The sequence below is a fragment of the Peromyscus eremicus genome, chromosome X, assembly GCF_949786415.1.
Source record: "Peromyscus eremicus chromosome X, PerEre_H2_v1, whole genome shotgun sequence".
Lineage (NCBI taxonomy): Eukaryota > Metazoa > Chordata > Mammalia > Rodentia > Cricetidae > Peromyscus > Peromyscus eremicus.
Genome location: NC_081439.1, coordinates 1,558,901 through 1,847,258, shown reverse-complemented (window position 1 = coordinate 1,847,258; position 288,358 = coordinate 1,558,901). Strand labels below are relative to the sequence as shown.

The following is a 288,358-nucleotide window of genomic DNA, read 5'->3' as shown; positions in this document are numbered from 1 at the left end:
GTTCAATATGCCTAGAATTCTAAAGGCTGAGATAATGGAAATGTGCACCTTATTACCCATGTCATCCCAGCCACTGTAATCAGATATTTAGAAAAACTGTTAGAGACCACTTTCCAAAAATATCCCTCAAGGTTTCCACTTAGCCTCTGAAGGGCTTTGTGGAACAGGTGGCTCCACACTCCAGACAAGCCATTCTCCTAACCTGATCCTGTTTTAACCATACAACCCCTGTATTATAAATAGCGTCTCTTTCTATTTGGTGACATTGGAAATCTTCTCACGAACAGTATGGCAACATGAAATCTAATACTGTGTGATAATTAAAAATAAAGTTTAAAATGATATGGAAAGACAAGATGAGAGGAGAGAAAGCTCAGTGGCAGTCTCTGTCACTTCAGTCAGTGAAGAGCACTTTCCTCTTTGTCAGAAAGCTAAGAAATAGGGAAGAAACTGTTACTGTCAGATAGAAAATCAAAGACAAGAGAAAGAAGTAACTGCCTATGATTGTGTAATCAGGAAGGGACAGGGCCAAATTTGAAAGGCAGAAACCGTTCATTATAAGTCAGTACTGCTTATCTGGATGGAACTTAATAAAGATGAGGCCCAAAACAGTAAAAGAAAACTGAACACGTGAGACTTTGGCTACTACCTAGCACGCCCAAGGAAAAACAGATGAATTAGATGGATCAAGAGCCACTGGCTCTTCCTTTTCTCTTCCATCCACCTGCCATTTGTCCTTGTTAACTCAGTCATCTCCTACCTTTCTATTCAGCCTTCACAAAGTTCATTCACTTTTATCTCAAACACTCATTCCATTCCATACGCTAGTTAAGAGAATTTCAGAAGGTAATGCATTTCCACAAGGGAACTATGTAAATTACAATGTGCCATCTAGATGTGAGGTATTAATACTTTAATGCTAATTTGGACTCACGTCCTGTTCTATCATCCTGCCTAGAATGGAACAGAGTAGATGCAATATGCTTAGGAACAGAATAGATGCACTATGCTTGGGAAAAAATCCTTAAATTGTTGCAAAATGTGTCTGGAATAACATTTGTTATTATAACCACTTAATTGCAGAGTTTAGTTATATTGAATATATTCATATTATTGTGCAACCATCACCATCATCCATCTCTAGAACTTTTTGATCATGGAAAAAAAAAACAGAAATTCTGCACCCATTAAACTGACTTCCTATTCTCCTGCCCTATAATCTCTGTCAACCACAATTCTATACTTTTCTCTATGAATTCAACTACTCTAGGCACCTCTTATGGGTGTTGTGCCCTGGGTGCGAGACCCCCAAAGAGACCACCAGAGATATGAACTCACTGAAATGCAAAAGCAAGGTTTATTGAAGCAGTTCAAGCCATGGCAGGGACCTCGGTCGAGCACCCCGACACAGTGGAGGTTAGAGGAGGTGCCCGCCCCTCTGCAAGCTTAGTTTTTAAAGGCAAAAACCACAAGGTTACATCATTTAGGGGTGCTAGTACGGGTACAATTCTGATTGGCTCAAGTTTCAGCGGCTTTTCAGAATTTATGTGTTATCTTACTTTGTAGTTTTAACCAAACTTTGTTTGTCAAACTTTATAGACTATCTCTAGCATTGGGACATTCTATGGTTAATCAATTGCTACCAGATAGTCCTTCAAACATCCTGACTTTGTCCTGGGACCTATGTCAGCAGCTCTGGGAATTTTGAAACCCAGGCCTGTTTCAAGCTGGAGTGAGGGGCTTGCTTGAAATGGGGGTGCTTTGGTTCTTTACTGGGTAAGATCATACAGTGTTGATCTTTTCATGATCAGCCTATTTAATTCCAGATAGTGTCCTTATCATGCATCCATGTTGTAGCAAATATAAGAATTTCCTCCCCCTTTAAGGCAACTAAAGTGCCATTATATGGATATAACACATATTATACATATGAACAAATGTTCACTTATCCTTAGACTTTTAAAAATCAGTGCCACCAGCAGCCCATCCAATAAGCAATGGTCTCCACCCTTTCTGTTCTGCTTCTTATTCTGTACTGTTATCTGGGTATCACAAGAAAACCTTTACCTCTGCCCTTTGACCTATGCTCTCCTTCTTGCCTTAGGCATGGCTTCACTCTTCTATCCTATCTTAGCCTTCCACACGTCCCTGTTCCCTATCAATCACCACAACTCGGGAGCCCTTTGTTTTAGACATTGGGCTCTCATTCTAGGTTTCTGGAGGAACCTGTCATCATTTTTATTTATACTGGGAACTGAACCATATTCTCTACCAACCCTCCAGATACTGGTTCCTAAGCCCACAGGCCCAATTTACAGCCTTAAGTCTGAATTCCCTTGGTATGGCTCCCTGCTGCCACCTGCTGGCAACAGACACCAATGAAACTGTTTCCTACTCAAAAGAAATTCTTCCCATTCTAATGCCACTGACCTCAGTGGCATATTATCCATTATGGAATATGACATTCAACTACATAATTAAATTTTTCCTTACAATATTTTAACCACCCTGTTTTTAAAATAAATAACTTTTAGAAAACTTTGTGTGAATCATAGAGATTCTCAATCACACTTCTGAAACATTAAGAAAAAAATCTACTCTCTGTACTTGAACACTACAATTTGCAAAATAAGTATATATATATATATGTATGTATATACATATATATATCTTCTCATTTGCTTTCTGATATCAGTTATGTTACAGTCAAGATGAATTGAATAATTTTACTAGTTTGCTTGCTTTTGCAGTGATAAAGACCTTGACCAATGGAGAGAATAGTGTTTTATTGGCTTACAGGTCCCAATCACAGTCCATCCTCAGGGGAAACCAAGGCAGAATCTCAAGCAAGGTAGGCACCTGGAAGAAGGAACTGAAGCAGAAACCATGGAGAAGTACTACTTACTAACATGCTTCCCATGGCTTTCTCAACCTGCCTTCTTATACCACCTACAATCACACATCCATGGGTGACACAGTGGGATGATCTCTGTGAGTCTGAGGCCAACTTGATCTACATAGCAAATTCCAGGCCATCCAGGACTACATAGTGAATGAAATTTTATTTTTTTAAAAAAATAAATTTGAGGGCTTATAGATATTATGGCTTGAATTTGGAATGTCCCCTATAAACCATTTATTAAATGCATGATCAACAATCTGTGATGCTCTTGGGACATAGTAGAACCTTTAAGGAATGTGGCTTTCTCAGAGGAAGTTAAGTCATTGTGGGTGTGCCTATGAAAAAGAGTGTAGCCCATTCTTGTGCCCCTCTTTTGCTTGCCAGTTACCATTTACCATGCACTCCCATCAGCATTTACTGTATACCACAGGCCTAAAGCAACAGGCCAAAGTGACCATGGACTAAACAAACCCTTTCTCCTTTTCAATCCACTTATTCCATGTATTTGTCACAACATCAGCAAACTAGCAAAATGAATTAAATGAATTTGTGAATTGACAAAATTAAAAATCAAATCAAAACAACAGCAAAAACAGAAGCAACAAGCCTGGGTATTGGGAAGTAAAGGAATAAACTCTGGTATTGGTAATTCATCTTTATATATTATTACATGTTTCCTTTATCTTTCCCTTGGGGTTATCCTTTGTCTTTCCACTTCACTTTAAATATATTCTTTCCATCTCATGTCCCTGACAGACATCCATCTGAGGTCAGTGGCATTAGAAATACTTTTTTTTTGAGTTGGTTATATTGGTCTATTTTCTCATGATTATGACAAAGTACACGACAGAAGCAACTTAATAGAAGAATTTACTTTTGACTCACAATTTAAGGAGGGATACATCATGGTGAGGTGAGACAGTAGGAGCATGAGACAGCTTGTCAGAGAAATAGGAATGCTAGTACTAAGCTTGCTGTCTCTTTTTTTTTCTCTCTTTTAATTTAGTTTTCCGTCCTAGCTCATTTGGGTTATTTCCCCCACATTCAACATGGGTCTTTCCCCTCAGTTAAACCTCTATGGAAACATCCCTAAAGAAACATAAAGAGATGTGTCTCCTAGGTGATCCAAATTCAGTCAATTTGGCAATGAAGACCAACCATCACAAATGTAAAAGTTGAGAGAGATGAATGTGAAAGTTGGTGATATAATTCAGATAATGTTCTAGGAGTTCAGCCTTAGTAAAGACAGTGAGTAGCTTTCCTATAGTTAGGGGGGTAAGGGATGTGAGAAATCCAGGAGAAGTCTGATTATAGCCAGTGATTTCAGAATTCATTTTGCTAGGAAGGGTCTATAGAGCAGTTTGTAGTAAAAGGCATTCTTCTAGGGACCTGTGTAAGAGCTTTGTGTGCCTGATGATTTATATAAAACCTAGCAAATGTTGATCTCCATTCAAAAACAAGGGCCAACTGATGGAAAGTATAAGGTGCTTTGATTCCTTCATTGGTTACCACATTATGTCACAATTACTGAGTGGCACAGCACTTTCCTAGCACATATGAGGTCCTGGGTTCCATCCCAACACCACAAAAATGTCAGCATACATTTGATACTTTCAGGTGGAAAGACCAGGCAAATCAACCCATGTAATGTCAGGTGAATATCTTTGTTGTTCTTTTTTTTTTCTTTTGAAAGGGGGTCTCTGTATCTGTATGTAGTCCTGGCTGTCCTGAATCTCACTATGTAGACCAGGCTGGCCTTGAACTCAGAGTTTTTTCTGACTCTGCCTCCAGAGTGCTAGGGTTAAAGGCATGTGCCATCATGCCAGGCCATATTTATTTTTCTTAAAGAACTCTGGTGATGAAATTGCTAAATAATTCTCATTAATATATGTCAATACTCTTAGAAGAGAAACAAATGCCAGTAGACTGAGTCAGTGTAAAGCATCTCCAAAAATTCCATCAGATCTTAATAAAATAAACCAATTCTTAATGAAATTCAATATCACAAAGCATTTTAATCCTTAATCATTACCTTAGTAGTAATTTTTAAATTATATTTATCAATGTATTTATTTATTTATTTATTTATTTACTTACTTACTTACTTACTGTGTATGTGTACATGTGTGTGCCTATGTCACCATGCACATGTGGAGGTTGGAGAACAACTTACAAGAATTGGTCCTCACCTTCTTCCAGATGGGTCCTGGGAATAAAACTTGTCAGTCTTGGTAGCAGGCACCTTTATTCACTCATCCATCTCATGGGTACCTTACTAGTGGTTTTGAGTACTTATTAGATACTCTGCTGTACCACACATTGTTTCTTTTAATCCTCACAACAATCCCATGAAGTCTGTAGCACATCAACATATCCTTGCTTTACATAGGAGGAAAGTAAAGCTCAGAAATATTAATTTACCTGTGGTCACAGGTTCTTGGGACTCACCTCAGCAACCTGATTCATACAACAAAATGAAATTTCTACATGTTCACCCCACTTTTCAGTAAGTACTGTAACTATATGATGACACTTTTGGCCACCCACCTAGTATCAATTCTTTCTTCTTTTCTACATTTATGCATATATGTAGTGTGTGTGTGTGTGTGCACTCCCATCCTTGTGTGGGCAGTAGAGGATAACATGTGGGAGTTGGTTCTCTCCTTTTATCACGTGGGGTCCAGGGCTCTAACTCGGGTTAGCAGGCATTTTTACCTGCTGAGGTAACCACCACCCTTTGTCCTGTTTTCTGAAGAGCTGCCCCAGCCAGCGGGGTGTCAACGGGGGCGACCCACCTGTGGGAGAGAATGAAAGGGATGGGAGACACGAAAGGAAGACAGCAAGACAGGGTTCTGATCAAGCTGCAAATTTTATTCTCCTCAGCAAGGCTTATATCCTTCACCTCTCTGTCTTGTTCTCATTATTCTGTCTTTCTTTCACACACACACACACACACACACACACACACACACACACACACACATTGTCAAAATGAGATTGCACCTTACACCAACTATCCCTAGTGTTGCTAAATTCCTTCACTTAGGGAGATGTAAATAATGTCTAGCCTCTCCTCCAAATGTCACAATGACAAACCAAACCAAGGTATGATACCACCACCAAAGTTCACTCTAGGGAACCAGTGAATTTATTGGGATTACTTGCAGAGCAATGGGTGAGGGGGTTGGGAAAGGAGCATGGGTGTCCTTAAAGCAGCCACACTGGAAGGTCTGAGTCCAGCATGGATGATGATTCATCCATGCCTTGTATATGGATTCCCTTCCCTTCCCCTCATTTTTCTCCATCTATATCCTCTAGTTCTTCCCAGATCTCCCATATGATATACAATTAGGGAAGAATTGTATATAACTGCAGGGAGGGGTGAGTGGTTACTCAGGTGAGGGTCCCACGTTTCTCCCGAGCCCCTCCTTCCAAGAGGGAACATTAACAATCAACAAGCCCAGCTGTGATTATCTTTGGTGAGCAGGCCCAGCCAAACTCCTGAATATGGTGGCAGTTTGGCTCAGAGAATAGTCCTACACAACACCAAGAAAACAAAACAACTATACCTAATTGCATTCATTCCTGCTGCAAATTTTATAGCACTTGCAAATAAAGAAAAATGCAACCTGGGACAAGACCAAAGTCATGTGTGGGTTTCTTCTCCTTACCTATGACAATTCCAATCCTGCCTTGGCTCAGGATAATGTGTTTCTGAGGTACACTAGCTGTATAAAGCCTTAACTGTCTATTCGAAATATTTTATCTTTTTCTTTGGTACTATCCATTTGTACCAATATGCTGTATTAAAAATTCCTCTCAAGTAGTAATCCAAAGAATGATCTGGGCAGTCCACCAAACAGCTGAGGTTGGAGGGAATATATCACTGATATTGTTTAACACCACTAATGCAGGATGGAGTAAAAATCAGGCTGATTTAGTCAGTGTTACATTTTTATGGCTTTTTGGATGCAAGGTCTTGCTATGCAGCCCAAGCTATTCTCAACCTTAAAGTAATCTCCTGAGTTCTGGATTTATAGATGTGCAACACCAAGCACTGCTCATCATCCACTTAAAATTTTTATTATTATTAGTGTATGCGTAGGCATTTGTGTGCCATGGTGCACATGTAGAGATTACAGGACAACTTTCAAGAGTCAGTTCTCTTTTTTCACTGTGGAATTCTAAAGATTGAGTTCAAATCAACTGTAGATGAATTTCTAAATGGTCTTATTAAATAAAAAACATGGAGCCAAATATAGGGGTGAAAGCCTTAGATCAGGGAAATAGGGAAAGCCACCAGCCAACCTTACCTCACCAACTCTGCAGCTTTCAAATGCACGTTACTTCAGGTCTACCCATGCCTTTATTGCCTTGCTGTTCTGCCCTCTCATTGGCTATCTTAGCCCAGCTACCTCACTTCCTCTTCCTACATAGCTCTGTGTAGCATGAATCTTAAAAGGTCTTGTTAATAAAAACAAACCTGGAGACAGGTAGTGGGGTGAATTCTGAAAGATCAGAAAAGCAGAACAAGCTACAGCCAACCTCACCTAGACAACTCCTCATCAGATCCTGTTTCCTCAAACTGGAAAGCCTCTGAGTCCTCATCCGAGTGGATCTCAGCTGAGCTGCTGCTAAAAGCCTAAAAGCTTAACAAACTTAGTTCCTGGTCCTCATGCCTTATATACCTTTCTGCTTCCTGCCATTACTTCCTGAGATTAAAGGTGTGTGTCGCCATGCCTGGCAGTTTCCAGTGTGTCCTTGAACTCACAGAGATCTGGATGGATCTCTGCCTCTCAAGAGATAGGAGTAAAGGCATGTGCTACCACTGCCTACCCTCTATGTTTAATATAGTGGCTGTTTTGTTCTCTGATCCCAGATAAGTTTATTAGGATGCACAATATATTGGGGGACACAATATCACCACAGCTCTGTCACTTTCTGTCTGTCTGTACAGACCTCCAGGCCTCTATGGTTGGTACTGGGATTAAAGGTGTGTGCCACCACGCCTGGCTCTGTTCTCTAGTGTGGCCTTGAACACACAGAGATCCTGCCTGCTAAGGTAAGGGATTAAGGGCATGTGCTACCTGACTTCTTGTTTACTTAAAATGGCTGGCCTTCCCCCTCCCATCTCCAGGCAAACTTTATTTATTAACATACAAATAAAATATCACCACAATCAACAGGCTTGTAAAGCAAGTGCTTTTACCCAATGAGCCATCTCCCCAGACATGCCATGGCTTTGAATGCTCTAGAAAATGAACACTCTTGTTGCTTGTAGCTAGGGTGAGTCATTCTCATTGTCCCTTTCCATGATTGGAACCCACCAACTCCACCTTTCCCCCAGAGGCTTAACAATTGTACATCACTGTGTCTTTCTGGGCTTTCTCTTCTTATATATTGGTCTGCCTATTCACGTGCAAACTCCATTCATAAAGCTTTATGGTTTAATGTTTTATTCTGACTCCCTATCTTTGCTTTTGTATCGAGGTTGTTCTCATATGCATTTTGGGATCTGTTTGTTTAGTTGTGGCTTCTGGCTTCAATTATAATTTTATTCACCTTTAAATTTGAAGGTTTCAAGCTCTTTTTGAATAGGATGTCAGGTAGCCCAGACTTGCTTCAAACCTGCATGATCTTCCTACTTCTACCTCCCTCCCAAGTGCTGAGATTATAAGCATGAAGCACCAAATACATCCTAAACATCCATGAACACCACCTCCATACTAAAGCTTTTAATTCTTTAGTATTACAAAATCTTTTATCTATCAAGGTTGTAGGAAATTTCTCATTCTATATTAGAATTTTGTCTTTTTAAAAAGATTTGATTTCATTTTTAAGTATGTGTATATGTATGTCTGTGTGTGGGTATGTACATATGAGTGACAATGCTTGTGGAAGCCAGAAGAGGGAGTTGGATCACATGGAGCTGGAGTTACAGGCCATTGCGGGTTGTGAGCATCCCAGTATGGGTGCTGGGAACCAAACGTCAGTCCTGCAAGAACAGTAAGTGCTCTTAACTGCTGATCCATTGTTGGAGTACCCCACACTTAAGGTTGCAGTCCACCATGTCCAGACAGATCTTTAAGGTCCAGACAGTAAAAGACTCCCTTTCCAGCAGGGCTCCCTCCCTAGCTGGATAGTGTCTGTAAGGCTCAGAAGCCTGACCTTATCTGGAAGCTGTCCATAAGCCTGGATGGATGCCTGACCTATCTCAAGCATGACCTTTGGACACATATTCCTGCAGATGCTCTCGCCCTCAGGCCCATAGGATAATTAGGTTTTGTGCTCCTAGCTGCACAGTAGGACCATGCTGCCAAACACAAATTAGGTGATGCCCTAGCTGCTGTTCCCATGCTATATATTTCCCTCACTCTGGAATAAAGATGAGCTGTTAACTCTGAAGCAGATTCCGGAAATCTGTCCTACTCACAGTCTTCTGAACCCTGTTTGCTGCTTCTGCTCCCTCTCTACTTTTGGATCTGTGACCAATGATCCCAGAGGAAGAAGGAGACTCACAAGCTATCTCTCCAGCCTCTTGATTTTAACATTATTTTAAATTATGGTTTGACTGGATGAGTGCTATGGTTTGAACAATGGCATCCTTTCCAAAATTAATTTTCAAAACTTAATCCCCAAAGAAGCAGTATTAAGAGGGCATGGTTAAGTCAACAAAGCCCTGCCCTAGGTGAGACCAGCATTGTGATAGAAGGCCCCCAGGTTGAGGAAAGGATCTTGCCCTTCTACCTTCTGCCATATGAGGACACAGCAATAAGACTATATCTTCAAAGAAGACAGCAGCCTTACCAGATAAGCGCTGATGCCTGTGACTTGATCTTGGAATTCAGTCTCGAGAATTCTACAAAAAAATTTTCTATTCTTTATGAATTACTCAGTCTCTTGTATTTTGTCTTAAAAATACTACAAATGGACAGTGACAGTAATAAACTCAGGTGGCACAAAATTCAAAAGGAACAAAAAGGATTACAATGAGAAGCCTCTTTCCTATCCCAGCCCCCAGACACCCAAGTCTCCTTCCATTATGAGCAACTTACATTGCTAGCTTTGGCCAGAGATAGTTATGCATATAGTACATACATGGATTCTTTCCTTTCCCTCCACCCCCCCCCCCTTTTTTTGAGACATGGTGTCCTGGCTAGTATTATGTCAACTTGACACAAGCTAAAGTCATCTGAGAGTAAGGAACCTCAATTTAAAAAATGCCTCCATAGCCGGGCGGTGGTGGTACACGCCTTTAATCCCAGCACTCGGGAGGCAGAGCCAGGCGGATCTCTGTGAGTTCGAGGCCAGCCTGGGCTACCAAGTGAGTTCCAGGAAAGGCACAAAGCTACACAGAGAAACCCTGTCTCGAAAAACCAAAAAAAAAAAAAAAAATGCCTCCATAAGATTGGGTTCTAGGTGAAAGGACCAAGCAGACACCATAACAGGCTGCTCAGTCTTCTCTCAGAGATCAGGCCTCAATTTCAGTTTCCTGAGACTTAAGCAAGCAGTTTCTGGGAGGGCTATGACATAGTACTTGTAGTAGCTTCCTTTCTGCACGTACTCTGACTGCTCAAGGTTCAGCCAGTTGTTTACTGTGTGGGACCCTTCACCAACTTAGAGCTACGTGCATGGGTCATTGTGAATGTGCTCTGGGCCACTGAGTCAGCCCCCACAGTCAGTACGTGCAAGGCCAGCCAGCCCCCATGGCAGCTCAAGAACAAAGCCTGGGACTTGTCCAGGCCTGCCCCCAAAATGATAACTGTAACCCTCAACCAGTAAATTCAAAGGTTACATACTCTCACCCAATCATATGACACCAAGGCTTGTACCACTCTGTTTGCAGTTTTTTTCTTTAAAAACCCCTCACCCTGAGAATTCAGGGTCGTCCTCCTTCACCTGACTAGCCAGTGTGTTGGACGCAGACCAAGCCTGGACTTGTAATAAACCCCTGTGTGTTTTGCATCAGATATTGGCTCTGTGGTGGTCTTGCTTGGGGGGTCTCAATGCACGGCCACAACATAGGCAAGCCTGTAGGACACTTTTTTTCTTAATTAGTGATCACTGTGGGAGGGCCCAGGCCATTGTGGGTGGTGCCATCCCTGGGCTGACGGTCCTGGGTTCTATAAGAAAGCAGGCTGAGCAAGCCATAGAGAACAAGCCAGTAAGCAGCACCCCCCCCCCATGGCCTCTGTATCAGCTCCTGCTTCCAGGTTCCTGCTCTGCTTGAGTTCTTGTCCTGACTTCCTTTGATGAACAGTTCTGTGGAAGTGTAAGCCAAATAAATCCTTTCCTCCTCAAGTTGTTTGGTTATGGTGTTTAATCACAGTCATAGAAACATTAACTAAGACACAGGGTCTCACTATATCCCTGGCTTTACTGGAACTGACTGGGTAGATCAGGCTGGCCTTGAAGTAATAGAAATCCACCTGTATCTGCCTCTTGAGTGCTGGGATCAAAGGCATTCACCACCACACCTGGCTCCCTTTCCCCTTACATGCTGTTCTGCACAACACATTACACCAAACAATACAAATGGTTAGTGAAAAACTTGCACCCAACATTCAGCTTCATATTTAATTGAAAAAAATGTCCTGAAGAGAACCATGTGGTTCATTTGGATCAGTTAAAGGTACATTAGTATTGCATGTTCTATAAATCAATATATATGAATTCTAAATATTGCAAGTATGTGCAAAGTACATTAATACTCAGTTGGGATTGGAGATAGAAACCAAAGGGATCTGAAGCAAGTCAAAAGTCATTGAATTTGTAACCTGGCAAGATGGCTTAGTGGGTAAAAGTGCTTGCCATAGTTTGATGACCTGAGTTTGGTCCCTGGTTCTCATGGTGGAAGGAACTCTGAAAAGTTGTCCCCTGACCTGCACACATGGGCCAGGGCACTTGCACACCTGTACTCGTATATGCACAATTAAAAACTAAAATGTAATAACTTTTAAAAAGTCATTGATTTGTAAACTTGAAATAGTTGTCATGCATTGTGTATTGGTGGCCTTATAGAGAGCCTGCCCCAAGGTCACCTTCAGGGTAATTCGAGAAAATCCACGAATGCAGCAAGAGCTTAGGAAAAATTCATATATATATCTGAGGGCTAGACTTTTTCTTTTTTTTTTTTAATTTTTTTTTAATTTTTATTTTGCAATACAATTCAGTTCTACATATCAGCCACAGATTCCCTTGTTCTCCCCCCTCCCCTCCCTCCCCTTCCCCCCAGCCCGCCCCCCATTCCAATCTCCTCCAGGGCAAAGCCTTCCCCACAGACTGAGATCAACCTGGTGGACTCAGTCCAGGTAGGTCCAGTCCCCTCCTCCCATGCCGAGCCAAGGGACCCTGCATAGGCCCCAGGTTTCAAACAGCCGACTCATGCAGTGAGCACAGGACCCGGTGCCACTGCCTGGATGCCTCCCAAACAGATCAGGCCAATCAACTGTCTCACCCACTCAGAGGGCCTGATCCAGTTGGTGACCCCTCAGCCATTGGTTCATATTTCATGTGTTTCCGTTTGTTTGGCTATTTGTCTCTGTGCTTTATCCGACCTTGGTCTCAACAATTCTCGCTCATATAAACCCTCCTCATTCTCGTTAATTGGACTCCCAGAGATCCACCTGGGGCCTAGTCATGGATCTCTGCATCCAGATCCCTCAGTAGTTGGATGAGGTTTCTAGCACAACAATTAGGGTGTTTGGCCATCCCATCACCAGAGTAGGTCAGTTCGGACTGTCTCTCGACCATTGCCAGCAGTCTGTTGTGGGGGTATATTTGTGGATTTCTGTGGGCCTCTCTAGCACTTTGTTTCTTCCTATTCTCATGTGGTCTTCATTTACCATGGTCTCCTATTCCTTGTTCTCCCTCTCTGTTGTTGATCCAGCTGGGATCTCCCACTCACCCAAGCTCTCTTTCCCTCGACCCTCGCCCTTCACTACCCCCACTCATGTCCAGGCTGTTCATGTAGATCTCATTCCATTTCTCTGTCATTGGGCGATCCCTGTGTCTTTCTTGGGGTCCTGTTTTCCAGGTAGCCTGCCTGGTGATGTGAGTAGCAGTCCAGTCATCCTTGTTCCACATCTAGTATCCTGTTATGAGTGAGTACATACCATGTTTGTCTTTCTGAGTCTGGGATACCTCACTCAGGATGATTTTTTCTAGATCCATCCATTTGTCTGCAAACCTCATGATGTCATTGTTTTTCTCTGCTGAGTAGTATTCCATTGTGTATATGTACCACATTTTGTTTATCCATTCTTCAGTTGAAGGGCATCTAGGTTGTTTCCATGTTCTGGCTATTACAAACAATGCTGATATGAACATAGCTGAACAAGTGCTCTTGTGGTGTGATTGAGCATTCCTTGGGTATATGCCCAAGAGTGGTATAGCTGGATCTTGGGGGAGATGGATTCCCAATTTTCTAAGAAATCGCCATATTGATTTCCAAAGTGGTTGTACAAGCTTGCATTCCCACCAGCAGTGGAGGAGAGTTCCTCTAGCTCCACATCCTCTCCAGCATAAGGTGTCTTCAGTGTTTTTGATCTTAGCCATTCTGACAGGCGTAAGGTGGTATCTCAGAGTTGTTTTGATTTGCATTTCCCTGATGATTAGGGATGTTGAGCAATTCCTTAAATGTCTTTCAGCCATTTGAGTTTCCTCTGTTGAGAATTCTCTGTTTAGTTCTATAGCCCATTTCTTAATTGGACTGTTGGGCATTTTGATGTCTAATTTCTTGAGTTCCTTATATATTCTGGATATCAGTCCTCTGTCAGATGTGGGATTGGTGAAGATCTTTTCCCATTCTGTAGGCTGTCACTTTGCTTTGTTGACCGTATCCTTTGCCCTACAAAAGCTTCTCAGTTTCAAGAGGTCCCATTGATTGATTGTTTCTCTCAGTGTCTGTGCTACTGGTGTTCTATTTAGAAAGTGGTCTCCTATGCCAATGCGTTCAAGACTACTTCCTACTTTCTCTTCTAGCAGGTTCAGAGTAGCTGGATTTATGTTGAGGTCCTTGATCCACTTCGACTTAAGTTTTGTGCACGGTGATAGATATGGATCTATTTGCAGCCTTCTACATGTTGATATCCAGTTTTGCCAGCACCATTTGTTGAAGATGCTTTCTTTTTTCCATTGTGCACTTTTGGCTTCTTTGTCAAAAATTATATGTTCATAGGTGTGTGGATTAATGTCAGGGTCTTCAATTCGATTCCATTGGTCCACATGTCGGTTTTTATACCAGTACCAAGCTGTTTTTATTACTGTAGCTCTATAGTAGAGCTTGAAGTCAGGGATCGTGATGCCTCCAGAGGTTGTTTTATTGTACAGGATTCTTTTGGCTATCCTGGGTTTTTTGTTTTTCCATATGAAGTTGAGTATTATTCTTTCCAGGTCTGTGAAGAATTGTGTTGGTATTTTGATGAGGATTGCATTGAATCTGTAGATTGCTTTTGGTAAGATTGCCATTTTTACTATGTTAGTTCTGCCTATCCATGAGCATGGGAGATCTTTCCATTTTCTGACATCTTCTTCAATTTCTTTTTTCAGGGACTTAAAGTTCTTGTCATATAGGTCCTTCACTTGCTTGGTTAGTATTACCCCAAGGTATTTTATGTCATTTGTGACTATAGTAAAGGGTGATGTATCTCTGATTTCCTTCTCCGCTCTTTTGTCCATTGTATATAGGAGGGCTACTGATTTTTTGGAGTTGATCTTGTATCCTGCTATGTTGCTGAAGGTGTTTATAAGCTGTATCAGTTCCTTGGTGGAATCTTTGGGGTTGCTCAAGTATACTATCATGTCATCTGCAAATAGGGAAAGCTTGACTTCTTCCTTTCCAATTTGTATCCCCTTAATCTCCTTATGTTGTCTTATTGCTCTGGCTAGAACTTCAAGTACTATATTGAATAAGTATGGGGAGAGCGGACAGCCTTGCCTCGTTCCTGATTTTAGTGGAATTGCTTTGAGTTTCTCTCCATTTAATTTGATGTTGGCTGTTGGCTTGCTGTAAATTGCCTTTATTATGTTTAGGTATGTTCCCTGTATTCCTGATCGCTCCAAGACCTTTATCATGAAGGGGTGTTGGATTTTGTCAAATGCCTTTTCAGCATCTAGTGAGATGATCATGTGGTTTTTTTCTTTGAGTTTGTTTATATGGTGTATCACATTGACAGACTTTCGTATGTTGAACCATCCTTGCATCCCTGGAATGAATCCTACTTGATCATGGTGGATAATTGTTTTGATGTGGTCTTGGAGTCTGTTTGCCAGTATTTTATTGAGTATTTTTGCATCAATGTTCATGAGGGAGATCGGTCTGTAGTTCTCTTTCTTTGTTGTATCCCTGTTTGGTTTGGGAATCAGGGTAATTGTAGCCTCATAGAAGGAGTTTGGTAATGTTCCTTCTGTTTCTATTGTATGGAACAATTTAGAGAGTATTGGTATTAACTCTTCTTTGAAGATCTGGTAGAATTCTGCACTGAAACCATCTGGTCCTGGGCTTTTTTTGGTTGGGAGACTTTTAATGACTGTTTCTATTTCGTTAGGGGTTATTGGACTATTTAAATAGTTTATCTGGTCTTGATTTAATTTAGGTATGTGGTACCTATCCAGAAAATTATCCATTTCTTTTAGGTTTTCCAGTTTTGTGGAATAGAGGTTTTTGAAGTATGACCTGATGATTCTCTGGATTTCCTCAATGTCTGTTGTTATGTCCCCCTTTTCATTTCTGATTTTGTTGATTTGGATGCTCTCTCTGTGTCTTTTGGTTAGTTTGGATAAGGGCTTGTCTATCTTGTTGATTTTCTCAAAGAACCAACTCTTTGTTTCATTAATTTTTTGTATTGTTCTCTTTGTTTCTATTTTATTGATTTCAGCTCTCACTTTGATAATTTCCTGGCATCTATTTTTCCTGGGAGACTTTGCTTCTTCCTGTTCTAGAACTTTCAGGTGTGCTGTTAAGTCACTAGTGTGAGATTTCTCCAGCTTATTTATGTGGGCGTTTAGTGCTATGAATTTCCCTCTTAGTACTGCTTTCATAGTGTCCCATAGGTTTGGATATGTGGTGTCTTCATTTTCCTTGATCTCTAGGAAGTCTTTAATTTCTTTCTTTATTTCTTCCTTAACCCATTGGTGATTCAGGTGGGTATTGTTCAGTTTCCATGAGATTGTAGGTTTTCTGTAGTTTTTGTTGTTGTTGAAATCCAACTTTAGACCATGGTGGTCTGATAGAACACAGGAGGTTATTCCAATTGTTTTGTATCTGTTTAGATTTGTTTTGTGACCAAGTATGTGGTCGATTTTAGAGAAGGTTCCATGGGGTGCTGAGAAGAAGGTATATTCTTTTTTGTTAGGATGGAATGTTCTGTAGATGTCGATTAAGTCCATTTGAGTCATGACATCAATTAAGTCCTTTATTTCTCTGTTAAGTTTCGATTTGGGGGATCTGTCCAGTGGTGAAAGTGGGGTGTTGAGGTCTCCCACTATTAATGTGTGGGGTTTTATATGTGATTTAAGCTTTAGTAATGTTTCTTTTACATATGTGGGTGCCCTTGTGTTTGGGGCATAAATGTTCAGAATTGAGACTTCATCTTGGTGGATCTTTCCTGTGATGAGTATGTAATGCCCTTCTTGATCTCTTTTGATTGATTTTAGTTTGAAGTCTATTTTGCTGGATATCAGGATGGCTACACCCGCTTGTTTCTTAAGACCGTTTGATTGGAAAGTCTTTTCCCAGCCTTTTATTTGAATTTGAGATGTGTTTCTTGTATGCAGCAGAAAGATGGGTCCTGCTTTCGTATCCATTCTGTAAGCCTATGTCTTTTTATAGGTGAATTAAGTCCATTGATATTGAGGGATATTAATGTCCAGTGATTGTTCGTTCCTGTTATTTTTTGGTGGTGATGTGTGTGTACTTTTCTTCGTTGGGGTCTACTGCTGTGGCTTTATCTATTGCCTGTGTTTTCGAGGTTGTATCTGACTTCCTTAGGTTGGAATTTTCCTTCTAGTGCTTTCTGTAGGGCTGGGTTTGTGGATAAATATTGTTTAAATCTGGCTTTGTCATGGAATGTCTTGTTCACTCCATCTATGATGATTGAAAGTTTTGCTGGGTATATTAGTCTAGGCTGACATCCATGGTCTCTTAATGTCTGCATTACATCTGTCCAGGACCTTCTGGCTTTCAAAGTCTCCATTGAGAAATCGGGTGTTATTCTGATAGGTTTGCCTTTATATGTCACTTGGCCTTTTTCCTTTGCTGCTCTTAATATTCTTTCTTTATTCTGTACGTTTAATTGTTTAATTATTATGTGGCGAGGGGACTTTTTTTGGGGGTCTAGTCTGTTTGGTGTTCTATAGGCTTCCTGTATCTTCATAGGCATTTCCTTCTTTAAGTTGGGAAAGTTTTCTTCTATGATCTTGTTGAATATATTTTCTGTGCCCTTGAGTTGGTATTCTTCTCCTTCTTCTACCCCTATTATTCGTAGGTTTGGTCTTTTCATGGTGTCCCAAATTTCTTGGACATTTTGGTTCATGACTTTGTTGACTTTAGTGTTTTCTTTGACTGATGAATCTATTTCTTCTATTGTATCTTCAACGCTAGAGATCCTCTCTTCCATCTCTTGCATTCTGTTGATTATACTTGCATCTGAAGTTCCCAATCGTTTTCTCAGATTTTCTATTTCCAGCATTCCCTCTGTTTGTGTCTTCTTCATTTTTTCTATTTCCCTTTTCAGATCTTGGACTGTTTCCTTCATTTGTTTCATTGATTTTTCTTGATTTTCTTTCACTACTTTATTGTTTTCTTCCAGGACTTTATTGATTTCTTCTAATTTGTTTGCCCTTTCCTCTAGTTGTTTACAGCGTTCTTCACATTTTTTTGTCTTTTCCTCTACACGAGCCTCTAGCTTCTTCATGATGACATTCATAAGGCTATTTTCTTCTGCTTCTTCCAATTTCTGATGTTCAGGTCTAGGTGTTGGAGGAGGGCTAGGGCCTGGTGATGGTGTATTGCTATTCATTTTGTTGTATGTGTTTCTGCCTTGACGTCTGCCCATCTCCTTGTGGTTCGTTCTTGGCCTTATCCACAGACTTGGTTCAGACAGAGCTGACAGATTCAGGAAGTCTCTCTCTCTTGTCCAGATGGGAGCTCTCTTGTCCAAATTGGAAGTCCGGGGCAGGATGGGAGCTCTTGTTCAGAAGGGAAGTCCGGGGGAGGATGGGTGCTCTCTCTCTCTCTCTCTCTCTCTCTCTCTCTCTCTCTCTCTCTCTCTCTCTCTCTCTCTGTCTCCTCCAGGTGGGAAATCCAGGGCCAGATGGGAGCTCGGGGCCGGCCTCTAAGTCTCAGGAAGAGGCTTGGGGCTCAGGCGGATGGGCGTGGGGGCAGGGCGTGGAGACTGCAGGGTCTGCCAGGGGTCTTGGGGAAGGGATCCTTCCCGGTGGGGATAGAAGGGAACCTGCCCGGGGACCAGAACCTGGGGCCAAGTTGGGCAGGTCTTCCCCAGAGTGGCTGGTGCCCAGGGATGGGGTCCGGGGCAAGCTAGGGCACTCACCTGTGCTTCAGAAGGGAAGTCCGGGGCAAGATGGGAGCTGGGGGCAGGCCTCTAAGTCTCAGGAAGAGGCTTGGGGCTCAGGCGGATGGGCGTGGGGGCAGGGCGTGGAGACTGCAGGGTCTGCCAGGGGTCTTGGAGAAGGGGATCCTTCCCGGTGGGGCTAGAAGGGAACCTGCCCGGGAACCAGAACCTGGGGCCAAGTTGGGCAGGTCTTCCCCAGAGTGGCTGGTGCCCAGGGATGGGGTCCTGGGCAAGCTAGGGCACTCACCTGTGCTTCAGAAGGGAAGTCCTGGGCAAGATGGGAGCTGGGGGGCCGGCCTCTAAGTCTCAGGAAGAGGCTTGGGGCTCAGGCGGATGGGCGTGGGGGCAGGGCGTGGAGACTGCAGGGTCTGCCAAGGGTCTTGGAGAAGGGGATCCTTCCCGGTGGGCTAGAAGGGAACCTGCCGGGGAACCAGAGCCTGGGGCCAAGTTTGGCAGGTCTTCCCCAGAGTGGCTGGTGCCCAGGGATGGGGTCCGGGGCCTAGACTTTTTCTATCTGAGGGGTAAATAATAAGGGAACACACACACTTTCTGAGGATAACTTTCTATTTTACTTCAATGTAAGAAATCCTCTCTCTTAAAATCTCTCTCTGAAAATATCTGTCTCCACACAGTTACATACAGCTACATTTTACACACACACTTACACAGCCCCCTCTTCTCTCTAAAAATTTCTCTTTCTCTCCTGCCTAGCTATTTATGTTCTCTCCTCAGTTCCTTCTGCACACACACACACTCACACTCTAAAACACACACACTCACTCACTGCCTGGTTCTTTCCACAGTTCCTTCACACAGCTCTTTTTTCATGGCAGCAGCTCTTTCACTCAGCTCTACACAGCCATCTCTCTCCACACTGGCTGCTGCTGCCCCACAGCCAAACTCTGGACAAATATAAGTTATATTTTCAGAGCCTCACCCATTCTCAAAACACAAGCTAAGTCACATAGCTTCTCTTAGTAATGTCACATTGACCCATGCACGTAGCTCTAAGTTGGTGAGAGGTTCCAGACAGTAATCAATTGGCAGTCAGAGTACGTGGACCTTGAGCAGTCATAGTACGTGCAGAAAAAGAACTGTTTCAAGGAGCTATGTCTCAATGTAAACAGCCTGGCCTTGATTTAGCAATAAACAACACCTGGGAATTAGTCTTTGTGTATTTTCTGTAGGAGAAACTTAGTCTGTTTTGAATTTCTTCTGAAGTCCAAAATCAGCTCTCTGTGTAAAAGGCTGTTTTTGTGACTGAGAATTCTATGTCAGTCTGAGTAACATAAAATATCCTAGTATTATTTCTATACATCAAAATTATACAGCCTAAACAGAAATCATCTTCCAGAATATCCACAGCTAGATGTGTGCCCAATTAAGTGTAAAACACACCACTGAAGGGCTGTAAAAAGAACCCCACAGCTGTTCTTATTAGGAAGGCATAGCAGTGCCACCCGAGAAAGTTATGGACAGAAAATAACCAGTCATTTATAGTCAATAACCCCATGGCTTTGCCAAGTGGGGCCCCTCAACAGGGAATCATGCTTCTGGTGGGTCAACCTGTTAAACACTAATTGTCACTACTGTACATTCCCATGGCCCCCTGCAATTGTGCCTAAATTATACTTAAATAAAACTGCTTTTCAGAAATCTAGTGTTATTACAATCGATGCTCTAACAAATTACTTTTACACATGTGTCCAATCTTCACCTGTTTCCTGAGTATTTATAGCATTCAGTATTTGATTATTTCTTTTTTTTAAGAGGATGACAGTGATATAAAATACAAAAGGATACTCATTTGCTGATTTAGTTCCTTTTTTGTCTCTCTAATCCATCACAATCCCTACCATAGGGAAAGGACAGAAATTTAGTCTATCTCATGCACCACCAAAACAGGGTAGGCAGTAAAAAAAATTGGTTGAAGAAAAGTATAGAACAAAATGTAATTTTCAGGCTCCCCTTCTAGGTATTCAGATTCAGTATGTCTCTGATAGGTTCTAGAAATTTGTATATATTTTAAGATTTTTTTTTAAATCAGAGCAAGTGCCACATGTGTACAGGTGCCTGAGGGGTCCAAGAATGACCATTGGGTCCCTGAAATTGGAGTTACAGGCATCTGATATGGGTGCATATCCTCTGGAAGAACACTATATACTCTTAACCACTGAGCCATCTCTCTGACCCAGAAATCTGTGCTTTTAATAAGATCACCAACCAGTTTCAGAACAATAATCCAATTTAGGCCATCCAACCTCTCATTTAGGTAATGCCATCCCACTTCCTCCTTCCTATATGCCATATTCCTTCTTTTCAGGTTGGTTTTTTGAGTCTTTCTATATAGCCTAAACTGGCTTCCAAGTTACTAGTCCCTTCTCTCAGCTTCCAAAGTGCTAACAGGTGTGTGCAGCCACACATGGTTGCTTATGTGTCTTTTTCAATGATTTTTTTCAGTGCTCTAGTCAAGAAACATAGCCTGTTTCTCTCCTTTTAATCATGCTCAGTTTTGTAATTTGCTTTGACCAGTAGAATGATGGAAATAATGTGTCATTTCCATGGATTCTTGAGCCTTCCATTCATAGGCAGCCATTGTTGGATTATCTGGACCACAGCTTGTAAATCATTTTAATAAATCCCTTTCTATGCATACAGGGAGATTCATTCTATAAGTTCTGTTACTTGGGTTTCATGCCTGTGTCTTAAGAGGCCTGGCAACTTCCTTTTCTAATTTTAGAAATTATGCATAAGAAAATTATGATAATCAGCTAAAAACCTCCACCAACTAACTGCATAGCTGTATGACCAAGGTCATCTAAGCCCCTTTACCACTGTGGGGTTACCTCAATTGACACCACACAAAGAGGAGTCTAAGGGGACATGTATTAGTCAAGGTTCTCTAGAGTACAGAACTTCTAGAATTAATATATTTACCTCTTACAGGCTGTGGTCCAGCTAATCCAACTATGGCTGCCTATGAAGAAAAGGTCCAAGAATCCAGTAGTTGTTTAGTCTGTGAAGCTGGATGTTTCAGCTGATCTTCAATATATGCTGGAATCCTGAAGAAGTAGGCTCTAATGCCAGTGAAGGAATGGACTTGTTATTGAGGCTACAGCAAGCAGGCAAAAAGCAAAAGCTTCCTTCTTCCATGTCCTTTTATAGGCTTCCAACAGAAGATGTGACCTAGATTAGAGGTGGCTCTTTCTGCCTCAAAAGATCTAGATTAACAGTGTGTCTTCCACCTCAAAGATCTAAATTAGAAGTGGATCTTCCCATTTCAAGTTAAGCAAAAATCCCTCACAGATGTGCCCCTCCATTTTTGAGTTTTAGTTAATTCCAGATGTAGTCAAGTTGACAACCAAGAATAGCCATTACAGGGCCATACTAAAGCTTCCCCAAATTCCAAACCGAGTAATTAAATAGGGCTTAACTATGTCCCTAACTTTGTAGTGGATTATTACAAGGTTATGAATAACTAAAACATATGACATTACATTGCTTTGATAAGGTTGTTAAAGGTTTGACAGTCCCATGATGATCTAACTCTTGATCATCTCTGTAACACCCCTTTCTGCTAAACTCTGAAGCTCAGAAAACTTTACCTAAATTCCTAGGTTTCAGGTACTGTTGCAGTGCTCCTGACTTTGTAGTAAGATCTGGGTTTGTGTCAATTTATGGACTGGGATAACTTATCCAAATTCTCCTGGTTTTAGTTTTTTATATGTGATATAGGAATGATACTAGTACCTACTCATAAGGCTGATTTGTGACTGTGCTGAGATCAAGTGTAAACACCACACAGTAAATGTTAATAATGATAAAATGTAGGGGGATATTGTTCAGTGGTACTGTACATTGAGAGGTCCTGAGTTTGATCTCAGCACCACAAAAAATGAGAATAATTATGATCTTGTCTTCTAATTGCTTGTATGTTTTCCATATAGACTGCAAACTCTATAAGGATGACACACTTTGTTCATACTTGTATCTCCATGGTCTAGCATACTAGGTGCATATAACTGATGAATATGTGAATGAATGAAGTACTAAAACATATGTGAGTTGGTGTTGACTTCTTCCTTAAGTATGGTTCTAGGTATCTGTTAGCTCCATTTATTTCAACAATGAGGTAAAGTTGTCTCAGGATCCTGATTAGATCATGGGATCATAGCTTAAATATGATTCCTTGATTATGATTTGTTATTTTGACTATTTTCTTCTAACACAGATGCTATACTTAGGATCTTAGTTAATTCTACCTCTGAAAGTGACACATAAATCTCTACAAGGACTGAATTTTTAATTTATCTGTCTATAACAAATTCTGTTATGGGAGAAACCATCACAGTGGGGATTTTGTTTGTTTGTTTGTTTGTTTGTTTGTTTGTTGTTGCAGAGGAAAGGCAATTTTTTATGTACTATAGCCAAGCTTCTGCAAGACTCTGCTTTTGTTTTTGAGGCATGAACAACTGCTAGTAGTCAAGGAGATAATATCATTACTGGAATCTAGGAGCTGAAAACATCCAGATGTGTCACATTATTAATTAATCTGTAACACTATTTTTCCATCTTATCTTCAAACACAGTCCCTTGCCACCCTGGTTATTAACAAGTAGCATAATTTATCCCTTAGAGGCCCTCAGAGTGACATAATGCAGAACTACAAAACAAAGTAGGAAAGAACCACATATTTTACAACACCAGAGCCTGCTAAGAAAGTTAATCAGGCATTTGATGACAATGAATAATAATTTACAGTTGAACACAGAAACTGGGATGAAAATTATTGAGTTTTTTGTTTTGTTTTACCTTGTTTGGTTGTTTCTTACAAAGCATACCTTCACTATTGCACACTATATTCATTGTTCCTGCTTCCTCTCCTTCTGGTTTCTCTCAAACACACTCCAGTCAGGGTATTGTCCATACTTTTGTGTCAGAACCCTTCTCACTTAAGTCCTTAACAACCTCCATACAAACAAATCCCAGGTTACTTAAGTCTGTATAAAAGATTATTCCTTTGGCCTCTCTATTCTTCTTCTATCTCACCAATTTCTCATTAGTTTGGTTTTTAACATTTTATCTCCAAAAGTAGCAACACAAATACTATAGAGTGGCTTAGTGTAGCCAACTGTACACTAAGATAGATATTCACATGAACATACTATATAATCAAACCTGACATTGCAGATATTATTGGAATTTCACCAATTTTTACATGTGCTTATTCCAAGAAAATAATGCACAGTATATGTTCATGCAACTAGTTTTACAATCAAGACACAGAACTGTGTCATGACCACAAAGAGATTTTCTGTGCCATCCTCTTATATTTGTGCTAGTTAGCTTTCTCTCATTGTGAAAAATATCTGAGAGAAACAAAATTCCTCAAAAGTTAGAAGGTTGGGGCATAGCCAGTGATAGAGAGTTTATCTAGTATTAGTGAGACCCTGTGTTTAATTGTTAGCACTTCAGGAAATACAAAAAGAATAAAGATTTAGTTTGATTCAAGATTTTATTCAAAGGTTGATGGATCCTTTGCTTGCTTTTAGCTTGAAGAAAGGCAGAATTTCTTGACAGCAAGCAGGAACGTGTGGCAGAATCTGCTTACTTCAATGGTAGTGATGAACCATCCTGGCCCCAGCTGGGCAGTGGTGGTGCATACCTTTAATCCTAGCACTCAGGAGGCAGATGCAGGCAGATCTCTGAGTTCAAGGCCAGCCTGGACTACAGAGCAAGTTCCAGGACAGTGGGGCTACACAGAGAAACCTTGTCTCAAAAATAAATTTAAAAAAAAGATTAGACACCATCTTGTTACAACTTCAAAGTAAGTTTCTGTTTGCTGCAAAACTTAGATTTCTGTTTCTTGGAATTTGACCTGACTCTATCTTGAACCTTCCCAGAATTTGACCTGGTCCAGCACCCTCCACCTTCATAAGATAACATATTCTGCTAAATAATTTTGAGATGCTCTGCCAAGTTCCTACATAACCAAAATTCCCTTGGAAATTCCCCAACCCTTGGAAACCCCCTAGTTTTGCAGTTTTGTGGCTATAAAGACCCCACTTCTCCTATGTTCAGGCAGTCCTCCCAAATCCCAAATTTAGGAAGAAGCATTTGCTGGACCAACTATATTGTGCACATATAATAAAGCTTGTTATAAATTAGACTAATTTGGGTAGTGGTCTTTACTCTTGTTCAGTGGGATTAATAGTAGCTAGGAAGCAGAGACAAGACAGGACTGGAGTCCACATATATAATCTTTAAGGACCTACTTCCAACAAACCACTGCCTCCACCCAGGCCTTTCCTTCCACAGTTCCACCATATCCCAATAATCTATTCAAAAATTGAATCTATCATTGTATTAATCTACTAATGAAGGCATAGTGTTATGAATTGTTATCTTTAATTAGTAACTTGACACAATCTAGAATCACCTGGGAAGAGAATGCTAGTGAAAGATTATCTACATGAAGTTGGCCTGTTAGCATGTCTGTGGAGGATTATCTTGATTACATTACTTCAGGTGTGAAGACCAGCCTACATGTAGGTGGCACCATCCCTAGGCAGGAGATCCTTAACTGTGTAAGAGTGAAGAAAACAAGCTCAGGACAAGTATGCATATATTAATTCCTTCTTCTCTGCTTCTTGACTACACGGCAATGTGACCAACTGTCTCTAGCTTCTGTCACTGTGACTTCCCTGAAACAATGGTGTTTTCATCAATTGCTTCTCCACCTTGATTTTTTTTTTTGAGAAAGTGTCTCATTATATAGCCCTCACTGTCCTGAAACTTGCTATATAGACCAGGCTGGCCTCAAACTTGCTATACAGACCAGGCTGACTTCAAACTAATAAAAATTTGTCTGGCTCTAGCTCCCAAGTGCTGGGATTAAGGGAAAACAACATCACAGCTGGCTCCACCTTGACTTTTGAGACAGGGTCTTTCACTGAACTGACAGCTTGAAGCTTCAGTTACATTGGTTAACCAAAAAGCCCCCAGGATATACTTCCCACCTCCCCAGCTCTGGAATTACTAGTGTGTGTCAACCTGCTCAGCTTTTTATCTGAGTGCTAGGAATCTGAAGTCAGGTCCTTGTGCTTTTGTGGCAAGCACTTCATTGACTAAACCATCTCCCCAGCCCCAAGGTCTACTTTTATGGTTTGTGCAACTTCTTGAATTTTTAGGCTTCTGCATTTTCGGTTGTTGTTATAGTTTCCCCAAACTGTTAATTATTTTAAAATGTATGTTTTTCTCTCTTGCTCATTTTGGATACTTTGTTGATCTATCTTTAGTTTACTGGCTCTTTCCTTTGTCTCCATTCTGCCATTGCACACATCAAGTGAACTTTTCATTTTAACTGTTGTATTTTGCAGTTCTGAACTTTCTGTGTGGTTCACAACTGTATCTTTTTTCTTTGATGAGACTTTCTATTTTTTCAGCAGTTTAAAGACTGTTCATGACTGCTTGTTGGATCAGTTATATCCCAATTACTTTTAAATCATTGTGAAACAGTTCCAAGGCTGTGTCATCTTGCTGTTGTGTACTGTTGACTGTATTCATTTGCACAAGCTTAAAATTTCATAGTTCATGGTAGAGTTAGTAATTTTTATGTTCTAGACAATTTACATATTACAATTTAAAGATTCTGGTTCCTATTTGAGTCTTCTAGGATAGAAGACAATCTGTTTAGGTTAAGGCAACATAATCTTACTCCACATTTCTGGGCTGTGGTCCAAATGCACATTTACTTTTCAGTCTCTGCAGCACTGTTTGGATCTGCTTAGATATATGATGCCCTGAAATTACTGTCAAATCTGAGTAGTTCCCAAGTATTTCTCTGTTGTTTCTGTTCAGTTTCACATTTGAACTGCTAAGAAAAAGGTAAGCACAGAATTTTATGGGCAGATTTTAAAAATTACTTTCTTTAGTTCCCTTCTCTTGGTAATTGTCCTGCCACTTCCTAGTGGAGAGGTAGAAGGATATGGCATTCTTGATGATACACATCTGAAGCAGGGCAAGTAGACTCAAACTATTTCTCCTCTGTTGACCTGCCCTTTACTTGGTCCTTTAGCAATGAGAAGTGAGTGAGCTTTTATGAAGACATTATTTTTTGTGTGCCTATGGACATTTCTGAATTTGAGGTCCCTCTGCTGCCCAGGCCATGATATTAGGAAGATACACAAAACACAAAACTAACTACTATGGTGCTGCTCTTTTATTTTTGAGTTTTGTTTGTTTGAGACAGTCTTACTCTATAGTCCAAACTGTACTAGAACTCACTGTGTAGCACAGGCTAGCCTTGAATTCATGGCAATTCTCCTGTCTCACCTTCCTAAATGCTAGAATGATGTGCATGGGCCACAATGTCTGGCTACCAGAGTACTTAAGTCCCAAAGTTCTCTTCAGTACATCTCTGAGTCGTCTAATGACCACAAAACACTTCTATCAACTTTGTGCAGATTACTTAATACAAATTAATGAGAGGAGTATCGTGGAACAGGTTAGCTCTATCCTGTCTTAGAACTTGAGGTCCATTATCAGATTTTGTTGCTGATTCATCCTATCTCCATGGTTATTTCTACATATTTCTTTTCTTCTCTAGGTATCATACCCTCTAGTCAATCTCTTCAAATACTGTGACTTTAATAACTGTCATAAGTAGCTTTTAAATAAATATCATCAACCATGGCCATTCCTTTGAACCCCAGATAGTCAACATCTTCAGTTACCTAATGTATGCACCAAACTAAACACTTCCAGATGTACGTTCGATTGTTCCTCCCTCATACTTTCCTGTCTCTGTAAATAGAAATCATGCTCAAATTACTATGTTTTTCTTTGTTATTCATTCTTCTCTCATAATATTGCATCCTGACTGCAGTTTTCCCTCCTTCCTCTCCTCCCAGTCCCTTCTCCTACTTCCATTCTTTCCCCAGCTGCATCCACTCCTCCTCCATTTCTCTTCAGAAAAGAGCAGGCCTATCAACCAAATATGGCATATCAAGTTACAATAAGACTTCTTCCCTCATATTAATGCTGGATGAGGCAATCCCATAGGAGGAAAGGGCACCCAAAGCAGGCAACAGAGTAAGAAATAGCCCCTGTCCCCACTGTTAGGAGTCCCACAAGAAGACCACATTACACATCTGTAACATATAAGCACAGGGGCTATATCAGTTGCTTTCAGACTCCTTGGCTGTCACTTCAGTCTCTGTGAGCCCCTATGAGCCTGTTAGCTGATTCTGTGGGTTTTTTTTAACCCTTCCCCCCTTTTGCTCTTACAATCCTTCCTGCTCTTCCCCAGGATTCCTCAAGTTCTGACTGTGGGTCTCTGCATCTATTTCCATCAGTTACTGGATGAAGCCTCTCTGATGATGATTATGCTAGGCTCCTGTCTACAAGTATGGCAGAATATCATTAGGAGTCATTTCATTTCCTTTTTTTTAATAAAATGATTCCACAAATAATTTTATTTTTTTATTTTTCAAGACAGGGTTTCTCTGTGTTACAATCCTCACAGTCCTGGAACTTGCTCTGTAGACCAGGCTGGCCTCAAACTCACAGAGATCCTCCTGCCTCTGCCTCCTGAGTGCTGGGATTAAAGGTGTGCATCACTACTACCCAGCTCCCCAAATCATTCTTGATTCCTCTTTTATGCCTTTCCTATTTGGACCCATCAGTACTTCACATGGACTCTGCCTTTAACAAAACTTACATTTCTCCACCTGTCTTCCTGGTCTAACCCAGTACCAACTCTGACTTGGATCACTGAAATAGCATTCTTACTGCTTGCCTTGTTCTCACTCTTGCCTTCCCTCTGTTCTCCATTTCCAAGTGAGCCTTTTAACATGTCAACCAGACCATATCATACCTTTTTTTTCCAGAAATTTCTTCAGTCCAACTCATAGTCCTGTTTGTGCCCCTGCCTAGTCTGACACTACCAATCTTTTTCTCAGAAAGATAGAAAGAGAGAAAAAATAGACTCTACCTTTTGGTGGGAAGAACAGCAAACATATGCAGGGAGTGAAGGAATTGGTTGATGGTATCTCTGACTTCCTTTGTGGATTATATTTATTTGTGCTTATCACTACTTGTCATTCACATTTTTTACATTTATTCATTTAATGTCTGTGTGTCTTTCTCTCTCTCTCTCTCTCTCTCTCTCTCTCTCTCTCTCTCTCTCTCTCTCTCTCTGTGTGTGTGTGTGTGTGTGTGTGTGTGTGTGTGTGTGTGTGTGTGTGTGTGTTGGGGGCATGCATGTACCATGGTGCATATGTGGAGATCAGATCTGTTCTGTCAGTTCTGTCCTTCCACCATGTGGATCCCAGGGATCAAATTCAAGTTTAGCACCAAGAACCCTTGCCTTCTGAACCATCTCACCAGCCCACCATTGATATATATTTTTTAAACTACCAAGATAAGATCTTCCAGATGACCTGGATTTGAGTCCGAGCATCCACGTGGCAGCCTTGGTTCCAGGGAAATCCCATGCTCTCTTCTGTCTTCTGCCAGCATCGGACACAGATGTGATGCAAAAACATATATGCAAGTAAAACGTTCATATACATAAGATAAAACTTAAAAATGAAATTAAAAAAAGCTAAGATCCATGAGATTTTTCTATATAGTTTATACTATATATCCTGTGCCTAGAACAGTTCCTAGCACATGTTAAGCACATGATTGCTTTATTAATCAAGTCTGTTCATGATATAAATTTTGATGATTCCTTACTCAAAAAAAATCTGAATTACTGTCCCTACAATTGTTAAACTATGCTAACAAGGGGTCCAATATTTTACTATATATTTTAATTTCAAACTCATATCACAAAGAGAACTTTACATATTTTTATCGGTAGCAGAAACAAAGAGCAGAGGTCTAGTCTTTAGAAGTCTGTGGAACTGGAAAGAAACCTCACAAAAGATTCTTTGAAGTATGGGAGCTGGAGTGGGGGAACTTCTGAGAAATGATGTTATAATGTTCATAGGACATAATGAAAGTCCAAGAGAATAATTGGAATTTTTTAGATTTGAGTTTTTCTTAATTTCAAGTTACATCTATAATATATACCTATTTTGGCTTGGAGAATATAAATACTAATGCTTGTTGAATTCTCACTACCCATTACCAGTCAATACTTAAAACATAATTCCTTATACTTTTCTTTTTGCCTTTGTAAATCACACAATGATTTATTTTCATAGCAAATATTCCATTCATATTCTATTTTTCTGATACATATGATAAGCATGTTCACACATTTTAAAACTTTCAACATAATTTTAAATGTCTGCATAAGATTCCATCATTGGCTGTTCTATAAATTCCCACTGATGTCACATTAATGAATATTTAAAATATGTCTGTTTTAAACTATTTAAAATATCACCAAAAAAAAGTCTTTGTTTATAAGTTTTTATCCTTGTTCTCAACATTTCCTTAAGTCAGCTTCTGGTAAGTAAAATTACAAAAAGTCCTTCTCAGAGAAATTAGGTAAGAGAAAGAAGGCATCCAAGCTAAAAAGGAAGAAACGAAATTGTTTGTTTTCTGATGAAACGATCAAATATATACAAAACTCTAAAAACTTCACAAAAGATGTTAAATTCAGAAAACTTGAAGGGTACAAACCCAGCAGCACAAAATATCCAGTAATAGTTCTACCCATGAGAAAATTATTTCATCAATTGAATTTACAATAGCCACACATACACACAGAGAGAAAATTTACTTCCATAATAAATTTAAGGGCTGGAGAAATAGCCCACTGGCTGGAAGCAATTGCTGCTCTCCCAAAGGATCAGAGTTTAGTTCTCAGCACTGACATTAGGTGACTCACAACTGCCTATAATTCTACCAGTGGATCCAATACCTTCTTTTGGCTTCCAAAGGTACCCGTATGTGAGGGGCATAAGCACACCCACACATGTACATATACATAAATAAAAATAAAAATAAATCATTTTGAAAGAATAAGTGTAATCAAGGGGTTAAAATATGTATACTAAATACTATATGTAATTATCCAAAATACAATATCCAAATAGAAATATATTCCTTATACATGAATGGGAAGAATTACATTGTTAAAATGCCCATATCATGGTTTTTTTTTTTTTTGGTTTTTTGAGACACTATTTCTCTTGGATAGCCCTGGCTGTCCTGGAACTTGCTCTGTAGACCAGTTGGGCCTCAAACTCAGAGATCCACCTGCCTCTGCCTCCTGAGTGCTGGGATTAAAGGTGTGTGCCACCACTGCCTAGCTCAAATGTTTAGCTCAAATTATGAAAAGTGATCTACAGTTCAGTGAAACTCTTATTAAAATTCTAATGTCAATTATATATGTAATTTTGAGATAAGGTCTCACTATGTAGCCCTAGTCTGGCTAGGAACTCACTGTTAAAAAGCGGGGTGACGCCGGGCGGTAGTGGCGCACGCCTTTAATCCCAGTACTTGGGAGGCAGAGCCAGGAGGATCTCTGTGAGTTCGAGGCCAGCCTGGTCTACAAAGTGAGTTCCAGGAAAGGCACAAAGCTACACAGAGAAATCCTGCCTCAAAAAACCAAAAAAAAAAAAAAAAAAAAGCGGGGTGACACTATTGGAAGCCCATGAACTGTGGACTGGTGGCTTTGGAGCCCCCATGGGACTGGACTAGGCCCTCTGGATACGGAAGATGGTTGTTTGGCTCAAACTGTTTGGGGGGCACCAAGGCAGGGGGATCCAGATCTGTCCCTAGTCTATGGGCAGGCTTCTGGAATCCGGTGCCTGTGGTGTGACGCCTTGCACAGCCTTGGTGCAGTGGGAAGGGCCTTGGACCTGCCTAGGCTCAGTGTGCTAGGCTCTGCTGACTCCCCATGGGAGACCTCGATTTGGGGCATGTGGGGTTGCAGGGTGGCTTGGGAAAGAGGGCTGGGGGGTGGGAGGAGGGAGGAGGGAGGAGGGCGGGGTTTGTGGATAGTATGTGGAGTGAGTAGAAAATTTCTTAATAAAGAAAAATGAAAATAAAAGAATAATAAAGATTACAAGATGTCACTTCTTTTGATATTTAACCTACCAAAATTAGGTAAATTATTTCAATTTTCCTATTCTAAAAAGATAGTAGAAAAACAAAGTAAGCAAGAAGCAAGTGTGAAAATAAGAATTTATTTGGCTACAATAAAATAAAGTGGAGAACAAAGAACAGGGATGACAGAAAAAAAAATAATCATCAAAGCAGAGAGAGAAGACTGGGGGAGAACATAATAGGTTGTTATTTCCTGCATGTGATCTTTCAATACACTGAGTTATTTCCCTGAATTTTAATTCCAGAATACTTGATTAAACTATACATTTCTTAAAAAAAAAAAAAAAGCAGGGTGACCTTGCATTCCAATAATTCAGAGGTCTGCCTGCCTCTGCTTCCTGGATGCAGGACTAAAGGTGCTCCCATGTCAATTTTAAAGAAATGGAAAGAATTTCCAAAATGTATATGAATCCAGAAGCAATCTCAAGTAGCTAAAGCAATCTTGAGGACATATGCATGGAGTCACACTAACATTACCATATCATATTCATGGGCCTGGTGAAACAGCTTCTCCCTCCAAGGTAGGACTTTTCTTGAAGAGATGGCACATGTAGATTAGCATGCTAATGTGCCACATGAAACACTTTTTGGTTACAGATGGAGTGAAATGGGATTTTAAAGTTGAAACACAATACTTATTACGTGTGTTTTTGTTCAGTTCTGTTTCTTCAGAGCTACATGCTTATGTGAAAATATTTCTTGTTCTCTAGGAAACTCTCTAAGCCACAAAGTCCATCTGAAAAGGTCCCATGGCCTCCTTGATAAATGTGTAAAAGTATTCATGCAGGAAGATTTTGCATACTTATCACAAGCCTTACCAAAACTAAAGCCCCATTCCATATGAGTGAAAAGAAACCCTCACATGTATCTCTGAGTGCTTTATATTGCCCTAACAAAGGGACTCAGAATGGGGGAGGGGGTTAGACAACATAAATGCATTGTCTCACAGAGCTGGAAGTCCAAGATCAAGTTCCTGAGGCCAAAAGGGCAAAATTTGGTGTCTCTCTCCTTAGCTTGCAGGTGGTTGTATTTTTCATGTCTCTTCACATCTTCTTTCTATGGGTATACCTGTGTCCAAACCTCCCTTTTTTTTATAAAGACATTAATTCTATTGGACTAATTCTAGTAACCTCATTTTGTCTTATTTATCCCTATAAAGACTGCCTCCAAACAATGCCACATTCTTAGGTACAGAGGGTTAAAACCACAAAGTATGAGTTCTGGTGGAACTACTACACAACCTAGCATTTGTCACACCTGTTCTGTCACCCAGAGCCATTGCTTGATTGGTTAACTTAGTGTTCAGTATAGTTAGACTAGGAGATTAGAATGTATCTCAAGAAACACATTTTCTGTTACTCTGAAAACCAAAGAGTCAACATGGCCTTAAGCTCCAGATTCTTAGCTTGATTGGCAGAAGACCTGGCTGCCATCTCCAGCACAGAAGACAAAAACAAAACCAAACAAGATCCTTCAGGCTCTTGAGGGATACCCTAATGTCAAACCTCAAGTTCTATTTGTGATTCAGCTGTAGATTACTGATGATCACATCAATCACATTATTCCAGAGTATGTTAATGATTCAGTACTAGAGAGATGGCTCAGCTGTTGGGCGCACTTACTATTCTTGCAGAGGACCAGAGTTTGGTTCCCAGCTCCCATGTCAGGTAACTCCAGTACCAGAGACTCAGACACCCTCTTCTGGCCTCTGAGGGTATCTGCACACACATGCACATACACACACAAATAAAAATAAAGTAAATCGTTTTTAAAAGAACAATTACATAAAATATGGAGTTGAGTAAGACAATTGCATGCCTTGTTATCCACCACTCCTTGTTGAAGACTAAATCCAAGATCTTGGGAATGCTAGGCAATTGACCTGCCACTGATCTACATTCCTTGATTTTTATTTTTTATTCATTGTTATTTGTTTATCACTGGATGTAGTGTGTGTGTGTGTGTGTGTGTGTGTGTGTGTGTGTGTGTGTGTGTACATTTGGAGGTAAGAGTATAACTTTCAGGAGTCACTTCTCACCTTCTACTTTGTTAATGCAGTGTAGTTTCTGCTGCTGCACTGTATACTCCAAGATGGCTAACCTCCAAACTCTCAGGTGATTCTCTTGTCTCCACCTCCCATTCCACCATACAGGTTACAGATGTGAGATATTGTACCTGGCTTTTTGGCATTTGGCTCTCTCCTTATACTATGAGAGTCCTGGGGATCAAACTCCAATTGTCAGCCTTGGTGACAAGTGTCCTTACCAGCTGAGCTATCTCACTGGTCCTTCATCTGTTTTTTGTTTGGTTGGGTTTTTTTTGATGTGGGTTCTAGATATCAAATTTGAGTCTTTGGACTTATGCAACTAGTACTTTTACCTTATGAGCTATCTCCCCAGCCCTGCCCCCCTTGGCTTTTTTGAGTTCAGGTCTCAATATGTAGCCCAGGCTGGCCGTGAATTTGTGACCTTCAGCTTCTGCCTCTTAAATGTTGGCATTATAGGTGTGTGCCATGATTCTTGCCTTGCATGACTTTTGAATGTTGTTCTGGAGCACCATCCAATAAGCCCAACTAAGGTTCAGCCGACTCTGAACCAGGAATGTAATTTGTTTGATACATCCAATACATTTGGTACAGTTTTCTTATCAACTAGAAAGCCAATGGGTTATCTATAAAATTAAATGCTGTTGTCAAAATCAAAGTATGATAAGAAAATTTGAAACTGGGTTTATTTCTGCTAGCAAAGAACAATATGACAAATATGATAAGAACTCAGACTATCTTAACAGGAAGCATAAGTGTTAACTTTGTAAACATTTGGAGAAAAGGAAAGCTTGCAGTCATACTAATTTAAATTTGAAATACTGGGCCTGCACATAAGTTTCATAGTACTAACTTACCTTTCTTAGTGGCCGGTTCAAAGTATTGATTAAATACATGCCACTGGTCATCAGAATGTTTGTACAGTTGTCTTTGCTGATTGTTAACGAGTCTATAATGTATGCATTGAGATTTTGTTTGAGCATATCTGACTCTAGTAGTTAATCTTTGGCTGGTTTTCATCAGCCTACACCTATTTGCTTCTCTGTTCCTCTTGAGGTTTTCGTGAGATGTGGCAGATCTGAGGCATGCTGGGCAAAGTCTTTGTTATTTGTCCTGCCCATGTACTATTCCAGCATGGAACCATTCAGAAGTCAAATGGTATGTAAAAAGAATACATAGCATATGTAAATTTAGATCCTGACTCCTCAAGAAATAACATCCCTGATACCTTTGGACAGGCTACTTTACAGATTTTTTAAATTTTATTTTATGTGTATGAGTGTTTTGCCTGAACATATTATGTATATTGTGTGCATGCCTAGCACCTAAGGAGGCCAGTAGAGGATTTCTGATCCCCTGTAATTGGACTTAAGGATGATTTGTGAGCGTCCATGTAGGTGCTAGGAACTGAAACTAGGTCCTCTACAAGAACCTATGCTCTTAATAACTAAGCCATCTCTCCAGCCCCAATTTTTTTAAGACAGGATCTTACTATGTAGCCCTAGCTGCATAACCTGGAACTTGCTTTGTAGATCAGGCTAGTCTCAGACTCACAGAAATCTATCTGCTTCTGCCTTCCAAGTGCTGGGATTAAAGGTGTGCATCACCATGCCTGGCTAGACAGGCAGTTTTATAGTACAGCTAATGAAATTTAAACTTTAGAGTCTTTCATTTGCATGAATCTTGCATATACTCTTGGAAAGGCCCTGGCTACTTTATGTTAATAATTTTGTACTAATTTTCTTTAAAAGGCATGATACATATTACAGAAACTTCAGAATCTATAAATCTTGAATTTCTTCCTGTCTTTGAGTGAGTTATTGTTGATTTGATGTCATTCTCAGCATCACAAGAATCAAGGAATGCCTGATAGAAGTGCTTGAGACACTTCCCTTCCTGACTCATATGTGTATCCTTGTCTGAGAATGTGCTGTGCAGCTGGGTTTTGTGGTGGGGAGGAGGGGAAGTGAAAGTTGTACCAAATCTAACAGAAAAACTCTGAGGGAAGATTTTTGTCTAGGAGCCCTGGCATTTATTTACTTTGTTGGAAACCAAAGGAGAGGTAAGGAGAGTAAACAATTTTTTTTTTTTTTTAGTTTTATAAGCACCAGCGGTTACTGGGTCTGCTTAACTATTGGCTATGTATGTGATGTTAACATTTTTCTTTTGTAAGGTTTTGGAATTGTTATTAGATATAACTTTTTAAAGACAGTCTGAACTCACTATGTAGTCCAGGTTAACTAGACCTGAGACTCCTGCCTCAGTCTTCTAAGTGATGGGATTATGGGTATGTGCTACATTTGACTATTTTAACTTTGCTAAAACTTTTGTATTGTGACATCAGTTATTTTATTCAATTATTATCCCCACCATGCACTATTTTGAAATTATGTTGAAATTGTATAACTGTTTATGGGTGACAATCATGTGAATTGGTATCTTCTAGGTGTCAGACGAAAACTTATTTTAGTATACATGGTGTGATGGCTACTATTAGTTGTCAAATTGACTATATCTGGAATGAACTACAGTCCAGAAATGGAGGGCACACATTTGAAAGATTTTCTGCTTGGTTTGAAGTAAGTGAATCCACTTCTAGTCCTGACTTTTAAGGCGAGAAGACACACCTTTAATCTGGGCCACACCATCTACTGGAAGCCTATATGAGGACATGGAAGAAAGAAGGTTTTACTCTTTGTCTGCTTCCCCTTGCCTTACTAGCACACCCATCCCTTCACTGGCATTGGAACCTACTCCTCCCAATACATACAGAAGACCAGCTGAGATACTGTGCCTTGTGAGACAGAGCAACTACTAGATTCCTGGACTTTCTATTTACAGCTAGCCATTGTTGGATTAGCTGGAGTACAGCTTCTAAGTCATTCCAATAAATTCCATATATATATATATATATATATATATATATATATATATATATATATGAAGGGGGACAGGGAGATTCATTCCATAAATTCTGTGATTCTAGAGAACCCTGACTAATACATGTAGAAAGAGGAAACTAAATCATTTATAGCTTGAATGAAATGGGAAGCAGATCTCTCCTTTTTTATATAAAGTACATTCTTCCTAAGGATAAAAACAGATTTTTGCACTCTGGTGGACACCCCCTGCTCAACCATAGGTCATGTTTGCCAGAAGACCAGGCAGCCTGACAGCAGACCTTCTCTGCTTTCTCTATTCCCCTAGCAGATCCAATCCCTCAGGCTCATCCCTAGGGCAGCAACAGAACACCAGCTGGAACCTCCCTTCTCCCCTCTCCATACCTCCTGCAGATCCCACAGACCATTCCTTCCTGGCCTCCCTGCCCTGACTCACTGTATCCCAGCCTCCAACACCAGCAAGCATTCCCTGTGAACACACCAATTGAGCAGGGCAAGAAAACAGGCAACACACTCTGAAAATCCAGAGAGGAAACAGAAACCAAGGAACAAAACACTCACCCAGCAAATAAAGACCCAGAAATCAGCACCTAGAACTATAGTCACCCCAAACCCAGATGCCTAGATGCCAACATAAGAACACAATCAACAACAGCCAGGGCAGTATGTATCCACTAGACTCCAGCTATCCTACCACAGCAGGACCTGAATATTCCAACACAGCTCAAGCACAAGAAAAAGACCTTAAAACCAACTATATGAGGATTATAGAGATCCTCAAAGAGGAAATGAATAAATCCCTTAAGGAAATCAAAGAAAAAGCAAACCAAAAATTGGAGGAGATGAATAAATACTGTAAATAAAGCAAGGAAAACATAAACAATTGGAGGAAATAAATAAACCCCTTAAAGAAAGCCTACAAAATACAAACAAACAGTTGAAGGAAACGAATAAAACTATTCAAGAACTGAAATGGAAGTAGAAGCAATAAGGAAAATGCAAACTGAAGGAATTCTGGAAATGGGAAATTTAGAAATTCAAACAGAAACTACAGAGGCAGCTTCACCAACAGAATACAAGAGATGGAAGAGAGAATCTCAGGCATTGAAGATATGATAAAGGAAATTGATATGTTGGTCAAAGAAAACGTTAAATTTGAAAAATTCCTGACACAAAACATCCAGGAAATCTGGACCACTACAAAAAGACAAAACCTAAGAATAATAGGAATATTATAGAGGAAGCATACAGAACACCAAATAGATTGTACCAGATAAGAAAGTCCCTTCAATACATAATAATCAAAATACTAACCATACAGAACAAAAGAAGAATAGTAAAAGCTGCAAAGGAAAAAGGTCAAGTAACATATAAAGGCAGACCTGTTAGAATCACAACTGGCTGCTCAATGGATACAAACCCTTATCCAAATTAACTAAAAGATGGAGAGAAAATATCCAAATTAACAAAAATCAGAAACAAAAAGGGGGACATAACAACAGACACTGAGGAAATCCAGAGAATTAAAAGGACATGAAAACCTGTACACTATCAAATTGGAAAATGTAAAAGAAATGGATAATTTTTGCAATAGGTACCACTTACTAAAGTTAAATCACAATCAGATAAGCAATTTAAATAGATCTATAACTGCTAGTAAAATAGAAGCAGTCATTAAAATTCTCCCAACACACCCCCACACGCGCAAAAAGCCCAGGAACAGGTAGTGTTGGTGCATAAGTCTATCAGACTTTCAAAGAAAAGCTAGTGCCAATACTACTCAAATAATTACACAAAATAGAAACATAGGGAAAACTTCCAAATTCATTTTATGAGGCCACAGTTACCCTGGTACCCAAACCACATAAACACTCAACCAAAAAAGAGAATTACAAACCAATTTCCCTTATGAACATTACATGAAAATATTCAACAAAATACTTGCAAACTGACTCCAAGAACACATCAAAAGTATCATCCACCATGATCAAGTAGGCTTCATCCCAGATATTCAGGGATAATTTCAATGCATGAAAACAAGTCAATGTAATCCACTACATAAACAAACTGAAAGAAGAAAATCATATGAACATCTCATTAGATGCTGAAAAAGCCTTTGACAAAATCAACACCCCTTTATGATAAAAAGTCTTGGAGATATTAGGGATAAAAGTGGCATACCTAAACATAATAAAGACAGTTTACAGCAAACCTATAGCCAACAGCAAATTACATGGAGAGAAATTCAAAGCAATTCCACTAAAATCAGGAACAAGACAAGGTTGTCTACTTTTTTTTGGCATAAAACAGACACTTTGATCAATGGAAGTGAAGACTGAGACATAAATCCACACACCTATGGATGCCTGATTTCTGATAAAGAAGCCAGAAATACACACTGGAAAAAGAAAGCATCTTCAACAAATGGTGCTGGTCAAACTGGATATCTGCATAAAGAAGCATGCAAATGGATTCATATTAATCATCCTGCACAAAACTCAAGTCCAAGTGGATCAAAGACCTCAACATTAAACCAGACACACTGAACCTTATACAAAAAGGCAGGGAATAGCCATAAACACATTTGAATAGGAGATGACTTTCTGAACAGAACACTGATATCACAGTCACTAAGATCAACAATTAGTAAATGGGACCTCATGAAACTGAAAATCTTCTGTAAGGCAAAGTGTCCATCAATTGGATAAAACAGTAGGCTATAGAATAGGAAAAGATTTTTACCAACATCACATCCATCAGACAGATAATATTCAAAATAAAAAATAACTCAAGAAACTAGATATCAAAAAAACAAATAATCCAATTTAAAAATTGGATACAGATATAAGGAGACTTTTCAATAGAGGAATATCAAAGGACTGAGAAACACTTAAAAGAAATGTTCAACACAGGGCTGGAGAGATGGCTCAGTGGTTAAGAGCACTGGTCTTCCAAAGGTCCTAAGTTCAGTTCCCAGCAACCACATGGTGGCTCACAACCATCTCTAGTGGAATCTAATGCCCTCTTCTGGCATAAATTGTACATGCAGATAGAGCACTTATATACATAAAATAAATAAATCTTTAAAAAGAAGAAATGTTCAACATCCTTAGCCATCAGGAAAATGTAAATAAAAATTACTTCGAGATTCCATTTTACCTGTCAGAATAGCTAAGATCAACAATACAAGTGACATCTCATGCTGGCGAGGATGTGGAGCATTGCTGGTGGGACTGCAAACTTGTACAACCACTTTGGAAATCAATCTGGCAGTTCCTCATAAAATTGAGTATGGTGATATTTTATTTGTACTGAAATGTGACTTGTATGTTAATAAATAAAGTTGCCCGGGGGTCAGAGCTATTAGCAAGCCATAGCAGAAGCTGGGCGGTGGTGGTGCACTCCTTTAATCCCAGCACTTGGTAGGCAGAGCTAGGTAGATCTCTGCGTGTTCAAGGATACAGCCAGCATTGGAGACACAGGCCTTTAATCTCAATACCAACCATAGAAGACCTGGAGGTCTGTACAGACAGGCAGTGACTAGGAGGTCATGTGGTTGGGTTTACAACCAATGAGAAGGCAGAACGGAAACTCTATAAAAAAAAAAAACCACAGACACAGGAAGTAGCTCTCTTTCAGAGAGGTAGGACCACCACGACAGTGAAGAGTAAGGTTTTTAGCTCTTAGCTATTGCTCTGACCTCTTGGCTTTTATCTCTGTATTGGCTCTGTGTTTCTTATTTAATAAGATGGTTGGTTACTTCTACAATTGAGAATCAATATACTTTCAAGACCCAGCTATACTACTCTTGGGCATATACCCAAAAGATACTCCATCCTACCATAAGGATATTTACTGAAGTATGTTCATAGCAGCTTTCTACATAATAGCCAGAAAGTGGAAACAATCTAGATGTCCCTCAACTGAAGAATGAACAAAGAAAATATGGTATGCATTTATACAATGTGGCTTTGCTCGGCTGTTAAAAATGACATCATCAGGCAAATGGATAGAACTAGAAGAAAATCATCTTGAGTGAGGTAATCCAGACCCAGAAGGACAAATGTGGTATGTGTTCACTTATAAGTAGTTATTAGCCATTAAGCAAATGATAACCAAGCTACAGTCCATAGACCTGGAGTGGTTAGGCAAAGAGGAGTGTTGGGGGAGGGACACATAGATCTCCCTGGGAAGGGGAAATTGAATACATTTTGGGTGGACTGGGGGCCATTGGGGATAGGAGTGTAAGAGATCAGACGGAGAGTGGGATAGAAGGAGAGAGCATGGGGAGAGATTGCTGGAATTTGGGAGGGGGGCTAGAGGGGGTGGAAATGTAGTACAGTGGAAAGTTCCTGGAATCTATGAGGGTGATCCTAGTGAGGACTCCTAATAATGGAAGATATGAAGTCTGAACTGCCCTCTCTTGTAGCCAGGAGAGGCTTCCAGGGGCAGGATTGGATTGCATTCAGTTGAGTTGTTGTTGGCCAAGGGAGGTCCCCAAACAACCCAGTCTTGATGCTAGGAGAGAGGGTTGCTCTCCCAAAACTGACAGCAGGGCCCCATTGCCATGGACAACATCCACACAGCTCATTGAATGTGGAGAGGTAGAACTGGGGCCTCCAGGGAGTCTTCAACCCTAAGTTCTAGTTCTTTGTGTGGGAAAGTACTCTGCAGGCTACTGAAAGAGAAACATGGACACCAACCCAGCTACAAAACTGTCCACCTACAGTCTATCCTGCCTATAAAATATGCTAGGGCAATGGTGGCACAGAACTTGTGGGAGTGGCTAACTAATGTATGATTTAACTTGAGGCCTATGCCTGATTAAAAAAAAATCAATGAAATGATTCCTAATGATGTTTTGCTATACTCATAGATCTGTGCCTTGTCCAGTCATCATCAGAATGGCTTCCTCCAGCAGCATATGGGAGCAGATGCTGAGACCCACAGCCAGACATTATGAGGAAATAGAGTCTGTCTATATTGGAGGTCTCCATCAAGTCCCTCCCCTTGGAGTCTCAGGGAATCCCGCTGAAGAGGAGACAGAAAGACTGTAGGATTTAGAGGGGATGGAGGGCACTAGGAGAACATGGCCCATAGAATCAACTAAGCAGGGCTCATATGGACTCATAGAGACTGGAGTGGCAAGCACAGAGCCTTCATGGGTCTGCACCAGGTCCTCTGCATATATGTTATGGTTATTAGCTTCGTATTTTTGTGGGACTCCTGACTGTGGAAGTGGGTGTGTCTTTGACTGTTTTGCCTGCTCTTGGGACTCTTTTCCTCATGTTGGATTGCCTTGTCCAGTTTCATTGTAAGGGCTTTTGCCTTGTCTTATTGTATTTTATTTTGTTGTGTTTGGTTGTTGTCTCCTAGAGGCCTGATCTGAGGGCAGTGGATCTGAACGGTGAGGGGTAGTGGGGGAAAGGAGCTGAGAGGAGTGAAGGGAGGCAAAACTTTGGTCAGGATGTATTATATGAGATAAGAATCTATTTTCAATTAAAAAACAGATTTTCTAACACATTCTGATTTGCTTTATGGTTTTATTTTTGTCCTTTTCTTGAAAAGCATTAAAATGAATATTTGGAAAGTGGGAATTCCACTAGATTATGTTTTTAGCCCAGAAACTAACTTTGCTGAGGGGAAGGGGAATCAGGTCTCTCTCTTATGTAGCTCAGACTGTCCTGGAGCTTACTACATAGACCAGGCTGGCCTTGAATTCACAGAGATCCACCTGTCTCTGCCTCCCAAGTGCTGGAATTAAAGGTATGTGCCACTATGCCTGGCCAGAAACTAGTGTGTGTATGTGTGTGTGTGTGTGTGTGTGTGTGTGTGTGTGTGTGCGCGCGCGCGTGTGCACGCACATACATGGGGGGTGTCTTTGTGTGTGCATGTGGAGGTCAGAGGCCAACCTTGAGTGTCATTCCTCAGGAGCCATTTACCTTGTGTTTTTAGACAATGTCTTTCACCAGGACCTGGGGATCCCTGATTAGGCTAGGTTGGCTGTCCAGCAAGCCCCAGAGATGTTCACTTCTTTGGCACCAGGATTGCACATGTGCACCACTACTTCCAGATTTTTAAAATTATCATCTGATTGTGTTTTTTCCCTTTATTCATAAGATTGTAAAGAGACAATGTCATAAAATTCCAGCTGAAAAGGTCTCATCTCTATGAGTCCCATTATTTGAAGCAAGTTCCAAAGTGGAGTGTCAATATATGCTCTGGCAGAAAGGTTTCTGCTTTTCTAAGCCACTGACTCTGTGTCCTGAAACTTGCATCCAGTAATTATACCCATGATGCTGCTGCCAAGTAGTGAGTCTCAAAAAAGAGTAGACACAGAGGCAGCTTCCTGATGATTCTTTATTCCACTAAGGGGGGGCACAACACTGGTCGTTTAACAGCATCTCCATTATTCTAATTCTCTTCTTGGCTCCCTGGCTTAATAAGGCACTCACAAAAGTTTCCAAAATACAGTTGAGAAATCCAGCCCCTGTGATTGAAATTCTGTCCCTCTGAATGAACTCTGTCAAATTTGGATTTTGCACTTTCCCAAAAGACAGACTCTTCCCTCATGGATGTATACTGTGTCCATGTGAGGCAGTGACTTCTTATAGCCATGTTCCTTTCCTGAGGACTGAGACATGGTTTCTCTTCTGGTTGGATATCAGGTAACTTAAAATACTCGCCTTTCTTAAAATTTCTGGAACCAAATTCTGACAGATATCAATCATCTTTCTATAGATGAATCCTGTTAATTCATCTTTCTTTTCTGCCACAAATTTTTACAGAGATGGCATTTTTATCCATGGGGTTGGGATACTTTTGGGGGAAACAAATGACCACATGCTTGAAGGGGTACTAGAACACCTGGTGAATGTCCATGGTGACCCCCATGTCATGCACCTGCCTCCAGGTGCCTCACTGAGCTCCAGCCCTACATCCGTATTTTTATGGAAATTCTGGGGAGCAAACTCAAGGTCCTCATGTTTGTTTGGCAAGCACTTTACCAACTGAGCTATCTCTCCAGCCCCTGGAACTACTTCAGTGTAAAAAGTTGCTATAATTATGTGGTGGTTTGAATAAGAATGATCCCTATACAGTCATACATTTGAATGTTTGGTTCCCAGTTGGTGGACTGTTTACGAAGGATTAGGAGGTATGGCCTTGTTGGAGGAAGTGTGTCACTGGGGTTGGATTTTGAGCTTTCAAAAGCCCATGCCAAGTCCAGTTTCTCTCCCTCCTTCTCCCTCTTCTCTCCCTCCCTCTCTCTCTCTCTCTCTCTCTCTCTCTCTCTCTCTCTCTCTCTCTCTCTCTCTCTCTCTCTCTCTGTCTCCCTCCCTCCTCCTCTCTCTGCCTGCTGCATAGGATCAAGATGTAAGCTTTCAATTACTGCTCCAGAGCCATGCCTGCCTTCCTGCTACTACACTCCCCACCATGATGATCATAGACTAAACTTCTGAAACTGTAAGCAGGCCCCTAATTAGATGCTTTCTTTTATAAATTGCTTTGGTCATGGTGTCTCTTTGTAGCAATAGAACAGTTGAATACAGGCTATACTCACACAGTGAAAAATCTGGTTGGATAGTCAGACCATTGATAGAAAAGTATTTTTCACTTGGTCTAAATAATGACTCCCACCAACAACAGTAGATGAGGCATCCTATGTAAGAAAAGTTGGAAAATATAGTTTGGTCACAGGTGAGATGGCTCAACAGGTAAGAGCACTTGCCATACAACCTTGATGACTTCAGTCCAATTCCTGGGGCCCACCTGGTGGAGGATAAAGAAAACTGACCACTGAAAGTTGTCTTCTTAATTCCATACATGTGCCATGGCACACATATGCTTGTTCCTCCCCACAATAAATAATAATAATAAATAAAATAATTTAGAATTTTTTAAACTTTCTTCTTATTTATTATTTGTGTCTTTCATATCATGCATCTCAATCCTATTCATTTCCCTGTCCCTTCATATCAACCCTCTGCCCTTGCAGCTCCCCCCAAAAAATAAAGTTTAAGATTAAAAAAAAGGGGGAAAATCTCATCATGGAAGCTGTAGTGTGACACAGTGAGTCACGTAGTAAACCCTTTGTCCATATATCTTTACTTGCAAGTGTTCATTGCAAAGAGTCATTGTACTGGTTCGAGGCCTCTGGTTTCTGTAGCTAGAGTTTTCCTGCCTGGCCCACAGTCAGGACAAATCTCTCTCACCTGCCAGTCCCACAGCTGCTCAGACCCAACCAAGCAAATACAGAGATTTATATTAGTTACAAACTGTATGGCCGTGGCAGGCTTCTTGCTAACTGTTCTTACAGCTTAAATTAATCCATTTCCATTAATCTATACCTTGCCACGTGGCTCATGGCTTACCGGCATCTTCACATGCTGTTTGTCATCGTGGCGGCTGGCAGTGTCTCTCTGACTCAGCCTTCCACTTCCCAGCTTTATTCTCCTCCTTGTCCCGCCCATACTTCCTGCCTAGCCAACGGCCAATCAGTGTTTTATTGACCAATCAGCAACACATTTGCCATACAGAACATCCTACAGCAGGTTTCTGCTACACTATCCATGCTGGGACCTCACTGGGACTCCTCTTGGATATCGTGTTGTTGCCCTGTGTCATGGAAATCCTGCAGCTTTGGGTCTGCAGGACTGGCCCCTTCACATGCTCCAGCAGATCACAGATGGGGTGGACGTTGGGGTGGGCGAACTAATAACCCTGGTTCTGGGTCTGGGTAGTTGCAGGGTTGATCAGTCCACCAGTTATCCCCCATCCTCACCACCAGGGTGAGCTCTCCAGCATTGCACCCCTTGCAGCAATGAGCAGGGGGTGAGGTCAGTTCTCCTGCTTTCATGTCCTCAGGGTCAACTCCACTGGGTTGCCCAGGTGAGGTGCAGGGGCCACTCTCTCGAGTGTTGCAGTTTGGTAAGGGGCAGAGACAGCTCTCCCGCTCTTATGATTTCAAGGCCAGCTCTCTCACCCGCCACAGGCTGCAGGGGTATGGGAGTGGTGGGGAGGGCATCTCTTACCCAGCCCACACCACCACATGGCAGATGAGGGATGGTGCCAGATCTTCCACGCTCACGTTCTCTGGCCGGTTCACCCACACCCCCTGTGGATAGGGTCAGCTCTGCTGTGCTGCCCAGGAGAGATGCAGGGCCCACTTTCCTGAGTCCTGCAGCTGGTAAGGGTGAGGGTCAGCTCCCTTGCCCACCACAGGTAGCAGGGGAAAGGAGGGGAGGTCATCTTTCCATAGCCCTCTCCACCACATGGCAGATGAGGGGGTGTGGCTAGCTATCCCACTCTCACACTCTCAGGTCCAGCTCACCCGTGCCTCTGCCAACAGGGTCAGCTCCACTATGCCTCCCAGGAGAGGAGCAGGGCCTGCTTTCCTGAGTTCTGCAGCTGATAAGGGGTGGATCGGCTCCCTGGTCTGTCACAGGTGAAATGGGAGAGGGATAAGCAGGAACATCTCTCCCCCCGCCCATGCTGCCACATGACAGACAAGTAGTGGGGACAGCTCTCCTGCGCTCACAACTTCGGGGCTGGCTCATCCACACCTCTGCCAACAGGGTCAGCTCTGCTGTACTGCCCAGACAAATTGCAGGGCCCGTTCTCCCCAGTGTTGCAGCTGGTAAAGAGCAAGTTCAGCTCCCTTGTCAGCTGGAGATGGTAGGGCAAGGGAAAAGAGCATCTTTCTCTGGATCCCACCACCACACCACAGATGAGGAAGACAGTACCACCTATGCCCCTCTCACATCCTTAGGGCTGGCTCACTTGCACCCCTGTCTACAGGGTCAGCTCTATTGTGCTGTCCCAGTGAGGCACAGAGCTTGTCCTCCAGAGTGCTGCAGCTGGTGAGGAGTTGGGTCAGATCCCCCATCTGTTGCAAGGGGTGAGGGGAGGAGGGCATTTTTCCCTCACTCATGCCACCACATGGCATATGAGAGGGGCTCTCCTGTGGAGGCCCACAAAAGTTCCTAGTGAGATCTGAGCTTACTTTATCCAGCAGAGCTGCATTGCTTGACCACGTTTGTGGTTACCAGGTGATTGGAAAGGGTCTGCACTTGGCTGAGCTAGGGGGAGGTCTTTTGCTCCACCCCTTGGCATTCCTATAAATAGCCCTTTAGAAGAGCCAGAAGGGGCTGGTGAATTAGGATCCAGGCCCTCCTGAGGCTATCCTGTGTTTCTATCTGTTTCTCTCTCCTCTATCTTTCTATCTAAATCTATCTCTCACTCCTCAAGAGTACACTGAGGTAAAATGTGGGAGTCAGTCTGCCAGCTGATCTCCCACACTTTCCCATTCTCATGCCCTCAGGGCTAGTTTGCCCATGCCCCTACAAACAGGGTCAGCTCTATTGTGCTGCCCAGGTGAGGTGTAGGACCCTCTCTGCTGAGTCCTTCAGTGAGGGACAGGACCAGTTCTCCCTAGTGCTGCAGTCAGTGAGGGGTGGGGCCAACTCTGTACAGCCCTATCTTCACTGCCTTTGGTAGTATCAGGAGCCACGAACATATATCAACAGCGACCATGGGCTGCATCAGAGCCTGAACTCAGACATGGGCCCCAGCAACATCCCAGGCCCAAACATCACCATGGCCCTGGGTGGCACCCATCTCAGCTCACTCCTCATATCTTTCTCCTCTTCAGATATGCCTCTGTCCACAGGACATGAACCATTCTCTCTATCTCTGTGTCTCTGTGTCTGTCTCTCTCTGTCTCTCTCTGTCTCTCTCTCTCTCTCTCTCTCTCTCTCTCTCTCCCCCTCCCTCCCTCCCCATACCATATCATACATTTGCTTACCATAGTAGTGCCTGTCTGCCTGGTGCCATAAGGTACTGAGTAGGTCCGAGTTTTCTCCTCAGAGTCCAGGGCAGACGTTCCAGGCCTGCCCTGCATGTAGGTCTCTTTGTCTCACTTAGTCCATCATGCTTCCTCATGACCAAGATCATAATAGTGCCCGACCGTCTGGTTCCTCTGGTGCAGGGCTGGCTTCTGGTTGGTGCTGAGGTGTCACTGGAGTCCTCTTGCAAGCCTGGGCTAGAAAGCTTGGGTTGCAATCCGTTGACTTCCACCCACCCCAGCAGCATGACATGGCATAGAGGTGTTGCTCTAATTTAGAATTTTAAAAATAAAATACAGTTTCTTTTCTTTCTTTTTTTGTTTTTATTTTTCGAGACAGGGTTTCTCTGTGTAGTTCTGGCTGTTCTGGAACTCACTCTGTAGACCAAGCTGGCCTTGAACTCACATAGATCCATCTGCCTGTATCTTCCCTGCCTCCCAAGTGCTGGGATTCAAGGTCACCACCACCTGGTGAAAAAAATATAGTCTTTATAACATAATTACTTCTCCTCTTCCTCCTCCTCCTTCTTTTCTCCTTCTTTTTTCTTCTCCTCCCTCTCTATCTCTATCTCTATCTCTATCTCTATCTCAGTCTCTCTCTCTCTCTCTCTCTCTCTCTGTGTGTGTGTGTGTGTGAGTGAGAGAGAGAGAGAGAGAGAGAGAGAGAGAGAGAGAGAGAGAGAGAGAGAGCAGAGAGGTCACTAATCCTACCTTTATTTATTAGCTTTTTAGTCCTTGGTTTTCTTGGGTGGGTGGAGGGCCATGTGGAAAGGAGGAGATAGTGCCTCAAGTAGCCCAGGCTGGTCTTGAACTTCCCCCTGCTTCTACCTCTCAAGTGCTGGAAACATATTACCACACTCAGCTACAACTTGTATAATTTCAATTTAATTTTAGTTTAATATGATTTGGGGTTAGACTGACAATGGGCTGAGAGTTAATAGAGAGGAGCCTTAACTTTCAGTTTTATTTTAGGGTCTCTGAAAAAATTACAGATTGATTTGGGTTTTGTTTCAGGTTTGAGTTTCTCATGAGCACATATTTCAAAGCAATGAGTTTTAGAAATTATTTCTCTAAAATAGTTTTATTTAGTAGTATCTTCATGTAGAACATTGTCCCTGAGGGACAGAGCTCCCATAGGCACCGGAAGGCTGAGGCACATGCATCTCTATTTATTTATTTTAAAATAATGTATTTATTTGTATTTTATGTGCATTGGTGTTTTGCCTGCATATATGTCTGTGTGAGGGTGTTGGATCCTCTGGAACTGAAGTTACAGACAGTTGTGAGTGGACATGTGAGTGTTGGGGATTGAACCCAGGTCCTCTGGAAGAGCAGCCGGTGTTCTTAACCACTGAGCCACCTCTCCAGACCCTGCACCTCTATTTCTTTATCTCTGACGAATTAGAGAGGAACAATATAAAGACAGGAAAAGGCTCCAGACAACACAGATTCTGGGTTTTTCTAGTACCCGCTCAATTACTGTCATCATGGTCACAGATTCATCTCTGGATCTTGGCTTCTTATTCTGCACTATGCAGTGATCAAAGTTTTGTTATTCTATGAATATAAACCAGCGGCAAGGCTCTAATCCAAAACTATCCTCACATAGAACTTTAAACTGACACTAAAGAAAAAAGGTGTAATGAACAATCTTTACTGACCAAGATCTGGAACTTAAATTTCCAGTCATTTACAATTCTTAAGCACTGTATGCTTCTTCCTGATTGCGCAAAAAGGACAGGAAATGAAATGGGGAACAATCTTAATGCCCAAATTAAGTCAGAGGCTCATTTAGAATCCACATTAAATGTGATAGGTGTGATAAAATAAAAAGATAAACAAATTTGAAATAACTGATCTGCATTAGAAGTCCTATCATGATGATGAAATACTATACCTCAGAGAAATCAACTTACCTATTATGAAAGCAATACATTTGTATTGTACTAAAAGTCCACTCAAATACAGCAAACATTAATAATTGTGTATATCCTATATCCAGGCAAACTTTGTACCATTTGCTTTGAACAGATCTGATTGTTTATATGGCAGGGTTTATATTCTCTAATAGGCTATGTACTGCTTGAGTTCCAAAAATCCCTTTGTGGTAACTCCACATGTCTCCACCACCGCCACGATTGGGTCACTTTCTTTGGAAAGATATAGGGGAAAGGTTACATGTGCTTCTGTCATTAGATGCATGCAATCACTTGCTAAACATTTTATTGAGCATGTAGGCTGAGAGAGTCAAAGATACATGCCCCTTTATGATATCATTTTGCTCTCAAATTCACTGTTCTAGTAAGGAAACAATACTCGGTTATTTTACTAGATAAATATCCAGTTTTGGAGAGATAAGTAGAAGTTTTTAGAAAACTCTCAAGGGGTTGGAGAGATGGCTCAGTGGTTAGAAGCACTTGCTCCTCTTGCAGAGGTTCGGTCCTCAGCATTCACTTGGTGGCTTACAATTATCAATAACCAGATTTGAGCCTTCTCTTAACCCACAGACACCAAGGATGCACGACTTGACCAGAAGCTTGTGAGGCCTATTGAGAAGTGTGCTGAAGGGAGGAGTGAAGGACACAAATTTAAGTCTTACAAATTCAGGGCTTCTTACGAAGAATTCTTTTTCTCTCGAGATTTAGGTCATAAAACAAGCCTACTATTCCACATGGCATCCCCTCCAGAGCTTAGAATTTAGAAACTTTGGAAACTTGAGCACCACGTTAGGGGGAAGGGACACAGGAGAGCCCGACCCGACATCAGCCAGCTAGCACAGCCTAGTTCCCGGAGGGGCGGAGCTGGGGGCGGGGCAGGATCAACCTAGGGGCTGGGCCTCTGAGAGTGCACCACCGCCGCTAGCTCGGTCACTGACGTAGGCGCCAGGCTTGGATTGGTGAGTGAGTACGTCGGTCTGAGCTCATAGGTGCAGAGCAGCTTGCGGGACTTTGATTGGCTCAGTGACTGCTGACCGCTTATTGGCTTGCGATAGGTTGTCACGGCGACCGAGGGGTGGAAAAAAGGAGAAGGGTGTTGGGCCTGGCGGGAGTGCTGAGGGTTGTGGGCGGCTGGACTGCTCTCCTGGGCGGTGTCCGGGGAGCTGCTGGCCGAGTCTCCCTGGGTTTGCGCCACCCTCTGGGAGGTGTCCGAGTGCGTGGGGTTCACTAGCAAGATCCTTTGGCCGACGCCATGGGCTGCTGCTTCTCTAAGAGACGGAAGAGTGAGAAGGAGTCGAGGGCTGAGGGAGAGGAGGAGCAGCCCAAGCTGTACAGCTGGGACCAGCGGGAGAAGGTGATGTTTTGCGGGCTCCCCTACAGTTCTCCCCGACTGCCCCTCGGGGGGTCGCGAAGGAGCTGACTGTGAGAACGAGACAGCGAGGCGGGCGGCCCACAACTGCCTTTCTTTCGCGCGCTCGGGGAACTAAAGTCCGGTCGCAGGACTTTGGGGGCGGACTGTGAAGGGCTCAAAGGAGTTGGTGGTCTGCCTAGCCAGACCCCCAGAGCCTCTCCCTTGGCTCTGCACCCTGACTCCCCATCCCAGGATGAACTCCGGGGAGGGAAAGAGCCGGGAGGGTGCTGGATCTCCAATCAGCTCATTTCACCAACAGGGGCCAAAGGGGTTTGGTCGAATTACACACACCAGACTGATTCTCATCTTTTCCTCAGCTTGTGTTCCTGAGCTGTTTCTCTTTTGTCTGCCCCTCCTGACAAATCGTTTTTGGTGCCTCTTGGTGTTTCTCAGTTACTAAATGGACTGTTTCATGTCCACCTTTGCTCTCCCTTCTCTTCCGTTTACCAGAAAGGAATAATGAAAATTGAGGCAGTCTTGGAATGTATTGTGTAAGGTGAAAGTACCCAACATAAACCAGGAAGTAGTTTATTATTGTTGCTTTATATGAATGAAAACGTCCTTATTTTTATCTCATATATAACTAGAACCCAAAACGGTTTGAAAAAGTCCCCTAATCTTACACAAAACACACTTTTAGGCATACATTTCACAATGGTTCGTTCCTCTTTCTACATAGTTCTTCATTTCTGCCCTTGTATAGTTGCTTAGTAAAACACTTTGATAGATAGACATCTATTATTTTGGTTTCCCAAATAAAATGTGAGATCTTTTTAAAATGGGTGTTGGTTAACTATTGCTTAATGCAACACCTTTGACAAAAAAAAAAACAAACTTTATAGTAGGTCTGTTATTAACGTTTTGGTATAATGAATCATCCTGAAGCATTTCAAATCCCCAGCAGAATGTAGGTATTCATATAAACTATATTTTCAAAGTGTTGGCTTTTAAAAAATGGAAGATTTTGGTGGAACTCTCAGGCTCAGCTTGCCTTTGACTCTGAAACCCTTTTTGGGCCATGTGGCCTTTTGTTCCTCTTCTCTTATAGCAGCATTTTGTCATATAGGAAAGTGGTCTATTTTCTGTTTTATAAGAAGATTGTACCTATCAAAATTATTTGGTGGGTCGATTTTGAAATACTCATTTTTGACAGCCTTGGGATTTCTAACAGTGCTGTTTAAATTTTTATCCCCAGTGCTGGGGATTGAACTATGCTAGGCAAGCATTCTACCACTGAGTGGCATCCCTAGCTAAACAATGAATGCTCTTTAAGCTTGAACTTCCTGCTCCAGAGGGTTGTTTTTTTAGCTTTTTGTTTCAAGGTCACAGGCTAAAACTAAAAGTGTGCTTTACATTTTTGTGGTAGTCTTGGTTGACTATGGCTCACTTTTTCACAATAATTGTCTTACAGCTAACTTCTACTAACAAAGTTCTGGTTAGTTGGGATCTTCTGATCTTGTTGCTGTATTATGTTATGATATTTTTGCGACAGGATCTTTTTTATTATATTTTGAGACAAGGTCTCATGTAATTCCAATAGCCTTGAATGACTGTCTGACACTCCTGCCTCCATATTCTGATTGCTGGAATTGCAAGCATGCATCACCAATTCTGGTTAGAGACAATAATTTGTTATGTACCTCTGGCTAGCCTGTTACACATTATGTAGCCCAGGCTGACCTTGAACTTCTGGCAATCCACCTGCCTCAGTCTACTGAGTACTGAAATTATGGGCTTGTGTTAGCACCCCCTGGTAGCTGGGATTTTTCGTGTGGATATGTTTTGTGATTTTTTTTTTCTTGTGCTCTTTGTCTAAGTAAAAGTACTGAAAAAAATAGCATAGTGGATACTAACATCTAAGTTCCCCCTCCCCCACTACATGATCATGCATTAAACTTTCTGAAGTAAATGAACATTTAAATTTTTTATTTTTATTTTTTACATATTTTTATCCAATACAAAGTGGTCAGCCCTGAAACCATATACACACAAACAGTAAAAACAGACTCAGCAGGTTGTATTTGTATATTTGCACATGCTTACACATATACATACACATTATATATAAACAATACTAAAGGAACCCTTTTTTGAGAACATTACTAGGTTTTGTAGTTATAGAGATGTAAGAGATGTTACTGGATATGTAAAATAAGCTTATGCTTCTGGGTATGTATATTATAAGTTAAAATCTCTTTTGTGATGCTAGGACTAGAACACAGAATGCTAGTAAGGCACTCTACCACTGCTCTGTGCCTCCAGCCCTCCAGTGTCCTTTTTCTGAGCCTGGTCTTACTAGCTCTTGAAACTTAGTTTTTTACTAGAAGGAACTGAACATAAATACACAGCCTACAGAAATAACTGAGATGCATTATGTTTTCATAATGTTGTGGAGTATAAGCCTATGTGGTTTAAAGTTAGATCAAACTATTAATCAACCTGTAAGACTTTTTTTAAAATGAGTTGCCTGTAATTTCCTTACCATTGAAAAGTGATGTTTAAAATTTTGTTAGGTTGTATAATAAGAGTTGACAGGCATCCCATGGGTTTTGTGTTTTGTGTTGGGTAATTGGGTCAGCCTTGAGGGATTGAAGCAAGGAGAAATTGTCTCAATTAGAAAGAATGTTTGGAGACTAAGTAGTGTCATGGCAACTTACATACTGCAGTCAACAGTGGAAGAAATTCATTTTCCACTGCTGCTGACTTTGAAACAGGAAAAAAGGCTTACTACATAGTTACTACACTGACATGATGAGAAATATTTTTGAATTGTAAGGTCTCTGTTTAAATCATTTGGAAAGAAATGCTTTTCTCCTTATTATTTGTATGCTGCATTCAATAGCTAAGCAAATTATTCGATGTATATGTATTCAAACACTGAGGAAGAGCCGAAATTATTATTCTTGCCCTCCAAGAGTTTACTGTCTCTTTAAAGTGAAAACAGGAAATACTGAAGCAAAAATGAGGTGAGGATGAATGGCACAGAAAAGTAGTTTTCAATTTCCAGTTATTCATGCTAAAACTCCTAAATAATAGAAATAAGAACTAGTTCTCTTGGCCAGACACGGTGGTACACACCAATAATTCTAGCAACTCAGGAAGATCGGTGCTTGTGAGTTCTGGGTTTCAGGCTGCCCTGTGTAAGTGTGGTCATTGTGAGACTGAGATCTTGACTCCTTAGAAAGACAAAAATGGTTCTCTAAATGATGACCTAAGTATGAAAATTGTGATTTCAGTATGAAGAACGCAGTTGTATTTGTCTCATCAGAAATAGTACTTATTAAAGCCAAAGCCTTAGACCAGAAATTCAAGTGTCTGCTGTGCAACTTTGGGTAAAGCAGCCAATTTGTGCATTTCAGGTTTCTTAGCTATAAAGTTGGCTAGTGCTAAAGAGTTCTGCACAATTTAGCAAGGTGAGAGTCTATCCTGAAGAAGAGATATTAATTTTTTAAGAAGAGACATTAGACAGTAATGATAATCTCCAGAGATATCCTTTGAGCACAACTTAAAAGAGATCAGAATTTTCATCAATAGAAGGGGTGACTTTGTGGGGAACCAATGTCTATGTTAGAACTGTCAGAGGCTGGATGGGTGACCTACTAAAAAGAAGTATGTGAAGTGGGTAGGAAGCTAGATGCTATTTTCATCATCTTCTAAGTATATGAGGTAATTTAGTTGTCCATTGATGTGAACTAAACCATTCCAAACTTAATACCTTCAAACACTGGCAAATACTGATTTTGTTTATGACTCTGCCCTTTGTGTAGGGCTAAGCAGGGTCAACTCTATATGGCATCAACTGTGGCAACTTGAGTAGGGACTGAAGGATCGCCTTCAGGATGCCTTAACCCCAAAGCTGGCTGTCAGGTTGATAATAGCCATTCAGTTGGGAGCTCAACTGAGACTGAAGGCCAAGCACTCTCCATGTGTAGTCTGGGCTTCTTCACAAGGCCAACAGCTCCAAGGATCAGTGACTCCTGTGAGACTAGTAGATGCTACATCGCTTTCCCCAAAATCACTGTTTCTGATTTCAATTTTTCATTACATATATAAGATTTTTTATTTGACAATTATGTGTATATGTGAGTATCTGAGTGTGGGTTTGTACACATGAGTGTGGTGCCTGTATAGAGCAGAATCAGATCCTCTGGAGCTGAACTTTCATTCAGTGATGAACCACCTGACATATGTGCTGGGAACTCAGGACCTCTGCATGTACTCTTAATGACTGAGCTATCTCACCAGCCCTTCATTACATATATTTTAAGATCTAAGAGAAAACATTTAATGTACATATTAAAACTTAAATAATTATCTGTTAAGAGCTGTTTTTAACAAGACCTCTTTTTTTGTAAACTGGATTTCCATTAAATTGAACAAATTCCATTACTATATCTCAGAATATCATTACTGAAGTTAACTATGGAAATGAAATTTAATGAAAATTTTGCTTGCTGCTCTGTAAAAGAATAAAATGTTCACTGTTGTTTTCTGTTAGGAAAATTATACTTAACATCTGTTGGTACTAATATCAGATTAACTCCAGCTTCTGCTACATCGTAAGTTTGAGGCCAGCATGGGCTATAGGTAATAAATATAAATATAAACTATGCTCACTTCATCAAGGCTCTTGTGTTAAAATACTTTAGATTACAACCTATGAATGCTTATAATTTTAGATATTTTAAGAACTAGTAACTTTTACAAAATTATTATGGTTCTGAACTTCAGATTAATTTTTGTTTTGAAGAACTTTTAGAAATTTCTGAGAAAATATAGTAACACAAATCCTAAGTTACGCCTTTGAATATTGGTTGACAATCCAAATAATTTTATACTGTAAAGTTACCTATAGAATCTTTAGCTACAGGATTAATTTCTCATGAGCTAGTAAAAAATGGAATGTCTAGGGGAAAACTAAGAATAGTAAATTACATTGAACTCATCAGCATCGGGAGCTGTTATAGAATGAGTATTAATCAAAAATTATGGAAGGCTTAAGTCCCCTTATATTTGGAGTTAGGGCCACTAAAGAAATAAATAAGGTTACATAAGTTCATAAGGGTGGAATTTTGATCCTGCAGGATTAGTGATCTTATAAGAAGATACATCAGAAGGGAAGCACAGTCATGTCCCCTGACTCCACATAGAGGAAAGTGCTGGTGAACATACAGAGATTAAAAGGCTTTTTTATTTGGAGTCAACTATGCTAGGCTGCCATAACAAATTACCATATTCTGGATGGCTTCAACAAGGCTATTTCTTGGAGTTCTAGAGCCCGAGACATCCAAGATCAAGATGCTGGCAGGTTTGTTGTCTAGTGAGGGCTCTCTTCTTGGCTTTAGATAGCTCTCTTTTTGCTGTGTCCTTTTATTGACTTTTCCTCTATATACTCTCCAGCTCCAGCATTCTCCTTTTCCCACATCTTATAAGATCAGTAATCCTATTATGAAGGCCTCTAATTACTTCTTAAAGGCCCCACCTCCAAATACCATGATATTGAAGGCTAGAGCTTCCATGTTTAAATTTGGGGAGACAGGCTGGAGGTACAGCTCAGTGATCCCCAGAGTTCAATCCCCAGTAGCATTAAAAATGGAGGAGACATGAACATAAGTCCACAGCACACTCAAGCCTTCTAAGAAAATAGCTCAGTAATTTAGCAATAGATTTTATGTTGGTATTTGCAACTAGAAATCTTAACTCCTAGTAATGACTTATATAGGGGTGTGTGTGTATGTGGGTGTGGGTGTCAATTTGTTTAACCTTGGTGTGGGCCCACACATAACTTGGTGTGCTTGTGAAGATCAGAGGACAACCTTGAGTGTCGGTGCTGGCCTTCCACCTCATTTGAGACAGTGTCTTTTGTTGTTTGATGCTGCATAGGCCAGGCTGGTTGGTCTGTGAACTCCCAGGGATCCTCCTGTCTCTTGTTTTGAGATTACACATGTGTGTTGCCATGTATGGCTTTATGTGAATTCTGGGGATCTGAACTCATATCTGCACTAGCTTCCCAAGTGCTGAGATTATAGGTGTGTGCCAACACACCCAGCTTCATTTTTAAGAAGAAATTTAAATGCATTTATTTTATGTATATACGTGTTTTGCTTGCATGTATGTCTGTGTACTACGTGCATTCCTAGTGCCCAAGGAAGGTGTTGGATCCCTTGGAACTGGAGTTATAGACAGCTGTGAGTTGCCATGTGGGAGCTAGGAATCAGACCTAGGTCCTCTGCAGGAGCAACAAGCTCTTAACTACTAAGCCATCATTCCAATCCCCCAATTTCATTAATACATTTTTCACTGTATGCTTATGGACAAGGTGATTTTACTCTTATTAGATGTATAATTTGAGCTTATTTGTTGTGGGTTCAGGTCTTCTGTATTTATAGTTTTATCTATTTTGGTACATATACATGTGTATGTATGTGCTGGTGCATGTGTGTGGGTGCACATACACATGTATGTGCCTATGGAAGCCAAAGAACATCCTTGGGTGTCATTCCTCAGGCATCATCCACACACACACCCTCTTTTGAGACATTCAAATGCTCTAGAATTCTCCAGTTATGTTAGGTAGTGGGCCAGTCTGCCTGTCACTGACTGCAGTGCTGGGGTGATAAGCTTACACCACCACACCCAACTTTTTACATAACTGCTGGGGGTTGAGCTCAGGTCCCTGTGCTAGAATTATCCTTTTTCCCCCTCTGAGGCCCTTTTGCATTCTGGTACATGGATTGTTTTGTTTTTCCTGTTTGAGGTAGGATCTTGCTATTTAATATAGTCTGGACCTGGATATTCTCCTGCAACAGCCTATTTATTTCATGCCCATATGTATGTGTATGGCTTTACCAACTAAGCCATCCCTCCAATCCTGCATTTCTAGATTTTAATTTGGGGATTTTTTTACCTATAAGTAATTGAGAGTAGTAGTATTATAAAATATTCCTTAGATTTTATTTTATATTTTAGTTTACTTCATTTGGAAGTGCTAGGGATACAACCAAGGGCCTTGTGGATGTTAGGTAAGTGCTGTACAACTGAGCCTCTTCTCTTTAGATATGTTTGTCTTCCGTTCGTTTATTTGTTTGGTTGGTTGGTTTGGGTAGGGTCTCATTGTATAGCCCAAGCTGGCCTCAAATTGACAACCTTCCTGCTTCACACATCTGCTGATTCTATTTCCTCAACATTTCTCAAATTTATCCCATCCCTCTCTTCCCTTCTAACTACTTCAGCCCTTTCTGGCTAAGTTTCTCAGATTCACACTCCGTATTTCCATATTCTTATTAATCTTTCTGAAATGTATATTTACCATGTTTAAATTGTTCTATGGCTTCTGTTGTCTGTAGCTTCCAAACTTTATACCAGGACCCCTGCCTAATCCTCTAGTTTCATCTACTACTACTCTAGTATCTCTAGTAATACCAGGCCCCCTTCCATTTTCTTCCTGGTAACTGAAGAATTTTACCTTGTTCAATATGTTACCTTTGTCTGGTATGGTCTTTCTTTCCCAATCTTTCCAGTAAACTCCATCTTATTCGTTCTCTCTCTGTACAGTAAGTCTTGTGTTGTCCCCTATGTGTCTCTCCTCTGTATTTCTAAATTATTCTCAGCACCTCTCATTACATGGTCAGGTTGTTTAAATGGTCTATTTAGGTATATGTCACTTCCCTTTTAGTGCCTAAAATAGTGTCTGGTTCATTTTGGGTATTCAAATGTTGGTTGAGTGACTGAAGATCCAGAAAGGTAAAGTGACATTTTCAAGATTATGTTGTTCATAGGTGACAAAATTGAGACTAGAAAATAGGTATATCTTATTGCCTCATGCTATAGATCATTGTTCATCCTAGGACATTATGTAAAATTGGATAAATATAATATTGTGTTTGATGGAATAAGTCACTTTAAGCTAGTTTAGCAACAATTAACATGCCTACATGTTACTTTGTAAATAAACAATATATGTACTGTATTTATCAGAACATGCTTCTAGTATATAGTTTTGCATGAAATATTTATATGCATAAGCAGTTAAAATAGTTTCAATAGATTAAAAGGTAACATATTTTCAACTGTTGTTTTAAACTGTCAGACTGGCCTTTTATTAACACACTCCCTCCTTTTCTCCCTTTCTCCCTTTCTCCCTTTCTCTCTCTCTCTCTCTCTCTCTCTCTCTCTCTCTCTCTCTCTCTCTCTCTCTCTCTCGTGTGTGTGTGTGTGTGTGTGTGTGTGTGTGTGTGTATGTGTGTGTGTGTGTCTGTCTGTCTGTCTGTGTCTTTTGTGTGTGTGTATCTGTGTGTTGGAAATATGTGCTGCAGATTAGACTCAGAACCTCAGGCATGCTGAGCACACTATCACTGAGTTATATTTCTAGCCTTTGACTATATTTTGGTAGCACATTTTAAAAAATAATGTGACATATTTTAGGCATACTACTTAAAAGATTGTGTGAGGACAGGTCCCAGTCCCACTGCCTGGGGGCCTCCCAAACAGTTCAAGCTAATCAACTGTCTCACTTATCCAGAGGGCCTGATCCAGTTGGGGCCTCCTCAGCTATTGGTTCATAGTTCATGTGTTTCCACTAGTTTAGTGCATGAGCTGGCTTTTTGGAACCTGAGGCCTATGCAGGGACTCTTTGCTCAGCCTGGGAGGAGGGGACTGGACCTGCCTGGACCGAATCTACCAGGTTGAGCTGAATCCCCAGGGGAGTCCTTGCCCTGGAGGAGATGGGAATGGGGGGTGGGTTGGGGAGAGGGGGCGGGAGGAGGGAGGACAGGGGAATCCGTGGCTGATATGTAAAATTAAATTATAAAATAAAGAAAAAAAAGATTGTGTGAGGCATAGTTTATAATATCTAATAGGAGGGCAAAATTTGAAAAGTTACACTGGATGAATAGCTTAGTCAATGTCTGATTAAAATTTGTAGATATAGCCGGCCTCGGTGGCACACACTGCTGTGGTATGTTCTGTATGGCAAATGTGTTGCTAATTAGTCAATAAATAAAACACTGATTGGCCATTGGCTAGGCAGGAAGTGTAGGCGGGACAAGGAGGAGAATAAAGCTGGGAAGTGGAAGGCTGAGTCAGAGAGACACTGCCAGCCGCCATGATGAGAAACAGCATGTGAAGATGCCGGTAAGCCACAAGCCATGTGGCAAGGTATAGATTAATGGAAATGGATTAATTTAAGCTGTAAGAACAGTTAGCAAGAAGCCTGCCATGGCCATACAGTTTGTAACCAATATAAGTCTCTGTGTTTACTTGGTTAGGTCTGAGTGGTTGTGGGACTGACAGGTGATAGAGATTTGTCCTGAGGTGGGCCAGGCAGGAAAACTCTAGCTACAACACACCTTTAATCCCAGCACTTGAGAGGCAGAGCCAGGTGGATCTCTGTGAGTTCAAGGCCAGCCTGATCTACAGAGCAAGATCCAGGGCAGGCACCAAAACTACACAGAGAAACCCTGTCTCGAAAAACAAATAAATAAATAAATATAAATAAATAAATAAATAAATAAATAAATAAATTAAATTTGTAGATTTAAGTGCCAACATATCAAGGTTTTGTGTCCTTATATTCTTCCATTGTTTGTAGTGCATGAAAATTTCAGTTAGGGTTTAGAAACTTACACTCAAATATTATTTTGTAGTAGGGTAAAAAAATATTCAATTTAAGATGTTTTTTAAGAAATTGAAGTTTTAAAAATTGAAGCATCAGGAAAAGCAAATCACCAGAAAACTGAAATAGTATATATCTTTATTTATTTTTTTAATTAAGAGAGTTTCTATTCATTTTACATACCAACCACAGATTCCCCTGTCCTCCCGTATCTTTATTTTTTAATGTTTAATTTTCAGTTACAGGGCTGCACCCAAGGCCTTGTACATTCTAAACACATGTTTTAATACTGAGCTACATTCCAGCCTGAAATAGTATGTTCTGATTAGTATAGATGCAGAGGACATAAGCTTTACTTTCCTAGCAATGTTTTTGCAACAGACTCTTGCTCTGTAGCCCTGGCTGGACTTGAGTTCCTAGTAATCTTCCTACCTCAGCTTCCCAAGTGCTGAGATTGCAGATGTGTACCCCCATGCCTGACTTACATAGCTACTCTGTTAGAATAATTGTTTTAAATATATATTCTTTACCCTTGCACTCCATACTAATTTTGTGGTTATACAGATTCCAAATAAACTGAAAGACTGTTGATAGTAGCAATGATGATACATCACCTGGGTTAACTCACAGGAAGACCCAAATCATAGTGTCACACAGGCTTCCTTTTAGCTTTGCATGCCCAGGCATGAAATTTGATAGCAGGCCTGGCGTGATTCCGTCCTGCGTGTCTGTTCTGAGGAGCAGTAGGCAGTTTCCTCCGTCTGACTTCTCTCACGCTGAAATGTGCACCTCCACCTCATGGAAGACTCGATGGACATGGACATGAGCCCTCTCAGGCCTCAGAACTACCTTTTTGGTTGTGAACTAAAAGCTGACAAGGATTATCACTTTAAGGTGGATAATGATGAGAATGAGCACCAGTTATCACTAAGAACAGTTAGTTTAGGGGCAGGGGCAAAAGACAAATTACACATCATAGAGGCAGAAGCAATGAACTATGAAGGCAGTCCAATTAAAGTAACACTGGCAACTTTGAAAATGTGTGTACAACCAACAGTTTCTCTTGGGGGCTTTGAAGTTACACCACCTGTGGTCTTAAGGTTGAAGTGTGGTTCAGGGCCTGTGCACATTAGTGGACAGCACCTAGTAGCTGTAGAGGAAGATGCAGAGTTAGAAGATGTAGATGAGGAGGATGTAAAACTCTTAAGTATGTCTGGAAAACGATCTGCTCCTGGAGGTGGTAACAAGGTTCCGCAAAAAAAAAGTAAAACTTGACGAGGATGATGAGGATGACAACGAAGATGATGAGGATGATGAAGATGATGATGATGATGATGATTATGATGATGAGGAAGCTGAAGAAAAAGTTCCAGTGAAGTAATCTGCACGAGATACCCCAGCCAAAAATGCACAAAAATCAAACCAAAATGGAAAAGACTTAAAACCATCAACACCAAGATCAAAGGGTCAAGAGTCTTTCTAAAAACAGGAAAAAACTCCTAAAACACCAAAAGGACCTAGTTCTGTAGAAGACATTAAGGCAAAAATGCAAGCAAGTGTAGAAAAAGGTGGTTCTCTTCCCAAAGTGGAAGCCAAGTTCGTTAATTATGTGAAGAATTGCTTCCCGATGACTGACCAGGAGGCTATTCAAGATCTCTGGCAGTGGAGAAAGTCTCTTTAAGAAAATGGTTTAAACAGTTTGAAATAATTCCGTCTTACTTGATTTCTGTAACAGTTGATATATCTGGCTGTCCTTTTTATAATGCAAAGTGAGAACTTTCCCTACTGTGTTTGATAAATGTTGTCCAGGTTCCATTGCCAAGAATGTGTTGTCTAAAATGCCTGTTTAGTTTTCAAGGATGGAACTCCACCCTTTACTTGGTTTTAAGTATGTATGGAATGTTATGATAGGACATAGTAATAGTGGTGGTCAGATGTGGAAATGGTAGGGAGACAAATATACATGTGAAATAAACTCAGTGTTTTAATAAAGTAAAAAAAAAAGAAATTTGATAGCAGAAAGAGTGGCTCCATTTCTTGAGAGGTAGATCTATATTAACCAAGGTTATAAACTTTATATTATTTAAAATTGGTAAATTCACCCCTCTTGTAATTGCAGTGTTGTTATCACACTTAGAAAATGAAAAAAAAAAGAAGTCCTTGAGGTTATAGGCTTTGTGTATGTGCGTGAATATCCCCAGTTGCCAAAAACCCATATTTACAATTGAAATGGTTGGAACAAGATCCAAGTACTTGGTGACTGTGTCCTTGAACTTTGGGTTCCTTCCCCCTTTCCTCCCTCCTTTTTTATTTACTGGGAAAAAAAAGATGTGTCCTATTCATTTTCTAATTTACTGCAAAGTCAATGAAATTGGGAACCTAAGCTTTAGCATTAACAACGGTATCTGGCATCCCATAGGCACTTATTTGGTTTTGGTGAATACTGTTAACAATACTCAAGGTCTTGTGCTTTGTCCCTGCAGGTTGATCCAAAAGATTACATGTTCAGTGGACTGAAGGATGAAACAGTAGGTCGATTACCTGGAAAAGTGGCAGGACAACAATTTGTCATTCAAGACTGTGAGAACTGTAACATCTATATTTTTGATCACTCAGCTACCATTACCATTGATGACTGCACCAACTGCATACTTTTTTTGGGACCAGTGAAAGGCAGCGTGTTTTTCCGAAATTGTAGGGATTGCAAGTGTACATTAGCTTGCCAACAATTTCGTGTGAGGGACTGTAGAAAGTTGGAAGTCTTTCTGTGCTGTGCCACTCAACCTATTATTGAATCTTCCACAAATATCAAGTTTGGCTGTTTTCAGTGGTACTACCCTGAATTAGCAGCCCAATTCAAAGATGCAGGGCTCAGTATCTTCAATAACATATGGAGTCACGTTCATGATTTTACACCTGTATCAGGAGAGCTCAACTGGAGCCTTCTTCCAGAAAATGCTGTGGTTCAAGACTATGTTCCTATTCCAGCTACTGAAGAATTCAAAGCTGTACGAATTTCCACAGAAGCCAATAGAAGCATTGTTCCTATATCCAAGGGTCAGAGACAGAAGAGCAGTGATGAGTCATGCCTAGTGGTATTATTTGCTGATGATTATACAACTGCAAATGCCAGGAAACTAATTGATGAGGTAAGGAGAAAAAGAAGAGAAATAGACAGATAGGACTATGCTGCTTTGGAGAATTTCTAGGTTTTATTGTTATTATTTACAAATTATTAGAAATACTGGCAACCCTCAAGCTATAGTCCCCCAACTCCTTAAAAGCAGATCCCTTGGGCCTCAAACTCCTTTCTCAAGACAACTTTTTAATCTAATTCAATTTAGTAAGCATTCATTAGCACCAATTATGTGCAAGTTATGCTGTTATCATATTTCATTCATTATGTGATACGTGTTTGTTTTCCACATCTTTGCTGAAATACCTTGTAATTAGTTGCAACTTAGAAATAATAGAATGTAGGTGATGCTGGAAATTAAGGCATACAGATACAATCCTTTGCCTCAAAGAATTTCCATTCTTCATCATAAACAATTTCCACACATGCTCACAATAGTACTGCATATTGAAACATGGCCTTTTCTAAAGATTTACTGAGAAAATTTCTTTGGAGTTTTAATTGGCTAGAGGTTGGAAATGACATTTAAGAATACAACTTTTAGACCCTGCTTTGACACTGTCATCCACATTGGGCTCCTTATTTTTTATTGCCCCATCACCATTGGTAGGAGGCTGGGATATACAAATAATATGAATAAGATGGGAATTGGAATGGCAAAATCTCCAAGACTTTTGAGTGGTGGCTTTCAGTGAGTTCATTAAGTAGAGAAGAGTAAATGCATAGCAGCTTCCCCTCAAAGCATTTGAGGAGGGAGAGGTTAAGGCTCCAGAAGCAGTAGTTCCTTTGTTGGTAGGTGCACCAGTAGGAAGATGTATTGAACAGAATTTATCCAGTAGGAATCTGTTTGAACTTTAAATTCAAGCTTCCAGGTAGATACGTAAGTTTCTTTCTAAACGGATTGTTTTAAAGTGAAGCATACCAAAAGGAGTGATGGTGTTGACAAGAAGTAAAAAGGAATACCTCCCTGTAGGTATACCTCTGTAATGCGAAGAACCCATGTCTGACATCTACAAAGTATATTTTGAGGTACAGCTTTTAAAACTATAGAAGCTGAAGTATAATTTTGATATTTTATTTTTTTCTTTTCTCTTTTTTTTTAAAAAAATTTAGGGTCTCTCTGTGTAGCCCTGACTGACCTAAAACTTACTATGTAGAGCAGGACTGTGTCTTGAACTTCCAGCAATCCTCCTGCCTCTGCATCCCAGTGGCTTAAGCCATTGTGTCTGGCTTAAGATGTTGATGTTTTCTTTTCTTATGCCAGTATGATAAGAAGCATGCTGTAAGTTTTGTGAGATGTAGAAAAATATGCTTGTAGCCTTTGCACTATCTAGTCACACGTTAATTCAACATCTGAGAAGTAAATATCTTCATTATGTTGTATGGCAAATTTCTTTTGTATGGTGAATTTTTACTACATATAATTTTCAGAACATTAATCATTCAAGTTAACTCCATTTTGGTAGATAATCAGGAGTCAACACACAGATATTTTAACATGTTTAAAGAAAAAAAGCCATCAGCACAGTCTTCGTGAGTCATCAATGTTCTGAACTCTTTGACTTTTGGTATCTGATGTGTGAAATGGCCTTCGCAAGATTATGACTTAGAAGAGTGATATTCTTTAAATGTCCTTCTGGAATGCAAAATAAAAATCCTACACTACTAATAGTAGCTTAATCTTACATAATGTTAGATATATGTCAGGCACTGTTAAAAAGGATTTACATGAATTAAAGGTTGTTCAAAACAACCCTGTGAACCACAGACAGGGTAAGTAACTTGGCAAAGGTCACTTAGCTAGCTGGTAAACAGCAAAGCTGTGATTCATCCATGCAGGCTGATAGTCTTCCTGTGTATTAACCCTTAAACATAAAGCTGTTTTGCTGTCCCAGTGCTGAAAGAAAGCTGATGGATGCTTGGTGTAGCAATGTGACCCAAAGCTTGTTGAGTCAAGGGACTTCTAAACTAAAGATGCTTTGGTTAGTATTGTCTAGTTCTGAAAGCACAAAATGAAGGAATAAATGATTTAAAATGAAGTTGTTTAGAGGTCACCAGTGTTCCTGTAATGCCTCACTTATGCTCTGTAAGTAAGCCCAATAAACTAATTGGTTCACACAAAAAGAAAAAAAGGAAGAGAGTGCAAAAGAAAGAAATTGAAAATGAAAATTACATATTGAGAGTATCAAAGCATGCTGAATAATAAAATACCAACACATTTTTAATTGTGAAACTTTATTGTTTTTTAAAAAAATGACACTAAAGATTTAAAATAGAGGAAAGTTCCTTCCACCTTCCCACCTAAAAAGTTTGTAAGTATGGGCCACAAAGCATTTTCTTCACTTAAGATGATAACTTTGGAATAGGTTAAAGATGATTCCCACAGGTAGTGCACTTCACAGCAGCCACAGTCCCATAGTTAAGTTAGTCAACTTCCCTCTCCAGAGAATTCATAGGTAATGCCTATGTTTAATTGGAAAGGGTAAAATGCACATGGGTCCCAGAGTTTTCCATTTGATGTGAATTTGATTTTTCTTTTTCTGTTGATTTTCTGAAAAGTTCCATGGGTGTTATTTTCTTTTGCTTTTTTCCTCACAAGGAGTGTGTAAAATTTCTTTGTATACAGCATAATATTGGCAAGTGACCAGTGGTATTTGAATTCATTGGTTCATATGTGATTGAGTTTTCAGTGAGTTTACTCCATGCATCCTCAAAACCATTAATGAATACAAAAGGCATAAGGAACCCAACTAACACACTGAGGGTCTTCATCACATCATGACTCAATCCATCATGCTAGGAAAAGGAACAGACATAAATGTTATGTTGAGAGATTATATATTTTTTTAAATAATACTTGAGTTAGCAAAGAAACTAGTTAGTTCTAAAAAAAATAAAAGTTAAGTTTTTCTCACAGCACAACCATGTTAGGACAGCTTAGACTTGCTTGCTTTTATATGAATCACATATATTTCTGGGATAAATTAAGAGTAAACAAGGCTTGAATTAAGTATATTTTATAATTGAAATTGGTTAGTCACCACAATTTAAAAGTCCATAAATATGATTTTCATGTAAAAGAGTCTCTAAACATCTTCAGTGAAAATATTAAGGTAGATACAGCTTCATAGTTCATGTTTTGTTTTAGATAATGGTATTTTCAATTAATCTCTTTTTTTTTGAGAAAATGTCTTATGCAGCTTGTGTTGGCCTTGAGCTGGGTATGTAGCCAAAGATGGTCTTGAATTTTTGATCCTCCTGCCTTAACCTCTTGAGCACTAGGATTATAGCATGAACCAATATGCTTGGCCATTTAAACATAATTTTTTTAGTTTATATCTGTCTATAAAATTAGAAACACTGGTGAGATTGATTCTGATATTTTAAGTCTTTACAGTTACCGTCCAGCAATAATGTCCATAGGGTTTCTCGTAATTTTTAATGTATCTTCTTGTCTGAGGGAGCACTGAGTGAGAATTCTGAAATAGGATTTGAGTTTCATTCAATTTGATGATATGATATTCAATAATATAACCATAGCATGAAATATTATGAGCTGTTACCACTGATTTTATAGAATAAATTGTAAAAATGTCTGCAATCAAGTAAATACAAATTTATAAAGATATGTAGGCAACTGATTTTTTTTTAAAAAAAGAATTCTCCATTTTGTTGTTTTTTTTTTTTCAGACATGGTTTCTCTGTGTAGGTCTGGCTTTCCTGGAACTCGCTCTGTATACCAGGCTGGCCTTGAACTCAGAGATCTTCTTACCTGTGCCTCCTGAGTGCTGGGATCAAACAACAGCCACCACCACCACCACCACCACCTAGCCTGAAAAAGAATTCTTTAATCCACTATCACATTAACTTGAATTAAAATCAAAGCTCTGTTGACTAATAGTTATATGACCTTGGGAAAGTTCTTAACCATGTCATATCTTAGTTGTCTCATGTCTACAAGGAAGTACTCATCTCATGAAAGATTAAATGTATATATATATGTGTGTATATATATTAAATTTATATATATATATACACACACAATACATAACATTCAGAAAACTTCATGTACATAGTAAATGCTCTCATACATGTGGTCTATCATTCTTGCACTATACTATACAAATTGCTGTGATGGCTTTTAAAATTAAAATTAGGAGTATTTTTTCATTTTATTTTAACATCTTTATTATATTTAACAAATTAAGTTAATTGTAATGAACTATGGTATTTTTCATTGAACATTTACTGTATCATCAAATTAAGCTTCTGTTTAGTAGTTGTAAAGAAACAACAGCAGAGTGTGAATTACTCAGAACTAAAACAAAAATCAGAATGCTGTGTTGCATTATATACAGAAAAATGCTCAAGTGACAAAACCTTGTTTTCATCCCAGGGGTTCATTTTAAAATCTGAATGAAATTTTATTCTCCACAGATGGTTGGGAAAGGGTTTTGCCTGGTGCAGACAAAGGAAGTGTCAATGAAAGCCGAAGATGCCCAAAGGGTTTTCCGAGAAAAGGCATCTGACTTTTTTCTTCTTCTGAACAAAGGTATTTTCTGGATGACTGGACTACTTTTGTGCATATTTTCTTGATTAACTCTCTTAGTATTTCTCTTCTTCTATGTTGCTTTCTCTTCCTCTTTTGTTTTGTTTTTTTTTCCAATACCCAAGAAGCCCTATATAACTCACTTTTTCCCGGTTTGTGTTCTTAGTATTTTAACAGTCACATTTCTATATTATTTTCGTTTTCATTTTATTACTATTTTACTTTGTACTGTTGCAAAGTACATGATAAAGATGTGCTTTAGCTGTACTGAAAAAAAGTAAGAAATATAAAGTCACTATTTTCTGTTTTAATATAATTAACTTCTCATGAAAAATTATAATTTTCCCTAGTAAGTAAATACCACCAATAAGTTTCAGATATTGAAGAAATGTGCACAAGAGAGGAGCTAGAATCTGTGTATCCTGCTGAAGGGCTGTTGCTTGCCTGTATTTTCTTATAGGCATACTGATTCTGGAGGTCAAAGTACTGTCCATCTGTTGGGAGGAGGGACATTGTTTGCTCAAGGCTCTAAGTCAGTATGAATAGCAATATGGAATGCTAATTAGGTATACCCTACAGACAGGGTACATCTGTATGTGTGTTCTTTATGTATAAATAAATTATAATAAACTCTAACTGTTAGGATAATTTTAATCAGTGATGCTTTGTGTAATTGGGCTGTTAAGTGTTAGCACAATATTTCATATCCTTTTTTTAGTTATTGTAGTAGTGGAAGGACTTAATCCAGTGCTTGAGTCTACCTCAGAATATATTTTGACATAGGAACATTCAAATGAAATCTTGAAAATGAACCTTGAAACTCTCATCAACTTTTAGGAATAGAATTGAGCAGAAAGTCTAATAGATATCCTAAAGTGTGAGGGTTAGTGTTGAAGTCAGCAATCTGAATCAAGGATTTATATATTTGTATAATATTAGTAAAGAAATCTGATAGAATTGCTTCAACCTAAACAGTATCTGTCTTTAAATAATACAACGTTTCACATGGAAGTAGTAAAATGTTTTGTTGCTAGAAAAAGTAGAACTAAAACCAGTGAGCAGATGCTATGGGAATTTCAGGAAATAAATGTCATACAAACAAGTCTTAAAAAACAGAGGTGCCAGGGCTGGAGAGATGGCTCAGTGGTTAAGAGCATTGACTGCTCTTCCAGAGGACTCGGGTTCGATTCCTGGCACCCACATGGCAGCTCACAGCTGTCTGTAATTCCAGTTCCAGGGGACCCGACACCCATGGCAATACACCAATGCACATAAAATAAAAATAAATAAATTTTTAAAGATGCCTACAGGAAGTACTCAAAGACTGAAGCAGTCATGTCAGGTCAAAAGAATCAGCTTGAAGGAGTTTGCGTTGGCAAAATTTGGGGACAGTTTGACCATTAAAAAGAATAATGGGGGTTGGTGTAAGGGTGCCTAGCATGTTTGAGGACCTGGATTCCATTTCTAGCATCAAAATAAATAAATAAACAAACCCCACAAAGAATAATACAGGTAACTTAACAATTGTTATGCACCTGTGGGAAAGGAAAGGCCTGAGCAATGTAGTGCACACCTGTAATCCCGGTACTTGGGAGGTAGAGGCAAGAGGAATTCGTGAGTTCAAGGTCATCCTTAGCTATATGATGAGTTCAGGACCAGCTTGAGCTGCTTGGAACCATTTCACAAAAGAGGGATGGGGCAGTGGTGTCCTATACATTTAATCCCAGCACTAGAAAGGCAGAAGCAGGTGGATCTCTGTGAGTTCGAGGCCAGCCTGGTCTACAGAGCGAGATCCAGGACAGCCAAGAGTATATAGTAAAATCCTGTCTCAAAAACAAAAACAAAACAAACAAGCAAAACACCAAAGAGTGGCGGTGAGCATTATGATTATAGGCTGCCTCTCTTGCCTTCTGCTTTCCTGCCTCTTTGTCTTTCTTTTCTTTTTTAAATCTGGAAAAAGGGAATCTTTTCAGTCTGTATGATAACTGAACTAAGATAAGAAAGAAAGTTACAGCCGGGCAGTAGTGGCACACGCCTTTAATCTCAGCACTCGGGAGGCAGAGCCGGGTGGATCTCTGTGAGTTCGAGGCCAGCCTGGTCTACAGCGTGAGATCCAGGACAGGCACCAAAACTACACAGAGAAACCCTGTCTGGAATAAAAAGTAAGAAAGAAAGTTACATGACACCACAAGGAAACAATGAACCAAGTCCAAAATACAAGATATTCTATAAAGATAACTAGCTACCTTTCTTCAGATAAGGGAACTCTTTTAGATTAAAATAATCTGAAGAGATGTAACAATGCAATGAGAGAACCTTGGTTGAAATGGGTTTGATGTGAAGTGGGCTAAAAAGGTAGTTTTTAAACTAGGAGTTGTTTAATTTCCTTAGGTATGGAAATAGTATTGTGGTTAGGTAGGATATGTGTGCTAAGTATCATGGTATCAGCAAAACAAAAATAAAGCATGTGTGTGCACACGATGTATAGTATATAGGGGCCAGCAAGATGACTCAATGAGTAAAAGCACTTGCCACCAAGCCTCATGACCTTGATTTCAGCCTCAGGGTCCCACATGAAAGAAGGAGAGAACTTACTCCCACAAGTTGTCCTCTGACCTCCATAAGTGTTCCATGGCATGAGCGCCCACACACATCCACATCTCCAAAAAGAAGTAAATATACAAACAATTGTTAAAAAAAAAAAAAACCTATGTGGCTAAATTTTGACTCTTGGTGACTATAGTTAAAGGTAAGATGGATATTTATGTTCTTCTTTAGTATTTCTATAATGTGTGAGGTTTTTTTTTTTAATTAAAAATTGGAGGGATTGGAGCAATGGCTCAAGGCTTAAGAGCACTCACTGGCTGCTCCTCCAGAGCACCCAGGTTCTAGTCTCAGTGGTGGCTGACAACTGTCTGTAATTCCAGTTCCTATGGATCTGATGCCCTCTTCTGGCCTCCAAAGGCACTGCATGCACACTGTCCACAGACATACATGCAGGCAAAACACTCATACACATAAAATAATTAAAAATAAAATAGAAACTTTAAATTTTTATCTTATTCTCAAAACCCCCCAAAATGGAGAAAATATTGCAATCTGCCCAATAGTGAATATATTAGGTCATGTGGAATAGCAAGCAGACTTGGTCCTAATATTCTAACAGGGTGGACTGGACCCTCTTCTGAGGTGACCAGTAGTTATTGTCAGGCAAGTCATTGTCTTGAGTGGGACTGGTCTGTGCATTACAGAATGTTGAATAGCATTTATGGCTCCTGCTCTCTTGATACACATTTCTTCAGTTGTAGCAACAACAACAAAAAATGTTTTTAGACATTGCCTGATGTCTTTTAAGGGGGCAGAATAAGTTCTTAGTTGAAAACCATTTTTTTTAAAGCATAGGCTTGATCTTGAAAATTCACTTTTATTGTAATTCATAGCTGAATCTAAACTAGTCTTTAATCACAATTTAGTTTGTTTAGTTAACTCTTTTTAGTTAATAAATATTATTGTTTGACTATTAATAAGAGAATCTGTGGTTTTCCATTCTAGGACTTCCAAATCTGAATAATCCTCAAAACTATGTGGGATGTGTTTAAAAATGTAAATTTCCAACTACTATCTTAGAAGCCTTTATGATATGTCCTTGGAATCAACATTTTGGTAGATTCTCAAATGGTCGTGAGCACTAATTAGACTTGTTTTCTTTTGTTTTAGAGGTTAATTTTCTTCAACAAAAACAGTAGATGAGATATGAACACTAGTAGAGGGCAGTCAGACAAAATGGTGATTTGTAGGCCACTCCAGGTTTGATGGTTTAGTCTGAATTTTCATGCTTTTTATTTTTAATACATTTTTAGAATAATTTTAAATTTACAGAAAATTTGCAAAGACAGTACCAAGAGTTTCTGTATACCCTTTACCTGCTTCTCCAAATGTTACCAGCCAAGGCACATTTGTCAAAACCAAGAAATTTACATTGGTAAAATGTTAACTAATACAGTCTGTTCTCATTTCACCAGATGTTTTTCAACAAGTTTCAGTTCCAGAATTCAATTCTAGATCCCACATTGGCTTTAGTTGCTATGTTTCCTGAATCTCCCCAACTCTATGACAGTTTTCAACCTTTTGTTTTTCATAGCCTGAAACTTTGAAACACTTTTGGTTGGTGTGAAGAATATTGTTCTGTTGGGGATTGTCTGCTGTTTTCTCAGGTTAGGAAGGGTTGTAGGTTTTGTAGAAGAAGGGAAGTTCCCTTCTCTTTACATCACAGCCTAGGCTCAGCATGAGATGGTATCTGCTATACTTTTTTATCTTGCATTGCAGTGAGGGCACATTTGTGCTACAGGACAAATGTAAAAGTCAGAGGATACTTACGGGAGCTGATTCTCTTCTTCTACCATGTGGGTACCAGGGATCAAATGCAGGTTGCCAGGCTTTTACTCTCTTTTTCCCATCAGTCTAGAGATTTATGTTTTGTTTGGTAGTTTTTAAAAATTTTTTCAGCTTAATTGATACATAATTGCCAGACATTATATTTTAAAGTATATAATCTAATGACTTGACCTATCCATATATTATAAATGGTTACCACAAACAGTTACCTCATATAATTATCTTTAAATTTTTTTTAAAAATATATTATTATTATATGTATGTATGTGGGTGCATTTTCCAAGGCACAACTATAGAGGTTAGAGGACAACTCTGTTAAGTCACTTCCCTTTTTCTACCTTTACTGAGTTCTGGGGATTGAACTCAGGTTTCCAGGCTTGTGCAGCCTGTGTGTGGTTGTGGTTGTGCTGTGTATTCTAGATAGTAGATAGCTCAAGCTATATATGCATCCCCAACTTGCTAATCATGTAACAACACTAGTTTATATGATGTAACCAGCATCTTGCAGTTTCTCCAGTCTCTAGCCTGGATGACCCAGAACTCACAGAGAGCTGCCTGCCTCTGCCCTCCAAGTGCTAGGATTAAAGACATACGCCACCAAGAGTAGTCCATAGCATATTTTTTGTCCACCCATCTGTCAACAAGACCCTTAAATTTGATGCCATTTCTTGGTTATAGTGAATAATGCCTCAATAGTGCTGGAATTTTTTTTTCTGGGTAGCGATTTGATTTCTTTCGAATATATACCCAGAAGTGGGATTGCTGGATTATATGGTAGTTCTATTTTTTATTTTTTTGAAGAAGTATTTTCATAATGGCTATAACAATTTAAATTCCCACTAGTGGTGCACAAAGGTTTTTCTTGCTCCACATCCTCAGCAATGCATTTCTCTTTGTGATACTAGCCCACCTAACATGTATGTGAAGTTGATATCTAATCATGGGTTTGATTTGCATTTTATTGATGATTAGTGACATTCAGAACCTTTTCATGTGATGTTTCTAATTTTATTGATAGTTTCAAAGAAGTGTTTTGCATTTCAATTTTCTTTTCAATTCCATTAGGTTTCTGTTGTCACATTTATTATTTCCTTACTTTCACTAACATTACATATGATTTGTTCTTTCTCTAGCTTCTTAAAGTTTGAGCATAAGTTACAGATTTTAGTATGATTTTTTTTCGATTGACTTTGCTTAGCATTTTATTTTTCTGAATAGTTGACAAACATAGTTTTTTTTAAAAATTTTATTTTGCAATACAATTCAGTTCTACATATCAGCCACAGATTCCCTTGTTCTCCCCCCTCCCGCCCCCCTCCCCTTCCCCCCAGCCTGCCCCCCATTCCCATCTCCTCCAGGGCAAAGCCTTCCCCACAGACTGAGATCAACTTGGTAGACTCAGTCCAGGTAGGTCCAGTCCCCTTCTCCCAGGCCGAGCCAAGGGACCCTGCATAGGCCCCAGGTTTCAAACAGCCGACTCATGCAATGAGCACAGGACCCGGTCCCACTGCCTGGATGCCTCCCAAACAGATCAGGCCAATCAACTGCCTCACCCACTCAGAGGGCCTGATCCAGTTGGTGACCCCTCAGCCATTGGTTCATATTTCATGTGTTTCCGTTCGTTTGGCTATTTGTCTCTGTGCTTTATCCAACCTTGGTCTCAACAATTCTCGCTCATATAAACCCGATTTTTAACATTGAAAATTTACAGCTAGCAGCATGCCTGAGTGAAGCATATGAACACACATGTTCTTATGAAGCACAGCACAACCTTCTTCACATAGGTACAATGGACACCAAGTTTGGAGGCTATGTCAACACCAAAATGAGTAGGGATCTCAGAAATATGGAAAATAAGGCACAATTCAGACAGCAGAAAGGATGTTTGCTTATGTATGAGGAATAAAATAAGAAGGCTGAAGCTCACTCAGCTAGGAACATGAACAGCAAGCATGTCTGAGAACAGCTACAAAAGGAGAGCAAGTATTGATGGGGAGGGGACTTTACACACTTAAGAGACTTAGAGGTAGTTACAGAAGAATTTCGGCAAGTAGGCAAATGAGGATCTACTGTATATGTATTTAATACTGATTTTTTTCCTATAAGTGTGACTTTAGCTGTATCCTGAAACTTTCAACACATTATATTTTCATATTCATTCAATTCAAGATTTGACAAAATACAGCCCACAGCCTGCATTAGAAAATGAAGTTTTATGGGAGTATGGCCATATTCATTCTTTTATCTATTCTGCTGCTTTTGTGCTACAACCAAAGAGTGTTTTTGTGGCAGGCAATGTATAGTCCAAAAGGCCTAAAATTTTTTTTCTGGTCCTTTATAGAGAAAATAATTTGACATTTAATTTAGTGAGAAGTATTTTTAAAACTAGTATAGTGGTACGTTCCTGAGACACAAGGATCATGAGTATCGGGCAGCATAGGCTATATGTGAGTTCAAGATCAACTTGGATTACCTATTAGAATACTGTCTCAAAAAAATGAAAAAGAAAAACAAAAAATTGGGGAATGGAGAGATGGCTCAGTCATTAGGATCACTTGAACCCAAGTTCAATTCCCAGTACTCATGTTGGGTGGCTCAGGAATACCTATAACTCAAACTGTAGGGCATCCTCTGCTGGCTTCCATGGGCACTTACACTCAAGTGCATATACCCTGAAAAAGACAAACATACTGTTTTCTACAGTTAGTTAAACTTGTTTTATGACACAGGCTACAGTCTGTTTTGTTTATATTTCATGCTCATGTGAGGATAATGTAAAATCAGTTGCTTGATAGAATAGTATATAAATATCTACTATGTCAACTTAGTTGATAATAATATGCAAGTCATCTCTCTCCTTAATTTTATGCCTACTTATTTGATACCTTAATGAGAGAAATGTTGAACTCTATAGGTGTCACTGAGGATTTGTGTATTTCTCTTTTCTAATCTATGAGGCTTCACGTTGTGTACTTTGGAGGTCTAGTAATTGCATATGTATTAGGATTCTTACATCTTCTTTGGAAAATCTTTGATTATATAATAGCACCTCCTATCTCTGATTATCTTCCTTTTCTAAAATCAATTTTATCTAAAATTACTCTGTTTTTTAGTTTGATTAGTATTTCATTCTATATCTTTTTCTTATCAAATCTGTATAATTAAGGTAAAAATTTTTGATAGCATATAGTTGGTTTCTGCTTTTCAGTCCAGTCTAATAGTCTTTCCTTTAACTGCTGTGTTTAGAGCATTCATATTGAAGAAGATTATTGATAAATTTGGATCAAAGTCTATCATCTTGCTAGCTTTTTTCTGTTACATTTTTGTTACCTCTTTTTCCATGTAATTGAACATCTTTATAATTCCATTTAACCTTCTATTGACTTGTTAATTTTACATGTTTTTATAAAATTTAGTTTCATAGAAGTAAATTAAAATTTAGGTAATTTACATCTACTTTCTAATATTCTCCAACTTCACTCATAGTATAAAAACCTGCTAACATATTTTCAGATCTCCCTTCCCATATTGTGTCCCTTATCATTTCTTTTACTATTATGTTTATTATGATGCATTGTTATAATGGATTATTAATGTTATTGCTTTGAATTGTCACATATTTTTAGAGCAATATAAAATAAGAAAAATAGAGATCATATTTAACTGGCTGTTTTAGAACAGAGGAATGCCATGGTCCTTTTAAAATGCAATTATTATTACTCTGGTTGTTATAGGGTGCAAGCAGAGAGACCAGATAGGCTGTTGCTCTAATCTAATTGATGCAGGATAGTGGTTTGTTCATGACAGCTGAGATGCCTAGATTTAAAGCTATTGTGCAGTATTTGAATATGAAGTTTACACTGAAACACTAAAACATGATCAGTATCCTTCTTGACCTCATAATTCACTTAGAAGTAATCACAGTAATTTCAGTAAGCATCATTAGACACATAGGGCTAATTAAGGAATACACTGTCATTTGCTGCAGGCCGCAGGAATATATCATAAGAACTCAGCTGGTTATGGCAAAGTCACTTATGGCAAAGTCACTACCTGGAGGGATCAGGGAATTCCTCCAGATGAAGCCAAATTCCAAGGAGCTTTTGGTGTTATTTGGCTTATTATATATATGCTGTATTCTGTTATGAAAATCATGTGTGCCTTCATAGTTTTCCCAATTGACTTTTCCCTAAGAAGGGCTAACAGTGTGGACCGATCACTCTCTGGACATACACATTCCAGGTATTTGGAGAACAGCCTCAGGAAAGGCTTTCTCTGGAATCAGATATCTCCCCTGGCCACTTTCAAGGACTACAGGAAACACCGCCCAGGTGGGCGCCCAACTTCCGAGGATAACAGTGATAACAGCCCACATGCGAGTCTCCTGACTTAAGGTAAATTCCACAAGGAGACACCGCCCAGGGGGGCGCCCAACTTCCGAGGACTAACAGTGATAACAGCCCACATGCAAGTCTCCTGACTTAAGGTAAATTCCACAAGGAGACACCGCCTAGGTGAAAGTCTCCTGACTTAAGGTAAATTCCACAAGGAGACACTGCCTTGGTGAGGTGGACGTTAAGTAAATAGCTTTACACAATTTAGCTCGGACCCTCTCTTTTTATACCAGGACTTCCAGGGCACGGGACAGAGAAGAGAAAAGAGAATGGAAGAACTAGATGGGTAAGAACTTAAGAGGAACAAACTGAGATGGGGAAGAACTAGATTGAAGGGATAGAAGAGAGAACTAGAGGAACGAGATGGAAGATGAGGAAGAGCCAGATGAGAAAGTCCTAGCTGGGTAAGAACAAGCTGAAAAGGACCTAGATGAGGCAGAATTAAGACGAGAGAATTAAGATAGAACTTAAGAGTGAGCAGTAGATAAACAGAGAGAAATCAGGCAAGAAAGGAGCTAGGCACAAGAACAGAACTGAAGCTGTGTATAAAGGATGTTATGCCAGAGGAATTAAAGCAAGTGGACTATAGAGCTAAGTGTGCTGAGATTCTATTTCCCGAAAATAGTCCTTGCCATTAGTAGTTCTCTCTCCTGAGCCCCTGGGATGTATAATATTAAGGCTGGTCCCGCTAATATTATACAAGAGTCATTATCATATTTTCTTAAATTTAGGGTTATCCTAGTGTAAAATGATGCATTTACGTACCTGTCTTATTGGTATATCTGTCTTAGAAAATTATTAAGCCACTTATTGGAAGTTCACCATATTCTAGTAAAGAATATCAACCAATATACCTGCTTATTTAGTTCTTTCTGAATTCTAGATTATATTTTCTTTGTAGAAAATAGGAACTGTCAATAATAAATACCTAATTTAAAAAGGAAGAGAGACTAGGGACACATCTCAGGGGTAGAGTGCTTGCCTTACAATCCCAGGGCTCTGGATTCAATCTCCAATACCATAATTAAGGAAGAATAAAATTGTCTTCTGTAACTTTCTAAACATACTACCTCTATTCAAAAATAGAATTTGGGGCTTAAGAGATGGCTCTGTGGTTAACAACACTTGTTGCTCTTGCAAAGGACTGAAGGTTGGTTCCCAGCACCCACATATGGCTCACAATCATCCATAACTCCAGTTCCAGAGGATCCGGCACCCTCACCTCACATCCGTACATACAAGGAAAACACTCATTAAAATAAAATAAGTAAATCTTTAAAAAATAAAATTTAATGAACCCATGTGTTCCAACCCCTATTTCCATCAACTTTTGTCAGACTTTTAAAACATCTTGCTAGCTATAGTGACTCACTCGTGCTTATAATCTCTGCATTTGGAAGGTGAGAAAAAAGAAGGTTGCCACAAAGTTCAGGACAGCCTGGATTCCATAGTAAGTTCCAGGCTAGCCAGGGTTATAGAGTTAACACTGTCTCAAAACAACAACAAAAAACCTTTAGCCTCTCTTTTCACTGAAATATTCTTAATACAATTTTATTTTGTCTTGACATTTCATTCCCAAATATTTGTTTATCTCAAATAAAGCAAAATTTAAAGCATGCTTTCTTGAGTAACCATACTGCATTGTAACACCTAACGGTTAACAGTAGTTCCTTAAAGATCTTTAATACTCAGATTTAAATTATCTTCATTGTCATATTCTTTATGTCATTTTGCAGTTAATTTAATTCAGGTCTAAAAGTGGGCCCACTTGTAATTTGTTGTTTTATATCTTGTATCTCATAATTAAAAAAAACAGGATTTTTTTCTTATTTATTTTTGTTTCATGCCTCTGTCTTATTAATGAAGTTTGGTCAGTTGTCCTTTAGTGTTCATGGGATTAACTTGTTCCACTATGTTTCTTGTAGAAGTTAAATCAAAACCCTGTTTACATTTAGGCTTATTTTCTGGGGAGGGAGCAAGAATACTTCATAGGTGACACTGTCTCTTGTTGCTTTAAATGTAAATATCCATGATGTTTGATTAGAATTTTCAGTCATGCTAAGATTCATGCTAAGAATCATCAGCAGGTTCAGGTGGTAATGACGTTTTCAATGTGAGTCCCCTGTAGGATGCCAAAACCATAGGAGTTTTTCCTGAACCAATTATTTTAATAAGAGTTACAAAATGATCACTTTCTGGTTATATCACCACCTCTATATTTATTAGTAAATGTTATGAGAACACCTTGTACACAGCACTGTTTAGTTGACTTGAAATATGTTTCACATCAGAAAAGCAGAATAAAGAGGAAAAATAAGCATCAATTTTCAGAATAATGAATTGGCACCCTAGCAACCCCCAGTAGTGTCTAGTGAGTTTTGTTCCTTTTTTGTCTAAATACCATTGCAAACTCAAGGATTTTTATATATTCAGTGTGTTCTAATAAGCTGTAATTATTTCTTCTGATTTCACCATGTCTCATGTTTAACCATTGGTAACCCCTTCAGGCTGTCTTTTGTGTCCTTTTAATATACTCCATTGGCCTTGGATAATTTCAGTGCTTTTTGGCTCAACAAGATATTTCGGCTGCATATGAGATGGTGCACATTGGTAATCCCAGTATTCAGGAAGCTGTGGCAGAAGGATTGTGAGTTGTTAGCCAGCCTGGACTATATGACAAGACACTGGCCTCAAATTCACTATGTAGCTGAGACTGGCCTCAAACTCCTGATCTTCCTGCTTCTACCTCCTGAGTGATAAGATTATAGACATGTGCTAACTACACCTCTCAGATCTTTTGTTTTAATAGGGAAATTTTTACATACAAAAAGTAGACAGAAGTGCTGGACAGTGGTGGCACACACCTTTAAACCCAGCACTCAGGAGGCAGAGGCAGGTGGATTTCTGTGAGTTCGAGGCCAGCCTGGTCTACAAATCGAGTTCCAGGACAGCAAGAGTTGTTAGAAAAACTGTCATGGGAAAAACAAAAGTAGACAGAAGAGCCTGGTATGGTGGTACATGCTTATAATCCCAGTACTTGCAAGTTAGAGGCAGAGGCAGGTGGATCTCTGTTAGTTTGATGCCAGCCTGGTCTATATACCAAGTTCAGGCCAGCCAGTGCTAATTAAGTAGTGGGACTCTTGTTTCAAAAAAGAAAAAAATCAAAAAAGGTAGATTGATAATGTAACAAAGCCCTGTAACTACCACCTTGCTTTCACAGTTAGCAAATGTGTTCATAAGTTTTCCATTGCTATAAAAAAATAATAACTGAAATAATCAACTTAGTAGAAAGGAAAAGTTTTATTTTGACTTGCAGCTCTTGGAGCTTTCAGTCTATGACTGATTGGCCTTGTTCTTGGGGGCTTTCAGTGGCGCAGTACACTGTGATGGGAACACATGTCAGGAAGAAGCCCATTCACTCTGTGCCTGAAACAAAAGGAAGAAGAGATGAGGCCCCACAGTGTTTTGTGGGTATGTCCCCAAAGACATAAAATCTCCCACTATGCACCATCTCTTAAAGTTTCTAATACCTTCAAATAGTGCTTTGGGCTGGGAACTAAGCTTTTAACACATGGGCTAAAATCCAAACACAATTACACAAAAACACAATTACAAAAAAAATTACACGGGCTCATAGCCAATATAAGACTTAGTTAATTTTTTTCTTTTATAATATTTCTGAATGTTTCGGTTTCTTACAATATTGTTTTAACATAATGGTTTTGTAATAAACAGCATCTTTTACTACCAGAGTAAGATTAATGAAGTTTTAAGATCTGCTTCTATATGTTTGTACTTAGGCTATATACCACTGAGGGTATACAGACAAAACATTGCCTTCTAAGGTTGCTTAGAATAAGTCTTTTTATGGTCATATCACTAACTTGATAGACTCATTTATTTTAGTTTGCTTGTAAGTTTTAGAACTGCTCTTTTCTCCACATTTACTTTTAGCTTTGAGATACTGACATGCTTTCCAATGTCAAGTTATATAAAAGGGTACATTGAGAGAATTTTTACCTGCACCCATGCCATAACACTTGACTCCCTCCCCCGCCCCACTTTCCTTCAATAGGTAAACATTTTGTGGGGGGCTTATGATATTTCCCCTTTTACATCACAATCAAGCTTTTTGAACAGGTCTCTGGGTTGGAGTAGGTTCTCTAACATAAGAACTTTTTCCTAGAAGGCTACCTTTAGAATTATTCCTCCTTGCAAAGTTTCATTTGATACCCTCTTCTTATCACTCACATTTTCCACAGAGCCTTTTTGCCAAGAGTAAGAAAATGTAAGCTGTTACCTTTTCTTTTACTCAGTACCTATCATAATCTACAGATACTCTGGTGCTGTGAACTCATAGTTAGCTTGCTCTCTAAGTCTGGGTGATTGTACAGTTGACTACTATATTGCTTGCCTTTCCTGTATGTTTCTGTATTCAATTGCAACCCTCCAGTTATTTAGGTGCCAAATATAATACAATCTTTCTCATTCTTGTGCTTTGTCCAGGACACAGAACTACATTATACTTAGCATTTCATATTTGTTCACTTTAGTATTTCATACTTAGTGCTCTATTATTCTATATTGTTTTATGTTTGTTTAATCAGTTTATATCTATTTTCAAGGCCCATTTGTAAATTCCTGGAGGTCAAAACTTCTCCATCACCATAGGAAATAAACTGCTGATCTGTTAGGAATATAGTGATAGCTGAATAAACATTAATTGAAGTGCACATTTTCATGGCCTTGGCCATGCTTATCAACAAATCTGTGTTATAGTCCAGGTTTACCAAAGATTAAATCATGAATCTTTAACCCAAAATGTAAGTCATAGGGGGTTTTAAAAACATTCAAATTAATGGATGGGAAAAGAGGTGCAAATCTTTCTATTCAGAGGATTAAAAATAAAAATTTGATCTTTGCTTTTAAAATGTAGCTTTAAGGGGCTGGAGAGATGGCTCAGTGGTTAAGAGCACTGACTGTTCTTCCAGAGGACCCAGATTCAATTCTCAGCATCCACATGGAAGCTTACAACTGTCTGTAAATTCCATTTCCAGGGTACCTGACATCCTCATACAGATATACATGGAGGCAAAGCACCAATGTACATAAATAAAAATTTAAAAACAAACAAACAAAAAAAGAAAGAAATGTAGCTTTAAGACACACTCAAGGAAAATTCTTTCAAAGAGGTATTGCTTTGGTGCCTGGCCTCAATTCCCTTTTGGTTTATTTCCATAGTTGGTGGGCTAGAACTTGGATGGTAAGTAGGGGAGCTGGAAGAAAGGCAGGATGCCTGTTAAGACTTGTGTATGTTGACTTGGATTGTTTTTCTCTCATTTGGTATTTTGCCCACTAGTCTTTGTACTGCTAAATGAGTGAAGATTCTTTGGTTTTGTATGTTTGTTTTGTTTTAAAAAGAAGAATAAAAACCAAAGAAACCAGACAATTTCCAACAGTTGAAAATGTGACAGTAAGGGGGTTGGAGAGATGGCTTAGCAGTTAAGAATGTTTGCTGCTCTTGCAAAGGACTGGAATTCACGTACCAGCACCCAAATCTGGCAGCTCAGAAACAACTGTCTGTAACTCCAGCTACAGGGAATCCATTGACCTCTTCTGTACTCCACAAGGCACTCCACATGGTCATACCCACACACATACATAATTTTTAAAAATGTGACACTAGTCCTATAATAGAATTAGAACTGCTCATCATAGGATGAGACTTAGTGTTTATTTGTTTTATTGATAGGGATAGTGGAAAAAAGCTGAAATGATGTGCCCTTCTATCTACCTCCTTCTTCTTTCCCACCTGATGAAGATACTGGAAATTTCTCAGGGAAGAATAAAAAAATGAGTGCTGGGTGTAGTGCATACCTGTAATCCTAGTACTCAGGAGGTAAAGACAGAAAGATGGAGAAAGGTTCAAGGGCAGTCAGGTCTACATAGTGCCTTCCAGGCCACCCAGGTGTACATAGTGAGACTATGTCAAAAATCTAAAACAAAAGAAATGCAAGAATTAGTTTTACAATATATTTGTATTCATGCTAAGAAAACATTTCTTGGGGTTCCTTTTAGGTCCAGTGATTGCCTTGGAATTTAATGGAGATGGTGCTGTAGAAGGATGTCACCTTATTGTAAATGAGATATTCAATGGGACAAAGGTATAGATCTTACTGACTATATCTCAATCTAAGTTTCTGTTTTATCTCCTTTCCCTTACAACCAAATAGTACTTGTATCTATAGTATATTCTTTAACCCATAGGCTCAGAATCATCTGTAACTCCAGCTCCAGAGGTCCAACAGCTTCTTCTGACCTCTGAGAAAACCAGGCATGTGGGTGGTACACATACATACCTGCAGGCAAAACATTCATACACATAAAGAAATAAATCTAAAAGATTCTTAAAAATAAAACCCTGGGGGGCTGGAGACATAACTCAGTGGTTAAAAGCACTGACTGCTCTTCCAGAGGACCCAGGTTTGATTCCCAGCACCCACATGGCAGCTCACAACTCTGTAACTCCAGTTCCAGGGGATCCAACACTCATCACACATACATGCAGTCAAAAATGCATGCACATAAAATTAAAATAAAGTTAAAAAATAAAACCCTAGAACCCTTGTGACTTTGTTCTGTAAAGATGTGGCCTGTGGTATTTAAGGGCTACGGAACTAATTTTTTGTTCATTTTGTATTTTAAATAGATGTTTGTATCAGAAAAGAAGGAGACAGCATCTGGAGATGTTGACAGCTTCTATAACTTTGCTGAGATACAGATGGGGATTTGAAGCAGATTGTGGTATTAAGTCCTTTCCAACCTTTATATAGAGAGTTTGATAATATACTTATGTATATCACTCTAAAGCCATTAGTAATTTTTACTAATGCTAAAATTGTTTAAGGCTTTTTTTTAAGTAACTCTTTGAATACCATATCATTTACTTGAGCATCTAAAATAGTTCATTTAAATTTAGTAGTTTTAATCATCTTATAAATTATTTAACCTCCTTCAATAAGTTTTCAGTTTTATTTCTTTTCATATAATAGAAAACAGAAGTAGCCGGGTGGTGGTGGCACACGCCTTAAACCCCAGCACTCAGGAGGCAGAGGCAGGCGGATCTTTGTGAGTTCAAGGCCAGCCTGGTCTATAGAGCTAGTTCCAGAACAGTCAGTGCTACACAGAGAAACCTTGTCTCAAAAAATTTAAAAAAAAGAAAGAAAACAGAAGTGGTTATCAGTTCACAATTTTAATATTAATTAAAATTTGTTTCAAATCTCTGATAATTTAAACTTTCCAACTTTCCTTAGTGCTGCTCTATGGTATTCATTTGATTGTGTATTTTGTTACTTATTTTCTCTTTTAATTCAGAGGAATTTGTTATTAGGTGATAATTAAATAAACCTATGCACTTTTTTCAAAAATGCATATCCAGTTAAATAATCATTTCCTTCTTGCATTATATGACTAATGAGATTTTGTACATGAAGTTGACATACTATTTTGTAAATTGAAAATTTTTAAAGAAATGGGAATTTGAAAGCTGAGTGTGATAGTGTCATCTGTAGTCCCAGGCTACTTGAGTTGTGAAAGTAGAAGAATCTCTTGAACTCAGGAGTTCAAGACCAGCCTTGACAACATAGTGAGACCCTATTTCAAAAGAAAGAAAAAACTAAGATACTCAATAATCAGCATTGCAAATACTTCTGACTGATGCTGGCATTGCTGTTTTAAGAACTAACTACTTCATAAATAGTATGGCTGTTTTTTTAAATACAATTGCTAGATGATTCTTCTGTTTCCTAGTAAGAAAAAGTATACGCAACATATAACTATAGAACACCAATCACTAGCAAATTTGACAGAGGTGATTACTGTCTGATAGCTCTTGTGACTATTAAGAGACCTAGAGCAAAACCTGTGACTTTTAGGTAAGGAATACTTTTGGGTAAGGTCTGATAATAAGCTAAGCAGGTTATTCAAAATCTCCATCATTTTTTTTACTTGTGTAAAGTAATGTTCAAGTATGATAAAAGTTTTGGTTACCTGAAATCATTATTTCTCAAATCTATCTGTTCATAGTAATTTTCCAGGAGGTATGAGAATTGTTCAGAAATACACATTGGTGGATCCAGTCTTCAGATGCACAGATTCAGTTCTCAAGGGAAACTGCTTTAGGGTGTGTTGTCATCTAAACTAATCACTTCTGAAGGTGTTGATAGGTTGGTCTTATCACATTTAGCAGCAAATAGAAACAGCTTTCTTAGGCCCATTTAAAGAAATCTGAAACTCTATTTTTATAAAACTGAGACTGAAAATGACCACTTGTAAAAATTCCTTTTATGGTTGTTACTAAAAGTGTATTTTCATGTTTAAAATGCTTTAAGTCAACTTATAACTACCGTGTTGAATTGTTAATATGTAGAAATAATACTTTGTTATTTTAAATGAATAATATCAAGCACCTACACTGTGCCTAGCTTTGTGCTGACTGTCTTCATTTGAACATTTCTTTTATAAAAGCAACATCTACAAAGTCAATGTGATCTCATAAGGTGCAAATAAAAACTGCTGGAAGGTATAATAGAATTTCTATCATATTTTACAAATAATCTTTGCAAATTGTGGTCAGAGGCATTAATGTTTCCCTGAGCTAAGCTAAATTAAATACATTTGTTTCTGTCTTGATTATTAAATGTCATGATTCACATTTAAAATAATCTCAATACTTGTTTTTTAGAACTAAAATGCAATGTTATACAAAGCTATACATTGAGTTTTTTTATCTTATCTGTAGCATTGTTCAAAAACTCAGGAATATAATGTAAATGAGACATTAATTTAAGATTTTTTCCCACCAAATTTAGCCTGTTAACCAAAGCCTAATATTGTCTACTCAGATAAGAACTTTTACTGATGTTGGATATTTATTGACATTAATAATTGCCAGTTGGCTATTGAATATTTGAAAGATTTTTAAAATAATTAGTTCTATGTTAGTTGTTTCTGCAATTCTAAACTTTGGTAGTAATCATGATATACTAACTACATTTCATTTCTGAGTAGTTTTTAATTCATGAAAAATAAATAGCAATGAAAATGATTTTTATTGTCATATTTGTTTAAACATCTTAGTTTATTTCTCTTGCATTAGTAGTACTGCTATTTTTCTTTTGGATCTGTATATTTATGTGTAGCTTTTATATGTAAATTTATCTAGTGTTTATAAAATGTGCTTTGCAATAAATGTTAAAAATTTTAAAATGGGTTAACACTTTTTGATGAGTACTTCTATATTTATTCATACATGTACCAAAATTTGATACAATTTTTATTTTGCTTTTGGGTGTTTCATTACACAATTTTTAATTTTAAAAACAAAATAAAGTGGTCTAATCTATGTCTCCTCCTAATGAGAAATGAACTATATGCTGAGTGAGTGTATATGTGTTTGATGTATATATGTGCATGTGTATATACACAAGGTACTCTGAAGAAGTGAAAAGAAACATTTTAATATAAGGAATTTCTAGCATAATGTTTTCTCTGCTAAAATAAGTCACATTTTATTATGACTGAATATTTGCTAAGATTAGGCATCTTTCTCTTCCATATTTTAAAAAAAAGCTGGGTGTAGCATATACAGTTGTAATCCCAGCATTTGGGAATTCAAGGCTAGTATAGGTTATGCATTGAGTACCAGGCCAGCCTGGGCTATATACATAGTGAGCGCCTGTCTCAAAAAATAAAGAATTGTGATAAACTTTCTTTCAGGTTTATAAAAGTAGATGGTATTTTTATTGTCAAATCTATCAACCTTTGTACTCCTTTCCTAGCTCATTAAACAAATACTGAAAGTGCAAATTAGTTTTAAAAAATATAACATTATGTTTATTTCTACTTATAAAGGTTCTACAAGCACAATAAGAACATTTGGAGCATTGGGAACAAGCAGAAATGACAACACAATAATAAAATTACTTCCTGTTGGATACTTCTTGATGTCTAAACATTGTTTTTCTCATAAAAGATATATTTAAGTTTTCTATATAAAAAGGGAAAGTGATTTTGATGCATATGAAAATTTAAGATGCTCATTCTATACTGTTAGTTCTCCAAGCTCTAGAATCAAGATGCCTTCAAAACCCATTGAAGGGCTGGAGAGATGGCTCAGAGATTAAGAGCATTGACTGCTTTTGCAGAGGTCCTGAGTTCAGTTCCCAGCAACCATATGGTGACCCACAACCATTTATAATGAGATCTGATTTCCTGTCCTTGACATATATATGCAGACAGAGCACTATATACATAAGTGAATAAATCTTTTTTTAAAAAAATTCTAGAAAACATTTTATCTTTAAAAAGCATCTCCTTTGCAGTAGATGGCAGTTAACACAGAGACCCTCAACTAGTTAACATGCAGAATAACAGACTGTGGAGTGCTCAGTCCTTAATGGGACATTTGCATCACAGCCCTCCCTCCAAAGCTCGGGCATCTTCTTGGAAGAGGAGTTGGAAAGATCCAGAGGTGGTGGATAACATCAAGGGAACTATTTTCTGAATACAAACAGGCAGGCAGTTGCACACATGAACTTATAGTGATGTGACACCATGCACAAGTCTTGTGCAACCTCCAGCCAGACAAAAGATCACAACACAGAGGGGGGGAAGGTGGGCACAAAAATCCCACCACTAGCTAAGAAGCTATTGGCATTTGATAGCTGCTGAGAGAGAGAATCAGGTTTCTTTAATGATGTGACCTCTGGTAGGTTGACCATAGGCTGTGACAAGCCACACTCCCAAAACCATCTAGCAACACAAACTGGACTTGATGGGAGAAAAAAAAATCTCAAAATTGCATGAGAAGGAATTGGAGGATAGGGAGGGCAGTTATGGAAGGAGTTGGGCAAAAAGGGTAAACATGTTCAAAATGTGTCACATGAAATTCCCAAAGAATGAATGTTTGAAAAATAGATGCAGGAGGTATGATGTAGATGTATCAATTGGGATTGGGTTCCCTGCAATCTTTTGATTTCTGTGTTGTGTCCATAAATACTGTTCTACTTCAAGAACAGCACAGGATCCTTAAAACAGTTTTTTTTAAAGTATAACACTGAAAAAGCCAGTCTTTGTGTGAATGATAGTCATGTATAATAGTTTCAATCTGAAGTATCTCTCAAAGGTCCATGTGTTAGGCTCAGTAGATAAAGGGGCTTGCTGTACAAGACTAGCAACCTGTGTTTAAACTCACATAAAGGTAGAAGAAGTAAAGAATCAATTACACATAGTTGTCCTCTAACCTCCACACATGTGCCATGACATGTATGCCCTCTGACAATAATAAAAATTTTAGAAGGTCCATGTTTGGGACATCTGTATTATATTTCCCCTCCAAGGCTTAGGGAACATTAAGGAAGAGGGGCAGGGAGGACTACTATGAAGTAGTGTCTTCTGAACATAACAGAGCCTTTACACTCCTAAACTCAGCAACTGTAGTTGCCTGCCCAGCATTTGCAACACTGTGATTGCCTGCCTGATACTTGCACAAGATCAAGCCAGTCAACATTCCAACATGGATAAAGGTAGGGCTTATGAGACTCTGCCCCTAACTGTTGAAAGGGGGATGTGGTGGGGGACCTGGGAAGAATTGGGGGTGGTGGATATGATCTAAATACATTGTACTAATATATGAAATTACAAAGAATATACTTGTTTTTGGTTTTTTGACACAGGGTTTCTCCATGTAACAGCCTGGCTGTCTTGGAGCTTGCTTTGTAGACCAGTCTGGCCTTGAACTCACAGAGATCCACCTGCCTCTGCCTGCCAAGTGCTGGAATTAAAGGCGTGCAACACCACTGCCCAGCTATACACAATTTTTAAAAGTCCATGTGTTTGGTCACCAGCCTGTGGTGCTGCCAGGAGGTGATGGAACTTTTAGGAAATAGGGTCTAGTGAAGGTCATTGCTGATATGCCCTTCAAAGGGATATTTGGACTACCACCCCTTCCCCTTCTCTTTATGCTTCCCAGGCACCATTAGGTAAACAGCTCTACTGTATTTCCAATTCCATGCCATGATGCCTTGCCACAGGCCTGAAAACAGTTGATCATTTGGCCATGGACTGAAACCTTTGAAAACATGGACTGAAATAAAGTTTCCTCCTTAAAAGTTGGTTTTCCTCAGGTATTTGGAACATCAGCATAAATCTTAATAGTTGAAAACCTTTTTGATAAGTGAAGTATTTCCTTCACTGCTGACTTGTTTTTCTTTCTTGGTATATACAGAATGTAGGGGAGGAATAGAGATAAGCCATTATAAGTCATCCCTTTGCTTATAACACTGTGGCCCTTAGTGGTAAGATGTTCAGAAACTGATTTTTTTCCTTTTTGTTTTTTTAGTGATTTCTCACTTTCTTGGTGGTGGTTCATTTTCACCTATAAATAGCGAACATAATTGGTAGAGCCTTCAGAATTCTCATCCTGACTCTGATCCTCCTGTCACCTGCCTTCACTGCTCCAGTTTAATCTGGTCCACTTGTAATTAGACTAATGAAAAATAACTTCAATTGTGGGACAACTAATTAACTGATGTTTGTTGTGTCCATTGAAAGTGAAAGGTAACTTATAAATGTTAAGTATCATTGTGATGAACAAAGTGGATATGATGCTTTTTAAAACAGTTTAGTGGTATGGGCCATATACCTCACCACAACTAGGCAGTTGAGTAGGGAAAAAAAAGTATAAGTGGCAGTTAGGACTTAAGTGCCGTTCTCTTACAGCATGTTTCACTTTCAATTGTAAAATGTAGTTTGCTTTGTTAGGCTCATTAATGAAATCTTTTATACTATTTTTCTTTAACTTATTAACAGATAGTAAATGATTTACAACTAGTTTTAAGTTTGGGGATGGAGCCCAGGACTTTGCATTTGCTAGGCAAGTACTTTGCCACTGAGATACGTGCCATCCTTATTTCTCATTAGTATTAGTTTTTAGGGCTGTGAAGAGTCTAATGTTCTCAATTTTTTTATTTTACAGATGAGAAAGAAAACTGAAGGTCAGAAAGTTTGGATGACCTATCCAGCTCATACCATAGTCACTGAACTGCAGTGTAGGCCTCCTTGCTGTCCCCTTGTGGTTACTAGGGGAACAACACTTCAACCTCCCATATGAAGCCCTTTCCAACAATCACAGAGAGAAAGACCCCGTCCCTGCTTGATGCTCACATGATGCTCCATAGAGATTTCCAAGAACCCGTTTCTATGCCTGTCTGGCTACTCGTATTTCTAGTCTAGCATCTGCATCACCTAGGAACTGGATAGAATAAGCCCCATTCTAGACCTGTTGACTAAACAACTATGAATATATTATTCAGGTAATTCAGGTGTTTATGTGCATTTATACTAATGTATGAAAAGCCCATTCTGTATTATTTGACCCCAAACTCTAGAATCAAAGCTCAGACGTCATTATGTACATAGGGAGTAGATTAGTGTCCAATAATGTGATCTGTGTTTAATAAATGTTTTTGATTAGATTATCCACCATCTATTATACAATTTTAGCTTCTTATGTAATTAATTCCTCTCTTCATGCACGTTCCTTGGTTTGGGAATTAAAAACAAACACTTTTCAACATTAAACTTGTTTTTTGTTTCTTTTGTGTTAAAGTAATAACTACCATCTCTGTCCACAGAGGCTCCTGGGAAGCTTTAAGAATATCAGTGATGTTCACTAGAAACAAGATCACAGACATTTCTGACTTAAATTTTTATCTGATGTGTTTCTATGTTGAAGCTTAGGTGATTTGTTGATGCTAGGCTGAATTAAGATAAAGAACAGTCAGCTACTTGCTTTGGACATAAGGGAGAAGTTGATTACTTGGTCCCTTTAGACCTGTCACCCTCTATCTTTTGACATCTTTCTACTTCAGATGTTCAGATATGAGCTTAGATATCCGTAAAACATGTGTGATTGTCCAGGAAAGCTCAGCGTTTCCAGATTTGGGGCCTTATTTTTTTTCTAGAGTGAAGGCTTAGCTGTAAGTCTAAACATAAGAAAACTAAAACCCCAAATTCATAATTTACTTTTATTTATTTTAGTTTTTCTTCCCATTACTCAGTATAAATACATTCAAGTCTCTATCTGACTCTTGGATTTTGTTACTTTAAAAGGTGATTACATTTAGTCTGTGGTAGCAACCAGGATCCACAAAGCATATGATTACCCTCTTCCCGTTAGTATTTTAAATACAGCATAATACAGAAATAAAGAAAAGAAACGACAACCATGTGCGTAAATGCAGTGGTTAGATCTGGAGTCAGACACCTCTGACTTGAGCCAGGGCTCAGCTGTTCAAAAGGGAAAAAAATGCTTACTCCATCCTTTACACATCTTTGTCAGGGGCATAGTAAATCTTTTGGTGTTCACATGTATTTGTAGAGCAAATAAATGATCAAAGGTTAGAGCAGTGCTGTCTAGATAGGGCAGTATTTGAATCCAATATGGTATTGCTCACACTGCATCTGGTAGACAGCACTACATATAGGTGCTGTTCTGATTATTTTTATGTTAACATTAAATACAAGGAAAAAATAAGCCTCAGGACATGTAGTACATGCTCAGAATGTTACCCTCTAAAACTCTTTTTTCCATGAGTACAGTTCAAACTGTGAGGAAAAAAATACAACATGAGATTTACTCTCAACACATTTCAAATGTGCCATACTGTACATGCACTTTTTATAAGTAAATTGTTTATAAGAAAATATATGAAGAGGTACCTCCTACTTTAACTGAAGGAGCATAAATCATTTAAGTTTAGTTGGGTTTGGGTTTTTAAATGCATTTAAGGTACAGGAGCTACTTAGATATTGGGCTCAGTGTTAAGCACCTTACAAATGAAATCTCCACAAATAAGAGAGATTCTACATCTACATGTTTTTATAGTTGAGGAAACTGAGGTTAGTTAACTTACCTGTGACAAAAAATGATCAGCCAACTCTGGACCAAGTTCACTGAGAGAACAGTTTAACTCCAAAGCCGCTGCCTCCTCCTCCTCCTCTTCCTCCTCCTCCTCCTCCTCCTCTTCTTTAAGATTTATTATGTACAATGTTCTGTCTGCATGTATCCCTGCTTGCCAGAAGAGGGCACCAGATCTTGTTGTTGGGACTTGAACTCAGAACTTCTGGAAGTTGAGTTAAGAGCCCGTGCTCTTAACTTCTAAGTCATTTCTCCAGCCCCTCAAAGCCTCTACTTTCAAACATTATATTGTACTCATCAATATCAGTAACATCACCTTTTTATTGAGCACTTGCATGATAGCTAGGCACTGTGTTAGTGTTTTGCATATCTTGTCACTTAATCTTTACATCCACTGTGTAAAGTCTGTATGATTGATTCCATTTTGCCAGATGAAATTAAAACTTAGGTCAAATACCCTCTGATCAGTCTCACATACTTGAAATTGGGTAATGGGGATCTATTAGGATGTAAGGTCAAAGCCCATATTCTTTTTTTGTTTGTTTTGTTTTTGTTTTTTTGAGACAGAGTTTCTCTGTGTAGCTTTGCGCCTTTCCTGGAACTCACTCTGTAGCCCAGGGTGGCCTCGAACTCACAGAGATCCGCCTGGCTCTGCCTCCTGAGTGCTGGGATTAAAGGCATGTGCCACCACCACCCGGCTCAAAGCCCATATTCTATGTTTGGCTCTTCTTACACAGATGTAACAAGGTCTTACCTATGAGTGCTAGAGGGAAAAAATGGAAAAAGTGTTGTCTTGAAGCTGACAGTCTCTGATTCTAGGCATAGCTACTTCAAAGGGAGGCCTGAGCAAAAGGGTACACCCAGACAGATGAAAATGACCACATAACTTTAATTCTTTGGAAGTTCCACTGTATTTAGCCTACTGCCAAAGAACCTTCCCAGCCCAGTGTAACATCCCCTTTAGGCAGAGAGCTTGGGGAGAAGAGAAGACAAATCCTGAGCTACTTTTCCTCTAAAGACTGGAATTACCCGAGGAAATAAATATGTGTGCTGAGGTATAAACCAATGTATGTCTCTTTGCCACTATTCTAGAGGGAGGCAAGTGCCAAAATAACTTGAGAGTATTTTTCAAAGTATATGTGACCCTCTACTTAGAAAGCCTATATATGTTGAGTGTGCAAAACATTAAAAGTGAAAGAGTGGATCAAAGAAAGGGTGATCCCACTTCAAAACAACAACAAAAACCAAAGATCTCCTTTTACTGAGAAGAAATCTTGCTGTTAGGTTACAAAACCAAGACCTGAAATAGTGTGCCCATTGTGTACACCTTTGTTTAAAAAAAAAAAAAACCAGGGTGATGGTAAGTTTGTGTATGTGTGTTTTACATAAAGAACCACTGCTAAGTTACCCATGTTCCTGTAAATAATCCTTATTAAAGTCACACACACACACACACACACACACACACACACACACACACTCACAAAAGCAGATGGGGATTAGTTTGGAAGAGGAAAGATCAACAGAAGTAGGATGGGCACAATAGAAGGTAATGGTGAATCTGATCAAAATGCCTTGTATTCATGTATGGAAAAGTCATGATGAAACCCATTCTTGTAAGAACCACTGAAAGAGGAAAGGAAATTATATACAGGAAGGAAGTAGATGAAGGTGATGGGGGCCAGAAGAATGACTTTGACAAAAATGGAACCTTCAAACAGCAAAATAATGAGAATGGAACTTCATACCTCTTAAAGTTCTGATCTTTAAACTTTGTAAATGGATTATCTACTTCAAAACAAAAGTTGAATGTTAAAAACAAAAAATGTTGGAAAACAAAAGATAAAAAGAAACAGCAAGTAGAACTGCTTCTTCAAAAACCAGTTAGGCAAGGTTTTTGTTTTTCATTTTTGAAATGGAACTCAGGGAAGGCAAGGATTAGTGCTCAGAGACAGCTGGAAAGAGGTGACCTTCGGCTCCATACCAAAGACTGACCCTGGGGCCCAGAGAGGAAGATTGTTGCTTAGTGACCAAATGGAGCAATGGCGTTGAAGAAGAACTTCTAACTTGACTAATGGATAAGAAGTAAGCAGCTAACACAACTTTTATTGTTGCTCCTCTACACCTCTTAAGAATGACTGCTACCACCGTCCATGCCACTTAACTTCACAAGGGTGCTTTTAGTCTTGTCACAGTCCTTAGGTGTTTCTTTACTCACACCCTCCCTGTTCATGTTTCCCTTATTCTTTTTTAAAAATTTTAAATCATTTAAAAAATGTATGTGTATGGGTGTTTTGCCCGCATGTATGTACATGCACTTTCATGCCTGGTGCCTGCAGAGGTCATAAGAGGGCGCTGGATCCCCTGAACCGGAGTTACGAGTAAGCCACCATTATGGACATTAGAAACTGAATCCAGGTCTGGAAGAGCAACAAATGCTCTTAACCACTGAGTCATTTCACCAGGCCCCTCTCCCTTATTATTTAAAATGTCTCCCTAGACTGATTCCTTACATGGATAACTGTTCTTTTTGCCCAGTACTTTGATAGAGTCCAATTTTCCAATTTTAGGACTTAGTCTCTTTGTCTAGATCCTCTAGCTTTCCTTTACCCTTCTCCAACTCATTTGTCAATCATGTCCAGGTGTGCAGCGCTTGTCTACTTTTGATACTTTTGAGCAAGAGGATGGATGACTGAGTTCAAGGTTACTGTGGACTATATAATGAGACCCTTCCTCAAAACAAACAAACAAATGAAGAGCAAAAGAGTCTAAAGTCCTCTACTCTCATCTCTATGTTTTTTTTTTTCTAGGTGGAATTCAATATGTAGATCAGGCTGGCCTCCAACTCACAGAGATTAACCTACTGAAGTTAAAGGTGTACACCACCATGCCTGGTTAATCTAGATTTTATTTTGAGACATTAACTTAATACCAAATTTTTAACAAGCACTCATTATAATTTCTGAACTGGGAAATGAGCACTATTTGTATCTAACCAGCTATGTAAAACTCAATTTTCTGCCAGGCGGCGGTGGTGCAGGCCTTTAATCCCAGCACTTGGGAGGCAGAGGCAAGCGGATTTTTGTGAGTTCGAGGCCAGCCTGGTCTACAGAGTGAGATCCAGGACAGGCACCAAAACTACACAGAGAAACCCTGTCTCAAAAAGCCAAAAAAAAAAAACCCTCAATTTTCTTTTTGATAAAAGATGTTAGAAATACAAACAAGTAGGGAGACAATTATTAAGTATCATATTTCCTCATACAGCACCAAAAGTGCCATATTAGGAACTCTCTGGGAGCTGGAAGGACAGGAAGAGATAAAAATGTTGGGAAAGTAAGGGTAGTATTTCATCTGTGGTCACATATTTGTCCTAAGTCAATGTAAGATCTAGCAAAGGAAAAAATTCCTGAGGCTGGAGATTAAATCTGGAGATTCTGGTTCAGATTGCAAAGGAAGCTTTGAAAACGGGCAAAGTCAGTATATCCAGAAAGCCATGCTGGAGTTGACTTCATGATAGAATTCAATTCCTTTAAAATTTATTCAGTTTGTTTTAGTCAGATTTGGTATGTCATAGTTCTAGACAAGAAACATTCTAGCAACATTGTCAAATCATATCCAAGTAGTTAATGGGACATGATATTGATGGGAGGTTGAGGTGTGTGAAGGATGGCTGTGGCTCTTATGTTCTTTCCTTGAAGTACATGAACCTTTCTCATAGCTACAAGGACCCTACCAAGCATGGCTGGCTGTTATCTGAGTCCATTTTCTCAGTCGCAACTTTCTGCCCAATATGTGCATTTAAATAATAACGAAGTAATAGTCCTCCTGGTCTCACACATAATAAACTGAAAGTACCACTTCCATCCTTCTAGACAGTCTTGCCATCCTAGCATCTCTTTCCAGTGGTAGCATGCAGTTTTCTCAGTTCTACTGCTCACATTTTAGGATTATGTCAGAGTGGTTTTGCACCTTGTTAAGTAGCTCTTAACTAGGCTGTTTGGGCAATGTTTCTTTTGGTCATGTTCTTTCTCCTTTCTGTGCTCAACCTCAAAATCCTGATGGGTGCTACTGACCCTGCAATGATTTCATCAGCCTCCTAACTAGAGTCCTTACTTGAGAGCTTGTCTCCTTGCTTCCTTTTGTTGCCTCCCTACACTGAGAATAAAAGTACAGTAGAGAAAAGCATAGGTCTGGGGTTTGTAATCTGTACTCTTGGATCAGCTTGGGACACATTCTACTTTGGAACTCTTAAATAATTCCTCTCCCCAGCTAGTAACACTATTTTAAAGACCAGAACCATGAAAAATGGAACAGCAACCTTGGGGATGCAACTCAGAGGTAGGCTGCATGCTTAGCAATCCAATGATTCTCAATTCAATCTTCAGCAGAGAAAAGAGGGTAGAGGAAGAAAAAAGAAAACTGAACAGCAATTATATTCCATGTACCCCCTCCCAAAGAGGAAAGTGACTTTTCCACAGTTACTATCACAGGCCATGATGCTGACAGATAATTGCTTCAAGAAATCAATCCTCTGCCTTCCCATTAGGCTTCCTGACTATTGAATCAGAGGCAATCAATGAAAACTCATTTTTGCTTATGTTCCTTTCTGTATCTAGAATCCCTTTTCCCACTCCCATCTCAGGTATTCAAATTCTGTCCAGAATTCAGTACAGGCCCAAGCTCTCTTTGCTTCAGGAAACCACTGACGACTGATTTTTTTTTCCACACAAGTCACGTCAGAGTTGAACCCCCACACACAAAAAAGTAGAGTAGAGAACTCTCAGATCTGAGAATGACGCACTTCCTGCTACATACCACTGTGAAAATCTCTGTCACCTAAACAATATCTTTAATTTCCTCATCTGCAAAATGAGAATTCTGACCAGTTTGACAGTTATTTGGGGGCATTCTAAAGAATAAGGTAAAAATACTAGACTTTAGTCTTAGTTTTCCTCTCTAAACATATTTTTCTTTTACCTTGTTTTTCCAAAATGACACAAAGCTCTCTGTGGACCTATACTAATACCTCTGTCCACATCCCCTCCAGGCTCAGATAGCCTGAAACTGCCTGAAACCAGATGAATGCAAATATGGTATTGTTTGAGGAGACTCTTGGACACGTACACCACTGACTCAGCAACTAATTGACTACCTCCCACAAGCTACCAGTGTGGAAGTGGACTAGGACATGGGGAAAACTAGTAAACAGGATTCCAAGGGGTAGGGGAAATAGTAACACTCTAGGGTTACACAGCTCAAAACTTTAAGGTAGGCAACACAGAATCTCCACAGTATCTTTAAAGTCCTAACCTTTCCATCTCTCTGCTCTGCTATCTTAAATGTGGCTTTGCGGCCGGGCGGTGGTGGCGCACGCCTTTAATCCCAGCACTTGGGAGGCAGAGGCAGGTGGATCTTTGTGAGTTCGAGGCCAGCCTGGTTTACAGAGCGAGATCCAGGAAAGGTGCAAAGCTACACAGAGAACCCTGTCTCGAAAAACAAAAAACAAAAAACAAAAAAAATGTGGCTTTGCTTTCTGCAGGTAGAGTGGCTTTCATACCTCTAAATCCTGTGACTGAATTCTAAGCAGAATGACTGGAGAAGGTGAGTGGGAAAAAAAAAACAGTGAATGCTGTCCTCTTTCATCAAGAAAACATTAACTTTGTCAGAAGCCTCTCAATAGACTTGTATCTTATTTGATAGAGCTGGTTTATATACAGCTAGCCTAGCTTCAAGGGAGCCAAGGAGATAATTACACTAGGTACGTTGTTGTCTTGAAAAACTGAGATTCTAACAAAAAAGATGAAAAGAATGGATACTGGATAAGCAACTATCACTATTTGTCACATTAATCTGACAAACTGTTTAGAACACATCAGACAGCTGGATGTCAAGCACCAAGGCCCCAGGTTGGAAAGCACCGGCCCCTCACCTGTGCATTCTCTTTGCTTTGTTTGCTCTCTGACATCCACACCAGGTAAACAAACACTTCAGGAGGATCCTTGACCCTACACCTGGCTACCTCCACCAGACACAGGAGGCCCTGGGTGAAACATTAAGTAAGAAATACCAAGAATTCATTACGTTTTGTGCAGTTACAGATAAGTTCTTCCCAAATTAGGTCAATAGAATAAAATGCAAAATTAGAAAAAGTTGTTACTTGAAAATACTTTTTAAAACCATTCCCATGGTGCTTGGGGGTTAGAGACATTGCTTTGTGTGTTTTTTAAAGAAAGCAAAAAGTTAAGGATACAATAGCAAATCCCTGGGGGCAAAGCCTCCCTTTACATCAAAACTACTTGTAATTCTCTTTAAAAGTTGGTTTGGTTTCCTCTCTTGAACCTTTTGAAGTGTATAGTTTATCTTTTTTCTATTGTACTAGAGAATGTTTTAAATAAATGAAAAAAATAATGGCTATCCTTATGGCATGCTTACACATGCAGAGCAGGAGTTTTACCTATAATTACCCCCACTACCCCTCTTGTTTCCCATCCCCTTCCTCCCTTCCACACAGCTCCCTTTTGCTAGAAAACTTAAATCATACATTTTATAGATAATTATACTATCTTTTCTAATCTCTGGTTCCCTTTTATTTTTTACTGGCTTTTTTTCTTTCCCTTTTTGTTATTTCTCTTTCCTCTACCAATTTTGTTTATATGTTTTGCTGCATTTAATGCATATTTGTCATTCATATTAAGTAACTTCTGAAAAGGGTCAGCTTTGTGTAATATATGGATTTGAAAACCCTGTTAAAAGGAGGAAGGAAAAGATTTAAGACCATTTCTGAAATTAACCCAGAAGTTCCTTCAGGGAAAGAGTAGAATGAAAACACTTGGATACTATGTCCCAGGAAAGTAAAAAAATCTCCAAGAATTTTCTGGAGAACATAAGGAGGAAAAATAGTGCTGTTGTGATGTTTTTAAGCACAGTTGGTTTTGGTTGTTGTTGTTATCACATCCAGCACACAGGATTTATGGATGAACTTGGAGAATTCACACACAGAAGGAGACCTAGAGCAGTTTTCATGGGCTTCTTTCCCACAAGGCGTTGGTGCTTCTATCTTCAGAAAGCTGATTACAGAGCCTTGTGAGAACTCACTTAGATGATAGTTCCCAAGAGGAAGAAGTCTTTCCTAAGTCAGACAGCACAGTTTACTTCAAATATGGACAAGGATGGTTCGTCTCTAAAGTTGACCATTCTCTGGAATCCTTTTTGAAACATTTGATTTATAAAAATAGTCTAAAGAAAGAACATAAAAGTTTGGGGGAAATTAATTTTTAAGATGCATATAGATCTGGATTTGCAAAACAAAAGTAAAGTGGATGATTGTATCAGTCAAAATTCTGCTAGAGAAAGAGACTCATTTATATACACACACATGCACCGAGAGACAGTGTGGGTCTGGGAGACATTATGGAGGCTGGCTAGGCAACTCTGATGAAATTTTCTATCTTTAGGGCAGACCATCAGAAAACACTGGCTGAAGGCAAAGCTATTGGGTACATGGTGATGCTGTCATTCGTAGCCAGAATTCTTTGGAAGCCCAATTCCGCTAAGGGCTCCAACTTACTGAATTAATATCTAGGATAATCCTCCTTAAAAATCCCTTACTGAACCAGGCAGTGGGGGAGCAGGCCTTTAATCCCAGCAGAAGCAGAGGCAGGTGGATCTCTGGTCTACAGAGCAAGTCCCAGGATAGCCAGGGCAACACAAACCCAGTCTCAAAAACAAACAAATAAACAAACAAAAAACCCCTTACTGGTTATAGATTTGAATCATGTCTATAAAACACTTTCACAGGATCCTATCACTTGGGCCTATGGCCTAACTAAGGCTAACTAAGGCCTAACGTGTGCTAAGATATAAATTAACCACTGCAATGAAATTTAGTGCTTCTTTTTAAATCTCATTAGTGATTCCTTTTTTGTGAAAATAAATCATAAGCCCAGAGAGTTGATATTGCCAGTGGGGCTTTAATACATCATTGGTAGTTCACTAGTCACCTGACAAGAGGAAACTATAGTAACTAAAACTATCTACTGGGGGTATGGTATTGCTATGTTCCATTAAACTGCTCTCTGTTAACTGGTACAAAAAGTTGTTCTTCAGTTGAAGTGAATACCTAAAAAGGAAGGATTTCAAGGAATAACTGTGTATTTCTTTCATAAATTATTTTCTCCTGCCACACATGTTAAAAGAGTATTGGGCTGGCTTAGTTGGTTCTTTCCACTCTTCTTCCTTGAGATAGAGATTGAGTACTGTAAAATATGCAAATCTACATGCTAGTTGAAAGCACTTTTATTTTGAAGAGTACCTATTGTCCACACTAATGATGTTTTTCTCTGGGCTCATTTATTTATCTGTAAAATGTAAATAATTATTACTATCATGAGGGCTTGGGCAGGATTAGATGAGGAGATTTAAGTCAAATACACAGTAGATACTGTACAAATAACATTTTGGTCATTTTTCATGAATACAGCTTTCATATAAAGTCTTGTGTGTTAAAAGATCTCTCCAGTTGAGTATAGCACCCTGGAGAAAGAGGCAGGAAGGTCATTTGGGCAACATAGGGAGACCCTGTCCCAAAAACTAATGGTTGGGACTGTAGTCAGTTGTTCAGCACATTTCTAGTACATGTAGTACACACACACCACCACCACCACCACCACCACCACCACCAGCAATAGCAGCAGCAGCAGCAGCAGCAGCAAAGAACCAAGTGAGATTTCTAGTGTTCATTAATTTATCACATTGACTATAAAACCCTCATTGCAGCCAGACTCAGAAAGACAATTTTTTTTTTATCATAAGCAGAATTTAGGTGCGTGTGTGTGTGTGTGTGTGTGTGTGTGTGTGTGTGTGTGTATGTGTGTGTGTGTGTGTGTGTGTGTGTGTGTGTGTGTATAAGAAAGAGAGCGGGAGATGAAAGTAGAAGAGGGACTATTGGGGGAAGGAGAAAGTATAAAGTGTAAGAGAGGGAAGTGGAGAACAAGAGAGGGTAATAGAAAAAATAAAGTCAAAGTATTGCATATTTTCTCTCATGCATAATCAAGAGAGCAGGCAAGAAAGAGAAGAAAGGGAGGAAAAATAGAGGTGGGAAGGAGGGAGGGAAAGTGAGTCTGTATGTGTCTGTGTGTAACATATAAAAGCAGAAGTGGGACTATATAAGAGGAGAGAAGGGGCCAGTTTAGGAGATGGACAGGGGCAGGTAGTGCAGACATGAAATGAGTAAGATACAGTGATGTGTGTGTGTGTGTGTGTGTGTGTGTGTGTGTGTGTGTGTGTGTATGAAAATGTCATAATGAAACTCATTACTTTGAATGCTAAATAAAAATTTGAAAAACCATTTTCTTAGGTTTATTTATTAACTGTGTGTACACCTGCCATGATGCACATGCTGAGGTTAGAGGACAACTTTCAAGAGTTGGTTCTCTCCTTCCACCATGTTAGTTCTGGTGATTGAACTCGGGTCATCAGTCTTGGTGGCAGGTGCTTGTAAGCACTGAGCCATCTCCCCAGCCTCCTAAATTTTTTAAATAAAAATGAAATAAAACAAAATGATACTACCACCACTAGCAAAAGCTTCTTACTGCTGGTTCTTTTCTATTTACTTCTGGGCATATTATGTTAGTTTATTTATCAGTGACAAAATAGGTCACTTAAGGGATGAAATAATGACTTTGTCTCCTAGTTTTAGAGGTTTCAGTCTGTAGCCCCTGGCTCTGTTAACTCTGGACACATGGAGTAGTACATCACAGCAATGAGAGCTTATGATCTGGGCAAATCACCTCATAGTACGAAGAAGGCAAAGAGATACAAGATAAATGCCCCTAGTAACCAACTTCCTTGAGCTAAGTCCCACCTCCTGAAATTTCTAGCACCTCCTAAAACAGTGCCACCAAATGAAGACCAAGCTTTCAAAACATGAGCCCATGGGGGCATTTCATTTTGAAACCATAACACATAAAGGCCATTTTTACACATTATCATTTCAACCTTGAGTGAAGATAAAATTGCTTCTTTAATTGAAGTGTCAACTATTTTCCTATTTTTATCTAAAAATGTTCTTGCAAGTCATGGTAGTAATGTTCTGGACAAGTGTAAGGTGTCACCAGGCTTCACAAGTGTGAAATAATATTTTACTGAGCAGAAAGGAAGCATAACTTAAAGGCTTTTTAAAATCAGACTCATGTGGCTTGTCACACACAGAGATTGTTTTGCTTTATTAATTGTTAACTATAGATAGAGGTTCATTTTCCCTGGAGAAAAACAAGAGCTAAATCTACAAACCTCTTCACTCCCCACTCCCCATTGGTAACTATCATTATCACTTTGGCCAGTGTCCTTTCAGACCACTGGTCTATGAGTTTACACAGTGCAGTGCACAGGCAGAGGAACCCATGTGGAAAGCAGGTATTTACTTGTCTAAGGAAAATGCTGCCTGCTACTGATTCTTATCAGGTCAAATTGTGGTGTGATGGTCAAGAAAAATAATAGTAGACAAAGGACAGGAGATTTTGCCAAGAGGGATCATTTAATTCTCTAGACTTCTTTGGTCTTTTCATTTTGAGTCCCCTGAGCTCATTTATGGCATGAAACACCACCATAGAGTGTATGAAACAGCCTAAGCAGTTTCAAGATCTTGCATTCTGTTTCATCAACTAGTCACTAGTTACTAGTGGTTCAAGAAGTATACATAAACAATCCCTTGTGCATGTGAAAGTATCTCCACCAAGAAAAATAATTCTCTCTTTAAAGTGCAAACTGAAGTCATTACCCTTAATGTCAAATTCTGTCTTCCAACTGAAACAGAAAAATCTCTTCATTTTCTCATTTAAAATATGAGATTGAGCTAGGTAGCACCCATTTATATAAATCCCAGCAGTCAAGAGGCTAAGATAGGAGGATTGCTGTGAGTTTGAGGTCAGTGTAGGTTACATACTGAATTTCAGGATATTCTAGGCTACAGTGTGAGAGTCTTTCAATAAAACAACAAAAAAGAGAGCTGGGGATATAGCTCAGTAGCAGAAAATTTGCCTAGTGTGTTCAATCCCTAATACTACAAAGCTTGCTTTATGTTTCAAACAAGATAGTAGATAATTCTCCTTGCTGTTCCCCTCTACGCACAACTAAAATTTCTGAAGAACTATGCAAAGGTTCATCAGAAAGGTCTCTGCAGTGTAGGAAGCAGAAAGCCAACTTGACAGGGACCTTAGGGTTCTAGGGATGGCATTTGGGTGAGCTCCTTGACTTTTCCTTTTACCTTCCACATAGGTCAGAATAGGTACTAAAGAGGCCTGTAACCAAGAACCTGAGTTAGAGCAAAGCAAACCAAAGAAAAACCTGCTCTTTGTGGCTTCAAAGCACTGGAGAAGGAGAAAAATCTAGCCCAGTGAAGAAAAACCTTAATTGACAACACCAGCAGTGTCCTGGTGTCAGCGGGGCCTACGTGTGGTCTAGAGGTTGTCAACTTGCTTTAGTGGCCCTAGACAGCTGGAGGAAAAGCACTCCTCCCTTAAGAGAACACCAGCTGAGATTAAGCAGGAGTCCCAAAGGCACCAGGGAGCTTGGGGAAGTACTTTCCTCCCTGCTGCTGGCTAGCAGCAACAGCCAAGAGCCAGCAGGAGCTCCAATCCTCCAAACACACCAGGCAGCTGGCAGAGGCGTGCTCTGCCCAGCTGGCAGCTTTGGTGGATACCCACCAAGTAGCAAAGACCTCCGCCCCCACTCCACCACAGCCGCAGGGAAACCAGAGTTAGCATCTTATGTCTGCATCCACGTAGTGGTAGTGGACAGCCCTAGCAGACACTCTCCAACCCCCAAACCCACAGGCACTTCAGGAGACCAAGTGAGGATCAGATCCCTTAACCCCTACCACAAGGCAGGCTGCTGGGGAGGCACTTTCCTGTTTATCGCCAGTGGCATCAGCAGAGAGCTCATGCGGAGTCAGGACATCTGCTGCTTCCCTCCCACCATCGGGCACCAGCGGAGGATGCAGACAGGTGCTCCCCCTCCCCGCTGCTGTTTCCATGCCAGTGGAAACTGAGTGAGAAGTCTGGACTTTCACCCTGTCTGCCAGCAGCAGCTGGTGCCCCACACCCTCCCAATTAGAGTAAAGGAAAGCTCTCAGAGAGCAGGGTACTGGAGAAAGAGATTCTTTAAATCTGTAGGGGAAGTGCCTGAAAGGCACCTGCCTGGTCCAAATGTGATACGTGCCTACATCACCACACCTGCAGGTCTGGAACTGAACTAGCAGTGTGGTATACTGTGATTCAGGTTTTCAAGGTGGTTTCTGATTAACATACAGAGCAGACCAGAATGGCACAGGCAGAGCCCTAAAAATTAAATTGTCATTGGAACTGCAGCCCACAAATTTAGGCCAGGAAACGACAAAAATACACACACCAAGACACAGCATAATGAACCTCTTAAAACCGAGAAAGACAAAGTGTCAGGGGGAACCTCTTGAAAGCAGCTAGAGAGAAAACCATTCATTACCTATAAAGGAACACTGATTTAAATGATAGCAGATTTCTCACCTAAAACTAGAAAGGCCAGAAGGAAGTGGTACATTTTTCAAACGACAAAAGAAAAGAACTGTCAACTCTTAATTCCATGTTCAGGGAAAATATCCTTCAGGAATGAAAGGGAAATAAAGACATTCTCAGATGGCAGAGAAAATTTATAAAAGTTTCACTAGCAGATGTACCATTAATGAATGGCTAAAGGAAGCTCTCCAAACCAAAAGGAAATGATACCGGAAAGAGTCTTGGAACTTTAGAAAGGAAGGAAAACAATGACATACATAACACTCAGAATAAATCTAATATACTACCCTTTTCCTTGTATGTTTTTCTATACAAAAATCAAGCAAAAAATATACAACCTGACAGTAGGGTCAATCTAAAAGACATAAATAAGAAAATTCTATTTCAAAAGCAGAATGATAAAAAGAGCTAGCAAAAACAAGGTTTTCTAGCCAAGTGTGGTGGCTCACACCTGTAATCGCAGCACTGAAAAGCCAGAGGCAGGAGGAGTGCTACAAGTTTGAGGTCAGCTATAACTACAAAGTGAGACTAGCCTCAAAGAATACAAAAATACATTAGAACTGGTAAAATATTGAGAATGATAGCCCATGATACATTACACATATATTTTAATATCTAGAACAAACATTAAGAAAACTATGCAAAATAAAATTCTAAAAATTATTTGGGCAACCCACAGTAAGGCAAGAAAAGGAAAAGAGGAATGAGAAACAGAAGAAAAAATTCTAAAGCAGCTAATAAAATGCTAAATATCAATAATAGTGGTCAAGTTAAGTTTTCTAAATAAAGAAATTAAAAGAAATGTACAAAATAAGTTTTAAAAATTGGTATATGCTATCTACAAGAAACCTACTTCAAATATAATAACATAAGTAGAAAAACTAAAAAGGATGTGAAATTATACAAAGGTTAATTCTTAAAAGCAAGAGCAGATATATACTAATATAAGATAAAGGAGAATTCAGAGGAAATAAGATTACCATGGATGAAGAGGCGTATCATATAAGGATAAATGAATCAATTCCCCCAAATGGCACAGAAATCCTAAATATAAGTATACCAATAAATAGCTTTAAAGACATGAAGCAAAGTCTGATTGAACTAAGAAACACACAAATCCATAATTATAGCTGGAGATTTCAATAGCCTCTTCTCAGAAATAGAACTATTATACAGGAAATCAGCAAGACTATGAATCAATCGCACCAGGAAGCCCTAGGTGTTAATTTATAGAGCACTATGCCCAACAATAGCATAGTTCAATTTCTTTGAAAATATTCATGAAACATTTACCAATACAGCCCATCTTCTGGGTCATAAAACAAGCATCATTGAATATAAAAGAATTATAGAACATGTTCTCTGACATAATGAAATCAAATTAGAAATCAATAGAGTAGTCAAAAAAGAAAAATTTCAAACACTTGGAAGCTAGACAATACATATATAGGTCAAAAAATCTAAGGGGAAAAATTTTTAAATACAACAAACTGAATGAAAACAAGAATGCAGTATGTTTGTGGAATGTAGCTATGTCAGCATGAGAATTTACAGCAGTAAATTTTCACATTAGAAAAAAAGAAGAACTGGGCAGTGGTGGTACACACCTTTAATCCCAGTACTCTGGAGGTAGAGGCAGGATCTCTGTGAGTTTGAGGCCAGCCTGTCTACAGAGTGAGTTCCAGGACAGCCACAGCAGTACACAGAGAAATCCTGTCTCAAGAAACTTAAAAAAAAAAAAAAAAAAAAAAAAAAAAAAAAAAAAAAAAAAAAAAAAAAAAAAGAAAGAAAGAAAAAAAGAAGAGGTCTCAAATAAATCAGGTAAAATCAAACATGTAAAAGACAAACATGGTATGTACTCACTCATAACAGGATACTAGATGTGGAACAAGGATGACTGGACTGCTACTCACATCACCAGGCAGGCTACCTGGAAAACAGGACCCCAAGAAAGACACAGGGATCGCCCAACGACAGAGAAATGGAATGAGATCTACATGAACAGCCTGGACAGGAGTGGGGGTAGTGAAGGGCGAGGGTCGAGGGAAAGAGAGCTTGGGTGAGTGGGAGATCCCAGCTGGATCAAAAACAGAGAGGGAGAACAAGGAATAGGAGACCATGGTAAATGAAGACCACATGAGAATAGGAAGAAACAAAGTGCTAGAGAGGCCCACAGAAATCCACAAAGATACCCCCACAACAGACTGCTGGCAATGGTCGAGCGACAATCCGAACTGACCTACTCTGGTGATGGGATGGCCAAACACCCTAATTGTCGTGCTAGAAACCTCATCCAACTACTGATGGACCTGGAGGCAGAGATCCATGACTAGGCCCCAGGTGGATCTCTGGGAGTCCAATTAGCGAGAATGAGGAGGGTTTATATGAGAGAGAATTGTTGAGACCAAGGTCGGATAAAGCACAGAGACAAATAGCCAAACAAACGGAAACACATGAAATATGAACCAATGGCTGAGGGGTCACCAACTGGATCAGGCCCTCTGAGTGGGTGAGACAGTTGATTGGCCTGATCTGTTTGGGAGGCATCCAGGCAGTGGGACCGGGTCCTGTGCTCATTGCATGAGTTGGCTGTTTGAAACCTGGGGCCTATGCAGGGTCCCTTGGCTCAGCATGGGAGGAGGGGACTGGACCTACCTGGACTGAGTCCACCAGGTTGATCTCAGTCTGTGGGGAAGGCTTTGCCCTGGAGGAGATTGGAATGGGGGGCGGGCTGGGGGGAAGGTGAGGGGGGCGGGAGGGGGGAGAACAAGGGAATCTGTGGCTGATATGTAGAACTGAATTGTATTGCAAAATAAAAATTAAAAAAAAAAAAAAAAAAAAAAGAAAAAAAAAAGAAAGAAAAAAAGAAGAGGTCTCAAATAAATCAGGTAAAATCCTACTTTAAGAGACTATAAGAGCTAGCAAGTTAGCTCAGTGCGTAAAAGTGCTTGCTGCTAACCCTGAGGACCTGAGTTCAATCCCTTAGACCTACATGGTGGAAAAAGAGCTAACTCTGGCAAGCTGTGCTATGACCTCCACATGTAAGCTGTGGCACATTCATGTATTTTCATGTACACGTGTGCGCGTATACACACACACACACACACACACACACACACACAATAAATAAATAAATAAATAAATAAATAAATAAATATTAAAAAATTACGACCATTAAGCAAAAAGAGCCCATGAATTTGAAAGAGAGCAATGGAGTGGGGAACATAGGAAGGTTTTGAAGGAAAAAAGGAAAGGAGAAATGATGTAATTATAATCTCAAAAAAATTAAAAATACTGACCAAGATAAAAAGAGAGAGAAGATAGTCACTAACTTCACAAATTAGACAAGGGATCTTACTATAGCTCTAGTAATGCTGTAAAGGAAATAAAGGAACGTTATGCATATAAATGTGACAACTCAGATGAAATAGAAATCTCAACTGATATGAGTATTTACTGCCTATCTAGCCCAATAGCTATTTAAAAATGTATTTGAAATATATGTTTTGTTTAGTTTGTTTTTTTAAGACAGGGTTTTGCTGTGGGATGGTCTTTCTGTATGCTATGAATATGTGTTGCTATGATATAAAGAAGCTGCTCTGGCCTATGGCAAATCAGGTTATAGCCTGGCAGGAAATCCAAGAGAGAGACCGGAGGCGGGGGAAGACACCAGCCTGCTGCCCAAGGACAACGTGCCAGCAGACTGGTAACACCACAGCCACATGGCAACATATAGATTAATAGAAATGGGTTAATTTAAGATGAAACAGCTAGCTAGCAAGAATTCTTAGCCATAGGCTATACAGTCAATAATTAATATAAGCCTCTGATTATTTTATAAGCAGCTTTGGGATTGTGAGTGAGAGAGATTTGTCCTGACCACCGGCCGGGTGGGGCACAGAAAATCTTTCAACTACAGGGTTTCTCTGTGTAACAGTCCTAGCTGTCCTAGAACTTTCTTTGTAGACCAGGATGGCCTCGAACTCAGAGCCTGTTTCTGCCTGATTGCTGGGATTAAAGGCATTTACCAACACTGTCCAGCCTATTTGAAATGTTAAAGGTCTCTAAAAAGGAAACCTGCAAGGTTTTACTGGATAAATGCTATCAAACATTTAAAGAATACAACCTATTCTAGAATAACAAAGAATAAGGAACACATTTGTGTCAAGGGTTTTCCAAGTCATTCCTATGCTTGATGATTCAGCACAAAGACTCACGTAATGCTGCAAAGAGTCATGCTCCAGGCTATGATTCTTTACAGCAAAAGAATGTGGAACAAAACTAGCAAAGGGTGAAGTCCAAAGGAAACTAGGTATAAGCTCCCAGTAGAGACCCAAGGGGTGTACTAATTCCTGCAGGAACAAGTTGTGACATGTGTGAAATGTTGCCTGCAAGGGAAGCTTGTTAGAAACTCAGTTCCTGAGGCAATATTGGGGGTTGTTCACGTAGGCACTTCCTGCCTAGCACTTAGTTAAAATTCTACATTCCTATAGAAAAGCAGATAGGTGTTCACCATAAAGCATATTGTTTAGACAAACAGCTTAGGTCAGTGAGTGTGTTATTTAGTCTGGAAATGGTAGGAACCCTACCCTAAACCAAGTTCCAAATGCCAGGAAAGGATTCACCTTGCAACTGAGCCTTGCAAAGACAGCAGTCAGGCTTGCTGTTGTCTTTCTGCAGCAGCCTGGAAATCAGGAGAGTTGAATGTTTGTCCTGGGATACACATTTGTGCAAACAGATTATGCACTGTAAGCCACAAATATCAGTTCTGGAAATGGTAAGGACATTCCTAAAACCAAAGTTTCTAGATTCCCACTAAAGCTCTGTTACTATTTTTTCCCCAAAACTTCCTCTCATTTACGAGACCAGCAGTTTCCTAATACCAAAACTAGATAATGATACCCTTCCCCCTCCAAGATAAAGCCTAATCTGACAAGAACTTGAGCACAAAAATCTGCAGCAAAATATTAGTAATACAGAATCTAGAATCCAGAAAGGTATACAAATAATCTTACTATAGCCAGGAGGGTTTTTTTCTAACTATATAAGATTGGTTCAACCAAAAGCTTAAACAGTAACAACCCAAACCTACTAGGGACTCGGGAGATGACTCAGCAGATAAAATTGTTTGCTACCAAGCCTGAGGACCTGAGTTTGATCCCTGGGTCCCAAATGATGGATGTAAAAAACTGACTCCTGCAAGTTGTCCTCTGACCTCCATACATATTCCTACCCCTAAAATAAATAAGTGTAATTTAAAAAATATTTGTGTCTCTCTGTGTGTGTGTCTGTGTGTGTGCACCCACACATGTATAATGTGTATGCTGGGTACCCCCAGAAGCCAGAAGAGGCTGGTAGATCCTCTGGAGCAGAAGTTACAGGTGTTTGTGAGCCACTGGACATGGGTGCTGGGATTTGACCTCCAGTCTTCTAGAAGCAAACACTTTTAAGTACTGACCCACAACTCCACCCCTGTAAGATTATCTCTAAAAACATCTACTAGAGGGGTTGGAGAGATGGCTCAATGATTAAGAGCATTGGTTACTTTTTCAGAGGAAACCAGGTTCTATTCCCATGGCAGCTCACAACCATCCATAACTCCAGGCCTAGGCAATCCATCTCTTTTTTCTGCGCTCACAGGTACCAGGCATGCATGTGGTACAGACAGACAGACAGACAGTCAAAACATCCATACACATAAAATAAATTGAATAATTAATTTGTGTGGGTTTTTTGTGTGTTTTTTGTTGTTGTTGTTGGTTTTGTTGTTGTTGTTGTTGTTGTTGTTTTGTTTTTTGAGACAGGGTTTCTCTGTGTAACAGGCCTGGTTGACTTGGAACTCACTTTGTAGACCAGGCTGGCCTCAAACTCACAGAGATCTGCCTGCCTCTGCCTCCTAAGTACTGGGATTAAAGGCTTGTACCACCACCACCTGGCTGGGTTTTTTGTTTTTTTGTTTGTTTGTTTGGTTGGTTGGTTGTTTTTTGTTTTTTTAGGCAGGGTCTATGTAGCTCTGATTGTCCTAGAACTCTCTATGTAGACCTGCCTCACAGGGATCTGCCTGCTTCTGCCCCTGAGTTTTGGGCTTATAGGCATTCACCACTACACCCAGTTTTGAATTTAAAAAAAATAGTAGGGCTGGGAAGATGGCTCTGTGGAGAAAGCAGTTACTGTGTAAGCATGAGAACCATAGTTCAGATTCCTGGGACCCATGTCAAGAGCTGGGCAGGCACAGTGGCCCACCTGTGATTCTGTCTGAGAAGACATCCCACATTGTGATGCCCTCTCCAGAGCAAACTGACTACTTAGACTAGCCAAAATTGGCAAGCTCTGGGTTAAGTCAGAGTCCCTGCCTTGGTAAATAAAGTAGAGAACAATCAAATAAGATACTCAATATCAATCTCTGGTCTCCACACATGTATACATGTGCATGTTCACTTCCCATGTATACACCCACACACATGTAAAAAGGCATACACACATGTACACCACATACACATATGCAAAATATTTTTTAAAAACTATCAGACAAAGTGTCAGGAATATACCTTACTCATGGGTAGGAAGATCACAGGTTAGAGGTCACCCTGGGCTACACAGTGAGACTCTGTCTCAAAACAAACAAACAAACAAACAAACAAAACCACAAACCAATAAAAAGCCCAAATAACAAAACCCTAACATTCAATCAATGTAATCTACCATATCCATCAAGCTAATGAAGAAAAATGATATGATCATATATTTACCAAAATTCAGCATTAATTTATGGTAAAAAAAAACTTTTCAGCAAATTATGAATAGATGGTATGTTCGGAACTTGATAAAGAACATCTCCCAAAACTTTGGTAGTAACACATTTACTGGTGAAAGATGTAATGTTTCTCCCTAAGATCTATCCCAACAAAGGTTGTCTACTCTTATCACTTTCATTCAACATATTTCAAATGCTGCCTTCAGTGAAATCAGGCTAGAAAATGAATAAAAATCATATGATTGGAAAGGAGTTAAAACCATCTCCACTCCTAAACAACACAAGTTTCTTTCTTTCTTTTAAATTATATTTATTCATTTCCAGCCATCAGGCTTGGTAGCAAGTGCCTTTATTCACCGAGCCATCTTACAAACCCAATAACATAATTTGTTACATAGAAATTTCCAAAGTACCTGCCAAAAGATTCATAAAACCAATAATTGGGTTCAGTATGTCACAAGATATTAAGATCAACACACAAACATCAATTGCATTTCTCTGCTATACTGACAGTGAACAATTAATGTGTGCCTGGAATTTAAAACACATTACCAGTTACAACCATGACAAAGGAAATGAAGTACTTAGGTACACACTTAACATACTGTACATAGGATCTATATGCTATAAAATTCCACAATGCCAATAAAGAAGTCAAAGAAGATTACAACTAAATGGAGAGATGGAAATTATCATGTTAAAGGATTAGAAGAGAATGTTGGGAAGCTGTCAGTTCTTCCCAAACTGATATATAGGTTTGATGCAATTCCTCTAACAATTACATCAAGGTTTTATAAATACAAATAAATCCATTACAAAATTTACATGAAAAGACAAATTACCAGCCAATTGTGGTGGCACACACCTTTAATCCCTGTACTCGGGAGGCAGAGGCAGGCAGATCTCAGTGAGTTCAAGGCTGGCCTGGTCTACAAAGTGAGTTCCAGGACAGTCAGAGATACATAGTAAGACTTTGTCTTAAAACCCACAAACAAACAAACAAACAAACAAAAAACAACAAAGACAAAATAACTTGGATAGCCAGAACAATTTGGAAGAATAAAGTGAGAGGGATTGCTCTATCCACTTGTTTTATACCTATCACAATTAAGACTAGTAGTCACAGGAGAGACACATAGATTAATAGAATACAAAAGAGCCAAGAAATGGCCCCATACAGATGGCCCAATTGATTTTGACAGAGGTATAAAAGCAATTTAATGAAGCAAGGACAGTCATTAGAATCTCTATCTTAGGTCCAAGTTTATAACAAAAATTAATTCAAAGTGAAACACTGACTTAAAACATAAAACTATAACACTTTCTAGAGGAAACATGAAAGAAGGCAAATGGGACCAGGTGAAGATTTTTTTTTTTTTGGTTTTTTTCAAGACAGGGTTTCTCTGTGTAGTTTTGCGCCTTTCCTGGAACTCGCTTTGGAGACCAGGCTGGCCTCGAACTCACAGAGATCCGCCTGGCTCTGCCTCCCAAGTGCTGGGACTAAAGGCGTGCGCCACCACCACCCGGCTAGGTGAAGATTTTTTAGACCTGACACCAAAAGCACTATGTATAAGTGCAAAACTCGATAAACTGGCTCTCTCTGGAAATAGTTTGCGAAATCTCATGTTAAACAAATGAAAAGATCAGCTGAAGAACGGGAAAACTATTTTCTGATCATATCCATATCTGACAGAGGACTTGTATTCAGAATATATAAATAACTCTCCAAATTTAATAGTAAGAAATAATCCAATTAGAAAATATCCAAAAGACATAAGCAGACACATCACCAAAGAGATGGCAACTAGAGACATGAAGGAAGTTCAGCATCATTGGCCACTAGGGAAAGTCAATTTAAAATGAGCTATCACCACAGAATGGCTAAAACAGAAATAGTGACTATTTCTAACAAATACTAAGAGTAAAGAAACTGATCTTTTATGTATGGCACTTAGGAAAACAAAATGGTACAGCTAGTCTGAAAAAAATGTTTCTTATAACACTAAGCACACACTTAGCATCTGACCATCCATGGCATAAGAAAATGAAACTGTTTTCACAAAAACCTCTATAAGACTGTTTACAGCACTTTTATTCTTTTTAAAAAATTTTATTACACCTATTTGTGTGTGTGTCCTATGTGTGGAGGTCAGAGGACAGTTTTCAAGACTCAGGGTTTTCTTTTCAACTTTTCGATACCAGGGATCAAAATAAGGTCATCAGACTTAGTGGCTAGTGCTTTTACCTACTGAGCCATCTCCATGGCCCAGCAGTTTTTTCTTAACAGGCAAAGTTGGAAACAGTCCAAATGTCCTTCAATGGATGAACTGTTAAACTGTGGTATATCCACACTGTAGATTATCACTCAGCAATAAAAACAGTGATAGATGTTAAAGAAATTATTCTGAGTGAAAAAACCGACATGTTTCAAAATGTATGATTCCATTTATATAATATGCTTGAAATGACAAAATTATAGGGATGGTGTGGTGAACATGTTAGGAGTTGCCAGGAATTATTTTAGGAAAAGGAGGCGACTGATGATGAAGGATTCCAGGGGGAATCTTTGAGATAGTTGTGTTGGTCACAGAAATCTACACAGGTGATAAAATTGTGTAGAACTTACATATTCACATTCAGAAATGGATGCTTGTTAAGTTGATGAAATCTGAATGAGCTTTATGGATTGGACTAGTGTCACTATCTTGCTTTTGATACAGTTATGTAAGATTACTATTGGGAGAAAACTGAGAGGTACTTACAGGGGTTCATGAGACCCCTCTAATATTTTTACATCTTCCTGTGGAGTTTTATTTTAAAATAAATCAAATATAACAGTAAATGTGAAGGACTATGAATATTTTACCACGCATAGATTTACATATAATGAAGTAGAAAGTATGAAAAATAGACAAAATACAAGAGTCCACATTAATGTTATCCTAGAAATATAAGTGAAAATGATTACATGAGTTTATTATAATTGTGAATGATGTATTTTCAATTCTAGAAAGGTAAATAAAAAGTTGCTTGCAAACTTCTGTATTTGTCAGAATTCAAAGGGCCAGAACCATTAGTAATTTATATTCACTTATTTTATATATTAATAATATACATCATTTCCCACTTATTCATTCAAAGCTACTATCTTCTATAATTGTGATATTGGCTAAACAAAATAAAAGCTGCAAGGCAGGCGATTAGGAACCAGAGGCATAGACCAAAGCAAGTATCCATGGGTGAAGTTTTTAAACTCTCCATCCAATCCTCTCTCAGGAAAAACTCAGCCCGTGTTTAAAGGCTTTTCCAAATAATGCTGACGGGCCACCTACACTATCCAAGAAAATGACCCCTACTTTTAAGTCAATCAGCCTTTATATTACCAAAATACCTCCACAGCAACACCTGTATGAAGGTTTGAATAACTGGGAGCTGTAAGCTAACTGAATAGATATCAGAATACAGAAAAAGAAGCCCCACACCATAAAGCATGTTTGCTTACAACTGGATAAATGTGTTGTCAATTGTCTCCTTGCCTTTATTATTTTTCCATACTTCAAGGAGAAATGACAGAAATCAATGGTGGTCACCGAGTTTATATACAAATTGCACTTGTAGAACTTTAGAGTTGGATTAGGGGCTTGAAAAGCTCGGTCTGGATTGTGATAGAGCAGGAGCCAGTGCACCTCGCCCTTTCTAGCTCCTAGCGAGGCTGGGACGCCTCAGGGCAGCAGCGCGCGCAGCAGGAGGGGAGGAGAACCCACCTGAAGCATTGCGCCGCGCGTGCGGGAGCCCGAAGTGGGCGGAGCCTCGAAGCCGGTGGCGTTGGCGACGGCGCCCAGCCCGCCAGAAGAGCGCGCGGCGAGCAGACGGCGGGGAGTCGGTCGGGTAGGGCGAGCGCAGCCGGCGGGTTGGGGGGGGGGGGGGGGTGGGGGGGGGAGTGGCGGTGGTGAGGAAGGAAAGGGAAGAGGCGGAGCGTGGGAGCGCACAGTGTCAGGAATACAATAGTGCTCCGCGCCTCCTCGGCCGCCGCCGCCCAGCAGCCTGCCCAGGGCTGAGGCCTGACAGGCCAGGCGGCCAGGGCGGAGGGCGGGAGCAGAGCGCTAGGGGGCGGCCCCCGTGGCTCCTCGGGAGGCCCGGGGCGGGAGGGCGGGGCGAGGAGGAGATTAGGGGGCAGGTGCGAGGGAGGGAAGAGAAGAAAGCGGGCGGCTAGGGGGCGGTTACCTCCCTAGCTGGACTCGCCCGGCACGTTGAGGGGGCCCCAGTGTGCGGCAGGAAAGGAGCGGAGCCTGAAGCAGCGCCGAAGGTAGGCGCTCTCGAGGGTAGCTGCAGTAGCAGCAGCGAGGTTGTGGGCGTAGTGCGGCTTTGGCGGCGGGAGTGGCGGCCTCGAGGAGTGGGACGAGGGCGGCGTGGAGCTAGGGGTCCCGGCCTCGCCGCGCTCAGGGGAGCTCCAGCACCACGAAGCGGTTGCCTCCGGTGTCCCCCGAGAGCTTTGGAGCCGGGAGTGTGTGTGGGCTGAGGTAAAGTGCCCAGTCGCCCCTCTGCTGGTGGCGCGCTGTGCCTGGTGGCCCGAGCTGGGGGCGGGTGGGGGGGGAGCGGACACGGACACGCGAGCTCGGCTGCAGCCTTCGGGAAACCTCAGGAGGCATTGAGCGCCATAACTGTGGCGGCCGTTCCCTTCACAGTCCCCCCCCCCCCCGGCGCCCCTTCCCGTGCCTGTTCCGTGCTATCAGGGACTCGTGGGGGCCAGACCTCTGGGCTAGAGGGCATGCTCTTTCTACAGCCTGTAGCTGGCTGGTCCTAGCAGCGAGAGGGCGCACCCTGGCTGTTTGAGCCTTGCGGAGCGGGAAGACACCGAGTGTCTGGAGAGGGGAAGACCGGCAGTGTAGGGAGCAACCAGGCACCCCGAGAGGCGAAATGCCAACCTAGCGGGAGCGCGGGCGCTCTGCCGGCCAGTGAACTTTCCTTTCTCCAGTCATTGTTAGGTCGCTGCGAGTGTTCGCAGCCGCCAAGCGCCCTGCGGTCCTGGGGGTGGGAAAATCGCCAGGGCTTTGCCAATTACGGGGAGATTTTTCTGCCACCGGGCATGGCACAGTTGTTAACTTTTCTCCAGCTCTCTAGTTCGTTTTATTACCTCCTCTGAGGGGGCCACATTTATTTGTTTAATCCTCCAATCTTTTTCTCCTGCATTTCGGAGCCGAACCTTGGCTTTGGTGGAGTCTGGCTTTAAATTACACAGGGCAACCTGTGTTCATTATTTGTCAGGAAGAAAGTGGGGTGGGATGTCGAGTGTCCTTAATGGTGATATGTGAAGACATGCTTAAGAGTTTATCTCTGTGCAGCCCTAGGACATAGGTCGCTTGTAGGGATTTGGCAAGAAACTTGTTTGGCTGCTCCATTGGCGTTCTGAGTTGCAAGGAAATCCACGTTCTGAGATGTGTGCAAGGGTCGACCCCCCCCCCCCCACCTTGTGAGATACACTCATCTCTGAAGCTGAGGAGGAGACCCCCACCCTCTATCCTCCTCAGTTTCATTGTATAAGAAATCAAAACCGTGGTGACAGTGTCATAGAGGGAAAGGCGACCTCATTCCCTGCATTGAGTCAAATAAAGATAACTGCTACTCTCCCAACTCTGAAAAATAATGAAGAAAAAAAAAAAGGTGAAAACTGGTTGCACAACATCGTTGCCTAGTTCATGATAACCAGAATCCACTTTTCCAGACTACTTCTTAAATACCTTGCCTGCAGCCACTTCTTGTCAGCCTGGGGGTTGGAGAATGGGGGTGGGGAGAAGAGCAGAGTCCACTTGAAACAAAGCATTGTGTTTTATTTAGTTTAGTATTTCTGGAACATCTGTAATGGTGGGAACATAGAGCCTGGCCTTTGTACCCTTTGAATAGTGTAGTTCTTACACATTATATGCTGACTCTGGATAAATAAAAATAGATTTTTTTCTTTTTTGTTTAACCTTAAGAGTATCCTACTTCGATAATTATCATTTTCTTTTTTATTTAAGGTGAGTTCTGAGTTTAAATGCTTGAATTATTAGAGGATAAACTCTCACTTCAAGGATTACAGAAGTTCGAAGGTGCTATTCATATTAAGTTGGGGAGTGCCCAGTTCATATTAAGTTCTCAACATCAGGTACCATCATTGCCACCTTTCTTTCATTTGTGCTCTTTTGTATACTTCTGTCACTAGAGAAGAGCTCTTATTCCAATACTGTTGCCTTGAAAGATTTTTTTAGCTGGTTAGTTTGGAATAATACAGGTTACAGTGTTCTAATTCCAGAACCCACACTTTATTTCCAATTTTCTGAATCAGACCATGGCATTGTGGTGTGACTCTTGATCTCAGGCAGTTCAAAGTGAAGGAGCCAGGAATGACTTGGAAACAACTTTCAGGGCACTTGTGAACTACTTTCCGACTTGTAGAGGAGGGCCCCAGGACTATCACAGCTGATGATTCCCAGGCACTTATCACCGAGACATATGAGTTAGTGAAAGCTAAAGTACAAGAATGTTCGGAAACTTACAGGTTTAATATGGTCATCTACTTTAATAATGCTTGTCTTTCCCCCCTCTTGTGTTCTACCAACCATAACAAATGTTTGTCCTCTAAGCTATACAAAGCTGTCTCTTGTTTATTTACTTTGAGGTCTAGCTGAAACTAATCACATATTTTGGGGGTGGTGAGGAAATCAGGAGACATCAGGTGTTTGTGGAGACGGGACATTAGAGAGCTCTTAGAAGCTTTGATCAGGGATGCGAAGAGGGAGGCTAAAATGAAGTTGAATATTATAATGGAACATAATGTACCTACCTCTTCATGGAGCTTACAAAAAATAGGAACTGAAGAAGATAGAATTGATATGCTGACTTATATTAAGATAATCTCTCATCAAGGGATAATTTACTATGATCTTTGCTTGCCTCACTTTTCTAGATGAGAGGTGGGTACTGGGTGATACTCATCTGGCACTATCCTAGCCATAATTTTTGGTGTTGAAAATTGAACCTAGCAAGCATTCTACCACTGAGCTACCTACCACTTACTCTGATACCCTTATAAAGTGGGGACATTTGGCTCATCCATAAATTTGTATTGTTCTAGTTACTGTGGCTGAGAAAGATAAAGCATTCTCAGCTTTATAAAGGTTTCCAGGGTGGGGAGAATCTAGGATGGATGATTAGATGTGATGATTGAGTAAGAGGGTGCTAGCAGATGATCATTATAGACCAAGTAACTACTGCTTTAAGTTTTCTGTTTTTGTAACTCCCCCATGGTTATTTTTGTGTCCTCTCTGTAGGTCTTTCCGTAGACAACCGAAGCAAGGCTCCTACAATCAAAAGTGCCTCAGTGCTGAGTCTTCGGGAAAAACTTACCTGATCCAATCTGCCAGACTTGGAAAAGGAAAGGTAAAAACTCAAAGTGCTGTTTTTCTGAACATGAGGGCATGTCCTTGGAGGTACTAGGGGAGGGGGGTGTCTGATATGCCCTGAAGAAAAAGGATCTGGCAAGGGCTTGAAGTTATACTGGGACTTTGGCCAGTAGGAGGCATCTATGATATCATGAGTACCCTTCAAGCTACAAATTTGTCTGCTCCAACTCAGAAGCCATGACTATGCCCCACTACCAGTAAAGGTCAATTTCTTCTGATACCTGCTGATAGGAAAAAAAAAAAAAAGCTAAGCCGGTGTGGGTTTTTTGTTGTTGTTATATTGAGACAGGGTTTACTGTGTAGCCCAGACTGGCCTTTTAACTCATGATCCTCCTGCCTCAGCCTCCTGAGCTCTGGGATTACAAGGTGTGGGCTACTATGTTTGGCTAGAATGTTGTTTTTGGACTAGCTAACAAGAGAATGTGATATCAGCTTGGCCTATACACCAAACCCTCGGTGTTGAAATCTCCTGGGAAACTTGCTGGTTTCTTTTTAGCTTTTGAAAATTTAATTTTGATAAAATATATAATTTTTTGAAATGTTGCAAGATTGGTACAAAAACTCACTATATTTCCTTTATCCAAGGTCACTAGTTATCAGCAGTTTGCTTTCATTTGCTCTTTCTGTTTCTTTTTACCAAATCATTTGTGCATAACCATTGGGAGAGTGGTACTTGTCAAGGCCATCCTGTCATGAAGAGTGTCTCCGATGCAACCACTGATATAGCAGAACATTGGTGGTGGGGCAGGGCCCAGAGGTAAAGTCTCCCTGTAGCTACCAGGCATATGTTTGTAAATCAAGTGGAATCTCTGATGCCAGATAGAGAAATCATGACCAATCGTAAAAGTATTTAAGACACCCTCTCCCTTTCACTGTTCTTGTTGTGTATTTTCCTATGTCAAATTTTAATACTATGAAAATCCTCAACTTTATGGCCATTAGTATAGTTTCCATTTAATTCATTCAGCAAACATACTGAGTGCTTTCTATTTGCTAGGGGTATAAAAAGAGAAAGATAATCATCCCCTTAAGAGCTTAATGTCCAGTGGAAAGAATTTGAGGAATCTTTTCAACAGTTAGGAGGAGGAATGTTCTGCTGATGGGAACAGAGGCCTGGTTAAGGATCTGAAGAGTAGATATCTGGGAGTCACTTAACTGGATATAACTGTATATATCCATCTTTAAGGCCTTTTGCTCTTAGGTGACAAAATTCATGAGTTAGGGAATCCTTTGATGTTATACATCCACCACAGGGAGTGGACTCAGTCATACTTGGACTCATATTCTGGCTCTTCCTCTTGATCTTGGCTAGTTTACTTCTCTGTGCCTTGGTTTCTTCATGTGCCAAATCATATCTCTAAGGATGGTAGTGAGAGTTTAGTTGAAGTAATATTTGCTCTGTAAACATTTATTTCATCTCCCCTTACCAAAAAAAAAAAAAAGCTGTATGTTGGGAGTAACATATAAAATGTTAAGTATTGAGGTAGGAGCCAAGGGGCTATTTCTGGTTTTTTTTCAACAGATAAATTTCTGATTGATAGTTCTAGGAAAGACAATGGTGATTACCTTATGGAATAATAAAAATAATAGCAACTGATTTGGTAACAGTTTCCTTTATGTTTAGCACTGGATAGCTCTCTGAGCAGAGGATATCTCTCAGAGGTATGAATCTTAAAATGGTGATGCAGAGCCATTGCACAAGGTCACGTGGCAAGGAAGAGATAGAATTAATTCTTCTGTGATTGAAACTAGTGGAGTATGTTTGGAGCCTCGAGAATGAATAATAATAAATAAGGTAAAAGGTAGAGAGAAGAGATTGCCAGGCAGAGGAAAAAGCAGTTGTTGTGACAGTACTGAGGTGGGAGAATGGAATAAAGGATTCATAGAGGTTTTGCTGAATCTGGGAAAAAAAGGTAGGCAGAAGATTGACAGGCTTTATGGAACCTCATTAAGGAGCTTGTGCTTTATTTCAAAGAGAGGCAGAGGCTACTTGAAAGTATTTTATTAAGCTTCCTAAACCACGCACATGGGTGTGTGTATGTGTGTGTACTTCAGAAAAGTATCCAGTGGCACCTAAAAAAGCGTTAAGTCACTTCTTCAACGTTCCACCTTTATTCCAGTAGAGATGATGTTTCTATATAAAACCTACACCAAAATGTTGGTAGATGACTTTTACTGTCTTTTGTAAATATTGGTAAGAAGAGTTGCCATGATGCTAAAAGAAGGTACTGCTTAAGAATATTGGTTTAATTAGGTTCATATCTCTTGCATTTTAGGCTTCATTAAGGGAAATCAGTTAGCTTTCATTAAGCCCTGTGAAATAGATAAACAATTAGAATTGAGAGGAAAAGTAATTTCTGGAATTCTGGATTTAGCATTACAAATGAAACTATGGAGTATAAGGCTTTGGTTTAAATATATCATAATTAAGATACTTCTGTGACTAAATGAAAATTTGTAAATTTTTTATTTTGTGTGTATGCCATCTGTGATGGCACATTTGTGAGACTCTGGAAAGACAAACATTTTTTTCTGTAATATTTTTTCATATTTTCATTCAAGTAGTGGAAATTTTTATATTTGAAAACGTTTTTATGTACAGCATAAACCTCACAAGACAAAAGCTGTGCTCTTGTCCCCTTGCCATACATATTTGGGTCACAAACATACTCTTAAGTAGCCTGTGCTAGTTAGATTTTAGGGGTAAGAGAAAGTGCTTAGTTAGTGGCTTGATGATTTAGAGTGGCTTTGCATAGACAGCTGTTGTTTGATAGACTAGTTGTTTAGGTAGGAGGCCCTAAGCTTGGATGGCTCATCACTATGTGGTCTCTTCTAGGTGGCTAGTCTGGACTTATTAACATAGTAATCTCAGGGTCTCCAAAGAGAGAAGCAAGTAAAAGCAAGCACCAGCCAGTACATAAGTACTTTTTTTTCAATTGTCTGTTCCTGTCAAATTTGCTATTGTTCCATTGCTAAATCACAAGAATGTTTTCATGACCAAGTCCAGAGACATTGTGGGAGACCATTCAAAGAGTGGATATAAGGAGCTGTGAACAAATTGGGAACCCTTCCAGCAATAATGTGTAAATGGTAGGGAATGGAAAGCCAGAGGGAGGCAGTGTGGTTTTGGAAGTAGATATTCTCACAAATGGTTCAACTATTCTTTGATCTTATACAGCTATTATCAAAGGAGCTCCTGTGTCTCCTCAAAACCCATTCATGTTTTATCACAAAATCCTTGTATACATACATACATATATATGTATATATGTGTGTGTGTGTGTGTGTATATATATATATACATACATATATATATATGTTTTGTAGTTAAGCAAAAAGACTTGGGAATCTACCTCCATTCAATGAGAGGAGCATTGGCAATTTTACCTGTAGCCCCTCCCCTTTTTCAAATATAATTTTTACCTAAGAGAAGAAACACTTATTTGGGCATTGTAATAAGAACAAAGGATTCTTTGTAACTATGTTTTATTTATTCAAATTTTTAAAAATATTCCTGTGGTTGCAGTGAAGAATCCAGTATCATACTGTGAAGTGAGTGGCCAAGATCCACCAGTTTGGTACATCAGGCTTCGACCTTTGTTCTGGAAGATCTCAAAGGTAACAGTCTTTGCATAACATAGATTTTTTTTTCAACAGCTTGAAGGCTGAAATTTATTATATAAAAATGTAATGATTCTTGGAAACGTGGGAAACTGAGTAAAATGTTCATTTTGTGCATCATAGGGGTGTGTGAAAATTGAGTGATGATATAATCTTAGATTTTCTTATTTCCTCCTAGGATAAAAATTTATAATTCCTGATATTTAAGTCAGTAACTTGAAAAGAGCCATCCATATTTATAAACATAGCATTAGCACTTTATCCAAGAATTTATTCAACAAATACAAGTTAATTGGAATATTGCCTATAGTAGAAGATTGATGATATATTGAGTATCAGTCAGGGCTTAGTTATACAAGAGTATTACACTATGTATTGTATAATCTATAATGTATACAGTGAGAAAAATCAGGAACCAGTAGAGCAAGTGTTACCATTTATGTAAAACAGTGAGTTGAGGGCAAGAATATATATATTTTTGCTTATATAGACACAAAATATTTCTGGAGGGCTGTTCAAGCACTGACAGTTTGGTGGCATGCATGATGTGGACTAGTGGTTGAGAGCAAGACTTCATTGCATAAGTTCTAATGTATACATTTTTAATTTTAAGATTGTTGTTTATTTTCCTATTTCAAAAATTATATGTGTTTTTAAAAAGAGAACTGATACATAGTGATGGGAATTATGGACTCCTCCTCAACTTGACTTGATCAGATCTATTCATATATATATATATATATACACCTATATGTTAGATAGAGAGATGGATATTCAGGTAAGTTTTTCCTCTTAGAAATGCTTCTTGATATACTTCTGACTTTTTCTTGAAGTATTGGGGATTGAGCCTATCAAGGACTTTTCTTGTACAACATGCATACTATATCACTGCACTATACCTCCAGCTTTGAATTACATGTGTGTAGACTAGAGGACAACTGATGTGGTAAATATTAGCTTATAGGTCTTTGTTTGAGCATAAGTTTTCAGTTCCTTTTGGATAAGTGCATGGAAATGGAATTGCTGATCTTTCTCGGACAGAAGTGGACCAACTGTCCTCCAAAGTGGTTCTGCCAGTTTGTATTCCAATAAGCCATGAAAGTGAAGTATGTGTTGAAGTTCATTTTCCCACATATGGGATGTTTTATTGCACCATTTTTTGAAAAGTCTATCTTTTATTTAATAAATTGCCTTTGCATCTGTGCATCTGTTTCTGAGCTTCTCTGTTCCATGAATCTGTGTGTCTTAACCATTTTTTCCATTAATTATACTCTTTGCAGTGCTGAAATGAGGATAGATCTCATGCCTAAAGCATGCTAGGCAAATGCTCTACCACTGAGCCTCATCCTCAGCCATGATATACTGGTTGCTACACTTTCCTCAGTACTATAGTTTTATAGTGAGTCTTGAAATAAGTAATATTAGTACTCTGACATTTTTCTTTTTCAGAATTGTAGTGAAAAGGGAACACTTAACTTGTTCTCATCTCTCATCAAGAATAATACTAGCTGTAGAATTTTGGGTTTGTTTTATAGTATATGTCCTTTTGTGTAGAAAGCAGTTTACCTAGCAGGTTTGAGGCTGTTGTCTTAGAAGGCTTGCTTGCAAAATTGGCCTTTGACTGATAGATGGAAAATTGACTTCTTAAACATTTAAAAAAATAAAATGTTGCCGGGCTGTGGTGGCGCACGCCTTTAATCCCAGCACTCGGGAGGCAGAGGCAGGCGGATCTTTGTGAGTTCAAGGCCAGCCTGGTCTACAAAGTGAGTTCCAGGAAAGGCGCAAAGCTACACAGAGAAACGCTGTCTCAAAAAAACCAAAAAAAAAAAAATAAATAAAAAAAAAAAAAATGTCATACCCTACCTTCATTTATTTCCTCTCCAGTGCTTCTTATTTCTTTTGTTAATCCTAGTTTCCCAACTCCCTTAGATATTTTTCTTTAGCTAGTCAGCATTCCAGCATGGAGGGGATGGGGGGCTCATAAGCTTCCACTTCTAGTTGAGGAGCTATTGAGAATGATAGCTGCTAGGAGGAGAATCAGTTTTCTTTATGAGTATAGTTCCTAATAGATTATCCATGCTTTAGTGGATGGCCCTACACCAATGCATATATGGACAGCACAAATTGAACTTTAAGTTGAGTTAGTTTTTAAAAAGCATATGAAGTTGGGAGAGAGGTGAAGGTAGATCTTGCAGGAGTTAGAGGGAAGAGTAGGTGGTGAATATGATCAAAATACATTGTATGCATGTCTGAAATTCTCAAAGAATTAATAAAAATTGTTACATTAAAATAAAACATAATTTTAATGAAGAAAAGAATTTCCTTTAACATTTTTAGGATAGGTTAGATGGCAGTAAATTCTGTTTTTGTCTAAGAAAGTTTTCATATTCCAATCACTTTTGAAGGACATTTTGTGTGATATAGAAAAATGGTTGGAAGAGATTTTTCCTCTCCTTCAATATATTATTCCACTACTGCATATCATCTAGTTAAGTCTGATATAATTATTATCCTTGTGCATATCTAATGTCTGCCTCTCTTTACCTCTGGCTTTTTTAAAGGTTTTCTTTTTGCCTTTGATTTTAAGCAATTTAAATATGCTATGCCTAGATATGGCTTTATATTTTTTCATATTTCTCGTTTAATATTCTCCAAAGTCCTTTTATCTGTAGTTTATGTCTATAATTTCTCAGCCATTATTTTTTCAAATAATTTTACCTATTTTGCTTTTTTTGTTTGTCTAGGATTCCAGTCCCAGGTTTGTTACACTGAATGGCTCACAGTTCTTGAATGTTGTGTGCTTTTTTCTTTTTTTAATAGTTATTTTTGCCTGCATATATGTCTGCACCACATGTGTGCAGTGCCTGTGAAGGCCAGAAGAAGGTGTCGGGTCCCCTGGAACTGGAATTACAGATGGTTGTGAGCCAGCATGTGGGTTCTCAGAATCCAATCCAGGTCCTCTGCAAGAGCAGCAAATGCTTTGAACCACTGAACCATAACTCTAGCCCCTACATGCTGGTTCATTTTTTCCCTCTTTTGTCCACTTCTGTTTTAATTTTTAGTGGCCTTTGAACCACGGAGCCATAGCTCCAGCCAGCCCCTGTGTGCTGGTTCTTTTTTTTCTCCTTTTTCCCCTTTTGTTTTAATTTTTAGTGGCCCGATCAATAAACATGATCTTCAAACTCATTGATACTTTTGTTGGCTGCATCAAGTCTACTGTTGAGCCCACTGGGTTGCTGTTTTTGTTTTTTTTTAACTTTTTTCTTTTTAGTGTTTCTATTTGCTTTTTTCACCGACTTCTATTTCTTTGCTGAAATTATCCGTCTGGACTTGCATATTATCTACTTTATCCATTAGAGGTTTTTTTCTTAACATGAATCATAATTCTTTTAAATTTGATTTTTGATAGTCTCAACATCTGTACTACTGTGTTTGGACCCAGTAACTGCTTTGTAACTTGGGGTATTTTCTTACCTTTTGATACACCTCATGAACATCCTGAAAGCTGCACATGGGCAAGAGATTCTGATAAATTTTTAGTTGTTAGAAAGCTCTGGTTTCTTTTCCTAGGCCTTTAAGTGAGGAGTTGGCCTGGTCAATGTTTTTGTTGGCCTGAGCGTGTGAAGGTGGGAGGCAGGGTAAGGGCACCAGAGATTTCCTATTCTTCTAGTGATAGCATTTTTTGGTGTTTATTTTATATGGATGAGTGCTTTGCCTGCAAGTATGTATGTGTACTATCTTGTGTGCCTGGTGCTCATAGAGGTTGAATTCCCTCAAACTGGAGTTGCATATGGTTGTGAGCCACCATTGTGGGTCCTGGAAAACTGAACTTGGGTCCTTTGTAAGAGCAGCAAGTGCTCTTTACTGCTGAGTCATCTTTCTAGCTCCCATGATAACTTCATTTTTACTATTCTTAGTTTTGGGTTGTCCGTTGTGATGCTTTATAAATGTAGGGTTTTTTTTTTTTATAGCTTTTCCAATTGTATTGCACTGTTACCAGGTAGGTAGTATGTCAGGTGTGGTTGGTTGAGGAGGAGGTGTTCTGATTATCTGATTGGTCAGGTACTAGAACCTGGGTCTTGAGTGTGTCCTAGCAAGGTTTCCTGTTCATTCTTCTTGTGTAGGGCTTCTTTCTCTTCCCTCCTACCCCTTACCACACCCCATTTGGTATACTAATATCCTCCTCCCTGAGGATTTATCCCTTTATTCTGTACTAAAGATGAGAGAAGGTGATCTTGGTGAGTTTCACAGTGGACTGTTGTAGTCATCCAGCCAAGTAGCACTATGGGAGCTTTCTCTTAGATTTTTCTTGGTCTTCACCATGAGAGCCTGGTGGGATTCTTGTAGGAAAAGCTTTTTTAAAGGGTAGAAACTAATCTATGGAACACAGAAGCTTCACACTATGGCTAATCATAGAATTTCTGGTTCAAAATTTCTACAGGCTTATGTGCCCAAACCAGTGTCTCTCTGCAGGTCCCTGGTCTTTTTGGATATGAGGGTAGTAGTTTGTCCTGCAACTTCACTTCCCTGCCAGATCGCCCTTCAGTTTGGCAAGCATTTTTGTCTTAAAAGTAGGATGATGGCCTCTGAAAGCTTTACATATCTGAGCTGAAATGTGATCCCTGAAGTAAGTTGCCTAATACAAGACATCACATATCTAGAAAGCCAATACATATCTCTTTCTTTATATCTCTTTTACCTAATCCATTGAATTTTATGATTAGGGAGCATGGAGTAATTCATTGTTGCTTGGATTCTGCCTATTTTAGGCTTTAAAAACCTCTGTACTACTAACAGTATGCTATCTGTCTGCTTTCTTTCAAAATTCTATGCATGCCTTGTAATTAATGAGAATATCTTTAACAATTTAGTAATTTTTTAGTCGTTCCACATGGAAGGTTAGGTGAATTACTTTTGAGTTTGGTGATTATGAGTAGAGCTGCTGTAAAAATTCACAAGCAAGTATTTGTGTGCATGTAAGTTTGTATTTTATTTATGGGAATGAGATTGTTAGAATTATACTATAATTCACAACAACTAGTTAACTAGAATTTGAATGATGAAATAGAATGGCAGAAACCCATGTTTGGATCCTGCTTTTTTCACTGTTAGCTGTACAACCTTGAATGAATTTAATTTCTCTGTGTCTCTTAGTTGTAAAACGAATAATATCTAGGATTATTGTGTGAAATAAATAGCATATTAAGGATAAAAGACTGAACAATATTAGTACACTGAGTACATTATTATGCTTAATAGAATTGTTTCTTATCAGAAACATTTGATTAGTTGAAGCAAGCATAACTAATCTGTGGTATTCTTGGTAGTTATATCTTTAAAATGTGTAAAAAAATTAAAAACTTCCATAGTAAATATGGATGTATGGGAGGTCTGTGTATCAGCCAGAGGTTGAATCAAATGGCAAGTTTTGGTGGTTTGATTTATATTCTCAACATGGAAGAATCATTGAGTGTATTGCCATATTTTATACAAGAAGCTATGAAAATAGCTCAGAATTAACTAACACTCATTAAATCATGCTGTCTATACAGGAAATCTTAGGTAAAGCATTCATCGAGTGTATAAACTTGAGTACCTCCCCAGAAAATAAGCCATTTAGAAATTATTAAACTTTATAACTTTTTCTTTTTGTTTTTTTGTTTTTTTTTTGGTTTTTCGAGACAGGGTTTCTCTGTGTAGCTTTGCGCCTCTCCTGGAACTCACTTGGTAGCCCAGGCTGGCCTTGAACTCACAGAGATCCGCCTGGCTCTGCCTCCCAAGTGCTGGGATTAAAGGCGTGCGCCACCACCGCCCGGCTATAACTTTTTGTTAATATAAACCGAAAGCCTTAAGTGTGCTAAACATGTTTTCTACCGCTGAGCTATATCCACAAATTCTTTAATTTTTCAAAATACTGTTGGCACTGACAAAGCCTGTCTTCTTGGAGTCCTCACAACATGATTGAAACATCTACGATTTCTCAAGTGTTACATTAAAAAACATATTTACAGGAAATCTCTTCAATTTTGAAGGACATATTGAAAAAAATTTAAAAATTTTGCATGCCCACTCAAATATCTCCCTATAATATTGTATCATTAGAATATGCAACAGAAATCACTATCCCCTCTCCCCATGGCTTCTGTGTAGTATGGCCTGACTCAGTCTGAATAGCACCAAGGACAAAGCAGATGTCTCTCTCCTGGAGAATTTTCTCCACCTGTTAATTCACCAAGCAATGGCTATAATTCAGTATATGGAACAAGGAACATAAATATTTGTTTTTTCTTGTCTGTTCAGTTTTGTAAGAACTTCAACTACAAATACTTCTTTCCTGCTTCAGATTTCAGAACTAGGTGAAATAAGTCTCAAATAGTCCTTCATAGATGTCACCTCTGAACTGTTTTTTTTGCTGTCTCTTCTCTGCATTACCAGTAATCCAACTCTCATTTTCATATTCACATACCCTGAACCTTTCCTTACAGCTGAAATACCCTTCTTTTGTTGCCCTGCCAATCTTATCTTCCAAATACTATGTCAGCAAAAGACCTCCCATTAAACACACTGCCTGAGATTCATTCCACTCTCCTGGGTACCATCCTTTAATCGATGTTCAGACTTCCGTTAAATTTTATTTTTTCTATTCACTACAGCATGTAAATGTCATACTTCCTTATCCTTAACTAATTTATATATGTATTACTTGCAGGCATACAACTAAATTGCTATTTGAAGATTATGAGACACTAAAGTTTTCTACATATTATTTTTCAAAAATATGGAGGAAAATTCCTGTTTCCTATTTCATTAATAACCAAACTGAATGTATGCATGTGCATCATGTGCATGTAGTACCCACAGGGGCCAGAAGAGGGTATTGAATCCCCTGGAACTGAAGTTATAGGTAGTTGTGAAGTGCTCCTGTGGATGCTGGGAACTGAATCCAGGTCCTCTGCAAGAGCCATCTCTCCAGCACTTGTCTTTTGTGTGTGGGCATGGTTGAGACAGGGTCTCACTATGTAACTCTGGCTTTCCTGGAGCTCGTTATGTAGACCAACCTCACCTGCTTCTGTCTCCTAAGTGTTAGGATTAGTGCTGGAATTCTTGTCCATTGTGTAATTGGTTATTTGGGTATCTTTTAAATATAGATAGATTTAGTAAACATCTGTATCCTACTTGTTTCACATGAAACTTATCTCTTATGTGGATATGATAGCACATGCCTATAATACCAGCATTCAGGAGACTGAATGTGAGTTTGAAGCCAGCTTAGTCTCTTTATAGTGAAGACTGTCTCACTCATAAGAGGACAAGGGAGAGAAGGACTCAGTGATACTCACTACCTGTGTGTTGCATAGTAAGAATCTCTTAGAGGAGTTAACCTCTTATAATGAGAGGTAGATGCTTGCATGTTTGTGTATATATCCATGTCATAAGTCTAAATTCAGCTAGCACTGGGATAACTAACTTAAATCTTCAATTTTTTTATACTACTAAATAAATGAACCTGTAAAAACTGTTCTTCTGTTCTTTAGCCCCTTTAGGTAAGCATCTGCTTTTTAGGAAAACTCTCTAAGCCCCTTTCTTGACATGATTTCAATGCCATGCTCCCAGGTCCAACTTCTCTACCTATTTTATCTAAGTTTGTATTTATTAGCATCTAAGCACAAGTTATTCTTCTGTAGTGCCTTTGTCTAGAATGCTTCCTATTCCTGTGGGTTTGTTCCATCCTGGATGTACCTCCAGATCTCATCTTTTTCACCTCAGTGGTTCTTCCCACCTCTGAAGCTGTGACTAAATGTGTTTAATACTCATGACTAACATGAGACAGTATGATAGAATACTTAATGGATGCATGCACTGCCTTTTCATCTGTGTAGCACACCCTTTTGCAGTGTGACTTTGCAATAGCTCCTGTCAAAACATGGAATCTGTTTACCTACTCTTTCATTGTGGCATATCTTTGACTTGCTTTGTCTGATACACTATAGTATAAGCCAATTGTAGGGAACTTAACCTGGGTTTGAAGAAGTCTTGTAACTTCTTTCTTGTTCCCTGGAAATCTTGATGCAATAATGTGAAGCTCCAGTTAGCTTGCTGGAGGAAGAAATAAGATAAGGAGAAAACCCAGTTAATAGGCAGCAAGGTAAGAAGGAGGCCATCTTAGACCATTCAGTCCCAACCAGTTTGCTACTGTAACTGCATGAGAGGCCCTAGAAAAGATTAGCAAAACCATCTAGCTGATTGTAGCCCAAATTGCTAACCTATGGGATTGTGAGCAAATAAAATGAGTCTTATTTTGGCCACTAAAATTTTATATGATTGTTACAATAAATAACTGAAAGGGCACGGTTTGTAGTACTGTATCCCTTAAAAGTCTTAAAGGGCATGCCTATGGAAGGTTTTCAGTAAAAGATTGTTGTGAATCACTGTCTTAGTTTCACTTCAAGCTTCTCAGTCCTTGTGATTCTCCCTGGCTCTCACAATAATCTAAAGTTTGGCCTTGACATATTCTTCCAGAATAACACCTGTACTTTGCTCCACTGGGTTAGTGTCTATATATTTGCCCCCTATCATAGATAGCCCCACGACAATTTATTCTTTACATCAGCTTCATGTTGCATCCTTTCTACTTACCCTTGTTTACTAATCCTTTTAAGTCAATCCTTTGAATACCTCAGTGCTATAATGCTGTTTCCAGCCTTCCCAAACCTCTGTCATCACCCTGAATGCTCAATATCTGAATCACATGTGTTCAAAGTTACTACAGTCCTTAGAGATTGTCTAGAATAATCTTTCCAGTTATGAAGTAGGAAAGCAAAGCTCAGGTAAGAAATCATCATTGGTAATTGCTTATTCAATATCATATGATAGTAGTATCAAGACTAGAATTCACATCTCACATAAATTATTACTTAGTGGATTATCTGTTTCTTTCCATTATCTGGTTCATGTATATGAAACAAATTGTATTGGAAGTTTGGTGAGCAAAATAACTGTTAACTTCTGCTTTTTCCCACTCCCCTTATTGCAACTCAAAGACAAATCATTAGCTATTAGATGCATCAATTGTTAAAGAATAGTTGTTGATTAATTGACATTTTAAAGTCAACTATGCTCAGAACTGTTCTGTATCTTGTTTGTAGTGATTATAACTCTGCATTTGTCAAAACTCAAACTGTACATTAAAAAGGATATATTATAGTGTATATAATTTTTAATTAAGTTATAGTTCAAAGGAATTGTGCAAACATCCATTTATTTGACTAAATGTGGCAAAATGTATAAGTAACATGTTATTACATGAAATTAAATTTGGCCCTTTAAAAATAAACTTGCACATACAGTAGGTGTTCAGTAATGTCAGTTTCCTTTTTTCTTGTACTAGTTTCCTTCTTCTTTGCACACAAATGTTTTGTGATTATTCTCCTTTAGATATGTACCAGGTGACTTTTAAGATCTTAATGATTATCTTAGGGTAAATGTTCATGTGTACTTGCACATATACAAGAAAAGTACACATACATATCCATAAAAATGTCTAAGTATGCTATGGAACAGTAAATATACATAAGCATAACCCCATTATTCTAAAAGGTATTCCCCTAGGACCAGAATTTTATTTTCAGAAGCTTAGACTCAGGTATAAAATAAACCATTCTTCCTTTATTAACAGAAATTATTTAAAGCAAAACAAAATGATAAGTGGATGGCTTAATTTTCCTAAGGATATTTTCATACAATTATAATATAGGGGAGTAGACTTCTAAAAATTGTATTTATTTATTTGTGCATATGCACATGTGGAAGTCAGAGGACAAGTTGTGGGAAGTGATATTCTTCTTCCACTATGTTGGTCCTGTGAATTGAAGTCAGACTTGGAGATAAGTAAGTGCCTTTACCTGCTAAGCCATCTTGCTGGTATGGGAGTAAATTTTCGATTGGTTAATTGCTGTAGTTTCCCCTCCCTCCTCTCCTCCCAGTGTCTGTCTCCCCCTCCCCCTTCCTCCTGTTCCCACCCTCCAATCCAGTATTCCTCTGTTCTGTTCAGGGAAGGGCAGGTTTCCCATGGATATCAACAAAACATGGCATATCAAATTGCAGTAAAACTAAGCACCTCCCCATGTATTCAGGCTGGGCAAGGTGACCCAGTATGAGGAGTAAGATCCCAAAAGCCAGCAAAAGAGTGAAAAATAGCCCCTGCTCCCACTGTTAGGAGTCCCATAAGCGGAACAAGCTACACAACTGTAACATATAAGCAGAAGGCCTAGGTCAGTCCCATGCAGGCTCCCTGGTTGTTGGTTCAGTCTCCGTAAGCCCCTATGATCCCAGGTTACTTGATTCTGTGGGTTTTCTTGTGATGTCCTTGACCCCTCTGGCTCCTACAATCATTACTCCTCCCCTTCTGCAGGATTCCTGAACTCTTGCCTAATATTTACCTTTGGGTCTGCATCTGTTTCCATCTGTTGCTGGATGAAACCTCTCCGATGACAATTGGGCTAGGCATCAATATATGAGTATAGCAGAATATCGTTAGACATCATTACATTGACTTTTTTTTTCCTCTCCAGTCATGTTTGGTTCTATTCTAGGTCTCTGGGCTATCCAGCTCTGGGTCCTGGAGCTCCAGGCAGTGTCAGGGATGGGCTTAGTCTCTTGGCATGGGTTTTAGACTAGACTAGTCATTGTTTGGCCAGGGAGTAGATTTTTTTAAGTCATGTTAACTTACAGATTTTAGTCTGGTAGAGAAACAGAAGATACTGTTTGGTAGAAGCAATCCCAGAGGCTTCAGGTTAACTTTCTTTAGGTTATAACCATTTTATATCTATTTTAGCAGTCTTATTCTAGCATTCTTATTTTCAGTGCCTGTATATACCAAGACTCAAATATTCTTTTAATTTTTGTATCCTGTCAATTCTCTTACTAAGCTAAATGAGTATTTGATCTGTGTTTGGTATTTGCATGTGACTTGTGTTTTTAACCTTGAAGGTTATATTTTTATATCCAGATATCCTTCAGCATTGCCTGTAGATCATTCTCCATCTCACACAAAGTCTCTTTACTGTTTGGAATGGGGATGTTTGTTTTGAGACAGGGGCTCCCTGTATAGGTCAGGATTTCAGGGTCTGCACCAATTTGCCCATCTGAGTTGCTAATTTGATTATATACTAGCTCCTTTAAATACTTTTTGATTATGCTTGTACCTAATGAGGATTTCACAGAAAGAAGATTGGATACCCTTTCAGCAGTACTCAATAACACTACAGAAAGACTTTCTGTAACTACTCTCATAAAAAAGGAAAGAGATGTTTCTTTCTATCAATTTCCTGTTTCTGTAATTGGAGAAAATGCATTAAGAATCCTTTGTTTTAGGAGATCCAGAGAAGAAAGACCCACATGGGACCATTCTTTCCTGTCAAGCAATATTTCTGTAATTTATTTTTGCTAGTAATGGTCATAAAATAACTATAAAGTAATGATAAAAATTGTTAAACTATCTGCTATCTTAAAAATCTGATAGCTTTGGCAAAATAAACTGCAGCTTATGATAAAACCTCTTTTTTCCTAACAGGCTTATTTTAACATTTTCCTTTTCACAGTACTTGGGATATAATCAAATCAATAAATCCACAAATGTCCAGTGTTCTTGGGTACTGTGCTTGGCCCTGTGTTCCCCACTTCTCCCAATTTATAATGCAAGCAGGCTTCCCTAGTACTCAGTGTCACTAATTTGCAGCTATAGGAATGCAAGAAAAGATCAGAGCCTGAACTGAAAGTTGAAGTCTGCCCTGTTAGTACCTGACTTAAAAAATAGAATCAAGAAAAGGAGTGGAGTCTTTCATATTAATTAAAACCTTTATCTACTAGACTGTTCGATATTTTTGAGAAAGTCTCACTGTGCATCCCTGGCTGACATCTAACTCAGTCTCTTCCTGTCTCAGTCTCCCAAATGCTGGGAACACAAGTATTCACCACCATCTCAAACTTAAGACTACTAAATGTTAAAGAATTGAAGCATCAGGAGAAAAAAATAGCAGGTTAAAGTATGTTTCTCTATCTCAACTATTTATAAATATTCTAAATTAGATTAACAGATGTACTAGCTAGTTTTATGTAAACTTGACACAAGCTAAAGTCATTTTGCTTTTTTTTTTTTGAGACAGGGTTTCTCTGTGTAGCTTTGTGCCTTTCCTGGAACTCACTCTGTAGCCCAGGCTGGCCTTGAACTCACAGAGATCCCGCCTGGCTCTACCTCCTGAGTGCTAGGATTAAAGGCATGCGCCGACACCACCACCACCACCACCTGGCTAAAGTCATTTCGGAAAAGAGGACCTCAGTTAAGAACATGTTCCCACTAGACTGGCCTGTGGGTAAGCTTGTGGTACATAGTCTTGATTTATGATTGATGTAGGAGGGCAGTGCTCACTGTGGGTTGTGCCACCCCTGGGTCCTGGGTTCTATAAAATAGCAAGCTGAACAAGCCCTGAGGAAGAAGCCAGTAAGCAGTACAACTCAGACAAAGGTCTCTCCAGTGACCTTTGTATTAGTTCCTGCCGCCAGGTTTCTGCCTGGTTTGAATTCCTGCCTTGCCTTCTCTTGTTTGAATTCCCTTGGCTTCCCTCCCCAAGCTGCTTTATGTCATGAGATTTTTAATCACAGCAATACAAACCCAAACTAAGACATTATTGAAAAAAGAATAAAATAAATATCTTAAAGTAAAAATTTAAACTCAATTGCAGGCTATCCATTCTGGTGCCCTCTTGGCCGTGTCTTCAATAAACTGTTCTCCTAAAAGAATCAAATTCATACAAAAAGAACAAAGTATGAATTTTACTACTACTACTACTACTACTACTACTACTACTACTACTACTACTACTATTTTATGTGTAAGGGTGTTTTGCTTGCATGTATGTCTGTGCACCACATGTATGCAGTACCTGCAGAGGCGTGGAGAGTATCATCCCCCTAGAACTGGAGTTAAGAATGGTTGTGAAGTGTCCTATGTGGGTGCTGAAAATCAAACCTGGGTCCTTTAACTGCTGAGCCATCTCTCCAGCTCCAAACTACTAACATTCGATATGGCATAGTCATCCATTTTAAAAGTATGAACCAAAGTTCTAAAACATCAGAGTGAAGGAGGACATAGATGATTGACAATATGAGACAGGAGTAGAAGAAAAACTCAGCCTGTTTTCTTCCCTGGTGATTATTTAAAACATTTTTTAACAAAAAAAAAAAAACATTTAAAACCTAATTTTTTTGTCTTTTTTTGTTTTTGTTTTGTTTATTTGGGTATTTCAAGACAGGGCTTCTCTGTGTAGCCCCTGGCTGTCCTGGAACTCTCTGTAGACCAGGCTGGCCTCAAACTCACAGAGATCTGCCTGCCACTGCCTCCCAAGTTCTGGGAGTATGTTATCAACACCTGGCAAAACTACTGTTTTATATTGTGATTTTGAAAAAACAACAACAACAACAACAACAAACTAATCAATTGGGCCAACTTCTGCCTCAAGTTCCCTCAGTCATTGGATGGGGTTTCTAGCATGACAATTAGGGTGTTGGCCATCCTATCACCAGAGTAGGTCAGTTCGGGCTGTCTCTCAACCATTGCCAGCAGTGGGGGATATTGGTCTATAATTTCCTTCCTTTTTTTTTTTTCCGTTTGGATTTTCAAGACAGAGTTTCTCTGTGTAACAGTCCTGGCTATCCTGGAACTCACTTTGTAGACCAGGCTGTCCTCGAACTCAAAGATCCACCTGCCTCTGCCTCCCAAGTGCTGGGATGAAATGCATACACCACCACCACCAGACTATAGTTTTCTTTTTGTACTGTATTTGTCTGGGTTTGGTATCGGGACTTTATAATGTAAACTAGGAAAGATAACCTCATCTTGCAGAATTGGCTTTAATTCTTTAGTATTTGTTGGAATTGGCCAATGAAAACATCTGTGCCTAGGAATCCCTTTTTTAAAAGGGGTTTAAATACAATTTCCATATATAGCTATATTTTTTTCAATATATATACATTTCCACATATATATTCCATATATATGTATCAGAATATTCTTCAGGTTGTATGTTTCGTCTTAATGAATTTTGGTAATTTGTGGTTTTCAAGGAATTGACCTGTTTCATTTAATTTGCTAATTTTATATACATAAAATTATTCATGACATCCAAGTATCTATTAGATCAAAAGTGATCATTACCTCTTTCATTCTTAATTTTGCTAATTTAAATATTCCCTCTTAGTCACTTCAGAGATTATCAATTTTGTTGGTTATTTCAAACAACCTGTCTAGTTTCATTGATTTTTTTCTCCTTGATTATTTTTCAGTTGTACTGACTTTTTTTTAATCTCAATGATTTCCTTAATCTATATATTTTGGGTTTATTTGCTCTTCTTTTTCTAGTTTCCTGAGGTTTAAGGATACATTATTGAATTGAAATGTTTTCTTCCTGAAAGTATTTGGTACTATAAATTTCCCTCTAAAACTTTTTCAGCTACAACCCATATATTTGTATCATATATTCATTTTTCTTCAATTCAAGTTATTTCATAAGCTTTCACTCTACTACCAAGCCATAATGCCAGCCCCTCAAACTATTTTTTGGGAAGTTTCTCTTCCTTTAATTGGTTATTTAAATATATGCTATTTAGGGGCTGAGAATGTAGTTTAGTAGTAGAGTACTTGCCTAGCATTAAGTCCCCAATAAAAATTAGTTAATAAACAAATAAATACTCTAAAAGTATTCTGAAATTTTCTCTTTGTGGTCAATTTCCATTTTAATTCCTTTATGGGAATTAAACAGGGAACATATTCTTTACAATTTTAGTTTTATTTATGAAAAGGTTTGAATTATGGTCTGTCTTGTTGGAAGAATATTTTGTTTTGGGGTGGAGTTTTCCACACATGTCAGCTAACTATACTTGCTTGAGAGAGTTTTTAGTTCTTTTAAATTCTTGATGATTTTCTGTCTACTAGTTCTTTATATTAGTAAAAAAAAGGAATATGGAAGCATACCAATATATTTGAATTTTTCTCATTTTAGATCTGGCAGTTTTTCTTTCACTTACTTTGAAACCTTGTTGTTAAGTGTTTACAAAATCAGAATTTGTCTGTGTTAACCCTTTTAGCATTATGTCATGTCCTTTTACCCCTTATTTTTATAATGTTCCTGCCTCTAAATTATGTTTCCTTTTCCACTGCTGAGGTTCAAAGCCAGAGCCTTGCACATACTAGACAAACACTCTACCACTGAATTACCCTTAGCTCCAGAATCCTTTCTATTGATCAGTATTTGCATAATATATTCTTGTCACTCTTTTACTTTATAACCACTTATTATATTTGAAATGATTTTATTATAGATAACATGTTGTTGGGTTACATTTTTAAAATTTAGACTGGCAATTTGTCTTATTTAATTGGTTTGCTTGTTAAACCTTTAGATCAGTATTTTTACAGCATTATACTTAATGGAATTATTGATAAGATTTTTTGGTTTGCTTTGTTTTTTTTTTTGTTTTTTTGTTTTTTTTTGGTTTTTTTTTGGTTTTTCAAGACAGGGTTTCTCTGTGTAGCTTTGCGCCTTTCCTAGAACTCTCTTTGGAGACCAGGCTGACCTCGAACTCTGCCTGCCTCTGCCTCCCGAGTGCTGGGATTAAAGGTGTGCGCCACTACCGCCCGGCTGTTTGTTTGGTTTTGTTGTTGCTTTTTGAGACAAGATCTCATGTAGCCCAGACTGGCTTCAAACTCACTATGTAGCTGAGGCTGGTCTTGACACCTGTTGGGGGTTTTTTTTGTTTTGTTTTTTTGTTTTTTTGGGTTTTTTTTGTTTTGTTTTGTTTTGTTTTTTGTTTTTTTTTTGTTGTTTTTTTTTTTTTGCCTGCATCTCCCAAATACAAAGGTTGAAGATACTAGCTACAGTATGTTTTAGGTCTACCATTTCATTTTTGTGTGTGTGTCTTGTGTCTTTCAGGGGATTTAGGGTTCTTATCATATTGCTCAGGTTGGCTTTTTATAATCACTACATAGTCCAGGATAGTCTTGAGCTTGCTGTAGTCCTCCTACCTCATCTACCTGAGTGCTGGGGTGATTACTGATACAAGACACCATGCCTAGCTTTATTTAATTCTTTTAATTTTTTGCTAACTCAGTGTGTATTTGTTAGTTGGTGCTGAGACTTGAACCTAGGGCCTCATGCATGCTAAGCCTGTACTGTTTCACTAAGCCACACCTCTAGCCTTACCTCTGTTTTTATTTCCTCTTTTTTTTTAAATTTCTAATTCCTGTCTTCTTTTAGGCTATGTGGACATTTTAGTACTATGTTTTAATTCATCAACTATGTTTTTTAAGTTTATCACAAATATTTTTGTAGTTTCTCTAGAAATTATAATGTATTTAGGTTTGTATGGTCTACTTAGGACAATACTTTGCTATGTATAGAGGAATGCATACACCTAACTCAGGAGCTCCCTTTACCCTATCCTTTTTATGTTAAAGTTGTCATATAAATTGCATCTATACCTATTGAAATGCATTTATACCTTGACAGTCTCTTCCTGCATTGTCACTTTTGCTCTAAGCCATCAAACATTTATTTGTGTATGGGAGTATGGGTGTAGCGGTCAGAGGACAATTTAAAGGAGTTGGTTCTCTCCTTCTACTGTGTAGGTTCCAAGGATTGAACTCAGGTCATCAAGCCTGGTGACAAGTACCTTTACCCACTGGGCAATCTCTCCAGCACCTACACGTGGCATTTTATTCGAACACAGCCATATCTGCTTGTTTACATATTGTCTATGGTTTGATTTGCAATACTGTGGTAAACTTGTATAGTTAAAACTGACTGAATGGCCTATGAGTCTAAACTTAGTTACTGTCTAGCCCTTCATGGTTTAGAGTAATATCCAGTGAACTATAGTATCAATGATATGAACTGTGACTTTGAGCAGAGAGAAAAATTAATGCCAATATCTCAGAAATTAAGCTCAAGGCTTCTTAAGGTAACTGACCAGCTTAAAAAAGGTTAAGGAGACAGAGGACAGAAATGTATGTATCATAAGACAGATATCAGTACACACAATATACAACACATACATTCCACTTAAGTACAAAAAGGTTAATATACTTAATAGGATTCTCACCTATCAGTTATATCTAGGAGCAGCCTATCTCACCAGGAATGAACATTCTTAAGGAACCAAAGAATCTCCTGGTAAAGAAGGGAGATTAATATACTTCTTAATATAGTAGTATTATATATAATACTTAATATACTGGGCTTAATTTTTATATTATTTATCTGCAACATTCATTTGAGATGTTGGCATAAGTTTTTGTTTTTCTCTGACCAGACATTCTTCTGTTTACCCTACCTAGGCAAAAGTGGTTGACTTACCTACCCATTATTGCTGCTACTTAGAAGTTGATTTTCTTTTTTCTCAAACCATCATCAACTTTATTTAATATCCTATTCTAAGGATTATTATTCTCCTGTTCCTAGTTTCTTGAGGTGGGAACTTTGATTATTGATTTGAGATTTCCTCTTTTCTGATGTAAGTAATAGTACTTAAAATTCCCCTCTCAGCACTGCTTTAGCTCAGTTCCACTGATTTTGATAATTTCATATTCATTCGCTTAAATGGGTTTTTAATTTTTTTATCTTGAGGAGATGGAGACATGGATTAGTGGTTAAGAGCACCTGTTCTTGCAGAGGCCCCAGGTTTGGTTCCCAGCACCCACATGGTGCTTCACAACCATCCATAACTGCAGTCCAAGAGGATCTGAGCCCCAGTTCTAACCTCTAAAGGCACAGTCATCAATATATCTCCCCCCCCCCCCCCCCGGTCCTGGGATTAAAGGCATGTGCCACCACACCTGGCTGAATTTTCTTTTTTTAAGATAGGATCTCACTCTAACTCTATCCCTGGCTGGCTTGCAACTCACTTTGTCCAATCAGCAATTTCTGGAAAATATAGCTTGTATACTTAAGAAGCATATTTATTTTTGAATGAATTGTGTATTGGAAGAAAATATGTTAGCTGGTAGTTTTTATGTCAGCTTGACACAGATTAGAGTCATTTTGGAAGAGGAAACCTCAATTGAGAAAATGCTCCCACCAGATTACCTGTAAAGCGAGCCTGTGGTGCATTTTCTTGATTGATGATTAACATGGGAGAGCCTAGCTAACTGTGGAGAGTACTACCTCTGAGCTGATGGCCCTGGGTTCTATAAGAAAGCAAACTGAGCAAGCCATTAAGAGCAAGCTAGCAAGCAGCACTCCTTCATGGCCTCTCCATCAGTTCTTGCCTTCACTTCCCTTGTTGATGGACGTGGAAGCAAAATAAACTCTTTCCTCCCCACCCCGCAAAAAAAAAAAAAAAAAAAAGCATATTTATTTTGCTTGTCCTCAAAGGAATGTTTTTTTTGTTTGTTTGTTTTTCGAGACAGGGTTTCTCTGTGTAGCTTTGCGCCTTTCCTAGAACTCACTTGGTAGCCCAGGCTGGCCTCAAACTCACAGAGATCCGCCTGGCTCTGCCTCCCAAGTGCTGGGATTAAAGGCATGCGCCACCACCGCCCGGCAAAGGAATGTTTTGTAGATGCTAGTGTTGCTTACATTTTCTGTGGTCTTACTGATTTTCTTTCAAGTTCTATTATCAACAGTATTATCTTCAGTTTTTGGTCTTTAGTTTTTGTAGTCTAGTTATAATGTGTCTCAGTTTGAATTTATTTGTGTTTATACTGTTTGGTATTCTCTCTGCTTTTCAGCAGATTTTAGCTAATTTTTTTTATAATTTTTTTCGGTATTACATTTTGTTTCTTTGTAGTGTATCTGAACACAAATGTTAGATCCTTTATTATACCACATATTCCTGATGTTTGTTCTTTATTCCATTTTCCCTGTTATTTAGATTGAATGATTTCTTTATCTTTAAGTCCACTTTGTCTTCCATTCTGTGATACAGTTAATTTTTATTTTGGTTATTTCATTTTCCTTTCCTGAAGTTTCAATTTGTTTATATTTTTGTAGAATTTTTTAACTCATGTATTTTATTTTAGCTTTCATTTTGTTTGAGACGGGGTCTCATATATCCAGACTGATTTGAACTCCTAATTCTCCAGCCCCCACCTTCCAATTATTGGGATTGTAGGCCTATGCCACTATACTCAGCTTATTTTGGCATTCTTTTGAATGGGTCCACATTTAATGTTGCTTATTTGAGAATTTTTTATAACAGCTGATTTCAGGTTATTAGAATATTTCAACTCTTGGGCCACCTGAAACTCTCATAATCAGTGTTATTCCCCTTTCTTCTACTTACTTCCTTCTAGTTGAAATTTTATTGTCTTTTCCCATGTATAGGTTGGCATTTTTATGGTTCTTTTTTAATAACAATTTTAGATTTTTTACCCTGGAAAATTTGCATATTGTGTTATATGAATTTGGATCTTATTGCAGTGCAGTGAATGTGTCTTAGGGTTTCAACTGCTGAGAAGAGACACCATGACCATGACAACTATTTTTTAAATAAATTTATTTATTTATTTATTTATTTATTTATTTATTTATCTTCCATCCCAGCTGCAGTTTCTCCTCCCTCCTCTCCTCCCAGTCCCTACCACCCACCTTCCTCTGTTCTCTTCCTCAATCCACTCCTCTTCTGCTTCTGTTTAGGAAAGGGCAGGTCTCATGAGCATCAACAAAACATGGCAACTCTTATAAAGGAAAAACATTTAATTGGGGTGGCTTACAGTTTGAGAGGTTTAGTCCATTATCATGGGGTAGCATGGTTGTGTGTAGGCAGATATGGTGCTAGAGAAGGAGCTGAGAGTCCTACATCTTGACCCACAGGCAACAGGAAGTGGTCTGAAACACTGGGAGTGGCTTGAGCATATATGAGACTTCACAGCCCACAGTGGCACAATTCCTCCAACAAGGCGATACCCACTCCAACAAAACCACACTTCCTAATAGTGCCACTCCCTAAGAGCTCATGGGGGCCAATTACATTGAAACTACCACAGAAGGTTATAGAAACATTTGTTTTAGCATTGGTTAACCTAGTAACTTGTGGTTCAAACTACAAGTTCCAGTTTGCTTTCTTTGGTAGCAGTTCCAGTATCAGTTCATCATCTGTCCTATGTATACACCCCATTAGGGTAAGAGCTACCCTTCAGCAGGTGCAGGTGATGGACTACAAAGTGAATTCCAGGTCAGCTTGGGCCACAAGCTAAGAACCTATCTCAAAAGCTAAACAAAATATAATTTGACTCTTTGGAGCCATTGATGGTTCTACCACATGGAACGAAAGTTTCCTCTCCTTTGGAGTTTTAACTTCTATAGTGTCCCTAAGTCGATCACTATCATTGTTGCCATAGCCCCCACCATGGGATTTTCCAGGCATGAGAGGGGAGGAAAAAGAGAGAAAAACCCAGGGGATTTCCCTCCATTTTCTCTGAGTGTTATAAGTTCCCTTTTAAAACAAAACAAAACTTAAACCAGAACACATGCTGTACCACAGCACTCACTTTAGATTTTTGCTGTGTTAAGTTCAGGCCAGAGGATACTAGAGGAGTAAAAGTGATTTAAGTGAGGTGGGGCATAGCTCAGTGGTAGAGTTTTGTACAAAGCCCTGGGTTCTATTTCTGGCATCCTACCAAAAAAAAAAAAAGGCAGTGAAGGTATTGTGAGTTCAGTTGTACTTTACATTCTGATGTTCTTTCCTGATCCTCTATTGTTATACTTTTAAGAGTTCTAGGCTAGGTATAATCCCAGCATTCAAAAGACAATAGGAGGATTGCCACAGTGTGAGGCTTGTCTGGGCTACACACCAAATGCTGAGCCAACCTGGATGCCTTAGGGTTTCTATTGCTGTGAAGAGATACCATGATCACGGCAACTCTCATAAAGGACAACATTTAATTGGGGTAGCTTATAGTTTCAGAGGTTTAGTCCATTATCGTCTTGGTGGGACATGGCAGCATGCAGGCAGACATGGTGCTAGAGAGGTAGCTGAGAGTTCTACATCTTGATCCACAGGCAACAAGAAGTGAACTGTCCCACACTGGACATAGCTTAAGCATAGGAGACCTCAAAGTCCACCCCCACAATGACACATTTTCTCCAACAAGGCCACACCTACTCTAACAAAGCCACACTTCCTAATAGCACCATTTTCTATGAGCTTATGGGGGCCAATTAGATTCTAACCACCACACTACCTTTTCATTATTTGCAGATTTTATAGTTGTATCCAATGGACAAGAAAGGTGACTGTGTATATATCCCATTTTATTTAAAAAAAAAAAGTTACATTTTTTTGTTTGGAACCAGAAGTCTTAAGTGATATTTTATTGGATGTTTTGGGGTTGATAGCTCTGCTTCAGAGTAACTATATCTCTGAAATACTTGGTTTGAGAGAGTTTTGTGTAATTGGGTAGGTAAAATTTGTTTGTTAAAGTTTCTGTTTGTTTTTTGAGACAGAGTCTCACTATGTAGCTCCAGCTGTCCTGGAACTCACTATGTAGACCAGACTGACATCAAACTCAAAGAATACTGCCTCTGCCTCCTAAAGTGCTAGGATTAAAGATGCACACCACCATTCTCAGGCAAAAGTTGCTAAGGGTAAGCAGAGGTGCTGCATTAGTTTTTGCAAGAAGAGCTGTGTTATTGACTGGATATAATAAATATCCATTGACAAGCAGAGTCACTTTTCTGAAGGCATTCTGATAACCTAATCCTCATCTAAAAATGTATGTTCTTTGTTCTTATCAGCATGCTATACCACCAACTGTGTGGTTTTCCTAGATTCTACCTCTCTGACATTTGCTCAGTTCTGCCCAGCTGTCTTTCAGCAACCTTTGCTTTCTAGACGTCCATTCATAACTCTCACATTCATCTCTTGTTTCCCCGTACTGTTGTCTTCCTGATGTTACATCTTTTCATTTTGCTGCTTTCCATTTTTCATTTTCAAAGGCTCACATACTGAGCCTTTTCATGGCTCAGAGGTTAAAAGCATGAACTCAGAGAACCTGAGTTCAGATTCCAGCATCACATTGGGCAGTATACAACTGCCTATAACTCCAGCTCCAGAGGATCCACACAAACTCTTCTGGCCTCTGCACATGTCCCTGTACAAACACGTACATAAATCTTTTGGGGAAAAAAACAGTCCATAAAGCTCTTAAGTGTTCTCAAGTTAATGAAATTTGAATACTATGTTTTTTCTAGACCCAACAGTACTGGTTATACTAGAGTTTCCTCTCCATCAGATAAAATTGTCAGTAATTAATATTTTACCATATTTTACTTTCTTAACTAAAATTAAAACATACAAATAGTTACTTTTCTTTTGATTACTTCTGGTGTTCTTAGTCCCTTCTCAGTTTCGTGTGTGTGTGTGTGTGTGTGTGTGTGTGTGTGTGTGTGTGTGTAAGTGTGTAAATATACAGATTTGTTTCAGATAGGCATTTTCATTTGAATGAGTATTTTCTACATAGCAAAGCATGTAGCTTAGCTCTCTCTTTTCATGTGTCTTCTATTAATATTTCCATAGTACATATTGTACTGATTATTACACACACAGAGGGGGTGGTGTGAGAGTACTAGTGAAGCTGCACATAGTTTGGTCCATGTGATATTTAGGCATAGGTAAGCATGAGTTCTGTCCTTTTTGAAGTTAGATGTGACCATGCAACTTGTTTTGGTCAATAAAGTGCCAGTAAAACTAACAGGTATATTTCCAAATGGAAGTTCAAGAGCCAGTATGAGCTTTGTCACATTCCGTTCTCCTAGTGATAGAGGTGGAGCCTCTGACAGCTTGGGTTAAGAATAATTGTAATAACTTCCCCATCCAACACACTTTATTTTTAAATTTTAATTTAGAATTTATTCATTTCATTTTTGTGTGAGCGGTTTGCCTGCATATGTGTATGTATGCCATATGCATGCTTGGTGTTGTGAAGATCAAAAGATCAAATCCCCTGGAACTAGAGTTATGGATGATTGTGAACCACCATGTGGTTTATAGAAGTTAACCTGGTTTCTCTGCAAGAGCAACTAGTGCTCTTAACCACTGAGTCCTTTCTTCAACCCCCACATTCCCAACTCACTTGAAACATGTAGCATAACGCTTTGGTTGTGCTATACCACTTGGATTTTAGGTTTATTAACCCATTGTAATTAATATGTAGACCTATTTCATTGTTGTTAACGTCTGCAAGTATCCCAGAGTCTGAATGGATTTTATTCTGTCTAGCCATTTACCTGTTGAACAGAAGCCTAAGCAGTTACTGAATTTGCTTTTAAAACAGTTCTATTTTGATCATTTTATACAGTTGTGAGAGCTTTTCTCGGATATGTATCTAGAAAATAGGATTGCTGGTTCATAGAATATGGGTATTTTCAGTTAGATTCCCATCCTTTCAGCTGTTCTGTGTATAAAATAATCCCGCAAATGTTTTCTAATCTTGTTTTCTCTTCCTAGATACACTTTTATTGGTCATTGTTTAACAGTAATACTCAGATTAGAATATAGTTGTATGGTTGTTGTCAAGCTGAAGTTTCTGAATTTGTTCCATATTTAGTAGTTGCATCACCCTTTGATATTTACTACTATAAAAAACTGAACTGTATTGTATAGTTCACCACAGAGAAATTTGGGTCCAAATATTTCAGACTAGTATGACTAGTCAAGAATTGTCTGGAAAATTAGTAAAGGTTTTTTTTCCCTTGTGAAAAAAAAGCTGAACTTCTATCATCTTTTTAAAAAAGACTGGATGTTTGCCTTTAATCCCAGCACTCGGGAGGCAGAGCCAGGCGGATCTCTGTGAGTTCAAGGCCAGCCTGGGCTACCAAGTGAGTTCCAGGAGAGGCGCAAAGCTACACAGAGAAACCCTGTCTCGGAAAAAAAAAAAAAAAAAGACTGGATGTTTAAAAAAAAATTGTAGTCAGCCAGGCAGTGGTGGTGCTTGCTTTTAATCCCAGCACTTGGGAGTCAGAGGCAGGCAGATCTCTGTGAGGCAGATCTCTGTTCAAGGCCAGCCTGGTCTACAGATCTAGTTCCAGGACAGCCAGGGCCACACAGAGAAACGCTGTCTCAAAAAACCAATAATATAAATAAATATCAAACAAATAAACAAATAAATAGAAAAATTGCAGTCACTTTAACATATGTCCTATACTTTTTCTACTTATGATATTGGCTTTTGAGTTATCCTTTGATTTATATTATTCCTCCTAGGGTTAATAACCATGGGTCACTGATCAGAGTTTTAATTAAAGCAAGACTAGAGCAAAACTCCATATCCCACAACATTCCTTTCAAGTTACCTGTTTGTAGTTTGAGTCCTTCATCTTCTCAACAGTAAAATCCTATGAGACATGCTAGCTGCATCTTCATATAATATATCTGCAATTTTCTCAATAAATTGAATGACTAAAACAAAAATAAGTCTACAAGTTCAGAGTGTCTTATTTTCAGAGACCCTGTACTTGCTGCTAACAACTACTTTTTTTTATTAGCCTATTGGGGATCCAGTTTCTCTTTTAGATTCCACTAATATCAACCTGGATACCTGCTGTACTTCCTAGCTAGAGCAGCTCTTTTTCCTTTTCCTGTCTTTTATTCTCCTCCTCCTTGTTTTGTGACAGGGTATCATTGTATTCAGGATGGTCTGGAGCTCATTACCACAGGCCTGGCTTGAACTTGTGATCCTCCATACCCATTTAACCAACTCCTAGGATTATAAGTATGTGCCATCACACCTAGCTAGTTCATCTTTTTGTCATATATCATAACCAAGTCTGTTCATCTACAGAGCTATTAAGGACTCTGTGGGCTAGTAGCTAGAGTGATCACAGATTACATTCTCTTGTCCTTTGTACCAACTTATATGTCTAGTTCTAGCAGGTCTTATAACTGGACTTTTAGGAGCACATGTCAAAATCTAACTTAAATGAGCTTAAAAAAACAGAGTTTTCTGGTAAATGAACAGGCCATAGATTGCTGCTGCTTTTGGGAATTGTTATATCCGGTACCCAGAGCAGCCCTGAATTTTCTACTGTTGATTTTAATTTCCTCTGATTTAAGTTTTCTTCTAATCAGAATATATCAGATACTGTGCCTTCTTCCCACTACTTCAAATACTATGTTGTGGCTGGAGGTGCAGCTCACTGGTAGAGTACTTGCCTACCGTGCATAAGGCCTTGGTCTCTACCCCCAGCACTGCCAAAAATGAATAAAAATAAACCTTAAGATAACTTGCTGGTCTAGCTTGGGTCCTATGTCTTAGACCCAGGAGATAGATGTATATACATTTGGGGGAAGGGGAAGTTGCTCAGATTCCGATCACATGGACTTTAAGTAGGTCCTCATTAATCTTTCATTCATATAGTTACTGACTACTCATTATGTAATGAGTGCTGTTAGGCTCTAGAGTTAGCAACATGAATGACACAGATGATCCTTACTTTTTTAAAATATAGGCATGTTAAAAATGGACTCTAATGTGCTCATAGTGATTTTTAAAAAAGACAAATTACTGGCTCTGAAAAGCAAATGACAAAGGTTCTGAGCCACTCTTAAGGCAAGTGAGAGAAGGCTGCCCTGAGGAAATGTTGATTGAATTGAAACCTGACTTGAGTAAGAGTGATCTATTTAGTAAGGTAGAATAATGATGAGCAGTCCAGAGTAAGACAGTAGAATAGTACATGCAAAGCCATGGGAGAAGAAAAGACCATGCTGCAGGCACTGAAAAGAAACACTAATTGTTGGATCACAGAGACTGAATGGACACAGGTGGAGTTAAAAAAAAAAAGTTGGTACTACCTCTGACAGTGCTGTATAGTTCTGAAAGAGGTTTGGAAGCCATACAAAGTTTAATCAAGGAATAAAAGTGATTAATAGCCACAGCCCATGTGAATAACTCAATTCCCAAGATAAAGCTTTGTTTGGTTAACTAGCCAAGTTCACACACTTGGGATTTAAATCTAGGCACCATACAATATCTGTTATGGGTCCAAACCTGGCTCTGGTTCTGTCTTTGTCTCTTCCCAGGAAGTAGTTATTGTCCTTTCTTGCTATCAGGAAGGGGGATAGGCATTTCTCTCTTTCCTTTTCTTGCCCCCAATCCCCAGGGTCTTATGTAGCTCAGGGTGGCCTGGAACTCACTACGTAGCAAAGACTTGCCTTGAACTCAGAGTAATCCTTCTGCCTCTGCCTCCCAACTGTAGAGATTTGGGACATGTGCTACCATGCTTGGGGAGGGTAGATGTTTCTTCATTCTTGTTCCTTTAGTCTCCTGATCAGAGTACTGTCCCAGTTTTGTATACCTTTTAAGGCTGAGAAGGGCATCTGGGTACCCAGCTAGGCTAATGATTGACATCTTTGCGAAAGAAAGCAAGAAAGTGTATCATTTTATTTTGAAAGAGCATGTTTACAGGGTTGGCCCTGGACTTTTGTCTGGGAACCTGACTTTCAAGAGTGTTCTGACATTCATTCCTAGAATTAATAAAGGTAACTTATTGTGCCTGAACTGTGTTGGTACTGGCATGTGGTTTGTGCTGAATGTCTGTTTTCTTTCTTGGAGTCTGGAATTTTGGTTTATATGAGTCAGAAGGTAACTGTGTGATTACCCCAGTATAAAATGTGGGCACTGAGTCTTTAGTGAGGTTCACTAGTAGGCATCATTTGTTGTCATAAGATGTTACTGGACAAATTGTCTGCTGTATCTATAGTAGGAAAAGACTCTTGGAAGCTTGTGCCTGATCTCTCCTGGCCTTCACGTGTACTCTTTATCTATAATGATGGCGCTTGTATTGTTTCATTGTAGTAAATCATATCCCTGAGTTGAACCCTGTGAGACTTCCTAGTGAATCACAGACTCTGAAGGTGGTCACAGGGACCTTTTCCATGGCACCCTTAAAAAAAAAATTGGTTCTTGTTTTTTTGTTTTGTTTTTGACAGAATATGCAAGTCTAGTCTAGAAGTCTGTATAACCCAAATTGGCCTGAAGTCACAGTCCTCCTGTCTCCACCTTCCAAGGGCTACGATCACAGGTGTGGACCAACCATGTGCAGCTTGTTGAATTTTTTTCTGAGACAGTTTCTCACTATGTAGCTCTGGTTGGCCTAGAACTCTTTATGCAGACCAGGCTGGTCTCAAACTCACAGAGATCCACTTACCTCTGTTTTGAAGTGCTGGAATTAAAGCATGAATTACCACACCTGGCTTAAATATTTTTTTAAAGGTGAAAATAAGCCTGGTGAAGAACCAGAGCAGAGAAAGGGGCTCTCTGGTGGTGACAGTGGCTCATTCTTTGAGCATTCAGTGTTAGCCATAAACTTGTCATACTCTGTTCTACTATACCACTCTTAAAAAGTGGTAGTGAGCACCAGTGAGTGAAAGGGTTATACCAAGTGTTATAAATAGATACAGTTTGGAAAGAATAAATGCCCATGAGTCAGGAAATTTTGCTAGGGGAGTTTGTTTCATCAGATTAAGACCTGAAACAAAGCCATTATAATAAAATGGTTTGCTAATAGTTTAGAAATTTCGTCTAACATCCAAGCTTCCCAAATTCTAACCCATGTTCCTTCAGCAAATCTTTATTGATTTCTTCTCTAGGCCCTGTGAGAGGGAACATGTGAGATGCCTTGGCTTTACTTCTAAGCTACTACCTACAAAAACACGCATCATTAACTGTGTACAGTGGAACACTCTGGACTTGTTTTTTGGTGGTTGTGATGTTATCAACTGTCAAAGTCTGTTGGTTTCTGAAAGTAAAACCTAGGAAAGCACTAAATGAACAAAGAATGTTATACCAGTTACCTGGGAATTCCTGATATTTAAATGATAGTTTGGGCAGTTTTAATTTTTATAATTTCTAAGTTGATAAAGTGAAATATTTCTGTTTGTACAGTTTGACACCATTGTTTCTTCTTTCTTTGTGTACCACGGGTGGTACTTCCTAAGGGAGAATATAATTATACTGAAATAATCTTGTGGAAATAGAGAAAGGCTACATAAAACACACTGGATGAAAGATCTCATTAAAAGAATCTTTGATAGTACTGAGGGAACAAAGGTGCGATGATAAAATTTTGCAGCCTCTGTTTTACATTTCTAACAGACCTTAAAAGCACAGGATCTTCTGACCACTGAAGCTGAAATTATGTATGCAGTGTTTTTCATGAAATAACATTCACCATAAAGGAGATTGCGTTTATACTTGTCTTGGGTAACTAAAAATTTCTGTGCAGGAAGTTTTTAAAATGTCAGTACAGAAAATTTAGCAATTCAAAACCCTATGAGCACACAAAAGCATTACATTGATTACATGTTTGTATAGTGGATGATCTGTGAAATGATGCCTCAGAAGGATTAAAATTGAATCTCCATTCTGAGCATGTGACTGTGATCTGGGAGTATGCCAGTTAGTTGAAGCACCTGTGACTCCTCACAGGGTTTTGTAGCTACCCATGAAGTTGGCATCAAACAGCCTCACCACTGCAGCCATATTTGCAGGACTAGATATAGTGTCGATTGAAGGTTCCCCTCCTCTGTGAAGAGACCCAGAGATGACTTCATGCAACTCTGAGGCAGAAAATCAAAAACAAAAACAAAGCAAGAAAACATACACAAAATAAAGAAAAAAACATCACACACAAAACCAAACAAAAATAACAAAAAACCCTAGACTATCTGGCACACATAAACCCCAACTTCCACTAAGCACACTGATAGAATATCTTTTTGTCATTATCTTCCTCTTGCACTAAATGTCATCAGGAATTCTTTGTGTGATGGCCTATGTGTAGTGTGCAAATGGAACATGGGAAGATGATGCTCAGGTCTGACCTAGAAATTTGAGGTGTAGGTTGAAAGACCTGATACCTCTCTGGGTACCCACAGACCAATTACCTTGAGTCTGGTAAGTGGAATATAACTCCTAAAGGAAAGTAGGAGTTTTGAACTAAGAATAAAAAAAATGTACTTTTCAGAAAGTCTTAGTGTATTTTTTGTCCTCAAAAGTTCATAGGAATTTAAGTTCTCTAGAGTAAGAATGAACTTTGGAGATGAAAGAAGAAAACCAAAGGAAGGAAGCTTCTTTGCTTGTTTTTGTATGTGAACAAAAATCTGAAATATATTGAACCATATGAAATTGCTGATACTTAAACATTTTGACTTATAGCAATAGTGATTTTTTACATTTCATCATACTAGTGTTTTGAGAATATTCTCAATTTATTATTGTGTTGGTTTTAGTTTCACCCAAAAGGGGAAAGTTCCCATAAATTCTTTTTCAGTTTTTTTTTTCTTTTTGAGATGGGATCTCATTGTATAGCTCAGACTGACCTCAAACTTGTGAACCTATTAGCCTCCCAAATTCTGGGATTACTAGCTGCACTGGCTAGTTTTATGTCAACTTGACAAAAGCTAGAGTCATTTGGGAAGAAGGAACCTCAGATGAGAAAATGAACCCACCAGATTGTCCTGTGGCAAGCCTATGGTACATTTTATTAATTAGTGATTGATGTAGGGCTCAGCATATTACGGGTGATAACAACATTGGGCATGTGGTCCTAGAGTGTATAACAAAGCAGGCTGAGAAAGCCTTGAGGAAAGCAAGCCAGTAAACAGCATTCTTCCATGGTCTTTGCATCAAATACTGTCTTGAGGTTCTTGCCTTGAGCCCCTGCCCTGACTTCTCTCACTGATGTTTCCTGGAAGTGTAAGCTGAAATAGACTTTAACCTCCCAAGGTAGCAATAGAAAAGTAACGAAGCTCTAGAATCTTTATTCTTTGAAATAAGTTGTTATATGCCCATTTCTTATCAAAGTAGTATTTCCTCTTAATTTAGCTATTCTCTAGGGGAGAATTTTTAAAACCCAGAACCCTGCTGTCTAAAATACAATGCCATCTACCATATTTTATACACAATGTGATCCATCATCCAAGTAGAATGGAGGAACTTTTAGTTAATTTCTTTTCAGTATTTGATTCATCAATCCTTAGGTATGACTACAAATTAGTTGCTTCATAGCATTCCATAATTTCATCCTTTAAATGTGTGTTAGAAATTAGCTATTTACTCTACCACTCATAATGTTTTTAGAACTCTACTTTTTTAAATTACTTTCAAAACCACTAAACTACCAAAGGAATTAATTATTTACTTCATTTAGTAAATATCAGAGTTACAGTGTGGGTCACTATATGGGGCAGAAAGAGAGATGATATGGACATGGAGAATGGTCCAGGAGAGAAATGTGCACAAATGCATCCATTCAAGAAAGATGGCTTCAGTGGTTAAGAGCACTTGCCCTTGCAGAGGACCTGGGTTCTGTTCCCAGGATCCACATGGTGGCTCACAACTATGTGTAACTCCAGTTTCAAGGAACTCAACATCCTCCTTTGCCTCCAGCAGGCACCAGTCACTCATGTGGTACACATATGCACATGCAGGCAAACACTCATACACATGAAATAAAATTAATTTTAAAGAAGAAAACACCAACACATGAAAGTGGGGCACAGTGAAGGACTTAATGTCACAGAAGAGGAGACTGTATAAGGGAAGTGAGATGAAAAGCTAGTTTTGACCACATTGTGAAGTGCCTCAGATGCATAGTCTAGAAACTTAAAGTTTGTATTTTGAGCTATAGAGAATTTGAGGTTTTGTTTTGTTTGCTTGCTTGTTTTGTGTATGTGTGTGCTCATTTGAAGTTTTAGCCTGATAGCTAATGACAGTTGAGTCATACAATTGAAATTATAAATCAGCCTTGAAATGTGTTTTTCTGCCTTGTTTCTAATTAAAACTGGTTTCACCCACCTCAATGGCATCTTCACTTGAATGTACTTGGAATAATGCTTGATTGCTTCTAAAACATAAATTCATTCTCTAAGGGGAAAATACCTCTGTTGACCTTTATTTGAAGAAATACTGTGCCGAAGGAACAGAAGGCAAATCCAAACAAAAAACTTTCCTGTGTATTTAGAGAGAATATATTGCTGTAATAATCATTTGCTACCCTAGAGGCTTTCTCAAAAACCAGCTTGAAATTGGATGAATGAGTTTTGGTATATTTGTTTTGAAAACAAAATATTTCATGGTTACATGTGTATAATTAATCTTTTGAGTTGGTATCTGCCTTATCTTTACTGGAGTGTATTGAAGGGTAACGCTGGTGGAAATAAGGTGATTGTAACTAAAAAAGAGAAGGATTCCAATGGCAATGCTGAGTTTTCATGAGGAGCTTAAAACTCTTGAGATAAGAAATTATGATGTTAGTGCTGATGGTCTAGTTAACTGCTAGTTGCAGGTGCCATTGTCTCTGGTCTAGGGAAATATGACTGCCTTGGCATTAGATAGGATGAGAAGCCTATGATAGACTAACATTTCATATTTGTGTGGCTGCTCTTAAGGTGGCTTCTTTGACCAAGTGTTTAACCGTGGTATGATCATAGCATTAGTTATTTCATCTTCCTTATTGGATCCTAGTAACGGTATCTACTTTGTAAGTTTAGATTGTATCTAAATTAACTCAATAGTAGGCATAGGTAATCATTAATAACTGTCTTCTGAGTTCTATCAGTTAACTATGTTATATCACTAGTTAGAAGAGTAGTTGGTACCTGTGGGTCCATTAAGTAGGTTGGATTCAGTTGAGCAGTTATGTTGTTCTCAGCTAATCCCGTTGTGCATATGATCAATTACAATAAAGCAGGGAGCTGCTTCTGAGGTTGACTGTCCGACAATTGGGACAAAGATAAAGGTTAGGAACTCTAGGCTACATGTTATTCATTCATCTAATAGCAACTAGCCCTGGCTTTTGTAGTGTCTAGGAAGTTTAATAAGAATGGGAAGCAGCAAGACTTCTTGAGGCCTAGGCTTAGAACTTATACTATACCTCTGACATATTCTATTATTCTAACCAAGTCAGAAGGCAATCTAGAGTCAAAGTACTGTAAAGTCACCTTGAAAAGACACCAATAAAGGAAAGGTAGAGTTGGACATGGTGGCATAATACTATGATCACAGCACTTGTGAGGTTGAGGCTGGACGATTAGGAGTTTGAGGCCACATTTGGCTATATGAGACCCTGTCTCACCACTCCTCCAAAAAATAAGAAGGAAGGAGAAAGAAGAAAAGGAAGAGGAGGAGGAGGAGGCAGAGACAGAGAACTGAGATCATTTTTCTTTCTAGGTTTATTCTTGTTTTCAAGGCAGATCTCACTATGTAGCCCAGGTTGGCTTTAATTTCTGATCCTCCTGTCTCATCTGCCTAAGTGCTGGCTTATAGATATATGTTACCATACCCAGATCTCTCTAGATTCTTAAAAGTTACTCCTATGACATCTTTATTTTATTTTTTTATAGTTCTGGGGAAATAAAACCTCAAACCTTGTACATGCATAGCATACTACCACTGAGGTACAGCCCTGGTCCCTCCTGTAACATTTAAAAATGCCTTGAGTCTGCCTTGTTAATTGGAACAGTTTTGAGCTGTCATATAAGAAGTCTAACTAGAGGTGGAAGTGTAGTTCAATGGTAGAGCACTTGGCCTAGTGTGCATGAGGTTCTTCATTTACCATCCCTGGTACCACAAAAGTGTTTTGACCCATGGCCCCCCGTGGTGGTTAATATTAATAATTTATTTGATCAGATTTACAAGGGCCTAGGAAAGAATCAGGTGGAAAGACCTACTCTGAATATAATTAGTACAATCCCATAGGCTGAGTACTCTGATAGACTGTAGGGGGAAAAGGAGAAAGATTGTTAGCAAGCCCCGGCCCCCATGTCTGTCTGTCTGTCTGTCTGTCTCTGTCTCTCTCCTTCTAGGCTTGTTACTGGCCTGCCCTTGCCATCCCCCTATCCCCACTCCCCACCTCCTTTCTTGGATGCCCAGAATTGAGTTTCTCTGCCCTCTCAAACTCTCTTTGTCATGACTGAAACCATAAACCAAAATAAATCTTTCTGCTCATGTTTTGCTCATAGCAATGAGAAAATCTGACTGATATACTACCCAGGACAAAAAGGCCTCATGTAAATGCCCTGATGATAGTTTCAGCCTAAGTACAGCTATCTTGGTCAAAGGTGCCAATGAGTAAAGAAACCTTAGATGATTCATTCTATCTGTTTGAATCTTCTCAACTGAGGTTCTATGCATTGTGGAGTTCTGCATATAGAAAAAACAATCCGTAGTCTTTTCTGATTTCCTAACCCACAGGATTTATGAGGTGAGAAAGTGGTGAACTCTTAAGTTTTATAGTGGTTCTTTCATACAACAGTCAATAAGTAGGTAGCATAAATGAATGGATATGGCTGTATTCCAATAAGAAAAATTATGGACCCTGAAATGGCAATTAAACAAAATTTTATGTGTTACAAATTATTATTATTTGATTTTTTTCTGCCATTTAACTCTAATCCAGAGTTGACAAGAAATAAATGAGCCAGGAAAATAAAAGCTGAATATGGTATCATATACATATAATCTCAGCACTAGGGAGGTAGATTCATTAGATTCACAAGTTTTGAGGCCAACTAGAGCTACACATTCAGACACTATCTTTAAGAAAACAAAAGGCTGGGAGCTGGAAAGAGATGGCTCAGCAGATACTCTTGATACTCTTGCAGAGTGCCCAGGATCCATTCCCAGCACCTATGTGGTGATTCAAAACTATCTGTAACTCCAGTTCCAGGGAATCCAATGTCATCTGACCTCCCTAAGCACCTAGCATGCACATGATATTCAGACATACATGCAAATAGAACACTCATACACACAAAAATATAAATCTTCTAAAAAAATGGTTAGACCCCCCACCAATAAAACCAAACAGTAGCTCAAGTATATATGCCAAGAAAACTCCAGTTTCTCTTTTTTTATTTTTTAAAAGATGTATTTGTTAATTGGTTTATTCATTCATGTATTTATCTAGTGTGTGTGTGTGTGTGTGTGTGTGTGTGTGTGTGTGTGTGTGTACACATGTACCACAGAGGTGCACTTGTAGAGGCCAGAGGATAACTTGTGGTACTCAGTACTCTCCTTCCATCTCAATATGGGTCCCAGAGATCAAACTCAGATTGTCACACTTGGCAGCAAATGTTTTTTCTTGCAGAACCTATCACTGGCCCTCTACTTTTCTACATCTTAGGAGGTTTCAAAAATTAAAAAAAGTATTTTTTTGGTGAAGAAGCTTGAAAAGATAGTTTGAGCATATAAAGCAGGGGAGTGGGAACACAGGTTTAGCATTGTTTGGCATAAAACTGAGGCAGAGTATGGAGAGGGATCAAACTAGAATTAGATGAAGGTTAATTGTGGAGGGCCGTGTTGGCCTTGACAAGGATATTAGTAAAGGCCTTAGGAACAAAAGGCACCTATTAAAGTCTTAGAACAAAGCAACGTGGTCCAATTTATATTTTAGATAAGTCTCTATAGCAGGTGAGAAGGGTGTAAATTTGAAGACAATGAGACTCTGAATCAGGAAGCTACTGTTGGGTTCTAGGTTTGAGGGACTATCCTAAACTTAGAAAATGGTTTCTGACATGGGAAAGGAATGTTGATTTAGAAGATTATTTTAGCAATTGACATGCTAAGATTTAATGATTGATAAGATGTTACAGAGTGAAGTAAAGAAAAAGCATAAAGAAATTTCTCTAGATTGTGTAACTAAAGGGGGATGCTACTGACACTAGGAAAAGAGAGACAGTAGAAAAGATAGTCACATCATTGTTGGTCATCTTCTACATTGATATATTTGGTTGGTAGGACTTTTTCTTTTCTGGCTTTATTTCCTTTCTATTCTATTCTTTAAATATTTTCTAATATTTTTCTTTTAGATATATACTGGTTCTATAAAATAAAGGTTTCATTATGGAATTTTCATGCATGCTTTTCTATTCTTTACCCTTCTTTTCTTTTCCACTGTTCTTTCTTTCTCCCAAATCTCAAAACTATACAAAAAGCTCCAGAGTGGAGGGGGAGGAAAGGGGCTGTTTCAGGAGCCTCACTAATATAAGGCACTCCAGAGAGCTACCATCATTTATAGAATAGTCAGAGAAAGTATGTTAGATGATTATATAGGAAACTAGAACAAAGCTTTTAGAAGCTAAAGGAGTTGTTTCAAGAGGGATGTAGCACACAGACAAGGGTTGGGAAACATGCAGATAGGTGACCTGTTTAAGAAGTCTGTCATAGAAGCCAAGCAAGGACAGACTATAAGTGAAAAGGAGGATACAGGTTATAGAACATTTTTCAAACATTTTCAAGTGAAAGGAAAGAAAGCAATTGAATATTACTTAGAGAAAAATGAGTTAGGGTCAAGAAATAGTTGGGTATAAAGGTAGACAGATTTCTTAACAGATACAAATATTAGTTACTTTCTTCATAGCTGTAATGTCTTGGTGGAGAATACATGGTGGCAATGGCAGTAGCAGCTGTTGGCTGTAACAGCAGGAGCATAGAACAATGGGTCATATTGCGGTCTGGAAACAAAGATAAATCACACCAGCTTATGGGATGCCGTGGCTCATGTTCAATGTGATTTTTTCCATCTTTACCTTGAAACACCCTCACTGATATGCTCAGCGGTATATAGTCTAAGGATTCTAAGTAATCAAGTTCACCATAAAGATTAACCATCACAAGTCCAGTCCTTCCTTGTCACTTTAAGTGATCTATCACTTAAAATGGTAACATTCCACTTTGGGTCCTTAAAGCCTCTGGTTCATCCATATGGCAAAATATATTTAATCCATATTTTAAAGTCCTCAAAAATCCTTTTAAAAGTCATAGCAAGGGGCTGGAGAGATGGCTCAGAGGTTAAGAGCACCGACTGCTCTTCCAGAGGTCCTGAGTTCAATTCCCAGCACCCACATGGTGACTCACAACCATCTGTAATGAGATCTGGCACCCTCTTTCATATACATAATAAATAAATAAATCTTAAAAAAAAAAAAAGTCATAGCAAAACATTGTTCAGAAGTCTAAGTGCAGAGTCTTAACTAAGACAAGCAAAACAACTCATTTTTAGTATACAATGACACAACCTTAGTGTAAGCCTCTATGACCCCTTCAGTCTTACATTTTGCATATGTGTAAAACCACTACCATTCCAAATGGGAGGACTTGAGGTATAGCAAGGAAAGATTGATCCAAAGCAAGACTGAAACCCATCAGGACATCAAACCCTATAGTTCCATGTCTAACATCTGGAATTTGTGATCATGTGGGCTCCGATGGGCTTGGGAAGCCCTGCCCCTCCAGTTCTTCTGCCTGTAGCGCATGTAACTTAGCTCCACTTTTTGTCTGCAGCTATCCTCAGTGCATGTCCCATGATCTGCATTGCAATTTGGGCGTCAGTGTCAGTTTCTGCAGTGACTTCTCAGGGTTTCCTTGATTGGAATCTGACTCTTCCACATGCTGCCTAGCCTCAGCAGCTTTGAAAACCTCCATGACCACTTCACTCTTGCATTTTGCGTGACTGCAAAAATCAGCATCATGTGGTTTATACTGCCAAATTCTACTGCCAGATCATGATGTAGTCTGGCCTCCATCTACAACAGTTGTAATGGACTGTGTACAAAACCTTGGCTGATGAAACTGGGAAAACACTTCACAGGAAGTTATTTTTGAACCAAGAACCTACCTCAGTGGCATTGCAACTCACCTCTCTCTTTCCATTGAATTTGCATTTCTACCAGTTGGAGTCTTTGGTGGGTGGAGTCTTAAGACTTCAGGGTACCTTTCCTACAGTCCTGATAAAAAGTGTGAGGTTTCTTTTTAATGTTTCATTTCTCTAGACCTACCTTGTCTCTGACTTGAAACTTGTTCCTCTTTCTCACTAAATTGCATGCTTTTCATAGATTGCTGCTCTCATAACACTGTAATACTGACTAAGATCAATGAGCAGTAACTATATCATTCCCTAGATGTTAGGTTTGCCTGAAATTTCTTCCACCAAACATTTTAGTCCATCTTTTTTAAATTTAGCCTCACTCAAGTTTTTAGGATGTGGACAGAATGCAGCCAGATTTTTTTTTCCCAGAACGCAACAAGAATGACCTTTAGCCCAAGTCTCCAGTAGAATCCTTGTTCTCTTCTGAAATCTATTGAAGTAGGCCTCCATTGTGTATTTCTCTTGGCATTTTGGTCTTCTAGATTCCCACCATGAGGACCCATTAAGTTTGCTTACAGTATTCTAGTGCTTTTCTAGCTCACAGCTTCAAATTCTTGTACATTCTCCCTGCAAACCAGTTCAAAAGGCACTTGAACCACATAGTCAGGTTTATCATAGCAACAGCACCACTCCAGGTCCCAGTGTTCTATATTACTTTACTTGTTGCTGTGACAAAGTACCTGAGAGAAAGCAACTTAAAAAAGGAAGTGTTAGCATAGGCCCTAGGTTCCAAAAAGCCAGCTCATGCACTGATATGTAAAATTAAGTTAATTATAAAATAATAATAATAATAATAATAATAATAATAATAATAATAAAGGAAGAGTTTATTTTGGCTCACAACTTGTGAATACAGTATGCCATTGAAGACCTGGAGGCATGAGCATGAGGTGATTAGTTATAGTACATGGATCATTCAAGAAGCAAAGAAAGATGAATGGTGGTGATCAGCTCTCCTTTTTAAAAATTTTGCATTTATCATCATCATCCTGTGTGTGTGTGTGATTCATGAGCACATGCATGCCATGGTATGCATGTAGAGGCTAGAGAACTGCTTTGAGGAGTTGGTTCTTACATACCATGAGTTCCAAAAGTCAAACTCAGGTCATCAGGCTAACACAACAAATGCTTTGATCCAATAAAGGCATCTTACTGCCCCCGCCTCTCCATTTTCCCTTTTTATTCAGTCTGGGTCTACATCCCATGAGATAGTGCTTCCAACATTAATGATGGGTCTTCTCTCTTCAATTAATCTTCTTATAAACCCCTCTCACAAATTTCCCAGGAGTATGTCTTCTAAGTCAGTCTAAATTTAGTAAAGCTGACAATGAAGATAAGCCATCAAATTAGTATAGATGCAAAATTTGGAAGTTAAAGTGCAATCTTTCTATACATATGAAATAATTCGTTCATTTAGAGCTGTTGAAAATTTAAAATAGACTGCCTTTTAGGTAGTGAGCCATTGGAGTAGTTGAGTAAAAGGTATCTTTTGGTCAGCTGTCTAGAAAGATATGGTGAATGCTTTTGTGAGTCAGCTTTTATTTAGTTCTCAGTATTTTCCTCAATGTTGCTTTTGTTTTGATTTTGGAATTTTTGTCTTACTAGTTTTTGTTTGTTTTGATTTTTGTTTTTGTGAGTTTTTTTTTTTTTGAAGGAGAAAGAACATAAAGCTGGATGGCTAAGGAGATGAGGAGGAGCTGAGAAGACTTGGGGAAGACGTAAAACATGATCAAATATATTGTATGAAAAAATTAGAGAAAAGGAACTACATATTAACTATTTTTCTCAATGAAACAATAACACCTGACAATAAGCAACTTAAGGAAGCATTTATTTGTGGTCACAGTTTGAGGGCATAGGCCATCATGGCCTGGAAGTCATGATGCCAGCTACTTGAGGCTTGTGGTCGTATTGTATTGACAGCGAGAAAACAGAGAGGAATGCTACTGCTCAGCTCACATGTAATAGTGCTGCCCACATTTATGGTAGATATTCCCACCTCAACTAACCCAGTCTAGAAACTCCTTTGCAAAACATGCCCTGAGGTTTGTCTCCTAGCTGTTTCTAGATCTAGTCAAGTTGATAGTATTAACCATCACACATTGCAAACGAATGGATTTTCTTTTCCCTGGCAGCTCTGCAGAGTTCTCTTATATCACTGGGCCAAGTTAATTTATTTGCCTTTGATCTTGAGGGATAAAACTAAACTTAACAGTCTTAAATAAGAAAACATTGAAACTTGAGGTCCAGGAAATTTTCGCCATGAACTATCTGCCATGCTCTAGGCTCATAAGCACTTTTAACAAGGTTTTTACTTTCTACAAATTGTACCTTAACAATGAGTTTCTTTTTCAGAATTTTGAGAGTTTTGTGTCTGTCCATAATTTTTTTTATAAAATACTGTTCTGAAATAACTAAAATAGCACTGAAAAGACTCTCTCTCTCTCTCTCTCTCTCTCTCTCTCTCTCTCTCTCTCTCTCTCTTTCTCTCTTACAGGTTTATTTTATTGCCCATTTATTTGCTCTAGGAGAGCGCAGTGAGTAAAATCTTTTAAGATTGTAAATTGATTAATTTCCTTTTTTTCCAAATTAATACCTTACAGATGTGGTGGGAAAATAAGTAATCTGTACTTTTGTCATATGGTTATACTTATAGTAGTTAATTTTTCACTCTGAGACAAAAGTAATTTGTAAATACAAGACTTTGGGATAAATAAATTTACACAGGAACTGAAAAGAATGCAGAGGAACAAACTTCCAGTTATAGACTGGATGTAGTAGACCCGTTTCACTCTTCAATCTGTTCCCATCCAATATAATGTTATAGGTAGTTTTTAGAGATAAAAGTAGAAAAGGATAAAGAAAACCAGGAGCCACGAATGATCATATGTACCTATAATCCCTGTACTCAAGACACAGTCAGGATGTTATAAATTCAAAGCCAGCCATATTTTTTTAAAAAGGAGAAAAACTAACTATAATTACCTGAATAAAATGAAAATACAGTGTACCAAAATTGTAGAATGTAACTTAAATCAATGCTGAGAGGGAAATTCATAGCACTGGGTGTGTATACAATGAAAAGATGCAAGGCTAAAATGAAAAATCTTAAATTCTCAGTTTAAGAAATGAGAAAAAGAAGAGTAAAATAAACCCAAAACAAGAATAAGAAAGGTTATATTAAAGAAGTCATTGTTATTTAAAATGGAAGTTTCTAACACTGAGGAGAGATTGTTGTTTTGGACTTTTATAATGTCCCTAGAAGATTTTCATGTGTAATAGGAACTTACCACCTCTACTGTGAAGGCAAAATATTCTTTTTTATGTTTTAAATTGACATTAACATGATTTTGAGACCCTTTCATTTGCCTTTCAACCCTTTTTTGTGTTGCTCTTCAAGTTAGTCCTGATTTGTATGTTAACTTCCATATTTCACTCCCTTTGCCTCTCTGACTGAACATGAGCTTAACAACAATCCCCCTTCACTTCACATACACATCTGCCTTGATTGATTTTAGGATTAACTCTGAAACCCCACTCTCATTGGCTTGTCACACATCAACAGTTTTTTAGGCTGTGATCACCCAAGTCATTGTAACTGTGTCTTGCACTCCTCACCTTGTTACTCTGGCTTACAGAATTTTTTGATTTTACTTTTAAAGCACATAATAAAATTTCTAAGACAGGGCTATGGTTTTCAAATTTTTGAATTAATTTTATGAAAAAATGGCAAAACATCAGTAGTAAAATTGTTCACTGAACTTTTCTGAAGTATTTCAACCCACCCTTTCTGAAATCATGGCTTACTTCTAGAGTGGCTCTCAAATATTTAACTGCCATCCTTGTCTTTCCTAATTTTGATATACATCATCATATAAAAACAATACAAACCATTTAAAATCATATAAAACAAAACAATAAAATAGAGGATTAGAAGAAAAATCACATAGGGGCTAGAGAGGTGGCTCAGCAGTTAAGAGCACTGTTTACTCTTGTCTCAGCACCGTCATAGTAGTTCACAACAATCCATAACTTCAGTTCCAGGGGATCCATTGTTATCTTTTTTCTGACCTCCATGGGCACCAGGTATGCACATGGTGTGGTACACATACATACCTGCAGGAAAAACACTCATACATACAAAATAAATAAATCTTAAAAATTTATTAAAAGTTCACATCCTTAAAGCAGCTTTGCTATCTGCAGAACACAATATTAGCTTTAAAAATATATATGGAAAGAAAGGTTTTGTGCACTTGCATTATTTATATATGAAAAGCTACAGTAATTTTCCTCTATAAAAATTAGCAATCACCAGGCAGTGGTGGCGCACGCCTTTAATCCCAGCACTCGGGAGGCAGAGCCAGGCGGATCTCTGTGAGTTCGAGGCCAGCCTGGGCTACGGAGTGAGTTCCAGGAAAGGTGCGAAGCTACACAGAAAAACCCTGTCTCGAAAAACAAAATTATGCCCGTCATCCCAGCACTCATGAGGCTGAGGTAAGAAAAATTTCAGGTTTGAGTCCAATCTGGAATGCATATAATAAGACTAGCTCCAGAAAAGATACTATGGAGGTAGAGACAAGGATCTGGAGTTCAAGGCCAATTTTGGCAATATAGTAAGTTAGAGAGTAGCATGAGTTATATGAAACACTCAAAACAAAAAATAGCAAACAATGTTAATTCATTGATTACCTTATTTTCATTGCACTTAATATAGTTTTATATTTGAGACTAAACAGGAAAAATAATCAACCAGCACAGAGCTGTTAATATTTTTTTAAATATTAATGACTATGAAGTACAGTCAAATGGACTAAGCAAATTTCTGATCATATAAGTACTATTTTTAATGATAAATTATTTTTAATGATCATTGGATGATACAGTGAAGTAAAAGTGATCAGTTGATCTTTTCTATATTTATAAATGACTTCATCTTCCATGAGTTCCACTGTGCCAATAGGGGAGAGTGGCTGAAGACCATAGTGGGGATGTTATCATAGTCTAAAATCTATGGGCAAATTTTCAGCCAATAGCTACTGGGGAGAGTGGCTGAAGACCATAGTGGGGATGTTATCATAGTCTAAAATCTATGGGCAAGTTTTCAGCCAATAGCTACTGTAGCTGAAGTAAGGAGAGCTTTCTTACAGATGCTCGCAACTGCATTGGTGCCTTTTATATTAATATTCAGAATTTATCTACTATGATAACAACCTTTTTCATCATGTTGAATCCCTAGTTCAATTAATTCATGCCTCTGGAATTTGGATTCTGCATGATGGCCAGATCACACAGTCAACAGCTAGAATCACAGTTAAAGCGGTTTCTTAACCAAGAGCTGCAGTAACTGGGAAGAGTTCTTGGCCTGTGAGTAATTTAGCATATCTACATGAGCATTCATTCGCTGGCACTTCAGTGCAGGTGAAACTTATTAGTGAGTCATAATTCCCAAGTAACTTTAGGCTTCTACTGTTGCTGAAGTTTTCCTGGTCCTGCTTGGCCCACGGTCAGGACAAATCTCTCTCACCCGCCAGTCCCACGGCTGCTCAGACCCAACCAAGTAAACACACAGAGACTTATATTGCTTACAAACTGTATGGCCACAGCAGACCTTTTTTTTTTTTTTTTTTTGATTTTTTGATTTTTCGAGACAGGGTTTCTCTGTGTAGCTTTGCGCCTCTCCTGGAACTCACTTGGTAGCCCAGGCTGGCCTCGAACTCACAGAGATCCGCCTGGCTCTGCCTCCCGAGTGCTGGGATTAAAGGCGTGCGCCACCACCACCCGGCTTTGTTATCTACTTCTTATATCGTAAATTAACCCATTTCTATTAGTCTATAAGTTGCCACATGGCTTGTGGCGTACCGGTAACTTACATCTTGCTTGTCATGGTGGCAGCTGGCAGTGTCTCTCTGCTTCAGCCTTCCACTTCCCAGAATTCTCCTCTTTCCTTGTCCTGCCTATACTTCCTGCCTGGCTACTGTCCAATCAGTGTTTTATTTATTAACCAATCAGAGCAACACATTTAACATACAGAATATCCCACAGCATTCTACTATCTTCATAATCCTCTCTTTCTAAACTTGTTTCTCTTTTCTGTACGTCTAGGAAAAAGAAATTGTCTTACTCATTTTTGTTTTGTTTTTTCATTGTCTCCTTTCTTGTGGTTAGGGAAATGCCTGACCTCTCTTAACACAGTATTAATGTGTACTTGTTATTTTTACTATCACCTGGATAAAAGTGGCTTTTCCTAATAATCGTTTTGATGATTACTTTAAATCAGGTGGTGGATGTTAGGATAAAGTGCATTAGGGGTGTGTGTGGGTAAAATTTAAGGAGAAAAGCATCTCATAGTAGAATTTATTAGAAATCAAAAATCATTTTGAGTTTCTTTTATTTTCTAAAGCTAAAAATTTAGGGAATAAGAATGTGTTGCCTTCTGTTCCATCACGAGGCACTCATTTGAAGGCTGTATTCAGTAGACACAATTTTTTCTGTTGTTATTCTTGACCCAGCCAAAACAGTTTTTATTGGTGAAATGTTTTGGTAATTTTAAATTATCCTAGCTTTACTGATGAATAACTTAACATGCCATACAATTTATCTATTTTAAGTGTTCAATACCATAGGATTTCACACATTTATGAAACCATCAACATTATCCATATTTTATAACTTTTCTATTTCCCCACAAAGGAGCCTTGTATCATTTACAGTTAGTCCCCATTCTCACCCCAATCTACTTACTTCATGTCTCTATAGATTTATCTATTTTAAACAGTTCTTATAGATGAGATCATGTGATGATTCTCTTCCCTTGCCTTTGTGTGTTGTGATTATGATAGCATACTACGATAAAAACCTGTTTTTCACTTGCTTGCTTTTTTTTTTTATTTTGCAATACAGTTCAATTCTATATATCAACCATGGATTCCCTTGTTCTCCCCCCTCCCGCCCCCCCTCACCTTCCCCCAACCCCACCCCATATTCCCACCTCCTCCAGGGCAAAGCCTCCCCTGCGGACCGAGATCAACCTGGTAGACTCAGTCCAGGCAGGTCCAGTCCCCTCCTCCCAGGCCGAGCCAAGCGACCCAGCATAGGCCCCAGGTTTCAAACAGCCAACTCATGCACTGAGCACAGGACCCGGTCCTACTGCCTGGATGCCTCCCAAACAGATCAAGCCAATCAACTGTCTCACCCATTCAGAGGGCCTGATCTAGTTGGTGACCCCTCAGCCATTGATTCATAGTTCATGTGTTTCCATTCGTTTAGCTATTTGTCCCTGTGCTTTATCCAACCTTGGTCTCAACAATTCTCGCTCATATAAACCCTCCTCTTTCTCGCTAATTGGATTCCCAGAGCTCCACCCAGAGCCTAGCCATGGATCTCTGCATCCAGATCCCTCAGTCATTGGATGGGGTTTCTAGCACAATAATTAGGGTGTTTGGCCATCCCATCACCAGAGTAAGTCAGTTCGGGCTGTCTCTCGACCATTGCCAGCAGTCTGTTGTGGGGGTATATTTGTGGATTTCTGTGGGCCTCTCTAGCACTTTGCTTCTTCCTATTCTCATGTGGTCTTCATTTACCATGGTCTCCTATTCCTTGTTCTCCCTCTCTGTTGTTGATCCAGCTGGGATCTCCCGCTCCCCCAAGCTCTCTTTCCCTCGACCCTCGCCCTTCATTACCCCCACTCATGTCCAGGCTGTTCATGTAGATCACATCCATTTCTCCATCATTGAGTGATTCCCGTGTCTTTCTTAGGGTCCTATTTTCCAGGTAGCCTCCCTGGTGATGTGAGTAGCAGTCCAGTTATCCTTGTTCCATATCTAGTATCCTCATATGAGTGAGTACATACCATGTTTGTCTTTCTGAGTCTGGGTTACCTCACTCAGGATGATTTTTTCTAGATCCATCCATTTGCCTGCAAACCTCATGATGTCATTGTTTTTCTCTGCTGAGTAGTATTCCATTGTGTATATGTACCACATTTTGTTTATCCATTCTTCAGTTGAAGGGCATCTAGGTTGTTTCCATGTTCTGGCTATTACAAACAATGCTGATATGAACATAGCTGAACAAGTGCTCTTGTGGTATGGTTGAGCATTCCTTGGGTATATACCCAAGAGTGGTATAGCTGGATCTTGGGGGAGATGGATTCCCAATTTTCTAAGAAAGCGCCATATTGATTTCCAAAGTGGTTGTACAAGCTTGCATTCCCTCCAGCAGTGGAGGAGAGTTCCCCTAGCTCCACATCCTCTCCAGCATAAGGTGTCTTCAGTGTTTTTGATCTTAGCCATTCTGACAGGCGTAAGGTGGTATCTCAGAGTTTTTTTGATTTGCATTTCCCTGATGATTAGGGATGTTGAGCAATTCCTTAAATGTCTTTCAGCCATTTGAGTTTCCTCTGTTGAGAATTCTCTGTTTAGTTCTATAGCCCATTTCTTAATTGGACTGTTGGGCATTTTGCTGTCTAATTTCTTGAGTTCCTTATATATTCTGGATATCAGTCCTCTGTCAGATGTGGGGTTGGTGAAGACCTTTTCCCATTCTGTAGGCTGTCACTTTGCCTTGTTGACCGTATCCTTTGCTCTACAAAAGCTTCTCAGTTTCAAGAGGTCCCATTGATTGATTGTTTCTCTCAGTGTCTGTGCTACTGGTGTTATATTTAGGAAGTGATCTCCTATGCCAATGCATTCAAGACTACTTCCTACTTTCTCTTCTAGCAGGTTCAGAGTAGCTGGATTTATGTTGAGGTCCTTGGTCCACTTGGACTTAAGTTTTGTGCACAGTAATAGATATGGATCTATTTGCAGCCTTCTACATGTTGATATCCAGTTTTGCCAGCACCATTTGCTAAAGATGCTTTCTTTTTTTCCATTGTACAGTTTTGGCTTCTTTGTCAAAAATTATATGTTCAAAGGTGTGTGGATTAATGTCAGGGTCTTCAATTCGATTCCATTGGTCCACATGTCGGTTTTTATGCCAGTACCAAGTTGTTTTTATTACTGTAGCTCTATAGTAGAGCTTGAAGTCAGGGATCGTGATGCCTCCTGAGGTTGTGTTATTATACAGGATTGTTTTGGCTATCCTGGGTTTTTTGTTTTTCCATATGAAGTTGAATATTATTCTTTCCAGGTCTGTGAAGAATTGTGTTGGTATTTTGATGGGGATTGCATTGAATCTGTAGATGGCTTTTAGTAAGATTGCCATTTTTAGTATGTTATTCCTGCCTATCCATGAGCATGGGAGATCTTTCCATTTTCTGACATCTTCTTCAATTTCTTTTTTCAGGGACTTAAAGTTCTTGTCATATAGGTCCTTCACTCGCTTGGTTAGTGTTACCCCAAGGTATTTTATGTCATTTGTGGCTATTGTAAAGGGTGATGTATCTCTGATTTCCTTCTCCGCTTCTTTGTCCATTGTATATAGGAGGGCTACTGATTTTTTTGAGTTGATCTTGTATCCTGCTATGTTGCTGAAGGTGTTTATAAGTTGTATCAGTTCCTTGGTGGAATCTTTGGGGTCGCTCAAGTATACTATCATGTCATCTGCAAATAGGGAAAGCTTGACTTCTTCCTTTCCAATTTGTATCCCCTTAATCTCCTTATGTTGTCTTATTGCTCTGGCTAGAACTTCAAGTACTATATTGAATAAGTATGGGGAGAGTGGACAGCCTCGCCTCGTTCCTGATTTTAGTGGAATTGCTTTGAGTTTCTCTCCATTTAATTTGATGTTGGCTGTTGGCTTGCTGTAAGTTGCCTTTATTATGTTTAGATATGTTCTCTGTATTACTGATCGCTCCAAGACCTTTATCATGAAGGGGTGTTGGATTTTGTCAAATGCCTTTTCTGCATCTAGTGAGATGATCATGTGGTTTTTTTCTTTGAGTTTGTTTATGTGGTGTATTACATTGACGGACTTTCGTATGTTGAACCTCCCTTGCATCCCTGGAATGAAGCCTACTTGATCATGGTGGATAATTGTTTTGATGTGTTCTTGGAGTCTTTTTGCCAGTATTTTATTGAGTGTTTTTGCATCAATGTTCATGAGGGAGATCGGTCTGTAGTTCTCTTTCTTTGTTGTATCCTTGTTTGGTTTAGGAATTAGGGTAATTGTAGCCTCATAGAAGGAGTTTGGTAATGTTCCTTCTGTTTCTATTGTGTGGAACAATTTAGAGAGTATTGGTATTAACTCTTCTTTGAAGATCTGGTAGAATTCTGCCCTGAAACCATCTGGTTCTGGGCTTTTTTTGCTTGGGAGACTTTTAATGATTGATTCTATTTCCTTAGGTGTTATTGGACTATTTAAATAGTTTATCTGGTCTTGATTTAACTTAAGTATGTGGTACCTATACAGAAAGCTATCCATTTCTTTTAGGTTTTCCAGTTTTGTGGAGTAGAGGTTTTTGAAGTATGACCTGATGATTCTCTGGATTTCCTCAATGTCTGTTGTTATGTCCCCCTTTTCATTTCTGATTTTGTTGATTTGGATGCTCTCTCTCTGTCTTTTGGTTAGTTTGGATAAGGGCTTGACTATCTTGTTGATTTTCTCAAAGAACCAACTGTTTGTTTCATTAATTTTTTGTATTGTTCTCTTTGTTTCTATTTTATTGATTTCAGCTCTCACTTTGATAATTCCCTGGCGTCTATTTTTCCTGGGAGACTTTGCTTCTTCTTGCTCTAGAGCTTTCAGGTGTACTGTTAAGTCACTAGTGTGAGATTTCTCCAACTTCTTTATGTGGGCATTTAGTGCTATGAATTTCCCTCTTAGCACTGCTTTCATAGTGTCCCATAGGTTTGGGTATGTGGTGTCTTCATTTTCGTTGATCTCTAGGAAGTCTTTAATTTTTTTCTTTATTTCTTCCTTAACCCATTGGTGATTCAGTTGAGTGTTATTCAGTTTCCATGAGATTGTAGGTTTTCTGTAGTTTTTGTTGTTATTGAAGTCTAACTTTAGGCCATGGTGGTCTGATAGAACACAGGAGGTTATTCCAATTGTTTTGTATCTGTTGAGATTTGTTTTGTGGCCAAGTATGTGGTCGATTTTAGAGAAGGTTCCATGGGGTGCTGAGAAGAAGGTATATTCTTTTTTGTTAGGATGGAATGTTCTGTAGATATCAATTAAGTCCATTTGAGTCATAACATCAGTTAAGTCCTTTATTTCTCTGTTAAGTTTCGATTTGGGAGATCTGTCCAGTGGTGAAAGTGAGGTGTTGAGGTCTTCCACTATTAATGTGTGGGGATTTATATGTGGTTTAAGCTTTAGTAATGTTTCTTTTACATATGTGGGTGCCCTTGTGTTTGGGGCATAAATGTTCAGAATTGAAACTTCATCTTGGTGGATCTTTCCTGTGGTGAGTATGTAATGCCCTTCTTGATCTCTTTTGATAGATTTTAGTTTGAAGTCTATTTTGCTGGATATCAGGATGGCTACACCCGCATGTTTCTTAAGACCGTTTGATTGGAAAGTCTTTTCCCAGCCTTTTATTCTTAGGTAGTGTCTATCTTTGAATTTGAGATGTGTTTCTTGTATGCAGCAGAAAGATGGGTCCTGCTTTCGTATCCATTCTGTAAGCCTATGTCTTTTTATAGGTGAATTAAGTCCATTGATATTGAGGGATATTAATGACCAGTGATTGTTCATTCCTGTTATTTTTTGGTGGTAATGTGTGTGTTCTTCTCTTTGTTGGGGTTTACTGATGTGGCTTTATCTATTGCCTGTGTTTTCGAGGGTGTATCTGACTTCCTTAGGTTGGAATTTTCCTTCTAGTGCTTTCTGTAGGGCTGGGTTTGTGGATGAGTATTGTTTAAATTTGGCTTTGTCTTGGAATGTCTTGTTCACTCCATCTATGATGATTGAAAGTTTTGCTGGGTATATTAGTCTAGGCTGGCATCCATGGTCTCTTAGTGTCTGCATTACATCAGTTCAAGTCCTTCTGGCTTTCAAAGTGTCCATTGAGAAATCGGGTGTTATTCTGATGAGTTTGCTTTTATAAGTCACTTGGCCTTTTTTCCTTTGCTGCTCTTAATATTCTTTCTTTATTCTGTACATTTAGTTGTTTAATTTTTATGTGGCGAGGGGACTTTTTTTGGGGGCCTAGTCTGTTTGGTGTTCTATAGGCTTCTTGTATCTTCATAGGGATTTCCTTCTTTAGGTTGGGAAAGTTTTCTTCTATGATCTTGTTGAATATATTTTCTGCGCCCTTGAGTTGGTATTCTTCTCCTTCTTCTACCCCTAATATTTGTAGGTTTGGTCTTTTCATGGTGTCCCAAATTTCTTGGACATTTTGGTTCATGACTCTGTTGGCTTTAGTGTTTTCTTTGACTGATGAATCTATTTCTTCTACTGTATCTTCAACGCCAGAGATCCTCTCTTCCATCTCTTGCATTCTGTTGGTTATACTTGCATCTGAAGTTCCCGATCGTTTACTCAGATTTTCTATTTCCAGCATTCCCTCTGTTTGTGTCTTCTTGATTTTTTGCTATTTCCCTTTTCAGGTCTTGGACTGTTTCCTTCATTTGTTTCATTGCTTTTTCTTGATTTTCTTTCAGTACCTTATTGTTTTCTTCCAGGACTTTATTGTTTACTTCTAATTTGTTTGCCCTTTCCTCTGGTTGTTTACAGCGTTCTTCCCATTTTTTTGTCTTTTCCTCTACACAAGCCTCTACCTTCTTCATGATGTCATTCATAAGGCTATTTTCTTCTGCTTCTTCCAATTTTTGATGTTCAGTTCTAGATGTTGGAGGAGGGCTAGGTTCTGGTGATGCTGTATTGCTCTTCATTTTGTTGTATGCATTTCTGCCTTGACGTCTGCTCATCTCCTTGTGGTTCGTTCTTGGTCTTATCAGCGCACTTGGTTTAGACAGAGCTGACAGATTCAGGAAGTCTCTCTCTCTTGTCCAAATGGGAACTCCGGGGCAGGATGGGAGCTCTTGTCCAGACAGGAAGTCCGGGGCAGGATGGGCACTCTTGTCCAGAAGGGAAGTCCAGGGCAGAATGGGAGTTCTTGTCTCTGTCTCTGTCTCTGTCTCTGTCTCTGTCTCTCTCTCTCTCTCTCTCTCCCCCTCCATCTCCATCTCTCCGTCTCCATCTCTCTCGTCTCTCTCGTCTCTCTGGTCCAGAAGGGAAGTCCGGGGCAAAATGGGAGCTGGGGGCCCGGTCTCTAAGTCTCAGGAAGTGGCTGGGGTCTCGGGCAGATGGGCGTGGGGGCAGGGCATGGAGATTGCAGGGTCTGCAGGGGGTCTTGGAGAAGGGGATCCTTCCCGGATGGGGCTAGAAGGGAACCTGCCCAGTGGCCAGAACCTGGGGCCAAGTTGGGCAGGTCTTCCCCGGCGTGGCTGGTGCCCAGGGATAGGGTCCGGGCTGAGCCAGGGCACTCACCTCTGTCCAGAAGGGAAGTCCAGGGCTCATTTGCTTTTTTTATTACATGTGTCAGTGATTTGTTTCTTTTAATTACCAAGTAGTCTATAATATGATTTTGCCACAGATACTTTTATTTAGTTGTTGAAAAATATCTCAGTTGTTTCCAGTTTTAAGCTATTATGAATAAAACTGCCATAAATGCCAGGTGGTGGTGGCACACGCCTTTAATCCCAGCGCTAGCACTTGGGAGGCAGAGGCAGGTGGGTCTCTGTGAGTTCAAGACCAGCCTTGTCTACAAAGCAAGTTCCAGGACAGCCAGGGCTGTTACACAGAGAAACCCTGTCTTGAAAAAAAAACAAAAAACCAAACAAACAAAAAAACCTGCCATAAATACTTATGTGAATGTAAGTTTTCATTTCTCTGGGATAAATGTCCAGGAATATAATTGTTGAATTTTTTTGGTACTTGAATGCTTAATTTTTCAAGAAATGACCAAGTTATTTTCTAGATTAGCAGTACTGTCTTAAGTCCTACTAGCAAAATATAAATTGTAGTTTCTCCACATCTTCTCTAGCATTTGATATTTTCACTTTAGTTTTTTTAATTTCAGCCTTTCTAATGAATGTATAAAGACATCTTACTGTAGTTTTAACTTATAGCTAATGGTATTAAGCATCTTTTTGTATGCTTACTTGCCATTTGCCTTTTTGGCAAAGTATCCATTCATAAATTGAGTTATTTAGTTCCCTGCTGTTGAGTTTGATTATTTCTTTAAATATTTTAAATATATATCATCTGTCAGATACACATTTTGTAATAAATATTTAAATGTTACACATATACAATGTATGTTTTGACTATTCTATTCTGGAGCTTGGTTTACATCTGTTTTTTGTTTGTTTTGTTTGTTTTTGAGACATGGTTTCACTAGGTTGCTCAGAGCAAAAGCTTTTCATTTTGATGAAGACAAATTTTCCTTGGCCAAATAATGCTTTGAAATTCTAAGAATTCTGAATCTATGGATCCTGTGCTTGGTCCTATATCTCTGATATTTTCTCCTATGCTTCTCTTTTAAAAATTCATTAACAGATATTAATGGGACAAAGTCATGAGTTTCATGACATTTTCATTTGTGTGTATCATATACTTTGACCATATTCACCCCCACTGCCCTCCTCTGTCCTCCATTCTCTTTTCTGTTAGTTGTCTTCCTCTTCCAAAATATATCTTTTTTTACTTTCATGACACACACAGATGTTTATGTATATGTGCATTTATACACACACAATACATTCTACTTATGAAAGAAAACACACAATATTTGTCTTTCTGATCTGACTTATTTCACTTAATATGATCTCCAGTCCTTCCATTATCCTGCAAATGATGTAATTTCATTCTTCATGGATGAATAAAACTCCATTTAGTATACACACATTTTCTTTATTCATTTATCCGTTAGTGGGTATCTAGACTGATTCTACATTTTAACTATTATGAATAGTGCCACAATAAACATAGATGTGTAGATATCTGTGTGGTGTGCTTATTTAGATTCCTTTGTGTATATTCCCAGGGATGGTATAAGTGGGTCCTATGGTAGTTATGATTTTAGTTTTTGAAGAACCTCCATATTGATTTCTTTAGTTATTGCACTAATTTACAACAGTGTATAGGAAAAGGTTTCTTTGTCCACCCCCAACTCCCCACATTTTCACCAGCATTTGTTCTTTCTTGATTATAACTGTTCTGACTGGAGTGAGATAAAATCTCAGTGGTGGTAGTTGATGGATGGGTGAGTGTGTTGGTTGGTTTTCTGAGACAGAATTTCATTCATGTAGCCCAGACTAGCCTCCAAACTTGCTTTGTAGCTGAGGCTAGCCTTGTATTCCTTTTTTCTGCCTCCACCTCCCAAGTACTGAGATTACAGATGTATACCACCACTTCCCAGTTACAATATAGTATCGATTTGCATTTTCCTGATGGTTATGAATGTTAAGCATTTTTTCACATATTTATTGGCCATTTGTAGTACTTTTGAGAAGTATATGTTTATTTGCCCATTTACTAATTGGATTGTTTAGAGGGGGATTGGTGATTTGTTGTTATTTTTTTAGTTCTGTACATATATGTGCTAGATCATATATGTCTTAAACTGTAGGTCATGACCCCATTTGGGGAGACTGTCATGACTGAATGTGGGAATCATGAGTTTGGAAATAATAAAAAGTTTCTGAATATGCAATGGCTAAATTTGATTCAAAATCAGGTGCATAATGAATCAGATTTTTTCTGGCAGTACAGTCCTGTGTTACATCACATGATTTCACAGCTGCTTTGGTTCTGAATACACAACATGTGCACTTTGCATTGCTTTTGATATTGTACCATGCAATGCAAGTTAATTCTGCCTGAAGCTTGGTTCAGATGTTATACATTGCAGTGCTGTTATTAAACAAAGTTCTCTGCTCTTAAACGTCATAGTAATAAGCAAAGCCTTTTCACTCTATTTCTACTATCATTCTTTGGGATACAGATATCAAATTAGTATATATTTGGATAGTATTGTGTTAGAATAGGTGAAATTACTGTTTGATAGACTGGAGAAACGGCTCAGCAATTAAGAGCACTCTTGCAGAGGACCTAGGCTCAGTTCCCAGCACGCCTATGGCAGTTCATAACTGCTTTTAACTCCATTTCCAGGAGATTGACACCCTTTTCTGGCCTCCACAGTCTCTTGCATGCATGTGATGCACATATATTCATGCAGACACATAAAAATAATAGGTAAATCTTTTTTTAATGGCTACTTGAAGCCAGATGTGGTAGCACACTCCTTTGTTTAATCCCAGTACTCCAGGTAGATCTTTGTTAGTTCTAGGTCAGCTTGGTCTTCATACAAAGTTCTAGGCCAGCTAGGGTTACATAATGAGGTCCTGTCTTTAAAAAGGTGCTGTTTGATTTTATTTGATTTGACTTTAATTTCACATAAAAATATTAAATGAATTTTGACAATTTCTGAAATGGTTCTAAGCATATTTCTGCCATTTTCTACTGTGTCTTTGTGTGAAGTGATACTCTTAGCACTGACAGAAAATCAAAATATCCATCAAGGGGGAAAGAGAGGTGGCTCAGCAGTGTTAAGAATACTAGGCTCCCAGCAACCATGTGGCTCACAACTGCCTGTAATAACAGCTCCAGGAGATACCATACCTTTTCAGGCCTTCTTGGGCATGTGCACATGGCATGTTTTCTCTCTCTCTCTCCCTCTCCCTCTCCCTCTCCCTCTCCCTCTCCTCCCACACACATATATACACAAAAATATATTTTTTAAAACAATCAGGTTTGGAAAATGTTGAAGATTCTCCATGTCTAATGTATCAGTAGTCAGCTGAGATTCCATTCTTCATGTAAAAATTAAACATACTCAACTCATTAGTATGCAAATTTAATTTAATCTTTAATAATAGTAAAATTAGTATATGTATACCAAAGAGTTGGCTTTAAAGTAAGTTTCCTTATAGTTTGTTATCAGCAAATGTTTGATTTGTCTACCTGAGGTTGTGTAAAAGTTTCTCAGGAGTGGGGATTTTCAATGGAAAAAAATAAGAAACCCAGTCCTAACTATGCCCTGTCAGTTATATAGCTAGAAAACATTTTCTCCCATTTTGTAGACTATCTCATTCTCATTTCTTTTGCTTTTTATTTTGCTTTTAATTCCATGCAATCTCATTGGCCTTAGGCTTTTTCTAAATATTTCATGGATTTTACCCTTAGTGTATATTACATCTTGAATTAAATTTTATATAACAACTTAGACTTTGGTTGAGGTTCTCATTCTAGTACCATTCCAACACTATTTGTATACTTTTATTAAAATATATTGGGCATATTTGTGGGGAAGTCTTTTGAAAATAAGATAAAAATATATCAGTCTAAGAACAGGAATACATTAGGCTATATAGCAAAGGAAAAATAAGGTTGCTAAGCAGTGGTTTTAAAGTAGGGACATTATCTTGGATTATTTGGTTGGGTTGAATGTAATTGCAGGGGTCTTGAAAGTGAAAAAGTGGAAAAGAGATCTAGATCTGATTATAGAAGTTATTTGAGAGATGTAGCATTGTTTGCTTTAAAGATGGCCGAGGTCCATGAAATGAATATGAATCCTCTAGAAACTGGACTTGGCAAGGAAATAAATTCTCCAAAGGGCCTCTAGAAAGAGATGCAGCCCTGCTGGCAAATTTTATTTTAGCCCAGTGAAGCTAGACTACATTTCTGACCCACTGAAACATAAAAATAAATGTATATAGTTTTAGGCCACCAACTTTATGGTGATTTGTTACTGTAACACTACTAAACTAACAGATATTTTAGGAAAGCTCCCATTATTAAATGGCTACGAACTTATTTCTGCTTTTAATTTTTGCTTATTTTTTTAAGACAGCGTCTTGCCATGTAGCTCAGACTGCCCTGGGACTTGGAACCCTCCTCGCTCAACTTCCCAAGTAGCTCAGCTTCCCAACTCGAAGTGGAATGACAGGCATATACTATGAAACCTGACAAATAACTAGGATTGTAAATGTTTGGCCATAACATACATGCATACACACACACACACACACACACACATACATACACACACACATTGATACATAAGAGAGAGAGAGTGTGTGTAATATCCTTGTGCAATTGTACAAATGAAGTGATCCCACAAGCAAATTTGTGCATTCAATATGGAATAGTTAGAAAATACATTATTTTTATTACTACTTGAATTTCCATATTCATTGTGATTTTAAATTAAGTATTAATTTTTCTTTTCTTTCATTTAGTTAAGATACAGTCTCACTATGTAGCTTTGGCTGGTCTGGTACTCACTGTGTAGACCAGGGTGGCCTCAAACTCAGAGATCCTCCTGCTTCTGCCTCCTGAATGCTAGGATTAAAGGTGTGCAACTATGCTAGTGTTGCCCCTGTTTTAGGGGACTCAAGGTGAGCTGGCCCTGAGGGTGTGAGAGTAGCAGAGCTAACCCTACCCCCCACACACACACACACACGTCTGCCATGTGATGGCCCGTGCGAGGGAAAGTTGCCCTCCCTTCCACCCCTTCCAACCCATAGCAGGTGTGAGGACTGGCCCCTAGATCACAAGAATTGGAGAACTAGCCCTGCTCCTCACCAGCTGTAGCACACAGGAGAGCAGAATCTGCATCCTGCCAGGGCAGCACACTAGAGCTGACCCTGTTGTCTGGATGCAGGTGAGCCAGGAGAGCTGACCCTATATACCTCCTACAGCAATTGGGAGAGAGGGCCCTGTACCTCTCCTGGGCAAGACAGTGGAGCTGGCCCTGGTGGTGTAAGTATGGGCGAGCTGGACCAGAGACCCTGAGAGAAAGAGAACTGGCCCCCACTTCTTGCTGCAGGCTGCATTGGGTGCACTGGCCAAGGCAGAGAGCTCTCCTGGGTGGTGACAATGAGGGAAAGCTGGCAGGCTGACCAGCCCAAGGTTAAGAGTCAGCCCACCCCAACATCCACCTCATTTATAAACTGTTGGAGCGTGTAAAGGAGACAAACCTACAGATCCAAAACTGCAGGATCGCCATGACACAGAACAAGAGAATATCCAAGAGGAACCTGTAGCTAGAGTCTTCCTGCCTGGCCCACAGTCAGGACAAATCTCTGTCACCCACCAGTCCCACAGCCGCTCAGACCCAACCAAGTAAACACAGAGACTTATATTGCTTACAAACTGTATGGCCATGGCAGGCTTCTTGCTAACTGTTCTTATATCTTAAATTAATCCATTTCTATAAATCTATACCTTGCCACATGGCTTGTGGCTTACCGGCATCTTCACATGCTGCTTGTCATGGTTGCGGCTGGCAGTGTCTCCTCCTCAGCCTTCCACTTCCCAGAATTCTCTCAGTTCTCCTCTCTGTTAGTCCCACCTATACTTCCTGCCTGGCCACTGGCCAATCAGTGTTTTATTTATTGACCAATCAGAGCAGCAGATTTGACATACAGACCATTCCACAGCAGGAACCCCAGTGAGAGACCATTATTGATGGTGTAGCAGAGACAAGAGGCCTCAAGCTAGACCAATGATCATAGCAATGAACACTTGCAAATGAAGATGAAAGGACTAAAGGGTGAACTGTATGATACACTGGGCCACACTACAACTTCCATGATGAGATTCTTCTCTTTTTTGTTTTGTTTTGGTTTTTTTTTTTCTTCCTTTGTTTTGTTTTGCTTTGTTTTGGTCTGTTTGTATGCTTTGGTTTTGAGTATTCTTTTGAATTTTGTTTTGGGGGAAGTTAACAAGGACGGAGGGTGGATTGGGTGGGGGGGGATGGGTGGAATTGGGAGGAATGATGAGAAATCCACAAAGAATCAATAAAAGTTTAAAGAAAAAAACTGCAAGGCCATGCTTGATCAACATACAACTTTTGATGCAAATTTTTTTGTTTCTTTAATAGCATTATTGTGATAAAATATATACCATATAGTTCACCTGCTTAAGTATACAATTCAATGATTTTAATAACTTCACAGATATGTGCAGCCATTACCACAGAGTACCTTAAAGTTGTTAGCCAACTGTTTTTTGATTTTTATTGTTTCTGATGAGAAGTCATTAATCATGTTGATCTTATTGAGGGGGTGTGCATGAGGAGTTTTTTTTTTCTGACTTCTTTCAAGGTTTTCTCGGTGTTTTTTTTGTAGCTTTTATCAATTTTTCTATAATGTTTGTATTTGTGGTTTTCTTTGTATTTATCCTACTTGGAGTTTGTTCGATTTCCTGCATATGAAAACTAATGTTTTTCAGTAAGTTTGGGAAGTTCTTGGCAGGGAGGGTGTTCTCTTTCTTTTGTGTTTCTCCTGGCATTCCCATTACATATATGTTAATGAACATAATAAGTACCTCACATTACTCTAAAGCTCTGTTCAATTTTCATCTCTTTTTCTCTTTACTCTTCAGCTTGCCTAATATCTATGGAATGATTTCCAGTTCACTGATTCTTCTGTCAGTTTAAATCTACTCTTAGGGCTCTTTACATTTCTAGTTATTGTTCTTTACAACACTAGATTTTTTCAGTTATTCCTGTTTCATACTTTGTTTCTTTAGTGAAGTTCTGTTTGTCAAAGCATTGTCATCATGCTTTACTTCTTTAATCATGGTTTTCTTTAGTTCTTTGAAAATATTTACATAGGTAATATGAGTCTATGCCTACTAAATCTATGTTGGATAGTTTCAGTTGTTACTTTTTTGCTATTGTTTGGTTATTCTTTCTTGTTTCTTTGAATGTCTTGCCAGTTTTGTTGGAAACTGGATGTTTTCAGTAATATAACAGTGAGTACACACCCCCAGCTTTGTTACTTGCTTGCTTGGTTCTTTAGTGAGTAGCTGAATTATTTTATTGAAGTTCGTTTACTAATCCCTGACCTCTATCTTGAAGTGTAAAACTTCTAATGTAGCTTCAGAAGTACAGTCTTGGATATGTCCATAGTCACCCTGGAGTGATGGTGATTTTGACAAGGGTTCCTTTGTCTCTTTCCCTCCATAACTACACTCCATTTTCTTTGATTTTTGTGGTGGTTCTTTGAGACAGGGTCTTACTAAGTAGCTTTGACTGGCCTAGGACTTACTATGTAGACCAGGATGGCCTTGAAGTCCTAGAGATCAGCCTGCCTCTGCCTTCAGAGTGCTGGGATTAAAGGTGTGTGTGTCATCACACCCAGCCTCACATTTCACTTTTTTAAAAGATTTATTTATTTATTATGTATGCAGCATGTACGACTGCAGGCCAGAAGAGGGCACCAGATCTCATTGCAGGTAGTTGTGAGCTACCATGTGGTTGCTGGGAATTGAACTCAGGACCTCTGGAAGAACAGCCAGTGCTCTTAACCTCTGAGCCATCTTTCCAGCCCCCCCACATTTCACTTTTAAACTCCACTAATGGATAGCTAATTGTTCTGCTGCTTTTTAAAAAATATATTAATTTATTTTTATTATAGATGTATCAGTTTGCCTGTATATATGTATGTACATATTGTGTATGCCTCGTGCCAACAGGGACCAGAAGAAGGCATCACAACCACTTTAAGTGGAGTTACAGATGTTTGTGAGCTGTCATGTGGATGCTGGTAACCCAGGTTATCTACAAGAGCATGAAATGCTCTTAGCCACCAAACCATCACTCAAGCCCCTATTCTGCTATTTTCAGTAGCATCTTGCTTGGGGCATAAATTTGCTACACAAACTGATGAGATCAAATTAGTGGTCCTTTGAAAAGGTAGTTCTTGATAATTGGTATTTAAGATTTTGGAGGTGGAATAAGTGTACCTCAGTGGTAGAGTACTTGCATAGCGTGTACAGGGCCATGGATAAAATCCCAGCACTGTAGAGAGAGGTTTCTTCTGACTCCAAGAGGCTCTTCCCTCCCCTCTTTTCCTCTTGTTTGCTTTGGTATATTGGACAATCTATGCTTGAGCTTGTCATACTCATCTGAAAATTAAGTCATATCCACTCGGGAAGAATTGGAGCCCTCTATTCTGTGGCTTGCCTTTCTCCTTAGCGGGGAATGATCTGTGAGTCACAGCAAAGTCCTTCTGAATGGAAGCTCTGGGTCTCTTGGGCTTGCCTTTCCCATGGAATCTTGACCTCCTCAAGCTGGGACCAAGACAATCAAGGACTCAGTATTTTTAGTGGTACCACAGCCAAGGCACTGTCTCCATTCCATGATTAAGGGCTAGGTAGAAAAAAAAAACAGTCTACCCCACACAACCTCTCATCCCTAGTCATCTGAAACTGCCTCAACAGCAGGTAGCTGGTGGCAGAATAAGCATTGTTGATGGTCCTGCTCCTCCCAGGAAGAAAGACTTCCAACTGGCCTTTGGGGAAGAGGAAGCCCTATGTTCTTAGCTGCACCAGTCTGGCATGAGGTCTGTGCTAGAGAGACAGAGGAATTGAATTGAGGTCAAATGCCATAAATTGTCATTTACTTAATTTACTTTCTGAGTTTTAGTAGATTGTCCTGAATAGATGTTCCTTCCTTTGCTATATGTCCTTAAGACCATTTCTAGAGATTTCTGATGATTGGCTATTGTGGTTTTAATTGAAATAACTTCGCCAGTTTTATTAAGGAATGGATCCACAGAGCTCCATATACAGTTATGCCAGAAGTAGGACTGTGCAAGCCTTTTAACATACAGTCTTGTGGCTCTTGTTGCTTATGGTTACTCAGTAGTGGCCATGGACTTGAATTTCTTCCTTCTTGGTAGATTGTGAGGGAGGGGCTTGAAGTCAGCACCTTTGGTCTTTATATATAGAACCCTTGTAGTGCCTACTAGCATTTTTTTTCTGTTTTGTCAGTCCTTAACTGACAAAAGTCAATTCTACTTTGTTTTTAATACTTCCTTTGTGATTTTAAGTGTTTGGATTTTTTTTTGTCTATTCATGACCTGTGATTGCTTTTAATTAATTTCTTTTTTTAAAAGATTTATTTATTTATTATGTATACAGTGTTCTGTTTGCATGTATCCCTGCAGGCCAGAAGAGGGAGCCAGATCTCATTACAGATGGTTGTGAGCCACCATATGGGTGCTGGGAATTGAACTCAGGACCTCTGGAAGAACAGCCTGTGTTCTTAACCTCTGAGCCATCTCTCCAGCCCCTTAATTAATTTCTTACTGTTGACAACTTACAAACTATCTCCTTTATTTTAATCTTTCCATCTAATAAAGTTGCAAAGAGTACTACTACCAATCACACATATATAGTAGTTCCAGTTTTGTGTGTTTCTGAATGTGTGTTTAAGGCAATTCTGAATTACAACTTAGTCTTAGATAATAAAGAATTTAAAAGTAAGGGTCTAAGTTGCTGAGTTTTTTAAGCATCTTAATTTAATTTAAAGAAGTGTTAAACATTCTACTTGATATTATACATAAACCACAATAAAATGCCTCTCAGCAGTAAAAGGCAGCATCCTTTGACATAGGGAATTCTAATTTAACTGGCATTGTTAAGAATAGACAATTACTTCCTGATGTTTAACCACTGTCTGTAACAGGCCAGAGAACACAAACTGAAAGACAGGTAACTTCTGCTTTGTTCAGAGACAGTGAGAATTTTCCCAGTGTTTAAACACAATCAAATGCCAATTATATAAATCTAAGTATAAAACCTTTCAGTAGCTTTTGAGGTAACACCCCATCTTTGTGGAAAGTTGAACATTGCTAATTAAGTCCAGCCCTATCTTGAGAAAGGGAAAGCAGTGACAGTATTTATGCCAACTGAAATTGTTGTTTTTAGAAAGATCATATCCACTTTACTACAAGTCAATTTTATTTAAATCAGGACGGTCCAACGAAAACATTGTTAGACATTCATGATCTGAATTCTGGTGTATGAATTAAATTATGGTACATATTAAAAGCCATGAGACATTCATTTTGTAATAAATCAGACATTGGTGTTACTCGTTAGTAGCCTTTTTAGGATAAGCTATTAGGTCTGTCCTTTCTCCCTTCTTAATCCTAGATCACTTTTGTTTCAGGTATATATTTTTGGAATTCTCCAAATACTCCCATCAGTGTGTATTCTCTCCCTGGGTGATACATTTGTTCTTGTTGGCATCTGTGTAAGAGAAACCAGCAGACCTGTCTTCCTCCCAAACAGACCATGGAGATTTAGGCCAATCTTTTTTTTTTTTTTTTTTTTTTTTGGTTTTTCGAGACAGGGTTTCTCTGTGTAGCTTTGCGCCTTTCCTGGAACTCACTTTGGAGACCAGGCTGGCCTCGAACTCACAGAGATCCGCCTGGCTCTGCCTCCCGAGTGCTGGGATTAAAGGCGTGCGCCACCACCGCCCGGCTGATTTAGGCCAATCTTATGCTTGAATCCCACACTTCTGAACAAAAATCTTCTTGCCTTCCTCAGAATCACCCATTTTTAATTTGTCCCCTGCTGTTCAACACCACTAACACCATGACCTAAAGCCAGATGTTCCACTCTCTCATTTCAAGTGTTTGTATCTTCCTTAAGTCTAGTGTGAGTGTGTTCCCAGAAAGGTGATGGTCCCTTTTAATCTGTTATTAGCAACACTCAAGGAAGGACACTTGAAGCACTAAGAAGATATAGTCCAAAGCTTCACAATATTGGAACTTTTTATAAGAAAACTTCACTGTGTACATAGAGATATTTTAGATTAGGCTTCTTATTTGGGAAGTGGGAACAAGGAAAAGGGAAATGGGGCAGGAGGAAAGGCTGTGTGGTCATGGTCATGGTCATTCTCTTAAAGGATAGGTGTGCTTCCTTCAGCCATCTGTTTTTTATGCCTTTCAGCCTAGGCCCTTGAAAGCTGTGTCTTCATGACTGATTTTTCTTTTCATGTTCTTATTGGGGTCTCTGACTGGAGATAGCCTAGCTGATACCCCCTTAATTTTACTCTAGCCAGCAGTGTACCACTCAGTGTCTGTAGTTTGGACTAATGTTATGGCCTCAATCAACCTTGGGCATACTTTGTATTGGTTTGTTGGGGTGGTCTCACTATTATAATCTAGGCTGGCTTTGAATTCATAGCAGTTCTTTGATGTCAGCCTCTCAATGTGGGACAGTGTTGACTGACCTCTAGGACAAGTGTATATTGATCATTTCACTCAGTGTTGTTCTTTTTCCCAGGATGCACCATGATGAAACGTCAGAGACCTCTCAGCAGCAGTGAGAGTTCAGATGAGTGTGAGTAGAACTAGCTAGTAACCTGTGTATCTTTGCCTCTTGAGGATCTCTTCTTTGACTTAAGAATAAATTGTTTCATGCTTCCTCCAACATTTAAAATGTTTTTGAGAAGGAAAGGTCAAGATCCATTTTTTCATTTAATTTCATTAGAAATGTATAAATTGAGTAGAAGAATTGGTTTTATGTGTCATATAACACTTTGATTTTTACTTTAAATTTAATTATAACAAAAGCTAAGTCTACCAATGCTTTAATAGAACTTCTCTAGAAAGGAAGAAAAAAGTATTGAGAATATAAACTGTAAATCCTAATTTTGATTATAACTACAATGCTAAATGTTTGGTTGTGGGTCAGTCATTGATTTGTTTAAAGCCTTAGCAATACCTTTTAGGGAAGTGCTAAAAGATTATTTGTTCCACATTCTTAGTTTTTCTATGTTTTTTTTGGGGGGGGGGTTGTTTTGTTGGTAGATCTTTTTCTCCAGGCAGAATATGAATTGGGTTATTCCAAAATATTATGAGGTATGATTACACCAAGTTGAATCTTCACAGCCATTATTAAAGCTTTTGTAGTCTCGATGGTCACTAATAAACATTAAACTCCATCAAGACTCTCTCTTGGGTACAATTGAATACTTTCTTCAGTAGTATGAGATTTCTGGTCTCCTGTCTTTCATGTATCTAGTTAGTTGGCATTTAGTTAGAGTAGTGGGTAATACGTTTCAGTATTTTTTCTAATTATCTTTTGCAGGTCCTTCCACTTCTTTTACTTCTAGCTCAATGTATAGGAAGAAGTCAAAAAATCCTAAGGAACATAAGAAGTCTGCTGAGGTGAGATTAGATATTCAATTTTACACTTAAATAGTATCTATCTCCTGCCAACATACTTACAATACCCAGAATTTGAAAATGTGCAATGAAATATATACCATTTAGGCTCATTTTCTGATGATTGCTTATCTTCCAAGAAATATTTCATTTCTTTTCTCCTTTATGAGAATGGTAATTTTTACACTGATTTCATTTGAAGAATAAGTTCCCAGCTTTATAGTATAGATTCCCCTAGCCAGGAAATCAAAGAGAGCTAGACTTGGAGATCTGTGAAGGCTCCCAAGCTCTTATAGCCTAGTATTGAAAAGTTATTTTAGAGGGTGGGAGATAGTGCAAGAAGGGATAGGTTCAAGAGGTTGTGTGTGGAGAGGGAAGGAATGAGTCCTAACAGTTTTTGAAATACTATTAGACTAGAAAAAAAAGTTTACTTCGCTGATGCTGGTCATCTGCCCCAAGAGTATCAAGCTATCAGAATTGTACTTGTCTTCTTGGATCATACAGACTTTCCTTGGTGGAAATTAAATTATGAAAAATTGATTCTATGCTCCTTCATTTTCACTAAGAATAAACATCTTTAGCTAGAAAGGAAGAAGGGAGTGCATTAGTTGTCTGTTTCTGCATTGCAAATAATCACAAGATTAATGGCTTAAAATAGTTTACATTTATTATCTCAATTTCTGTGAGTCAGGAGTCTATACTGAATGTGACTAGATTCTGTGTTCATAGTCTTTCAGGGCTGCGATCTCTGTGCTTACTGGGATGTTCTCACTAGGGATTAGAAAAGAATTTACTTTCAAGTTATGGGCAGAATTCCTTTCCTTGAAGCTAAAAGACTCGAGATTCTTGCTTTCCTGTAGTCTTTTGACAGAAAGCACTCAGTTCCTAAAGGATTTTATAGTTTCTTGCAATTTGGCCTTCTCTCACAACAGGGCCAATTTCTCAGAGGCAGCAAAGAGAATCTTTCTCTCTCATATGCTAAGATGAAATTTTATATGACATAATAATGACAGTGACATCAACATTTCTTTAAAAATTGTTTTATCTTCTAAAACATTTGCCATAGTCTATGGTTAGAAGCAAGTCATAGGTTCTACTCATTCTAACAGAAATAGATTAACTGATGGGGATTATTTTTCAAGTGTATCCATCAGAGAGCATTTCTTCCTTTCTCAGTAGTCACGTTTCATCTCCTTTTTTTGTCAGGGATCTTTGTGGGCCTGGTAGAATGTCAGGGTATTTTTCATAAGTGTCTACCATACAGGAAAAACTTAGGGAATATAATGCACAAAAACTGGACTGGAGGGGACTGGAAAGATGGCTCACAATTAAGAACACTGGCTGTTCTTCCAGAGAATTTAGGTTCAGCTCACAGCCATCTGTAATTCCACTTCCAGGGGATCTGACACCTTCTGTCCTCCTCAGTCAGTGGGCACACATGTACTACACATACATATATGCAGAAAAAAACACTCATACACATATAATAAGAATAAATCTTTAAAAAAAAATTTTTTAAGACACATTTGCCACTTTAATATCTTTCCCGATCATTCCCATCAGTTTCTCGGGGCTCTCTATACATGATAGAACGTTTCTCTCGGATCAAGCATCCAGTGTGCACAGCACATACTATTCTGGGTCGATACCTGTGTTAACTACAGACCAACTCGTTAGTAACAGGGGCAGATACAGAAACCTTAAACCCATCCCACAACAAAATTCCGAAGGTACAGCCTTGTCCCTGGACACAGAAAAGGAAGCTGGTTGAAGAAAGGGAACAGGTGGTCATGAAGGACCACAGCCTGCCTGAGGCAACACAGCCACAGAGAATCCCATCAGAGCAGGGCAGGTGCCTGCCCCTGGTAGCCTCATCACTTGGTTGACTCAAGCAGGAGGCCATCCTGGGCTACAGAATAAGACCCTATCTCATCCCTGCCCCTCCTGAAAAGAGGGAGGCATAGCTCTGTTGATTGAGTGGCCTGGGATGCGCCTGATTTCAATCCCCAGCACCTAATAGCACGTGGCCGGGCATGCCTTTAATTTCAGTGCTTTGGAAGTGGGGGCAGGAGGATCAGAAATTCAAGGTCATCCTCAGCAACATTGCAAGTTCAGGGCCAGCCTGGGCTATGAGACCCTGTCTTTAAAAAGCAACAACAGCCGGGCGGTGGTGGCGCACGCCTTTAATCCCAGCACTCGGGAGGCAGAGGCAGGCGGATCTTTGTGAGTTCGAGGCCAGCCTGGTCTACAGAGCGAGATCCAGGAAAGGCGCAAAGCTACACAGGGAAACCTTGTCTCGGAAAAAAAGGAAAAAAAAAAAAAGCAACAACAAAAGAAAACAAAAGACCTTTCCCCCAACACTCTTAGAATCTAGGGCTTGGCTTCAGAAACACACAATCTGTATTGTCCTGTAAGCCAAACAGCAAGGGAAGTTTGGGAAGTGCTCCCACCTCAGCTTTGGAGCATGGCCTCTTCCTTTTGGGGCTGTGGTACAGCATAGTATTTTAAGTATCTGATTAGCATTCAAACAAAGAGTTTTTGAAAGGAATGTGAAAGACAAAAAAAATGCCAATCAGATTTTCCCTGTCTTGCTGTCTGTAGCCTCCCATAAAGTTAATTTGGGACGCAGCTCAGAAGCCTCCCAGCAGAGTCTTAACATCTTGGGGAGAAACATTCGGGGCATTCACTGCAGTGAGCTAAGGTCATTTTGTATAAACTCCAAAGAGTCATTCATTAAAATTAAATGTTCACCCTCACCTCAGCCAGCCCTTTTTTTTAAATGCCACCAACCCTGCCTCTTCCATCTTGGTCTCAGCGACAGGGGTTACATTCGTAAAATATATAAAGAAAAATACAAGGGTTACTTGACTTGGTGACCATATAGTGCACTCCGACAGCTGGCAGCGCATATTTTCACCATGAATACCCCTTACTAAAAGTAAATCATTGGGTAAAGATAGCTGGAACGTGACAAGAGTGGAGCAGGGCCCGCGAGGCTTCGTGTGGAAGAGAAGCAGGCAGACACACCCGCTGCCGCAGAGTCTCCAGCTTGATCGCCAGGGGCTTGGGAACTCTGAGGTAGATGGGAATAGAATGCATTCACACTGGGACTGCACCAGAATGCAGACTCCTGCCGGCAGATTGCATCAGGGCTGGGAAGGACAGTTCACTCTCAAATTATGGAGTTCTATTACAAAGCTTCCCCAATTCAGGGAAGCCTGTTTTTCTATTTCTCAGTTTGATTTTTGCAAAATACATTCTGTTATATCCTGACAAGCCATCCTCTATCACAAAGTAGAATTTCATCCCTAGAGTCTTGAGTTGTGGCACACACACCTCCTTGTTCCATGCCTAGGTTCCTTTCCAGGCAATTGAAAAGTTCCAGTGGCTACAAGCCTTGTGCCCTGTTGGCCAGTCCAAAAAAGGCAGACAGGAGTTTATAAAGTTGTCCAAGGGTCTCTCTCTCCCATCCTGTAGGTCAAGGAAGATTGACTCCAAGAGAGTTCAAAGATCAGTCTTGGAGATCTAAAAACAGAGGCAGGAGGGCTTCCAGGACACACTTCTGTCCCTGGAGTAAACCTGTCCGTTCGGGTTCATACCAAAGAGAGCTGAGGGAACGGCTGCTTCAGGATGCTCCCCGACTGGAAGGAGCAGAGCACAGGGTCTGTTGAGTGTTTAATAGAATTTCCTCTAGTCTAGGTTTGTCTGTATATGTCTTATGATTAGACTATAATTAAGGTTTGGGAGAATGATATAACAGGATGAAGAGCCCTTCTTGTCACATTATATCAAGGATTATCATTTGATTAACATGAGGTTTCTCTATTCTTTTTTTTTTCTTCCTTTTTCTTATTCTTTTCACTAAGACTGGTATACTAAAATACAGGGATAATATTAGGCAAGGAATCACTTCCTGAAGGAAAGAATTAACAAATATATTTGATAATATCCTGTAGAAATTTTTGTCTTCTCCCTGACTTAAAAAAATATAGGGCTGATAAAATAGCTCAGTGGGTAAAGGCACTTGGTGCCAAGTTTGACAACCTAGTTTTGTCTCCAGAACCCACATGGTAGAAGTAGAGAACCTACTCCAGCAAGTTTTCCTCTTTCCCTGACACTTGAGGTGTGGCACATCCACATACATCCATGCGTAATGAATAAGTAATGAAAATGAATTTTAATTATATACATTATTTTAATATGGGCTTATATATATTTACTTTGTAGTTTAGGTTTTTTAAGAAGTATTAAGTATTGAACCTATGCTTTGCATATGCTAGGCAAGTACTATATTATTGAGCTACATCCCCACCTTACTTTATATTTTAGGTTTTAATTCTACATAATTTTTTAGTTCTTTATGTATTTGCAACCAGCCACTGTTTCCCCTCCTTCCTCTCCTCCCAGGCTCCCCCACATCCCCTCTGCACCCCCCATCCACTCTTCCCCCATTTCTCTTCAGAAGAGGGAAGGCCTCCCATAGATATCAACGAAACATGGCACATCAAGTTAAAGGCTGGACAAAGCAGCCCAGTATGAGGATAAGGGTCCCAAAAGCCAACAAAGAGTCAGACAGCCTCTGTTCCTACTGTTAGGAGTCCCATAAGAGGAACAAGCTACACAACTGTAACATATATGCAGAGGGCCTAGGTCAGTCCCACGCAGGCTCCCTGGTTGTTGGTTCAGTCTCTGTGAGCCCCTATGAGCCTAGGTTAGTTGATTTCTGTAGGCCATGTTCTCGTGGTATCCTCGACCCCTCTGGCTCCCATAATCCTCCCCCTCTTCTGCAGGATTCCGCAAGGTCCACCTAATGTTTGGCTATGGGTCTCTGCATCTGTTTTCATCAGTTCCTGAATGAAGTCTCTCTGATGACAATTGGACTTGGCACCAATCTACAAGTATAGCAGAATATCATTAGGAATCATTTCATTGACTTTTTTTTGACCAGTCATGTTTGGTTCTATCCTAGGTCTCTGCGCTATCCAGCCTCTAGGTCCTGGCTCTCCAGGCAGTGTCAGGGGTGGGCTCCCTTTGGTAGCATAGGTATCAAGCTGGACCAATCATTGGTTGGCCACTCCCACAATTTCTATACCACCTTTACCCCAGCACATCTTTTAGCCAGGACAAATTATAGGCTGAAGGTTATGTGGCTGGGTTGATGTCCCAATCCCTCCACTGGAAGTCTTGCCTGGTTACAGGAGATGATTGGTTCAGGTTCCATATACCCCATTGCTAGGAGTCTTAACTAGGGTCACCCTCATAGATTCCTGGGAATTTCCATTGCACTAGATTTCTAGCTTGTCTCCAGAATGTCCCCTAATTCCAGTTGTCTCTCCCAGTACTCTCTCACTCCAACCTCCCTCAACTTGATCCTGCCTCTTCCCCTTCCTCATTGCACCTTCTCCACCTGCAATGTCTATTCTATTTCCCCTTCCCAGGGAGATTTATACATCTTCCTTCGAGCTCTCCTTGTTACTTAGCTTCTCTGGGTCTGTGGATTGTAGCATGGTTATCCTTTACTTTACAGCTAATATCTTCTTACAAGTGAGTACATGTCTGTCTTTCTGGGTCTGGGTTACCTCACTCAGATTGTGTAAGATGAATTGCTAAACAGTCTTATTAATAAAAAACCCAGAGCCAGATTTTTGGGTAAAACCTGAGAGATCAGAAAAGCAGAAAGAAGCCAGCCACATTCTTACCACTTGGAAATCCTCAGCCAAAAAGACCTACTTCCTGTATACCCAGCCTATATGCCTTTCTGTTCTGCATCTCACTTCCTGTCTCTGCCCAGCTATATCACTTCCTGTCTGTCTATACAGACCTCCAGACTTCTATGGTTAGTGCTGGGATTCAAGGCGTGTGCCACCACGCCTGGCTCTGTTCCCAGTGTGGCCTTGAATTCACAGAGATCTGGATGGATCTCTGCCTCCCAAATGCTAGGGTTAAAGGCGTGTGCTACCATTGCCTGACTTCTATGTTTACTATAGTGGCTGGCTTTTTCCTCTTATCCTCAGATAAACTTTAGTTTACATTGGGGGACAAAATATATCACCACATTTTCCCTTTTTGTCTAAAATAAAAAAATTATAACTAATATAAGAAAAACTATATAAAATAAGTACAATATATAAGTCAATAAATACATCAATTTGCATTTGACAAATTCAGAGAAAAATTTCCATTATCTGTCCTATTTTTGTAAATCCAAAGGATTGTATCTCATTTACCTTCTATCCTAATTTGCATTACCAAAACTATCTTTTGATGTCTTTCAAACTTATACACTTTACACCTCTTTAGTGAATTTTTTTTCTGAATTTCTTAACAAGGAAAACTATAACTATCTACTCTTCAACTCCCTCAGAGACCTGAGAAGGAAATAATATTACCTAGTTAAACAGAAGTGCCAACAAGCGATTTCTGAAAAAAATGAGATGACAGAAACAACTTGCTGCCTGGACAGTCACCCGAGGTTTCTCTGCAACATTGGGGCACCCCATCTTCGGCCTACAGGCCTAGAATATCTGACAGACTGAGCTGTGAAGCAGGATTTTCTAAAGAGCTTTCCTACCTTGTCTTAGCAAAGATTGGCAGTTCTTTCTTTTGTGTCCTGCTTGTCCATTTTGGACAGCATACTGTCAGCAATGAAGGCAAGGGCATTTTATTGCCCAGTGGCTAACTTTTGCCACAAAGAAAGTAATTCCATAAGGAGTTTCTTCAATGCCCATCATCTTCTCTGAAGTAGATTGGTACTGCTAGGAACAAACATGTCTCATTGTCAAAAAAAAAAATCTGTTATTAAAACATCTTAAATGCCATATTCTGTAGATCTCTAAAGTGTTTGAAGATGACCTGTATGTCTAAACTATATCTCTGTTTGACCTTGAAAACATACCTAATATAACTGTAAGTTTGATTGTAATGACTAACTACTAAATTTTATTTCTTTATATCCTAATTAGTTGGTAATAACTTTCAAGGACTAGAAATTTGCATTACATTGTTAAATGAGCTGTATAGGTACAATACCTTGAACAAGATTAGAAATATATGTACAGTATTTTCTAACAAAATCAATCTCAAATTTGTATCAATATATATAATTTGTATATATTATACAAAAGTCTAATCCAATGTAAAATACTTAAAACAAGTAGTTGCTTTCTAAAAATAGATTCAATAATCTACCTTTTTATCCTATATCTATATACTCTTTTTTTTCTTTTCAGAGTAGATTCAATAATTACCTTATATTGTATCATATCTGTATCCTCGTTTTTTCTTTTCAGAGTAGATTCAATGATCTATTTTATAGCTATATCCTCTTTTTTTCTTTTCAGAGTAGATTCAATAATCTACCCCTTATCCATCATTTCTATCTTTTTTTCAGAGTAGATTGAATAATCTACTTTTTATCTTATATCTATGTCCTCTTTTTTCTTTTTCTTCAAACAAGAACCCTAAATCTAATCTCCTTTGTTTAGCCTTTTTTCTGATCATTATCAGTTAACAACTTGTAACCAACAATTCTAAACAAAGACAATTATCCATAACCCATTGAATGACCAGAAACCACCCACCCCACCTTGTGGGAATGTGGGCATCGTTTTCTTAAAATTACTTCCTGCTGTCTGGGAGTGAAGACATCTTTAGGGGATCCTGAAAAGAAAATTTGGGGGTTAATTTTTAGGTTCTGGAAGAGTTACCTGTATTATTTGTTGTTCAGCCTCTGCATAATGCAAAAGTACAAGGGCTTGTCTCAAGTCCTTGCTTGAGTAGTCTGAGGCTAGATCATCTCAGCTAGCCATCTCGAAATTGTCCTGAGCAGTTTGTAGTGCAAAGCCGATCTTTGTGTGGTGTTTGTCAGCTTGGTGGTGTTATCATTGTCCTGATAGAATCACCATGTGTGTAGATGTAACCAACCGTCTTATTAAATAAGAAACACAGAGCCGATTCAGAGAAGAAAGCCAAGAGGTCAGAACTAAGAGCCTTACCCTTCCTGCTTCAGCTATCCTGCTTCAGCCAAGAGAGCTCTCCGAAAAAGAGGCCTACTTCCTGTGTGTATGTCTTTAAATACTCTAGATGTTCTGCCTTCTCATTGGTTGTAAACTAAACACGTGACTGCCTTGTCATTGCCTGTATGTACCACCCTCCAGGTCCTTAAAGGCGTGCGCCACCACCGCCACGCACTTGCTATGGCTCTATAACTCTGACCCCCAGGCAACTTTATTTATTAACATACAATTAAAATCACATTTCAGTACAAGTAAAATACCACCACAATTGTGGGGCCCCATCATCTTTTTGGAGACTGTCAAGTGTGGTCATGGTTCCCTGAAGAAAACTGATGAGACTCAAACCTGAAATCATGTACAGGAAGCTAGATTGCTGTGGAATGGTCTGTATGTCAAATGTGTTGCTCTGATTGGTTGGTAAATAAATCACTGATTGGCCAGTGGCTAGGCAGGAAGTATAGGCGGGACAAGGAGGAGAATAAAGCTGGCAAGTGGAAGGCTGAGTCAGAGAGACACTGCCAGCCGCCACGATGACAAACAGCATGTGAAGATGCCGGTAAGCCACAAGCCATGTGGTAAGGTATAGATTAATGGAAATGGATTAATTTAAGCTGTAAGAAATGTTAGCAAGAAGCCTGCCACGGCCATACAGTTTGTAACCAATATAAGTCTCTGTGTTTGCTTGGTTGGGTCTGAGTGGCTGTGGGACTGGCAGGTGAGAGAGATTTGCCCTGACTGTGGGCCAGGCAGGAAAGCTCTAGCTACACTAGATGAAGCCTTTTTTTCTAGGATCAGTTAGTACTCTATATGACCATTAATATCATGACAGAAGTTATGTATACATATATATAAATCTTATAAATTTTGATATAAAATTCATACCTTAAGAAAAGTTTAAAGAATCAAAATAGAATCAAAGAATTGAGATTAGTGGCAATAGAATAGTCCCTTAATTTTTTCCTTTTCTTTTGTCCCATATCAGAAGATGGCTCTTTCTTCTGACATGATACAGAGATTTTGCATTTTCCTTTAACAAGCGTGCTTGGGTTTAGAGAAGGAGAGAGCCATTCTCCAACTCCAAAGCCAGCTTTAATTTTTAATTGAACTGGGACTACATAAAGACCATTTGTGTTAAGTGTCTGTAGAGAAGAGCAGAAACACATTTAGGAATACTTGAAAAATTTTATATGTGATATACCAATAGGCCAATTTACTCTTTTTCTTGGGACATTTTTTCTGGATGATTTGTCCTTTTTCTTCAAATGTCTCATTTGTCCAATGTTCTTCTGATTCCTTAGCCTACATTCTCCTGAAAGACAAAAACAAAAACCATTCCCCAACCCTAACTTTGGGGAGCTTCCCCTTTGACAAGTTATATCTGATTAAATGAAAAGCAGTTGTTGTATAAATTAATTTGAGTGATCATGCTGATTGAACTATCATGAACTATCACCTCTTCTAATCAAGAGGTCTCTCTTGTTTGAATTGAACCTTTATCAATTTTGATGGTATCCATAGCTTATCTTCTCCTGTAGGAACAAAAGCAAAACCTCATCCCCAATGTAATACATATCCTGGTTTCCATTCTGAGGTCAGCACGTCTTTAAAGTATATAGGCTGATTTAATTCTGTAATTTTTTTCTATTATCCAATGTCTCTCCTCAGCTGTTGTTCCTTTCTCATTAGCATTGAGAAAATCCAAAGTTAATAGAACATTATGTAATCTATTTATGGGGGGGTTTCTTACCTCTTTCTGTTTATATAGCATATCCTCTTGAGTTCAGTTTGATCTTTCTATGACTGCTTGGCCTGTAGGATTGTATGGTATACCTGTAATATGCTTTATATTATAATAAGCAAAAAACTGTTTCATTTTACCAGAGACATGTGCTGGAGCATTGTCAGTTTTAATGTGTGCAGGTATACCCATGATGGCCATAACTAATAGCAAATGCGTGATTACAAAATCAGCCTTTTCGGAGCTCAGAGCAGTTGCCCACAGATATCAATCCTGAACAGATATCAATGGTGTGGTGTACATATTTCAGTTTTCCAAATTCTGCAAAGATTTCATTTCTCTGAGTACCCTTTGGGTTACATCCTGCTGGTAGTGGAGTCTGATTGTAAAAAGAACAAGTAGGACATTTCCTTATAATTTCCTTGGCTTGTTGCCAGGTTATTGAAAAATCCTTTTTTAAACACTTACTATTAAAATGATGTTTTTTTATGAAATTCTGAGGCCTCCAGCACATTTCCTATCAATAGTTTATCAATCTCATCATTACCTGGCAGACCCGTAGGGGATCAGATGTGAATTATATATAAGGGATGCTTCTTATTCCTGATTATATCTTGTAACTGAATAAATAACAAAGTTAATTCTGACTCATCAAGGATAAATTCTGCAGTCTCAATATGTAAGACCACCCTTTCAGCATACTGAGAGTCAGTAACTATGTTGAGAAGTTCCAAAAAATCCATTAATACCATCAGAATAGCGTACAATTCTGATTTTTTGAACCAAATTATAAGGACTTTAAACCACTTTACTTAAATTTTCTGATTTGTAACCTGCTTTTCCTTTTTTGTTTGCATCTGTATAAAATGTAGGGGCTCCAGATAATGGTGTTTCCCATACAATGTGAGGCAGAATCCAATCAGCTCTCTTTATAAACTAAATTCTATCACTTTTGGGATATTTGCTGTTAATCTCTCCCAAAAAATTATTGCAAGCTCTTTGCCAAGGTTCACTCTCTGCCCATAATTTATCAGTGTCATCCTTAGTTAAAGGTATGGCAATTTCTGCTGGGTCTATTCCTGCTAATTGACGAAGTCTCAATTTTCCTTTCAAAATCAAGTCAGAGATCTTTTCCACCTAAGATTTTAATTTTTTACTCTGTTTATTAGGTAGAAATATCCATTCCAATATAATATCTTCCCTCTACATTAAAATTCCTGTAGGAGAATGCTTAGAGGATAAAATAACTAAAATACAATCAAGCTTTGGATCCACAAGGTCCACAAGAGCATCCTGTATTTTCTTTTCCACCAAAGTAAATTCTCTCTCAGTTTCAGCTGATAATTCTCTTGGACTACTTAAGTTTTAGTCACCTTCTAAGGTTTTGAACAAATTACTCAATTCATCATTTTTTACCCCAACAACAGTCCATAGATGAGAAATGTCTCCAAATAATCTTTGAAAGTCTGTAATCGATCTCTCCTAATTTGCACCTTTTGGGGTCTGATTTTTTCGTAGACCTATTTTATGTCCTAAATAATTAATAGAATTTCCTCTTTGTATCTTTTAAGGAACAATTTGTAATCCCCAACAAGGCAAATTTTTCTTTACTTCTTCAAACATTCTTTCTAAGGTATAATGATAAATTATAGATTCAGGAAATTGCTCTACCTCCCAAAGGCATGTGCTACCATTGCCTGACTTCTATGTTTACTATAGTGGCTGGCTTTTTTTTCTGATCCTCAGATAAGCTTTATTAGAGTGCACAATATGTTGGGGAACACAATATATCACCACAAGGTTGATTTTTTTTTCTAGTTCCATCCATTTGCCTGCAAATTTTATTATGACATTGTTTTTAATAGCTGAGTGATACTGGGTATATGCCTATGAATCGTGTATCTGGATCTTGAGTTAGATCAATTCCCAGTTTTCTGAGAAACCACCATATTGATTTTCAAAGTAGCTGTACAGGTTTACACTCCCACCAGCATGAGCTATTGCTTGTGTTTTTAATATTAGCCATTATGACAGGTGTAAGACAGAATTTTAGAGTTGTTTTGATTTGCAGTTCCCTGATGGCTAAAAATATTGAACATTTTTTAAGTGTTTCTCAGTCATTTGAGATTGCTTTGTTGATAAATCTGTTTAGATCTCTACCCCATTTTTAATTGGATTATTTCATTTGTTGATGTCTAGTTTCTTGAGTTCTTTATATATTTTGGAAATTAGCCCTCTGTCTGATGTGGTGTTGCCGAAGATAGTTTCCCATTCTGTAGGCTGCCATTTTGTCCAATTGATGGTGTCCTTTGCCTTACAGAACCTTTTTAGTTTCATCAGGTTCTATTTATTAATAGTCAATCTTAGTGCCTGAGCTACTGGTGTTCTGTTCAGGAAGTTGTCTTCTGTGCCAATGCATTCAAAGCTCTTCCCTGCTTTCTCTTCTATTAGGTTCAGTGTATCTGGTGTTATGTTGAGGTCTTTGGTCCACTTGGGGTTGACTTTGTGCAGGGTGATAGATATGGATCTATTTGCATTATTCTACATTCTAACATCCAGTTAGACCAGCACCATTTGTTGAAGATGCTTTCTTGTTTCCATTGTATGAATTTGCTTCTATGTAAAAAATCAGGTGTCCGTAAGTATACGGATTTATGTATGGGTCTTTGATTTAATTTCATTGATCCACCTGTCTGTTTTTATGCCAGTACCATGCAGTGTTTACTACTCTGTAGTTGAGCTTGAAATCGGCGATGGTGATGCCTTCTGAAGTTCTTTTATTATACAGGACTGTCTTAGACATCCTGTGTTTTTTGTTTTTCCATATGAAGTTGAGTATTGTTCTTTCAAAGTCTGTAAAGAATTGTGTTAGAATTTTAATGGGGATTGCATTTAATCTGTAGATTGCTTTTGGTAGGATGGACATTTTTATTGTGTTAATCCTACTTATCATGAGCATGGGAGATTTTTCCATTTTCTCATATCTTCTTCAATTTCTTTCTTCAAACACTTGATGTTATTGTCATACAAGTCTTTCAGTTGCTTGGTTAGAGTTACACTGAGATATTTTATACTATTTGTGACTGTTATCAAGGGTGTTGTTTCCCTGATTTCTTTCTCAGCTTGTTTTTCATTTGCGTATAGGAGGGCTACTGGGTTTTGTTTTGTTTTGTTTTAAATAGTTAATCTTGTATCTATCCATTTCACTAAAGGTGTTTATCTGCTGTGGGAGTTCCATGGTAGATTTTTGGGGGTTGCTTTTGTATACTATCATATCATCTGCAAATAATAATACTTTGACTTCTTCCTTTCTAATTTGTATCCCCTTGATTTCCTTTTATTGTCTTATTGCTCTAGTTAGAACTTCAAATACTATATTGAATAGGTATGGAGAGAGTGGGCAGCCTTATCTTGTTTCTGATATTAGTGGAATTGCTTTGAGTTTCTCTCCTTTATTTTGATGTTGGATGTAGACTTGCTGTATATTGCCTTTATTATGTTTAGGTATGTCCTTTGTATCCCTGATCTCTCCAATACTTTTATCATGAAGGGGTGTTGGATTTTGTCAAAAAGCTACATCCCCACCCTACTTTATACTTCAGATTGTTATCTTACCTTTTTTGCAGTTTTGAAATTGTCCATTATATCAATAAAATCATCTCTATTTTCTCTTTTCAATTCCATCAGTTTCAGTTCCTATTCATACTATTTTCTCTAGGTTTATTTTGTTGGCATGGATACTTAAGTTATTAGGCCAGTGCTCTACAACTGAGGTTTTGTTTCAGTTACTAATTAGACATATATTTTTCTTCCTTTTTGTTTATGGTGTTAAAGATCAAACCCAATGCATTGAGTCTACCACTGAGCAACATTTCCTAGCCTGTTTTTTGCAATATATAACTTTTATTGCTGTAAATTTCCTTTTAAATGCCATTTTAGCTGAATCATTAATTTTTATATTTAATTTCCTTTTGTGGTTTTTATTTAATTTGATATGTCCATGTTGATTTCTAGTTAAGAGTCCTTTTTGTCAGAGAAGACTGTGTAACTTTAGTTATTTTACATTTATTGAGGTTTGTTTTATAGCCAAAGGTTTTTTGTTTGTTTTGTTTTGTTTTGTTTGGTGATTGATTGTTCCATGGAAATGTAAAAGTAATGTGTCAGATCCCATGGAACTGAAGATACAGACAATTATATACTACCAGTGCTGGGAACCAAACCTAGGTCCTTTGCAAGAACAGCAAGTACTCTTTTTTTTATTTTTATTTTATTTTGCAATACAATTCAGTTCTACATATCAGCCACGGATTCCCTTGTTTTCCCCCATCCCGCCCCACTCACGTTCCCCTCAGCCCACCCCCCATTCCCACCTCCTCCAGGGCAAAGCCTCCCCCGCAGACTGAGATCAACCTGGTAGACTCAGTCCAGGCAGGTCCAGTCCCCTCCTCCCAGGCCGAGCCAAGTGACCCTGCATAGGCCCCAGGTTTCAAACAGCCAACTCATGCACTGAGCACAGGACCCGGTCCCACTGCCTGGATGCCTCCCAAACAGATCAAGCCAATCAACTGTCTCACCCATTCAGAGGGCGTGGTCCAGTTGGGGACCCCTCAGCCATTGGTTCATAGTTCATGTGTTTCCATTCGTTTGGCTATTTGTCCCTGTGCTTTATCCAACCTTGGTCTCAACAATTCTCACTCCTCTTTCTCGTTAATTGGACTCCCAGAGCTCCACCTGGAGCCTAGCTGTGGATTTCTGCATCCAGATCCCTCAGTCGTTGGATGGGGTTTCTAGCACGACAATTAGGGTGTTTGGCCATCCCATCACCAGAGTAGGTCAGTTCAGGCTGTCTCTCGACCATTGCCAGCAGTCTGTTGTGGATTTCTGTGGGCCTCTCTAGCCAAGTTTGGGGGAAATTGTAGCCATTATTTTTTCAATATTTGTTAAGCTCCACCTTATCTCTTTTTTGCAATTTAATAATTACAAGTGTTGCTTTTGTTACTTTTACACATATTCTTCAAGATCTTCTCGTTTCCTTCACTGTGTCTCTGAGATCCCTTGATTTCTGTCATTCACTAGTTCTTTTGTGTTTTTTTTTAAGCAATGATACTAATTGAAACTAAGGCATTGCACCAAGCCATATCTCCAGTCTTGGTTCCTTCTTTTGCTAATTTCATTCTTTAGTTGAGCTTGACCCAAGAGTTTATTTTGGTTATTATATTCATTCTGAAATTTCCATTTGCTTATCTTTTATTTCTTTTCTGAGACTTTGTAATTTTCAGTGTTTGCAGTTTCTCATTGAAACATAATTATCATGGATGCCTGAAAATTCTTGTTCAGTAATTCTAACATTCTGGTCATCTTGGTGTTGGTGCCTATTAATTGTCTATTCTCATTCCTAGTTCTTAGTGTAGCAACTAATTTTCTATTGTACTCTGGACTTTTTTGTTATTATAAGACACTGAATCTATTTAAATCTTTTGTTTTATCAAACCTTTGCTGTAAGCCAGATGTAACATGAATTGCTAAACCGTCTTATTAATAAAAAAAAAAATCCAGAGCCAGATATTGGGTAATTTCTGAAAGATCAGAGAGAACAAGTCACAGCTAACCTCACCTCGCCAACTCCTCAGCTGATCTTGTTTCTTCAGACTAAAAGCCTCTGAGTCCTCACTGGAATAGAGCTCAGCTGAACTGCTGCTTAAAAGTTTAAAAGCGTCTAGTTCCCGGTCGTCATGTCTTATATATCTATCTGCTTTCTGCCATCACTTCTTGGGATTAAATGTGTGTGCCACCATGCCTGGCTCTGTTTCCAGTGTGGCCTTGAACTCACAGATAACTGGATGAATCTCTGCCTCCAGAATGCTAAGACTAAGGGTGTGTGCCACCACTGTCTAGCCTCTATGTCTAATCTAGTGGCTGTTCTGTTCCCTGACCCCAGATAAGTTTTATTAGGGTGCACAGTATATTGGGGCACACAATATATCACCACAATTTGCTATAACCAGGGTAGTGGAAATAAAAGTGCTGTTTCTACCAGTGGCAGGATACTTGGATTCCCCTTCTCAGTTCTGTTATTTATCTAGGAGACATGGAATTCTGTTACTACTTGGTAGGGATGATAATACTCACCTTATTGCCTCAATTAATAGGATGAGTGGTAGTAGCAAGGGGTACCATATTACTGATATGCAGTGATAACAGCTCAGGCTATCTAGCTAGTTTGTGCTGACACCACCTTGACAAGGGGAACTTCTTACTAATAATAGATAGGAGTAGACATCAAGGTTTCTCAGTCGGTAGCCTTTAATACCATGTTAGTTATCCTATAAAGACAAAACATAGTTTAGGGGTGTGATTCAATTGATAGAGCATTTGCCTAGCATCCCAGCCCTCAGGAGGTAGAAGCAGGAGAATCATAAGTTCATGGTCATCCTCTTGCTACACAGTGAGCTAGAGATCAACCTGGACTACATGAGACACATCTACTCTGCCTCAAAATTTTTCAATATATTTTTTGAAATATAATCCTCATAACATACAGCTTATCAATTTGAAGTATATTATTAAATAGGTTCTAGTATATCCACGGTTATGTATCCTTTACTACAATCTAAATTTAGAATATTTTATCACTCCTGTAGAAAACCCCTTAACCCATAGCAGTTAACTCCCCAGTCTCCCTGTTCCCAGCCCTTGAAAACCACTGGTACTTTCTATCTCTGGATTTGCCTATTCGAGACATTTCTTATAAGTGGAATCATGCAGTATTTGGTTTTTGTGTCTAGTTTCTTTCACTTAGTATACTGTTTTCAAGGTTAACCCATGTTGTACTACATACCACTACCTCATTCATTTTTATAACCAAATGATACTACATTGTATAAACAACCACATTTTGTTTATTCATTCATAGATATTTGCATTGTTTCTAACTTTTAGCTATTATGACTTAACATATTTTTAGTTGTCTTAAATTCTTGGATCATACAGTAACTGTTTAATCATTTGAAGAGCTCTCTGGCTGTTTTCTAAAGTGGTGTCAGCATTTTTCGATCTTACCAGAACTGTATACTGGTGTTTGAATTATCACTCTGAGCACCACGGATTTCAGATTTCTTTAGTGACCTTCTTGTCTGCCCTCTTGACTTAGGGTCTTAGGGTCCTTTTGTGCTTGTCTTCAGAGATCCTGTCTCTGGTAGCATTCCCAGTTGTTAGCCACTCTTACTATCAGTAGAGACTTTCACTTGGTGGTAGGGTCTGGGGAAGAGGTATCAGATATTATGATGATTTGTTTTCCCCTGGAAGACAGTCATTGAAGTACAATATGAATTTTCGTTTTCTTTGGGGTTCAATTAGCTACATTAATAGCTATTTTTTAACATTGTATTAGTAAGATTGCTATGCATGCTTCTCCCAATTTATCTGTTAAAGAGATTTTAGTAAAGTTGTATGACTTTTCACATGTGATTCAGAGGTTTTATATAGCTTCTGAAAATTATATAGAGAGTTTTAAGGGTGTCTTGCAGGGATTTTTTTTCCAGAGCCAGTAACCCTCCCCAAAGTACTCATACTCTTGTTTTTTTGTTTGTTTGTTTGTATTTTATTTTATTTTTATTTTGACGAGGGAAGAGTTGAGAAAAGGTTTCACACTGTAGCTCATGTTAGTCTCGAATTGGTTATGTTACTCAGGCTGTCCTCAAACATTCAGAGTTCTGGGATTACAGATGTGTTCCATCATATATGCCTCAGGACCCATACTGTTTGATTTTTTAATGAGTGTACAAAATAGTGGTTTCATTATGATAGCTTCACACATGTATATCTTACACTTTGCTCATGGTTACCAACCCCATTACACTTTTTAGTTCTACCTCCACCTTCCCATTAGTTTCTTACCTGTTAGTGTCCCTTCTAGTTTTCATGTTACTATATTTTGTCTTTTTTTCAGACCTGAGAACCCAAACCCAGAGCCTTGCACTTGCTAGGCAAGTGCTCTACCACTGAGCTTAATTCCCAGCCTTATGTTATTATATTTTTAAATCCAGATTCTCCACATATGAAAGAAAACATGGGATGTTTGTCTTTTTGAGTCTAGCTTATTTCACTTAATATAATTATCATCTCTAGTTTCATCTATTTTTCTACAAATTACCTAATTTTGTTTTTTTATTAAAGATTTATTTTATTATTTGTGTGTGTGTGTGTGTGTGTGTGTGTGTGTGTGTGTGTGTGCAGGTGTCCTGCACCAAGAAGATGGTACTAGATACCTTAGATTCCTTTTTAGTATATTCCCAGGAGTGGCATAAGTAGGTCATATAGTAGTTCTATTTTTAGTTTTAAGAGGAACCTCCATACTGATTTCCTTAGTGGTTGGACTAGTTTATATTTCTACCAGCAGGGTATACAGGTCTCCCTTTTCTAAATCTTTGTCAATATTTGTTCTCTGTGTGTCTCTCTGTCTCTTTCTTTGTTTGTCTGTCTGTCTGAATTGATATTCTAGTTGGATTCATAGTGAGGCCTCCTTTATTTCTACAAGCATCTGTGATGCCAGATGCATACACAGTGTTGGACTTGGCATAGCTTCTGGACTGTATGTTAGCTTGTGAATCTCTTCTTTGACCATAAATGAGCAGTTATCTGGTAAATACAAAGCCCTTTTGTTTCTGGAACTTTGGGGAAAACCACTAGTGCATCTAAAATAGACACACAATTAAGAACTTGTAAAACTTCTCACCTTCATTGTCTATAAAGAATATATTTATAACTTTAATTTACAATCTTTAACTTGGCAACTAATGTTCATGTTTTTCTTATGAAGTTTCTATATTACCTGTGACTTCTAGAATGTTAGTTCATATTCCTGCTAGGGCTCTTGCTTGGGAATCCTGCTGGTTTCGGAGCCAAACAATGCACATGTTCATTAAGCAACCATCTCACATCTTTCTCACTTTCTCAACAATTACTTGATTGACTAGATAGAACTCAACTATATACTTCTTTTTGCTTTTAGAAGGGAAGCTGAAACTAATGGTGTTATTAAAATAATTCCATCTAATATTCATTAACAACCACAGTGAATCCAATACAATGCTGAGCCTTTTATACAAAAATACCTATTTAATCCTTAAAACAACACTTATGAATAGTGTTACTATCCCCATGTTATAGATGAGTAAAGTGAGAAAGAGAATTTAGATTATTTGCTGAAAACTAGTATGTAGTAAGACCAACAGACCAATCCAGGTAGTTTATCACAGTACCTTTTTTCCTTTCTTTAAAAATGTTTAGCTCTATAAAACATTTCTAAGGTAACAAAATACATTTTAAAAGATCCAGCTTTTGGGGTTGGGGATTTAGCTCAGTGATAGAGCGCTTGCCTAGCAAGTGCAAGGCCCTGGGTTTGGTCCTCAGCCCTGAAATAATGAAAAAAAAAAAAAACCTCCAGCTTTTGTTTCCTCTGCCTCTCATAAGAATGGATTTGTTGCCAGGCAGTGGTGGCACACGCCTTTAATCCCAGCACTTGGGAGGCAGAGGCAGGTGGATCTCTATGAGTTCGAGGCCAGCCTGGGCTACAGAGTGAGTTCCAGGAAAAGGAGCAAAGCTACACAGAGAAACCCTGTCTCGAAAAAATTCCAAAAAAAAAAAAAAAAAGAATGGATTTGTTGTAAATGCAGATTTGGTCTTGTCTTGATCTTTGTCTCATGCTCTTATTCCCTTCCACCCTAGGATGCTACAGGAATAAGGCTCTCACCACATATAAGCACTTGTCATCTTAGAAATTCCCAATTCTAGAACTATGAGCCAAATCTGTTTTTTTAAATGAGTCAATCTCAAATACTATATAGCATTAAGATACAGTCTAAGATATTCCCTTCCCTTTGCTTCGCCTCACCTGCACATATTTTAGTTTATCCTTTTACAGTTTCTTTATGAAAATACATTCAAATATGCATGGATGGATGGATGGATGGATGGATGGATGGATGGATGGATGGATGGATGGATGGATATTAGGAAATGCTTTAGCTATTTTCTTTATGTTCATATATTTTGAATGTTGAGAATACCTTTTCTAATTACAAATAGGTTCATAAGACAAGTGTAGTAAATATATTTATCACTTTGCAGGTATCTAGCTGACTGCTGAACCTACGTATCTATCCCCTCTTCAGCATTGCCTCATGCTTGAAATAGTTGACTTATTGTAGCATGAATCTTAAAATGTTCTTATTAATAAGATCAAACCTGAAGCCAGGTATTGGGGTGAATGCGGGAAGATCAGAGAAGCAGAACATGCCACAGCTACCTCACCTTGCCAGTTCCTCTGCTGATCCTGTTTCCTTAGACTGGAAGCCTCTGAGTCCTTATCCAAATGAATCTCAGCTCAGCTGCTTCTCGAAAGCCTGAATGCTTAACCAGCCTAGTTCCTGGTTTTCCATGCCTTATATACCTTTCTGCTTTCTGCCCTCACTTCCTGGGATTAAAGACTCACTTTCTGGGATTAAAGGCATGTGTCACCATGCCTGGCTGTTTCCAATGTGGCTTTGAACTCACAGAGATCCAGATGGATTTCTGCCTCTGGAATGCTAGGATTAAAGGCGTGAGTGCCACCATTTTCTAGCCTCTGTATCTAATGGCTGTTCTGTTCTCTGACCCCAGATAAGTTTATTAGGGTGCACAATATTTTGGGGAACACAATACCACCACGACTTACATATCATGATAGTCCAGACTTTTATACTATGGTTTGAGTAAAAATGCTAATCTAGAAAACTTGGGTCTGACACGTTTTAATATGACTGACTTCTAAAGCTGAAATTGGGCTTTATCACGTAAGCCATCTGTTTTTCTCAAAAGGGGGAAAGGAAAACTGTACTAGCTGTTGGATTTACCTTTGACTTGCTTAAGAAAAATGAATATAGGTTGGTTGGTTAGTCTGCAATTTGAGCTTCCCCAGACTTCACAGAGTACCTGATCCCTGGAGGTTCAGTATTTCTGGAACCATGGACAAGGACCAGATGTCCTTAGTCTCTGCTCTCCTTGTCTGTACTCTTTTTTAAGTTACTCTTCTGTTTGATAAATATATGTACTAGCTTCCTAGGCCTTGGTTAATAAATTACCACAAAGTAGGTGACTTTTAAAATAATAGAGGTTTATTCTCTGTTCTGGAGTCTAGAAGTCCAAAATCAGCCAGTCTGAACTCTAGGAGTTTTAGGGGAGATTCCATTCTTCTTTCAGTTTCTGGTGGCATTTATTGATTTTGTTTGTTGATTTTTTTCATCAGTGCATCACTCAATCACTGCCTCCCACTCCTTTTCTCAAAGATCTCCCTCTGCCTTTATCTAGTAAGGGCATTTACTACCAGATTTACAGTCCATGCCGACATTCCATAATTATCTCTTTGCCAGATCCTTAACTTAGTAAAGCTGCAAAATCTCTGTCTCTAAACATTTAAACATCTATAAATTCTGGAAATTAGGATGTGGTCATTCAACCTACTAACATGTTTCCAGGCTACCTAAGAAACCATATAGAACAGATTTTCAAAGCAGAGTTATAAAGTGTGAACACATTGCTTAATACTGTGTCATTTGATGGTATGGCCTTTTAAAGTTCATACTGTAATTTTATTTTAAATTCCATAGTGTGGTTTTATAATCAGTTGATATATTTTATAAGCAGGTCTGGAGAGGTGACTTAGCAGTTAAGAGTACTTACTACTCTTTTTTTTTTTTTTTTTTTTTTTGCTTTTGCGAGACAGGGTTTCTCTGTGTAGCTTTGCGCCTTTCCTGGAACTCACACTGTAGGCCAGGCTGGCCTCGAACTCACAGAGATCCGCCTGGCTCTGCCTCCCGAGTGCTGGGATTAAAGGCGTGCGCCACCACCGCCCGGCTACTTACTACTCTTGTAGAGGAACTGAGTTCAGTTCCCAGCATCCTCATAGCAGCTCACAACCACCTGTAACTCAGGGTTTCAAGGGATCTGATGCCCTTTTCTCCTCTGTGGGCACCAGGCATGTGGTGTATATAGATATATGCAGGCAAAGCATGTACATAAAAGTAAATAAATCTTTTTTTAAAGAACATCACTTGGAAAATAATGACATATTTGGGGCTGTTGTCAAATATTTAGCTCTAGTTGTCTTTTCCAGATTTAAGATAGGATTACCACAATACTACCTTTTCTCAAAGACATTAGTTATTATGTCTACTGCTACTTAGCCACTGGCTCATTAAAGGCACTCTAGTAATTTATGAAAATGGGTTATGTTGTTCAGCAAAATGATTTATTGTATCCTCCTTATCACTCAGAAGAACACTGAGCTCTGCGCAAAACATGGTAAACGGTTATGTCTATGATCTCTTATATACTTATATGAGACATTATGTAAGAAACCACCAGTTTTTGCTTCTTGTAGCCTTAGCTTAGCCAGGATTCTTAGTAAAATCGTTTTGTTGCCACCTGACCACCTTTGTGTTTAATATAGACGACTTCTAAAAATCTTCCCTAAGTGAAACCAACAAACATTTTCAATTGTCCCTACAAAGTAGGAAATGAGGCAAGCTCTTCCTCATTTAAATGGCACCGTTTGATTATGTAATAGTTTGGCCTTATACTTTGTAAAAATGATCTCAGTTTCAACATGACTACAGCTCCTGAGAATTCATTGTTTTATAATATGTACTTCTACTTTCAACTTATACAGAATTTGGACATTCTCCTTTGAGAGACTTGATAAGCATATTAAAGACCAAAATTTGCTTGATAGCATCTCTTCCCTTGATCTTCTAGAAATGTAGGCACATTTATCTTAGTCCTGTAAATGATATGATATTTCATAGTAGACATTGTGAAGCATAGACTAGTGTATGCATGCTTTCATGTAAAAGTGTGATTCTTTATTAGTTAGATGTTAATTTGACATTCTTTACCAAAATTATTGCCATGTTAGCTTAAGAATTTGTGTTATACCTTTTTTGTTCTTTTGATGGCAAGGCAGAATTTTAAGCTGGCTACCATAAACATTTGAATCATGTTTCCTGGCTAATTTACATGAGTCCAAACTGTAACTATGTACATTAATCATTGCCCTACCTCTGACATTTGAACTTCCTATACACCTAGGTCTCTCTGCAAGAGATGGAGTTTAGGCCTTCATTAAGAGTCTCTTGCCTGCCATAGTATATTTATCATTCATATCTTCTCACTCATGAGTAATTCACTGATAATGAAAAACATTGATAAGCTGGCTAAGATAAAGTTCTGAATATAAAGATAACTTAGAATAAAGCTATCTATGTTCCAAAGTGTAATGTATCTCTAGGTGTACACACATGCACTTGTGTGTACATGTGAGTAAAAAATGCACATCTGGTAAAGAAAGAAACAGAAACAAGTTTGAGACCAGCCTGGGCTACAGTCTTAAACCCTGCTTTATAAAAAAAAAATGGGAACATAGATAATATAGCTCAGTTGGTAGAGCACTCACCTGGCAGATATGAAGCCTAAGGTTGAAGCTCCAGCACCACGGGGGGTAGGGGATTAAACAGAATACATCTTAAAGTATCACACAGATTAAGTAAATAAGAACAAATTAGGAAATAGAAGTTCTAAAGAGCATACATAGTAAGGTAGATCTAACTAATAGCTATCAAACTGTGTATTTTGCTACTAGAGACAATAAAGAATATACTTTCTCAAGTGCCTTAAAAGTGCATATCCAGAATAAGATAAAATATTTTCACAAAACATCAGTAATTTCCATTAAATAGGAAACAAGCAACTGTGACAATTTGAGAAGCAAGATGTTTTTATAGTCTTCTAAGTGTCTACTCCAAGATATTTACACTACAAAAGGAAAATATACTAACCTAACAGCAATGAAAACTAGTGAGACAGCATTTGAAGAAATTTAACACGATACTGTCTGAACTGAGTAGTCAAATTTCAGTAAACAAGACATTTAACATACATCCTTGATAGAATAAGAACACAGCAATTTTTCTGTGATATTCTTACCAAAAGAACCCTAAAACCCAAACATGTATATCCTCAAACCAGTAAGAACACACCAGACAATTCTCAATTGGCAGGACACACTCCAACATATTTTACAAATATTCTTCAAGTGTCAATCATGAAAGACAGGGAAAAATTGAAAAGTTCTCATAGATTAGAAGATACCAAGGAGCCAGGCAGTGGTGGTGCACTCCTTTAATCCCAGCACTCCGGAGCAGAGGCAGTCAGATCTCTGTGAGTTCAAGGCCAGCCTGGTATACAGAGCAAGTTCCAGGATAGGTTCCAAAGCTACACAGAGAAACACTCTCAAAAAAAAAGAAGATACTAAGGAGGTATAACTATGTTTGTAATACAAGATCCTTGGTTGAACTCCAGAACAGAAAGATACTAAGGAAAATGGTGAAAATGCGTGAAAATTGAATAAAGATTAGGTGATGGTATATCGTAGTTTCTTAGTTTAGGTAGGAGCCAGTATAGCAACTCAGGCCTGTAATCCCAGCAATTATAAGGCTGAGGCAGCAAGATTCCTGCAAGTTCTAGATCAACATTAGCTAGAGTGTGATCTTTCTTCAAAACTAAATCAAAATATTTCAGGTTTAGATAAATTTATTCTGAGGCCAGGTATGGTGGCACATGCCTTTACTCCCAGCACTAAGATCCAGAAGCAGGAGAATCTCTTAGTTGAGGCCAACCTGGTCTACCTAGCAAGTTCCAGGTGAGCCAGGGATATGCAATAAGACCCTGTCTCAAAGAAAAACAATTTGAACAATTTACTCTGATCATTTAAGATGTTAATAGTATGTGAAACTATCTGAAGGATATATAAGAATGCTGTACCATTTGTATAATTTTTTTTTAAAGATTTATTTATTATGTATGCAGTGTTTTGCCTGCATGCCAGAAGAGGGCGCCAGATCTCATTACAGATGGTTGTGAGCCACCATGTGGTTGCTGGGAATTGAACTCAGGACCTCTGGAAGAACAGCCAGGGATCTTAACCACTGAGCCATCTCTCCAGCCCGCATTTTTATAACTTTTTGTACAGGATTTAAGATTGTAGGCCAGACTGGTCTCAAAGTAAAGTATAATTATTTCTAGGTAAAGTTTTAAATGAGGCAATGCCTAAATAATTAGAAGTTATTAGAAGATATTCGTTACTTTAAGAGAGTTAAGGATTGTTTCTTTTATTAAAATAAATCCTTTGGAATAACCTATATTGTTTATTTAAATTCAAAGAGCCAAAAAATGCTAGAAGGACTCCTTTTACCCTTTATTAAATCCAGAAGAGCTGGTTTCCCTGTCAGTGTGTCAAATCTTCCCAAACAGAAATTGTCATGCCCATTTAGGAATCAGGAGATGTTTCTCTTATTGGAAATAAATGTTGAGCAGGGATAATCTTTTTTAAAAGAACATTAAACAGTATCAGTTTCATAGTGATTTTAAAGTATGTGCAATATATCTTTCCAGGTATTCCGAAAGGACCTCATCAGTGCCATGAAAATTCCTGACTCTCACCATGTTAATCCTGACAGCTATTACCTCTTTACTGACACATGGAAAGAAGAATGGGAAAAGGGAGTGCAAGTACCAGCCAATCCAGACTCTGTTCCAACACCTTCTCTCAGGTATTGGCATGTTTACAACTTTGACTTAAGGAAAGAGCTCTCTTGGTTTTCTGTGTATTTCTAACATACAAAGTTAACCTAACTCACAAACCAGATCACGATTGATCAATAAATCCCAGCTCGTTTATCTAAGAAATTTATAAGATGAAATGTTTTGAAGTCCAATCTAAAATTAGGAAAAGGTTTCTCCAAGATTTCCATATCTGACTCGGCCATCAGTAGCATTTATTAGTCTTTGAAGAGATAACTTTCCCATAGGAAATTGCTTCAATATAAGTGGACTACACCAAGGCCTGGAGAGATGGCTCAGTGGTTAAGAGCACCTAACTGCTCTTCCAGAGGTCCTGAGTTCAATTCCCAGTACCCACATGGTGGCTCACAACCGTCTGTAATGGAATCAGATTCCTTCTGGTGTGCTTGCTATAATCAAATATAAAATACATGGATAATCAATATAAGTGGAGCCTCATTAGTGATGGTACTAATAAGTAGCCAAAGCATATAGTTTCTAAAACAGAAACTCAAATGAAAAGGGAGTAATAGAATAGTTAAGGCGACTGTAAGCACATGACCTTCATTTTAAAGACGTGAAAACAATTAAGGTAGAAAGACTGATTTTGTGGAAAAGAGGTTTTATTCCAGAGGACGTAGTAAGGTCTTCAAGAGTAGTGCTGATTTAGAAACCATTTGATCCTACTGGTTTTGGTGTTCCCAGTGCTTTATACAAGTCTGACATGAAATAGAATGTTCAGTATAATTTTGAGCGAATGCAAGAATGAATAAGTAGAACACACAGCTCCAGATAAAGGGCTGGTAGAACCTTTTGGTTACTGTGAGAAAGTATAGATCTCATTGTACATTTATTTCTATTACTTAATAAAGTACCTTTTTTGAGATAGTGTCTCACTGTATGGCCTAGGGAGACCTTGAACTCACTATATAGCCCAGAATAGCTTCCTTCTGCCTCAGCCCTCTGAGTATTGGGATTACAACCATACCTAGTACATGTTAGGTTCTTAAAGGGTAGAGTTAAACATCCTTAATTTCTCTACTATCACCAGGTTCATATGTCCTATTTATACTCTAGAAGTGGTTATTGAATCACTTCTAGGAATTCACGCCCAGGCACCCCACACTCTGTTAAGGAAAGCTCCCAAATCCTTTCTTGTTTAATGCACATTCCAAGTTTCACTTGTTTATCATTGACCATCTCCTGCCTCCTAGAGAGAATAACATCAGGAATGAAAAAAAAGAGAGAGAGAAGGTCATATTTTCATGTCTTTGCTGTCATATTTTTATATAAATATAATGACCCTTGTGCTGCATTTTCCTTAATACTCCAAGGATTATTGAAACACCTCAATGTTTGGTCTTGATAGTAAGTCAATATATCAAATATACTTTATTGGGGTAAGTTTAATTTTGGGGGATAAGTGGAGGATGTACTACTTTAAAAATTATATCTATCTGATAAGTAGCACAACAAACTTAGGATGGTTTAAGAAGAGTAAATTTAGAGATTGAGAGCTTCCTCTCACAGAGACATATACTCCCTAATCTTTCTAATTAATATGAGCCCTCAGTGCTCTAATATTTGTTCTGAGAATGTAGGATATTTACCATTTTATATGTTGTGATTTTTTTCTAAATCTCCTCTATTTCCTGTAGTTCTTTGCCTATCTTATAAAGCTCTTAATTTTAATTGGCCAAGGTAAGCTACTAAATTAACTATTGATCATATTAAATTCCTTGATGAAATTCAGAACTGGATGCTCTTAATAGGTAAATTGTATTTTCAGTTTCTTAGAAGGTGTCAAATAAGAATCATTCTGTAATATATATTTCCTTTGCTTAGCAAAGGTACCTGAAAGATTTGTTAAAAACAGACTTCTTGCTGGGGACGTGGTGGTACAGGCCTTTAATCCCAGCATTTGTGAAGCAGAGTCAGGCAAACTTGTTTCTATGAGTTCAAGGCCAGCCCAGACTACATGGCTACACATAATGAAACCCTGTCTCCAAAAAAAAAAAAAGACTTTTAAACTATATCCTCAGAGCTTTTGATTTGGTAGATCTGAATTGTGAGGCTTAAGTTTGTTTTGTTTTGTTGGTCTGTATAGGGTATCACTGTGTAGCTCCTTGCCACCTCCTGTGTGGGATTCCCAAGTGCTGGGATTACAGACATGCAACACTGCACTCAGCTAAAAATATCTAGCAGTTTCTCACAGTGTTTATACAAATAGTCTAGGGGTGACACTTTGGGAACAATTTTTATGGAATATGTTAATCATATTTCCTATGTTAATCATATTTCCTGAATTTAATAGAATTTAGTGCGTATGCACGCGTGTGTGCATGGGTGTGTGCATGTGTGTGCATGTGTGCATGCGTGTGTGTGTCTGTGTGTGTGTGCGTGCGCGCGCGCACATATTTAAATACAAGCATGTGGAATTCCAGGAACAACCTTGGATGTCATTCCTCAGGTGCCATCCATTTTTTATATAAACTTTGATTTGTATTTATTTTATGCTGAATTTATTTCCAAGCCATAAGTGTTTATGTTTCTTCAGGGATATTTTTTTATTCTGTGCAACTTCTTCTGGCTTAAAGAACAATTTGTTCTTAGTGAAGATCATCTCAGTGTGATAGAGGGCATTCGTGTATGGGTTAATGAGACCATGAACTCTGTAAGTTCAACAGCCCCTCTTATTAGGTACTTTGTTAACCTGTATGTGTTCAATGACTACATATAAACCCTTAAGTTTAGCATTACTCTTTGCATTTTTAAATATATGCAACAAAAACTCAGCATTGTTTTTGAAACATAGACCCTATGTCTAGCCCCACTGTGTGACCTGGACACACCTCATTTCAACATTATACTACCAGAAAGGCACACATTACTTTTTTAAAGTGACATCTTTCAGATACTTAGTGGCTTTTCTCATGTGCATGCCCTTGATGAATTAGACAAGTTTCAAGGGTATTCCTAAAGGGGATACAAAGATTTGAACCTCTTCATTTGTATGATTATATAGAGTTTTCTAGGCCAAGAGAATAGTGAACTATTTTCACAAGTCACCTCAGGCTACTTAGAAGAAGAATCCTTATTTTTTTTTCTATTTTAGAAGCAGTCTCTCCCTAGTCTGGAATTCTTCAAGTATGATGGCTGGCCAGTAAGCCCCAGGGAATCTGCCTGTCTCCACTTCCCCAGTTCTGGGATTACAAAATCACACCACTATGCCAGGCTTCTTTTTTGTTTGTTTGTCTGCTTGTTTTTATGAGGGTCCTGTGGATCAAACACAGGTTCTTGTGTTTGCAAAGCATGCACTTTACCAACTAATTTATCTTCCTAGCCTCTGCAGTTTGTACTTTGTATGATGTTTTGAATATCCCCTTTGGCTTTAAATAGTAATCAACCATATTTGGAGGTTCAATTATAGAATTGAAGCTTTATGCTTGAAATGCTTGATCTCAATTACAACTGCTTATTGCACCTGCTACTTTTAATAACTAGCATTTTTCAGGGGTCAAACTGTTCTATGGTTTTTGCTTTTTGGACTTTGTAGACCACCTTTAAAAATTCTTTGTGACATGATATTAGAATATTGAAAAATAATACATTTCTATGCCTTCATCTCTATTTTCAAAGACAAATTTAGCCATACTGGTACATACAATACTTAGGAAGCAAAAGTTCAAAGCCAGGCTGGATATGATGAGACACTGACTCAAAAATAAAATCAAATTAATTCAGTTAATGTTTTGGGTTGTTGTATCAGACTTATTTGACCCCATAACATGAAGTGGCTGCAAGACTGGCTTCTGTATAGGACCTGATTCTCTTCAGTGGAATGTATCTTCATGATGTTTGATCACTTTCTGATTCTTTTTTTTTTTTAACTTTTACGTTTTTTTAGATGGGGTAGGCACACACACTTGTATGTAGAGGTGAGAGAATAACTTTCAGAAGTCAATTCTCTCCATCTAGCATGTGTGTTCCAGGGGTCAAACTCAGGTCATTAGGCTTGGTGGCAAGTGCCCTTAATCACGGAGCCACCTTGACAGCATTATTAATATTGGTTTATTAATATTGGTTTATTAATACTGAGTCTTCAGAACTAATTTTACATTTACAATATGAGTCTCTTGTCAAATATGTGGTTTGCCTCCAGTGTGGTGGTGCATGTCCTTAATCCTATCACTTGGGAGGCAGGGCATGAAGATCTCTGGAAGTTCAAGGCCAGCCTGGTCTATATATCTAGTTCTAAGACAAACAGAGAGAGCTACATAGCCTCTGCCTCAAAAAATGTGATTTGCATTTACTTTCTCAGAGCTTAATATAGATGTAAATTTTCTTTTTATCCTTTTAACAACAGTCTTTTAGAAAGTAAAGGTGTTTTTACTCTAGGTCATTTTTTTTCTTTTGGGTTGTTTTTTTAGTGTCAAATCTATGAATTTTTCACCTAACCCTACATATGTTTCAAAGATTTTCTCATGTGTTTAAAGAATTTTATAGTTGTATATTTTACATTTAAATGTATGATCTATTTTGAGTTAATTTTTTTTTAAGTTTTACTCTTTAGCAATTTCATACATATACCTTTTGATCATATACATCTTCCATTACCCTCTCTAATCCCCCTCCTATTCATATTGAAGCACTTCTTCCCAACAAATAACCCTCTTGATTTTGTGTGTGTTTTTTAAGCTTAATTAGGATTGCTTACATGAGCATGAGTAGACGGTTATTTACAAGAGCATAGACAACATCTACTGGCTACACCACTGAAGAAAATGGATCTTCTTCCCCAGTAACCATTAATTGCCAATAGTTCATTCCTCAAGGGAAGAGTGGAGCTTCCCAACCTGCTCCCCTGTCCATGATGGAATGTTCAAGAGCCAAATCTTATGTAGGTCTTATGAAGTTAATCATAGCTGCTGTGATTTCACGAATGCAGTAGCCATATCATGTCCAAGAGATAGTGTTTTACAGCATTTCTCCCTATCCTCCAACCCTTTAGTAGTATGTTTCCATATGGATTTTTCATAGCTCTTAAGTTTTGTTAGCTTTTCCTCCTATTCCTTCATCTCTCTCTCTTCCACCCACCTTATTTCTGTTTTATCCATTCTAAATAACAGTATTCTCCTCACAACTTTTGTATCACTTGTATTCCACTATTTCCTACTCCTTAAGGCACTTTTCTAGCTTCCTGGTCTTTTGTTTTGTTTTTGTTTTTTTGGAGACAGGGTTTCTCTGTGTAGCTTTGGAGCCTATCCTGGAACTCACTCTGTAGACCAGGCTGGCCTCGAACTCACAGAGGATCCACCTGGCTCTGCCTCTGGAGTGCTGAGATTAAAGGCGTGCACCACCACTGCCCAGCTTGCCTGGTCTTTATAGACACTCCAAGTTAACACAATATCTACATACATTTTCAAAGCTAGGATCCACATATGAAAGAGAACATAGAGCATTTGTTTTTGAGTGTCTGGGTTACCTCAATATTTTCTAGTTCTATCCATTTTTAGCAAATTTCATAATTTCACTTTTTAAATTTTCTTAAATTATTTATTTCTTATGCATATAGGTGTTTGGCTGTTCGTATGGCTTTTTTATTTAATTTGTATTATATTTAATTTGTATTTATTTATTTTTAACTTTTTGGGTGTTTTGCCTGCATATATGTCTGTGCACTGTCCACAGAGGCTAGAAAAAGGTTTGGATCCCCTGGGACTGGAGTTTGAGATGGTATAGGTATCCATGTAGGTGCTGGGAACTGAACCCAGATCCTCTGGAAGCAAAGACAGTACTCTTGATGCCTAAACCATCTCTCCAACACTCTTTTAAAAAATAAACATTTTGAGATAGGATCTCGCTTATAGCCTAACCTAGCCTTGAACTCATGGGCAATCTTACTACCTCAGCTTCCTGAGTGTTAGGATTACAGGCATGAGCCACCAAGTTCTCAGTTCCTTGGGATTTTTCTACATACACTATCATATCACCTGAAAATAAGAATGGTTTTCCTTCTTCCTTCCCAGTCTCTTCATCTTTTATTTTCTTTGCTGACTTATTACAGTGGCTAAAACTTGAAGTATCACATTGAGAACAGAGACTCTTACCTTCTATCCAGTCTTAGGTGGAAAGCATTCAGTCTTTCAGTATTAAGTATGATATTAACCTTTAGGGTTTTTATAAATGTTGCTTATCAAATTGAAGAATCTCACCTTTGCTCCTAAACCATTATAATTTTTATCAACTCATATTCTCTTTCTGTATGAAATGGTAGGAGCATGTGGATTTGTCTCCTTTAGCCTGTTAATATCATAGATTGTGATGGAACTTTTTGAATATTGACTATACTTGCATTGTTGAAACAAGCCTTCATATATTAGCTTGGGCTGCCATAATAAAATCCCATTGGTTGAATGCCTTTAACCACAGAAACTTACTTCTCAAAATTCTAAAGGCTGAACTTCTCAGGATCAAGGTCCAGCTGGATTCAGCTTCTGATAAGGGTGTTAGTCTTTCCTGCTAGTATGACATTTTCTTAGTGAACATGCAGAGAGAATGAATTCTTTCTCTTTGATAAGGGTGATAGTCCCATTAGATTAGAGCTTTATCTGTATAGCCTCATTTAACTTTAACTACCCTTATTACCCTGTCTCCAAACACAGTCACATTGAGGTTAGGTTTTTGGCTGTGGAATGGCACAATTCAGTCTATAACACCCAGTTTATTTGAATTTAGGATTTTTTGGTACAATGCTTGGTATAATTGGGTGATACTTTGTTAAGAATTTCTTGTCTATGTTCGTGACATGAGAAAAACCCTGTGTTATTTTTTCATGATGTTTTTATTAAGTGTTATATTATGGAGATGATACTGACCTAATAAAATAGTTGAGGAGGCCTTGTGCAGGCTTCCACAGCTGCTGTGAGTTCATGATTGCAATAGTCCTGTCATACCCAGAAAATATCTGCATAAGGCCTGTACAAGATCAAGCCCCAGTCAGCCTTCTGATATGGAAGGAGGAGGGGATTCTAAGTCCTCCACCTCTAGCTGAGGAGTTAATGGAAATTGGTGGCTGTTGGAGGAAAGTCATTTTTCTTTAAGGATATAGTCCCTTGGCAGGTCAAACCATGCTCTGGTGGATGGCCCCACACCCATGAATATATGGGGAACACAAATTGAACTGAGTGGGTTATAAAAAATAAAGGGCATGAAATTAGGAGGGAGGTGGGGATGCATCCAGGAGAAATTCACAAGGGGAGTGGAGGCTGAATATAATAAAATACGTTGGAAATATATTAAAAATTTCAAATTAATAAAAGTATTATGCTAACAATAAATTTTATATTTTAGTTGGGGAATATTCTACCCTTTTATTTTTCAGAAGATATTATATGAAATTAGTGTTGATTCTTTTTAAATTTATTTTTATTATTTTTAATTATGTGAGGTAGAGAGAAGGAGTATAGGTATGTGCACATACATGCAGGTGCCTGTGGAGGCCATAGGTATTGGATTTTTTGTAGCTGGGGATATGAGCTGGTAGATAGATGCTAGTAACCAAACTCAGGTTCTCTGCAAGAGAAGTTACGTGCTCTTAACTGCTGAGCCATCTCTTCAACCTCAATTCTTAATTAAATGATATAATTCTCCAGTGAAATACTCTAAATCTGGGTTTGTTTTTTTTTTGGTATTTTACCTATAAATTTAATCTTTCATAGTTACCTTTCATAGTTCATATTTGGGTGACTTTTAGTACTTGAGTGCTTTAAGGGATTAGCTTGTTTATCTAAGTTGTCAAATTTATATGTATGCATATATTCATATGTTCTTTGTGTTGATGTCATATTTAAATTTGACAGTCTTGGCTAGGTTTTCACTTCCACAAAGATTGAGTAGATGAACTTCTCTCTATGACTTCATTTCCCATTAAGTACAACTAAAAGTCCTGAGCACCTTGTAAAACACTAAACCTCAGTCTTTAAAAGATCAAAAGAAGGTGGAACAACACAGCTATGTGTTCCCTAAATTTTCTTTTTGCTCCCAGACTTGATACTGGAAAAGGTAGCAACCAAGAAACAACTATCCAGCAATGATTTAAAAAAACATAAGAAAAGCCTACTCTTTCTACTGACTGGGAAAGGGACAGCCTATCAAGACAGAAATCTTTCAGATAATGTTCATCCCCAGCCAAACACCATGAAAAAATACTTGGGGCTGTCACTCTTCCCTCTCCTCCAGCACAGATGCAGTAAGAAGCCTAGACTTTATCTTAACCCTACAGTGATGATTTAGCCTATCTAGGGTTGTGACAGGAAACTTAATGGAGAAACAATATTTTCATTTCTACGTGGTAATAATGAGAATTCCTCCTTCCCTAGTGATGTCAAGGCCATTCAGTCATTTTTACTAATCTCAATGAGGAAGGTATCATTGAAGGCTTAGTGGGAGCCAAAACTTCCAGACACACCCCATTAGTAACAGAAAATCCCTGTCATACAGGACAAGTGGTAAACTATGACTTCTTGGCAATAACAAGACAGTGTCTTCCACCCCAACTCTGATGACCAACCATGACCAACTGTAGTAGTTTGGTAGGAATCCAGCTAAAGGTTTAAATTAGGTCCCAGGTTTTTGACACCCCAGATATCTAGTTTTCAATAAGAAATGACTTATCAAAAATACTCAAAGGGGGCTTGAGGAGTAGTTCTATGGTAGAGTGATTGCCTAGGCTCTGGATTCAGTCCTCTCAGTACACACACACACACACACACACACACACACACACACACACACACACACACATATGCATGCACTAGTAGGAGTCCCCATTTTTTTTGAGACCAACATTCTTGGGGTCATCTTTTACTGTTTATTGTCCTATGACCCATATTCAGTTTCCATATGCAGGAGATCCTGTTGACTCTACTTTCAAAATACATGCAGAGTTCATGTACTAAGTTGGAAAGAAAATGTCCCTTAATGATGCATGGGTACAGAGGCCTGCCTTTTAACTTCACTGGGCATCTGGGCCTCTTGCACCTCCATTTTTGGCTACAGAACTCTACCACTCTTGATTTTTTTATTATGAAAATTGAGTAGTATGTACAATATATAGAGCATTTTCATACATGTTTATGTTATTTGAAGTTTAAAGCTGTCCTTATTGTTTGTTTCCATTATAAGTTTCAGTGCTAATAGTAAATTGCCCCAAATTGCAGCTCAGAACAACTAGACTTGAAGTTTGAAGGGTGCACAGTAGCTGGGGGTCAGGTTTAGAAACCTATAAAGGTGTTTTCCTTAAACTGGCATGACATGAGAATTACATGTGGCTTGACTCTCTCATAGTCTGACAATCTCAGCACAGTCATATTCCTTATAGGCTCCAGGCACAAGATTCTGAAGTGCATCTGTTCCTTCCTGACAGCCAGGTGAAGGCTGCATTCCTTTTTATGACCCAGCCTTACAGTGTTCATAGTATTACTTCTGCTAGTCAAAACCGTTATAAGCCACCCCTTATTCAAAGGGAGGAGAATAAATCTTCAGTACTTGAAGAATATCAGGGTCACATTGTAAAAGAATATGTGGGATTTGGAAAATGCCATTATGTCATAGAAATGGTAACTGTCTCATACACTAAGTCACAAAGACTTTGGAAGAAGAGGTCATCACAAAGTAACAAGATTAACAAGGTGCATTTTGGGGGACACTATACCTAAACATATATTTATGAAGTCAGGGATTGTGGTTCACTTCTATAAATACAGCACTTGGGAAGAAAAAAATAGAAGGATTATATTATCATGAGTTTAAAGACAGCTTGGATTTTGTGGTGAGTTTACAGAGTTGAGACCATATCTTTTTTTAAAAAAAAAAAGCATTTTTGAGACTATTATCTAGTTAATTTTAAGATACTCATTTCAAATCTTTAAAAATTCTATAATGTGATATTTTATATAGTTTCTGTACTGCTCAAAAATAATCCCAGGCACTCATTAGGAAACAGCGTAGTCTCTATCTGTCAAATCTTAGATCATTTGAAAAGTCCCTGAGCGGTCACTGTCAATAAGACACTATATTAAGCTTTAGGTCAAACAACAATAGTAGTAGTTTCATTTTCAATGGACTCCTCAGTGGCACAGCAGTGTCCACTTGGGCCAGAGTTAATAGTATTCCAGCCATTCTGACCTACAGGTGAAGAACAGGTGAATAAACCTTTCTATATAAAGATGTGGATGCAGGTCCTTTACCAAAAGCCAGTCATCTAGAAAGTTACTACAACATTCAGTTATACTAAAGGATCTAAATTAAAAGCTATGCTTATCTTGTCCTGACAAAATTACTTAAACCTTTGATTTAACCTAGGATACTATGATTTTCTTTAAAGCAGTGGTTCTCAGCCTGTGGGTCTCAACTCCTTTGGGGGGTTGCATATCAGATATCCTGCATATCAGATATTTACATTGCAATTCATAACAGTAGCAAAGTATATTTAGGAAATAGCAACAAAATAAATTTATGGTTAGGAGGTCACTACAACATGGGGAACTGTATTAAAGGGCCGCAGCACTAGGAAAGTTGAGAACCACTTCTCTAAAGCTGTAGAAGTCAGTCTCTGTCTGTCTGTTTCTCTCTCTCTCTCTCTCTCTCTCTCTCTCTCTCTCTCTCTCTCTCTCTAACCAGAAGTTTGTGCGTGCGTGCTTGTGTGCCTGTGTGTGTGTGTGTGTGTGTGTGTGTGTGTAAATGATGATTTAAGCTGTTTTCTAAAAAGGCCTTGGCTGGGCATAATAACGCACCTGTAATCCCAGCACTTGGGAGGCTGAAGAAGAGAACATATCAAGAACCTATCTCAAAAAAAAAAAAAAATCTTCCAGGCATGGTAATACATGCCTTTAATTTCAGTGCTCAGAAGGCAGAGGTAGGTGGATCTCTGTGAGTTAGAGACTAGCCGAATCTATATGGTGAATTTCGAGATAGCCAAGGCTACATAGTGAAACCCTATTTCAAAAAGCCAAAAATAAAATAAAATCCCAAAATAACATTTTCACAGATCTTCTCCTCTATCATAAATTCAATAACTTCTCTTGTAAATTTACATTAATTTGACCTTTTATCCATGTATTTTCTTGCATTTGGTATTATTGTTTTAGTCCTTAGATTCAGACTTTAGTTCATTATACTAAATGGAAAGATGACTAAGATGACATCACCATTCTAATTATCATTATTATAAGCTTTGCATTGAAATATGATGTACACCCAGAAAATATAGAATGCATAATTGTATAGCTGAATGAATTTTCATGAATTAAACATATTCATTTAACTGCCACTCAGATCAAGAAATAGAACATTACCAACACCCCAGAAGCCTTTCTTCTGCTCCCTGCCAGTAACTGACCTCCCTCACCGTAGGTAACAGTTTTGCCAGTTTTTGAACTTCATATAAATAGAATCCTATAGTATGTATTCATTTGAGACTGGATTGTTTTGTTCATCATTATGCTTGTGAGATCCATCCATGCTGTTGCATGTAATAGTTCATTAATTTTCACTCATTATATTTCATTGTGTGAATATGCCACAATTTATCCATTCACCTTTAGTAGACATTTAAGGTTGTTATAATTTATCCATTCACGTTTAGTAGATGTTTAGGTTGTTTCCAGCTATTGTAGAAACTGAACCTTTTTACACTCATGTTTGTACATTTTTATTAAATATATACCTAGGAGTAGATTTGCTAGGTCAAAGGACATATATCTGTTCATATCCTATATATACCTTATAACTATAATATTTGCTGCCAAAGTTGCTTCTATCAATTCATGTCCAAGCCAGCAATGTAATAATAGGTCTATTTGCTTCAGTTTCTTAACCATCACTTAGACCTTCATAGACTAGTTTGGGGTCAATCTTTTAAATATTAGCCATTCTGATAGATAACAGTGATTATGATTCATTTTCTATGATAGTTACTGAGGTTGAGAGCCTTTTAGTTGTTTATTTGCCGTAAGAGGTAGCTTCATTTATGAAGTATCTGTCTAAATCTTTTGCTTAGTTTTTAATTGGATTTTTTGTCTGTCTTTAATTGCAAATATCATCTACCCCATGAATTGCTTTTTCACTCTCTTTTAATAACCAGAGTTTTAGTATATGTGTTTTTTCAGTCTTTTCCTTTTGTGTTTGATGGTATTTGTGTTTCATTTAAAATATCTTTGCCTACCCTGATATTATAAACATATTCTCCTTTGTGTTCTTCCAGAAGCTTTATGAACATAAGCTTCATTCACGAAAATTTATAATCTACCTTTTTCCTTGTATAATTTAAAGCACTTGAGATGAATCATTAGCTATAAAGTCTTTTTTTAGAAAAAGATATCTTGGAAAAATTCAAATATTCTATAATTGCCTTGTAAGGCCATACACCAAAGAAGCACTGTGTATTTGATTTTGAAGACTCTGGAGAGCATGTATTTTGTCCTTTTCAGTTGAAAACGGGCCTCTAAATACAGTTCTCAAAATTTTAGCTTCAATTCTTAAAATTTCTGCATTTCCCTCAAATATTTATTGTTTTTGGTTTTGGATCTCCGTGTGATAGAAGTACAAATATGTATAGTTATCAACTATTCAAAATACATTATTTGGAATCATAGGCTTTGGGAAGAATGCTTAGAAGAAAATATGTACTTACTTACATGGTCAACTATACATATTACATGTATTGATATGTTTATTAATTCTCCTACATATATATAATGACTCTAGAATTAAATTAGCTCTCAAATCCTTCCAGAGGAATGGTTTTCATTATTTTATGATAACATGAGTGTGTGTGTCTGTTCCTTTCTCTCTCTTTTTTTTAGATAATCCACACTGTTCTTTAAAAAAAGTGCCATGAAATAATAATCCAGATTTCCTCTTGTTATATTTTTCTGATGCCTCATCTGGTACTTAAACCATCAGTTATAGAATAAGTTGTAGGCATGAAAATTTTCCATTTCTTCCTCTGATTGGTTTTCTTGCCTTGGGTTCTTAGGTATCAGGAGGGCTATGGATTTGCTCAAGCTCACTACAAAAGTCGATGCAATAATAGGAATCTTTTATTCCATCATGTAGCCCTGGCCCAGACCTATGGCTGCTTTCATATATGGTTGGGAAATACCTTGAGTTTGTGCAATTCCATGATCTCCTGAGTTTAATTTGTTTGCATAATGAAAGTAGTAAGAAATATAACACTGTTACAGTTTTTATTATATAGCATACCAAATATTTTATTTCATGTAAGCATAATAATCTTACCAATTTGGTGTTATTTTAATAACTTTATTATTGTTGTCCCTACTTTTTTACAAAGAAAACTGAACCTTATCTAAATTAAGTAATTTTTCAGGACCACTTTACAAATGAATGACAGAAAACAAAATAGGCTTGTGTGAGTCTAAAACCTGTGCCCTCCTGCACTACCATCTAGTAGTCTATCATGGAAGAAACTCATAGATTTTGCTGAGGTGTATATTTAAGCGTGATACCTTTGTGCAGATAACACTCATTACCAGATTTTTCTCTTCTAAATATACTTGGTGACATTAGACCAAGAACACACAATACATTAACATTTTCTTATAATAAATAGTAGTAAGGTCCAGATCTGTGGAGGTGAATGAAGTATATCATCAGTCAAAAAGTTCACAGAAAATGATGAAACTGAATTCACAGAACCATTTGATTCTAAAAAGGGGTCTGCCTTATCTCCCAGAGTGAATAGCAGGGCATGCTCCCCAGTATGACCAGAGCCGCTTGGCTTATCCTGTCAGTACCTGCCATTTGTTGATTGTTACCAATGTCTTTCTATTGCTTTTCTAGGATTATATCTGAAAAAGTAAAGGAAGTTCTCTTTGTCCGGCCCCGGAAATATATCCGTTGCTCCAGCCCAGAGTCTGCAGAGCCTGGCTATATCAATACCCTAGAGCTGGCAGCATCAACATGCCGCTATGACCTAGATGACATGGACACCTTCTGGCTTCAGGAACTCAATGAAGACCTTGGAGAAATGGGTAAGTTGTTTTCTTACAAGTAAGTTGTACATTAACTTCACCAATGATTTTTTTTTAAGTTTTAGAACCCTGTAAAACTTACTTTCACCTTGCTTTCCTTTCTTACGCACCCTTTCACTTATTTTTATTTTTGAAGAAATGAGTTATTTATTCAAGTGCATAAAATATAGCAGTATTTTATCAATATTAATTTTAATATATATTAAAATAGATTAATAAAATTTAAATGACCTTCATTTTTCAGTATAATAGCACAGATACAGATGGCACATAAGTTTCATGAAGTTGTTTCATAAAATGCTAAATGTTAGTGTAGGTTGATTGAACTTCTGATTTAAAAGGATACTGAGACCTATTCTTGGATCAGTCTTGAAAATCACTCTTATTAATGGGCAAGGCCACAGGTAGAGGTGTGTGTTCCAGGTGTTAGAGAAAAGGTCTATCTACAGCATTTAACAGTACCCACTATCCCACTACAAGTGACAGGTTACTTTTTGTAGGCTTCTAATTTTGTTGCCCAAAATGGTAGGCCTATGGAAAAATATCTCCAAAGTAGTTCTTAGCTACCTTCAATGAGTTCTCTATGTTAAAGCTAGTATATGAATACATATAAAAAAAAAGTTAAAATTATATTTAAATCCTCTTTGGCATGGTGATGGAAGTTATTCTGCTAACAACTAAATCTTAATTTTTGCTCTTCAAATTTTAGTATGTTTTGTTTTTTATTAATTTGTCCTCTAAGAGGAATTGGGAGTAGCCAATTTGAGTGTAAATCACAGAGAATGGAATAGTTTGATTTGCAGAAAAAATGGACATTCAGTACAGAGAATACAAATGTATACCTAAAATATATTTTGTGGCCCTAATATTAACATATTTCTTTGCCATGATGCATTTGTCAGGATGAAAAAACCAGCATAGGTACCATCACCATTAACTGATGTTCCAGACTTTTTTGGACTTTCAATTTTTTTCTCTACTAATCTTGTCTAGGATCCCATCCAGGACAACACATTTCATTTAGTCTCAGAAGAAGTGTTTTATATATGTAGGGGTGAGGCCTCATGGCTTTTTTCCCTGTCTACTTTAGCATGTCTGTTTGTGTCATCCTTGTTCAGCTCATGTTTAGGTAGTCATGTTGGTGAGATTTTATGTGTATAGCTTCTCACATCACTAGGAGATACAATCTCACAGCAAACTCCCTGGTCTTCTTGCTTTTACATTCATTCTGCTCCCTCATCTGCAATGTTCCTTGAGCATTAGTGGACATATTTTGTAGATATATCAATTGAGACTGTGCTCCACAACTCACATTTTGATTGATTGTGGTTTTCTGTGGTGGTCTCAATCTGTTTCAAAGACAAGTTTCCTTGATGAAGGGTGAAGACTACACTTATCTGTGGACATAAGGACAAGTGTTTAGAATGTAATTAGGGATTGTACTGGTTTATTAAAGTAGAGGTTGTAGGTTCTCTTTCAATATCCATGACTTTGCTTGCACTGAGTAATTAGCTAAGTTTCCAGTACAGTTTTCCTCTTGTTAAGTGGGTTGTTTTAGTTTTTCGAGACAGAGTTTCTCTGTGTAGCTTTGTGCCTTTCCTGGAACTCACACTGTAGACCAGGCTGGCCTCAAACTCAGAAAGATCCGCCTGCCTCTGCCTCCCGAGTGCTGGGATTAAAGGTGTGCCACCACCGCCCAGCCGTTAAGTGCGTTTTAAGTTCAATTAGAAAGCTATTGCTTACTGCCAAGATATGCATACCACTATTGCATCCTTGGGGTTATTGTGCTATGCTCAACCCTACACAAAGAACTACAGGCAATTCAGCAATGCTGAGAGCAAGAGAAATAGAGAAGAGCACAATGATTGATTACCTAGTGCCAAATGGTTAACCCTAAAAACATACATACATGTAACATTATACAGATTGAACAGGTTATATTTAGGAACATATATGTATCTATACATATTCATGGAACAACAATTAATAAAAAAAAATCCATGGATTTGAAGGAAAATTGGGAAGGTATATCAAAAGGTTTGGAGGGAGTAATGATGTGAATATATTAAAATCTCAAAAAAATAAAAAATACTTAGTTTTTTTATGTTATGTGTATGAGAGTTTTGCCTATATGTGTGTATATGCACTGCATACATGCCTGGTGTCTGCGAGGACCAGAAGAAGGCATAAAATCCCTTGGAACTGGAGTGATGAATGGTTAAAAGCCACCAGGTAGGTACTGGGACTTGATCCTAAGTCCTCTGGAAGAACAAGTGCTCTAAACCACTGAACCAATTCTCCAGCCCCTTTAGAAGAGTTTTTAAGGAGGATTGCCTTGTGTCAAGTTTTTCCATAGGATGAATGATATTATAGTCACATATTTTAGAGCTTAAAATAAACTTTTAAAAATTATGTTGTTAAGCATTTTTGTTCAAATTAAAGAATTTAAAATGTATTCTGACTACATAGTGGGTACTATACTAAGATATGAGCAAATATCTCATCCTCACATGTTAATGAATTTGGTATTACCCTTATTTTATAGTTAACAACAGTAAGATAGAGAAGTTTACATAGCTAATATGAGATAAGGTTGGAATTTAAATCCAAATTCTCATAACTAGACTCTATAACTCTACTTTTCAAAATTAGCTTAAACAGTAGCAAGTTTCTTTATTACATTTTCATAATACTGAGTTTTGGTTGACCCTGTCCGCAGTCCCTCATCTCCCTACTTCCCATCCCTGTTTAAGCCCTTACATTCTTGGTATTACCCCTTCTGTTTTCAAATCACATGTTATATTACCTTTCCTATCCCTCTTTCTTAGTTAAGGCCTCTTTTTTTCTCATCTCATAGGTCCTTTTCTATTTTCCTGAACTCTATACATAATCACTCTCACATAAATATAAATATATTAAAATTAAACTCTAGGCTCCACATATGAGTGAAAACATGATGTTTATCTTTCTGAGACCAGGTTACCACACTTAATACAATATATTCCAGTTATATCCATTTTCCTGTGAATTTTATTTTTCTTTATGATTTGATAAAGTTCTGTTGTATATAAGTACTGTATTTTTATCCTCCATTCATCAATTGGGCATTTATTTAGGCTGATTCCATTTCCTCGATATTGTCAATAGAGCAGCAGTAAAAAACATGGATATGCAAATATCTGTGTGATGAGATATAGAGTTCTTTGGGGATATACCCAGACTAGACACTATACATTTTTCCTACATATATATGTGTGTGTGTATTTTATATTTGTGTATATAAGTGTGTGTATATATGATATGTCTAGGCTGAAGAATAAGCCTGAGAAAATTTGCTTCATAAATAGATAAAATTTTAAAAGGTAATTCATACAGATTTGAAAATTCTTTATGATGTCTTACATTACAAATGTTGTGTAAATTTATCTTGGATCATTTTGAAAATTATTCCTTAGCTTCTAAGAATAAATAAATAATGTCCCAAAAAAATCATTGGTTCTCTTAAGAAAAATACTTAGTTTTTTGCCAGCATCAGCCCTTTGTATCTTTCAGTTGGGTTAAGTGTGGAAGGTGAGGAAAAAAATAAAAGTATGAAAAGAAAAAAGAATCAGAAAGAAAAGGGGTAATTTCAGAATTACATTTAAATGTTTATGAATGTTAAGAGGTTTCTATTACTGTTTGTCATTGAAAATAGTATTTGATTTTTTTAAAAAAATTAGGTTTGAAAACAGTATTTCATATACATAGTCATGTATACATACTACCTAGAATTTTCTTTTATGGATTAATACATTATCATATGAAAAATTCCTGATAGTTCTTAGTGAAGCTAAGTTACTAATAATACATTATTTGTGTTCAAAGAAGTAAGAGATTTAAATGCTCCAAATTAAAGTGTTCAAAGTTACACCTTTTGGTGAAAGTCCTATATTAGTAGGAATAAGAGAAAATCAAAGTTTTAGCAGGAGACTAACTAGGATTTATTATTTAATTTTATATATATTTATGTGTGTGTGGGTACTCATATACCACATCTTGTATGCATGTGTGTGGAGGAGAACTTCCAAAAGTTGATTCTCTGCTTCCACCATGAGGGTCCCAGGAATTAAAATCAAGTCATCAGACTTAGCAGCAAGTGCCTTTATCCACTGAGCCATTTACTAGCCCCATGACTATGATTTAGTAAAAATTGTAAGCATCTGTAATTTTTTAAGAAAATGTGCTAAAATGTATTTCTTCATTAATGTATCAAATGCTAATTTTATTATAATTGGTGTGTTAGAATTTCCCTAGTTAAAAAAAATTCCTTGAAATCTGGTTGCTTTAGATCAGAAAAAAGATGTCTTTATCCTTTAGCACCCTACCTACCCCCCTGCAGTGGATGATTTGGGAATGACAGCTGACAGATGTGTTGGCTGATTGTTTTTATTTTTGTGCAGGTTATGGGCCAATTGATGAGACTCTTATGGAAAAGACAATAGAAGTTCTGGAACGCCACTGCCATGAAAATATGAACCATGCTATTGAGACAGAAGAAGGGCTAGGAATAGAATATGATGAAGATGTGATCTGTGATGTGTGCCGGTCTCCAGACAGTGAAGAAGGGAATGATATGGTATTCTGTGATAAGTGTAACGTCTGTGTGCATCAGGTTAGTGAAAATGGAGACCACCCCCTCATACAAGGTCAACATTAGTGTCAAAGTCAAGAGACAACTTTTAGGAGTTGGTTCTTCTATGTTGGGATTCAGGGGATTAAACTAAGATCATCAGGCTTGGTCCAAGTGCCCTTCCTGCTGAACCATCTCATTGGTCCAATGGTCAACATTTTTGAAGCTCAGTGATTACTATTTCTAACACTCATATCTGGAAAATGTCTTATATTTAAAGGTGAAAATAAAATTAGGCTCTGCTGTTCTTCAGTACTTCTCTAGAAACATTATTTCTTATCCCTAAGCTGCTTTACCTACTAATATTCCCCCCAAGAGGCTAAACCTAGGTCTTTATTATGTCATTTCATGTCTAGACCATTGAGATTTTTCTCATTTGATTCACTCAGGAAGTCCCTATGCTTCTTGCCTAGGAGATTAGGACATCATAACTGACCCATTATCAGTAACATATATATAGAGAAGGCAAGATTTCTTATTTTAGTACCTGAGGCCCTCCCTATTCCCAGAAACTAGGTCAACCGTACTTTTAGAGACCACAGTATTCACGGACTCTAAAGGACTGTCTTAACACCTTAGTATTACAAACAATATAAGGAAAGGTTAAGTGACTTTACCCAAGTTATTTGACATTTATTCTGTCACACTGTCATATTAATAATGCTAACATTAATGGTATCAGCACTCATTTCAACTCTTGCCCATATCCTATGCTCTGTTCTGTAGTAAAACAGGGTCACTTAAGGTTACAGTGATTAATATTGCTAACACTATCCTATCTCCATTTTACAGCCATGTCTGAATTTAAAAATCTCTTCTGAGAGCTAGAGATGGTTCAGTTGGTGAAGTACTTGCTGCCAAAGCATGAGAACCTGAGTTCCCAAAATACGTGTACAGGGACACATATGGAGAGTCAGAGATAGGATTCCTGGTAATTGCTGGCCAGCCAGTCTACCTGAATCAAGATCCAAGTCCTTTGAGAAACCCTGGTTCAATAAACAAGGTAGAGGCCAATTGAGAAAAACATTCAGCAGTGGCCTCTGACCTCTACACACACACAAGTACCTATGTACACATGAGCATACCTACACACAGTTTTGTCTCCTACCTTAAGTTATCAAAGTGTACATATCTTCTAAGCTGTAGTTCAATTCTCGACTTCTCCCACCTAACTGAATTTTTTCCTCTTCTGAACATGTTGTATATTTTATTCATATTATTAGTTTATCTAACAAACATTATAAATGCACTAAGCACCATCAATGAGCAAGGACTTTGCTGCATTATGGTGACATAGTGATGAAGAATCAGATAGGCTTTCTCCCCCTACCCCCAGGAAAACCATAGTATAACGACTAAAAAGAAACTACCAATTTACCAGAGTGCCAGGTGATTTTTTAGATTATAAATCATGTGGAACTGCATGAAAGAGATAAAGGTAAGAAACAACTTCCAATAAGTGGCACCCATGATGAATCTTAATGAGTAAAAACAGATGTCAGTTAAACCAGAGAGGTCTGTTCAATCAGAAGAGAATATATGTATGTGGCAAGTAGTCAAAGTGGGCAAAATATTTTGGAACCATCTATGAGTACTTTAAGAATAGAGGAGTGGAGTAGGAAAATCCAAGAGCTGGGGGTATGGAAGGAAAAAAGGCACACGTGTGAAGGATCTTCTGACAAACTAATAAACTTCTGATTTATTCCATCAACCCTAAAAGGATATTTTTATTCTAGAAAGATCATTTTGGTCGAAACTACTAGAACGATGAGCCTACATAACATAGGAGATAGGGCAGGCAGTGGTGGCGCACGCCTTTAATCCCAGCGCTCGGGAGGCAGAGCCAGGCGGATCTCTGTGAGTTCGAGGCTAGCCTGGTCTTCAGAGTGAGATCCAGGACAGGCACCAAAACTACACAGAGAAACCCTGTCTCAAAAAACAAACAAAAAAAAAAAACATAGGAGATAGAAAATAACGAGGACTTAAGACTTCTCTGAGTCGCCTAACCATAGCCTTCTGTATCATAGGAGGAACCCAGACGTTTTTGTCACCACTTACCTTAATCACTGTTCTATTGTTGTAAAGAGACACCAAAGCATTTAATTGTTCACAGTTTCAGAGGTTTAGTCTGTTATTATCATGGGAGGGAACATGGTGGTAGGCAGGCACTGGAGCAGTACCTGAGAGCTACATCCTGATCCATAGGCAGAGAGAGTGACTCTGGGCTTGGCATGGAATTTTGAAACCTCAAATCCCACCCTAGTGACACACTTCTCTAACAAGGCCACACCTCCTAATACTATCCTTTCAAATAGTGCCACTCTCGAGTGACTAAATATTCAAATATGCAAACCTATGGGGGCCACTATTATTCAGACCACCATACCACTTTAACCTTCGTTTACTTCTATCTTTAAAATAGTGAATTTAGAAATTTTATTTTCATTGTACCAATTATTGGCATTTGTATTATATTTTCAAGGGAAGCAAAATCTTTATGACTTAGCTATGAACTTAAAGTATCTGATAGTACAGATGCATAGATCCTTCATACAGTTAATTTCAAAATTAGAAATCTCTGAAGATTTCACTTGTAGCTGAAATTCTGAACCAGAACTGATTTTTGGACAATACCAGAACTTCGCTAATATGAGGCTGTTTATAGTCTTTACCTATTTTATGCAAATACATTTTTAGAGAAATACTAACATATTATATGGTATTGTTCCTGATACCACTGGGCTTATATAATATACCATATGTATAACTTTCCTAAGATCTGAACAGTTCTGAACTACATAATGTTTCTTATCAAAGAGGTTTGAGATAATTACTGATCTATAGTAGGCTTGAAGGGAATAAGGCAGAGGTCATCTGTACTTGTTTTCTGTGTTTGTCTTTTACAATTAGGGCAAAATATTAAAGAATTACTCTCGGGTTCTTTTACTAACTAAATTAGCTGTAACATAATAATTTCCCCCAAGAATATGGCATTTGTTTTAGAAACACACCAAGTCACTATAAATGATAATCTTCTCACACTTTGGCAATAACAGCTTACTGGACCTTGCAGACTACAATGTGGATGCTGGGAATATATGAAATTTCATAAAAAGAGCTTCTTCCAATCTGGGCATGGCAGTACACTTGAGGCAGGAGATTCGTGAGTTTGGTTGGGTACATAGCAAGTTTCCAGGCCAATCGGAGAGGGGTGTGTGTGTGTGTGTGTGTGTGTGTGTGTGTGTGTGTGTGTGTGTGTATGTTACATATATATATATAACATCTGAAAAAATCAGGAATCATATGGGTAAAATACTGAAATTCTTATAAAGTGGGTGTAATTACTTGGATCATAAATAACTACTTAGGTTAGAGCTCCCTCTGTTGACTATAAAGTAACTTAAATAGTAATTTAGAATATTGGTTTGCTCTCTAAAAGAATAGTGACATATTGGCATCTGGATTTGTTAAACATAATTTACCTTCTTTGTTCTACCACATTGTGTTCAGTGTTTGTTCTTCACTGACAACAATACATTATTTTAGAAGTTTGTATCAATAGACTTTAGATTTTAACATCATTCAACTTAATTTTTTTCTTAAAAACATGTGAAAGTTAATTAAAACCATTCCAGGTCCTTTTGTGTGTATCCATTTCTGCTTAGTATAAATATTGAATACTTAGATTGAGATTGGATTAAATTTAGCTAATAGCACATACTATAGGGTTTTGTTTTGTTTTGTTTTGTTTTTTCTTTGTGATAAAGGCTTTATTTAGAACTTTTTTTAATTTTATAATTTGATTTAATTTTACGTATCAGCCACGGATTCCCGTCCTCCCTCCTCCCGCCCCCCCCCACCTCCCCACCTCCCCCCCAGCTCACCCCCCATTTCCATCTCCTCCAGGGCAAGGACTTCCCTGGAGATTCAGCTCAACCTGGTAGATTCAGTCCAGGCAGGTTCAGTCCCCTCCTCCTAGGCTGAGCAAAATGTTTCAGCATAGGCCCCAGGTTCCAAACAGCCAGCTCATGCACTAAGGACAGGTCCCGGTCCCACTGCCTGGGGGCCTCCTACATAGTTCAAGCTAATCAACTGTCTCACTTATCCAGAGAGCTTGATCCAGTTGGGGCTCCTCAGCTATTGGTTCATAGTTCATGTGTTTCCACTAGTTTGGCTATTTGTCCCTGTGCTTTTTCCAATCTTGGTTTCAACAACTCTTGCTCATACAGTCCCTCCTCTTTCTCGCCGATTGGATTCCTGGAGCTCCACCTGAGGCCTGGCCATGGATCTCTGCATCCACTTCCATCAGTCATTGGATGTTATTTTGTTTTATAATTAAGAAAATTTTTTCATTCATTTTACACACCAATCAAAGATCCCCTCTTTTCTCCTCCTGCCCCCCAGCCTCCCCCTCCCAACCCACCCCCACTGCCCCCAACAAGAAGGCAAGGCCTCCCATGGGGAGGCACATCTAGTAGAGGCAAGTCCAAGCCCTTCCCCTGCCTCAAGGCTGCATGCAGGGAGATGCAAATCAAAACGACTCTGAGATACCTGTCAGAATGGCTACGATCAAAAGCACTACAGACAGCTTATGTTGGAGAGGATGTGGAGCAAGGGGAACACTCCTCCAATGTTGGTGGGAATGCAAACTTGTACAGCCACTTTGGAAATCAGTGTGGTGGTTTCTCAGGAAGTTCAGCCTCAGTGTAAGAAGCAAGTACCAGGGACCAGTGAATGAGTAATAAAAGCCAGAAATTTGGTCTGAAAGATGGAAAAGAATCAGTCTTCCTCAAGACCCAGCTATACCACTCTTGGGCATATACCCAAGGAATGCTCAATCATACTGTAGTTTTTATAGCTGTCATGAATATAGTTGACACTGAGTCTGACATTCTGAAGTTATCCTTAAAACATATTAGCAAACATATGCTAGTTTCTCAACAGAATTTACAACTGTCATTTGTGATCCATAAAAAAGTTGAGAATCACTATGATATATAAGCTTTTATGATCTTATGATGATTATATCTATAAAGGAGCTCACTCTGTAAATTATTTTGTGCTCCATAGAATGACCAAGAGCATTCTTAGAACCAACCACTGACTTCAAACAGGCTGCAATTTGGGGAGGAATTTTTTTGTCATTCCCTGGCAACATTCTAGGTCTCAGAGAAAAGGGGTTTCAAAGATAGGAACCTTATTAAATGATACCCTGCTCACATGAGAGCAGCCTCATTGAAGTCTAGCCTAGTTGGAAGTCCAGCTTGGGTTCTTGAGCCAAATTATTAATAATTTGTTCCCACAACACACCTACCTATTCAAACTAAGTAGGGAGAGGGGCATTTGTTATAAATCAGTGATGAAAGCTGTGCCTAGTTACCTTGCATTCTCACTGAGGTTATGAAGCACAAGAACAAAACTAGTAGACTAAAATACAGATGCTGTTTAGTTGATGAGGGAAATCACATGAAGTAGAGGATGAGAGTCCGGCAGTAGGGCAGATACAAGACACATGGACATGAGAACTAGAGTGAATAGTTATGGAGATAACTGAGAGGCCTGCTTATACAAATTAGATACCATGTGTTTAACTATGATGGGAGGCGAGAAGAAATAGTAAGGTGTGAGTAGGTACAAAATTCAGATTGGAGGCCAGCAAACCTTTTCTTTAAAGGGTCAGAAATACTTTAGACTTTGCCAGCTGTATACGGTCCTTTTCTGTGTTTTTTTCTTTTTCCTCTTACAACTCTTTAAAAATGTGAAAAACATTCTCAGTGTGTTAGCCATATAAAACAGGTCTTAAGTAGTAGCCAACACCTAGTTTAGATGATGGTGGGCAAATGAGATAAGAACAGGAAAAATCCCTAGAGAATTTACTGCTGTTCTTGATTTTACTGAAAAGAATTTGATGACTAAATAGAGTAAGGGTTAAAGCTATAAAGAATGAATAAACAAATTTAGAAATAAATTTATCCTAGAATAGTATGACAATGAGTTGGATGGAGCAGAAGTGGCGAGGATAGGGATGGAAAGGAAGTTCAGCCTCGGTGTAAGAAGCAAGTACCAGGGACCAGTACTGCTAGGGTGAATCAGTTGATGGTATAGGGTATATTTAGTCATGTGAGGAACCTAGAGGCACCTACTTTTCCTCTGAAATAGATTAGAGCAATAAAGAGGGTGAAATGGACAATTGAAGGTGGGGGGTTGGTGTCTAGAATAATTTCTAAGTAATCGTCCTTCTCCCTGAGTTATTCATTTATTTTCTAATATCATTCCATAAAGAATTAAAAGGCTCCCAGAACTCATTATGGATTATTGTGATTCAATTCACAAGTCTCCTTTTGGTCCAACCCAAGCAAATAATTTCTACAATATGCTGAAATTTTTTATGCACAAGGTACTATTAGACTCTTTATAAACATTAGCTTATTTGTATCTCATACATTTCATTATTTTCCAACACCTTTTTTCTTCATCACAATAGTACATTACATGTTGAAGTTACTCTGTTATTGCTTTCCTGATCTGTTATAATATATAAAATTGAAGACAGTTTAGAAAACAGGGAAAAGAACCTATTTTCAAAAAAAAATTTAAAAAGAAAGAAAAATGCCTATAACCCAACTCTCAACTAATAATTGGCTAACTTTGTGGTGAATCTCCACCTTGTCTTTTTCTATTTCCCTTTAAAGTTAGTTCTTATAGATAGGCATGCTAATCCTAGTTCAGATGCTTGGTTTTTTAGGGTGTTTAAAAATTGCTAAATCCAGAATAAGAATTTGTTCAACTATATTTGTCTTTCTCCTAGAAACAGAGAGTATTCTCTTAGATGTGTCAAAGCAGGTATTGGTGCTAATACAAAGACACTGACCATTCTTCCCTCTCTTCATGCTTACAGGCTTGTTATGGCATCCTTAAAATTCCAGAAGGCAGCTGGCTATGTCGTTCCTGTGTCCTGGGCATTTATCCACAGTGTGTTTTATGTCCTAAGAAGGGTGGAGCCATGAAGACCACCAGGACAGGGACTAAATGGGCTCATGTCAGCTGTGCCCTGTGGATACCAGAAGTAAGAAACCATTCAAATCTGGGCCCATTTACTCCAGGATGCCCTCCTTCTCATGATGTTTAGACAGACTCAGACTTGTCTTGGAAATTCTTCCTGCTCACCTCTATTTCTGAGATTTCTGTGCTACATCAGGTCTTCTTGGACACAAATGTGCATGTTAGCACATACTATTTATTTGTGGGTGGTACTTTCAGTGGTATTTGATAAATTTGTGTGAGAGAAGAGGGTGATGAGATAGTATAGCTGTTAGGAGCACATACTGCTTTTGTAGAGGATCTGAGTATAGTTCCAGTAGCATGTCAGGCAATTCACAACTGACTGCCTTTAATTCTGCCTCCCAGGGAATTGATAGCCTCTGGCCTCCAGAGGCACCTGTACACATATACACATACTCATACACATATATGCATAATTTTAAAAACAAATATTTTAAAACTATTTATAAAATGAACAAAACTACTTTTTTTTAAAAAAAAGACAAAGGTATGAGAAACACTTTTTTAAAATAAACCTTACCTTAAAATACCTGTAGCCACAAATCAGACTAAGATATGAAATGCCACAGAAATATACAAATAGCATCCCGGAAGGCTCCCTCATAGCCCCTCCTTTCCCTATTTCCTGAGAACAACAACCATTTTGATCTTTATCAGTATAGATAAGTTTTGTATATTTTTGAGCTTCATGTAAATGGAATTCATAGAGTAAGTATTCTTTTGTGTCTGGCTAGCACTCCATGTTGTAGTATATATCAGTAGTTCATCAATTTACATTGCTTAGTAGTTTACCATTATATGGATATACTATTTATCCATTCTACTTTGGGTCTCTGATTTTAGGCTGTTAAAAATAAAGTGAGCCTACTGTGGTGGTTGTCCTTTACTTTTTGTTTTTTACCTTTTTAAAGACAGGGTCTAACTGTTTGACTGACTAGCTGCCTTGGAACTCACAAAGATCCACCTGCCTCTGCCTTCCAAATTCTGGGATTAAAGGCCACCATACCTAGTTCTCTTTTACTTATAAAGCTCTTTGGGGGCCTTAAACTCAACAGTTATCTAAGACTTTATTCAAAATTCTATTCCTTGTTATCTACCCCGATCCTGTAGTTGCAGGTATTTCCTGAGGTGCTATTGTTAATTAACTTAATTAAAACATGGCTTCTAAATTAAGCATGGTAGTACATTCCTGTAATCCCTATACTTGGGAGACTAAGGCAGGAGGGTTAAGATCTAGAAGCCATCTTGGAACTGTGTAGTGAGCTCAAAGCCAGGCTATATACCTAGATCCTGTAAACAAAAAATAACTCAAGGGTTTGGGCTAGGGTGTAGTTAGTGGTAGAATATTTGTCTAGCATGAACAAGGCAATTCTCCAGTACCAAAAAAATTAAAATTAAAAAAGGTTGAAGCCAGGCCTGGTACATATGCCTGTAAACCCACATCTTTGGATGGAAAGGCAGAATAATCAAAAGTTCAAACCCTGGGCTGCATAGTAAGCTTAAGACTAGCCTAAGCTAGAGTGAGACCTTGTCTCAGACCAAAAAACAAGAGGTAGGGAATGTAGCTCAGAGGTAGAGCACTTGCTTTGCATGTGCAAAGGCCTGGGCTTGATCCCTAGTATCACACACATAAAAATAAAACAAATCACCTATAATCCCAACACTCAGAAGGCTGGAATAAGAAGATCATGAGTTAAGGGCTATCCTGAGCTACATAGATGCTATCTCAAAAATAAAATAATATAAACTTTCACAAATATTAACCTTCTCTTAGGGCTTCTAATTCTTGATTTCCAGTATATTTTGGATTATTAAAGATCTCTCTTTCCTGATCTGAACAGAACTTGTACTAGATGAACCATCTTAGTTTGATAGTTACTCACTTTTTAAAACCTGTTTCTTTCCGGTGCTGGAGAGATGGTCCAGGGAGTTTGATAGTTACTCACTTTTTAAAACCTGTTTCTTTCCGGTGCTGGAGAGATGGTCCAGGGGTTAAGAGCACTGGCTACTCTTCCAGAAGACCTAGGTTCAAATCCCAGCATCTGTATGGTGGCTCACAACCATTTGTAACTCCAGTCCCAGAGAATCCAATACCTTCTTCTGGCCTTTGTTGGCACTGCATGCATGTGATGCACAGATATACACATAGGCAAAACACTCGTGCACACAAAACAAAATGAAAAACAATAATTTTAAAGTTTATTCTTGGGTCTGGAGAAAGGGCTCAGCAGTTAAGAACACTGGCTGCTCCTCTAGAGGACCCGGGTTTAGTTCCCAGCACCCATATGGCAGCTTACAACTGTCTGGACCATGGCACCAGGCATGAATGTGATGCACATATACATGCAGGCAAAATACTCATACAAATAAAATAAATAAATCTTTGTTAAAGTTTATTTCTTAAAAAGTCATGTATATAGTTGTAAAAGAGAAACCGAGAACACATTTTTACCAGTAGTTACATGACCCTTTGTTTCCATATGGAAAATATTGTTTCATCTTTTTTAAAGTATCCCTTTCCTTTCAGCATCCCCAAAGACTTAATTTCACTTTGAAGCTACTTTGGCTGAGAGAGTAGGGTAAGCTGGTAATAGTTACATAGTTTTAAAAATTGGAGTTTAGAAGTGGTATCATCCTCATTCTTTGTAATTACAGGCTGCAGTCTCTTCATTACATAAATTTGCTGCTACTTTCCAACAATATTATCCTGCTTTGTGAACCAAATATAAAGATCTGTCACTGCCTATCTTTATTTTTAGTTGATTAAATGAAATAGCAAGGCATGTGGTACCATGATACTAGAATTTCTGAACTTTATTTTCTTTCCTTAGTAGCTTTCTTTGGTTCCTAAGTAAAGATAGATATATCTTGATTCTTTAAGGTAACCATGCCTACCTAGTCTATATTCCTGCACTCTCATCACGTACATGAATTGTTTACATTACTAGAAATGACTGAAGGACTGAGCAATGGAAAGAGATATGTTTTGTTTATTCTTAGTTCCATACTAACCTTGGAAGATATGGCTTACTTCATTGTTTTAATGTTCTCAGCTTCATATAACATATATAAAACATGTAACAGTTTGTGAAAAGTGCTTCTGAGATGCCCTGGTGCTTCTGCCTTATGATGATGTTGTATTTGTAGGTCAGCATTGCTTGTCCTGAGAGAATGGAACCTATCACAAAAATCTCCCATATTCCACCTAGCCGGTGGGCCTTAGTTTGCAGCCTGTGCAAGTTGAAGACAGGAGCTTGTATTCAGGTAAGTGCCCTGAGAAGTAGTGGAATGAGCTAAAACCAAGTTGACCTGACTCATGGTCCCAGTAAGAGTATCTTGTTAACCCAAAATCTCCCCTCTTATGTGCAGGATGCTGCCATTCCAGAGACAGTTTGTGGAAATCTTTTTCAGATGTTACTTCTGAGTTATTCAGCCTGTTTCTTTTTCAAAGATTTATTTTTATTTGTGTGTATGTGTGGGGGTACCATGTGTGGGGGGGTGCCCCCAGAGGCCAGAAAAGGGTGTTTGATCTCCTGGAGCTGAATTTACAGGTTGTTGTGAAACACCCAGCATGGGTGCTGGGCATTAAACTTGGATCCTCTGAAAGAGCAATAAATGTTCTTAACCACTAAGCCATCTCTCTGACCCTTGACCTATTCTTTTTAACATTCAGATTGGTTGCCAGGCATAGTGATATACACCTTAGGCCCAGCTATTCAGGAAATTGAGGCAGAAGAATCATTTCAGCTCAGGAGTTCAAGGCCAGCCTGAACAACATAGTGAGACCCTTTTTCAAAATAATACTCATAGTGGTATTAAACCTTTATCTTTTAATGTCAGCACTCATGAGTTAACTGACTCTGAAGCTGAGTGCTTTCATTCTGAGTGGGAATAAGCTATAACTAAACTATATAGCCCGTGTTCTGATGAGTCTTATCCATTAATTGTCAGTGAATTTAAGATCCAGGATGATTACATAGATGGCTCTGTGAACGTTTGGGTGTGGAAAGGTACATTTGAATAGATAAAGTCTGGCGACTAGTTTTGAAAGTCATTCTCATAGGCATCTATGTTGCATGTGGTAGTACAGGTAATGTGTTCTGAGATATCTGAGGTACAATATCACTTCACTTTCTGTTCCAAACATAAGGTGGCACTGCTTGTAAGGACTTGTAAGGAAGGAAGGACTGACCTTCTATTCCATAGACTTACTGTGTGTAAGCTGCAGACGGGTTGAAATTAGATTTTCCTGCAGACCTTCAGAGAAAGGAGTCTCTGTAATGTCATAACTTAGGGCAGTGGCTCTGGGTGTTTCATTTAGTCCGCTGCTGCTTAACAGGTTTCAGACTTGTCATCTAACACATATGAGCACTTATCTTTTTAAAAATTTCTTTCAGCTGATTTTATTTATCTTAGCTATAACATTTTAGTATTTATAAAGGAAAAATGTCCCCCTGATATATACTGACTGTGCTGGCTAGTGTTATGTTAATTTGACACAAGCTAGAGTCATTTTGGAAATGACTCATTTGAGAAAATACCCCTAAATAGATTGGCTTGTAGACAAGCCTGTGGTGCATTTTCTTGATTGACGACTAATGTGGGAGGTTCCAGCCCACTGTGGGGTGGGGGTGCCAGTCCCAGGCTAGTGGTCCTGGGTGCTATAAGATAGCAGTTTGAACAAGCCACGAGGAACAAGACAGTGGACAACACTCTTCCAGGGCCTCTGCATCAGTTTCTCCCTTGGGTTTCTATCCTGATTTCCCTGGATGATGCAAGTTCTGAGATGAAATAATTCCTTTTCTCCCCAAGTTACGTTTGGTCATGGTGAGTTTTTTGATTGTTTTTTGTTTTGTTGTTGTTTTTCTTTCTGGAGTTTTTTTTTTTTTCCTTGAGACAGGGTCTCTCTGTGTAACATCCCTGGCTGTCCTGGAACTCACTTTGTAGACCAGGCTAGCTTCAAACTCACAGAGATCCATATACCTCTGTCTCCCGAGTGCTGGGATTAAGTACATGGACCACCACGCCAGACTTGGTCATGACACTTTATCACAGCAATAGAAATCCTAAGCCACTAACCTAACACATTGTTTGTTTAGCTAAGTTCCTTCCTATTTGCTCTCCATATATGAGCCTCTTAAAGGCCAAGATGATACACCATTCCCCCACTAGTATTCATTTAGGGTGCATTGAATAAATACACATATGTTTCCTTGTATCAAATTAATTTATAATACATATTTTCCATTAAAACAAAATATTTTCCATGTGTATTATTTAATAATTTTACAGTGGAGATTGAATTCATATTCAATAAATTACTTATTCTCACTATGGTACCTGCATTTCTCACTAATTTGCTGTTAAAGATTATTTTTATACTGGTTAGTAATTAGTAACATAGCTAGTGAGAGAAAACGTTGGCCTTAGCCTTTGCAGATCTGAGTTTGCATTGCAGCCTTAGGCTCCACACTCTGTCTTCTGTTATATTGTTTATCTATGAGTTTTATCTTCCCTAATTTTGTTCTACGTTTTTTCCCACACCTTGACATGATAGACACTAGATTTTGATGGATGGATGAACAGATGATTAGATGGAACATTCTAGAGGAGGTTTCTCATCTGCAGACCAATGGTTCTTATTTTCATTTCTTAAAGTTCAGATTCTTGATTTTAGAGAAATCTTCCTAAATTGAGGCTATTGTGCATTTTTATTTTTTGTGTGGTACTAGGGATTAATCCCAGGATCTCAAGTATGCTAAGCCAATGCTCTACCACTGAACTGCATCTCTATCACAAACTTTAGTATAAGGAATTTAATTTATTCAGCAAATGTGTATGCCTAATTGTATACTAGGGTTTGGGTCTACCAATGAAATAACAAAGAACTTTGCACTGTGGAGCTTATATTTTAGTTTGTAAAAGTAGACAGTAAGCAATAGATGTTAAATAAAATGTTATAAGGTGATAGCTGCTATAGAAAAGACTGTGGAAGACAGTAAGAAGTTGGGAAATGTGATGTAGGGAGCATGAGTTACAAGTTTAAGCTGAGTGATTAGGGTAAAACTAACTATAGAGATAACATATGAACAAAGAGAAAAAGCTATGCAGATGTTTAGGATAAAAAGTGTTTCAGGCAGAGGAAACAGCCATTGAAAAGACCATGAGATAGGAGTGTGCCTGGCCTATTTGATCAACAAGAAAGAATCCAGCAAGATGAGAATGGAATGTTTGGGAAAAGAAGAACAAAGAGATTATATGGGGCTTTATTGGTTAGAGCAAGGACTGGTAAATTTGTTCTATAAATAGCAAGATAGTAAATATGTTAGGCTTTGTGGACCATGTAGTTTCTTGTCACAGCTGCTCAACACCACCTTTGCAATGCAAAGGCAGCTATAGACAGTATTTAAACAAATAAGAGCCTTTTTGAACATGAAGGTTTCTGATAATCCTTTAGCAGATGCTAGTCTTGGTTCAAGCTAGATGTCTAGGAAGCCCTGGATTTTGCCCAGGTTCTAGACATACTTGCTCTAATTTCCAGGTTTCTCGAATTTCTCTGTTCTGTATCTTATATTGAAGTCTCTCTAGATCCTGAGGCTTAGCCTAGTCTACAAATTGAGACCATGTCTAGAAAAAAAACATGGCTTTGAAACTGAGCATCATAGCATGCACCTATAAGTCCTAACACTTGGAATGCTGGGGAAATAGTACCACCAGTTCAGGGCCAACCTAGGCCATATATAGTTAGACCCTTTCTTAAAACACAGAATGGAAAGAAGGAAAAGATGGAGGGAGTGGGGAGGGAAAGGGAAGAGAGGAGAGAAAAGGAGGAATATACTCTTTGGTGCTAGTCTCCCAGGATTTGAAACCTGGTCTTCTTGCTGGTTATGTAAGCTTATAAAAGTGACCTAACTTTAAAAAAAAAAAAGTTAGCCGGGCGGTGGTGGCGCACGCCTTTAATCCCAGCACTTGGGAGGCAGAGCCAGGCGGATCTCTGTGAGTTCGAGGCCAAGCCTGGTCTCCAAAGTGAGTTCCAGGAAAGGCGCAAAGCTACACAGAGAAACACTGTCTCGAAAAACCAAAAAAAAATAAAAAATAAAAAAATAAATTAAAAAAAAAGTTACCTAACTTTTCTGGGATTCAGCTTCCACATCTATAAGTGGAGACAATAATACTAATTACTTAAGATGGCAGAGAGCTTAGCATAGAACCTAAAAGATAAATATACAAGTTAGTAGGACTGCTAATAATTGCATATGTCCATATTATTATTCCCTAGAGTAAATCTGATTATTGATAAAATCCCTAACATTCATTTGGCCAGCCAAACTGAATAGAATCATCCAACATTTGTGGCTTGGATTGATGGTAGAGAGATATAGCCTGTCTGAAGTCACATACAAGTATAGAGAATTTAAATTGGAAAGCTAACATGAGTTTACTCTTAAGCCCATGTGAGTTCAATTATAATGGAAATTAACTTCTAAAAGATAAAATCTTCAAAAAGTGTGGAACTGGGAAATAAAGTACATTTTTTTCAGTGACTATTAAAAGTAATATAATGAGGAAAATGAAATACTAAGATTAAAAGGAATTCTGAGGGATAACTTGATGGTTAAGTACTTGCTGCACAAGCATGAGGAACTGAATGTGAATCCCCAGCACCTATTTAAAACTAAATGTTTAGCCTCCTACATCTATAACCCTAGCACTGGGAGTGATGTGCAGAAGCAAACAGATCCTGGAATCACTTAACTGGCTAGCCAGTCAGCTGAAATAGTGAGCTCCACGTTCAAAGACAGACCTTGTCTCAAATATAAGGTGGAGAGGAATTAAGGAAGACAGCTGACATCAACCTCTAGCCCCCACATGTGCACATAGCAACATAAAAGGGCATTCTCCACCGACCTAGGAAAGCACTTAATTTTTTTCACATATTTCACAATTTGTTTTTTTAATTAAGAAATTTTTTATTCATTCCACTTACCAACCACAGATCTCCCCTTACCCTCCTCCTGCTCCTGCCCCCCCCTCGCCTATCCCCCATCCTCTCCTCCAAAAAGGTATGGTAGATCCAAGCCCCTCCCCCTGCATCAAGGCTGTGTGCAAGGTGTCCCACCATAGGCAGTGGGCTCCAAAAAGCCAGTTCATACACTAGGGATAGATCCTATTCACACTCTCAGGGGCCCCTCAAACAGACCAAGCTACAGAACTGTCTCACCCATGCAGAGGGCCCAGTCCAGTTCCATACAGGCTCCACAGCTGTCAGTCCAAAGTTCATGAGTTCCCACTGGCTTGGTTCGGTTGTATCTGTAAGTTTCGGCATTGTGGTCTTGATGCCACTTGCTCATAGATTCACTCTTCCCTCTCTTCGACTGGACTTCTGGAGCTTGGCCTGGTGCTTGGCTGTGCCTATCTACATCTGTTTCCACCAGTTACTGGATGAAGGCTCTATGGTGACTGTTAGGGCATTCACCAGTCTGACCACTGGGATAGGCCAGCTCAGGCACCCCATCCACCATTGCTAGTAGTCTAAGCTGGGGTCACCCCTGTGGATTCCTGAGAACTTCCCTCGCACCAGGTTTCTCTCTATCCCCACAATGTCTCCCTCTAGCAAGACATCTCCCTCATTGCTCTCCTCTCTGCCCCTGTTCCAGCTCAATCATTCCATTTCCCCAGGCTCCTATCCCACATTCCCTACCGTCTATTGCTCCCCTCACCCCCAGTTTACTCAGGAGATCTCATCTATTTCTCCTTCCCAGGGGGACCAATGTCCCTCTTGTTACCTAGTTTCTCTGGAGCTGTGGATTGTAGTCTGGTTATCCTTTACTTTACATCTAGTATCCACTTATGGATGTACCATGTTTGTCTGAGTCTGGGTTACCTCACTCAGGATGATATTGTCTAGTTCCATCCATTTGCCTGCAAATTTCATGATGTCATTGTTTTTTACTGCTGAGTAGTACTCCATTGTATATATGTACCACATTTTCTTTATCCATTCTTCAATTGAGGGGCATCTAGGTTGATTCCAGGTTCTGGCTATTACGAATAATTCTGCTATGAACATAGTTGAGCAAGTGTCCTTTGTGGTATGCTTGAGCATCCATTGGGTATATACCCATGAGTGCTATCACTGGGTCTTGAGGTAGATTGATTCCCAATTTTCTGAGAAACCTCCATACTGATTTCCAAAGTGGCTATAGAAGTTTGCACTCCCACCAACAGTGGAGGAGTGTTCCTTTTGCTCCATATCCTCTCTAACATAAGCTGTCACCAGTTGTTTTTTATCTTAGCCATTCTGACAGGTGTAAGGTGGTATCTCAGAGTTGTTTTGATTTGCATTTCCCTGATGACTAAGGATGTTAAGCAATTCCTTAAATGTCTTTTGGCCATTTGAGAGTCTTCTGTTGAGAATTCTCTGTTTAGCTCTGTAGCCCATTTTTTTAATTGGATTGTTTGGTATTTTGATGTCCAGTTTCTTGAGTTCTTCATATATTTTGGAGATCAACCCTCTGTCAGATGTGGGGTTGGTAAAGATCTTTTCCCATTCTGTAAGCTGTCGTTTTGTCTTATTTACCATGTCCTTTGCCTTATAGAAGCTTCTCAGTTTCAGAGGTCCCATTCATTGATTGTTGCTCTCAGAGTCTGTGCTACTGGTATTATATCTAAGTGGTCTCCTGTGCCAATGCATTCAAGGCTACTTCCTACTTTCTCTTCTATCAAGTTCAGTGTAACTGGATGTATATTGAGGTCTTTGATCCACTTGGACTGGAGTTTTGTGCGTGGCAATAGATATGGATCTATTTGCAATCTTCTACATATTGACATCCAGTTATGCCAACACCATTTGTTGAAGATGCTTTCTTTTTTCCATTGTACACTCTTGGCTTCTTTGTCAAAATCAGGTGTTCATAGGTGTAAGAGTTAATGTCAGGGTCTTCAATTTGATTCCATTGGTCCACATTTCAGATTTTATGCTAATACCAAGCTGTTTTTATTACTATAGCTCTATAGTAGAGCTTGAGGTCAGAGATGGTGATGTCTCCAGAGGTTGCTTTGTTATACAGGATTGGCTATTCTGGGTTTTTTGTTTTTCCTTATGAAGTTGAGTTTTGTTCTTTCAAGGTCTGTGAAGAATTGTGTTGGGATTTTGATGGGGACTGCATTGAATCTCTAGATTGCTTTTGGTAAGATTGCCATTTTTATTATGTTGATTCTACCTATCCATGAGCAAGGGAGATTTTTCCATTTTCTGATATCTTCTTCAATTTCTTTCTTCAAAGACTTAAACTTCTTGTCATACAGGTCTTTCACTTGCTTAGGTAGAGTTACCCCAAGTTATTTTATATTATTTGTGGCTATTGTGAAGGTTGATGTTTCTCTGATTTCTTTCTCAACCCATTTATCATTTTTATATAGGAGAGCTACTGATTTTTTTTTAGTTAATCTTATATCCTGCCACATTGCTGAAGGTGTTTATCAGCTGTAGGAGTTCTCTGGTAAAATATTTGGGGTCACTTACATATACTATCATATCGTCTGCAAATAGCGAAAGTTTGACTTTTTTTTTCCAATTTATATCCCCTTGATCTCCTTATGTTGTCTTATTGCTTTAGCTAGGACTTCTAGTACCATATTGAATAGATATGGATAGAGTGGACAGCCTTGTCTTGTTCCCAATTTTAGTGGAATTGCTTTGAGTTTTTTTCCATTTAATTTGATGTTGGCTGTCGGCTTGCTGTAAATTGCCTTTATTATGTTTAATTATGTTCCTTGTATTCCTGATCTCTCTAGTACCTTTATAATGAAGAGGGTGTTGGATTTTGTCAAAGACGTTTTCAGCATCTAATGAGATGATCTTTTTTTTTTCTTTCAGTTTGTTTATATGGTGTATTGACAGATTTTCGTATGTTGAACCATCCTTGTATTCCTGGGATGAAGCCTACTTGGTCATGGTGGATAATTTTTTTTCATGTGTTCTTGGATTTGATTTGGCAGTATTTTATTGCGTGTTTTTGCATCAGTGTTCATGAGGGAGATTGGTCTGTAATTCTCTTTCTTTGTTGCAGCTTTGTGTGTAGTTTGGCTATCAGGGTAACTGTAGCCTCATAAAAAGATTTTGGTAATGTTCCTTCTGTTTCTGTTGTGTGGAACAGTTTGAAGAGTATTGGAATTAGCTCTTCTTTGAAAATCTGGTAGAATTCTGTGCTGAAACCATCTGTTATTGGGCTTTTTTTGGTTGGGAGATTTTTAATGACTGTTTCTATTTCCTTAGGGGTTATTGGACTATTTAAATAGTTTATCTGGTCTTGATTTAACTTTGGTATGTGGTACCTATCAAAAAATTGTCCATTTCTTTCAGATTTTCCAATTTTGTGGAGTACAGGTTTTTGAAGTATGACCTGATGATTCTCTGGATTTCCTCATTGTCTGTTGTTATATCTCCCTTTTCATCTCTGATTTTGTTAATTTGGATGCTCTCATACTGCCTTTTGGTTAATTTGGATAAGGGCTTGTCTATCTTGTTGATTTTTCTCCAAGAACCAACTCTATGTTTCATTGATTCTTTGTATTGTTCTCTTTGTTTCTATTTTATTGATTTCAGCCCTCAATTTGATTATTTCTTGCCCTCTATTCCTCCTGGGTGGCTTTGTTCTTTTTGTTCTAGAGCTTTCAGGTGTGCTGTTAAGTCACTAGTGTGAGATTTCTCCATCTTCCTTATGTGGGCATTTAGTGCTATGAATTTTCCTCTTAACACTGCTTTCATAGTGTCCCATAAGTTTGGGTTTGTTGTACTTTCATTTTCATTGAATTCTAGGAAATCTTTAATTTCTTTCTTATTTTTTCCTTGACCCATTGGTGAGTCAGTTGGGAATTGTTCAGTTTCCATGAGATTGTAGGCTTTTTGTAATTTTTGTTTTTGTTGAAATTTAACTTTAAGCCATGGTGGTCCAATAAAATACAGGAGGTTATTCCAATGTTTTTGTATCTGTTGAGATTTGCTTTATGACTGAGTATGTGGTCAGTTTTAGAGAAGGTTCCATGGAATGCTGAGAAGAAGGTATATTCTTTTGTGTTAGGGTGGAATGTTATGTAGATATCTGTTAAGTCCATTTGAGTCATAACACCTGTTTGTTCCCTTATTTCTCTGTTAAGTTTCTGTCTGGCAGATCTATCCTTTGGTGAGAGTGGGGTGTTGAAATCTCCCACTGTTAGTGTGTGTGGTGTAGCTGGAGTTTTCTCCAGTCCTGCCTGGGCCTGCAGCTGCTCAGACCCAAGTAAACACACAGAGACTTATTTTACTTAAAAAACTGTATGGCCGTGGCAGGCTTCTTGCTATCTAGTTCTTATATCTTAAATTAACCCATTTCTATTCATCTATAAGTTGCCACGTGGCTTGCCACCTTACTTCCCATGGCAGCAGCGGCTGGCAGCATCTCCTGACTCAGCCTTCCACTTCCCAGAATTCTCCTCTCTGCTTATCCTGCCTATACTATACTTCCTGCCTGGCTACTGGCCAATCAGCATTTTATTTATCAATCAATCAGAGCAACACATTCACAGCATACAGAAAGACATCCCCAGCAGTGGGGTTTGATGTGTGATTTAAGCTTTAGTAATGTTTCTTTTACAAATGTGGGTGCCCTCTTATTTGGGGCATAAATGCTCAGAATTGAGACTTCATCTTGGTGGATTTTCCCTGTGATAAATACATAATGTCCTTCCCAATCTCTTTCGATTGATTTTAGTTTGAAGTCTGTTTTATTAGATATTAGGATATCTACACCAGCTTGCTTCTTTATGTCCATTTGATTGAAAATTCTTTTCCCAGCCAGTCTTTGAAGTTGAGGTGTGTTTCTTTCTTTTTTTTTTAAGGTATGTTTCTTGTATGCAGCAGAAGGACAGATCCTGTTTTCATATCCACTCTGTTAGCCTGTGTCTTTATATAGGTGAATTGAGCCCATTGATATTAAGGGATATTAATGACCAGTGATTGTTAATTCTGTTATTTTTTGGTGATAGTGTTGTGTGTTTCCCTTCTTTGGTATTTGTTGGTGTGGGATTATCTATTGCCTGTGTTTTAATGGGTGTATATAACTTCCTTAGGTTGGATTTTTCCTTCTAGTGCTTTCTGGATTTGGCTAGATTTGTGGATAGATATATATTTGTTTAAATCTGGTTTCATCATGGAATATTTTGTTTACTCTGTCTATGGCGATTAAGAGTTTTGCTTGGGCTGGAGAGATGGCTTAGAGATTAAGAGTACTGACTGCTCTTCCAGAGGTCCTGAGTTCAATTCCCAGCACCCACATGGTGTCTCACAACCATCTGTAATGAGATCTGGCGCCCTGTTCTGTATACATAATAAATAAAAAAATCTTTTAAAAAGAGAGTTTTGCTGGGTATAATAGTCTAGGTTGGCATCCGTGGTCTCTTAGTGTCTGCATAACATCTGTCCAGGACCTTATGGCTTTCAGAGTCTCCGTTGTGAAGTCAGGTGTTATTCTGATGGGTATGCCTTTATATGTTACTTGGTCTTTTTCCTTTGCAACTCTTGATATTTTTACATTATTCTGTATGTTTAGTGGTTTGATTATTATGTGGTGGTGGACTCTTTTTTTTTGTTTGTTTGTTTTGGATACAGTCTATTTGGTGTTCTTTAAGCTTCTTGTATCTTCATAGGCATTTCCTTCTTTAGGTTGGGAAAGTTTTCTTCTATGATTTTGTTGAATATATTTTCTGTGCCTTTGAGTTTGTATTCTTCTCCTTCTATCCCTATTATTCTTTTTTTTAATTTTTATTTTGCAATACAATTAAGTTCTACATACAGGCACAGATTCCCTTGTTCTCCCCCCTCCCGCCCCCCCTCACCTTCCCCCCAGCCCACCCCCCATTCCAATCTCCTCCAGGGCAAAGCCTTCCCCACAGACTGAGATCAACCTGGTGGACTCAGTCCAGGTAGGTCCAGTCCCCTCCTCCCAGGCCGAGCCAAGTGACCCTGCATAGGCCCCAGGTTTCAAACAGCCAACTCATGCAATGAGCACAGGACCCAGTGCCACTGCCTGGATGCCTCCCAAACAGATCAAGCCAATCAACTGTCTCACCCATTCAGAGGGCCTGATCCAGTTGGTGACCCCTCAGCCATTGGTTCATATTTCATGTGTTTCAGTTTGTTTGGCTATTTGTCTCTGTGCTTTATCCGACCTTGGTCTCAACAATTCTCTTTCATATAAACCCTCCTCATTCTCGCTAATTGGACTCCCAGAGATCCACCTGGGGCCTAGTCATGGATCTCTGCATCCAGATCCCTCAGTAGTTGGATGAGGTTTCTAGCACGACAATTAGGGTGTTTGGCCATCCCATCACCAGAGTAGGTCAATTCGGACTGTCTCTCGACCATTGCCAGCAGTCTGTTGTGGGGTTATCTTTGTGGATTTCTGTGGGCCTCTCTAGCACTTTGTTTCTTCCTATTCTCATGTAGTCTTCATTTACCGTGGTCTCCTATTCCTTGTTCTCCCTCTCTGTTGTTGATCCAGCTGGGATCTCCCACTCACCCAAGCTCTCTTTCCCTCGACCTTCGCCCTTCACTACCCCTACTCATGTCCAGGCTGTTCATGTAGATCTCATTCCATTTCTCTGTCATTGGGAGATCCCCATGTCTTTCTTGGGGTCCTGTTTTCCAGGTAGCCTGCCTGGTGATGTGAGTAGCAGTCCAGTTATCCTTGTTCCACATCTAGTATCCTGTTATGAGTGAGTACATACCATGTTTGTCTTTCTGAGTCTGGGATACCTCACTCAGGATGATTTTTTCTAGGTCCATCCATTTGTCTGCAAACCTCATGATGTCATTGTTTTTCTCTGCTGAGTAGTATTCCATTGTGTATATGTACCACATTTTGTTTATCCATTCTTCAGTTGAAGGGCATCTAGGTTGTTTCCATGTTCTGGCTATTACAAACAATGCTGATATGAACATAGCTGAACAAGTGCTCTTGTGGTGTGGGTGAGCATTCCTTGGGTATATGCCCAAGAGTGGTATAGCTGGATCTTGGGGGAGATGGATTCCCAATTTTCTAAGAAAGCGCCATATTGATTTCCAAAGTGCTTGTACAAGCTTGCGTTCCCACCAGCAGTGGAGGAGAGTTCCCCTAGCTCCACATCCTCTCCAGCATAAGGTGTCTTCAGTGTTTTTGATCTTAGCCATTCTGACAGGCGTAAGGTGGTATCTCAGAGTTGTTTTGATTTGCATTTCCCTGATGATTAGGGATGTTGAGCAATTCGTTAAATGTCTTTCAGCCATTTGAGTTTCCTCTGTTGAGAATTCTCTGTTTAGTTCTATAGCCCATTTCTTAATTGGACTGTTGGGCATTTTGATGTCTAATTTCTTGAGTTCCTTATATATTCTGGATATCAGTCCTCTGTCAGATGTGGGATTGGTGAATATCTTTTCCCATTCTGTAGGCTGTCGCTTTGCTTTGTTGACCGTATCCTTTGCCCTACAAAAGCTTCTCAGTTTCAAGAGGTCCCATTGATTGATTGTTTCTCTCAGTGTCTGTGCTACTGGTGTTCTATTTAGAAAGTGGTCTCCTATGCCAATGCGTTCAAGACTACTTCCTACTTTCTCTTCTAGCAGGTTCAGAGTAGCTGGATTTATGTTGAGGTCCTTGATCCACTTGGACTTAAGTTTTATGCACGGTGATAGATATGGATCTATTTGCAGCCTTCTACATGTTGATATCCAGTTTTGCCAGCACCATTTGTTGAAGATGCTTTCTTTTTTCCATTGTGCACTTTTGGCTTCTTTGTCAAAAATTATATGTTCATAGGTGTGTGGATTAATGTCAGGGTCTTCAATTCGATTCCATTGGTCCACATGTCGGTTTTTATGCCAGTACCAAGCTGTTTTTATTACTGTAGCTCTATAGTACAGCTTGAAGTCAGGGATCGTGATGCCTCCAGAGGTTGTTTTATTGTACAGGATTCTTTTGGCTATCCTGGGTTTTTTGTTTTTCCATATGAAGTTGAGTATTATTCTTTCCAGGTCTGTGAAGAATTGTGTTGGTATTTTGATGGGGATTGCATTGAATCTGTAGATTGCTTTTGGTAAGATTGCCATTTTTACTATGTTAGTTCTGCCTATCCATGAGCATGGGAGATCTTTCCATTTTCTGACATCTTCTTCAATTTCTTTTTTCAGGGACTTAAAGTTCTTGTCATATAGGTCCTTCACTTGCTTGGTTAGTGTTACCCCAAGGTATTTTATGTCATTTATGGCTATAGTAAAGGGTGATGTATCTCTGATTTCCTTCTCCGCTTTTTTGTCCATTGTATATAGGAGGGCTACTGATTTTTTTGAGTTGATCTTGTATCATGCTATGTTGCTGAAGGTGTTTATAAGTTGTATCAGTTCCTTGGTGGAATCTTTGGGGTTGCTCAAGTATACTATCATGTCATTTGCAAATAGGGAAAGCTTGACTTCTTCCTTTCCAATTTGTATCCCCTTAATCTCCTTATGTTGTCTTATTGCTCTGGCTAGAACTTCAAGTACTATATTGAATAAGTATGGGGAGAGCGGACAGCCTTGCCTTGTTCCTGATTTTAGTGGAATTGCTTTGAGTTTCTCTCCATTTAATTTGATGTTGGCTGTTGGCTTGCTGTAAATTGCCTTTATTATGTTTAGGTATGTTCCCTGTATTCCTGATCGCTCCAAGACCTTTATCATGAAGGGGTGTTGGATTTTGTCAAATGCCTTTTCAGCATCTAGTGAGATGATCATGTGGTTTTTTTCTTTGAGTTTGTTATATGGTGTATCACACTGACAGACTTTCGTATGTTGAACCATCCTTGCATCCCTGGAATGAATCCTACTTGATCATGGTGGATAATTGTTTTGATGTGTTCTTGGAGTCTGTTTGCCAGTATTTTATTGAGTATTTTTGCATCAATGTTCATGAGGGAGATCGGTCTGTAGTTCTCTTTCTTTGTTGTATCCTTGTTTGGTTTGGGAATCAGGGTAATTGTAGCCTCATAGAAGGAGTTTGGTAATGTTCCTTCTGTTTCTATTGTATGGAACAATTTAGAGAGTATTGGTATTAACTCTTCTTTGAAGATCTGGTAGAATTCTGCACTGAAACCATCTGGTCCTGGGCTTTTTTTGGTTGGGAGACTTTTAATGACTGTTTCTATTTCGTTAGGGGTTATTGGACTATTTAAATAGTTTATCTGGTCTTGATTTAATTTAGGTATGTGGTACCTATCCAGAAAATTATCCATTTCTTTTAGGTTTTCCAGTTTTGTGGAATAGAGGTTTTTGAAGTATGACCTGATGATTCTCTGGATTTCCTCAATGTCTGTTGTTATGTCCCCCTTTTCATTTCTGATTTTGTTGATTTGGATGCTCTCTCTCTGTCTTTTGGTTAGTTTGGATAAGGGCTTGTCTATCTTGTTGATTTTCTCAAAGAACCAACTCTTTGTTTCATTAATTTTTTGTATTGTTCTCTTTGTTTCTATTTTATTGATTTCAGCTCTCACTTTGATAATTTCCTGGCATCTATTTTTCCTGGGAGACTTTGCTTCTTCCTGTTCTAGAACTTTCAGGTGTGCTGTTAAGTCACTAGTGTGAGATTTCTCCAGCTTATTTATGTGGGCGTTTAGTGCTATGAATTTCCCTCTTAGTACTGCTTTCATAGTGTCCCATAGGTTTGGATATGTGGTGTCTTCATTTTTGTTGATCTCTAGGAAGTCTTTAATTTCTTTCTTTATTTCTTCCTTAACCCATTGGTGATTCAGGTGGGTATTGTTCAGTTTCCATGAGATTGTAGGTTTTCTGTAGTTTTTGTTGTTGTTGAAATCCAACTTTAGACCATGGTGGTCTGATAGAACACAGGAGGTTATTCCAATTGTTTTGTATCTGTTTAGATTTGTTTTGTGACCAAGTATGTGGTTGATTTTAGAGAAGATTCCATGGGGTGCTGAGAAGAAGGTATATTCTTTTTTGTTAGGATGGAATGTTCTGTAGATGTCGATTAAGTCCATTTGAGTCATGACATCAGTTAAGTCCTTTATTTCTCTGTTAAGTTTCGATTTGGGGGATCTGTCCAGTGGTGAAAGTGGGGTGTTGAGGTCTCCCACTATTAATGTGTGGGGTTTTATATGTGATTTAAGCTTTAATAATGTTTCTTTTACATATGTGGGTGCCCTTGTGTTTGGGGCATAAATGTTCAGAATTGAGACTTCATCTTGGTGGATCTTTCCTGTGATGAGTATGTAATGCCCTTCTTGATCTCTTTTGATTGATTTTAGTTTGAAGTCTATTTTGCTGGATATCAGGATGGCTACACCCGCTTGTTTCTTAAGACCGTTTGATTGGAAAGTCTTTTCCCAGCCTTTTATTTTTTAGGTAGTGTCTATCTTTGAATTTGAGATGTGTTTCTTGTATGCAGCAGAAAGATGGGTCCTGCTTTCGTATCCATTCTGTAAGCCTATGTCTTTTTATAGGTGAATTAAGTCCATTGATATTGAGGGATATTAATGTCCAGTGATTGTTCATTCCTGTTATTTTTTGGTGGTGATGTGTGTGTACTTTTCTTCGTTGGGGTTTACTGCTGTGGCTTTATCTATTGCCTGCGTTTTCGAGGGTGTATCTGACTTCCTTAGGTTGGAATTTTCCTTCTAGTGCTTTCTGTAGGGCTGGGTTTGTGGATAAATATTGTTTAAATCTGGCTTTGTCATGGAATGTCTTGTTCACTCCATCTATGATGATTGAAAGTTTTGCTGGGTATATTAGTCTAGGCTGACATCCATGGTCTCTTAGTGTCTGCATTACATCTGTCCAGGACCTTCTGGCTTTCAAAGTCTCCATTGAGAAATCGGGTGTTATTCTGATAGGTTTGCCTTTATATGTCACTTTGCCTTTTTCCTTTGCTGCTCTTAATAGTCTTTCTTTATTCTGTACGTTTAATTGTTTAATTATTATGTGGCGAGGGGACTTTTTTGGGGGGTCTAGTCTGTTTGGTGTTCTATAGGCTTCCTGTGTCTTCATAAGCATTTCCTTCTTTAAGTTGGGAAAGTTTTCTTCTATGATCTTGTTGAATATGTTTTCTGTGCCCTTGAGTTGGTATTCTTCTCCTTCTTCTACCCCTATTATTCGTAGGTTTGGTCTTTTCATGATGTCCCAAATTTCTTGGACATTTTGGTTCATGACTTTGTTGACTTTAGTGTTTTCTTTGACTGATGAGTCTATTTCTTCTATTGTATCTTCAACGCTAGAGATTCTCTCTTCCATCTCTTGCATTCTGTTGATTATACTTGCATCTGAAGTTCCCAATCGTTTTCTCAGATTTTCTATTTCCAGCATTCCCTCTGTTTGTGTCTTCTTCATTTTTTCTATTTCCCTTTTCAGGTCTTGGACTGTTTCCTTCATTTGTTTCATTGATTTTTCTTGATTTTCTTTCAGTATTTTATTGTTCTCTTCCAGGACTTTTTTGATTTCTTCTAATTTGTTTGCCCTTTCCTCTAGTTGTTTACAGCGTTCTTCACATTTTTTTGTCTTTTCCTCTACACGAGCCTCTAGCTTCTTCATGATGACATTCATAAGGCTATTTTCTTCTGCTTCTTCCAATTTCTGATGTTCAGGTCTAGGTGTTGGAGGAGGGCTAGGGCCTGGTGATGGTGTATTGCTATTCATTTTGTTGTATGTGTTTCTGCCTTGACGTCTGCCCATCTCCTTCTGGTTCGTTCTTGGCCTTATCCGCACACTTGGTTCAGACAGAGCTGACAGATTCAGGAAGTATCTCTCTCTTGTCCAGATGGGAGCTCTCTTGTCCAAATTGGAAGTCCGGGGCAGGATGGGAGCTCTTGTTCAGAAGGGAAGTCCGGGGGAGGATGGGTGCTCTCTCCTCTCTCTCTCTCTCTCTCTCTCTCTCTCTCTCTCTCTCTCTCTCTCTCTCTCTCTCTCTCTCTCCCCTCCAGATGGGAAATCCGGGGCAAGATGGGAGCTGGGGGCCAGCCTCTAAGTCTCAAGAAGAGGCTTGGGGCTCGGGCGGATGGGCGTGAGGTCAGGGCGTGGAGACTGCAGGGTCTGCCAGGGGTCTTGGAGAAGGGGATCCTTCCCGGTGGGGCTAGAAGGGAACCTGCCCTGTGACCAGAACCTGGGGCCAAGTTGGGCAGGTCTTCCCGAGTGGCTGGTGCCCAGGTATGGGGTTGGGGGCAAGTTAGGGGACTCACCTGTGCTTCAGAAGGGAAGTCCGGGGCAAGATGGGAGCTGGGAGCTGGGGGCTGGCCTCTAAGTCTCAGGAAGAGGCTTGGGGCTCAGGCGGATGGGGGTGGGGGCAGGGCGTGGAGACTGCAGGGTCTGCCAGGGGTCTTGGAGAAGGGGATCCTTCCCGGTGGGGCTAGAAGGGAACCTGCCCTGTGACCAGAACCTGGGGCCAAGTTGGGCAGGTCTTCCCCAGAGTGGCTGGTGCCCAGGGATGGGGTCGGGGGCAAGCTAGGGCACTCACCTGTGCTTCAGAAGGGAAGTCCCTATCCCTATTATTCTTATGTTTGGCCTTTTCATGGTGTTCCAGATTTCCTGGATGTTTTGTGTTATGACTTTTTTGGCTTTAGTGTTTTCTTTGACTGACAAATCTATTTCCTCTATTGTATCCTCCACGCCAGAGATTCTCTCTTCCATCTCTTGTATTCTGTTGGTTATGCTTGCATCTGCAGTTCCTGTTCATTTACTCAGATTTTCTATTTCCGGCATTCCCTTGGTTTGTGTCTTCTTCATTGTTCTATTTCAATTTTCAGGTCTTGAACTGTTTCTTTCACCTGTTTAATTGCTTTTTCTTGGTTTTCTTTAAAGGATTTATTGATTTCTTCCCATTTTTTGTTTGTCTTTTCCTCAATTTCTTTAAGGGAGTTTTTCATTTCCTTTTTAAAGGCCTCTATCATCTTCATAAAGTTATTTTTAAGGTTGCTTTCTTCTGTTTCTTCTACGTTGTGATGTTCAGGTCTTGTAGAACCACTAGGTTCTGGTGGTGCCATATTGCTCTTTAGGCTGTTGTATGTATTTTTGCACTGGTGTCTGTAGATGTAATTCAGTGTAGATGTAGCCAACGGTTTTATCAGACAGAAAACACAGAGCCGATTCAGAGAAGAAAGCCAAGAGGTCAGAGCCAAGAGCCTCACCCTTCCTGATTCAGGGATCCTCCTCAGCCAAGAGAGCTCTCCGAAAGAGGAGCCCTCCTTCCTGTGTGTCTGTCTCTATAGTCTCTCTGTTCTGGTTTCTGATTGGTTGTAAACCCAATCATGTGACTGCCTCGTCACTGCCTGTATGTACCGCCCTCCAGGTCCTTAAAGGCATACACCACCACTGCCACGCACTTGCTATGGCTCTAATAGCTCTGACCCCAGGCAACTTTATTTACTAACATACAGGTGTCTACCCATCTCTTCCTCCAATAGATGCAGGAGGTGTCTGTGTCTGAGGGAGCTGTTCTTGGTTGCACTCTGTGCTGGCTGTGTCTGTGTCTCAGCTCAAAGAAAAATCCGTCTTCAGTAAACAATAAATTATATATTGTTTCTTGAGACAATCTCATTAATTAGCTCTGGATGTCCTGGAACTCCCTATATAGACCAGGCTGGCCTTGAATTCCCAGCAATCCACCTGCTTCCGCTTCCTGAGTGCCACCACACTCAGATCTGTGTCCCAATTGTTCTGACACCATCTATTTGTTAAGGATTAAAGACAATAAAGTGGATACTCTTCCCATGGCATGACAAGAACTGCTAAAGACACATATATCAGACCCTGGGTGTCCCAGATAGATATTATCTGCTTATGTTGTCTTGCTTCTTTCTTTCTATTTTTTGTATTTACTGTTTCTGTATTACAATTTGTGCATCTGTTATTAGGGTAGATTCTGGGTTTGTATGGAGGTCTTTAGTCAGCAGCCTTCCCTTGAGGGCCTAACGAGTACCAGTCAGAAAAAGAAAATGCTGTAACAGCAACACATCTTTTAGTTACTTTTTATGTGTTCCTGTGACAAAATACCTAACAAAAGCAACTTAAAGAAGGGTTGAATTGGGCTCACAATTGGAAGATACAATCTACCATGGCAGGGAAAGCACAATGTCTAAAGAATGAGGCAGCAGGTCATACTGTGTCTGCAGTTAGAAAACAGAAAGTGAGATGAATGCTCAGCTCAATTTCTCCTTTTTAATTCATTCTCGAACCCTAACCAATGAGGATAGTACCACTCACATTCAGTCAGCCTTCCTTGCTCAGTTAAATATTTCTAGAAATAGTCTCAAAGACACCACAAAGAAGTTTTCATGATGATTCTAAAACCTGTCAGTTGACATTGGTGATTTATCATCACAACACCAAAACAAAGCAAATATAAAACATACAATAAAAGTCAAACTGCTATATCACCAGTAGCTGTAGAAAAGAAAGTGGCAGGGCTGTAGAGATGTATCAGTAGTTAATAGTACATAACGCTCTTCCAGAAGACCCAGGTTTGTTTCCCAGCATGAGTTGGGTTGCTCACAGCTGCTGCCTATAACTCCAGCTCTAGGAGATTCAAAGCCACCTGACTTCCACAGACACTGCACTCTTATCCACATGGCATGTATAGACACCCACATATACAGAATTGAAAATTAAAATGTAATCTTTTTGTTTGTTTGTTTGAGAAAGGGTTTCTTTGTGTATTTTTGGCACCTGTCCTGGATCTCACTCTGTAGACCAGGCTGGCCTCGAACTCATAGAGATCCACCTGGCTCTGCCTCTGAAGTGCTGGGATCAAAGATGTGTGCCACCACTGTCCGACCTAAAATGTAATCTTTATGAGGAAAAGAACGTGGCAAAATGTGGAATAAACTATGGAGTTAAAAATTAATAAAGGTAGAGCTGGGCAGTGGTGGCATATACCTTTAATCCCAGCACTAAAGAGGCAGAGGCAGGCATATCTCTATGAGTTCCAGACAAACCTAGTCTACATAGGAAGTTCTAGACCAGCCAGGTTTCACATAGTAGGACCCTGTCTCAAAAAAAATTAATAAAGGTGGTACACACCTGTAATCTCCAAGCACACAGGAGGGGGAGGCAGGAGGATTGGAAGTTCAAGGCAAACCCAAACTAAAAAATGAATAAAGGAAATAAAGGAGGAACAGGAAAAAGGGGGAAAAAGCAGCAGCAAGGTTTAAAAGGGGAAAAATGAAGCTGAGGAAAAGAATAAGCAGTTTTAAAATACAGATATAAAAGATATAAATAAAATCAGCTAAAAGTAAGAGTAGGAATAAAACTATAAACAATATTTTGAAAGGCTTAAAACTATGGTAAAAAGATAAATCGATTGGTTTTTTTTTTAATATATAATTGATACAGCTTCCTTTCCCAGTCTTTAAATATTAGAATGCACCAGCTCTGGGAAGGGAGGGAACTGGATCTATCTTAATACCTCCCTTTTCCCACATTACAAATTGGTGCTATATGCTGCTGCTCCTATAGGGCTGGACCTATCCAAGATACATTGTACATATCAGGAATGCATTTGCTCTAGAAGCTTCCCCTCTTTAGCTACTAGAAGCCAGTGCTGGCCATAAGTGAGCAGCCCAGGAGCCAAGCAGGTTGTCTGTCTGTCTGTCTCTCTCTCTCTCTCTCTCTCTCTCTCTCTCTCTCTCTCTCTCTCTCTCTCTCTCTCTCTCTGTGTGTGTGTGTGTGTGTGTGTGTGTGTGTGTGTGTGTGTATTGAGATATAGCAAGATTCACACTAAATCCTCATATTGATTTAAGGCTTACATGGCTAGTTAATACATATGCTTAGGAGTATTCTGCAAGTGCATCCAAGAATAGGGAGGCAAATGCACCAAGTTCAGACAGAAAGAATCAAGGGAACTCAGCACTCTGCCTGCCGGACCCCACCCAGGAATTAATAACCCCAAAGAAGGCTGCAGAAATAAGTTGCTACCCCTAGATTAGGCCTACCTAATGGCCAAGTATCAGCCCCAAAGGCCAAGCACTCTGTGCTCTTAGTCTCCACAGTAGTCTGCAGATAATTGGGTTTATGACTCATTACAGTGGTCAGGGTCAGTGACCACCATGCCCTCCACTCCCTACCTAAATGCCACAGCTTATCCAAGGAGCTGTATGTCTTATGCTCCCTACCACTCCCAAAACCATGCATTCAGTATTTATTTCTTCACTCACCAGAGCCTTGGAGGCCAGAGGTAATATTGGGGATTCACCACATAGAGTGAACTATCCATTTGCCTGACACCTTGTTCTTGGGTCCTTCTGGAAGGCAGGTTGATAGCATGTAATCCAAAGCCTCTACCATAGTCACACAGCTAGCATAGACTGTACATAGCAGAACAGTCCAAAGCCTTGTTACTTCTCAGGTACTAGAGACAAAGGGCCAAACTCTTCTTTGGGCAAGGTTAATCCTTTGCTATACATTATGCAAAAGAAACGAAAACATAAATAAAAACTTCTACATAAATTTTCATAGCATTATTTTATAATAGCAATAAATAAATGTTTGGCTCCAAAACCTGGCTGGGCTTTTCTCTTTTAGCCCCAAAGTGTACAGACCTCCAATTACAAATACCACAGAATAACCTTTTCTAAAACTAGATGGTTTTATGGCAGAGTTTGCTAAGAGACATTCTTTACTATCATCCATGTATTTGTCTTTTTGTATAATTTATTTCTCTACATTCTATAAATTTGTCCTGAGAGACATCTGTTTTAACATTCTATTGGTTGTTGCTAAAATATGCCTTTTACTGTTTGGTTTTTAAATATCTGTATAGTTTTTTAGCCAAGCAATAATAAAAAATACTCAGATAAAAATGCGTCATGCCGGGCGGTAGTGGCGCACGCCTTTAATCCCAGCACTCGGGAGGCAGAGGCAGGCAGATCTTCGTGAGTTCAAGGCCAGCCTGGTCTCCAAAGCGAGTTCAGGAAAGGCGCAAAGCTACACAGAGAAACCCTGTCTCAAAAAAACCAAAAAAAAATGCATCTTGAGCTTACCATCATCCTCATTTTCATGAGGTTTGTCAAATATGTGGAAATTTTAAGGATACATATTTCCATGTAATATAACCAAATTTTCCAAAAGAACTATCCAGAGCTAAGGAGGGATGTTTTTGTGAGAATGTGAGCTTTTTTCAGTGAAAGAATCTAGTATGTGGCTAAGTTACCACTTAATTGGAAAGGGACGTGTCTAAATCAGGTACTTTTTAGAAGTTTAATTAATAGTAAATGTGAGGCTGGGTTAGATGATATTAGAATTATGTCCCATTCCCGAAATTCTTTTATCCCATTGAATTTAAGTGTAAAACTCCTGCCAGCAGTTGGTGGTACACACCTTAATCCCAGCACTTGGGAGGCAGAGGCAGACAATCTTTGTGAGTTTAAGTCCAGCCTGGTCTACATAGTGAGTTCCAGGACAGCCAGGGCTGTTAACACGAGAAAACCTGTCTCCAAAAAATTGCTTTAATGGTTGACAGTATTATGTTAGGAGAAGAGGATTGAATATTCAAGAGAAATGAAATAATTATACAGCAAATAATAAAAGACATTCTTTAGCAACAGATTGTCTCTCAGATCAAAGTTATAGAACATAGAAATATAGACTGCACCAAATGAAAAATGCATAGATGATAATTAGAAATATCTCTTAGCAAACTGTCATAAAAACCATCTAGTTTTAGAAAAGATCATTCTGGGAGCTGAAGAAATGGCTCAGCAGTTTGTAGTTCTTGTAGAGGACCCAGGTTCAATTCCCATCACCCACATAGAGCTGCTCACAACTCCATAACTCCAGTTCCAGGTGATCTGACACCTCTTCTGACTTCCATGAGAACTGCATACACAGAGTAAACATACATACACATTCACATAAAACAAATATTTTTTAAAGTCATGTGATATTATAACTGAAGGTTTGTACATTTTGGTAGTAAAAAGGAAAAGCCAACTATTAGAAAATAATGCTGCTGTTATTTTGTTCTCATTTCTGTTGGGTATCTTGAATTTCTAAGAAGACTGTCATGTATTGTGTTCTTTCTCTTAATTTATATCCAAGCTTATTCTCTGTTTAATTATCAAGACTTTGACGCATGTATAGTAAGCATAGTGGCCTCTAAATTCAGGCTTCCAAAAGAATTAGCACTTGCTTTAACTATGAAAAATCCTACTATTTTCTTCTTTTAAAAAATATTTACTCTTGCCAGGCTGTGGTGGCACATGCCTTTAATCCCAGCACTCAGGAGGCAGAGGCAGGCAGATCTCTGTGAGTTCAAGGCCAGCCTGTTCTACAAAGTAAGTTTCAGAACAGCCAGGACTGTTATACAGAGAAACCCTGTCTGAAAAAACAAATGTGTGTGTGTAAAACAAATAAATAATACTCACTCTTAACTTTTCATTCAGAAAATTAAGGAGATCTAATTTAATTCAGAAAGTTTTTGACAGTATATATGGGTCTTATCCGATTTTCTTAGAAATAAAATCTCTCATGTTAGCATATATGTGTACCAATGTATTTTAAAATCTCTTAAAAGGAAAACTAACATTTTAACCATAACAAATGGTAATTTAGCTTAAGCACAAGAATGCATCTGTCATGGGCTAGATTCTTCCTGCTCTGTTTTCCTATGAATAGTCAGTGTATGATCCATAGTAATGTGTAGAATCTAACAGTGGATGGCAGAATAGTAAAAACTTAATTTTAAAATGTCTATTTTGGTGTGTGTGTGTGTGTGTGTGTGTGTGTGTGTGTGTGTGTGTGTGTGATCTAGTTTGGTTGAAATATGGCTAATGTGACTGAGGAGTTAAATTTTTCATTGTATGTCATTTTTTTTAATAACGTGTATTTATTGAGGGAGTGCACATGTGGAGATTAGGGAATAACTTACAAGAGACAGCTTGGTGGCAAGGCCTCCTTATCTGCTGAACCATTGGTCCTCATAGTATGTAATTTTAATTAACCTTTTTTGTAGTTTAGGAGATGAAACCCAGGGCCTCGCATGTGTAGCACAAGGGTTCTTACATGGCTCAACATCTTGGCCCATTTAAATTCATTTAAATTTAAATAGCCTTTCATGACTAGTTGTCTAGTCTAATGCGTAGCTCAGCTGTATCAGAACAATTTCAGGAAATTAGGTTGTTTAGATACTGGAGTTCCTATGACCTTTTAGAGCCATTGATGTCCTAGCAATAATATTAACTGTGTCTTTTCTTTCATTTATTCTGAGCAACTGCTTTCTCAGTAGTTTATGGTGTTGCCTGAATTGATGACATACTTGTGCATAGAGGTAGTTGACATAGCTTCTGTCTTAAGCTTTATGTCCAGGAATTTTTCAGCTATTAGTAGGGAGTATGTAAAAAGTACTACAATAAAAACATATATAGGTAATGTGGAGGATGCAGAGAAGAAACCATATAACTTTACATAAATCAGAGACTTCTCAAAAAAAGGCAACTCAATGCTTGCTGCTTGAATTGAAACATAAAAATGGAAATTTCATATTTTTTGCCTTTGTTTTTGCTGTTTTCTATATGAGCAAGTTTCCTGGGTAACTTGTAAAAAAAAAAATCTTACTTGTAAAATATTTTTCTCTTTCTCTTTTTGTTTCATCTTTTTTTTTCTTTACTTATAAAATACCTGTCATGGTCAAGCTTTCCCCCTGTCTTTCCTTTGCTTTCTATAAGCTCACAGTTGGGGCCCAGAGACAGAGCATTCCCTATCCTCTTCCCATGTACTGCCTTAACACATTTTTTTTTCTCCTTCAGTGCTCTGTGAAAAGCTGTATCATTGCCTTCCATGTCACCTGTGCCTTTGAGCATGGCCTAGAAATGAAGACCATCCTAGATGAGGGTGATGAAGTAAAGTTCAAGTCATTTTGCATCAAGCATAGCCAAAACAAGCCGAAAGTTGGGGAGGCTGAGTACCACCACCACAGAGCTGCTGAGCAGAGCCAGGCAAAAAGTGAGAAAACCAGCCTGCGGGCACAGAAGCTTCGTGAACTAGAGGAAGAATTCTATACCTTGGTCCAGGTAGAAGATGTTGCCAAAGAGCTGAGGCTATCTGCGTTAACTGTCGACTTTATCTATAACTACTGGAAACTGAAGCGCAAAAGCAACTTCAACAAGCCATTAATTCCTCCAAAAGAGGAAGAGGAAAATGGCTTGGTACAGCCAAAAGAAGAAAGCATTCATACTCGCATGAGAATGTTTATGCACCTGCGGCAGGACCTAGAGAGGGTAAGGTGACTAGCTCTGACTATTGTCTACATAGAGATAGGAGATACCACTTCCAGTTTTAAAATGATCACCCCATTATATAGCGTGAGCTTCTGTGTCTTTCCTTATCATCTCAGTTCACTGTGTTTCTAGACATTGGGTTCTTTTTAAATTTTGACTGGTGATTGGAAAGGCCTCATGTATTTGCTCTATGAACTTTGACTTTGAATTTATTATTCTCAGTTGTTTACTTTTTAATTCACTGTCAAAAAATGGCTCAGCTATATTTTACTGACATATTCCTGAGACTGAAGTCTTTTTTCAGGAAAGCACTCTCTCAGGGTTTTTCAGACTCAGCAATTGTTGACATCTTGAGCTGCATTAGTTATTTATTGTGGAGTACTACCCTTTATTGTAAGTGGCAGGATAGGATGTTTAGCAGTGTCAGTGACCTCTGCCCACTAGATGCCAGTCCCCTTACACACTTGGTTCTGACAAACAAATTGTTTCCCAAATTTACTAGTTTCCTACTAGGGGCTAAAATAATCTCTGGTTGACAGCCACTTCACCGGGTAATTTAACTCATGATATATTCATCAGGTAGATTAAGTGCTTTAAGAATTCAAAGGAAAGTTAGGTGCTGTGTTTACCCTAGGAAATTTCATAATTGTCGAATTCTAGAAATGAACCAGGCCTAGTGGTACAGATGCCAAGTGCTATCACTCATACTCAGGGTTAGAAAGGGAAGACTAAAGTATGATGCCATTATCTTCTCAGTTGGACTGTATACATAAATATTGATCCTGTTAGATTGTAGACTAGAGAATAGGTTTCAGAGAGAACCTTAGAGCACTTGCTCTTAAAGCAGATTGACATGGGAACCATGTCCCCATGATTGTCATGCTGTAGTAATTCCTTTGATTTGGGTCATGGTCTGTGGCCCTTCACTCCTCACTCCCACAGCCACCAGAATGAACTGAACAATTTCAACTATAAATTTGCTTAATATAACAAACATCTTTATTTGCTGGGGATTGGGCTTGTAGGTCCGAAATCTATGCTACATGATAAGCAGGCGAGAAAAGCTGAAACTGTCACACACCAAAGTGCAAGAACAGATCTTCGGTTTGCAAGTCCAGCTTATCAACCAAGAAGTTACAGAAGGTAACAACCTGTGTGTTAAAACTGTCCTAGCAAATATAGAGACTCTGATTATAATTATTTTTACAATTTAGTTTTGTATCTATTATGCCACTTAAAAATTGTTTCGTTTGTTTCAATCTAATCCTGATAATTATGTGGCCTATTTTACTGTCAACTTACAAGGTGGGAAATTAATTCCTGGGTAAAAACCCCCCTCCTGGAAAAGAAAAAATGAAAGGAAGGAAAAGAAATTCAAGGGTAGGATTAGAGGATTTGCAAGTCTAAGGCAGATAATCTAGTAATTACAGCCATGAAAGTGTTTTGTAATTGTCAAATTCACTTAAAGTCAAGAAGCTAGCACCAAATCCTTGTTTCCAGAGACCATTTAATTCCAGGGTTACTCATCTTAAAGGTCATCTGTTAAAACAGATCCTCAGACAGAAGTTAAAAGAGGTCTATTTCTAAAATTTTCATTTATTCACTAATGTTTATTCAGAACCTACTAGGGCAGTGGTTCTCAATCTATGGGTCATGACCCCTTGGGGTTGAATGACCTTTTCGCAGGGGTCACCTAAGACCATTGGAAAATGCAGATACTTACATTGCAATTCTTAACAGTAGCAAAATTACAGTTGTGAAGTAACAACAAAATAATTTTATGGTTGGGGAACCATTAAACATGAAGAACTGTATTAAAGGGTTGCAGATTAGGAAGGTTGAAAACCACTGTACTAGGAACTAAGAACTAAACTAGAAGATAGAGCAATCAACAGAGAAATCCATGCATTACCCACTTGATGAGAGAGATAGGTGATGATAATTACAGTACCTAAAGTGGAAGCTTGGCTAGAATTATGACAGTCATATACAGTGACACTTCCCTATGTTTCTTTTAATACAGAAATAGGTGGGAGAACCTGATCATCACTAAGGGTAACTTGGGCAAAATATGTAGAATCAGCACCTGCTAAAAGCCAACCATAAAATAAGATAAACACATAGAAACAAGATGTCAGGTAGGCATCAAAAGCTTCTAGGGTATTTGTGACTACATCACAGCAGGAAGTAACAGGGATACTCAGGCACAAGGTTACCTTGTAACATGACTGTCAAAGCAATAAGAAGCAAAAGACAACAGGGAGGACCCCCTGTGTGCTGACAAGATTAGACTTAGCCAAGTGGCTTCTGATTATAAGAGTATGGCTTACAGCATCAACAGATGGCAAAATCCCTAGCAGAGATGGAGGCTGTAGTTGTTCAAAATGAACCCTTGGGGAATGCACGCTACCCTTTAGGGTACTTACAAGCCATCCTCTCTATATCTCATTTTTATGAAACTACATATGGTAAGACTATAATGGGCAAAGTCCAGTTGTAGGGTGATATATCCAGGTAATTAATACTTCCCTGAATAATCCTACATGTTGTGATTCTTTCTTTCTGTCCCTTACCACTATCAAACCTCCCCCAGGGCCAGCAAGATGGCTCAGAAGGTAACGGCATTTGCTTCAAAAGCCTGGTGACCTGAGTTTGATCCTTAGAACCCATGTAAAGATGGAGAGAACTGACTCCATAACATCATCTACCTCCACACACATGCTATTGCATGTGTGCCCATAGCATGGGTCCAGTAATATTTTTTAATGATTCCACATCCCATAATGATAATTTGTAATCAGGATATTACAGACTAAGGGCATACAATATTCAGGAACCACCCACCACTTCTAATGCTGAGTTAAAATACCTATGTACCTTTCCCCTACCAAATCCTGTAATGTGTTTCTGCAGTTTTCTGTTTGACTTGTTTGGGAATGCCTGGAGAGGATAGTGGGATAAAATCTGAAATGTCTTGTATTTGAGGTACATCTTCAATCCTGCTTATTACCTGTATGCCCAATCATAAACACACAAAGAACTCATTCCAAAACACTGTGAGTGACATTCTTTATAGCAATGAAAGGCAAGGAGAAGTCTAGGGGAAGAGCTCTGTTAGTCCAATTCCCAGCACTCAGATAAAAAGCCTGTGTGGTACACACCCTTGTGATGTGAATCCAGTACTAGTTATGTGGAAACAGGAAGATCCCAGGAATTTGCTAGTCTAACCAACTGATAAACTCTAAGTTCAGTGAAAAGCCCTGTCTCAAAAAATAAAGTAGAGGGTGATTGAAGAAAACATCTACCATCGACCTCTGGTCTCTATATGCATGCACACATGTGCAGTTGCCCCCACACATACACAAAGAAAGAAAGGCATGGAGATAGAGACATAAGACAGAGCACACTAGTTGTTGCTATTGTTTTATAGGTTAGGAAAGCAAAGGTATAAAGGTTGAGAGCCATGGATAGTGCTTTCTGTGGGACTCTGGGTTCATCCTGTACTGTAGTTCACTCCATCTGCTCACTGTAGTATACATGCTCATCAAAGACAGGTGCTCATTAGACATTTGGAACAATAAATTCATGAACTCACTTTGTGATGCACATATGTTAATAATTAAATCAGTTGTTAAACAAATCTTTCTTTCTGATTTCAGGACTTTCTTTGACAAATGCACTAGAGAACTCATTGTTTTACCCACCACCACGAATTACCTTAAAGTTGAAAATGCCTAAATCAACCTCAGAAGACTGCAGAGACAGCTCCACAGAAACCGAGAACCAACCTTCCTCTCCTGGCAGCAGCTCCCCTGGTCACAATAAAAGGAGCCCACAGATGCTTGAGGAGCCACTGGACACGAATGTGAAAATATATCCAAGACATCCACTAGAAATCAAGAGTAACTGTTTGCTTGCTAGCCACAGCCATTCTCGAAGTGAAGCCAAGAGTTCCAGTCCTGCTCAGAGAACTCCATCTGCAGAGTTCTATCATGGGCAATCATTAGGGAAGCCTCTGGCCCTTCAGGCTGCCCTCCATGGACAGGCTTCTATTGGTAATGGGAAGAGTCAGCCTAATTCCAGGCTTGCCAGTTCCAATGGCCTGGAGGGCAACTGGTCTGGGAACATTACCCAGAAAGATAATTCAGATGAGATGTTCTGTGACCAGGAGTCCATGCTCAGTTCCCACTTGCCCAGTCAGGGTAACATTAGAAAATCTGGCATAGAACACTTCAGCAGGTCCTTTAAGGAGGCCACCAATACATGGGTGAGGCCCACTGAGGACCTCCAGTATTGCGTTAAGCCAACTAAGAATGTGAGCTCTAAGGAGCAGTTGTGGGGTAGACAGCTTCTCAGGCGGTCTACAGGAAGAGCTCCATATCAGGAAACCGATGGGTATTGCCCTGATTTAGAGCCCAGCGATTCAGAAGCGGAAGGGGAAGGGAATAAAGAAACAGCAAGGGTAAAGAGAGAAAGTTCTGACAGAGAAAATCCTTCTCATGATTCTTCTCGGGAGTGCCATGGGAAAAGTAAGACACATCCTCATTCCCATAGCTCAATGCAGAGGTGATCAGAAACACCTAAGGGTAACGCAGCCGTTGCCTTTGCCCCGCATACTGGGGGAAATCTAAACACCAAAAGGATTCTAGTGTATTAGGAGGAATTGCAGGGAAAATGATGGTTTGACGTTTTTTGAAAAGGTTTCAGGTCTAGTTTTTATAAGCACATTACAAGAGTTGCAGATTGTCTGAGGTTGCTTTGTTGGAGGCTGCTGGGAATAGTTGGGCCCAGAGTATTTGCTCAATAAGTACTTCAGGGCTGCTTTTTGGTTACATTAAAACACTGATTAATCTACGTATTAAGAATCCTTGCATTGTTGATGGATTTGCAAAAGAACATGACAGACACTAAAACTACTTATCTTTTGAAACTATAACATGTGACTCCTTAGCGCTCATGTTTATAGAAAAATTCTAATTCCACTGGTATCTATAAAACCTCTTCAAGGGAGAGACCAGGAGAGCAGCATTCTCAGATACTGTCACTTAATATTGTCTTCCTTGCTTCATGCAAGGTTAAGTTTCTTTTACAGTATCGTATCATATAAAGTCAATTCTCCTAAGTGTCCAGTGCCTGTTCCTAGACCTGCTTGCTGGGAACACACTCATAACTCTCTTATCCAGCTAACAAGCTAACTTGTGGATAGTGTTTACAAAAGTACAGAAGTACTACTTCCAAGGAAAATGCTCTGCTTCTCAAGGCATTTGTGAAGACCTCCAGAGCCTTTCCCAAAGTGTGACCTTTTCTGGGATATTTGTACCAGGTCAGGGTTTTTTGTGTTGTTTTCAGATAAGTTTGACTGAAGTTTGGCTGACAGTTTTTGTATACCTGCTTTAATGTTTATAAAATTTTTATTGAGGTATAATTAAAATATAGTGTAATGCACAGAGGGTTAAGTATTCTTACCTGCTTTAATTTTGAAACAGATTTTTATTGTCAGACAAATTTGAAAGCATGTGTTTTAACACATGGATATAATTTAGCTTTGTATGAATTTTGAAACCAAGGCAATTTCCCAAGCATAAAAGTTGGAGCCATTTTTCAGAACTTGCTTATACCACATTACCAAATAATCAGCCTTGATTCATTTCTAGAGGAAGAGAATTTTGAAGCAGAGGATGAAACAGGTTTGCTTCCCATTTAAAAAAAAGGGGGAAGTAGCAGTTTGTAAAAATGTGAGGCAGACTGTAATTCTCAGCTCCCTTTTCTTCTTAGCCTTAAAATAATATTCTCTTTCTTCTAGTTTGGGAACATATAGAGAGATTTTTCAAACAAGAGGCCATTTTCAATTTCTGAAGTTTCATGCTGGTGAAAGAAGCCAGCTGCAGTAGGTGCCAGTGAGAGGGCAATAGCCCTCTAGCCAATGCTGTGGAGCAGTTTGCCTCTCTCCCACTTTCGTTCATAGAACCTCGTTAAAGGCTTCTTTGGGGTTTTGTTTTCTCCTTTTTTTTTTTTGAAAACTTTTATATTTTGCCTCTCCTTTGGCTGCATCTTCAAAATGTTTCTTTTGTGCCTATGAACATGTGTGAACATAACATGTAGTAGGTGTCCTGTATTTTGTTTTAGTTGAAAATGAGGAAGAGAATTTCCTCTTAATACCCTCAGCCTCTGCTTATTTGAATACTCATAGGTACATACAAATTTGACACTTTCATGGTAATGAGAGTATAATGGAGGTGAGTGGTAAGTTCCTTACATTAAAGGCCAGTCAATAGCCTGTGTCCTTTCATGCCTTTGAATTCTGAGTATGGGGGAGGGGGGTGGGAGGGAAGCAAACATGAAAACAGTGCTTTAGCCAAATTCCATATGTAATGCCATTGGGAGAATATTGCCTGAAATATCATTCAAGTCAGGGAGATAAAATGGTAATATTTTTACAGAATATTCCTGGGTAAACAAATGAGCCTTCAGTTTGTATACATTCCAAATGCCCCAAACTGCATCTGCAACATTTTGTTCTTTGAAGTATTACCTCTTAACCTTTGTTAATGTTTTTCGTCTTGTCTTATATAATTCAAGTTTTGAAGATAAAATCAATCTTTTTTCAAATGTCACCTTTTTATCAATACTTTTTCATTAAATTATGAAAACTGTTAACTATTGTCAGTGTGGTAATTTTCTGTTTTGGCATACTGATTTTTTAAAATCTATGAATTTACTTATGTTAGAAGAGAGGTTCAGGGATGAAGAATTGAATGTTTAGAAGCATAAACCATCTGGGTATGGTGACACACGCCTAGAATCCCAGCATTAAAGGCTGAGGCATGAAGATAATAACTTCTAGGACAGCCTGGGATACATATCTAGACCCTGTCAAGAAAAAGCACAAATTCACAATTCAGGTCAATACCAGAAGTCAAAGAGAACCCTTTGTACTTTGCCCAGAAACCATGATTTCATCAGGCTAGTAAGATAAAGACCTTAGGATCATCATTTAAAATGGCCAGGGACATAGATCCTATTTAAAGTGACAGGATACACAAAGCTATTGTTTATAATACTCATTATATAATGCAGAGCTCTGGGAGTCTGTCATGTAATCAGGGTTATACGGTCTCACGGCAGGACTTTGAAAGGGTAAATATTTTCAGGTTGTCAAAGGTCATTGAATAAATCAGTAGTGAAACATAAAAGTGATTGTTTCTGCCTCTACCTACCTCACTTGTTAATAGTTGACTGCTCTGATAATTCATTCTGAAGATTTTAAACTACTAAGTATATCCTGTTACAGCCAACAAAGGGTTTATAAGAATGTGTACATTTCTAGTGGGAGGTGAACTTTCATGTTGAAAAAATGTTTAATTGTAGAGAGCAAGCCAGATAATGCACAGTCTCAGGGGTTTTTTTCCCTGCAAGATCAAAATCCTCAATGTTTGCTTGTTTATTTGTTTTTTGTTTTGTTTTGTTTTTCTGTTTTGCAGTGCTGAGAGTGGAAACCAGGACTTTGATTATGCTAGGTAAGCACTCTCCACTGAGCTGCAAATCCCGTTACTGGCTTTAAGAACTGAAGAAAAGTACACAACAGCAAAAGTATATTCAGCACCCATTAACTCATGTGGTATTATTTCAAAAACTGTATTATATAACATTTGCTTTCTCAGTTTGACTGTTTTGTGGAAAACAGCAGTTATGTGATAATGGCTTTAAAGGAAGGTTTAGTTAATAAATCCCACCTTGGGGCTGGCCCTCTATGCAGCCAACTTTCTAACACTCAACTTAGCACTGTTAAAGGAGGCTTCTAGGAGTTCAGTTGATTTTACTTCACTAAATAGATGAGATTATATGATCTAAAGACTTTTGTCTTTGCAATGAAATGGGCAATTGCACAACCCATTGTGTCTAGTCACTGGTGAATTCCTCCACTTTATACTTCCAAATACATTTATCATCTTGTTGAGGTGGATTGGGGTGTGAACATTTTGCAAGGCCTGACTACCAGGCTCCAAACATCCTTTCCCTCCCTTCACTATTCCTTCAATTCCCTTCTGTTTCAGTTAGGATAAGTAAGTGGCAAGTAGCTTAGAAATAATCTGGAAAGATGAACCTTGAGCAACACAGGCTGTGACCACAACCAGAGGCTAGAACTGAGAGAACATCTTCAGAACCACCTTTTGCTGAGTTATGGGAAATATTGTGCTGTAATAGAGCTGCTTTCCTGAAGCACATGTGAAAACCATGGGTTGCTTTAGTCATTTCTCACCTTAAACTCTTAAAAACTTGAAATGTAGAAAATTAAAATTACACAAATGTAATGCCACCACTAAAAAAAATACAATAAAATAAACAAATGACCACAGCTGGACAGTACCTATTCTAGATCATTCAGCTTCATGGGGGCATGGGCGTCAAATGCTTCTTCCTGCTTTGATAAGCCTGGCCTGTGCCCTGTGATACTTGCTTTTTTTTCCACCAAGCTTTTCCTCTTCCTACTTTGGAAAACAGAAACTAGTTAAAATTCTTCCCCATTTCTCTGTCTCTGCAAACAGGGTCTACAGGGGTAAAAATAATGAGAGTGTTCACAAGGCTGCTATTGGCTGAGTCAATAACTGTGGCCACTCAGCCTTTTCGGTTACATTTGCTAACTGAATAGTAGTAATGGAGCAATGAGGAACAGGCCTGCCTGCATCTCAGAGAATTTGTCCCAGTGTCTTGCCCTCAAGATCCCCCAAATGGACAGAACTATTTGGGCAAAGAATAGAGTAAATAAAGATTACTTTCAAGATAGTTACTTGGGTTCCTTACAGAACAACCAAGGACAAACCAGGAACCCCACTTGGGACCAATTAAGCCTCCAAATAATAAAATACTGCTATGTCAGGCCTATACACAACTACAGGAAGATGAGACTTGGCTCCATTTGGCACATGTGAAAACAGGCCAAATGGTTAAGACTTGTTCAAGGCCCTACAGGTAAGTATACAACAGCATCAAGATGGAAGCCAGTACAATCGTGCTTGATTCCTGTATGCAGGGTACCTTCTCCAAGAATTCCTACTTATTTTCTCCCTGAAGAAATCAACCTTTGTTGAGGATTAGTCATAGATTTAATGCCACTTGATCCTTGCCATCTTGGATAGAACTGATGAATCAAAATTAATCATCTTAGGTGCTGGAGAGATGGTTCAGTGGTAAGAGCACTTGTTGCTATTGCAGGGGACCCAGGTTCAGTTCCTAGTACCCATATGGTGGCTCACAACCACCCAGGGCTCCAGTTCCAGGGGCTCCAACACATTCTTCTGGCCTCCATGGTACCAGGCATGCGCATAGTGCAGATACATACCTGCAGATATAACATGCATACACATAAATCTTTAAAAAATTAGACATCTTATACAAAATCAAAAAAGAAACTTGTATTCAAAGAACAGGATGATTCACACAAATCTTGGCAGGGTAAGCCCCACATCAGATCTAGGACCTGGAGATCTTTCTGCCTAACTAGTCAATCGTCTAACTGGCTATAGAAATTAAGCCATGGATCTCCAAATACACCCACACCCTAATCCACAGAACCTACTATGTTATTTGAATGGTTAAGGGGGCCTTCCAAATGTAATTAAAGTTAAGATCCTTGAAATATCTGGAACTCATTTTTTTATGTGGCTCTTAATTGTCTAGGTCTAGGGGCAGCACATCCTCTGGTGGGTTTCCCAGGGCCTGCTTCCCCCAGTCTAGTCCTCTGATGAGTTTCCCAGGGCTTAGGCTGGAGGGGCAACACATCCTCTGGTGGGTTTCCTAGGGCCTGCTGCCCCCAGTCTGACCCTTCTCTAAGATGGCTGCAAACCTGTCATCCTCTCATTTCCCCCTCTAGAAGTAACTCAGGAAGATATTTCCTGCCATAACCTAAAGGATATGATAGATTACATACCATAGTCAGAGGGAGCAAATTTCCTGCAGGTAAGAAATGGCATGTCTTATTGTCAGAAAAAAATGGGTCTGATGATGATATAGATTGCTAGAGGAAATGGCAATTTCCTTGCAGCTGCAACTCCCCAATCAGTTCAAACCAAACATTTCTAACCTAAAGTAAGCACCAATCCTGAGCTTGTAACTATATAGAGTTGGAATTCCCCTAGATCCCCTACCCTAACCATTATAAAAAACCTTGCTTGATTGCTACTCAGGGTCTCTCATGCTCAGCTGCTGCATCGGGTTAACTTGTAAATAAAAACTCTTTGCTTTTGAAAAGAATCTTTGAAATAGGGAGATTATCTCGTATTATTAACCAGGCTCATCCAATATCATCACAAGGGTACTTTATACAAAGTAGGAAAGTAGAAGGATGAAAGTTTCTAGCCGGATATGTGACAATGGAAGAGCCGTGATCCAATGGCCTCCAGAAAGTACAAAGGGCCAGATAACACATTCTCCTTAGAAGTTTCCAGAAGAAACTCAGCCTTCCCCCACACTGTGATTTTAGACTTTGGAAGAATAAGAATAGGCACTGAATTTGTGACAATTTGTTAGATCAGAAGTAGGAAACTAATACATTGAGCATAGAGTATGTGCTCCCCAGCCTTTCAGAGAGGTGCTCCTCATTCCCAACAGAGCTGTCTGGACTGGAATACCCTCAAGTTGGCCCTGTACTTTCACTTTGGTTTTGCAGTACTAGGGAATGGACCTAGGGCCTTGTGCATGATAGGGAAGTGCTCTCTACCACTGGGCTACATATCAGCCCTTACTTTTGCTCTTAACTGAAACACTTCCTTGAAATGGAAAACACATGAATTATTTTTTCTATCAGTAAAATCTTCTATAGAAATAGTTTTCTCATTTCTGCCTTCCCAACTTTTTCTGGTGTAGCCCTCAGTACTTCTCAAGTATCCTTGAGTAATCATCCACAGACCTACTTATGACCAGCATGGCACTGCTTGTCGGGTTAGCATAAGTTTGTATATCCATGCTGTCTGAAGCAGTGTCCTTGGAAAGTATAAATAAATCCTTAAGTGTTCATCCAGATGGGAGAGGATAGAAGAGAGTACTAGCTCATTGTGAGGAATGATGCTCTAGTTAGCAAAGCCTCCTCCAAAAAAGAGAGTGGCCCAAGAGGGAGTTCCTGAAGAGCCCAAATACCTGATCAGAGCTTGGGAATCAAATAACACGACTCTATGATGCCTATAAAAAAATCTTAAAATGTAAAGACACAAATAGGTTAAAAAACCAAGAGAACAGAGGTTGGATCTAGTGACACACCAGTGTAATCCCAGCACTCAGGATGCTAAAGCAAGATACCAGCTTGGAAGCCAGCCTGAGATGTACAGTAAAACCCTAGGTTTTAAAAAATAATAAAAGGATAGAAAGGATATACCAAAAGACAACTTGAATCACTGTATGAATAGCCTACAAAGATAGATTCATCAAGAGAACATAAACAATCCTAAATGTTTATATACCTTGTCACAGCTATAAACTACAATAAACTGGGCTGGTGAGATGGCTTAGCAGGTAAAAATGCTGCACAAGCCTGATGACCCAATTTTGACTCCTAGAACTAGAGTAAAGGTGAAAAGAGAATTGACTCCACAAAGGTGTCCTTTGACTACACATATGCACTGTGGCATGTTCTCTCTCTCTCTCTCTCTCTCTCTCTCTCTCTCTCTCTCTCTCTCTCTCTCTTCATCTTTACATACATCTTACATGATAATAAGGTTAAACATATTTTAAATACATTAAATGGTAGATGATAGAATTACAAGGAGAAATTGACAATTGCACAATTATAGTCAGTATAAATAATAGAACAAGTACAAAAATCAGTAGAAATGCAGACAATTTTAATAAAACTCGGGTAGCTAGATTTCATGGACACTTATAAACTAACAACTCCAAAATACACAACATTTTCAAGTGAACAAGAAATATTTTATCAAGATAGACCAGGGCTGTGAGTATAGCTCAATAGCAGAGCATTTGCCCAGCATACTCAAGGTCCTGGTTCTATTCTGAGCACATGCATATGCAGCACATTTCAAAACCATACAAAAATTAATATAACTTTTTAAAGACCCAGAATATTACTAAAGCAAAAAAAGACCATTTTCCAGGCCAGTAAACAATTTTTTTTTAATTTTTTGTTTTGCTTTATATTAAGACAGGGTCTCGCTGGGCGGTGGTGGTGCACGCCTTTAATTCCAGCACTTGGGAGGCAGAGCCAGGCGGATCTTTGTGAGTTCGAGGCCAGCCTGGTCTACAGAGCGAGACCCAGGAAAGGCGCAAAGCTACACAGAGAAACCCTGTCTCAAAAAAACAAAAACAAAAACAAAAAAGTGTCTCACTATGGAGTATTGGCTGTCCTAGAACTCACTATGTAGACCAGGCTAGCCTCAAACTCACAATCCTCCTTCAGCATTCTGAGTGGTGCTATTACAGGCATGTAGCACCATTCCCATATCTTTCAAAGGACACAATCCAAGGAATACCAACAGCCATCAAAGCTAGATGATACAAGGAGTGATTCCTGCCAACACTTTGATATTAGTCCAATGTAAGTAACCTTGGACTTCTGTCATCCAGGACTAAGAGAATACATTTCTATTTTAAGCCAAAACAAATTTTAAAGGATTCAAGTCAAACAGAGTATGTTCTTTGATCACAATGAAATGAAATTATACATCAATTATAAACATTCCTGGAAAATCCAAGTAGAGGAAACTAAAAAACACACTTCTAAATAATATATCAGTAGAGTACTCAAAAGAAAAAAGAAAAGAAATAATGGGGCTAGGGGTGTAGCTTAGTGGCAAAACTCATGCTTAGGATTTAGTATGCTGAAGATTCCAGATTCAATCCCCAGAATCATGGTAGATATAGATGATTGATTGATTGATAGATAGATAGATAGATAGATAGACAGACAGACAGACAGACAGACAGATAGATAGATAGATAGATAGATAGATAGATAGATAGATGATAGTAGATAATTTTTCAAAATGAAAGTATAGAACATGTTTTGAATGGCTATGTAGTTCTATGGAAGAGTATGTTACCTAGCATGAACAGGCCTTAGTTTCAATCTTAACAATAACAACAAAAAAATCTTAAATAGAATGAAAAGAAAACCTAACTTGGATGCTACCAAAGCAATATTGGGGAGATTCTAGAGCACTTGGTGCTTATATTAGAAAGCAAGGGTCCAGTGGGGGTGCTGGCAGACTATAATGCTATGATGGTAAAGAGTGGAGGACTGACACAAGTTTCAAGGCCAGCCTGGTCTACATAGTTTCAGGTCAGTCAGGGCTACATAGTGGGATCCTATCTCAAAATAAAAACAAGTCAACAAAACAATTGGCTGTGGAGATGGATCAGTCTGTAAAGTGTCTACACACAAGCAAGACAACCTGAGTTCAGATCTCTAGAACCATGTAAAATGCCTGGCATGGTAATGCACACCTATAACCACAGCACCTAGGTGTCAGGAAGGGCTCATTGACCAATTAAAGCCAGCTGAACTGATGAGCTTCAGATTCAAAGAGAGACCCTGTCTCAAGAAATAAAAGTCAAGACTTAATGTTGACCCCTGGCCTCTACACTCACATGCATGCACATGTATGCACACCCACACTAACAAATGCATACAACACACATACATAAATAAATAGTGAACAAATGAGTAAATATTTAGAAGTTCCAAGTAAGTAGAAGACAGGAAATTATAAACATCAGTCCCGAAATAAAAAAGGAAAGTTTTTAAACCAAAAGTTGCTTTGATTGTCTACTTGCTTACTTATTTTATTTTGTTGTTTTTTGAGGCAAGGTAGCCCAGACTAGTTTCAAATTGGCTATGCAACAGATGACCTTAAACTAATCTCCTGCTTCAGCCTCCCGAATGCTGGGGATATACCTTCCAAAGTTCGTTCTTTGGAAAACTAAAATGAGATAAATTAAAGTCTTGTGATACTTATCAAGAAAAACAAAAAAAAGGCAAATTATCAGTATGAAAATGAGAAAGGAGATGATATATAGACACTAAGAGGGCTGATAACAGCAAAATATGATGAACAAACATACATAAAAAGTCAATGACAAATGAACATATCGACAATGGACAGATGCCTTTGAAGGTACATTAAAAGCTCACTAAAGAGGAAATGGATACCTGAATAGCTCTTTATTATTGAGTAACTCGGGAAAACTTTCTTAAGGCAACTCCATGTCCAGATGGCATCATTAGTAAAGTCTAACTAGCTTTCAAAGAACAAATATGACCGATTCTAAAAAAAAAAAATCACCAAAAATGAACAAAAGAAAATAGCTCTAGGAGGCCAACCTTACCCTGGCAACAAGCCCAAACACTAAAGAAAACCACAGATTTATTAGTGTAAGTATATATGCAAAGCTCTTAGGAAAATCTTAACAAAAGCAAAAACTTGGTAAACCAAATCCCATAGTAGGTCAATAGATAATGCATCATGACCAGATGAGATTTACCTCAGAAGTAATTTTAATAGTTAACATTTGAAAATCAGGTCGGTTTAACATTTGAAAAAATCAGTTAAATCAGGCCTTGGTGGTACACACCTATAATCCTAGTACTTGGGAGGCAGAGACAGGTGGATCTCTTGAGTTTGAGGCTAGCCTGGTCTACAGAGTTCTAGGACAGCCAGAGATGTTACACAGAGAACATGAATGTTAAGATACACAATATATCACCACATTTACCTTTTTTATCTAAAATAATAAAAGGTTATAACTAATATAACAAAAACTATATACAGTAAGTACAATAACTATATACAATACATACAGTCAAGAATTACATTAACAATTCCCAGTTCATTAACATTTGACAGATTCAGAGAAAATACTCAATTATTTATCCTATTTTGGTGAGTCCAAAGTGTTGTACCTAATTCATTTTCTATCTTGTATTAACAACCTAAAACTGTCTTTTGATGTCTTTCAAACTTATACACTTTACACCTCTTTAGTTTCTTTTCTGAATTTGTTAACAAGGAAAACTATAATTATAACTATCTAATCTTCAACTCTGTTGGAGACCTGAGAAGGAAATAATATTGCCTATTTAGACAGGAAGTGCAAACAAGTGACTTCCAAAAAAAATGTGAGTAATGACAGAAACAGCTAGCTGCCTGGACAGTCACCCAAGGTTTCTCTGCAAAGTTGGGGCATCCATCTTCAGCCTACAGGCCTAACATGTCTGACAGACTCATCTGTGAAGCAAGATTTTTCTAAAGAGCTTTCTTACCTTGTCTTGGCAAGGTTCAGCAGTCCTTGCTTTTGTATCCTACTTGTTCATTTGGAGAGCATACTGTCAGCAGTTGAGGCAAGGGCAATTTCTTGTCCAGTGGCTAACTTCTGCCACAAAGAAAGTAAACTCTGTGTAGAGTTTCTTCGATGCCCATCATCTTCTCTGAAGTAGATTGGTGCTGCTAGGAGCAGACATGTCTCATAGTCACACAAAAAAAGAATCCATGTTATTAAAACACCTTAAATGCCATATTCTGTAGATCTCTGAAGTGTTTGAAGATGACCTGTCTATCTAAAATATCTCTGCTTGACCTTGAAAACATACCTAACCTGACTACAAGTTTGATTGTAATGACTAACTACTTTCATTTCTTTATATCCTAATTAGTTGGTAATAATAACTTTCAAGGACTAGTAATTTGTATTATATTGATAAATGAGTTGTATAGGTACAAAATCTTGAACAAGATTAGAAACATGTGCACATATAAGTACCACGCGCTAACCGATTGCGCCACTGGAGCTCCTGAACCAATGGCTGAGGGGCCCCCAACTGGATCATGCCCTCTGAATGGGTGAAATAGTCGATTGGCTTGATCTGTTTGGGAGGCATCCAGGCAGTAGGACCGGGTCCTGTGCTCATTGCATGAGTTGGCTGTTTATACAGGGTCACTTGGCTCGGCCTGGGAGGAGGGGACTGGACCTGCCTGGACTGAGTCTACCAGGTTGATCTCAGTCTGCGGGGGAGGCTTTGCCCTGGATGAGGTGGGGAAGGGGAGGGGGGCGGGAGGGGGGAGAACAAAGGAACCCGTGGCTGATATGTAGAACTGAATTGTATTGTAAAATAAAATAAAATTAAAAAAAAAAGAATGACAAGCTGAATAAACTAGAGAAATCAAGGGGAGTAGAAGCAAAAAAAAGAAACATGTGCACAGTATGTTCTAACAAAAATAATCTCAAAATTTGTTATTAATAAAATTTGTATACAATATACAAAAATCCAATCCAATATAAAATATTTAAAACTAGTAGCTGCTTTTTAAAAGTAGATTCAATAATCTGTCTTTTTATCTTACCATATCCATATCCTCCCTTTTTTCTTTTCAGAGTAGATTCAATAACCTACCCTTTTATCTTATCATTTCTATATAATACATTTCTATATCATATCCCCCTTTCTTCTTTTAGAAAGAGATTGACTATGACCAATAATTTTTAACCAATTCCTAAACAAAGACAAACACCCATAATCCATTTTTGGGGAATGTGAGCATAGTTTTCTAGACTACTTCCTGCTGATTGGGGGTGCTGGTAATCTTATGGGGACAAAAAGAAAATTTTGAATTATGATCAAGTCCTGACTGGAGTAGTCTGTGAGGCTGTATCATCTCAGCTAGCCATTTCGAGATTGTCCTGAGCAGTTTGTAGTCCAAAACTGATCTTTGGGTGGTGTTTGTCAGCTTAATGGCATTATCATTGTCCTGATGGAATCATTGTTACGGGGTCCCATCATCTTTTTGGAGACTTCAAAGTTGCTGTTAGGCATGGCCATGGTTCACTGCAGAAAATCTTTTTCATGGGACGTTTTTTTCTGAATGATTTGTCCTTTTTCTTCAAATGTCTCATTTGTCCAGGATTCTTCAGATTCCTTAGCCTTCATTCTTCTGAAAGAAAAAAACTTCCCCAATCCTAACTTTGGGGAGTTTCCCTTTTCTAATCTTTATCAATTTTGATTTATGGTTTCTCCTTAAATTTTTGTTTTATTTTCTAAAGCTGTTCTATCATTCCAGAGCAGTATGGTTTCTTACAATAGGCATTAGATTCTTTAATTGCTCTGGGAAGGAGTTTCCTCAATGATGGCAGGGAACAACTGAACTGAATTTGACATGGGGGCCTGTGAGGGGCCCCTCAGGGTTTTCCCAAGGCAAAGGTAAGGGATTACCTTGTCTGTTCCTTGTTGATCTACATTCATTAGCCCAATGTCTGCCTTTGCCACGCCTTCTGCATAATCTAGAAGGGAGGGGCCTTCTGTTGGGATTATTCCTTGAAAAAACATTATTTATAGGAACACCCTATTTATAGTCCTTTTTTAGGTGACCTTGTATACTGAAATTGAAACATTTGACATTACTATTTTTCTTCAAACCTCTGGAAATAACCTCTCCTATCCAAGTATCATCATGGTCATGAGATTCAATATTAATTGTACCTTGGGTCCATTCCTCCAAGGGCAGTGGATCTTGTCTTTAACAGCCTAATTATCCTTTTGCATTTTGCATTAACATTTTCAAAAGCCAGATATTCAATTATTATCTGTCTAGCTTCTAAATTTGGTATTATTCTATTTACTGCTGAAGTAAGTCTATGTAAGAAATCAGTGAAGTTTTCTTTTGGGCCCTGTATAACTTTCGTAAATGACTCAATTTTCTTTCCTACTTCTTTAATTCTGTCCCAAGCATTCAAGGCCGCCATGTGGCACAAAGCCAGGGTGTGGTCATCATATAAAGATTGTCTTTGTATATCAGCATAATTGCCTTCTCCAAGAAGCTGATCTTGGGAAATTTCCACACCTCTAGCTCTACTTTGTTGTTCAATGGTTTTAGCCTCATTCTTCCACCAGGTCCTCCATTGTAATTGAGGACCAGCCTCTAAGACTGCTGTAACCAAATCTCCCCAGTCTTGAGGGATAATTCTATTACAACTTGACCACAAGTTTAACATCTGCTTCATTAAAGATGAGTGGATGCCATATGAGAATATTGCTTCTTTGAATCTCCTCAAATCTAACATTTGCACAGGAGCCCAGTCAGCTCTTACACAGCCTTGAGGATGTCTATCACTGGGGAGTTCCTGTAAGGTTACTAGATAGATTAAAGTTGGCTGTTTGAAAGCCCTAGGCTGTTTCTCTGTAACCTTATAATGCAATGTTGAGATTGACTCACCTTTAAATTCTTCTGTCTGGGTCTGAATATCTCTACGGTCTGTTTTAACAAGTTTTTCTAAAACGTTTATCTTGGCATTCATATTAACCAACTTTTTTAATGATAAAACAAAAATGATCAAACAAGTAATATTTGTAATTGACATTACATAAATCCCATTAACATTAATTATCCTCTCATTGAATTGTTCCATTTTTAAACCATCAATCATTATTGTATTATCAAACAGAGACCAAACTCCCTCCATTGTAAAAATGTTACCCATTTTTTAATGTGGGAAAAAGCTTTCTTTTAGCTAATTCCTCCTTTTAAGAAATCCCAATTGACTCACCAAATCTGCTGACAATGGCAATTCAGATGATGGTGTGGCAGCAGCCTGAGAAGGGGGCCCAGAGAAAGCCAAAATCCACCAGGAGAGGAAAGAAGCAAAAGATCCAGCCCATCTGCATGGGGGAAGTATGTGAAAGTGACTAACTCCTGTGGTTTTTAGAGCCCAAAAGCCAATGAAGTTTGCTGCAGAAAGGCTTCAACAAAAACTTAGAGTCTGGCCCACATGGGGTGGAGGCTCTAGCTGCATGCAGATCTGGCCTGAGCTGGGGACTACAAGTCCACAGGCAAGTGGCTTTTTTGTGAATTTGTGCCCCACATTGGGCACCAGATGTAACACAAATGTTAAAATGGTCTTATAATAATAAAAAAAAAACAGAGACCGAATATTGGAGTAAATGCTGAAAGATCAGAGAGACAAAGGAACAAGCCACTGCCACGTTTTACCTTGCCAACTCCACAAATCCTCTGACTGAAATCCTCTGAGTCCTCACCCAAAAGGCTGCAGCCAAAAAAGCCTCTAGCTGAAAGGGATGCTTCTGCTGAAAAGCCTTCAGTTCCTGTTTCCTTACACCTTATATAGTTTTCTCTGCCCTGCCATATTACTTCCTGGGATTAAAGGCATGTGTGCTTCCCAAGCAAAGGCATGAGATCTCAAGTGTTGGGATTAAAGGTGTGTGCCACCACTGGCTGGCTTCTATGTTTAATCTAGTGGCTTGTTCTGTTCTCTGATCTTCAGGTAAATTTTATTAGGGTACAGAATATATCACCACAGAAATCCTGTCTTGAAAAAGAAAAATCAATTAATGTAACATATTTCAAGAAGTAAGAAGTAGTTAAACTTTAAATTTCCTCAGATTGGTAAAACTGTTAAGTGCTGAAGCTGGATATGATGGTTTGTGCCTGTAATCCCAGAATTTAATAGGTTGAAGTAGGAGGATTGTGAGTTTAAGACTATCCTGGCGTTTGAGACTCAATAGAGCTACATAGAGATACCTCATATCATAAATAAATAAATAAATAAATAAATAAATAAATAAATAAATAAGATTTGAGACTCAATAGAGCTACATAGATACCCCATATCATAAATAAATAAATAATAAATAAATAAACCAGAGAAACTGGAGCTCTGTGGTAGTACACTTGAGTTACACCAGCAAGGTCTTGGCTTCCATCCCCAGTAATACAAAAAAAGAAAGAAAGAAAGAAAGAAAGAAAGAAAGAAAGAAAGAAAGAAAGGGCCCATGTTGTCTCCTGAACCTGCTGTAATCTAGCTCCCTTCCCTCACAGTGCATTTGTCAGACTGAAATTTGTCTATCTTGCTATTCTCTATCCTTCAAGAAGAAACAAAGTCCTTTACAATGATGACTGTATGCTTGTCTAAAGGTGGTTCCCTCTGAAGTTTTATGGTTGCTGTTTGTCATCCTTGTCTTTTACTCTCCTTGGCAAAATGTTAAAGATTAATCAAAAAAAGAGACCATTTAGTTGCTGTAGGCACACTCCAGGAATATGGTGTCTAGATAAAATGTCAAATGTGACATCAAATGTGTCATGTCTAAAAACAGGGAAAAAAATTACTAAATTGTGTTTCTTTTTGTGGGTCCTGGGAATATTTTTACATGACAAGAAGACTTTGTTATTATTGTTATGAGAAAAGAAAGAAACTTAATTCCAAGACGAAGAAGAGCTTCTGACACAACTGGGTCATTTATGGTTTTGTTTTTCTTGTTTTGAGACAGGCTCTCACTTCATAGCCTGACTGGCCTGGAATTTACTATGTAGACTAGGCTAGTCTTCAAAGATCTGCCTGCCTCCACCTCCTAAAGTGCTGAGAGTAAAAGCATGTGTGCACCACTAGCTCACCCACAATTGGGAGTCTTATAACATTCACTTACAATTTAAAAATAATATCAAAGGCAGGAGGTGTAATTTGGTAATAGAGATATTGCCCAGCATGAACAAGGCCCTGAACTCCATCCACTGTTGGGGAATATTATTTTAAGGTGTACTGCTTTTGTTTATGTTGCATTTATTTAACTCTGTGAAGCTGCATTACTGTACCTGTCTAAAACACCTGATGGATGGTCTAATAAAGAGCTGAACGGCCAATAGCAAGGCAGGAGAAAGGATAGGTAGGGCTGGCAGGCAGAGAGAATAAATAAAAGGAGAAATCTGTGAGAAGGAGATCAGGGGCCAGCCACCCAGCTACACAACCAGCAACAGAGTAAGAAAGAAAGTATACAAAAATAGAGAAAGTTAAAAGCCCAGGGGCAAAGACAGATGGGTTCATTTAAAGTTAAGGAAAGCTGGCTAGAAATAAGCCAAGCTAAGTCCAAGCATTTATAATTAAAAATAAGGTTTCATGTGTGATTTATTTGGGAGCTGGGTGGCAGGCCCCCAAAAATAGCAAAAACAAACAACAACAATCCATAGCATTGAAAAAAATGAAGTAAAATTAAATTGCCAGCACAGTATATGTAATATTAGATTATACAGAATAAGGGGTACATTATTTAAACTTTTTTAAATTCCCTGTTCTACTTTCTTATGGTTTTGCTGTTGTGTTTTGTAATGCTATGGATGGAACCTGGAGCCTCACTCATGCTTATGGAGCAAGTGCTCTGCCACTTAGTTACACACCCAGCACCCTACACCCTCAGGAGCTAAATGAGTCCCCATTGTTTCTACAGTTACATACACATGACAACAGCTAAACAGAATGATAATAACAGATGTCTTAGAAAAAAGTCCAATTTTATAAAACTTTTACATTGCTGCTACAAATGATAAGGACTTTATGTGTCAGCTTGTAGGTGGAAGTTTCTGTCCAGCCAGCAATTACTAAATACCCAGGCAGCTGCTTCCCAAATTACCACACAGAGGCTTATATTAATTATAAATGTTTGGCTGGACTTTGGAAATCAGTATGGCTGTTTCTCAGAAAATTGAGAATCAATCTTCTTTAAGACCCAGCTATACCATCTTGGGCATATACCCAAGGAATGCCCAATCATACCACAGAGACACATGCTCAACTATATTCACAGCAGCATTATTTGTAGTAGCCAGAACCTAGAAACAACCTAAATGCCCCTCAACTGAAGAAGGTATTAAGAAAATGTGGCACACATACATAATGGAGTACTACTCAGCAGAGAAAAACAATGACATCATGAAATTTGCAGGCAAATGGATGGAACTAGAAAATATCATCCTGAGTGAGGTAACCCAGACTCAGAAGGACAAACATGGTATTTACCAACTCATAAGTGGATACTAGATGTAAAGCAAAGGATAACCAGACAACAACTCACAACTCCAGAGAAGGTAGCTAACAAGGAAGACCCAAAGAGGGATGCATGGATTGCCCTGGGAAGAGGAAATAGATGAGATCTCCATGAGTAAACTGGTGATGAGGGGTGGGCAATGGAGGGTAGGGGATAGGGGATGAGAACACAAGGGAATGGGATGGTCGAGCTGGAACAGGGATGAAGTGGGAAAGCAATGAAAGAGATACCATGATAGAGGAAGATATCATGGGGATAGAGAGAAACCTCGTGCTAGGGAAGTTGCCAGGAATCCTCAAGGATGACCCCAGCTTGGACTACTAGAAGTAGTGGAGAGGGTACCTGAACTGAACTGGCTTACTCCAGTGATCAGATTGATGAATACCCTAACAGTCATCACAGAGCTTTTCTCCAATGACTGATGGAAGCAGATGCAGAGATCCACAGCCAAATACCAGTCAGAGCTCCAGGAGTCCAGTCAAAGAAAGAGAAGAGGGATTCTATGAGCAAGTGCATCAGGATCATGATGGGGAAACCTGCAGAGATGACCAAACCAAACTAGTGGGAACTCATGAAAGTTGGATCAATGGCTGTGGAGCTTGCATGGGACTGGACTAGGCCCTCTGCATGGCGAGACAGTTGTGTAGCTTGATCTGCTTGGGGGGAGCCCTGGTGGTAGGATCAGAATCCATCCCTGGTGCATGAGTAGGCTTTTTGGAGCCCACTTATGATGGGATACCTCATGTAGCCTTGAGGCAAGGGGAAGGGCTTGGACTTGCCTCTACTGAGTGTGTCTCACCATGGGAGGCCTTGCCTTCTTAAGAAGGGGAGTGGAGGGTGGATTGGCAGGAGGAGGAAAGAGGGGGATCTTGATTGGTGTGTAAAATGAATGAAAAAAAATTTCTCAAAAGAAGGACAGAAAGAAAAAAAGTAAAAAATAAAAATAAATTAATTAATAAATGTTTGGCTAGTAGCTCAGGCTTATTACTAACTAGCTCTTATACTTAAATTAACCCTTAATTCTTATCTATGTTTAGCCCTATGACTTGGTACTTTTTCTCAGCACTACATTCTCATCTTGCTTCCTCTTTGTCTGGCCGGTGAGTCCTGATTCCACCCTTCCTCTTCCCAGAATTCTTAGTTTGGTCACCCCACCTATACTTCCTACCTGGCTACTGACCAATCAGCATTTTATCAAACCAATTCGAGTGACAAATCTTTAGAGTGTAAAGAGCATTATCACACAGCATTAGCTCTAATGGACGTTTTTAGATTCTAACTCCAAGACCTTAGATACAATATTAAGTTTGGAGCCCAACAGGATGGCTCAGCAGGTAAAGGCACTTGCCACCAAGCCTCATGATCTTAGTTCTATCCCCAGGTCCCACATGGTAGGAGAACCAACTCCCACAAGTTGTCTTCTGATCTCCGGATAAATGCCATGGCAAATGTATACCCATACATGTGTGTACAGCACACACACTAAATAAATGAACAAATGTAATACACTTTTGAAAAAATATTAAATTCGTTAATAAATACATTGGAGATATTAGAAACTGACAGTTCAAAGTAAGAAAAAGATATACTGGTCACTGAATGCAATCTTTTATTCTTCTTTCCTATAATGACACCACTCTTATCAAGCATTAATAAATGAGAAGTACAGAGAACTGATTATACAATCACAATTACCAAGGCTCCTAGAAACCACTAGAATATTAGCAGCCTAAAGTATTACCATTATTCAAAGAAAGAAAGAAAAAGAAACCTAAGTGTAAGGATGGATTTTATTTTTGCAATAAAAGCCTTTTGAGGACTACAAATTACAAAGTAAAAACAAATTACTACATGAAAATCTAATGAATACATTTTGCTTGTGAATGAAAATTTTATCAAAGTCATTACATTTAGCAAATTCACCCACAGTGTCTTCAGTTATAATACTCTTAAAGTAATACCTTTATTTCAACTATATTACATGCCATTCCCTGAAGATGAACTTTCAAATACCAAATTCTTAGCTTAGGAGGATAGTGCCTTCAGGGTGGCAAGATAGCTCAGAGAGTAAAGATGTTTACTGCCAAGTTTGATGATCTGAGTTTGATTCCAAGGACCCACAAAGAGGAAGGAGAAAACCAACTCTTGAAAGTTTTTCTCTAACCTACACACATACACACAAACAAACAAACAATTAATTAAATAAACCAAAATAAAGAATGGCACCTTAAAGGGGGCAATTTCCACTCCGCTTCTGGAAGCATAATTCTAGGCTAATTTCTTTCATCAATTGAAAAAAGTCTTCAAAATGTTCACTTTTTGGGTTTTTGGTTTGGTTTGGTTTGGTTTGG

The 288,358-nt window shown here is 38.8% G+C and overlaps 2 protein-coding genes, 1 long non-coding RNA gene and 2 pseudogenes across 3 annotated transcripts; 3 read left to right on the top strand and 2 right to left on the bottom strand.

Moving 5' to 3' along the window:
- Positions 1-42,854: 42,854 nt before the first annotated feature.
- LOC131899640 (PRELI domain-containing protein 2-like) lies at positions 42,855-43,380 on the bottom strand (annotated as a pseudogene).
- Positions 43,381-50,322: 6,942 nt separating this feature from the next.
- On the top strand, positions 50,323-86,764 carry Rp2 (RP2 activator of ARL3 GTPase). Its single transcript, XM_059250581.1, has 6 exons — positions 50,323-50,620; positions 62,774-63,439; positions 67,864-67,978; positions 82,843-82,928; positions 83,474-83,568; positions 86,677-86,764. The coding sequence occupies exons 1-5, from the start codon at positions 50,519-50,521 to the stop codon at positions 83,555-83,557; spliced, it is 1,053 nt and encodes a 350-aa protein (XP_059106564.1). The 5' UTR covers positions 50,323-50,518; the 3' UTR covers positions 83,558-83,568; positions 86,677-86,764.
- LOC131899186 (nucleophosmin-like) lies at positions 61,089-62,287 on the top strand (annotated as a pseudogene).
- Positions 80,104-114,951, bottom strand: LOC131899187 (uncharacterized). The gene is made up of 3 exons (XR_009376068.1): positions 114,811-114,951; positions 82,642-82,760; positions 80,104-80,190 (listed from the first exon to the last, which is right to left on the bottom strand). It is a non-coding gene; the product is annotated as an uncharacterized LOC131899187 (long non-coding RNA).
- A 303-nt stretch (positions 114,952-115,254) lies between these two features.
- Jade3 (jade family PHD finger 3) lies at positions 115,255-269,867 on the top strand. The gene is made up of 13 exons (XM_059250225.1): positions 115,255-115,352; positions 118,357-118,465; positions 122,015-122,106; positions 183,843-183,899; positions 184,650-184,729; positions 209,966-210,123; positions 224,000-224,190; positions 228,630-228,841; positions 235,758-235,925; positions 239,069-239,185; positions 263,708-264,178; positions 265,204-265,321; positions 267,838-269,867. The coding sequence occupies exons 4-13, from the start codon at positions 183,851-183,853 to the stop codon at positions 268,746-268,748; spliced, it is 2,475 nt and encodes an 824-aa protein (XP_059106208.1). The 5' UTR covers positions 115,255-115,352; positions 118,357-118,465; positions 122,015-122,106; positions 183,843-183,850; the 3' UTR covers positions 268,749-269,867.
- The last annotated feature ends 18,491 nt before the right edge of the window (positions 269,868-288,358 follow it).

Excerpts from the sequence above, each read along its gene's own strand:
- Rp2 (XM_059250581.1), top strand. The coding sequence starts at position 50,519 with ATGGGCTGCTGCTTCTCTAAGAGACGGAAGAGTGAGAAGGAGTCGAGG. Across the intron at positions 50,621-62,773 it reads GCTGGGACCAGCGGGAGAAG|GTTGATCCAAAAGATTACAT; the intron begins GTGATGTTTTGC and ends TTGTCCCTGCAG. Across the intron at positions 63,440-67,863 it reads CCAGGAAACTAATTGATGAG|ATGGTTGGGAAAGGGTTTTG; the intron begins GTAAGGAGAAAA and ends TATTCTCCACAG.
- Jade3 (XM_059250225.1), top strand. The coding sequence starts at position 183,851 with ATGATGAAACGTCAGAGACCTCTCAGCAGCAGTGAGAGTTCAGATGAG. Across the intron at positions 224,191-228,629 it reads TGAAGACCTTGGAGAAATGG|GTTATGGGCCAATTGATGAG; the intron begins GTAAGTTGTTTT and ends ATTTTTGTGCAG. Across the intron at positions 239,186-263,707 it reads AGACAGGAGCTTGTATTCAG|TGCTCTGTGAAAAGCTGTAT; the intron begins GTAAGTGCCCTG and ends TTTCTCCTTCAG.